This window comes from Prinia subflava, chromosome 4 (assembly GCF_021018805.1).
Source record: "Prinia subflava isolate CZ2003 ecotype Zambia chromosome 4, Cam_Psub_1.2, whole genome shotgun sequence".
Lineage (NCBI taxonomy): Eukaryota > Metazoa > Chordata > Aves > Passeriformes > Cisticolidae > Prinia > Prinia subflava.
This window is the reverse complement of record NC_086250.1, coordinates 37,558,118-37,846,475: the sequence shown is the minus strand read 5'-3', so window position 1 is coordinate 37,846,475 and position 288,358 is coordinate 37,558,118. Positions and strand designations below refer to the sequence as shown.

The window sequence follows — 288,358 nt, the reverse complement described above, 5'->3', positions numbered from 1 at the left end:
GGTGTTCTAAGGATGATTTTAAATGAGACATTCATAAACTAACAAACTTTATCATGTATGTGCACAAAAATGTACTGAGTATGTAGTGTATTTCTCACTAATTTGCAGAGGCTGCTCTATGTCTTCAGGAAACACAGAGGTTTGAACTTTGCTGTTTGTTAACATTTTAGTGCAAAATTTAGAACTGACCTATTCTGATGTCTACTAAATTCTGTACTGTTTATTATTTTGTCTAAATAATTACTGACCTGATAGTACTCCTGGTCCATTTTAATGGTGAGGTAAATATGCCACAGGCTGTATCAAAAGATCATATACTTTTCATTTAATTAGAAACTTCAATAGTAACCCTCCCTGGGTTTTTACAGGATTGATCATTATGTTGCAGAAATAAAAAAGTATCTTTTTCTTGCATGCTATTCAGTTTTAGGAGATAATAACACACAAGGATTTTTTTTTTTCTTGCACAGAAGTAAATAGCAACCATTTGATGAATCATTGCCGCAAGTGTAGCAATTAAATTTCACTCCTCAGGCAGTTTGTTTTGAATAAAAATGTTGCAGAGTTCTGTACCAGTGTTTCCTATATAGCTTTGGCTTTTGTAGGGAATACTGGAGAGCTGGAAATGCAGTCCTGTTTGTTCTCCAGATTTGTAAAAGAGGAATTGTCCTATGAGGCAATTTGGAAAAGAATGGTGTCTTTGCAAGAAAGCCAAATTTGAATCCATGCCTGACTTTATAAATGTCACCTTTATTCTTCATTATCCACCACAGAAAGTGAAGTGTTTTTGTGTTTTTTAAATCATTGGTCTTGGTCTTACTGTTGCCATTCAGGGTCTGCAGCCATGACATTGCATCTGTGTGTGAAGCTGAATTCAAAACACCCTCACTCTGGCTTCAAAAGCAAATGAAAGGTTTGGGTCAACTGATGACAACGTTTAGAAAAAGAATGTAACTGGTTGCTTGAGGGTAAAGTGGTTTGCATTTGCTTATTGATCCCCTGATCCCCTCAGGCTGGGACACATCTCATTGTGACTAGTAGACTTTGCTGTGGATCTGAATTGATGTAGCTAATGGAGCTGGACCTCATGCCTCTGACCTTTCCTGGTCCTCCCTGTCACACTGGACTGGCTGTTCTCCAAACTGCACCTGGAGCTGCCTTTTCTGAAACCCATTAGCCAGTGCTTGCTGCACAGATCCTTTTTAGGTGTCTCTGCTTTAGATCCCGCTGTTTACATTTACATCCATGATGTTACAGCTATGAATTCTCAAATAATAAACTGTTTTACCTGTAGATAGATACTAACAACCTTAGTGTGCTGTTGCATCTATAAACATCTGCTCTCCCCTGGTAGTCCAGAATAACACTGTAAAGGTCAGGTCAGGGCAGGAATCACCAGAATTCCCTATGAGATTTCTCCAGGTTTTGTTGTTTTAGTGCAACCTGTAGTTTCTTCTAAAGGAATGCCTGCTCCTCACAACTCCTCTAAAAATCTCCCTGAGGTTTTCTATGTGATAAATTGCCTATAAAATAATTTCATGAGTAGAGCTGGTACAGTATTTCTGATATGTTCCTGCAGAGAGGGTAGGACTATTGCAGGAAGGGGGTTGCTTGGATCTGCTGTCTAATAACTCTTCATCTATGATAGAACTTAGCATAGCTGCAACAGGATGAATAAATTGTTCTCAGTCACCTACCAGTGGAAATTTCTCTTCACAGCATCACTTTTAAAAGGAAGCAGTTCTCCTAAAATTTTAAATTGATGTTCCAGCTGAGAAAAATAACAGTAACTTTTGAAAGAGGATTTGATTTTTATACTTTTCTGGTTCAATACCTGGTAGCCTTCAGTATCTGCAAATATATCCTGAATACATAATCAGCCTGTGCCGAAACCAGCACAGGTTTCATATCTCTCTTGTAAATACAATTCCTACAAAGGCTGGTTGCCCTACCGCAACACACTGAATCACTGCACAAACTTACAAAAGTGCTCTGAAACCCTTTAAAGAGTAAACGACATTCTCCAGTTTTGTAATGTCATGTGGATAAATGCCTCTTTCACTAACTCTGAGGGGACTACAACACTCTGTTTGTAAAAGTTTGATTTTCCATTTCTTGGAATTGGAAAATAGAATAGAGACTTGTCCTAGCCTTCTGGCAGAATGGATAAATCATTAATTCCATTGATTTCCACAGGAGTGAAATTTATCAAACAGAAGTCCATTTGTATTAGCAGAAAAGGTTACATGCCATGGCATTGAAAGGTCTTTTCTCATACTCTTGCTTTTATACTTTCACCTTTATTTACTTGCTTTTTTTAAAAGCACTGTTACATACTGTCATGTGCATAGAAGCTTCAAAGATTATCAGTGAGAATCTGCTGTTGACTCATGAGGTGTAGAAAAGACCCCCTGGCTTTCTTAACTCCTTCTCAGACAGGAGTCTAGGTGTGGCTGAATCCTAGTCCCTGACTTGGTCAATGGTTTATGTCTAAAGGATTATATAGGTGTAATTGAGCATTTATACGACTTCATCCTGCAGTATTAAGGATGGCAAACCAATGAATTATTTATTTAAATTGATGACAATAATGATTTGACTAAAAGACTCTAGTCTGAATAAATTATTACACAGTATAATAGTAAAAGCTACAAGTATAGTAGACTATTTATTAAATAAATAATTTTAAAGCTAGAAAAATAATTATTAAGAGAGATTGATATAACCACTACCAATAATTGTGGCCAAATGTCTTTCATTCAGCCCCAAGCAGCAACCTTGAGGGGCATCTCCACTCAAGGGAGCGATCTCCACACGCAGTCCTGGCAGGAGTATGCTAGAAGTCCCTGCTGTTAAAAAGTGAGATTTTGCCTTTATAATATGAAGTGATTGACTGTCAGTCATGTTTCTGGGCCAGCTGTATCAGCTCAGCAGCCTTTAGCTCAGCAGCTTTAGATAAGTTATCAGTACTATCACTTGTTGGTTCCTTTATCTGGAGCTTTTTCTGCCACATCCTCACCAGTGAAAGTTCCTGTCAGGATACATTGTTTTTCACTTTCTCAAAGGGTTTAACTTTGGGATTGTTATCAGTCTGGTCTCAGCATTCTTCAACAGCAAAAGCAGCATGACCCTCCTTCTATGTCCCCTGATGCAAGTAGGGTAAAGTTTGAGCTCTTTTACCCCCCCTTAGGCAGAGGAGCCTGCTTTCTGTATTTTATAAAGAACCCAGAGCGGTTTGCTGTGAAGCCTTCTGCTTGTTCTTGTCCACTGCAATCAAAGCACTTTATGTCAAAATTGCAAATACATCTGTTACAGTGTGCTAAGATGGTAGAAATGCTGCAACCTTCTTCAAAGCATCTCCTTCAGAAGATGCTCAGAGTAAGGCCATGGGAACAGCCATTTCAAATCCATGCCCACACACACCCCACAGACAGCTCAGCGAAGGAGGGACAGGAAAGGCCTTTTGTATGATGTATTCCAGCAAGGGTTTACTACACTCAGCATGCCAAAGAGAGTCGGGGGCCAAAGACCCACCATGTGGTGTGCACAGGGTTTAAAGAATGGGGTCAGTGACCAATGATATGAGGGCACCGGGGGGTGGAGCAAGGCAAAGGACAGCAAACCTATTGGGGGGTGAGGGATGAACAATTGGGGTGGGCAGGGTTAAGTGGCCAATGGGAGAAGTAATCCAAGGTAGATTTGCAGAAGTTCTGCAGGGCATTATGGGGGAAGTCTTTCTTTCAGTCTAGGCAGGGAAACTCTATGGTAAATCTTTCCAGAGCAAAGCCTGGAAGTTTCCCTGAGGGGTTTTTAGGGTTCCCACAACTCCCCTGTTTTTTCTTACTATGAAGGCTTCCCTAATGGATTTTTGCAGACACTTAACTAAACAGGGAAACATAAGTAAAATGATAACAACGATTACAACTCACAAAATCCCTTTAACAAATTATCAAACCCATTGTTAATCCCCCTTGTCTGAAAAGAGGGGCTGTTAAAGTTATATAAATCTAAAAATTCATTTTCTCAAAATCACAGATCGACTCATCATCCCCACATATCCTGCCATGTTTCCAGCAGCAGGAAATCCCCAGCTGCTCCAGGCAGGATTTTGGATGTTCCTCACCTTTCCGTCAGCTGGTGCTGTGGATTGTCCCTCAGCGCAATCAGAACATCTGGGTCACGCTAGCCAAGACTTTACAAGACAATCTATGCCTTTCCATGGGCAGCATGGACAGCCCGCTGTCAATGTGCCTGGTAGGGCTTCCTTTAGCAGCAAATGAATACTCATACACACATAAGAAACCCAGTCCACTAGATGCTTGGGACCAGTGGGCCAAGACTTTACAGCAAGCACCAGAGGAACCCCAAGAATTAGAGCTGTTAGGGTCCTCCAAAGCTCATTCTTGCATTCAACTTCAATATCAACCCCCCAACCAACTCTTGACCCTCCTTGAACTTATGAGGTCTACCCATAGGAAAGATATGACCCTATTTAACAGAAATTATACCCCTCTAATTGGTGCAATTACACCAGCCCAACAGTTTCTTTGTCCCCCTCCTGGTCCCCCTGGGCAATAAATGGATTCTTGAGCTTAACAAAAAGGAGACCTGTCTCGTTTGTTCCCATGCTGTCACTGTCAGCTGCACCCTCCCTGGACATGATGAACTCTGTTGCTATGAGACGCAAAAAATGGTGGAGAATGCGGGCAACCAGTGAGGGCAGCACGACCGGCACCCCGTAAGTCACCCACTGACAGCTACACCTTGTGGGATTTCCATCTGAAAAAGGGCAAGAGGCCAGGTTGAGAGTGACTTTAAAAACATGGGGGTAAAAGGCTTATGGGGAGGGGATCTCCCCGTAAGGAGACTGGCTTACTGGGACCGTGCAATGGGACTAACATCTACCATCACTCAGTGAGATGATTATGAACAGTTTAAGTTTTTTTTGTTTTTCACAGGAGAGGGTTTTTAAGAACTACAAGCAGCTAGTCTGCCTGCAAAAAGGACCATTCAGTGGGCTATTATCAACCCTCCCAACACCTCTACTGCAGCTTATGGATGGAAAAGCCCTGGGAGCTACCTATGGATGACTATGTATGATTGCATGCAAAGTGTTGATGCCCTAGATCAGTGGTCTAGGTCAGTGGCCCCATTCCAGCAGGTGTTGGTGTTGGCTGGTGCATGTGAACAAAGCTGCAGCTGCAGCACTGGTGGTTCACAGCACTGGTGATGATTTGCAAGGAGTGCTCTCCTGATGGGGCTGTGCTGTGCTTCCACTGGAGATCAGCCTCTGGATGCCACAGAGGTGCTCAAGAAGAGGAGGGTTAAGGGTGATCTCTGATTAAAGTTCCATTTGTTGATGCTCTTCACTGATTTATATCCAAGTGCTACTTTCCTAATTAATGACTGCTCATGAAATGCCATGTGTCAGCAATGAATCACTTATTTTTGTTGCACTTCAGTAGTATATGGCTAATGAGCAAGGACAACTCATATAATTAAAGCCTAAAATAGCCCTGTCAGTAGGACACAATCAAGTGTTTATATCTTGCTTCAGTGTGTGGACCAGAGTATATCACTTTCCTGTCTTTGCCTTTGGTAGATGTACAAGAAAAAAAAGGAAAGTTGAAAAACTTTGGAATAGCAAATGTTTTTTCAATGGTAGTAGTATGAAGAATTGAATTTCATTTTAAAAGAACTAAAATCCTGCCAGTTACCTGTATCTGGCATAATCTTAAAATAAGACTGTCTTAATTATTGCCTCTAATGGGCCTCACCAACTCAAAACTAATTAAAAAAATAAATAAAAGGGAGAAACTGCCTGGATGAAATAGGGAAAGTTAGTACAAAGTTACAGAAAAATCTGTATTTTGTGTCTCCACAGCTGCATGCAGGAAGGAAAAGTGAGAAACAGGGACAAGCCTGCTGTGAATGTGTGTAGACAGCTGTTCATACTTTAAGCAGTACCTTGAAAAATCTGCCACTGAACCAGTAAACCAGCAAATAGCATTTCCCCTGTTTGACCTGGTCAGTGCTAGCACAGCTGGGATCTTGTATTTTCATTCATGAGAGGTAAGATCAAGCCTCTGGAGAACATTTGGTCCATCCATGCACACTGCATCCCTTTCCCCACAGTGTTATGCACATCGTGCTCTGAACCACAGATGTAGTCCACTAGTTCTCCTGACAGATAGAGAAAAAAAGTCATATTCCTGAGAGACCAAGTAGAATCTACCAGCCAAAGAACCCCATGTTAATAGTGACATACATAAAAGATATGACAAATGGTTTCTTAGGTGCAGCAGTGGGAAAACTGCATCACATCTCCTCTATCAAGGAATAAATCAGTTTCTTGTGAATCCACTTATTCTGATGAGCATATAAGGGAAGGGGACGAACATACATAGTCTACATTGAAAAGATCAGGCAAAAAAGGGACATTATGAAAGGCATGAGAACAGACCACCTATTTCTTAGTTCTTGGATACAAAATATTTCAATGTTTAGGATTTTAACTTTGAAATAAAAACCAGTTTTATAACACGTTTCTTCCCATAGGATCCCCTAACATTTCCCTCCCACTCCTTTTTGCACACACCTATGTGGGAATTCAAGTTTCTGTAAAGGAACAAAAACCTCAGCTGTCAGCTGTGACCACTACTATGTAAAAGAGCAGTAAAAGTGAACATCTGTTTTTCTCAGAATAGGTTCTGGGTAGTTTCTCAGTGTGACCAGGTCTAATACTGGTGCTCAGCAGTAAGAATAGCTACAGCTCTCCCATTAAAGCACTGGGCTGAGTCTTTGTATCGGCCTCATACAACAGTTCAAAAAAATTCTGTGAAATGAGGATCTTTTCTGAAATGACTTCTACAAATTCTCAGAAAGCTTTGTGAGTGCTTGAGAAAAACTCTCACTCCGGGGTATAAAGCCCAGTGTGATTTTAATCTCTTTGTTTTCACAGGCTTGTTTAGGGAAAATACTCAACTCATGTTGAGTGGTGAAGACTTTAATCTCCTTATTGAAAACATTATAGTCCTTCCCACCTGGGCTTGCTTGAGTGTTAAGCTACGAAGATAGATGTTCTGCCTGCATCTTATTCCCTTCATGGCTCTGCTGTGATCTCCAGTGACATCGACACTGGAGAGTTCCTCAGCGATAAACTGGGAGACAATTCCTCCTTTGACATCTGCTCTTCAACGTTTGTTTAGCTCTTTGAATGCTGTTTGTTTGCACCAATGAGGCTGCGGATAAGCACCCTCCATCTGAGCAATGAGATTGTGAGAGATCTTGGATGGAATTAATTTAGATATTTCTGATCTTTTGACATCCCCACTGGTTAAGTCAAAGTTCTTTATAACTGCAGAGTGGAGGCAGGGATAAAAGTATGAAACTGTCAACATCTGCAAAGTGGGCACTTCATGTCTTTAAAGACATGCACTGCTATGGAACAGAAGTGTAATATATTCCATTAATATTATTGTCATTGAACACCCTCTAAATTGCAGAATGGTGAGAAAAAATTGATATGAAAACAAGAGAAAATAAAAACTGTAATAAGCTCTCTGCATGAGAAGGGTAATCCACAGTTAAATATAAAGGCTAAACTGAAACAATGTGAAAAATGCAATATATTTCCTATTTTAGAGCTAAGACTGAATCTCTGTCTCTAACCCCCAAATCTGTGGCGAAAACTTAATGATGTGAAGCAGAGACACCATGTCAGACTTCACTCTGCATCCCTGGGTCTGGATGATTTATCACTTGCAGCCATTCTCTTTGCAATTAATTAAGTGCAATAATTATTTTAGTAAGTTAGCTTGACTGTGCTCTGTCCCCTTTTGAGCTTAGTTGGAAGTGAAAACAAAAGGTCTTTTTTGCAGCTCCTGTAAGTTTGGGTCTCAGATGTGTTTCTTTGTATTTTCACACTCATAAAATGAAAACGAGCAGCCTCAGTTCTCTGCTGTAGGTGCTCCAACACTTGGGTATAGACTTGGTTATAAAGACTGATTACTTCTTAACAAATAAGCTGCATGTATTGTAACACAGCCATGAGGACGAGTGTGATCTGGGTGGTATTATGTGAGAATTCTGTCATTTTTCCCCCCTGAGAGCAGACATATGGGCTTCTCTTTATGCTTTGGAGAACAATGAACTATTGACTACCAAATGATGGGAGAGTGACGTTCGATGTTGTGAAGGCCCTGCTGGAAGTGCCCTCTGGGAGACTGTGCTCAGCACAAAGATGTTTCTTGGAACTGGATCTGACTGCCAGCCAGCCTGTATCTGTAGTTCTGACTGCTTTGGAAATGTCAGTAATGTCAGCCAAAATGGGAGGTTTGTGAGCGAGGAAGACAGAGCATCTTGCTGAGCTGTGGCAATAACAAACCTTAGGCTGAATGTGAGCTACTACTACCTACATGGACAGGTGTCAGAGAATGCACCCCTTGACACAAGTTTCCTGGTAACATGTCCCTGCTCTGGTGGGAATTCAGATAGACACATACCTGTGGCACGGAGCTTTTTTCTTCTTCAGCTCTGTTGAGCTGTATTTCCTGTTCCTCCTGTTGTGTCAGAAGAGTCTTGGTCACCTTCTGGTTTATTCCTTTTTTCCTTCTACACACAGAATATAAGAATATTGTCCCATTTTCTTTTTCTTAATGGCAGGTAGAAAGAATGAAAGCTAAACCCCACTGAATGGTTTCTGGGCAACTGGCTGTCTTACCATTTGAAATATGCTGAAATACAAGATATAAAACTGATGACTGATGTGGCTTTTATTCTACAGTCAGCTGATTTAAGGTAAATACTTCCTTCTTTCTTGTACAGTGATGATAAATTGAAGACAAGTTGTGTTTGGGTGATGCAGGGGACCAGACACTATTCAAACACAGGATGCAAAGGATTTTGTCCATTCAGATGTCTGAAAGTCCCACCAAGCCCTTCTGTTAGAAAGCCCCTCCATGAATGGAAATGTGCAGTGTGGGTGAGCTGAGAAGGGATGCCAGGGGCCTAAGAGATGGTGAGAGTTAGAAATTACAAGTGGTTTCCAGTCCTTTTGTCCGGGCTACAATTACACATCTTGTGTCTGTTCCGTTCTATGAGGTTCTCAAGGGTTCTGCTGCAACCCTGCTCCAGTGCAGTGATGCTACATAAAGGAGACATCTCATTTATATTCAGGATAATAATGAACATAATTCCATGCTGAATGGCTGGATGGCAGATTCTTGTGCTGAAGTTCTGAGAAGTCAGTCCATACAAGGTTCTTTGACTAACCACTGTGCTCCTCAAGTCATGCCTAAAATTTAAATTACCCAGGCAATCCTTCAACTCCCAGTTCAGCTTATTGGGGAGTGTGAGTCCCTGGGAGCAGCAAACACAGCACAGGATATCTTGCATGCAGTGCTATCTTTTGTATGCTGATTTTAACTGTTTTCTGAAAAAGAGGTTCAATTACAGTTTGCCTTGGAAGAGGCTTTTTTCTGAGCTGCTGAACCTGTCAAGCACTGTTTACAGGCCAGTGCCTGCCAGGTTTTGATGTTTGCTGGAGGAGGTCCAGCCCATGGGCAAGGCACCAGCTCCAGCTCCTGCTGGAGGGGCCAAGCAGCAGACGTGCCATGAGTGTGAAGGAGCACCTGGGGGCTTCAGAAAGACTGCACCCCACCTAGAGATATAATCTTAATGTCTAAGAGTGTTTCCCAGGGCCAGGATTTCTTGCTTTAATGAAAGTAAGAATTTTAGCTGGTTGAAATGAGGATACATGATGGGAAAAATTTAGTCTTGATGGAATATTGTTATAAATATTTTATTACCACTTTTTGCACTGAAGTGGCTCATCGTGTCTCAAGAGAATCATCGTTAGACATTTTGACGTGCTTTTTATTAAATTCAGAAATTAACAGTGTGGTTTTAATGGAGTTCAAATAAACCCAGTACAAATACTGGGATACAAAATAATTATTTTGTTAAAAAATCAGGAAGAAAATCAAGCAAAAGTATATCTGAAGATTACAAAAATAATTTCAAAGACAATAAAAAGGTAAATGAATGAGCACAGCTATCATTCCCCTGAATATAATGAAATGTGTTTTATGACTTTTGGCTGTAATCACAATTAGCAATACTCAGGGCTATTTGCTTGGCTATGTGTGCAAATCAGAATTTGTGTGTATGAGAGAGTAATAGCGGCTGTACAAATTAATTTCTTGTGAAGAGCTGATTGCTCCACCTGTTATAGTCTGTCTACATCCTATATTCCCATCAACTGCTGCCGATTAGTTCACAGAACGTAACTGAAGAATGAAAATAGAGAGCAAAATGTCTGATTTATAGTCTGAATTGGTTATGCCCAGTGATTTTTTTTAATGGTGGTTCACATATTCTGTTATTAAATTGATTAAATAATTAAATGCTGCTATAAACATGTCAGATGGTATTGCACATCAATTTTCTACTGCTGAGTGGGACTCTCATTTACTTCTCAGTATAGTGAGTATTACTAAAGTTGCTGCTAGTCTTGGACAAGACTAAAAGAACACTAGCTAAAAGAACCTGGACTAGCTAAAGAACACTAAGGAAAGACGGGAGGGATGAAAATACCCTCTGTAAACACTTGTCAGTGAAAAACAGCATGGGCAGATCATGCTGTTTGCATGTGATTTATTTGTCTTAAATAAAAGGGCTTTCTTTGCTGGGATGAGCAGAGCTGAAAGAATAACTGGTTCTAAAGGGAAAAGATGATTTTCAATGATTCCTTGTTTTCTTTAAAAATAGTTTTGTGACAACACAATCACCAGACCACAAGATGCACTATTTATATGTTTATTCAGTTGGAGAACTGAATCTTTATTTGAGGAAGCATGAAAAGTTAAGACTTAAGAAATCCCTAGACTGAAACAAAGCCACTTGCTGTAAATCACAATGTTAGGAAAGCAGATAAAGTAAAAATTGTTTTTCGGCAGAATATATAAGCTGATAAAGTCCAGGTGGACCTGCGGGAAATTAGCATAGCAAACTGTAATAAATATTGTCAGAGAGAATGAGATCCAGCTGCTGTGTCTCACTCCCCACTCAGAGCTGAGTCACTGCAGGAGCTGTGCTCCCTTTGGAGCATTGTAGCTATCTCCCTTTCTTCATATCTGATGGCAGCTGAATTCCTGTGTTTGTATTCAACCCTTTAATCTTTGTTTACACTGAACTTGCTTGGAGTCCATTTAAGCTGTGCTAATGGCTGTAGTTTGATTTAATGAATAATCTCCTGGAGATTCACTGTCATTGTCTGGGTTTACAAATTTCTGAAGGAAGAGAAAAATCTGTACCTGCCTTTTTGTTGATTTTCTGACATGTTATTTGGTCCCCTTGCTATTCTCCACCCATGTGCAGAGAAGAGGGGGTAGCAGTTTGTATATCATGCTGTGCTGGTTTTGGCTGGGGTAGCATTAATTTTCTTCACAGTGAATAGTGTGGGGCTGTGTTTTGGATTTATGCTGAACACAATGATCATAATACAGAAAAGCTTTTACAGAGCCAAGGCCTTTCCAGCTTTTCATACTGCCACACTGATGAGGAGACTGAGGGCATGTGGGAGGCTGGGAGGAGACACAGCCAGGACAGGTGACCCCAACTCACCAAAGGGAGACTCCAGACCATCTGACATCATACTCAGTGTGTGAAGTAGGGAGAAGAAGGAGAAGGGGGACAACATTTGGAGTGGTGGCTTTTGTGTTCCCACATAACTGTCTCAGGTGATGGAGCCCTACTCTCCTGGAGACGGCCGAACACCTGCCTGTCCATGGGAAGTGATGAATGAATTCCTTGTTGTGCTTTGCTTGCATGTGTGGCTTTTGCTTTCCCAGACACTAAATATTAATCTGTGTATAAAAATGTTTAAAGGAAGCTGAGAAAGTTAAATTCTTTGATACACTGTTATCAAGAATATAGCTGTCTGGTCAAAGGAAGACAGTTCCTTTGCTGACACGGATTCCCTCTCAAGAGGGTGCATTTCTTGGAAAGATATACTGTGGCCAACAAGGTTTTCGAAATGAGTTGAGAGTTTTTGTTGCTGTCCTTTGCTGTTGTCATCATGAGATTTTCCTAGTTTGCTGATTGTTCTTATTAAAGTAGAAGGTTTGCACCTTCTCACGCACTTTCATGTAAACAGCAATTATGTTTTATAAATATTATCATTGTTTTCACATTCTTCTCCAAAAGGAAGAATGATTGTGTGACAGTCCCTTTGACCAATGTGGCTGAGAGGTGGGAATAAAACTCTCCAATCCATGGTCACCTTGCTAAAAGTATATAATAGGAAGTAATAAACAAAGCAGGAGATTGTCCTCTGCTGCTTTCTGCTCTCCCAAAAATTCCTGACTCTGTGTGTTATTTGAGCGAGGCTAACAGTGACATGCTGTGATTTTGGATTTTGTATATCTCAGTTTTTAAGGGCATCCTGAATGCAGTGTATATATTCTGCCCCATAGACTTTACTTATTTTTCTCTTAATACATTTCATTAATTTAAAAGAAAACCAAGGCAGAGCTGAAGAGCTGTTTTTTGTATTTGGCGAATAGCAATTTCCATAGACAGGTTTGCCTTACAGCAAATGTAAGCCTCTCATTTTTAAACATTTATATGGACCCCAAGTGTCAGGGCCGCAGTGACTGCTTCCATTTTCTCATCCTTTTTCTTGTTCACTGAGTATTTTGAGGATTTCATTGCTCAGTGATTTATAACTTGCTTGTAAAGGCAGGTATTCCTGATGCTGCAATGATGGCCAGATGCCTGGACACCTCCCTACTTGCTGTCATTTTGCAGATGCAAAGCAGAGGCCTTTTTGTGACTTATCATTAATCATGAACTGTCAGACTCAGGTATAAAGATTGGAAACTGCTTAAAGTGCTTCAGTTTCCCTTTTCAGACCAGTTCTGATCTGAGTGCACACTATTCTCTGAGTATGTGTCAGAGTGGATTGCATTAAAGCTCTTTTTTCACTTGCTGTTGAAGAGATTAATTAAGAACTTACGGTTCAATGTGCTATGAAAACTTGGGAATTTGACTCAGTCTGAAAGCATGTATCCCAGCTGAAAGGATGCTGAAGGAGATAAAATTCACATTGTGATTTTGAGGGAAAGGTTCCTCCAGATTTATTTAGGAGAACAAGTTAAATAATATTGTGAACAAAAGCGGAAAGCTTATAAAAGAAACAGCTTAAATACTGAAAAATAAAATTATTTTTCAGCAGTAAAGAAACTGGAGAAGGCCATTAGAATTTGATGACAAGTCAGCAATGATCACTACAGAAAATATACCTGGAATGGACATCTCCACAATTCAAGTGACTGGCTTTACTCCAAGTCTTAAAAATGATAAGAGTCTATATCGCTGCAGTGGTTTGTGGGCTTTTTTCTTTGGTGGAAATTGCTGTAGCTAACAACAGATATGATTGGTATGTGGAAGGCAACATTTGTCATTACTAAACATGTTTGTTTATATTCCAGTTCTAGAAGAAGTAGCCAGCAAGGAAGATTTCAACTTGAAACAAATCTGCAGTGTTGTTAGAAGGCATGAGAGTAGCTCCTCTGAGATGCTCTCTTTCTGTCTTGTAAACACACTTTGGCAATTTTATGTAGTGCACAGAGAGGCAGACATAAGTGTCTGTACATCTCAGTTCACTCAGCACTATTCAGTCTGAGAACTGGACTTTGATGTACATTCACTAAATGCAAAACTGGGGAACAGCGAAAGTTTCTAAGCCCTGCGTTAGTGAACCAGGCAGTAAAAGCGCAATTATAAAACTATAATAAATATTTATGTGCTTAGTACATATGAGATATTCTATGATTTTATATTGCAAAATGCGCATGCATTGAATTACAAAAGACTTAATACCGAGGCATTTTCTGCTTTGTAGATTACTTTAGGCTACCACAGCCTACCTGCTTTGGAAGCAAGATTATTTTCTTCCACTAAAAGTTAATGTTTTAAGAATTTCATGTGCATGAAGAAGTAAGCACATACTTGTATCTGACAAGGAGACGTATATGACATGATGTATCCAGAGTCAATTTATTCATGTGGCGTATAATTGTCACTTTTTAGCAAGCGGAACCTCCCCTCCTTCCATGAACAAAAACCAAGGCTCTTTTGTACTATTTACTAGGTTCACCCTGATTCTTATTCTGTCAAAACAAACTCCGAGATGTAAACTCTACTCCTCTGCAGAAAATAAAACCCCTACAACCTTTAAAATTTATTTTTGTTGTGAATGGAAATAAAGAAGGTTCAGAGATAAGTCTGGGAGCTATAATCATAGAAATGTATTAATGAAACTGTCAAGTAATTCCTTTGAAGACACTTTTTAGTGTGTATTTCATACAAAGGTGATGCCAACCATAATTAATTGAAATTTCTGTTCCTCTGCTTTAATAAATTTGCTTCAGTTACTTGATCCTTTAAACTCTCCGATTAAGTGGCTGCACTTGTTAGGTGTGGAGCTTGTGGTCTGTGCTGAATTCTGCCTAAAAGCTGGGTCCATTGATGAGAAGAGGTGCCCACTGACTTGTACTGCAAATATGCATCCTCCTTGCTGTGGAGAAGGGGTGGAGAAAGAAGGCTGGAAAGGATGGCTTGGGTGTATATTTGTGTAGGACTTGGTCATTCTGCTCTCTTACCAACCTGATCTTACTCACACAATGTGAATCTGAGCATGTGCTTGATTCTCATGTGACTAAACAAGTATTTTAGCATAAAAATGGGCTTTTGAGCACAGGATCAAGTCCCCAAAGACACACTAAGTATGCAATAAGCAGTGGCTTGCAAGGACCTGAGGAAAGAATAAAAAAGGCATCAGGATGTGCAACACTGGCAGGAATCTTTCAACTGGAGCAGGTTGGATAAGGTTTCCTAGGGGAGTAGTCCAGCCCCTTGTCATCACAGGCCAGGATATGTTTCCATCATGTGGATAGATTGGTCATCATTCCCCAGGTGACAGGGAGGGCCCCAAACCTCAGCCCTGTACTCTCATTACATAAGTGTTGTGTTTCCAGCCAGAGGAGAGGACACCACCACCACCACTCAGTACTGGCCACAGAGAGCAGCACAGAGCTGGCACCTGCCAGCCAGTCCAGGTGTTTTGGTTACGTGGTGATGGTGCTTCCCTTTTGCCTTGTGAGACATGGCATGAGGCCGTGGGGAAAGAGGGCAGCAGGGCTGGCAAAGCAATTCAATATCCCAAGAGAAGGGATGGGATCAGGTCCTAGGTCAGGCTCAGTTTTTGTGGTAAAACAGATCATTCATAGGGACTGGACTATCTCCAGCGTGCAGTGAGACGTACCTGTGAGGGGCAGTTTGTCTTTTCCTGTGATAAACATAATAGAAAAACTTTACACATGGAGAATCTTAGTTGGCATGTCCCAGATTTCTAACAACATGGTAGTGCACGGGACAAGCAAATGTAATCATTAATGACATCAAAAACTTCCTGCAAATCACCTTCAGGTAGGCACAGGCTACAGCCAAAACCCATTTTGTGTAGAAATGGGTGTCTAAATATGGGGATAAGAGAGGACCACCCCCTGCACAAAACTTCTCCCTGCTTAACCTTTGCCTACCTGGCTTGTCCCAGCCTGAGCACCCAGAAGAGCCTGTCTGACCTCAAGGCCAGGACGGGAACCAGCAGTCTCCCAGGTGGCAACTCCATTCATTTTTTAGCTGCCCAGCTCCCCAGGCATGCTGTGCCTGAAGAAACACAGGCTGTGTCCATTGTGTCCATCATCACAGCTTCTTTCTGTAGGTATCAGTGCAGTATTATGTCTTGGGACATCATTGCAACAAAAACCCAAACAAACATAAAACTAACCAACCCCTTCGTCCCCCCAAAAAATCCCAACAAACCCAAAACACCCCCTCTGCAAAAAAAAACCCAATAAAAACCCCAAACTCCTAACAAACAAACAGATAAAACTCACAGAAAAACAAACAAACCAACCCAACAAACCCCTCCCAAAACGCCCAAAGCAAAATGGTAGTTGGGCTGTAATCTAAGGGATCTGTCAAAATAGTGGGGTCTTAGGAGTAATTTCAGCCATAAACTGAAGCTCTCTCATTGGAAAACTTGAGGGAGACAGTTCACACTGGGCAGCAGGACTTTTGATGTGAATCATTGCTGAATATCCAGAAAGTATGATCTCTTCTGCAAACATATAATGCATGTACGATGTTACACTAGGTTTAAATCCTATAATTGTATGTCATCTTCTAAAGTGCAATAACAGGTAAAACTGTTCCTGGGCATAATTTTAATGCTTTTTCACTGAAAAATGTAACTACTGTTGAAATTCTGTACCCAGTAATGAAACTGGAGTATCTGCCATCCACAGTAATAGATGTCAAAGGAAGGCAAGAGAAGAATTAGTGTTTCATGCCAACCTGGTTCAGTAAATGAACTCAAGTTATCTAAATCACATGAAATCCTAGGGTAGCTCATATGCTTTAAGCCAAGATGTCCAAATACCTTGCTGGCCCGATAGACTTAGGCTTAGAGAATTGCTAAAAGAATCTGAAATAATTTCTGTTTCATGTAGTGACTGCTGACATGAATATCTTTACCTTACACTGAGAAACAGAAGAGCTTCACATTCAGATTTGTCATCTGCGTGTTATACAAGAAGATGAGTTAAACTGCAACAGGGGTTATCCCTGAGATAGTGAAATATCTCAAGAACACCAGTGGTTCATAGAGACTTCTGGTGTGCAGAAGAAATGGCAAATGGGCTCTCTGAAGACTAAAAAACTGCTTTAAAACCTACCCTGTCAAAATTAGGTACATTAAGAATTTATTTATTTCAGCTGGATTTTTACATTCAAACCCATTCTGTTTCATTATCTATTTATTCATAAGCAAATAATTTTCTCCCATACTTTTCCTTTCCACAGTAAGTTTTTTGACCTCTCAGAAAAAAAAAAAATCACAGCATTTGAACTCCCCAGTGCCAAATTAAGATCCTGTCTTGGTTTGAAAGACAGATATCTGCTAGGAAGGGGCAGGACCTCCCTAGAGATGGAGAATTCAAATCCCCTCCCTCCAAATTATTCCAATTAAAAGGAAAATTAAAGGAGCTTTCAGGCAGAGGTATGGGGGTAGGAATAACAGTTCTTTACTAGTATATAGGACAAAACGACAAACAAACAACAACTACAGCATCAATAATAAACAGAATCAAGAACCTTGAGGGCTTTCTTTTACAAAAGCCCAGAGCAGTTTGATCTCGGCGCCCCTGCAGGACTCCGAGAGGCCGAACTGGAAGGAAGGAAAAGTCCCGGGCTGGTGGATGAGATGAGGAGCTCTGCGCTGGCAGCTGGAACAGCAGGGGTGTCCTGGCAGGGCTGGGCAGTGCAGGGCTACAGAGTAGCAGGAGAGCCTCAAAGCTCCGAAGAAGCAGCGGCGGTGGGGGGAGAGGCTGGAGAAAACGAGTTCAGGATTCCCGGGTACACAGCAGATGACGATAGATTTCCCAGGACGAGGCAGAGGCAGAGGGCAGCCTGACCGTCCTCCTCGGCGCTGAGAGCAAGAGTGCCTCCCCCTTCCCCAGATCTGTCTTTTTGCCTTTCCCAAAGCTCATCCTCTCTCCCCTCTGAGGGACACTCCCAGGGACTCAGAAACAATAGGTGTAGCCTCGTGCTGCCATATCCCTCAAGTACCCCTTTTTGTTCTGACTAAGTAGTCATTAAGGCTTCTTGGAAACTTATGGGAAGAAATTCTGTGAGAAGAAAAAAAAACCAAATCTAACCCCCAACAGATCCTTATGTTTTAGGGACAGAATTAACTGTGAGGATATAAATTTCTTGCCAGCAGTGGACGTTACTGGTAAAGAGTCACTTGCCAAGATGCAGCTTTTTGGATATCTGATTACCAGCTCCTGAAGTGAAGTCCTTAACTCTCCTATGCACTGCGCTGCATAGTGGTAAATGAAGATCCCTCCACTGAAATGGAAGACCAAGCAGAGTTTGTCACAGGAACCAATGCAGATTTACTTGAGAGGAACCCATCCAAAATTGCTTTTTCAACACCAGTCTGTAACTCCAGTGCCGAACTCAAGGTGATAGAAAGGCATCGCCCTTCTCATCCTAAATTTGTCTCTCTGACACCCATTTCATCAAAGAATGGGACTAACAACTCTCTCTTTCCTTGAAATTTGGAATTAACAAGAGACATTTGTGTAAAAGAGGAAGTCCCAGGATCAGGAGTCCAGCTAATGGCATCTCCATACTGAAGGTCTCAAGCACAGAGCTACGGGCTGGACAGAGCTGCACCACCATAAAGATCCCTGTGACAGCCATGCCCTGCTGTTCCTCCTTGACACACCTGCATGAGAAGAGCAGCAGAACATCCACTGATAGCAACACTTATTTTCCTCCTTTTTAAGGGAAAATGTCCCAGTTTCACTACATTTTGTCAACCTCCTTGAAAAGGAGGTTGGTTTGGACACTTGCAGCAGATGCGGACACAAGTCACTTCTGGGTGAGGAGGTCCTAAGTTGATAAGGATTTTGAAGAAGAGGATAACAAGTATCTCTTTATCTTTTTGTTAGAAGTGAACAGGAGGAAAAGCCTCATTTGACATTTTATTAAGCAGGCACTGGAGGATGCCCTCTCTATTTGCTTCCTTTTCTGTGCAGAATTAACTTCACTGGGAATTTTCAAGTCAGTTTTCAGAGGCAGAGTCTTATTCACCTACTTTTGAACACCTATGTACTTCAACACTTCCTCTTTTCTTCTTCTAGACAAATAGAGAACAGCATTTCAGATGTTTATTTCTGTCCTTTTTTATCTACTGTACCTTTTGCATCATTTGCATTATTTGAGGCTATTCATAGAAAATGTACTTGCATTACTTTTGGGAACTGAAGCATGGAAGGAAAGAAAATTACATGTTTATCTTTATTTGATTTCTTAATTTGAGATGCGGGGATAAGTTAATTAATTGACAAAGGTTTTAGATTTATCCCATTAGAAGTTAGGGCTGGGGCTGCTGAGCAGTTAACTATTTTTGACATGTCAAGAACCTGAGAAGATTGCTTTTTGTTACAGTTGTTTTTTTTTCTCACTTCAGGCCAAGATACTTTTATATTGTTTTAATATTTTTGGTAAGTAGTAAGAATGCTAATGGTACAAACAGGAAAGGATCTCTGCTTCCAATAGCTCACACTGAATGATTACTTTGCTAAGGAAGTGAAGAGATGATTTTATAGCACAATTACATAGCTTTGTTTCCATGCCTTCTCAATGATGTGGAGATTCAGAACTCTTGCTAGATTCTGGTAAAAAACAGCTAAAGTTCAGAAGATATGAATTAATTGTAGCATTGTAGGATGCTAATAATGCAACATAATTATTAATATTTAATAACTAATAAAAATAACTAATAATTAACTTTTTGTCTGGTTTGAAATTTTCAGTCTAAAAATCTAAGTCAGCCAGATAATACTTATAATAATTTATACTTAATTCAATGTCCTCTCTGCTCCTTATGTTTGGGGAAGACATTTAGTCATAGGCAGATGACTAAGTGAAAGCATCTATGAGATGCTCTGAGGTTTCCCTACAGCCAAACTCTTGCTCTGACACAATTCTCCTTGTGTTTTTAAATTTCTAGTCCCTTTTCCAGACCATCAGGGCATTAGCTATGTGAAAAGCTCAAAAGTATTTTCATATTCCATTCAGGTATCAAGTTACTTAATCAAAACCCTAAAGAGTTACATCCAGACTTAGTTTGGCTCTTTATATTTAGCATAACCTAATACCAGAGCTTTATTTCCTCTAAACTATCTGATTGAATGCTGCTGCAAATTATTCTGGTTTTAGCAATGCATTATTTCATCTTGCTCTCATGTTTCATAACTTTCAGAATAAAAAAAAAGGGAAAAAAAAAAGGAAGAATTTTTTCAGCTTATTTCCTAGACTTGCTTAGGTAAGCTTCATGACATGTCTGCAAAATTTGAAACAGTACATGTCTTGAAAGGGAGAAGAACATCAGTGACATTTCATATTGCTTTAATCACAAAGGGAATATAGTGCATAGCTTAATCCCTCTCTGGGCCATGTTGGATTACAGGCTAATTTGGACTGGAAGAGGCCTCAGAAGGCTCCTAGTCCAACCCTATGCTCAAAAGAAGAGATTGCTCTGGTCTGTACCCAGAGTGTGCACTTCAAAACCTCCAGGGAGAGAGACTGTAGAATTCCCTTGGGTAGCCTGGCTCCTCTGCTTGGTTGTCCTCACAGGAAATGTTTCTCCTGTCCCGAGTTTCTGTGGTTTCACTCCATGTCCTTTGCCTCTCATCCTCCAGGCACATGCCGCTGGGAGAAGCCTGGCGCCATGTCCTTGACAAGCTCCTCATTGGTGCTGGGGCCTGTTTTGTGGTGTCCTCAGAGACTTTTCCTCTCTGGGTGAGCAAACCCTGGTCCCTCACAGTTTGTCCTCACAGGGCACATGCTCCCCCCCTGCCCACCACAGCGTCCCTGCCCTGGGCTTGCTCCAGTTCATCGATGCCTTTCCTGCACTGGGGAGCCCCAAACTGGGCACAGGGCTCCAGATGTGGTCTGACAGCTGCCCAGTGCAGGGAAGGATCCCTTTCCTTGCTCTGCAGGCTGTGCCCCTGCCAATGGAGCCCAGGGCACTGCTGGCCTCAGTGCTGCCCAGGCTCGCTGCTGGCCTGGGCTGACCCTCTGGTGTGCCCAGGAGCTCCTGTGCAGAGCTGCTCCCCAGACTACCTTGTTGCAAGGATTTCTTCCTCCCAGGAGAACCACATTGCGACTGTCCTTGTTGAATTTCATAAGGCTTTTGTTGGCCCGTTATTTGAACTTGACCTTAAGCAGGGTTGGAAATACACTGGGACTCAATTGAAAGGATACAATTGAATTCAGAGGTTGCTCTTGAATCATTCAGAACAGAAATTTAAATACATTAAAGGGACAAAGAATGTGCAAAGGTATTCCAGGGTATTTTTGAAATACTTGAAATACAGTGACTGAGTCTTTAATCTAGTTTTGTATGGTTTTAGCATAACTTAGGTTAGCACAAAACCTGCTGCGGGAGAAGACTCCACAATCCTCTGACCAGGAAAAAATTCCTTAGTTGCCACAGCATGATATCCCATATCTAGCAACGGTCAGATACAGAAAATGCACATCAGGCATCTGGGGCAATAGCAGGTGCTGTGTGTGTATTCACACATATATACATAGGCACAGTGTGTTAGGATAGGACTGACACAATGGTGATGGGATGGGTCATGGTTGGGAGCATATGCCTAGAAAATCCCCCAGAAAATTTGTAATAGCATTTCACTAAAATTGACAAAACAAATGGAGGCAATTTAGGTCCTGTGTATAAACCAAGTTACACAGGCATAGGTTCATTGTTCTACTCAATCCCTAAATTAGGGCTTTTGGAGAATTATTTAAGCTTAAGGAAGGACATGAATTTAAAGTGAAATAGCTGTTCTAATTTTTCATGTAAACAAGCTCTTACTTGATTTTTCTCTGTAATTATTCAATAGCATGAAAATTAAAGACTATATTCTCTTTCAAAAAACTTTATTAAATATTTTGCCCAAATGACTTGATTGTATCATTTTAATGAATACAGAAAAAAATTAATCAGCACAAAAAGTCATTAATTATAACATGGCAGAAAACCACTGGAATAGACAACAAAAGCCCTTTAACATGTTAAAGAACTTTTTACTGAGACAGACTATTGTAAAGCCATCTTGCAAACTTATGCATGTGGGGCAACAGATTTACCAGAAATTCATAATGCCCTCTCAGTGCTTTACATTTTCTCCTATGTATTTCAGTAAGAATCAACCCTGCTAAGACTGATTTACTGTAGTCTATGTACATAAAAGACTGAGGAATTTACTTCAAAAAGTGGTTCCTGATTTTAGGAGCCATCTCTCTTTTCATAAACACAGCTTGATCAAAATTGAAGACTTTGTGAAAGGGGATATTGTACATAGAAGGAAGTCAAAGAGATTTTGAAAATGGATAAAGTTTAAAGTGGATCAGTACTGCCAGCTACTGCAATCATTACAACTGAGGATTAAGTTACATGTCTGTGTGGATGATGCATTTGTAGCTCTGCAAAACTCTGGACATGGAGGGTTTTTTGTGAATGCAGTTCCTTTCTTGGTCCATTTTCCCAATAAATGGACTGCAATCAACTTCCAAAAGAGGATCTCAAACGATAGGTAATATCAAATGCCTGAAATCTGAAATGCTCCCAACTGATAGAGAGCAGAAATTGTGAAGAAGAAAATTATGACACTGTCAGGAAAAACATCCTAAAGAATGGAGAGGTTCAATTGCATGTTGGTTTCTTGCAGAAAATGGAAAAGCAGCAATATTTTTTTTCTTACTATCTTAACCAGTCAAAACATAGTAGCAGGACTGTGTCATGTCCAAAAAAAACCAGGAGATGTGTTTTACAAATTAGGAGATAATATCTGTAGCTAAAAATTCCCATTTTATTAATATTTTTCTTTCTGTTCTTTTAAAAAAAAATATATATATTAATTTCTTATACCAAGCTTCTTCAAGCATTTCGCCTATCAACAGCATATTATTTTTTCCACATGGATACTGAGATTACCTATCAATGGTGGCACTGCCTGGGAAGCATCAGATGGAGGGAGATTTAGGCTGAGTCTGAGAGAGGCTGGAATGCTGAGAATGCAGTGGACACTCCTGCACTCATGTATGACTGGAAGACCTAATGGTGAATGCCATGGGCCATGTTTTTGGATGGGCTAAAGTCATTTAATTCTGAAGAATTTTGGAGCTTTGTTGATTCACACCACATGGGTATTTGGCTAAATCATTCCCTGGCAGAGTTACAGAGCTATAAATGTGGCAGTGCTCTTCCACTGTCACTCTTTGTGGGTTGATTCTATATTTGCTGAAGGGAAACAGTAATTGAGGCACAGATATTTGCTTGACAGATAATACTCATGGCAACAATATCTCAGGCATTTATTGTGTACACAGCTGTTGAGAATACTGGCAGTTTTCCTTCCCTTGATGACATAATAAAATACTACAATTAGTGCAAAATGCACTCAACATTCAAAATGTCGTCATCCAGTGATATTCATTGTTCCTGTGATTGATAGATTTTAGTGGAGAAGGATGATTAAGTGAAACATATTTGCACATGTTTTTCAGTCAGTGCTAATAGATTTGAATTAACTAAAGGCAATGTGATTTCCAGATTTTTGTTTTCCTACCAGGACCATTTATTGTTTTGAGGTTTCCATTAATCCCTGCAATTTATTGAGTAAATTGCTATTTATTTCATCATGTATAGGTGCATTTCCTATGACATTTCCTATGACAAACAAATGCTTGGTGTTTTGTTCCAGTGGTATGTCATTGAAAGGAAATAATGACTCATGTCTGCATACTTTGATGGCTTTAGGATCACAAGCATAGGAAGTAAGGTCACCCTGCTTGCAGAAGGAGGTTGTACTAGCACAATGACATTCAGGGGGACAAGGTTGCTTCTCTAATTTTGTTACAGTCAAGTGCTGTGACGGTGCAGTGGCATCTAATGGAGTGAATAGTAGCAAGAGGACAATGTTTTTGCTACGGAGACAGAAATGGTAAAAAGAACTCCCAAAGGATCAGTGAGGGAGATAATGACACACAAGACCCTGGTAACCCTTTCCTGTTACTGCCTAGCAGAATATTTGGTGGGTTTTGATTGCTTCATTTACTATCAGACACTTGCCATAAAGCATTAAATTACCACATAAGTCTTCTGATAGATAGATAGCTATAGATCAAATGTATGCAAACCTTTATCAGCATGAGTTTGGGATGCTTGCTGAGGCACATCCTCATCAGACATAAAACCCAAGTGATAACTCAACTCTGGGGCTTGAAATTTGTATATATCATTAAAGCTGCCCAGCATATGTTGCAGCTCCCCTTCTTTCAGTGCCCTTGGAGATCAGAGTGCAATAGGGTAGTTAGGTTCACCTGTGGTGAATCACTTCTTGCTTATCTGGTGCAAGCCCTGAATTGATGCAGGTCCATTGAAATCACACTGCTCAGGATCTTGTCCAGTCAATTTTTAGGTACCTCTGTTAATAAAGATGTGTTCCTGACCCCTTCTGAGGTCCAGGAAAAAGAGGGGAAGCAGAAGGACTATCTCTTCCCTGCTCTTCTTTCCCTCCTATATTCCTGGGTGCTCAAAGCAGACATTGGTGCTGATGCTGGAGGTCAGAGGGAATCAGGAAAAGAGGGGTTACTCTTTAGAGGTATGATCTAAACAGGCTGCCTGGGACTCATGACTGTAAATGCAAAAAAATGAATTGCAAGCCCAGGCTTTATGGGAAACAACTGGTTACATGTAAGGGTTATCCTGACCTTGTACGGGTCAGTCTCAGCACAGTTTCACAAGCTTTTTCAGAAAAGAGCTGGTTCCTTCAGTGCAAGACTTTTCTGCAGCACAGTGGATACCAATAAAAATTTTGAGCACACAACACATCATATGAACACCCTGTTTATGTTCAGCAAAGATATTTTTATAAGTTAAAGAGAAATTTAAAAGGTGTTATCTTGAAAGAATACAAGCATGTATTCTTCCACCTGAATGTCAATACTGAGAGGTACAAAATATATACACGGACTCATTCAGTGCACCTCTGGCAAGGTTGCGTTCAGTGAAGTTGGCTATCTTCACAGATAAATTAAATGTGCATGCCCATCCAGCACAGAAAACCTTTCTTCCAGTCACTGCATGACTATGTTGCTAAATACAGAATATCTGACTGTGTAAGATGAGTTCAGCTTCAGAAGGGAGGTTTGCTTCTACCAAACTCATTCTGCTCCTTAAACTACCATGAACTTGAATGGGGTGAGGGGGATGAGGAAGAAATGAAACAGTGGCTCTGTTCTTCCCTGTCTCTTCCCCTATCCTGCACATCCAGGTTTATGGGATGGGAACTGCACACTCTGTTCCTTGAGATTTGTTGGAGGAGCTCCATTCTCTTGGAGTTCCTGCTGCTGAGAATATGCAGATTGCTTAGTTAACACATTTCTCTAGTACTCACAGTAACTGCTCCCATACAGCAGTACCCAGCAGGTTTCTGAGAGCTCGTCTTGTAAAAACCCAATGAACATCTGAGAGGACATAGCAATTTTTTGCACCTGTCACAATCTTATTCTGTTGCCAATGCACAGCATGTCACAGACGCATTTTCAACGGTGGGAAATAAAGTCTGGTTAATCTCTGAAAAGCCCCAAAATAGTTCTGCAATCATCCCAATTTAATGGGTGATTCTTATACAAGGATAGCAATGTCTACAAATTTAAGGTAGGTATGGATTCAACAGAGATACAGGGGCTTTGGTGTCACAATCTAGTGAAGCATAAAGATATGCGTATACAGCAGCTTTTAAATTTCAGTTGAAACATCAAATTGCCATGCGACATCCACATAACTTTGTCACAATGTTTAGTGGGAAACACTTAGAGCAAAATATAACCCTCTCAGCTAAATACATGTCAGAGAGAAATATTAGTGTCTTTCAGTATGGCTATAGAGGGAAACTGGAGTTAAGGAAAAACAACATTTTTAATAGAAGTATTATTTTAGGTAGATTTTTTAATGAAATATTTGAAAGCCCTGGAGTAAAACTGTAATTATTTACTGCAGGATTTAATTAAAATATGCTTATTTTTGAAAAAAATAAAAATTACATCTGTCCTGAAATGCCAGTGCTACACTATGCAGGCAAAATAAAAAAGGCAACACAATTTTGAAGTTCACATTTATTGTGTGCATGCTTTGAAGTACTATTTATGGGTCAAATTCAAGAAGCACTAGAGGAGATCCCTGTGGATGAGGCATTTGTGCTGTGGGATGGGAGAAGCAAGTAACAGCCACATGAGACTCCTGTGTCTCTTAATGCCATCTTCTTTTCTCCCATGGGGAATGGCTGGTTGATCCACATAGCCACAGAATTTCATTAAAAAACCTGCAAATTCTTATTTTCCTTCAATATAAAACCAGCAACAAAACCTTTTCTGCCTTACCTGATACACTGCCACCATGTTAGAGTCATGCATATGAGAGATTGGCAGGGTTTGGCCCACAGCCGTTGGTGCAATAACCTGCCTGTGTGCAAGTGGGTGCCCGTAACTTGCACTGGGTAGTGGACAGATGAGTTATTAGGGTTCACAGAGCTTTAGGTCAGGATTGAGGATCATGGATGTTGGAGTATGAAATTCCCTGGGCCAAATCCACACAGGCCCAGGAGTGCCCAGAAAGGTGAGGATTGAATTAGAACCCTTAGAGAAACTAAAATGCATAAATCCATACAGACATAAGGTAGAAATGCAAGTTTAGTTTTAAATAAATGGAGGATTTTAAGTGCCTCTATTAGCTAGTAAGAGAAGCCGTAAGCCTAGTTTAAAGTTCAAGTAGCTTTACCTTTTACAAAGACAGATAAACTCTAAACATAATGAAAATAATGTAACCTTGCTATGCATTCTTAGATAGAAAAGATAGAGCTATATGCATAGAATTTGTGTAAGAATTTGTGTTTGTCTTCACACATCAATCTTACCTTAAAATTAGTCCAGCAAGGATGTAGAAAATTCATGTAAGTACCTAATTAGCTAAAAATAGAATAAAAATGTCCTACTCTGGGAACACACACACACAGAAGACTCACGAAAACACTGATACCGCTGTTGTTGCTACTGCTTCGACTGCTACCGATGAGACACTCACAGGACACAAACTACTGATGCCTTTACTATGGCTGTAGCTACTGCTTCTGCTGAGAACTTAGAGACTTTATGTTAGAAGGCTTCTGTGTACTGCTAACGACTCTAATAACTTTGCCTTCATGGGACTGATTAAACAGTGCAACAAAAGACTTCTTTTACAACTACCCAGCTTCTAGTCTTCAATGAGAACGTGCAAACCTCTCAATACACGGGTCTGCAGAAGATTCTGTTAGTGGGAGATGTCCTCATATGATTGGGGGTGGCTGAAAACAGTGACACAGACTCTCCAAAGACAAAAGAGAGCGATCTTTATTTTACATTGTCCTTTTTATAGACAGTTCTGAGCAAATGAAACATGATTGGACACTCAGAGCAACACCCCTCAAACACTCTTGCGAATAAACAGCAAGTTTGGCAAACAACACCTGCAAGGACCAAAAACAGCACCTGTGGAGACTGTTTTTCACCTTCAAGGACTGTTATGTTTCCTCCTCACAATTTCTCAGGCCAGTGTGAGAAAGTTATGTGACTCAATTTCTCACAGATTCTGCTGTTGCTGCCTGATCTCTCATTTTCAGCATCCACACTGGTGGACTGGTGTTGTAAAGGCAAAGGGAAGGCTGCACACATATCCCTGACACTGAAAGTCCCAAATGATAAAACATGTTATTATTATTAATAAAATAAATATAAGAGTGATTAATATTGATTACATATTATTACTAAAATGCAATATTTCACTGATAAGATGGTGGATTTGGCTGGCATTTTTAAGAGATGTGGCCCTCTCCTGTCACCTAACCTGTTCCAGCAATAATCTGGTGAAGTTCTCCACTGATGTCCTTAAAGTGAATTGCTGGACAGAAATGTTTGTTTTGCAGAAAATCCAGATATGATAGGAAAGTATATCACAACTTCAAATTGATTTAATCTATCATGTGTGATGTATATCTTCCCTAGAAAATAATCACAGTGTCATTTAGTTCGGAAAAGGCCTTTAGGATCCTTGTGTCCAACCATCAATCCAGCACTGCCAAGTCCACCAACAAACCATGTCTTCAAGTGCCACATCTACACGGCTTGTAAATACATCCAGGTTTGGTGATTCAACCATTCCCCTGAGCAGCCTGTTCCAGTTATTGACAATCCTTTATGTTGTTATTTTTTCCCCTAATATCCAATCTAAATCTCTCTAAGTGCAGCTTGAGGCCATTTCCTCACGTCCGGTCATTTGTTGTCTGGGAGAAGGAACCAACCCCCACCTGGCTACAGCCTCCTTTCAGGCAGTTGTACAGAGTGATATGGTCTCTCCTGAGCCTCTTTGCCCCCAGATTAAACAACCCCAGCTCCCTCAGCTGCCGCCCATCAGACTTGTTCTCCAGACCTTCACCAACTTTGTTGCCCTTCTCTGAACTTGCTTCAGTATGTTGATGTCCGTCTTGTGGTGAGGGGTCCAAACCAATATTTGAGGTGTGGCCTCACCAGTGTCAAGTACAGGGACAGTCACTGCCCTGGTCCTGCTGGCCTCACTGTTGCTGATACAGGCCAGGATTGGCCTTCTTGGCCACTCGGGCATACACTGGCTCACGTTAGCTGTTGTGAACCAGAGCCCCAAGGTCCTTTTCTGCCAGGCAGCCCCCCAGCCACTCTGCATCAAGCCTGTAGTACTGCAAATGCCACGCTGCAGGTGTGCAAAAAGCCAGTGTTTTCAAACTTTTCTGATTAAAACACAGAACTGCAAGAGTAGGCTGTATACATGCATGTGAAAAATGTGAAACACTGCCACCAGCTATAGGAGAGCCAGGGCTTCCCAGAACCTTTCTCTAAGTGATCCTATTGACTGAATACCACAGTTTTCATCCTCTGCTTCTTCCAGGTGTTTTTTCAATAATGCTGATGGAGAGAATAGCTTTTCTTCACACAAGTGGCCTCAGTTTCTAGTAAACATTGCCCATGAGGACACCCTGAAGGGGAATCTGAAAGAAGAATCAGTCTCTAGGTGCCCTTGGCTTGCACATGTGTTTCTATCTGCATCAGGTTAAGAGAGTATAAAAATGCTGCTGACAACTCCCCTTAGGGATTCCCTTAGGAATTCTTACCATGTGGAATCAGGGCACTGGGGAAATTGTGGGAGAGCTTCCTTTCCCTTCAGGGACTCTGTTGAATAACTCAGGCTCCCACGGTATTTGCACAGCTCTCTCTGTATGAAGGACCAGGATTTAAAGCAAACAAACAGGTAGCTACAAAGAGAAAAAACAATCTAGCCATGTCTAAACAGGGTCCTGCAGACAGACCTGGACAAGAAAATAAGTGATGTTGTTAAGGGTGCATGTTCCCAGACCAGCTCCTGGCAGGTTCAGTGGGAATCATTACCTCCTTCGTGAGATGAAAATCAGGTCATTCACTGAGTGCCTGAACATAGATTTAATAGCCTCACTGTAGTAGATGTGGTTTTCCTCCAAGGAGCTTTTGGCCTTATGTTACATATTTTGAAAAGGACATGATTCTCCCCACCCCATCACTAAAAAAAATTTTAAAAAGCCCAACTGCTGTAAATCAAGTAAAATTCATAACTTGCTTGAGGTATCACAGCTGTTGATTAAAGACTCAACATCTTTGGGAGCGCATTTCTGCCAGGAAGATAAAAATCTTTTTGACAAAGTTGTGACCATAAAAATTGCAAGGCTTTAGTCAACAGTTAGAGAGGATTTGCATCTCCCTTATAATAAATAACAATAATAATAGCTCACATTTATACAATGCTTCCCAGATTCAACATGTTTTACAAACATCAGCTAATTAATCTTATTGAAATACTTTCTCTTACAATACAGTGATATACAGTCCAAAATGTATCTCATAAAGAGGGCTAATGACTCATAAAATGCAGCATTTTCCTCACTGTGTGACTATCACTGGTTTTTTAAATGGCAAATATAAAAATCACACACCTTTATATTTATGCAGCCTACTCTTCAATTATTACATCTCTGCAGTGGCCACTGTGGTTAATTTGGGTTGGGAACATGACTGGAATTTGGATATCCAGTTGGAATCTCTGGTCTCTTCATTCTCTTCCCAGGGATTTATTCACCTTACAGGAGATTTGTGTCAGTCATCAGCAGCCTGATGAAGCTAATGGTACCCAGCTCCTGCTCAAGGTCAGTGGGCAAAAGGGGCTGCTCAAGGAGCCAGGTCAGAGCAGGCTGTGGGGCAGAAGGGGGGTTGTGCCCCTCTCCAGAAGGTCTGCAGAGACCATGGAGGCAGAACAGCATTGGCAGCTCTTGTAAGTACTCCCTAAAGTCTTTCTTATTGTGTTTGGGAGACCTGAAATGAATACGTATGAATTTTCACTCCTTCTGTATCCCTTTCCTTGTAAACCCCATGTCATACGATGTCTTTGAAGGAATGTGGACAAAACCTGTGGTGGTGCAAAGGTGTTCTTGACAGGACTGTTTTTAGCCCATATTTCCTGATCAACAGCGTATTTTGTTTGCATGGCAATGTTTTGGTAGTGGGTTGACTTTTGTGAGAAGCTGCCGGAAGCTTCTCCTGTCTCCAGCAGAGCCAATGCCAGCCCCAGGATGGACCAAGGCCGAGGACATCAGTGACATGGTTGACAGACTGTCTCACTGTCCCCACTGAAAGTCCATAGAGGAGCAGAGATTCACCCACAGCCCATGGAAAACCCCACAGTGGAGCAGGTGGAGGCCTGGTGGAGGTGACCCCGTGGGAAGCCCATGCTGGAGGAGGGTCCTGGCAGGACCCATGGCCCTGTGGAAAGAGAAACCCACAATGGAGCAGGTTTGCTGGCAGGACTTGTGAAACTGTGAGGGACTTAAGTACTTCAGGAACAGACTGTTCCAGCCTAAGTCTGTGAGAGAGATTCATGCTGGAGCAGTTCTTGAAGAACTGCAGCCTGTGGGGAACACTGATACAGTCTGTGAAAGACTGTCTCCCTTGGGAGGGACCCCATGATAGCATAGGGAAAGAGTGTGAAGGATCCTTCCCCTGGGATTGAAGGAGTAGAGACAATGTGTGATGGACTGACCACAGCTCCAGCTCCCCATTCCTCTGTGCCGCTCGAGGGGAGGAGGTAGAGAAAATTGGAAGTGCAGTCCTGGAAGAAGGAAGTAGTTAGAGGAAGGCATTTTAAGATTTGTTTTTATTTTCTCATTGTCCTACTCTGATTTGATAGTTTATAAATTTAACTCATTTCTCCAAGTTAAGTCTGTTCTGCCCATAACTGGTGAGTGATCTTTCTCTGTCCTCGTCTAGACCCACAAGCCTTTGGTTGTATTTTCTCTCCCCTGCCCAACTGAGGAGGGGCAGGATAGAGTGGCTTCAGTGGGCATCTGACATCCAGCCAGGGTCAGTCCACCACAGACAGTCAATATTTTTGTGAGAATCCTACCAGTTAAACCGTACTGTTGACATATTGACAATAGTGGCAACACAGCTCTTCCTGTGTTTTTCTGGAAAAAAAAAAAAAAGTCTCCGTGTCCCCAGTGCAGAGGACACGGTTTCAAAAGCTGGAAGCATAAAATAGTGTTGTAATGAGGGATTTTCTTCTCCCATCATGTGGAGTACCTTTATTCAAAAAGATTAGGTAACTTTACAGCTTTCACCATTGTTTACTGCTTCTCACTTGAAGAAAAATCTAGGCAAAAATCCACTAATATTTAAACTAAAGATTGAGCCAAACTCAAGCCAACATTTGCACCAGAAAATTATACTGCTCATTTTTCATTCTAATATATTTTACTTTCTCTTTGACTTACTAATTGCTGCCACAGCTGTGGAAGCATTTTTTATAGGAAGAGGTAAAATTGATTGCATGGCTATGGGAGTATCATGTGGGATGAGATAATTTTTCAGTGCTTTTGTTTCCTCTCTCTAGAAATCTTGAAAGACGGCATTTTAGGTCTTTACTCTTATTTATATGAATGCTGCTTTATTCCTTCTATGTAATATCAAAAGCATTACAGGGAGTGCTCAAAGAGTTTACCAAGTCTACAAGGGCCATTTAAGCTGACGGAATGATACAAAGTGTCCTTAAACATTTATGAGAATCATACTGTTGGGGCTTTTGTTTAACTCAGATCCATGCTTCGTTTGAATCAGTTTGTTGAGTGAAAAAATGACAGCAGAGGAAACCAAAACCTATGGCGTTTGCTCTTCTAATTTATTGTTAGGCAGGTCTTTTTGCCTAACAATAAATGAGATGATGGCATCCCAAAATTTTTTCAGCAACTTCCAGTATTGTGCCTTTCAGGGCACTAGCTGTGCCGCTCAGCCCTGCCAGGCCCAGCCCAGCCCAGATCCTCAGTCAGCTCTGAATTCAAAACCTCAGCCTCCCTAAGAGCCTTGCTGTGACTTCAGCAGAGGAGCAATCATCTCCATTATGGAAAGCCTCTGTAAATCGGCACTGGGGAGAAAGGACCTGGCAGCATCCAGCCATGGCTGTCAGCTGCTGGCATGCAGCCATAACCTGCCCCTTTCCTCCACTCCTGTGTTCCACAGGCCTGCCATGGCATAGCTTTAGGTTTTCTAGCAGAAACCCTTACCTGAATAAGCAGGCTCAGAGGACTTTGAACACTCCAACGAATCCTGAAATGCTTTGCCTAAACTGTGAAGGGCCACTTTGAATAAAGGCGATAATTGACCTCCTATTGCATATTTGATGCATAAACGGTGACTCTGATGACAATAGCCGCTTGCTGCTTTTTCTCTGTGTTACCATTGAAGAGCCACCATTATCAGGGAAGCACGAGCCAGGTAATCTCTAGTTTGTGCTTGGTCAGCAGGGAAGCTGCCTGAGCTCAGGGTGCAGCATGCTTGATGATGATGCATGATATCAGATGGATGGAACCAGTTTTCTGCTCCAAGACCAGCTTTGTGGGACTGCCCAATAGCAGAACGTAATTTTTATTTGGAACTTCATCAGATTTAAGCTGACAGTTGTCAACATGTGAGATGTAAATACCGAGCTTTTAAGGTCAAAGTTATAAAAAGTTTGCTTTTAGGGTTGAAACCACACTTTAGGCAGTAACGTGATGCTTCAGTGAAAGGTATGTTTTTCAGATAATTTTCTGTGTGTTATAACATCACATAAACAATATTTATATCACCACTGGAAGAGTATTGTCATACTTACAAGAGTAAACTCTGTGCTTTACTTACTCATCTAAGAATAATTGTGTTTAGCTATAATTTCCAAATAAGCCTGAAAAGAAATGTTTGAGACACCTGAGCATGAGTTTGTTCTTCTGACTATTCTTTACATTCAATATTGAGCATGGAGCTCTTTTCTGATTATTCTTTATATTCAATATTGAGCATGGAGCCCTTTTTACATTTTTAAACTGAACCACATTGTCAGCTGGGTGAGGGGAAGACTAATGAAAACTTCACTTGTAAACAGGGATCAGCACTGTTCCCCAACTTGTAATTCACATAAGCACTAAGGCATTGACAATAATGTATGTGCAAGCACTCAGTGATAAGTAGAGAACAGCTTGGGATAGAAGTGACCCTGAGATTAATTCAGCTGTTTAGAGCATGGTGCTAATAGCACCAAGGTGGTGGGTTTGATCCCTGTACAGGCCATTCACCTAAGGGCTGGGCTTGCTGATCATGGTGGGTCCCTTGCAATTCAGAATATTCTGTGATCTGTGTATCACATCTTCAAATTGTCATGAAACTAATACAGAGAAGTATTCCCTCTTTGCAAATACTTGTTTTCATAAATGCTCTGAATAGGTGCTCAGGCTCATATGAAAAGGATAAACCCTCAGAAAATAGAGAAGACCTCATGAAAAAAGGTCATAATGTGGAGATAGCTAGAGGAATTGGGCAGGAGAGGGTAGTCCACATGGCTCTTTTAATCATTATTCTTCTTAAAACTTAAGAACGAAAAGAAGAACTCCTGCATTTTGAAGTTCAGTGCATAGAGTCTCCAGGCAAGGTGTGTGAAACAGAGGGCCAACATTCCTCCCGTTGAAGGTATTGAAAGTTGCATCTTCATAAGTAAGGAGAGAATATTGTTATGAGTTATTTGGGAGATATGGATCTAAACATTTTTTGGGAAAACACCTGCTTCAGAGCAGCATTTATCATTGAAATTTTGAGTGTTAGCATGTAGGCTGCACTTTAATTACCTTGTGGGTACCCAGGCCAGAGTGTCATGAATGCAGAGATGACAACATTGCTAAGGGGGTGTAGCTGTTCTGCAGCAAATCTATGGTTTTGACTGTAGTATACTTGTCTTATCTCCTCTGACACCTCTTCTGGGAGAGCTGTTGAAGGGAAGGAACTTTTGGTTTATGAGAAGAAAAAGATAACTGTGTGCAGGAAGAGTTTTTGAAGAGAAATTGTAATGTCCCTCCTCAGCCTCCTCACAACCTCTTCTGTCAATCCATAATTATAAATGGAGTTGGTTTAATAGATCTTATACATTTTTCCTTTCAACACTTTTACATCATTTTGATTGACATTAGGACAATTACAGACAAAATTCTAAACCATTTCTTAAACATAAAGAAATAGTTTATCTCCTTTTAATAATGCCTACATGTTTGAAGAAAGATGAGCAACTTCTCTGTAATCTTGGAACTCCTGTAAAACATTCCTTTCACTGAATCCTTACTCTTAGGGAACTGTAAGGAATAATTAGAACAATTCTGTGTAGATTTAAGTCCTTTGCAAGAGTTCATTCTGCCCAGAATTGCCATCATTTATTTATATATTTTTAAATTTCAAAAGCAAAGGACTTGTTATAGTCAAGTATAGTTCATCCAAGATAGACAAGACTAATATTTTACAACAACTGTAGCACAGTGTGGAAAGAAAAGAAATAAATAAATCAGTTGGTGAGCCACTATCATTCACTTTACATAGTAAAAACCAAATACAGCTGTCATTTCCTAACTTTCATTGAAAATAAATTGAAAAAGTATATCATTCTTTAACCTAGCAAGAAAGAGAGAAGGGTCTAATATTCTGCACATTGCTTGTGTAATACATATATTACAAAGGGGGGAGGGGTGGTGACATAAAGTTGTAAAAGTAGATTATCATATCCCAGAATCATAAAAGATTAATTTGAAAGACACAGAGAATAAAGAAGAAAAAAAAAATCAATTAAGAGTAAGCAAAATAAATAGCAATTGTTTCTGTCTTCCTACACTGCTTTGCAGCTCCTCTATCAAGCAGATAACAGGCTAGGTGAGTGTGGGTGTTGGAAAAGTCCAATTGACTCAAACCCTCAGATTTCTGAAATAGTGTGTAACACTGAAGCATTACTTTTCAAGGATACCCACACAATAACACAGACTTTTCATCTGGAAAGCAAAAGAAACCCACTATCACTTTTCTTCCAGCTCGATGGATTGAAGTCACAAAAGTAAAGCAAAGAGTAACCCCCCATGGCTCTTTGTCAATGTGTTCAGGGGCATATGAAGCTTTGGTAGCCCAGATGAATAAGCAGGGCTGCCCTCCATAAGACATCATCCTTTTCCCAAACACCTGACCTGGGAGTCAGTCGTGCTGAGCACAGTTTTGATCTTCACTCCTCATTGAGCAGACTGAGCACTGACCCTGGTAATTTGGTGAGTTCAACCACATGACTCATGTTTGCCCTCCTACGTCTGGCCACGCCAACAAAACTAATTCTCAGAGCAAAGAAACAATGATCAGTATCCAGTAAGTCTCCTCCGACACAAGAACTTTTAGACCAAGCAGCTATGCAGAAAGACTTCTTAATTTTTCTCACTTATCCCTTCTACTGCTCAAAGTTGGTTCATCCCAGATTCTGTCACTTTTGACTCATTAGTATTGAGATCTGTAAGAATTTCATAATCACAAGTTTGGATTTTTAAAACAGCTCTATTGAGGTTTTCTATCTTAAGGGCCTCCTGTGCCAGGGGCTGATTGATGGCGAGCTGATATGTCTGGGGAGCTGAGAGCTAGTGAAACACACACTGATGAGAAACCTGCTCACAAAGATAAAGGGGTTTTTTTTTGCAATTATACAGAAAAAACACTGTCCAGTTTTCCTTGGAGCAGCTGCTGGTCACACATTAATTACCCTTTAGAAAAGACCATTACCAAAGGCTAATAAGGTTTAACCCTGTTGAGGAGAAAATACTTGTCCTATAAAATATTTTTCAATAATCAAGATGTAATGGCTTCCTTCAGAAAAAAAATGGCAGATTCTGTATTTAGGGGAAAGTAAACAATTACATAGTATTCAGCTCCTTCAAAGGACCTCATGAGACATAGGACATGAATTATATTCTAATTGGTTATATCCTAATTGTGTCAGATTACATGGAGAAATAAACAAAGCCTTTTCCATATAATATACCTGACAAGCATCTATTACAGCATTCTCCAGAAGCAATTTCCAGTAAGCTGTATTTTTGTGCACAGCCTTATTAGAAAGTAAAGGAAATTGGAGTGCATATTTGACAGATAAAATTAGAAAATTAATGGACACAGATAATCCACTCAGATATTCAGAGCAGGTGTATGAAGAACCAAATTCAAAGGCACAGGAGAGGAAATACTTCAATACCTGAAGAGAAAAGTGAAGGCACTATAGGTTTGCTTTCTTATTCCTTAACATTATTAACTTACATACATGCATACAGTAGCTCCAATAAGTACTGACCAAAACTAGAAACATTTTTGGTCAAATCCCTTATATAGACTAAATCTGACACAGTCTGATTCTCCCTTCTTCTCCCTTCTTCCCAAAAATATCCATTTATACATTGTACTCAGAGTAGAAAGCACACAAATTTTAACTGAATGCTAAATACAATTATCATCACAATAATATTGCTTTGCCCATAGACATATTCACATATTATGAATAATTTCCTGGTTTGTGAATAAAGTTGTATAATAATTTTGTTTTCTCTTTAAACTGTCCACTATTTCTTGCAGAAGTCTTGGAAAAATGTATGAAATAGTTCAAACTTTCCTTAAGAAAAATAGAAGATTTAAAATGGATGTAAGATGCACGTATCTGTGCACACCTTAAATGCATCTTCTGTGCATCACTGTTCATTTTGGAACCACTGGCAAAGCTCAAATTGATTTTGAACTTTACATCTGCCATAGGAATGCATATTAAGAGAGGATGGACTAATCTGCAATTTCATATAGTGGCTACTGTGTGACAGGTCTCACATCTGCTTGGAATAATGGTGTTCAGGATTATTGTCAACAGATTCTGTTATAAAGGATGCTTTGTTTTCATTGTATTGAGCATATTCTACCCAAGCATACATTTTTAACCGAATTTCATTAATTAATTTTTATTGAACGAAAGCCCTTTGCAAGAAATTATTTTCAAAATTTAGCACTGGATAAAATACTGTTTTGATGATGATGATGACATTTATCTTCAGTTTGGGAAGTAGTACAAGAAGATAGCAATAAAATAAACCACAGTCTGTGGTATGCCTTAGATGTGGCATTGATTATATGGCTGTGACTTTTCCATTGTGCCCCCATTCCTGCCACCCAGTCAAGCTCCTGACAGTAATGATTCAGGTTCTCATTCTTATTGAGCATCCCTTTCTATTTCTGTACAATGCTTTTGGCTTCTAAACAGGTGTAACCCTTTTTTTCTGTACCTCATTAGGCCCTTTGCCAAGGAGAGAAAGGCTGATTCAACTTTCCTGTCAAACCATCTCTTTTAAAGTGGCACCTTTGAAAGTGAGATCTGATATTTTGCTCATGTGTCTGGGCTCAAGTTTGGAAGGCAACAGCATTCCTGGTTGTCCCAAAAATAAAATTCTTAAGCTTTAAGGCTTACATGGGAACTTGTGGTTTTGTTCCTGCATTTCTCACTGAAAAATGTATATTGTGTTTCAAATATGTCTAGTAGATTTGACCACAGATAAATAGACCTGTCATGGTTTTCTTAAACTGTAATTATTCATATGAAAAAAGCTTTTCAGAAGATCAATTCTGATCATTTTTGTTTGGGGAACATTTGTATTTGAGTAAAAGGGCTTCAGCCCATGCAGAAGCTGAAAAAAATAGATTCTTCATGTTAATATGGTTATATCTGGTGTGTTTATCTTCTACATATTTGGGCTCAGCCCTCCTCAAAACCTGTTAGGATGTTCCTTGCTCTGGGGAGCTATCTCAGTGCCAGTGCCTCTCTGTACACCCATAATGACATCCTGCAGCCCCACTGCCCACAACCAACAGAGTTCCTTTTCTTGAGGAACAATGCCTTCTACATTGTTTTGATTCTGTCAAACTGCCTTGCCAAGCCATTTAAGATCCCTTCTGATTCAGTGACTTATTGGTGAACAAAAGGCCACCTCATTCTAATTTCATCCTTTCCAAGATATTTTTGCTAGCAGAAGGCCTAGGCACAAATGTTCTGCTTTGGAAGTCTGGCCTCCAACCTGGTTGCAAGTTGGTATGGGGCAAATTTTACACTTATATAGATCACAGTCAAATGATGAATGTTAAGGCTGAGGTTTATGCAACCAGCCACAACATTTAGCTGGACCATACCATGTGGAATAAATAGTGACTACATGGAACCTTCTCTAACTAGTTTTAATTACAAAATGTGGATGCAATTGTGGATGTGCCGAATGCACAGATAACAATAATCTGAAAGAGAATCACCCTTTTTTTCTTGCTTCTTTTCAGTTTGTTAAATCTCTACTGTAGCTGTCATGTACCAAAGCTGTGTGTTCAACACAGGATTTCAACAATCACTTCCTAAGCTAAAGCGAAGCCTATTTTGCACATTTGATCTCAGTCTATATTTATGCTCTTAGTTGCCTGTTTTTCCACCCAGTCAGTACCTACACTTTGCTCCCCTCACCCTGCACTCAATCCAGCTTAGGAAACGAGACCTCCTGTGCTTTTGCCGTTGGAATTGCACGCCATATGAACAGTGACCAGCTGCCTCCAGCAAAGCACTGAGGGCCTGACCAATGGGTCACAGCTGCTGAGGGGTGCCCTGCTGGGAATCATGCCCTGGGCTGGTGAGGGTCTCAGCTGGGTGGCAGGAGCTGGCAGTGGTCACTGCCTGCTGGTGGGCCAAGGTTGGCTGAGCTCAGCTCTGGGGTTTGCCTGGGTCCAAATCCGAGCTCAGCACCATGAACCAGCTTCCTTGGCTCCCAGCCTCAGCCTGGGCAAAAAGGCTCAGTGGGAACATCTCACTCATCCAAGGGCACGTGCAGTTGTGTCACCATAACACCTGCACCACTATAGCCTCCCTTAGACTGCTACCATACAGGCTTAAAATTAGTAATATAAAATAAACAAAGGAGGAAATTATTTAAAGAGCTCCTGATGATGCCAGCTAATGTGCTCACCTATTCAGAAAAAGATTATATATACAAGTTACAAAGAATGTTTGCAAACATTATCGTTAATGTGCACACCTTATCAACATACATTGATTTTTATACACATCCTTTAATTTAAATAGCTTTGATTTTCTGTCTGGAAGACAAAAGAGAACATTAATAGCCATCGCTTACTGAATTTACAGAGTTGTGCATTAGCTCCTCTAAAATGATCTTGTGTTTGTTATGCTTTAAATATTAATATTTAAAAGAATATTACAAATGCTGGTAACCTGAGTCATGTACACATTATAGAAATAAATTGCATATTTGATATTAATTCATCCTGTTGCTTCCTATCATCCTCCGTAAAATAGTACACTTCCTGCAAAGCTACCAATAGCAATCTCTGTGTGCCAGTTTATTACCTGTATAGATATCATTATTCCCCTGTGACAGCAAAGTCAAATTCAAGGCATTTTTCATAAACTAGGAAAGATTACCTTTCCAGTGACATATGACACAACCTTCAACTACTAAATGAATCCAAGAAAAATTCTCTTTTGGGAAAAGACCTTGCATATGATTTGTCAGCCTTAAAAATATTTCTTGAGAAAGTTAATTTGCAGAGACTTTACAACAGAGCACTGTTTTCTGTTTAAATATAAACTGTACTCTGCTGTAATGTATTTCAGAATCAAAACTACAGAACAAAAATTTGCTTTTCTATATTTCAGTTGAACAAAGACTGTTAGGCCCTCATCGTGAAATCTGAGACCTTATTGGAAATTTCACATAAAAACTGTATTTGTAAATGTCACGTCATGATTTTCAGCACTGAGGTGTTCCAAGAGATTGATGCTGTGATGAGGAGCCTGAGGAATGGAGACTTAAACCGAGATGAGACGTCTGGGGATTGACAGGGTAGTTAAAGTAGAATGAAGTGGTTGAAGCAAAAAGCATCAGCTTTGGGGTGGAGGGGAGCACAGAAGGATATTCATAAGAAGAACACATTCTTTCCAAACTCTCACACAGATTTAACCTTTTTGCTGTTGCTAAATATACGTCTGTAAAGCCAATTGGCACCTGGGCTAATTAGTGCTGGCCCATATGTGGGATGATAACCTAGACATGTTACTGCACCCCACAGTTCCTGAGAGGGAGTAGGTACACCGTGCCTGCCCACAGCCCAAGGAAGGGTTAATGGCTTAATTACCTCCCCTAGCTGAGCTCCTAGCTGAGATCAAGCTGTGGATCTAAACCAGCTGCTGTAAGAGACAGCTGCCTGGGCATTATGGAGCAGCAAATGGCAAGGCTGCAGGCTGCCCTGGAGGCTTCAGAGATGCAGGCTGACAGGAGTGGTAGAAAAAGCAACGTGGAGAGAAAAACTGCCAAGCAGGGAGATAAGAAGTAGCAACAGAAGAGGGAGAGGTAGGAAATGGTGATCTGCTGTTGCTTGCTCTAAAGCTGTCAGGAAAGAACCTCTCTGGACAAACCACCTGAATGGACTAGTGTTCAAAGTCAGAGTAAGGGCTCATAACTGAGTTTGCAAGCCCTTGTACAGGGTGACAGGGTGGTGCCCTTATGATTGGGTAGGGTGGCATGGAATGAGGATGCTTGTCTTCACTGCAAGCTTGTACAGCAGGCTTTTGCTGCCTCGGTGAGATTCAGCTGTACAATACAGCTCAGTGGTGTGCAGAGACCCTGAGGCTACCTCTGATGGCAGCACTGTGTGACAACTTTGTCGTGCTTGCTCTTGCACAGGTGATCTTGCTGAAAAACATGCTGGAGCAGTCTGAACAGCACAGTGTTTAAAGCAGCTAAACCTCTTCACCCCAGCTGGATCACAGCTCTTCCAGGTGATGCTGTGCTATATAGACCTACTAAAAATACTGCAAAAGCAAGGCTCTGGGGTTTGCTGAAATGGGTGACACTACTAGTCTTTACGCTGCAGACTTGCAAAGTTAAGTTTGCCATCTGCATATTCATATAGTCTTTGAACTGGAATTTCCTGGGGTCTGGAGAAATCACATTTCAAATAAAACCGTGGGAAATGACTTAGGTACGTAACTTTTCAAAAGCAAATTGAGCAGTGTTTTTAGGAAGGGAGCCACATGAAAATTATCCCAGGAGTGGGTGAGCAAGAGCACCCCAACCCTGCAAAACTGGTCTGTATTCTGTATTCTGTCTGACTCGAACCTGGCTGTACATGAGCACAGCTGCCAGTGAGAAGGTCAGACTGCACCCAGCTGGGGCTGAAGGGCATCATGCTTGGTGTGTTTGGTAGGAGACTGACCTGGCAGAAGCATAGCTTGTGGTGTATGCCTGTTGTTTCTTATAAAGCAGAAGCTAAAAACTCCTAATAGAAAATGGAACTTAGTTCTAGTAAGTACTTCTCAAAAATAAGACAAGGACCTTCTCTGTGAACGATGGTTGCAGTCCTGGGTATCCCATTACTTTTTTTCTTTAGAGTATTTGTTTTGTGCCATTACACTCACTCTCACCATTTAAATATCGTTCATACTTTTTCAGAATTTTAGAATGTCAGGATTTCAAGGATGTAAAAACCTCTCAAACATATATTCATATCTCATTTTTAAGCACGCAGCCATTTCTCAGTACAGTAAATGCAATGTTCCAACAGGCAGGTTGCCAGTCTGTGTCTTCTGGTGCTGGCAATTATGTGGAAGCACCTGGTAACTGATCATAGGCTGGTGTTTGAGAAGGAAAAGTGGGGTAAGAGTGACAAGAATAACTGATGCATGGTGGAGTCACACAGAGATGGCCATCTCTGTAGCTGTATCCTCTGCAACTGCTGAAATTGAGCACAGGGTGAAAGCTCTCTCTTTTGCTGTGTGTCATTCTTCACTCAACCTTCAACTCAACTCCTTTCCATCCTCCTGTCTTCTCAGCAGAGAAGCATTTGCCCATCAGTGTTTTGCAGAGGGTGGCTGTTCAGCTCAGAGTGAATTCTGGAATATGATCAGCTGTCCCAGACATTGCTCTCTCAGTGTTTCCATGGGGTGGAGCATCTAGATACCATACAGTCATTGACAGCTCTTTTCCTCAAAGGCTTTTCCAGTGTTTGGAGGGGTTAAGATAGCAAAGGGGCTATGAAAGAAGGCTGTTGGACCATCCTTTCTATTTCTTGACCCGAACTTACTGTGTTTGAACATATCTAAGGCTCAGAGAAACTGCTGGACACCTACCTACTTATTGGTAGGGGAGCTTACTGGGCTTTTCATGCTTGGAAAATTTCCTTGAACTTCAATGCCTGCTGTGGTATATGCTTCTGTGAAGCTCCTGAGTCTTGTTCCATCTAAGAAATAGCTATAGCTGATCATGGGAAACGGCATTTTCTTCTGTCTTATATTTTCTGTCACTTGTTCACATGTCTTAAGGTTGATACCAAATTTCAGTAAAACCCAAGGCTACCATTTAAAGTAACCCCTCTCCTTACCAGCAAGATTACCTGATATGTGACTGCTTGATTAAATTTAAGTGATTTTTAGGGATGACTTATTTTGCTTTATAAGCCTGTACTTAGTAAGAGAGAATGCAAAGGAGCTGGCTAGATAAAAAACATGTGTAAACTTAAAGTGCTTTTAATGTGTATGCAGAACAAACTGGGAGCCTATAAGGTACAAAAAATTTATTTTTCTTGTAGCTTCCAAAACTGTCAGCATTAAGACAAGCAACAAAAAGGATTAATGAAAGTAATGAAAAGGGCTCTTTAAAAATTAGAAACATCAGAAACATTCTCTCTGCTCCTTTCAAGAAGACAAACTGACCATAATTCTACTGTCCACAGTCATCCAAGTAATGAATGAGCAGTGTTTGAGCTGTTCTGTAAGGTGAGAGGACAGCTGAGTCATTAGTGTTGAATTAAACAACGCTTATTGTGACCACACTCCAGCCAAGTTTTGATCTGAATGTCCTTTGCAGTACACGTCCCCTGACACTTTTAATTTTTATATACGCTTTTTAATTTCTGTGCTTTATCACCAGAATGAAAAGCTTGCATGTGCAAATCCACCCTGAATTTAAGCAAGTATGCTATGATGCTGTATCTGATCATCCCAAAAGTGGGATTAGTGGGAGTTTACAATTATCTAGTTCTACTTCTCTTGAAAAGTTAATGTCACTAAGATACAAAATTAACGTCACTAAGATACAAACCCATTTTTCTTGTGGCAAAAATCACATAAGTCAGAGCTTGCCACTTACATTTTCAGGGTAAGTTTGATGATTATCCTTTAAATGAAAATTGATTTTTTTTTTCTGTAGATCCCATTATTTTCAATCCAAAGAGATTGTTCTGTCTTGCATACCTATTATAAATGAATAGCAAACATTTTCACCATACATTATTACTTTTTTTCTTAAAAAAAGAGATGGCCTAAACCCTTAAACCAAACCTCCCCCCTTCCCTGTGATGTTCTGAATGCCAGATCCAGACTATTCTCAGTGCAGGAGAGATTTCTGTGCTTTTATAACTGGCTGACCCACAAGGTGGCACTAAAGAGAAAAGTGACAACTTAGCTAATAAAACGTGAATACCAAAGGCAAAATACCATATGCTGAATCAATATTATTTTAATTAGGAGCATAGTTCCTTTATTGTCAGTTAAATTTTATTTTGTGAAAAGCCTTAAAGCTATATAGCAGCAAGGATGGTTCATTGCCCCCATCCCACATCAAAAGTTAAGTTTTTAAAAGAATGAGCAAGACATAGGTTGTCTGCTTATCACAGCTCCAGAATCTTAAGGAAAGTTATTATGATCAAAATGTAGTTTAATTAATTTTCTTCTCTAAGGAATAAGGAATTCAAATGAACTAAAATCTGAAAACTTATTTTCAGTCATTAGTCTTGCTGATAAGAGATACGATACCAGGAATTATTTACTGCCTGCAATGTGAACGTATTTTCTACTGGAGTGTTTTGATTGTTTAATTTTTGTGGCTTTGTTAAGTGCTCTGGTCTTTACTTCATACGCAAGTTATTTGAAACACCGAGTTCTGTGATCATGAATTTTATACCAACAGGGGTTAAATCTTGCCACTTTGATGATGAATATGAATCCTCACCAAAACCATCTTAATAGTGAAACTCTTTCTGAGATCCAAGTTTTACATGAGCAGTTAGATTAACACTTTTCTAACATGAAAGCAGCAGCCATGACTGCTGTAGACAGTTCTGACGTGAGGCTTACTTAATGAAAAAATTATATCTAAGTAATTTTTAGACCTTTAAAACCAGACTAGTTGTAATATTTTTAATTCTTTTGAGATGCATGCCTATGGTATCAGTGCTATTATGGGCGATAGGGGGCAGGAGTTTACTTGCAGAAACAAACTCAAAATACTTCTAATGCATTAAGAAAAAAATCCTTAGAACTATTATGAAATATTTTTCTCTGAATTGAGTGGTGTTACAGAACACCTGGTAGTGGGCTCTGGGGCCCATCAAATGATCACATATTATATTGGTAATGTATTTAGATCCTTAATGAAATGGCAACTTTGCAACCACCCAGGAAATCAAGAGTCACACATGGGTAGCTTAAAAGACTTGGATATGGAATTATTAATAAGTAGGATATTTTAATGTTTTTAAATGTTGGTTAAATTATCAATGCTGCTGCTGCATTTAGAATAGTTTTATCACTACAGATAGTTACTTGTTTTGGTTTCATTTTTTAAAAATCAATAACTGGTATTCTACATTCAAAGACCTTGTTCGATTTGCTCACATTATTCATTTTGTGAGGAAATTGAAGCATCTAATCCTCAGGATCCCAGTAAAATCAAACCCAGACAAATTTTGGCTAAAAAGAGCACTGAGACAAACAATCTTGCCAAGTTAGCTGAACTCCTCTTTCCTTTCATAATTTGTGCCCCCTGTTTATGACTCCCCTTTGGAACTTGCTCAGTTTTAAAGGCCAACCCAAAGAAAGTAATGTTCTGGAGGTACCAGAGTGCTTTCTTGGAATGAATTGTAAAATCACAGCACCCTTAAACACACTGACTTTTTTCCTTGCAGTCCTTATTCAGAGAAAGTTTGGGATCAATCAGCATTTAGACTGAGGAACCTCACAGTGATTCTCTTTGTACATGCTTTTGATTATTTTAACAGATCCTTCTTCTTAAAGGATTGTTGTGGGATGTACTTTCCCCAGCTGTTAAATTTTGGCCACATTTCTGAATAAAATTGCCTATTTTATGCTTATGCTGGACATCTGGCAAAGCAAAGATCTCTAAGGTACTTTGATTGTGAAGATCAGTGGAGGTGATCATTAAAGGCTGAGGTGAGCATCAGTGCACATTTCCTTTCTTAGGGAGTCCACAGTAGGATACAAAAGGTTACAGTGGAGCTGACAAAATACATTCATATTCTTGTATAAAGTCTCTGGACACAAATATGGGCCTGAGGCAGGTGATGGTAAAGCACAAGTATTCTTGCATAAGGTAGGACTCTCGAGATAAGCTGAATCAGGAGACCCACAAGGAAACATCCATATTTTTGCCTTGTAAAATGGAAATGGGATATTGAAAGAAACAAAAGAGCACATTATGTTTATAATGACTATAATGTTACAAAATACGCAAAGCTCTGTATTGAAATCCAGTTCCAGAGGTCTGAATCTTTATTGTAAAGTTTAAAGGATGAAGAGATTATCCACAGATGTTTGTAAAAATGGAGTTTAATCTAAATTTTAATGGAAGTAAACCCTTGCCTTCCCCGCTGCAACATTCCTGGTATTTTTAATGAAAAAGATTCAGTAGATAAGACACAATCTAGACACGTAAATGCTGGTTCTTAATACAATCTGGAGTTTCCACAAATAATTCTTCTTCTCCCCCTGAGACTAACTTCTTACTACTAATTGATTCCAATTAGCCAGTTTTAAGTGTAATTATTCAGTGAAAGAAACAAACACTACTATATCTATGCTCTACATTCCACTACTAAAAACATGGCATTATTGAACTTGTGGAGTTGAAATGGTTCATGCTTAGAAAAAAGATATCTTCAAGAAGTTGTGTTTAAAAACTGAGAAAAAAACTCTTGTAAATAAGATGGAATATACTTTAACTAAAACTTGCTAGTGGAGAATGAGAACACTTGTTTTCCTTCCTAAATTACTGCTGTAATGAAGAAAAAGAAATGTAAGGAAGAAAAAGAAGAAATCAGTTGCTGAGTAGATGTGGATAAATATAAAAACAGAACATCTGGGTAAAAAAATACATCTCAGACACCCAAACTGGAAATTTAAAACATTTAGGTCTCATATGAAAGTAGATACTCTTATCCTAAAACTCGAGAAAAAAAAAATGCTGACTTTTGAAAAATGAAAAAGTGTTATGACTTTGTAGGGTAGTACTGAGTAGTTTAAAAGGACTGGAATATAGAGGAAGTAAATTCCCCAACAAAGGGTGGCAATGGTGTGATTTCAAGGCACAAGGTGACTGGAAAGCAGCAGGTGGTCATGGGGGTCTGGTGGTGCACAGATAGTGCTCTATTGATGCCTCCTCTGATGCAACTGAGAGGTGACAGGAAAGCAAGAGGTGATGATTAGAGAAAAAGGAAGGAGGTGAAGAGAAGGATCAAGGTCACTAGGGAGCCTCTCTGTCCTGTGGCAAACTTATATCTTTTCATTCCATAGGACCTTACCCACAGCACCAAGCCCTTCCTTGTGTATCTGTTCCTTTTTAAAAGGAAGCACAAAACTTGACCAAGATAAAGCCATACCTGGACATCTCTAGTTATAAACTAAAGGTAAATAGTGCTTACTGCAAATGAACTCAAGTAAAAATGGTCATTTACACAGGTGACATGAGGGTGAAAGAGCAGAAAATGGAAGGAATGTTCCTTTTCTTGGGATGTTTAAGCCAGCACAAATCACTGTGTGTCAGCTTGTTTTACAATCCAGTGTTTTCACTTTTAATTAGAAAGTCTTTCCCTTAGCATTTTTCTTAGCAGCAATTTTTAAACTAAACAGAAGGTGTATTCCCCAGTGCCATATGTTAAACCTGACATGTTACTGAAAATGTCTTTTGGAAAAAACAAAACAAAAGAAAACCAACTAAAAACCCACTAAAATAGGACCACTGTCCCATTCCACTCTCTTTGGCCTACTTGTAAGCTTCAAGAGGACACAGCTGTCCCGTTAGGCAGTGTCAGTTCTTTGAGGAATTAGTCATAACTGAAAAGCCAATGGATGATACACTGATAATTTCCTCTTGGCTTCTCTGGCAACCTGCGTGGCTGGAAACAGTTATCCCCCACTTAGTCTCGTAAGTAACAGCTAGATAGAAGCTGTGTCTGTGGGGAGTGAGTAGTTCATAATGCTCTGAGAGGTCACCTTGTTGATGTTTTTTGACCAATATATTAGTTGGCTATGAAGTGTAGAACATTTTAGGACTGAAATAGGAGGGATTAAGACCTGTGGGTATCCTTGACTTTAAAGTACGCAAGGAGAATCCAGCTATGACAAGAGAAATGCCTGACTGCAGCTGAAAGGGTCAGTGGAGCACTGACTGATGTGGGCTGATGCAGTCTTTTTTCCCCTGTAATTTTTCCCAATATAAATTCCAGTTGATTTTGGGCTCTGCATAGAAGGACATTTTCTAAGCCTTTTTTTTTTTTTTTTTGTGAGTAGTGTCAGTATGATAAAGTCTGTCTGTAAACCTCTGTTATATCCAGATGAATGAAGGATGGATCACTTGGATTAAAAAGCAGCAATAGTTAGGCAGACTCAGAAAAATGTAATGTGCCAATCCCTGGGTTGGATGAACTGTACCCAGCTGCATGATATACAGTGAAGCTGGTCATTTATAGTGCTTTTCTTCCAAGACTGTAAAGCACCAGTGTGAATACTGAGAGGTGCTGTGTGCAATCTTAACGTAACATAAACTACAGCTTTATGCAGGTTCCTCATCAGCTCTTTGGGAGCCAGCCTATAAACTGGTATAGAATTGGAAACTGTGCTATCTGAAGTTCATCCATGTTCCTTCTGATATTTGTTTAGGGAGGGTCATCTCCACAGAAATTCATTTAAGGTGAGACACACTTATTTTGTATGAGTACCTGAAACCCTGGGCTATAAGCTCATAAAATAAAATTGCATACAAGATGTTGATGGCCTAGGGGAAGTATTGCACAACAGGGAGTCATTATCATGATTTGGCTGAAAAAATGATCCACGATCTGATGTATTTTGAAACAGTCATTGCAGAAAGACCAAAGGAGTTGCAAGCTTCAGAGGCAACACCCATGAAATTTATGTCTATGTTTACAACTGTGGACAAATGAAAAAACAAGAATTTTCTCCAGATGTACACGCAAGTTTTTTGGGGAGTCCCATGCCTTTGTATTTTCTTCAGCAAAATGGCTATATATAACAGTCTGTATACGAGACTACTTGCAGACAGTAGCATTTGAGAACAAATTACTAAGTTAATACCTTCTTTGACCTGTATCTGGTCAAGCTGTATTTTACAAACCTGTCATTGCTAATATGAAGAAGAGGTTAATCTGGTAATGTGAAGTTTCAGAATGATGCATGAGTCAAGGCACATGAGCTATTTAATACGATACCTAGCTGCACCTTCTTATTCTAAGTCTCCAGACTGACAAGCCCAAAGAGGAGGGGTTGCAAACCTCTCAATACTTTGTTTCAGCAATGATGAAATTTGGAGGTGAATCTAGACAGCCTTAATTCCCATCAGTCATGCCCTGTGCCAGTTTTTGGAGTGCTATTCCCACCTGGCTTAAAAGAAATCAGCCTCATGGCTCCTTACTAGCATGCATGTTAAACCTTTTACATACCCTCTCTCATACGACCCTTCAATTTATAGACTAATATTGTTGAAGCTAAATTGTGTGACTGACTCCCTCGTCAGAGACTGGAAGATCTCAGCCTGGAGAGTTTTTATTTGTTATCTGTACATCAAGAAGGCCAGAATGATGCTCCTGTGCTGTCACACACACAGTTGTACCTCCCTCTTTACAAACGGCAGACCTGGTTAGCCCAACTGCCTGCTATTGACCGCTTTTCTGAGAAGGCTTCACAAAAACCTTAACCTGTGAAACTTGTAACTATCCAACTGTATTTAATTAAGAATTACTAAAAATAATTTAAAAATATAGATGTTTATAAATGGGACATACTGTACCACTATATTCCAGGTTACTTCCACTCTTGAATCACATCTTTGCCTGAATGTCTCCCTGTACTGCTGACAGGAACAAACATAACGGAAAGGGCAGTTCAGAGAACAAGAGAGGGAAACACTGCCTATTTTACTAATGCCTGATACTGACAGCCTGCACACAAAATCTTAAAAGCACTCAGGCACTTTCCTTTTGTGCCCACTTTTAAAGGGTTTAATGAAACATATAGAAACTGACATTTTAAACCTGTAGCTTTGGATGTTATTTTGCCATGTCAGTTTCTTTTTTTTTTTTCCAAATCACATAGCAATAGTTTTCTACCTTTCTGCATCAATCTTCAGACAACAAATAATGAAGGCTGTTTTCAGATAATAAAATGTTTCTGTTCTTTGACCCGTTCTAACAGGTGGGCAGCCAAATATCGCCACAGGAAATATGTCGCAATGCTAGTTATTGAGCAAAATCTTAGTCCTCCTAGGATGTACAAACACAATTAGCAAGTGTATCAACATACTTCTAATTAAAAATTGTTAAGATTAAAAACCTTTTTTAGAGTGTGCTGCAAGATAAAAATAAAGGATCACTTCTTTCTAGAGATAGTAGACCTGAATGCAATCCTTCTATAGGCATATATAAGGAAGCTAGTAAATTCCTTATACTGAAACTGGTAATCCTTAAACTGGTTTGAGTGTCAATAAATGTTCGTTTGTATTCTGCAACAGAGTGCAAAATGATGTAACACTTCTTGAAGATGTCAAAGATTCAGGACAAAGAAAGATTAGGCATTTCCTCTTGAAGTAAGATGGCTAATATATCACATTTCATGAAACTCTTCAGATTTGCTTTGCTTATGAAGGAAGTGTAGGACTTGGTTTTTATTTTTTGTTCTTTTTCGTCACTGTGGAAAGTAAGGCCTTTATCCTGCGAATTGTTATGTATGCATTTAACTTGATGTACAGCATATATTCCCATAGATTTCACAGGACTGAATGCCAAAGATAGACACATCTGTGACTGCTTACAAGATTGGAGCTAAAGAGCTTCAAAAAAGAAAATGAGCAGAGATAGTTTTTGAAGTATGCAAGCAAAATAAGGGGAACAAAGACGCTTTGAGACATTTTTCTAGATCCTTGCTGTATAAATTAATTCTGTGCGTTTGCAGATCCTATGTACAAAAGTTTGGGTGCAGGTAGAAAAAGTAGGCCGATTCGGTTTTCCACACCGGGGTTCACTCCTAGGAGTACTCAAGCCAAATGTTGCTGTATTATCGCAGGCAGCATTTAACACATCTTTAAATCCCTCCAGCAGAGGAGTGGGGATTCAGCACCGGCAGGAAGGAGAGTAAGAGAGTCTTGGGGCCGCGGAGGAACGGCAGGGGGATTTCTGAAAGTACCAGCCAACGCTTACTGCGCGTTTTTTTTCTGGGCATATTAAGCCTATCGATTTAAGTGGGAGTATTTATCCTTTTCTGAGCTCCATCCTCACGTTAGTATGACAGCACTATTGTCGTTCAAGCACGTAGTCGGCGGTTCTTTATTAAGTCTCTATAAATATGACACGGTAAGGGCATTCAGTATTTACGTGGAGCGCACACGCATTCGTGTGTAATCCCGGGCAGTCCTGCGGCTCGGAGGCTTTGCAGCCTCCCCACTCCCGGCGCAGCCCGGCCCTCGCCCTCCGCCCGCCCCGGCCGGGGCTCCCGCCGCCGCCTCAGCGACCTCCCCCGGAGCCGCCGCGTGTGACACACCGGAGAAGAGCCTCCCTCGTCCCCGCGTCGCCCCCGCCCGCTCCCCCGGGGCGCCGCCGTCACCGCCGGCAGCCGGAGCAGCCGCTGAAGCCGAGGGGCGGCGGGGCTTGCCCGCCTCTCCCCCCTTCCCATCCTTTCCCTTCCCTTCCCTCGCCTCTCCCCGGTGCCTATATATAGCCGCCTCTGCTCGAGCCAGCCGGGAGATTGCTGTGTACCTGCAGGAGACAGGAAAGAGAAAATAAGAGGAGCGACTCTCCGAAGCCTGACCCGCTATCAGGAAGAGGAGGACGGGCCGGGCCCGCGCCGCTGTCCGGTGCCACAGCCTCTGGTGCCGGGCGAGCCCCGCGGGGACGGGCCGACCTGCGCGCCGGCGCCCCGGGGGCGCGCATGGCTCAGGCGCTGCCGGGGCCGGGCGAGGAGCCCGACCCCGGCCCCGGCGGCTCGGGACGCGGGGGAAAGAGAGCTCCCTGCGGACGGCGGCGCTAGTGGGGGGGCCGGGGCGGCAGAACCCTCCCCCTTGGCGCCGAGGAGCGCTGGGCGGCATGTGCTGAAGTGCCCCGCAGAAGCCACACAAGTTGCCTGCGCGGCGTGGCCCGGCAGCCGGACGGCGGGGAGCGCCCGCCGCCTCTCGCCTGACCCGACCCGACCTCGTCCCGTTCCCCTCCCCGAGGGCTGCTCCCCCGCGGGGCTCCCGGCGGCCGGGGTGATGCGGCTCGTCGGGAAGTGAGAGACGGCGCGTCCCACGTGGGCCGAGGGCCCCCCTGCCTCGGAGTCTCCCATGCTTTCGGGGCCCCCTCGGGTGGCGGCGGCCCCGCGGGAGGCGGGGGCGGCGCTGCCGTGATGGCCCTGGAGGAGAAGCGGGAGAAGCGCCCGCCCGTCACCCCCATGATGATCGAGGAGGAAGCCGCCTTGCGGAACGGCAGCCGGGGGCTGCCGCCGGGACCCTGGGCCGAGGCGGCGGGGCCAAGACCCCGCACCACGGAGCGGCACATCGCCGTGCACAAGCGCCTGGTGCTGGGCTTCGCCGTCTCCATCCTAGCGCTGCTGGCGGTGACCATGATCGCCGTGCTGCTCAGCGTCCGCTTCGAGGAGTGCGGCGCTGCCGCCGACGGTCCGCCGCGGGCCGGCGGCAACGGGAGCCTCTCGGGGGCAGCCCGGCAGCCGCCCGGTGCGGGGCAGCCCCCCGGCAGGCCGGAGGAGGAGGCGCGGGGCGGGGAAGCGGCGGAGGAAGAGGAGGAGGAGGAGGAGGAGGAGGAGGAGTGGCAGCGGCGGCGGGAGCTGCCGCCCTGGGCCCGACCGCGGCTGCCGCGGCACCTGCGGCCGCTGCATTACAACCTGATGCTGAGCGCCTTCATGGAGAACTTCACCTTCAGCGGCGAGGTGAACGTGCAGCTGGAGGTGCGGAACGCCAGCCGCTACATCGTGCTGCACGCCCACCGCATGCACATCGAGGCGGTCCGCGTGGCCGAGGACAAGCTGGCCGGCGGTGTGCGGGTGGCCCGCACCTTCTTCTATCCACAGACCCAGGTGTTCGTCGTGGTCCTCAACCGCAGCCTGGAGGTGCAGAGAAGTTACAACCTTAAGATCATCTACAACGCCCTCATCGAGAACGAGCTGTTGGGCTTCTTCCGCAGCTCCTACGTCCTTCACGGCGAGCGAAGGTAGCGGGAAGCCGCGTCGCTTCAAACGCAACTCGGTCCGAAGTTGGCGGCCCCCGCGCCGAACTTCGGGTAGGGCGGCGCTAGGACCCGGCGGCCGCGGCGCCGCCAGGCGAGTGATGCCGCGGGCTCCGCGCTGCCCGGCCCCGGCCGTCCCGCCGAAGGGTGCGGGGCTCGGCCGGCTGCCCGGGGACCGGGCTACGGCGGGGGAAGCGGCCGGCCGCCTGGTGAGGGCAGGCCAGGCCTCGCCTCCCCCGCCACCTCTCTCCGGACACCTCTGTAGGGCTCGGCTCTCAGGGCAGAGATGCGGCGGTTCTCGGGGACCGCGAGCCCTTGCCCCGCAAGCCACCGGCCGGTGTCGTGAGACAGCCGTGGAGCGGCTGGAGGGCGGCCGAGGCTGCGGGACTGCGCGGGAGCGAGCGGGGCGGGCGGAGCTACCTCGGGCTGCGGGGCGGCCCGGGCTGGGGCCGTGCCGGAGGCAGGGCCGGGTTGGCCGGGGCCGCGGGCAGGTGAGCGGAGCGCCCCGCCCGGGCGGGCGGCGGCTCAGGGGATGCCCCAGCGCAGCTTGGGGGCGGGCGGGTGCAAGGAGCAAACTTGCAAGGGTGGCACCAGGGAAACAGACGGTCCGCTAGGTTCTTGTCGCAGAAGGCCCGGAGTAGAGACTCCGGGTCTGTTTCACCCAAGACACTGTGTCCGGCTGCCGTGTGCCCTCGTGTGACAGAGCCTTGGCAGCTTACAAATAACAGCGTGTCGGGCAGCGAGACTTCTGTTTTGGTTTTATTCTATTAGGTAAAGCAAAAACCTGGTGGGATGTGTTTTCACACATGGTGAATACGTTTACACTTGCTGCAGCTGAGTCGCTCAGATTTACACCCTGTGACCCCGCAAACCTGATACGTTTGCGGGCAGAGCACGCTTCAGTATTGATCTGTGTTCACTCATGTAGTTAAAGCCGCTTGGGTCCCTGCGAGGCCCTTGTTGCGGTAGGCAGGTTACTGTGGAGGGCCCCGTTTAGCCAGTTACAGAGGCTTTCTTTTTAAAGAAGGGGTTTTCTAACCACATTGAGGCTTTGTAATGCAAAAGAAGGTGAGATGGACTTCTTGATAGTTCTGGCATGGTTTATAATTTTAGAATTGGATTCTTTTTAAGCTGTCCTTTCTTGAAATATCTGTGCAGTGACAGGTTTTCTTTTCCCGAGTCTTACTGTTTTAGTGTGTGAAAACAATCTAAGTGAAACAAAGATTTTGTAGTTGGAAGAACTGGGCAACAATATTAAGACATGAAAAGCATCCTCACCAACTGAATTAAGTCAAAAGCCCTTTTATTAAAACATATTTTCGTTACTATGATTACATAGTAATTTAAATTTTAAAAAGTCTGATATTAGAACCGCAAGCAGGCTGAAAATTAAGTTTTTGCAAATTGTCATCACATTAAAATAAAAAGAAACTTTGAAAAAGCACAGTGGTAAGAAAAGATGCGGATAAAATGCCTTTTATCACGGTTGACTGAATGGTTGGGGTAACTGGGAGTTCTTACAGACCTGTATTGAAATGGGCAAATCAGAAAACAAAATACTGCTAACAGCAGGGGGTATAATTCACTTTACAAATCTGAGAAGTTATTTAAGCAGTTATTATTCTCATGTACTTTGACTTTGTGTAGGAATAATTGAGCTGTCAAATTGGTGTGGTAGTGACATTTCTCCAGAGTTACTGTACTACACTTCAATACTGATCCCCTAGTTAAGATTTAGAGACCATCACCAACAAAAAAAAAGGTCTATTCACTGTTCATTCATCAGGATAGTTTAAGACACAGGGTGGAATGCAATGGTAAAATGTTTTTCACAGTGCTCTGTGTGTAACTTTTCAGATATAAATTACTTAGTTTTTAATACACTTAAGTATAGTCATGGGCAGAATACTTACCTTGCATAAGGTAGCATTGCTGTATTGAAATCAGTGGCATGCTTTTCCTTTACACCAGCTCACTTATATTTCTGTCAGTAAAACGTTTTTAAAACTGTAGTCATTGCATGGTTGTAGTTTCAGGTTAAATAGAAGAAGTGTTTCTCCTTTTCAACTGTCACAGGCTTAATGACTCACTGTAGTATAAAGTTAATAATACTCATTCTAAACCAGGAAACTTTTTTGATCAGAGAGTGCTCTTACAGTAACAATTCGCATTCTCATTAATAACCCATTTCTTAATATGATACATATAACCATTTTTAGTCCTCAAACATGGCCAGATTCTGTTATGATACAGACAGACTTGCATGCTCTGGGAGACCTTGCTGTTCCAGCAGGGCTTTGATTTTTTGACATCTTTATATTCAATTAAAATACAGCAGCCTCATTGGAGTAGTACTTGCTGTAAAAGGGTCCAAACCATCATTTTTCACTTTTGTTGTACATGAGGAGCAAATAACTCTGCTGTGAGGCATCACAAACATACTAATGCCTTCACTTTATGATTTTTCCCCCTAAAGTTAGTTTCTCTGGCTTTCACAGGTGAACATTGTAAATCAGTGTGAAATGTAAAAGCTGCGTAAAAGTATTTATCTTTTGACTTTCTTAGAGTACTTGAAGTGTAAAATGCAAGTGATATGCTACAAATTTACTTGGCATTATGTGCTAGAAATTACTGACAGTAGTCAACAGAAATATAATACAGAGCTACTGTAGAGTACCGTATGAGTATGCTCTTTGGCATAAGTGAAAAGGAAAAAAAAATTCTTCATAAAATTCTTAAAAAAATATCACACAGACAAAACAAAGACATTCTTTAGTCTTTTTACTACTAAGATGTAAAAATGGATAAGGTTGTTTATGAAACAAGGCTTCCTTTAATAGACAAGATGGAATTAAAACACCTGCAAGTTACTGCCATGGGTATTCTGAAAAGACAGACTGTGAGCCTGTCATTCCCTCAAATAGAGCCTTTTATGGTGATATTTTTGGGAACAGGAGATAAAAGTGTTGGTACCCAGAGAGGCGTGTAAAGGGAAGGATGAAAGAGTCAACCTGCCCTTCACTTTGGCATGCTGTAGAAGTCTGCTTGTTTTACTTGAATGCAGAATGAAATAGATATACAAAGTTTTGAGTTTAGCTTGTTTGTTTTCTTTAAAAGTAAATGGTTAGGTTTTTTTAAATCGGTTTTAAGATTTTGTTTGTTTTGCTTCACAGCACAACAAGCAAATTGATGTTTGATAGTAATGCACATGTTATAAATATCACTATTATTGGTAGTTGATGTATTTTTAGTATCAAACATTGACTGCTCTCTGTTTGCCCAGTTATGCCTATGTGGATATATCTGTCTATCTGTGAAAACACAGAAGATGAAGAGTTTACCAGGGTTTATTAGCCCGGTGAAGCGATTGTTTCAGTGGCTTAATATGTATTAAAAGATGACTGATAAGATCTCTGAGAAGTGGGGTGAAGATGTGGAGAGGTGACGAGGAGAAGCTACCTTATTTAGAGAGTATCACAGTATAAACAGTATTTCCTAAGTATGTGTTTACGTGTGTGTTGGAGCTCATTAAAATTGTTAATTGCAGAGGAAAGTTCATCATTCTTGCTTTATTAATAACAGGCCGCTACAGTTTTCCATGCTCACTTGAAGCTTCTGTTGATGGCTGTAGCTGTTTAGAATGTGCCTAGATTGCAGAATCAGGTCCACTTGAAATACTTTGCATATAAATTAAGTTGCTTTGCTTCATTTAATTGGCTGATTTGGCTTTGTTGCCGTAGTGCAAATCCACTGATAATATGGGATTTTTTTGATTAACACTGGGATATCTGGCACCAATTTTTTACCTTAGATTTGATTTAGCAACCTTATCCAAAATGATGGTTATAATAATCTATGTTTTGTAATGAGACAAGAAAAATGTGATGAATTCCTTCAATAATTATTAGCCAAAAAAAGCTTTCTATTTTAGAAAAAACACCAGTGGTAACTGCTCCAGTGGAGGAAATTTTTTTCAGGTTTTTAAAAAGTCATCCTTATTTGCAAGAGGTGATAATTCACTGGAAAATATATATTTAGTTCTATCGTGTGCTATAGCAAGAAAAAGGTGTAGCATTTCAATAAACTTATTTCTTCATTGCCTCCAAGATATGTGTAAAATCCAAGGAGTTTTAGAAAAAATTAATTAGAGACTTTATTTTCCCTATCCGTCAGTGTTAGAGTGTCATATTACAGATTAATGGTTATAGACTGATTAATAATAGGTGCCACTATTTTCATTACATCAAAGCTATCCACCCATCCCTTTCCCTCAGAGGAATAACAGATGATTAGTCAGCCTCTAAAATTTTGATAAATGTTTGCCTGGTATCTAAAACTGCACAGTTATTTCCACAGATGAAACCTTGTAAGGTGAGACATGAATCAGTACCTCTCAAAAAGCCTACATACATGCCATCTTCACGTTTACATAGTTGGCCCATGGTAATTTTCTCATTCTACATACCTCCAGAAAATACTTTTACCAAACTCCGTAATTCAACCTTTTGAGTGTAGCTTCTTGTTTCTGCAAAAAGATCATGGTTTTTCTCCAAATGTGTAAATCTAAGTCTCCATCGAGAAAGCTTCCTATTCTGTATCTGGATTAAAATTTATTTTGTTCCAAAGAAAACAGTTACAGGTTTTATTGTCAAGCTAAAGCCTTCCCATTCTTCCCATATGTGCTTAATAAATACCTTTACCTCCTTCAGAGATCTTTTCATAATTTGACCCATTAGCTGAGAACATGGATTTGCTCTCTATAAAATATACCAGAAAAGAAAAGCATGTGTAGAAGAGTGGTGAAATACCTAGTGCTGGTTTAATAATTTTCTTGCATTTGTGATTCTGCAAAGCTCACAGAATGTTTTTTTTGCATGTGCACAGACACAGCAGTGCTATACAGTACTGTGTCCCAGACCTACATGCAGCTGGTAGAGAGGTAATCAGCAGTGGAAAACAGTGACCCTCCCGAGTGCACTGTGTGACCGTAAGTTCTCATGCCCAGAGAAAGGTAAAGCGCCCTGTCAGTGTTGCAGGGCAGAGTGCAACACTGGAGGCTTAAATCCTGGTTTGAACTGAGTGCGTGTTTTACATTGTATAACCAGCAGTGGCTCACTTTTTTCCCCACGTATTGATGAACAATACTGCTAGAACCTGAAGTTTGATGCAGTGTGAGGGTTGATTTATTTAATGTCAGTGTGGTGTCTACAAATTTGTAGGAAATTTGTGGACCATTAATTTGTATCTATTGCATTGCAGTAGAGGTAGTAAGAAAATGATCAAGTGGTGTTCAAACACTGTGTATTTTGTACAGTTGTAATTTTTTCCTCCTTTAAGCCACAATGGTCAAGCAGTGTCTTATTTGGTATGAATTAAGTCCTAGACACAGTTAGTAAACAGTTTTTGTTTTTGTTTCCTGCTTTTCTAGGTTTCTTGGTGTTACGCAGTTTTCTCCTACTCATGCCAGAAAAGCCTTTCCTTGCTTTGACGAGCCCATCTACAAGGCCACATTCAAAATCAGCATCAGACATCAAGCGACTTACTTATCTTTGTCCAACATGCCAGTTGAGACTTCTGTTTTTGAAGAAGATGGATGGGTTACAGATCACTTTTCACAGACCCCTCTCATGTCCACCTATTACCTGGCTTGGGCAGTGTGCAATTTTACATACCGGGAAACTATCACCAAGAGTGGAGTAGTTGTAAGTATTTCAAATATACCAAATACATTTCATTACCTTGAAAACCCTCACTTTTTGTAAAGGGATTGTACCAGCAAATGTTTAAAATATTTTCTTGATTAGTATTTTTAAAATTTGCTGGTCTATTTAACGATTATGCGTATTGTTTGGGACTTTTCCTAGAGGTTTGTCTAACTTTTGGTTTGTCTTGTGCCTTTTGTAAATGGTTAGCTTAGTAAGTGTGGTTATCTGAGGAAATTTTAAACTTTTAAATATGCTGTTAAACTACACTTTGGTTTTCTTGGGAAGTTTTCTCTTGTTTTCCTGTAGCCTTTTCATTACCAGTGTTCATGAGATTATTAAAGTGGTAATACTGGTAAGGTTTGCAGTCTCCTTCCTTCAGTACTGACATATCCCGTGATGTGCTGTATGCTAGCTCAGGAGGCTGATATAATAATTTCTCTCTTAGATCTTTTGCTCAGAAGCAAGACTTTGCAACCTATTCACTTCTTGAGGTTGATGGAAGCACTACGTTTCCGGAGCTGTTTTTTGCAAGTATGGCATGATCCCAGGAGTAATGCCTTGAAAAAAAAAAGAGAGAAAATCCTTTATTTATGTCAGTTTTGGTTTTGTGTACAAATATCAAGCTCAGAACTGTATAACAAGTCAAAACATACATGAGAAATGCTGTCAACTTAATAGAATATTTCACAGCGCTGTCATCTTGATTTTTCAGGTGAACATACAGAGAAACCCTTCCTACTTAGTTACTGTGAATAACAAAACAGAGCTAGTTCTGGAAGTAGAGGACTAGACAACAGTTTGAGCTGTGAACTGAGCGAAGGTGTGTTTACCTTATACTTTGGCAAATGCCGTATGATTCTGTGCTGTAGCCTGGGGGCATGATGAAGGGCTGCAGGAAAATATCAGGAAATACCTCCTTAAACACTTTGAGCCAGCGTAAGCACTGTGCTGCAGTGGAGAGAGCTGATCCACCTTCTCTGAGCCAAAGGTATTCTTCCTTGTGACAGCCGTCAGCTCTGTACAGCCATATGATCCGGCTGAAAACTGACCTGAAAAATGACTGAAAATGTGGTAAGTTTTCAGCCAAAATAGTTCACTGATCTGACTTTTTGTGCTACTACCAGAGTCCTAGCATGGATTCAAGGCTGTGCCGATGGAAGGTAGACCCAGGACAGTGCTGGCATATGTCATTTAGGCAATCCTGAAGCAATCAACAAATAAGTCTTGTTTTTGTTATTGGAACAGCTGGGTAGTACACTGGGGACCATTCCTCGTCCCTTTTATACCATGACCAGCAGACTGTGATACTATTCTTTGGCACCACACAAGGAGGCAATATGACTAGGAAGTGGTTCTCCTGAGGTGCTTTAACCTGAAGTGATGTGGGAACTGCTGAGACATATGTAATAGTCACAGGATCATAGAATGGTTTGGGTTGAAAGGGACCATAAAGATCGCCTAGTTCTGAACCCCCCTGCCACAGGCAAGCACACCTTCCACTAGACCAGGTTGCTCAAAAACCATGGCCTTGAGCACTTCAGCGATGGGTCATCCACACCTTTTCTGAGCAACCTCTTGCAGTGTATTACCACCCTCACAGTGAAGAATTTCTTCATAACACCTAATCTAAACCTGCCCACTTTTGTTTTGAAACTTGTCCTATCACTGCTATTGACTGTAACAAGTATACTTGTTACTCCTTGTCCTATCACTGCTATTGGAATAACCAAATATTTGAAACATGGGGGTGGACCTCTGGACCATCAATTTGAAACATGCAACCTACTTCCTCCTTAACTCATTTTCTTGCAGTATTGTTTAGAGCTCATATCCTGTAGACTTTTGCTGCTTTAATATATTTGATGCCTTGAAAGCAGAGGCCCACTTATGTCTTGTCTTTCTGCTGTTCTTGTGTTTCCCAAGACTGTTCTCAAGACTTTTGATTTACCTGGATTCTGAAGAAAAAATCCAAGTATTCTTTTGTTAGAGATGTGTGGTTACTAGAGCCTTATAGTTATACTTGAGTCTGTTGGTTCAGCACATGTTGGAGATACATAGGTATATCCCTCCCACCAGCTTGACAGTACCATTGTACAGAAATTTGCCAACTATTATGAAAATTAATAGGTTAATCTTCGTGGAAACTTGAAGACCAAAATCCTACATAGATTGAGATAATCTCTATCCCATTAAATTGTTTGGTTCGTCTAGAATTTTAGTTCTTGTCTTTTTATAAAGCCCTTACCACAGAGGTATAGTAACACCCAGGAATACTAAATAGTTTGCACTGGGTTATGGGTTAAATATATCTTGCTGTTTTTCAGTTCCAGTTGGGATCTGATCATCTTTTATCATGGTCCAGTTTTGTTGAAAGAGTGTGTTTTAGGGTACGAGCTCATGGCAAGTACTTCAGTTCAGAGCTGCATTCTTTCAGATAAATTGCAGAGGTAATTATCTTTTTGAGTCTCTTATGTTTCAATGCCAGGAGTTAATGAATGCTACTGGGTGAATTTGAAATTATCTGAATCCTTGCACATGAAATTTTAAATTTCTTGGTTTCCTTCAAAGCCACTTTTTACTAAAATATAGTTACTCCCATATCCATGACAGTTAACTTAAATGTATAGTAAAAGTAAGTTTGCTTCTAAAAATGAATGGATTTTCATGAAAATTACCAAAAATTCACCTGAAGCATCTTCATAGGCTATTTCTTATATTGGTGAATCTTCATTATAATTAATGTAGTATCTGTTGTATTTGTTAGTAGACACCTAAAAGACTCCAGCTTGCATCTACATTTGCATTTCTTTTGGCACTTCTATGAACTTGGTTTTGGTTCACAAAACATTTTGGGGGGAGTGGGTTGTCCTTTCAAATTTTGACAGCATGCTAATGATTATAATCTCAGTTCTCTTCCAGCTGACCAGTGTTAATGAAGTGCTGTGGTCAAAGGTGGATAAACCCTGAGGAGTAGAAGTAGCTGAGAGTAGTGAGATGAAAAGCAGATTTTTTCCTCAAAATTGCTTGAATGTTAACTGTTCATTTTTTCTCAAAGAATGCCATTGACCTCAAAAATCAGTTTAAACCTAAGCATGACATTCAATACAAGTCAAGTTTTAAATAGAAACTGCCTTCTGGAATGCTTAGGTAGGCAATCAAAATACTTACATGGCTATAACATATATAATCCTTGCATGAAGATGTTTTGTATTTCATACACTAAAATTAATTGGGTAAAGGGAATTAAGAAAAGCAGTTCTTTTTTAGGAGCATCCTATAGTGGATGTGAACCATTATCGCATCCGTAACTCTTTAGTCCATACGAGTCTGATCCAAATCCCTTCCAGATCAGGTAATTTAAAAGCAGAGCTGACTTTTTGTATGTATTACAGGTATATAATATGTTATTCAGGTTCAGCTGGGATTACAGGAAGTTACTGCAACTGCCTTTGTCTTTAGGCAGGCACTTATTGCTGTGGAAGGACAGTGGTGCAGTCATCTATGCTGCTATGGACTAGGGAGCAGCCTAGTTCTACCAGGGCGGTGCCCGAGGTAATGCTGTTTTGAGGGAGGAGGCTGCCCTTGCGAGCTTAGCTGATCAGTGTATGGCTCTAGCAGTTGTACCAGCTGCAGCTGGGGAAAATCATGGGATCTGTATACTGCCATCTTTGCACAGTACAATAATCCAGAAAACTCCACTTACCTCCACATGCTTGCTTGCTTCTAGTCTTATGTTGTGTTTCCTAGTCATGCATCATATGTTCTTTGTCAGTAATTCTTATAAGCAAAATATTGCTGGTTGGATTATGTTGTCTGTCACATCATCTGTGTGTCTCTTTCCTTCATTGTTGCCTTTATTTGTGCTTTCAATCCACTGGGTCTTTTCCTACTACTGCTTTATTTTTTTTCCTGCTTGAATTAGTGCTTCTATTCTCCAAACCCTCTGTTTCTCATTCCTTTGTCAGGTGAACGTGGAAAACTTGCTATTTCCTGCATGGCTTTTCAGTGTCTTGTAAGTTATTTTAATTCATTTTTTCCCCTGTAAATTCTTTCTCTGTTTGAGTTAGTGGAAGGAGGGAGCACAAAGTGTATCAGTGGAGATGCATGTATTGCTGGAAAAGATCTTTCTGGGAGATTCATCTTCTGTTTTTGCTGTGGATGGGATGTGGAGATAGGCATGGAAATAAAATGCCAACTGGCAACACTAGAGCGTTTGTCTTATTAGGGGGAGTATCTACTAAAAACAGAAAAAGAAAGTGTATGGAAAGGAGCAAAGTCAGGAGGGCTTGTGGGTGCAGGGGTTAAAGAGACAAGTGCCAACAGTACCAGAGCAGATGGGAATGAGCAGCTGTGAAAGAAAGTGGCTATCTAGCTGCGTGGTAGTGCGTGGGACGAGAAATGCTGAAAGAAGGCAGCACCCAAAGGGGAATTTGCGTGGTTTCACTGTTCCTGGCCCTGCTTCTCTTTCGAAGGGCTGGCACCTTTTGCAGGACTGGCAGTGTGTGCCTGACCACAGCTGGGTCAGCTGCTCAGGGTAGGGCCTCTGCTGTGTGACTGAACCCATGCACGTTCTCTTTTTGAAGAGACCTTTATGACCGGGTGCATCTTGGTTTCAGCTGTATTAAATGCTATTGTAGTGCCATCAGTACTGAATACTTTGTTGTGATACAAAGGCCTTAAGGCTAAGAAGGATCTTAACAAGTTATATCAGAATTAAGTCAACCATTATTGCACTGCTTTTGTTTTGGTATTTATCTAAGATGTAATTAATGTTCACAAGCTTTACAGTATATTTAAGTCTTACCCCGGCCAATGAGGAGGAGCTCTAATAATCTAGCTAAGGCAAAGTAAGATAATTGCTGTTTCTGTAGTGCTTTCGGGCTTGCAGAGAGCCTCCATTAAGGTCCTGGCATTGAATTCTCTCAGGCATATGCTTGAGGGGCTCACTCAGTTTGGCTTAATATAACTAAAAAAGATACAGTGGTCTCAAAAATGGGATCCATGTAGTTGTAGTTGCTTGATTGTGCACAAGTGAAAAATTATTTTTGTCCAGGAAGAGCTAGTAACAGAGTCACATAAGCAGATTTAGGTCAGAATCAGTACATGTCCAGCAGCTCATGTTGGTTTAGTTCCAGCATGGGACCATGGTTTTATTCATGTCCTTAAGACAAGAGGACTGGATATAGTACAGTGCTTCCAGCTGGACAACTGTGTTGGTCATTCCCTTATCTGAAGTGTGGTGATCAGTCTGAGGAGACTACAGAGCTGACTTTCAGTAATAATCTAAGAAAAAGAAAAAAACTCCATGTTGAACAGCAGAATAACTTTTTTCCCAGTGAGTTTTGTCATTTGTTAGTTGCTAGAAAAAACTGAAAATATCAGTCTTGTTTAAAATAATTATGCACTTACTATGCAGTTCAGCTAGTAACTTGTATAAAATTGTTTTGTATTTGAAAAATGTATTAATATTTTTATCTAATAGCAAGAATGATCTCAAGACCAGGCAATTTCTGTCAGCTAATGACTACCTGGGTTAAGGCCTGAGGCTCTTCATTAGGTCTTTCCTTAGTTATGGTAGTGACTGCCAGCAAAGTCTCTTCATCAGTTATTATTTATTAATCAGTATTGAAGCAATTATACATGAGATAATTCTTTGTGGGTGAGCACATTGGTTACAGCAGAATGGTTTTGCTATCAAAAGTAGAACTGGTCTTCAATTAAAATTTTCTTCCTCTGCAACATGAATTTAAGTCCAGCTCCAGAGTTCTACTCTACTTTTGAAGCCCTGCAAAGTAACTTTTGTTAGCCCATCACTTAACACTGGGAGGCCACAGGTTTATCTGATAAACGGGTAACAGCTAACACAGGAAGCACCAGGTATATTTCTAAAGCCTTGTACAATGCAGACTTGTAATAGTTAATCTTTATATGTCCAGGAATCTTACAATGATGCACATATTTTTGCTTTTTGTTACTAATGTCCCAGACTTGCCTTCTGCAGAACAGCTTTCATGGAACAGTTAAAAATAAAATGCGTGTTAGAAAGAGTGGATTGGGAAGTATGCAGTTTCACTGAGCTAGAAAACCACACATGGATATATAGATAGGTGTGTTGGTGCTTTCTTTAGCGTGTGTGAAATTCTCTGCAGTAACAACAGGCTGGTTCTGCAACTGTCTTTTACTCAGTTCAGTGCTTACTACTGTGAATTATTTTAAGTGGGAAGCTATATTATAATACAATAGGAATCCAAAGAAATCATAGCTTTTTCAGATTCACTGCATCAATATTTCTTTACCCATTCTGTTTCAGGTTTGTATATTGAAAATAACTTCTAGTTTATTAATTTTTAAATACTGTAGCTGCAAAACATGCTACAAACAAACAGAAACCTATGTGATCAGCAACCACGCTAAACTGAATATGCCAGGGAATTTGTTAAAAACATAAATTGCAAACTTGCACTCCATTGTTATTGATTTCTGGTTGAACTTGCAAGTCAAATGCACCAAGAAAACACTGTACATTTATTGTGCCTACTCCTTTAAAAATTGCTCTCCATCAGCACTTGTAGTACATGCTGTATTTAAATGTGATATTTGTTTTACTAATGTCAATGCCCAGGTGCACTCTGCAAATAATGCTATTGAATTGAAAGACTTGAGTTTGGAAGCCTTGTTTTGTTTTGTTTTATGCTAGGAAGATCACCTGTGATTATCTGGGGGCAGTGGTGTACTTCGTATGTAGTAGCAAGAAGACTATCAAAAAGCATAAATCAGTTTCTTAATTTGTGGCTATTTGGTAGGTTTATGACTTGCTGCAATTACAGTGAGGAGAGAGGCAGCACGATTCCTGGCCTGATGGTTGTCAGAACAGCTTCCTAATTGTAATTCTGTACATTCAAGAGCAGTTCAGCCTGTCGCTGCTTCATCTGGGGTCTCTGCTGGCTAATGAAAGAAAAGAAAGGTCTGACAGAATTTCCCACTCTTTCCCTGCCATTTGTCCAGAGGAGAATGAGGTGCCTGCAGTTCTTCCTACTTCCCACATTACGAGCAAGGAAAGGAGGGAGATGTAAGAGAAGAGACTCTGTTTCCCTTTCATGTGCTAATGAGCATATGCTTAGTAGTATGTGCTGTGACAATGCAGCTCATAGTCAAGACTGAACACTTGAGCTGCACTCTGCTTTTTTCACTATGTTGTTTCATGTCTCCTTATGCTTCTTATGTTGTGCTGTCGTATTTGACTTCATTAACTTATTCGTCTCTCCTTGGCATCAACATGAATTCGGCTTTCTGACGTCCAAGGAAGTAGCAGGAATCTATTAGTGTGTTTCTGCAGAGTCATGCTTTTGCTATAAAAGCAAAAATGATGTGCCAAATAATCTGTAGAAGCTATCTCACTCTAGAACAATGTAAAGGTGAACACAATCCTGCAGTAGCCTGAACATCTGTCAGTCAAGCCAGTGCTTTCCTGCGTACCTCCTGTAGTAAATGTGCTCTGTGCAGGGAAAATGGATTACAGACTTAGTTGACATCTAGTTGAGTGACAGGTATAGTATTTGTTGATGGAGGAGAGTGATGTGTGCTTTTATTTATTTATAGACCAGTGTCTCCTCCACGGTTTAGGTAAAATTTAATCGTATTTTTCTTACAGGAACAAGAAACTTAGCCTGTTTGTTCCCAGTTTTTATAGCCAGTGGTGGGAAGGTAACCACTCATTTAATGGAGATTCATGCCTGTTGCCAGTCCAAGCCCTCCTTTTTGGGGACAGTCAGTCAGGTGTCTGTAATGTTCACCTTTTAGGCTTGCCTTGACCTGTTGTTTTCGTGTTGGAAAACCTGCACAAATGCCAGCGTATTTTTGCCTTTGTCCCACTATATTGCTACCAGGAGGTATATGGTATTTACCCCCACTTTTACTAGTAGAATACCTCATCAATTTGATTTTCTTCTAAGGTATTGTAGGGTTGACAGAACTCTTTTGCTCTTCTGGTGGGGTGCTTTCACACTTCAATACCCTTTTTGAAAGTTTTTTTTAATCAGGTGCTGGAATAGAATGAGAAGCTGGAGAGCAGTGCTACAGAAGGACACTTGGGCGTCCTGGTCCGTGGCAAGTTGAACACGAGCCAGCAGTGCCCTGGCAGCCAGGAAGGGCCAAGCCTGGGGGGCATCAGGCACAGCATCACAGCTGGGCAAGGGAGGGGATTGTCCTGCTCTGCTCTGCTCTGCACTGGGGCAGCCTTGCCCCAAGTCCTGCGGGTAGGTTTGAGTGCCACAATATCAAAAAGATATTAAACTTTTAGAGAGTATCCAAAGAAAAGCCATGAGGATGGTAAATGGCCCTGAGGGGAAGCCTTGTGGCGTGTGGTCTGTTTAGCCTGGAGGAGACTGAGGAGAGATGTCATTTTGTCTTCAACATTCTCACGAGGGGAAGCAGAGAGGTAGGTACCAATCTCTTCACTCTCGTGACCAGTGACAGTACTTGAGGAAATGGCATGAAGTGGAGCCAGGGAGGTTTAGTTTGGATATCTGGAAAAGGTTTTTTCCCTGGAGTGTGCTGGAACACTGGAACAGGCTCCCCAGGAAGTGGTCACAGCACCAAACCGACAGAATTCAAGAAGCATTTTTACAATGCTTTCAGGTATATGGAGTGGTTCTTGGGGGTGGTGCTGTACAGGGCCAGGAGCTGGACTTGATGAACCTGATAGATCCCTTCTAACTCAGCATATTCTGTGAATTTGTAAACGTGATTTTCCAGCATCTAGCCTCCATGGCTTCACGTGTCCTTTCCTGCTACTCTCCAGGGGTGTTGTTTGCACAGATCAAACTGCAGCAGTGGAAATAGCGAGGCTGATGGACTGCCTTGCAGGCAATGCTCTCATTCTCAAGTTTATTCCAGCTCATAGTGGTTGCTGTGATTGTCCAACTGCTCGAGCTCGGCTCGTGGCCCCATCCCCTGGCACGCCTCTCATGCACTGGGGTGGGGACAGGTGCCAGAGAACCAGCTCTGTTGGCCTGGTTCCACTGAATAGTACCCCTAGGAGATCCTCTGCTGCTCCTGCCTGGCAGCTTTCTGGCTGCTGCCTGCTGTTGAGACCTAGCAAGAGCAGTTAGAAATGAGAACTGAGCGTGTTATCTTTGTATTTGGAACAGCACAATTTGAAAGCAGATTATGTTTCTCTTTGAAGGGTAAATGACCTAAAGTTTATTAAAAAAAAAGTTATCCCACAGTGGATTATCATGAAAAATGTTTAGCAATGCACTTTGTTTCACAGAGTGCAGTGGTGCTGTGTGGCAATGTGGGACAGAACAAGAAAACTGGTATTTTATGTATTTGAAATGGCTGCAGGAGGGAGAGGATAAGAAGCAAAAGATGGTTATTAGCATTTACCTGTGGGGGTACCCACACTTTTTTCCCTCTCACCTCCCTTTTCCCAAGCGTGGTGATAGTTTGGTAGTCACAGCAGCTTGGAACCTCAATTAAGAGTTCATATCCTCAGGACAGCAAATAGTACCTCAGTTAATAAACGTAAAAAGATAAGGTGAAGGAAATAAAAGCTGGAGGAGGAAGAAGGGAAATGAATTCCTATAGAATAATTTCAAAGAAAGTATACCTGCCGAATCATTTGCATACCACATGCGTTTCTTGTTGCTCTTCAATCCCCTGGCTAAATAAATCACCCACCATTGTTGAACAATAATAACATCATGCGGTGTTCTGTTTTACTGAAAAGTGTTTCTATATGTTTGAAATTTGATAATGTTTTAAGTTCATTCTTGCACTTCAAATATCATGGGAAAAAGGGAAACTGATTTATACCTGATGAGACAGCTTTGTAGTTTTTTGTCTGATAGATGGATGTCCATTTTCTAGATAGAAGCCCAAATCTGTATGTGGGAATGCCAATGAGTGATGAAATGTACTGCTTAATTCAAAGTCATATATATGAATGCATATTAATTTGTAAATACTTAGATTTTTGGCTACTGCTGTATCAGAGATGACATACCTTGGATTTTCTTTTCCTCTCACAAGAGTAAAGGAATAATTCTTCTCTGAATTTCCTACTGAAATTCTACTAACTGGATTTGGGGGATGGAAAGGGTGTGATGCCCAGAGTTGCTTTTCTTCTCATCATTAACCTTTGCTTTTTATTCCTTACCAATTCTGTATGTTTAACATGTTAAATACACAGCTCTAAAGTAAAGCAACAGAGTGATCACCGGGAATATCTGGTTTATTTCAGTCCACAGTATTTTTGCTATACAACCTTTCTGTGATAAGCACCAACAGAGGTAGTAGTAGCATTCTGCCCTTCTTTGAAAGTCTCCTATCGTGCCATGCTTGGTTGTATTCGATCTTCATTGTGATCTCTTGTTGTAACTGTAAAATGTGGAGTGGTGGTTTGTACTTATGTTCTATTTTACTTCCTCTGGGGCTTCTGAATGTTTATGCTTGAGCTGGGACCATTAGGTCTGCAGTGGAAATTTAGACAGTTAAAACGAGCTATTCTAAAATAGCATTGCAGTCACCTGTTGACCCTCCTGATCACTTTAAAAAAAGTTTTAATAGGCAGAGGATTAGGAAATAGACTGTATTAACTTTTGTATTTAAAAATATTACATCTCTTGTGGACAGCAATGAGTATTAACTTTAATAAATTAATAGGTCCCAAGAGAGGAGAAAGATGAATCCCTTGGGAATATGTATCTTGATGTAGAAAAAGGAAGTTTGCAACTTTTCATTTTGTCTCTGTCTTGCTTGGCTTGTGATGATCCACAGAAGACCTGTCATTCACAGTTGCTGAGGCAAGTACTGTACAGTTTGCCAAGTGAGCTTACATTAACTTCTGTCCACAGGAAACATGAGGCACACAGAGGAGATTGGGTGGTAGCTTAAGAGTTAAGAACCTAGTGCAAACCTTTTCAAAACAGTGATGTGCAAAAGCATAAAGAGGCTTGAGAAAGTGAAAGAGGGTGAAGAAGGCCACCTCTTGGAAAACTTGGGTCTCCTTGCTATGAAATAACTTTGAAATGCTGAACTAGCTTGGAACATGAGAGCTGCTTGAGCAGCAGAAAAAGTTCAGTGAAAGCATAATTTAGGTATGGAAATGAAGATAAGTAATTTGCATGGTTACAATAGAGCATATTATAACATTTGTCTTTACTACAAAATACTTTGATGAATCACACATGACTAGGAATGATTATACTACCATGAAGTATTGTGAGGATAAAAAGGATGTGTGAATCATAGTGCAGCTGGTAGTGTAGAGTTGCCTGGCTTCACAGTTCTGTTATTCAGAGTTGATGGCTAAGAAGAAATATCCTGAGTGCTGTTTTGTATGTACATTTGTGCTTTAGTAGCATTTGAAGTATTTGAATACATTTAATTATACATTCTGTTCCGTAACTGATCTCACCAGTACAATGACACCTTGCAGTACCTACATGAGGAAGTCCGGAAAAGAACAAAACTGATTTCCCAGCAGAATCTATCTGCTTCAAAAGATACTTCCTCTCAAATGCAGACATCATTTACTGATAGTGGGATGTTTTCATTAAGCTGAGCTGTTGTTGTAATTACAATTACAAGTTGAGGTGCTTTCCCATATTTTTTGAGTTTTGTCACCTGAACTTGGACAAGCTCTGCTCTATCTAATATCCTCTAACCACAGATTTTAATGTCCTTTTCCACTGCTTGATGGCTTCTAGTCACTTCAACTCACTGTCTTTCAGGTCCAAGGAATTATGTGTTTTCCATTCAGCTGACTAAGTTCAAATAGTGCTGCTGAACCATAGATTGCATTTTACCATTGTGAATAAAGCAGTGTAGCTGAAAGCTGCTACTGAACAGACCTGTGTTGTTCCTCCCGCTCCCTTGCCTGCACACTTTGCTGTATCATTTCTGTCAAATCTAGTGATTTGTGGTTGGACAGTGAGCCTGTAATTATCCAATGGGTGAGTAAAAAAAATTTAATGGCCTTTTGACTGAACCATCTTGTCCAATATGTGGACAGTCTCTGGATCTAATTTGAGAGAAGAAGGAAATGCACTACTGTCCTTTTTAGTGATATGCCATCATAAATGTGGAGAAAGAACAATATAAAAATCTATGAAGATATTTTGCCACTCTTGATGACTCGTGGAGGTGTCATTGAGAAATATGACTAACCATAACTCTCTAACTTTGTGAAGCATCCCTCTAACTGTGAGTCTTTCACATCCAAGCTGCTGTCATTATTGCCCAGGTGGAGAAGTTAATGCCAGTGCTTGGTATGTGTGAATTACAAGCAAGATCCTTCAGAAGAGTGAGCTGTTACTGTTTCTCTATCTGTATCTCACCTTCCTGATTATTAAGAACCTGTTATCGTTTATTTTCTCGAGTCTAGCTGTGTTGGTCACTATAGTTGAAGGAAAAGGTCCTGTTATCCACAAGGAAGAGGCACTGTTTAAGGGACCCACAGCCAGAGCTGGTCTTTGAGTCATGTTAGTTTACACTGAGATTTTTTTTCCCAGTATTTATTAAAAAACACAACACACCTAAGGTAAGAACAGACATAGAGGAAAATATTTTCCTATGTCCTAAATGGAGACTAGTTTAGAGGAGACAATCAGTGGAGTATTACTCCTAAACTCTAGTTTGTCAGTGACCCTGCCCTTGAGTTGTACATGAGCCATTGGCTTAATAGCTGCCAAAGGACCACCTCTCTGTGAATCTACATTACCTGGATTGGAGGCTGTTGCACTTCACACTCTGACAACCGGTGGCAACAAGATCTGTATTTTAATTACGTTTCATTTACTTAAATGAATTTATTCCACATTTTCATTGTCTTCTCTCTCTTTTTCTGTGATCAGTGACTGACTGATTGTTCTCCATTTGCTGTGTACCAGTCCTGAGTCTATACATAGTTTAGCTGTCCTTTTTCAGAATTCAAAAGTACTTAATCTCTCTTTGCATGGGATTCACTTCCCATCTCTTCTTCTTCTTATCACCTTTCTCTGTGCATTTTAAGTTCTACAGTGCCTGTTTGAAACACTGAATAAGAGAGAGGGGTATTGCCACAATGCTTGAAGTTTATATGCTTGAGTTTGTTCTGTGGCATAATTTTTTTTCTTTTTTTTTTTTTTTTTTCTTTTTTCTTTTTTTTTTCTTTCCTTAATCTGTTGTAGCTTTTTGTTTGCCTGTTGAATATTTGTTGAGCACTGAGCTGACATTTTCAGAGAGCTGGCCACAGTGATTCCCAAGAACTCTTCTCTGAGTTATAGCTAATGTAGATTACTAATGTGTATGCATAGTTAGGGTTATGTTTTTCTGTTTACATTTCTTCGCACTTACTGATGTTAGTACATATGTCTGTTCTGAATAATTCTGTATAGGCTGGACACTTTTCTGCTTATTTGTTCACACTGGTTCTAGACACATTCCTTATTCCTTATCTCAGCTGGTGTGGCAGGGTTCATGACACTCAGAAGAGTTCATGACTGACAAGAAGAGGGCAGTTGCATCTTGTGTTTTGTGGCAGGGAACTTTTACGGAAGGTGACTAAAATGTCCTGCTGAAAAAGATGCTGATAGTGTGATAATATATACACCTAATCAGGTGAATAGGGAATATAAAGGTTGTTGTTACAAGTCATGGGTAGTTATAGTTCAGGTCACTGTTATGTGAGAAGTCTGATAACATTCACAGTTGCAGTTGTGCTGAGATTGACCAACATCTTCAGCTCTTCTGAGTGCAATTCATCCAGTGTATCTGTTGAGGAGTATTCTGAATCCTTCTTTAGGTTCTGTTAACTCTGTTGAACAGACTGCCATTGCCTGACAGCAGAGGTACAGATACCATCTTGTGTACAGGCATGCTGTCATGGGTTAACACAGTTTGGTTTTTATTTAAAGTAGAAACAGTGTCCTGTCAGGACTTTGCAATTGTTTTGGAAAGGACAGGGACCTATCAGAAGCTAATTCTTAGATACTGACATATTGTTTGACCACTGAGGACACTGAATGCGAATTTGAGAATGCCCATATAAATCCTGATTGTGTGCAGGCTGGCCCTTTTCCCTTCTAGCTTCCCAGAAGTACCATCTTGCTCTCAGGGGCTGCTCTGAGGAGTGGTGTGATAATATATACGCCTAATCAGGTGCACAAGGAATATAAAGGTTGTTGTTAGCAGCCATGGCAATTGTCACTGAAGAGTCATGGGGAGGTGTCCTTCAGCCGGGCTGCTCCGAGATCCCTCAGCTTGGGTGCTCTTCCCCCGTCAGCATGGCTTGACATCCTAGTGCCCCGGCAGAGATCGCGTGACCACAGCAAGCCTGGGCAAAAGAAATCAACTCTTTCTTAGCACAAGATGAAACTTCCGGAGCTCTAACCCTTCCCTGAGACAGAGGAAAAGGACAAAGAGATCGAACTGTAAGGAAATACTGCATGGACAGTCAGTGAAAAGAGAGTGAAAACACTATTTGAAGGAGGGATTGAGGAGTTTGCCATTTTTGTCTAGACTTCTCTAGTAAACCATGGAGAATGAACTATTTCCTGTAACATATGAATGCTTTTTGGGGGGATGCATGTCTCTAGTTAAAGTTGTGGATTGATATAATTGAGATTTAATAGAGAATTTTGAATAGAGGAAGAAAAGTGATATGAAACCCTTTGCTCCTAGGGAAAAAGGAGATCTCTAGTTTTAGAGATAAAGATGATTTTAGAGATAGAAGAAGAGAATCTTTGTTTTATACCAGAAGAGGCATCCTTGAGCAGTACCCCTAATAAGCTGATAAGCCCATATGAAGCCATGGGGAAAGCTTAATAATGGGTGAGATTTCACAGTTTACAGAGGTTTCTTTCGGGCAGCTGCAGATTTGTGACATAGAAGCCACCAGAGGACTCTTTTTCTTGTGGTGATGTCTCTACGGGACTCTAGGAGAGACGCCTCTCCCAAAAAAATGATGAAAGGTTATTTTTTAAATGGTGAAACTGACTAAAAATCACAGGTTTTGTCTCTTTATGTTAGTAGAAAAGTGAACAGTTTGTGGGCAGGGGAGAGTGTTTTGAAAGTTTCATTCTGATTTTTTATTTTCTTTGTAGTGTGTATTAATAAATCTCTCTGTTTACCTTTTAAGTTAGGCCTACTTTGCCTTTTTCTCCTAATCCTATCTCACAGCAGAAACTAAATCTGGCACACAGAATTCAGTCAAACATAAAACCACTACACATGCATAGCATAGAGACCTTTGGGGTCTGAAATGCATCTGAAGTGTCTGCTTTGTGAAGCATCAGCTATAGTGTTTTGACTGTAATTCTGTTATATTTGTTTTTTGAACAAATTTTCATTCCACTTTATTTTGAGAGGGATGTATTGTCTCTCATGACATTAAATACTTAGGTTTTGTTTTGGTGAGAAATGGGGTTAAGACAATCCTGATTCAATACTAACAAACCAATAATGGCAAGTTCAGCTGGTGAGTTGATAGTTGTCAGTAGGATGCACATCGCTGGTTAGATGCTAACACTTAGAGGATAAGTACCATCATGTTAGGAAGATTTTTTTCTTTATATTGCCATTTTACTGATTTTTATGGAATGCTAGTAAAAAAACTTTGTTGAATGCAAAAAAAAAAAAAAGTTAAAAAATCATGGCTATGACATGTTGAAAACCCCTTTTCATCTTTTTTCTTTTTGATTTATTTAACTATCCAATGCTACAGTGACAGGGGTATAATTTCTGTTTTTAATGGGAAAGATATTAGAACTATGAGTGAAACATCAGTAATTGTTTGGAAGTGTGTCTATTCTAGAGAAGGACCGCCAGTGAAGTATTTAAGTGATCTTTATATACCCAGACAATGCCAAACACACAGCTGCTTTGGAAACCCCAAAATGGAAAAAGTTAGACCTTCCGTACCTGAACTTTAATCTCAAAGAGGTAGTCTCTGGTTTTGTACCATTTTCTGCTCATCAGCATTCAGCAACACTGCAGGATAGAGGAAAAGTACAGAAGCGTATGGAAAAGATAAAATGAGACTGAGAGCAGAAAAGATAAATGACTTTGCTGTCAGTGCGGTATAATGAAAATCAAATCACTGCTTGGCAATGCACAATTGCCCAGTATGGCTAACCCCAGACAGTGGTTTAAATAAGTACATGCCTTTTGTATTTTATTCTTGTATTTATTTAAAGAAAAATTACTTCGTTATTAGATGATTGCAGGAGAAATAGATGTCCTGATTCTGTAAAATCCTGAGAATGAGTGTGACTTAGATGTTTAGTGCCTCTTTAATTACTGGCTTTGCCAATAATGGAATTTTGTTGTTGCCAAGGTAAAGCCTGTTTCTGCCACTCTTACAGTGTTTGGGCTGGGTATAAAAAGGATTCTGCATATAGGATTCACTCATCTTAAAAGGGTAAAGGAATAATTTGTTTGATAATGCATGCAAAAGATATCTAGGAGTTAATGAGCTGCCAGATTCTGTTTTAGTGTGCTCACCGCTGCTCACAATCCTTGCTGGCTTGGCAGGCATTGGCTGGATAAGACTGTCCCGTGTGGCTGCATTCCATAGACTGTGTGTTGCTGAGCTGCCACCTTCCACCAGCTCTGCCAACACTGTTGATGGTGATTATTGGAGGTGATGATTCCCAATGGGGCCAGCTAACCACGCTTTGTGATTTCATACCTTTGTGTTGGTACTTCCTTCTTGAATCCTTGACCTAATGATGATGTCTCAATAATCTTAAAGTCTGTAACTTTCTGTACAGACAACAGTGTGTAGCTGTTATCTCCGTCCAGACTTCCTTTAAACTCTCTTTCAGTCTTATACAGCTAGGCAATACCAGAGATGGACCTGGACATGCAGGCAGCTGAACCTCTGGGTGATGAAAGCAGAGCTACCACTGAGGGTTATAGACTGTAGTGGTGATATCTACATGCCCAGTTTACACTGTAATTGAAAGTAATGGTAGTAAAAAAAAAAAAAAAAAAAAAAAAAAAAAAAAAAAAAAAAAAAATCCAAACTTACCAATTTCATTTTATCAAAATAAATAATAAAAGTACATCTTGTTTTATTTCCAAATAAAATTTTCCAAGTTATTATGCATTAGCACAGTGCTGTACTGTTTGGGTAAAGTCACAATGGAAACAATTCATTTTAGGACATGCCTACACTGGAATCAAAACACAAAATCCACAACAACTCTGAAAGACTTCTGCAGACTTGCATTTTGTTCCCGATTGGGTCTGACAATGTATTTTTAATGAAGTCTTGAACATCTGCAAACTGTTTGCAAGCTGGAATTTTCTTCTTGAATTCCACAGCTGACTGTGGAATCACAGATTCTGTAATTATGAATGCTGTGTCTCCACAGTACCTATAGCACTGTGTATACAGTATAATACTGTTTGCAGTATAGTAATATAATAATCATAATAATAGCAATAATGAAATCCCTTCCCTCCTAGTTAAAATTCAACATTCTGGATAGCATTTCATACTAGTATAATGTGCTACTGGCTGTTTATGATGACTCAAAATTACTACAAATGGCCTCTAAACACCTTGTACAGCTGAAAATACATTTGTTTTCTGCGTTGTTCTTCTCCAGCTTCTTCATTTCAGTAACTGCATTTTAGAATCCACAAGCGTACAGGAAACTTCTGAACCAGAGCTCATTTTCAGATTAGATTACAATATACAAACCTATTGGGAACTCTAGTTTTGTGTCCATAGAATGATCTTAATTGTTGCTAACTCTTATCACAGGAGTTAAATGAGTCAGAAATTTTCAAAGGGTGTTATTGTTTCATCCATTCCTTTACTTTCTAAATATTTGTGTTGGTATTGATTGTTGTAAGTTTTAAGTCCTTGAATATGTTCATATGAATGCAGTGCAATGTACAGCTAGGAAAGCTGCTGTTATTTAAACTAGCAGGGCTAGGTGATGTATCCACTAAGGTCAAGTATAGAAATACCACTAATTTAATTGGAAAAACTGTCTAATTGTGATGATGCTGTGTAAAGTGGGACTAAATGCACTGCATTTCAACTCTTAAAACATTACAGCATTCAATGCAGACAAACCCTTAAATTTGTATTTGCTTTCTTATCTCAGTTTTCTTCTGAAGCTGCAGTACCAAAATGGCAGGAAGTGCTGTCACATTTTTTCTTTACTGTGCTTACTGGCTTTCTGATGTGAGCAACCTTGTAAATTGATCTATTTCCATAATTCCCAGACCTTCAGACCTAGGATTTGGAGTTTGTTCCAAAATATCTGCACTTTCCTGAGTGTGATGAAGATGCTTTGGTTTTTATGAGCTCAGAGGCCACTACCTATTAAACTGTTTTTTTTTTTTTAGCATTCATAGCGCTTTCAGGATGCCTATTGCTCAAGAGTGTGAAAAGCCCTAAGCCCTTAGCCCTTAGCCCCATCTCTGCAAATGACAGTAAAAATCACCATTCAAACTAGAGTCATTTTGCAGAGTCAAGTGTGCTTTGCAGGATGTGAAGCTTGGGTTAGAGAAGATCGCTGGAGTGGCCTTGGCTGCTGCTCAGGGGTCTGTTACAGTGTCCAGATACAGAAAATAATGGAGAAGAATATGGTGGAGAACAATGGCTGTTCAGCTGACTTACAGCTATTGCACAGCTCATACTTAACCTGATTCCTGCGTTGGCATAAAATGAATGAAGCTCATCTGCTCCTTTTAGGGAGAGGTGAATAATTCTCAGTGGAGTACAGTGCAAGTACAAGCATGAAGATCCCTTAATGGGATCTAGAATGGAAAATGGGATAACACTGTCAGCAGAGCATTGTGCCCCAGGTCATTTGCTGTGTCAAAGTCAGGATTTATTAGCTCAGACACGGCTCTGCCTCTGCCATACACGTGTCTTTGAGTGGTGCTGGGTTGTAACGCACAGCGATGCTGGTGTGCCCACCAGCTCCTCTGTGCCATGCTCTGCTGTTCAGAGGAGCTCTCCTCACAAGCCAGGTCAGTTGAAGTTGCTGACGTTGCTCTCATCTCTGTATGTCTTCTCCTCCAAAAGCTTACCATTTTATGAGCTCTCCACCTACAGGCCTGTAGTGATCTTGTGGTTAGTTTGGGTCTGGTTTTTTTTTTTTTTTGTGAATGAATGAGACACTCATTTTGTTAAGGGAAAAAAACAGGTGAAGTTTTCTGATAATGGTTTAACATAATTTGTGACTACTAACCTTTCTTATTTTTTTTTCATGAGCAAGCTGGGCAATGGTAAAATGCAGTAAAAAGTCAGGAGACCTGTTTGGATTTGTAGCTGTAATGCGTAGAGCTGCATGGACTGAGTTGCATTGGGGAGGCCCTGAAGTACAGCAGCTGAAGTTGGCTGTCTCATAACCTTAATCCCTTGGGTTGGGTTAATGAGATTGACTGGGTCTTGAACCAGGGAACATCTTAAGCTTTGGCCTTCCATTTAAGAATGAGTCAGTCAGCACTGTGAGCATGCAATCCAGATGCAATACTTCTCCCTGGTATTGAGAGCTTTAGGAAAAACTGGCAGCAGAATTTTAGTCAATGATAGTTATACAAATGTTTTTCATAGAAGCTTCTGGTAGCAGTTTCCTTCACTTTGTAGACTGATCTGAAGACTCTCAGATTTTTATTAGTTTAATTTTCTCAGCCTAGCTCCTTTAGTCTGCTTTTGTTCTTACTAGTCTTTTCACATCTGCATGGTGTGGCAATTGGTTTCTTATGGAAATCAAATTTTCAAGCTCAGGGTTTCCAGTCTTCACTGATATTTTGTTGCATATATTAAGAGTATCGGAACTGTGGGACAGATCTTGTGTTTCATTGTCCTAGCAACAACACTCCAATACCAGAAACTTTGGGGAAAAGGGCTGTTTGACATACTGTTCTGATATGTTAAACTTAGAGGAACCTTCCTTGCCAAGGTCCTGTTTTATCCTTTCCAGTGCTTTTATCCTATGGAAGCTTCCAAAAAATTTTGCATTTTTTGGTGTCTATTTGCTAAAGTGCACAAATGCTGTTGCTGCCCATGCACTGTTGATATTGCTGCAGTAATTGTGCTTAATGATCGTTAATCCCCAGATCCTCCAATTGTAGACACAGTTTATGCTGTGGGTAGAGATACAACGAGAGCAAATAAAGGCTGCAATTTGAAAGGTTTGCCTTGCACTGTGCAGTCAGGGTGTGTCTCATGAGAGAGAATGCTATCTTAGACTCTAAGACAGTGTTAAAAAGAGAGAGACTAATGAAGCTGTTGTATTGATGTGAATGTCAGCTGGAAGCTAAGCAAGGGAATAACTTTCTTCATCAGCTAGAAAAAAGAGAAGGAAGGACTCTTCAAACAACAGTGATCTGCTCCACTGTCAGCAAGGAAACATATTTGTGCAGCCCATTTTATTATGCTAGGAACTGAAGTAATGATGGTGGTAAAAGTGTTTTGTATTGCTATTTCCCTAACTGACATGCCACTTAAGACTTAAACCTTTAGTGCAAGTTCAGTTTTGCTGGTGATACGATGATCACTGTGGATACCAGGTGTCAGAAAATTTTCTCTTCTTTCCATCTTTCCATAATCCATTGGACCATGTTGTTGCTTTGTGCTGGTTAGCTTCCTGGGGAAGGAATTGCCTTGACTTTTTTATTTCCTTTTATAATTGATCCTTTCTTAACACCCTATTTTAATCTGATGCTAACCAGCACAATGATATGAATGAAGAGGTCAGCTCTCAGCAAATTGTTTTAGGAAACTTGTGTGATAGTCATCCATACCTAGTTTAACCTCAGCTGCTTAGCTGACTGGCTGGCTGTTTGGATGTAAACCAGATACCATGTTTGAGCTGTGACTGATGAGAAAGTGTTAGCAAATTGACCTTTTCCATAAGCATGCAGAGGACATTGCTGATAAACTCATATCCTCCTGACAGGAAGTGTGTCTTGAGTACTGCAAGTTTTAAGGTGAGGAATGTAATTTGAATGATAAAATGGTATTTTTCATAATCATCTGAGCATTTCATATATTGGAAGGGATTTGATTAATAAACCTGCAGTTAAACATTTTATAGTATTTTAATTTAAACAATTCACATGTTACCTTAATGTGTATTTTGTAGACTAAAACCAGCATACTTCAGATTCATCACCTTTACTTGCTTAAGTTTGTAAGTGTCAGAGTACTTAAAATTTTCAGCTTCTTCTGTCTTAAAGGTGCAGAAACTTCAGTCTGGTACTTATCTCTATCTCCTGGCTAGTGGTCAGGTGGTGAATCACTTTGTTTCCTGTTTGTGGCCTTGATCTTTCTCAGATGGGAGTCCTGACACAGGAATAATGTTCTAATTGATTCAGCCCTCTATTTTGTTTTCTTTATTTATAATTGAAATTTGCCTTTGAACTTTTTTCCTCTGTTGGTTTTCATGTTTTACACTGAGATTGGTGTTCTCAGAAGGGGACTTAAATCCTTCTGATTGGAGATCTTAATGATAGATAACTACCTCTTTCTTAATTTGCCCATGGTTTTATCAGAGGCTAGTTGAGTAAGAGTGTTTGAATATTATCAGTGCATTTAGGGTTTTTTTTGTTTTATTTTTATATTGTTCCGTCAATTTGGAGATTAAAAAAAAAGGTTTGAAACATTAGTTGAGAGTGAGAAGCAGAGCTCTTAATGAAGCTTTCTAGTGGATTTTAGTGTGTGTTCATACAAAAAAATTGATTTCTTTATTTCCTATTTCATGGTTTATGGTTTTTGTTTTCACTGGCTGAATTGCTTGTCTCTTTGTTCCTTTTAGCCTGAAGGAGCTCTCACTGTTAATATGGTTGTTGCTCTTACTGGTATAACCTGTATTTGGTTGTGTTACGGCTTTTGTACCAGTCAGAGCACAAAATTTCCCATGTGTGTATTTTTCTCCCTCCTAAGGGCTAGGTGCAATTTTTCACAAAATCTCCATCTCGATCTAGCACAGTGCAGACTTGTCTACAAAGTGCTGTGTTTCCTTAATGCCAACAAGTTCTAAATGATACTTTAAAGTTTAGCACCTTATAGCTCTAATCTGTTTACCTTGCAAACAGTTTTTCTATTAAGTTTACACGTAGCTCACAAGATACTTTGCTGTTGCTCTTGCTTATTGCTGCTGTTACAAAGCGATGCATTGCGTAAATGCTCTTGAGTTCACAGGTGAGCTGTGCTTCTGCTTTGCTTTTCTTGCGATCGCATTTTGTCAGTGGTATCTTTATTTACCACAGCTTATTTTTTTTCCCTAATACTGATCAAGATTACTGCAAAGATATGATTAGGGTGAAATGTATATCTACCAGACTTAAGTTTCCACTATGGTTGTGCAGAATTTATGTGGAACAGAAGAGTACTGACATGCCCTTCATTCATCTTTGGTTTGCCGTGTACAGTCTGTCTCTATCTCCTCCCAGCTTTTTTTTTTGTTGTGCTCTGGACAAGTACATTACTTTACTCAGTAGCTGTTTTGTAGGGGGCCACTACCTTGATAGCTCTTAAAATAATTACTTTTAAGTAAATAATAAAATAATCTTTACCTTTAAACAAACCTAAGTAAGTCTCAGCATGGTAGCCACTTGACAGAAGTTGTTATGGGAGTGGGATGGTTCATCTTAGACGTGAGTTAATGTGGGGGACGTCAATGTTCAGAATGCTGATAAGTTAAGCAATTTCAGGGATTTTTTTCAGGTTTATTAACTACATTATATTATACTATATATAATATATAGTATAATACTATATATAATATATAGTATTATATGTATTATAATATTGATTTATTCATTAAATATTTATTTCAGGTCTACAGTTTGGAATGAAGTTCAGGTTTGGTTTTTGATAAACACATTGTGACACATTGTGAACCTAAAAACAGGATTTAAATTTTTTTAATTTGTAATGGAAAAGGTGGTGTTTTTCAGAAAATGTTTTTGAGGAATAGTAATTTGTTGATTTTTGACAAAAAGATGATTCATCAGTTTGGGGAAGTGATATTCAAGTTATTTTCTGGCTCTTTTTTAGACTTTCTTCCTGATATTAAGCTCATCTTTCTGTAACTTCCATTTATAAAATAAAGATGATAACAGTTCATTTTCCCCATGTTTTGCCTGTTACTCTTTAGGCAGAAATACTGACAATAACAAACATCTCTTACTTCTATTTATGTAGTTGACTAAGCTCAGGGGGATTGTGCTGTCACATTGACAGTCTCTAGGCAATGCCAAAATATAAGCAGTTACGGTGTTTTCACATTATTGTTTCAAATGGAATTACTCTATGGTAACATCTATATGCTTGTGCCAAAGCAGTCTCTAGCAAGGTGAAACTGGGCATTCTGTAGGGCTGCTGAACATTGTAGGCCACTTCTTTAAACTTGTATACTTCTTTAACTCTTCTTTTTTTAACCAAGTATAGGTGAAATATTGTTTATGAATGATGTGTGATATGAATGCTTTGACTATAAAATAGGCAATATATAATACAAGAGAACTCAATCCAGTCCCAGGCCAACCAAAGGAAATCCAAACCGTTGGGATACATCTACTGCAGATACTTTTTTCAGAGGAAAAAGCCATGCTCACATCATCTTACCACTGGGGTTGTGATACAGGACTTTTATGTGTAATAGATAAATGTAAATCTTTGTACTTTGTTACTTGAAGCTATGTTGGTTTTTCACCACCTACAAAGGATTGGAAGGAGCTTTAAGCACTATGAATATCAACAGTTTGGACACTGAATTCCCTACAACAGCACTTCGGAAGAACTTGAACCTTGCTTCTAGGTTAAAGTTCTATAATAACTCAAATTTATCTGTAACCAGTCTGTCATGGTCCTCTCTTCTCTACACAAATGTTTTCTCCTGCTGTTTCTAGCACTGAACTCCTGGTGGGCAGGTGAGGAAGCTGGGCTACCTGGCCACTACCCACCTGGCATAGCTGACTCATCTGGCTGGTGGGTTGCTGTGAGAGGAGGTGAACCCCTGTGCTGATGTAATAGAAGAGTTGAGCCCAGATAACTGTGTGGTGGTGAGATTGTGGCAGTCTTAGTTGGCTGAAATGGCTACGAAATGGTGTCTGTAATTACGTTTGTTCTACATTAGTTGTTAACATGTTCACTTTCTGTCCCTGAGCCATTTCAACGAGATGATGGAGATTCTAAGTGCTCTAAATTAATCTTAATGGCACTGTGGTCAGTGACATAGCCAGTATTTTTTTGTATGCCAGCTGAGCACTGGTTGGATTTATATGTGAGTGCAGCTCATTAACTTTCCAAAGTATTTTATGATCTCAAGTTAGAAATTGCAGCATGTCTTTATGACAGTTTTGCCTCCCGTTAGAATATATTGTTGCACCTTTGGCTGGAGCAGTTGCATTTGTTTTGGTTCAGATGAGGAATTGATGAGGCAACTTGATGCTTGTCCCATGCGGTCATGCTTATTTTGAAAGGGGCTGCACAAAACTATTCCCCCTCTTTCACAACTCTGGAAATAGCTAGCAATCTTTTTGCTTAATATTCCTCATTTGCCTACTGTCACCTGGAACTCCAGAAGTTTCTCTCACTGTTTTCTCCTTCAGGGTCATGCTACAAGTTTTTGTCCAGGAATATTAATTATTTCTGTTCAAAGCCTCTTTCCCTTGCTCTGCAACAATGTTCAGGCCCTCCAATGCTTGCATTTAGTCTCCTGAGACTTCTCTCTACCACTGTTGTTCCCTCAGTGACCATTTCTTTCATATACACTTTATTTTTAGTGATGGCTTCTCTTATTTTAACTGGTTTGTTAAACGAGTCTCAATGAGGATTCCAAGGCAATGTTTGCTTACTCCAAAGAGTTCCATCCAGTCTCTAGCAGAGGTGGTTCTTAAGAAAGTATCAGGTCATTGAATGCTCATTGCGTTCAGCTAACTCTAAGAAAATTCTTCAAATTCTTAAACCTGTTTTGTTTTATTTGTATTCAAGAATGCTCAGTGCAGTGCTGTGTGTGACTGCTTAGTTTGGACTAAAATGATCTTTTAAAGGTGAGCTGTTTCTTCAGTATTCAGTAAGCACATTTCATTATTATGCAGTCTTTTTTGAGTATTGCCCATGATGAGTAATGAATAGGAGATTGAAACAAGGCATTCGTCTGTAATTTCTTCCCATTATCACATCTAACTATGTTCACTACAGCAGAATTGATATTTCAATACAGCTACATCTCTCTCCTTTACTTATCAGTGTTGTAAAATTTATTGCATTTGCACCACGCAGAACTTGAGGAGGTATGTGCACATGTGAAACAATTTATACACATTCTTAGTGGAACCTGTCCTGTAGCTTGTTTGTGTGTGTAGTGAGCTGTTACTTATTTTGAATCTTATCACGCTTAAAAACCCATTTGAGATGCAATGCCTTGGCTGTAGAAGTGATCCAGGGAGTTTACAGCCGAGGCTGGTGGATCTAAATGTATGTCTGCTATGTTAAATGTGTGATGTGACCATATCTTTATCTCTGTAACAATAGTAAAAGCAACTCCTGTGCCTCAAATAGTCAGTGAGCAAAATAATGCTAAAAGATTTCCGATTATCAAGTAAATTGAAGCATTTAAATATAGAGGTAATGCATGCGTTTTTCAGCTGAGCGTGTCACTGCTGAAGTCACTGCAGATGAAATAAAGAGCAAAACACTGCTTAGTCCCCTTTTATAAAATTAGTAAGTGCTGCTCTGTTGAAATGTTAGGGCCTTCTGTAACTGTAATGTGTAAAGCTGTGTTTGAGGTTAAACACTTATTTAAAATTAAACTAATGCACCAGTCCTTTCTGAACTGAGATTTTGAAATTATTTTAAGATCCCAGATGTACTGGTGCTGGTCCAAGCCTGTGGGTATAGTCACACAGAGGACTGGAGCTTGCCTCCCAAGACCAGTGCTTTATGTGGAGTCTGCTGGCTTTGAGGAAGGGATTAAAGAACAGACATTATTCCCAGGATGGCTTTGCTGACACCAGTTGATGAGCAGAAACATCTGTTTCATAATGGGAAAGCACTCCAAGCTGCTTTAAAGCACCTGACAAAGTTACTTTTAATTCTGTGTGAAGTAGGTGGGAGGGATAACTATCCTTAATTGTGAAGTGGATTCCTGTGTTGATACAAGGTTACCTAATCCATGCTTGCCTGAGAGAACAAGATTTACGGTTGTCACCAGACATGCTCAATTTCTATACCCTATGTCTGTTCAGACTTAAGTAAATGTGGCGAAATGTAACCAAGACCGGTGAAAGGAGAAGGGGACATCTAGACATTAGCAAAACAGGTATATGCCAGCCTTGGAACGTTAGCCATGTTTGCTTGGAGAGATGCTTTAATAGCAGGAGGTTAAATGAGATCAGGGCTCAAATCTCTTATGATTCCACACACCTATGTGATGTGACAGCATTCAAGGATGGGAAGAGGCTCTCCATGCATGTGGGTGCCTTTGGGAGTGGTTTTGTGTGGTGAGATGGCAGTATCTGTGGTATCAGATGGTGTCAGCCAAGGGTTAGGATTATATATGCCTCTTCTCCCTTTGTCAGCTGCAAAGCTGACCTTGTGTACCTGATTCTGTGACAGAGATACAGCAATGGTTACCACTGTGCAAATCCTGCATCAGGCTGTTTCCAAGATTCAGAGAATCATTTTCTTTACAGCACATGAGATAGAAACATGAGATCCAGACCTGCTTCTCATAATCTGAACTATCAGTGGCCATGACCAAAGCACAGCCCTTTATTTAGAGAACTATTTTCTTTTTTTCTTGCTGTGCAACTGGCTAACAAGGACTGCACGAGTAGTGATCTGAAAACATGGGCTGTACACACGGCAGATGCTGTTGGTGAAGATTGCCTTGGTAGAAGTGTCCCTAGCCCAGCGGCTGGACCAGCAGTGATCTTCTACAATCACTGTAACAATCCAAGTGATAGATTTAGACTAACATTTACAATGTCTCCAGAATGTCTGAAGGCCACCCTGGTTAACAGGAGTCATTCTGCTGAAGTCAGAGGATGTTGTTTTAGGCCTTTAGAGCCCGATGATCCATCTGCTTTCACAAGCCTTTCCTTGCTAAAAAAAAGGTCCAGTTTATTTCCTTGGAGCAGGATTTTTCCTCCAGTGAGCTGTGATTTCCCCCAGGGCATAGGGGAAGACAGTGATGGCAATTGCAGTGGTCTTAAGACATGGAAAAGATGGCTAAACATTTAAAGAAAAGATGCCTTGCAGAGTGAATGCAGATTATTATAGAGGATTATTGTGATCAGTAAACTTTGTTATAACAATAAATAAAAGAATACAAATGTCTTGATATGAAGCTAGCTGATGCTCCCCTAAAAACATAACATCCCTGCAAGAACAAAGGTTTCAAAGGGGCTAAATACATGACATAGGTGACATTGAGAATAATGTCTTCAAAAGCAGGCTTCAAATGTAGAAATGCATATTTAATTCTAAAATAAGAGGTGTACTCTGGTGTATGGCATGCTTCAGGCATGCAAACTTCTTACTGTAGTGTCCTGATTTCTGCCTGGTTGTCAAGTTCCTTAATTCCCTGGGAAAGCACGTTGGCAGGCTTGTGGCAAAGGTTTTTAGTATCTTCTAGTTCCAGCGGAAGAACGTTGTGCAGTTTTCTCTGGTCTTCCCTTTATCTTTAGTCAGTTTCTGTAGGGGAGAGGGTTGGACCACAGTCTTCGTGCAATTAGACACATGTAAATAAGGGATTTTCCCTTTTTATTGCCATGATCAAAATGCTGAATGTATTCCGTATTCTTCCTACCTACAGAACTGTACAAACCCTTTGGTTTGACCCAAAGTATTTCCCATAATGTGAAAAAATTACTTACCAGGTTTTTCCTTACAATTCTTCATCTGTTTAATCCTCCTCTCCTTTTCGCTTTCATTTTAATGAAAAAAAAAAAAAAAGAGAGAGAGAGAAAAGTAGTGATTTTGAAATTTCAAATAGAACAGTTCTACTTCTTTTGAATCTGTTCCTCTGTTTTTTATGTGGTGAAATTATCACTAGTCTTTGGTACAATGGAAACAATTTTGGTGAACATACTATTCTCTAGAAATTAGGGTGTCTGTTGCTGTCTAGAGATATACTTGTCAGAATTTTACCCATTGTACCTTGTACATAGTTATTAATTCACATTTTTTAAGCGCTCTGAAAGTAACAGGACTAGAAAAGCTCTCTTTTCTTTTCAAGTGCTAGCTTTCTTTTTGATGGATAATCTTTACCTGCTGTACATAGGAATATTTTCTCATGCTCTGTAGTTAATAACCTGACTTTAGTTAGATGAGATTTAAGTATGTTGCACATTTCTTTAGCATATATTATGACTCTCTGTGGGAAACAGTTCTTATTTTACAACCACATTTATCTGTTCTGGCAACCTGGTATTACAAATATTTTAAAAATTTCTTTGACTTATTTTATGTAGCAAATATTGAAATGCTGAAAGGCTAGAGAAAATGTTGCAATATTTACAAATTGTTTGTAAAAGTACGCTGTTTTACACAGCAAATACTTTTAACTAACTATAGAGGAGTAGGCTGTTGATCACTTACAACAAATACACAGAACTTGCCATACATGTTCCAGGAATGTTTTAGTATTTTTTCTGATAATGCTGCCAAAATAATTCTAAGAACTTGAGTAAGGTTACTGGTATTTTAAAAATAATCCTTCACAATGATTTTTTTGGAAATATTATCTGAGTGTGGCTGAGTATTTAAAGTTTATTTAAAACTTTAAATAAAGTTAAAGTTTATTTAAAGTTCTTATGAAACTACTCAGGGCCTCTGGAAGGCAAACAAGGGGCAACAACTTGCATTTTTGCCCACTTTAGAAAAGAATGGGAAAATATATGTTGCAGAGATTTCATTTAGAATGTCTAATAACTTTCAGATTTATTAACAAGTATCTTATAAAGAGAAGGTCTGGGTTGTAGGGCTGCAGGTACAATCCTAGTTGCTCAAACTTGTGATAGGAAGGAGAAAGTCAGTTTGGTTCCATTTGAGGGAGAAATGGAAGAGCTGGATTTTTCTTCTTCGTAGTAAGAACTCCTGATGAAAAATTGGTAGTGGTTGCAAACGTAGATGTAAAGGAGCTAAGAAACACCCCCCCCAAAATTTAGGTTAACTGTGTGAACCTTGTTATATTCATAGGTATTATTAAGTGTCATTACAAGTATGATTCCTCATAACATTTTTATGATACTTTTCACTGAGGTACACAGGGAACTATACTGCATCAGAACACCAGCAGTGTACTGTTAACATACCTGTTGTCCAAACAGAACCTGCCTTATTACTTCCAAGATGTGGAAGGTGCTTGGTGCAGGTTGTTAAGTGGTCACAACTCTGCCACCAGAGTTGCTGTGGGATGCCAAATAAGTCCCATAAACTGACAGAGTCTCATTTAGTCATTAATCATGTATTACTGATTTCGTGAATGATCAAACTAAGGCACCTGTGACCAAAACTTCTATAAAGCGTTCACCACTGCAGCAAGATGTAATGGGAACAGCGTTGTAAGTATTGGCAATAAAACTGTTAAATAGACTTGGCATTGAGAGGTATCAAGATAGGCACCCAGAATTACTCTTAGTCTCCCTTTGGTATCCACTTTTGTACATGAACATAATAGTCTAACCTAATCTTGCAAAGATTATGAAGAAGAGCATTAATAGTATTTGCAGGGCAGTGGGTGCCATTGTGGTGAGTGATGAATTATGCACTTACACTAGAAACCTGTTTGTCTTTTGTAGGAGAACATGTAGTGCTTTGAGTTAGATATTTAGGCCTGACTCTGCAGAAAATTTTGTTTTTTCTCTTACTTAAATTACTGTAAAATCAAATTCTTAGTACAGTGGTCAAATAGCCTGTGGAAAAGTATATAATGATTGGGCATTATTGTTCAGTCCAAAGCAGTTTTAGAGTAACACTACCACTTGCCTTTTGAAATGAAAGTAGTAAACAAGCGAATTATTCTGAACAAATCTCATGTCTTAATTGTCATTCTGTTTTATTTATTTAAGTTTCTCTTTGGAGCAGAATATTAAAACTTTATTACTTTTAACTGAGAATCTTCTTATAAACTAAGGAAATTGTATAGTCTCCAACTGATGGATTTGGAAGTAAGATATGGTGAAAATAAGCCCATACACGTTAAAAAATATCAGTGTGTGAAAGTTAGGGGCTTCAGTTTTAAACGTAGAGGTGTCAGCCAGAGCTCTAGACCAAGCTCCTCATGTTGTGAATGGCACCTCAGAATATGTAATTCAAAGCAGCTATCCAGGTCGCAGAATGTTACAGACTGTCCCCTGCAGTGGCCCTCTGCTAACCAGGAGGGAATTTCTGAGGCTGGGGTAGGTCTGTAATGATGTGTCTTAAGATTCTCCATACATTTTATGCTCAGTGGTTGCTGGGGGAAGGGCAGAAGCAAGACCCAGTGTTTGAAGATGGTTGACTGCTTTTGCAGTATCTGTTGCCTCAAAGCCCCTGAGATGCCTGGGCAGAGGCACGGGTAGTTTCTGCAGCATGTTCCAGCTTAGGGGTGACCTTGGTGTGAGCCATGGAGGCTTGGCAGTCTGGTTCTGAGCAGGCAAGAGAGGCACAGGGGGAAACTTTACAGGCAAAATAGAACTACATTCCGCGTTAGGCAGGAGACAAATGAGAGTTTGCAGCATTGCAGCTTTCGTACCTTGGCTCCATCTCAGATACCGTTAAATGCCTTTTCTATATTTGCCAGGAGACATTCATTGTAATGCAATAAGTTGAACCCTGATTTTTCTTCTATCTGCCTATTATTTTCTTCCCTTCCATTGTCTTTTTTCTTATTATGGACAGATTTGGCCACTGTCAAATTGGATGATTTTTTGCATACTTGGTTGACTGACTCTTTTTTTTTTCCCCAATTTGTTGATACAGTCAACTGTGCCAGTAAGGCAATTACGCAAAATTGTGTATGAAGGTTTAATGATACAAAACAGTGTTCATCACAAATCTAATTGTGATTCTTAGCATCCTTCCATAAACTCTGTGGCTAATATCTATTTTGTTAAAATTTGTATTCAGTTTAGTAGATAAAGGAACATTTAATGTACCTGTCACTGTTAACTTTGAAAGGAAGCAATAAATAAAAATAGTGATTTGGAGGAGTTCAGATAATGATCTGTGTGCTTTCAGGTAGTGATTATAAGAAGTCTGCTTTATTACATATCTCGTCAGGTTACCTGTTTTACATTATCAATGATAACTATGTATGGTTGTGCCTCAAGTCTAATACAACACAAAGATTAAATACAAAGATGGACATTGTAGTGAAGCAAAAAATGTGTCTCCGTACTGAAACCCAAGAGACAGTGTGCTAAAAGAGAATTGACAGGTACACCGTTCTTAGGCTTGACATCTGGTTTCCGCTTGGATAACAGAACTGGTTCAGGAAAAGAGCAGGAAAGCAATACTTGGTAATACTTCCACTGAAGCCAAAAATCACATTGCCTTTTCTTAATCCAGAATAGAGCAGTTAGAAACATTCCAAAGCTGATATTTCTCCATCATATTTGCACCAGTATTTTCTGATTTCTGTGCTACTGCTTTCCTCGGAGCCCTGGCTGGGATTTAATCCTACCAGAGATTGTACTGGCAAGTCAGATATTATTATTAGGATTGACATTTAGTAGAGTCTCATTTACGTCAGGTCATTATGTACTGCAGGGAGAGACCTTCTGCCACAGTCACTAGAGACAAAGCACATGCTACTTCCATCAGGCAGGGTATGCGGAGGGAGAACGTAAAGTGGTTCTCCTTTCTATCCTCTTCTTGGTTAGCAATTTTAGGCTCTATGTCATCTTTGCATGAAGGAAGCACTACAGACTGTAAGGACAAGGAAGACGTAATAACCCAGCAGTGCTTTTTGCTACCTCCCTAATGAGGGTCACACTTGGATGCTGAATTACGAAGGTGAGTTCTGTTCACTTGGTTCACTCCAGATATTGAAATGTGTGAGCTGTGTTATACTGAACAGAGCAGTCTGTGGCTTATATAAACAGCTTTAATTTACTGCTTTCTGAAAACAGAGGCCTGAAGCAATCATGGAGGTTTCAGGAATGTTAATTGTTTGTGTACATGAATGAGCTTAGAAATGGTGGTTTCTGCAGTCTTCCCATAGCTCATCGAGGGTAACGGTGTCACTGCCGGAGAAAAGAAAAGGCAACGATTATTTTTTTTCTTCACATGCTACTAATATTTTCAGGGCTTGATATAATGTGCCTTTAACAAACCATGAACTCTCCTACTGAGTCACTGCATCCTGCCTACATTCAGTGTAGGCAGAGAACCATTATACTAATCCACTCTTCCGTCATATCTCTAGCAAACACATGTATTTTCTTCGAATATTTATTTTGATACAAGGACTGCAAATTTTTTTTTTGGCAATACAAATAAGTAGGCGATTGTGACTTCTGAACTTTGTAACTTTAATTGTGGTAGTTCTGGTTTTCAGCTATGATATGATTTGACAAATGTATGATAATTTTATTTGGCATTAAGGGAATAATCTTGCTACCTCACAGCAACCTTAGAGTAATTCTTTCACCTCTGCAGGTAGGATAGGTTTAAAAGGCAGATGCTGAAATTGGACTTCTGCTTTGTTTTTTAACAGGTACGGTTATATGCAAGGCCTGATGCAATCCGAAGAGGATCAGGGGACTATGCTCTAAATATTACAAGGAGACTCATTGAGTTTTATGAAGATTATTTTAAAGTGCCCTATTCCCTGCCAAAATTAGGTAAGATTTCCCAAAGAATGTGAAGTTAACCCAAAAATGAGAGATTAAGCCAGCTATTTTAAAGGATTGTAATGTAGTGGATTTCAAGTTTAATGTTTAGGTTAATTTGGGAGGATCAGTAAGTAAGAAATTTTTCCTTGTGGAGGAAGGGAAGCCAAGCTATACTTTCTCCAACCTGGAACTGAAAGGAGCAGGACGCAGTCAGTATTTACAGTTGTTAGACAATGGGTAGAGAACCTGAGACCTTTCACTGATAAGTGGGCTGGGGTTTCTTTGTTTTTCCTGTTTTTTTTGTTGTCTGTTTTAGTCCTTACTCCTATGAGATAGCCACTGGAAGATGTTTGTTCTGTAATACTTGTACCTTGGTGTCTAACAGAAGTGAAAAATTTGTGGAAATTGGCAACCTGTAGCAGTACAAGACTGTGGGCTTGTTTTTCCTTTTTTGGTTTTATGGCTCATATGGCTTATTAATAATGATTAATAGACAACCTTATTGTCTTGTTGTTTATTGAAAAAAATGCTGTGAACTTGTTTTACTGTGACCTAAATGTAAACCCCATAAATTTCTATTATTTTTTAAAAACAGTTTCTTCTCATCCTCCCTTTCACCACAATCAGTTGGTCTCCTGCTCATTTCAATACTTCCCACAGAATTATTATGCCCTCCCTCCTTTGGAGCATGTTTGATAAAGATTCTGAAAAGCCTATTGCTCAGCAGCAGGAAGAGAGCATGTATTTGATCAGAAATACAGAGTTGCAACCACAGATCCTTCTAGGAAGTCAGGGTTTATTTCATTAAATCCCTTGCCTGCTGAGTAGGTTTATTGGATTTACAGCTAATGATGTAGGACATTGTAATTGATGTTTCTAGATGAGTGTATTGCATGAATATTTTTCTAAGTATATTTTGGCATTTATTTCTTGGTGTCTTTTAATAACAGGTGTTATTAAAAGTGTTCTCCTAGAGAAATATGCAGATAGGTTAAACAAGCATATGGCATATTCAAGTATACACAAACTTTCTGTGTATACTTTCATGTATGTTTTCAAGCGTGTTAATGTTTTGTAAAGGAAGTTCTAGACTTACAGGGACCAAAAATTTAGAGGGGAAAAAAAATCAAGAACTTGTTGAATAGAAAAGATGAGAATAGAATGGTTTTGGTTGAAAGGGATCTTAAAGAACATCTAAACATCCAGACATCATTACTTCAGGTTGTTTATTGAGAATGCCAGCTGGCAGCAGTGGTAGTAACTGTATCTGCTTCAGAGTATCATTCAAAGTTGTAACATATGGTTTTTAAACTCAACATGCTATATCCATTGTCATTGTGCAGTAGCATATCTTTTAGAAAAATCTCATTGTAAGTGAATATATTCCAGTTTGCATTTTTTTGGAACAGAATGAGAGGAATAATCACAAGAAAAACTGTATTTTTTCATCAAATATTTCCAGTAAAATTGGTATTAGGAAATACTGCATGAAAATTTTGGCCATTCAGTAGTGATGCTATGCAACTAATTACTATAGACAATTTTTTATAATATAGTAAGGTTGAATTTATTACCATAAATATAGGAAGAAAAATTTCTAAACTTAGTGATGTAAATATTAAAAAAAAAAAATCTACGTATTAATACAGGTATATTTGATCCAGTTCATCCAAATGCTGCTGTGTTTAAGCATGTGCTGGTCTTTAACCTGAAAGAGCACTGAATTTTTATTTTTGTTTTAAACTTGAAGAAAAATTCAAAGGTTAGAAGGTTAGGGACAGTAGTCTGATGGGTGAATAGAAGGACTAAAAATGGTAATACTGTAATCTGTCTATGATAGGGATTTTGCAGTAGTATTGAAGAATTTGCCAAATGAAAAGACAAAACAGCATTAGCAGTTGAAAAAGCGTGTATCAGGTAGATGTGTTGATATTGAAAATGCACCTGGGCTCTCCAAAAGCTTAGGACTCACCTAATTTACTGCTGTCAGCACTGAGAAGGATTGAGTACTTTATTAAGGTTTGAAGAAAAATGAGCATGTTTTCTTCGGTGGGGCATTTCAGAAGTTTTTGATTTCACTTCTAAATGTGAAAGTGGGAGTGAAAAATGAAGAATGTACTTTGGAAAGCTTTTTAATGCCAACAGTTTTATAAAAAGTGTTCTGTTTCAAACTTTGATGTGTTTTAAAAAAAATTGTTTCATGTGCTTTGTACTTTTAACAAGAAGTAACTTAACCGTACATAATTAATGTAATTATTCTGGTTGAAAGCACAATTTATGTTTACAAAATAATTTTGTTGAAGTACTGACCAGTTGACTGTGTAGATGCTGTACTGGCTATTGAGTGAGACATTTTTGATGTCCATGGTGTTAGTGGGGCTGTGTGTGTTGGAGTTGGAACTACAGGTGTCCAGGTCTCCCTGGACAAGGGACCTGCCACCCTTGGCAAAGCACTTTGTCATCTATGTGGTCATCCATTTGAACTCTCTGTATGGAAGCAGTATCTGAGGACATTTAGGCTCTTTAGATGTGTTGCTATATCAGAAGGATCTGTGTTCATTTGTTCACTTCTGAGTCCTTGAGGTCCACGTCCAAGGCATTTGAAACTAGTGCTCCTTACTTGAGTTTATAATACACCCGCCAGTGTTCTCTACAGGAGCCAGTTCCTCCTGTTGCTCTTCACTGCCTGGCTGGTGGTGACCAGGCTTTCTTGCTGTGCTTACAAGCAATCAGACGGCTAAGATTTTTTTTGCATCTTATATGTTACTGCCTTCTGAATGCACTGGAGAAGTAGATTTTTTGTTTTCCAGTTGATGTGGATTCTGATAATGAATGTGAAATGGGAATTTCTCTAATTGGAATAAACAATTTCCACAGTTAAAAGTTCTCCTTAGCATGTAGGTCCCTGCTTTGTTTTTTTTTTTTCCAGTTCATACTCTGAACTGGAAGGTGCTTGTGTAAGGTTTCAAACCAATAATTTTTATATGAATTTCATTTATGAAAAATAGATTATGTCTTTTAAAAAAACCCTAGATTTTTCCAAGACTATATTATCATTGTAAATATTACTTAAAGTGATGGGTAGATACATTACTGAATTTTATTTAATCTAAAAAGATATGCAGAGGAGTTTTTGATTATATTAAATACTTATATTCATTTAATAATATTATTATTTAATTATAGTAATTATAACTATACTATATATACTATATTATATAACAATATTATATTTAATATTATAATTAATCTAATTACATTAATTATAATTAATTATATTTAATATTTCATATTATATATATAGAATACATCATGTTACATCATATTACATCAATCTCCTATTCTATTTGATATATTTAATTATATTTTAATTATATTCCTATGGCTAGTGAATACAGATATTTCTGTATTTATATCACATAGTTATTTTTAATCCTGTCTGCACTACACAAAAAACTGCTTTGTATGCATAGAGCTTTTTCTTATGAGGGTCTTTGAGACTGGAAAGATCTTGAATTTTTCCCCCTGAAGTGCTGACCAGTTGCTGTTTTGTAATGCACAGAGCATAGAAACTTAAAAAAAAACCAAACAGAAAAACCACCTTAAAAGAAAGGCTTCAAAAATCAAAGTAAAAGTCATGCTATGGGCAATGAAAAGGTGATCAAGCCCTCTTGCCATGTGGACAGCTGTGATTCTTTAGCTGTAAATGGTTTGAGGTAGGATGGGTTGACTGGCTTTTCCCACCAAGACTCCACAGCATGTGGGGTCACATGAGAGTGGAGTGACAGAATCCTCTCCCTCACCCTGCTGGTCACACTGCTTGATACAGCCCAGATTGGCTCATGTCCAGCCTCTCCTCCACCAACACCCCTAAGTGAAATGTATTTTAAGGCTTCTTAAAGTCTTTTTTTGTAGATTTTCTGTATAGTAAACTTTGAAGTTTCATCTGATAATATTTTATGTGGTTTTTATTTGGTGTTTTTTTTGTTTCCTCTACAGATATGGTTGGGGTACTAATTACCTGCCTCCTGCAAAAATTTTATGGTTTTGTTTTCATTATGCTGCATAAAACAATTTGAAGTTGTGAAAGCAAAGTCTCAGAAAATGATTTTCCAAGGGATTTAATGAACATGGTGCAGTAGAAGACAAGATTAGACCATTAACGTTTGCTCATAGAGTATTTTTGGAGGATTCTGTTTTTAAAGTATGTCACTGAAGAATTTAAACTCTTTCCTATGATGTAAAAAATAGCTCAGCCATTAGAATGAAGAAGTCTAGTAAGGGAGTGTTCCCATACTGATTTTTAAAAGAAATGCACGTACCTCTGTTCCATTCCCTAATGCTGACAGTGAATATTTTGGTGAGAGAGAACTGCTGCTCCTGGTGCCAATGTGAGTCATTGCAGGCCCAGAGAAAAAAAGGCTTGTTCTGTTAGCCAGGTGACTTGCTGTGAGCACTGGAGATTAACTGCTCATTTTGATTGAAGTGCTTTACTGTTAGCTTGACTCTTGGACATGCTCCTAACCTATTCACTGCAATGTTACCTTCTGCCCTGCTTGACCTTCCATCATCTCCATCAGCAGTTCTTGTGCTACTGCTTTCTTCCCCCTCCGTTGTCCTTCCTTCTGTCTCTGCTGCTCCTTGTAGGGTGAGTCTCCACGTTGTTGCCTGCATTGTCTGCTTAAGTTACACGAAAAGTTTCACAGTTCTACCCTCGTGCTTTCTCTCCAGCAAGGGAAGGCTTCCTGCCACCTGTCCTTCTCTGAACTGAAATTACTGTACAACACCAAGCAAGATGGCATGTTTTTTCATCTCTATCTATAAAATTAGAGCATTAATTAGTACTTCTGGAATGGGGAAGGTGGGAGAGCAGTCACTAAAGAACTTGATTTATGTGCCTAAACATAATTAACTAGTACTATTAAATGCCAGGGGATATCATGGCAACTTTTAACTATTGTCCTGCTGGCTTTCAGATGAGATTCTGTTGGGCCATGGCTTGCCCATACCTGACAGTTTCACATGGATTATTGTTTTTTAATAGCTTTTAACATCTCAGTTGGGGCTATCACCCGTGTTTAGGCAGAAGAGTTGAAGCCTGCTATTTTCTTTGACCAACTAATTGAAGCAAGCATAATGCTTCTGCACACAGAGGACTGTTTGTTGATATGGTCATTCCTAGAAACTGTATCACTTCTTCTGTTTCTGGTTTTAGCATGCAAGGGAACTTTTTTTTTTTCCTTATTTTTTCTTTTTTTTTCTTTTTTTTCTTTTTTTTCTTTTTTTTCTTTTTTTCTCTAAGCTGTGAGCACCTCAAAACAGAAACTGGTCAGGACACTGGGGGAAAAATTCCAGCGCCAGCCATAGGGAAATGCAATGTATTTTCACAGAACAATGCTTTGACATAGAAAAGGAACTGTGAATTACTAAATTGAAACAAACCACATAGGAAATCAATCCATAGTATGATATTAACAAAGAAGGGAAAAATAGTCATAACTTAGGACTTACTCTTACTGTATTGCTCTAAACTATTTCATGTGTTAAAGCAATTATTTCCATTAGTGAGTTTAGTACAGCTCACAGTAGACGTTCTAACAGATTTTGGAAATTTTTTAAGGGGTACCTGATCTCTCTGTTGCATTAGCATGGTAAGGCTGATATTGTTTGCCGGAGATGGCAAAAGCTATGTATAGGAATAAAGTAGCCTTATACAGAATAAAGATGAATGGGCCCTGGTGGAAATAATCCCCTTCTGAATGGAATGCTTTCATTACGTTGTGATTTCCCTTTCCTCTTAACTGTGACATGAATAGAATCCATAGCTCTCAGATAAGGAGGGTGTTCAGACAGGAGTATTACCGAATTGCCAGTAGCAATTCAGTCAGCCCATAGTAAAAAGAAGGTGACCGAGTCTGATAGTGTCCCCACCGGCTACTTGGCTAAATCAGCTTAGTTTTTAAATGAGTAATTAAAAAAAAAAAAAAAAAACAAAAGAAAAACAAACAAACAAACACCTGCGAGTGATGCTGTTATGAGAGGGTAATAGGAAATGGGATTGTGGGAGATTCCCTGGAAATGTCAGGGCTGTTTTTGAGCCAGGAGGATCCTTCATCTGAATGCAAATAGATTTTTCCAAGCTGCTCTTCAGTATGTCATTTGAGCAGTTAGTATCAGTATAGAAGTGGGTGCACTGAATTTCAGCAGTGTCTATTCTTAGTTCTCTACCTTGTGAGAAACACAGATGCCTTCAGAAAATGATGCATTTCATCATGAGTTAAGAGAAATAAATCTTGGCTAAGAAGGTACCAGTAAAGGTATCTTTTTTGACCACACAGAGAGGAAATGAATAGGGATAGTTTAAAATTGATCTCTGGTTTTTAGATGGATAAAAGATGAGGTGAATGCTTCTGTAGGATTTACAAAATGGGGTAAGATCTTTGACAGACACAGAAACCCCATAGAAATTATGGGAATCACCAGAAAACTGTGTGACTTCTGCCTGGTATGAGATAGTTAAATGCCTAAAAGCACATGAATTCAAAATACCTTTTACATAGCTGTGACTGAAGTAGTTTTCATTATAGTTCCTTTCACTTGCCTGAGCAGAGCTTTCATACCTGATTGACCATGTCCAGCTTTTGAACCAATTTTATTTTTAAGAGAGGCTACAGAATTTTAATAACCTTAGATTAGAGTCAAGAGGGTTGATCAGAGACTCACCAGTAGCTGAGACCTTTCATACCAGCAGTTGTAGCTTTATTTTAAAGGAACGTGTGTAGGAAAAGCTTAGGCCTTTGGTCCACAGTGAACTTCATGTTTGTATAGACATTATGAAAAGTAGGTTTTTTTATTGGATAGGGTCTATATGTCATTAGGATACTGTGAGAGTTACTTTCTGTGCATGGTGTGACACTATGAAAGTTACCAAGCAAAGCTCAGAGCTACATAGCAGAAAAACAAATACAAAAGGGTTTGGGAAAAAGATTAATGATATCACTGAGGATACTGTGCTAGATTTAGATGGTGCTCAAGAAAAGGGGTGTGTGAATCCTTGGGCAATGTATAGGAAGATTGAATTGCAGTAGAATGTGCTAGACCATGAATCTTTTTCTTTTGAAAATTGTACCTATAGCATTTAGTATGAATGAAGTAGGTAATGCAGTTGATCTATATCAATTAGAGTACCGAGGAGAAAGTTACGGCCTTTTCTCTCAGAATTGAGGTAGACACCTGATACCATCTATGTTTAAAATACAACAGAAGTATTACACAATCTGCTCAAGTATGTTGGCCTATGGTAGAAGAGGAAATGGCTGTTGTTGACCTAAAGAAACGTACAGTCTCCTTATGCAGTCTTATACACTGGGCATTATTTAAACAGCACCTTCAAGTGAACTGTATATTTACAAACAAAGCTAATGGAGTAATGCAATGGAGTAATGTGTTCATAATGACAATATTTGAGTAAATATGAAAGTTGATTCCTGACTTGCTTGATTATCTGTAATTTTGGTTGTATGACAAACTTTAAATAATTTCAAGTTCAATTCATGAAGGTTCCAGTTTTCATTTAACCTTACAGCTTCAAATGGAAGGAGGGTAAACAAGGATGCTATGGTGACTCCTATTTTTTCTATCTTAACATGTGAAGTGGAGGATGTCCTGAAGAGTGAAACTTGGCAAAATCAAAGTGTTGTACTGGTGAGAAAAAAAAAAAGGCAGCTTATAGGACTGTACACATCAAACACTGACACAGTTCACTCAGACTTTTTCTTTAACATGTGCAGTTTGAGTACAGGTCAATTCTATTTTTTTTTTTTTTTAATAGAATTTTGTTTTGGTGTGAATTGATTGAGACAGGTAGTTTCACGTACTTTAGTAGCAGCAATGGCAGCATTATCTTCTGCTAGTATTTTCTTCTCATTCAGCATTGTGATTTTTGACCTCCCACATTTGATTTGAAAAGTGAAGACAACTCAGTTGCAAGCCGGACTGAGAAACAAGTTCAGATGAGTCTAAGAGGAACTATAAATCAATGCAATGGAATCTTTTTTCCATTCCTGTCTAAAAACGTGTTCTGTACCAGTTTTAGCCCTGCCTAGTGTTGTGCCTGCTGAACCCTATAGTTCCTGTGTTGGTTCTCCAGCCCTGGAAAAGTTAATGTCATGACAGTGTTCAGAGTCATATTTCAGAAGCACAATTTTATTTATCCAGAAAGTCGTACTATAGCCTATTTTATTGGTCAAAACAGCAAGAAGGCCTTAAAAGACATTTTTCCTGCATCTCTCCCTCAGTGGAGTCATTTAGAGCTGTTAGGGTTTGTGTAACTCCTTGTCTTCCTTCTCTTAGGGTAAGCCTGCTGTTTGAAGAGTTAGCAAACTGATTTAGGAAGCTTAACTGTAGTTTCAGAGCTAGTCTGTACCTTCTGCTAGTTATTCAAAGTCTCTGAATGGCTGGGGTGACAACTTCCTGAAGAAAGACTAAAAGGGGATTTTAACAATACTTGCATTGTGTTGTTCCTTTTGCATAGGTAGCAATTGTTTTCACAACAATTTCAAAAATCCTGCTGTCAGTTTCATGCTGATTATTAGGACCTTTAGAAGTATGTCAGTTTATTCATTTTTTGTAACAGTATCATTGCTAAAAGTAAGGGAGAAGAAGAATTGGGTTTTGGTTTTTTGTTTTCTTTTTTCCTCCCCCTGCAGCACTGAAGAAGTGTTCCTGTTAACTCTCCATGTTTTCAGTTTTAAAGGATTGTGCTCCTTTGGGGTAGTTTATTACGCCTTCCAGATGGTGTTGTGACAAAGTTTGTTTTCCATTAGATGCTGATTTGAGGGCAGCAAATGTATTACATTGAGAAACAGAAGTTTCGCTAGGCAAAACTGATGATAAAGTGCTTTGCCCACTGCCTCATTTAAGCTGCTTTGTATTTGGCTTTGCTTATTTTCTTATGGTTGTTTTGAAATATGCATGTATGTATTTTAAAATGTTACCTATTCACACATAATGTAATGTCAAGATCATGACAACTCCATAATTGTCCCTACTAAGGACATTCTTCTTTACTATGAACCTTGTGCCATAAAGAAAATAGATGAGGGAAGTACACATGCACACACACACACAAAATAATCTAAGTAATATTCTTCCTAGTAAATTTAAAAGGTATGCATTGCCGGTGTAGTGAGAGTTCGAAAAAAGTTACCACTTACTGAAAATATCCTGAGTATTAGAAACAGTTAAAAATCTTTATGTAGATGTATAAAAATGAGCATTCACATTTTCTGAACTGTAAAAAAACCCCTACAGATACAGATGTAAAGAAGATACATTTTCATATATCAGCACAGAGCATGCAAAGTTTCTTTCAAGGGATTATGATAGTGTCTTGAAAAGATCATAACACATTAAAGTGGGACTTAAGTAGGCCAGAGATTTCTGTTCATACAAAAGGTATGAGAAAGTGTAAAGCTACTGAGCTGAATAAACCTATTGCTGCTGGCTAGATTCTGCTGGCTTAGTTATAAACCTTCCACCTGTACTAGCTAGTTTCTGTAAGCTACTGAAATTCAAAGGGATGTGTGCTCACCTTCTATTGCTTTTGCTAAGGATATTGTAACTGAAAAATATCCTAACACAATGAATTGTGCTACGTTTGCAGTTCCATGCCTGAAGCAACTTCATTTTTACATTATGGAAACCAATGATTTTCAGTGTAACAATGAAAATATTAAGATGGCTGAACAACTTTAATTTAAACAAGTGAATTACCATTGTGCATTCCCCCTTGCCCCACCTTGCTTCCTGTGTGCTGGCAAGCTTCTTAAAATGGTATATGTACATTGACAGAATTAATTAAGATTCTGTGGAGATCTCTGGTAGGTACTGCTGAAGTTGCTTTCCGTCTTGTGGTATATGAATTCTCCTTTTATTTTCTTCTAATTTATTTAAATGCCATCTGCTTGTGTATTTAAACCATAACATTTCCAGATTCAGGATCAGTACTGTGACTGTGATTTCTGTCGCTCTCTCTGATTCTTATCACTAACACTTCTAACAAAGCTGTCCTCATGAAGATGTGTATTTGTCATAGTGATAGCACACTTCAGGAAGAGTATTAAGCCAAAACAACTCCCACTGTTCAACTAAAAAATATGCTCCTTGTCATATGCTACTGAAATTAAATTTAGGCAACATTTTAATCTAGAAAAATCCAGTTGCTTTTTCTTCTTGGAGTGTTCGGCACTGCTGCACATTGTTCTGCTTTTGTAACTTACTGGGCAGTCGAATCCTGAGTGGGTCAGAGCAGCAGGGAAGGGGAGAGGTACACAAAAGAACTTAGAAATGTATTCTGGAGTCCCTTGTCATAAGTTTCTGCAGCTATTGCTGTCACTCTGGAGGGCTTAGATAAATCTTTAGAACCTGCTTCCAAAATAGTCCCCGAGTTTGTGGCTTTGTAATTGATCCTGAGCTGGGCAAGCATAGGGAACTTATCAGTGGAACGGATCATGCCAGAAGAGCTCTTGATAGGTATTTTATTCAGCAGGGGCTTTGATCTATCACCACCACTATGACACTAGGTTTCCTTTTGAAGTCATGTTGTAAAAGCACAGGTAATTTGACAGAACTTTAATTACATGTGGCTCTTAATGATGTGACTCCCAAACAGTAACAGAGGTTAGTGGTTGAATTCCTCATAGGAAATTATGTGAAAGGTTTCCATGGTTGTTATAGTACGTAAGCACATTGTAATCTTTGCTTACATGTAATGCATTTGCGCATGGACAAACACCACAGTTCTGTTGTCCTACTTAGATACTCAGTTGAAAGCCAAAGAGTGCTAAGAGGTGAGGGCAGGCAGATGTTTTGCTGGTCAAATGTGTATAAAATGTTCAGTTGTCAGATAGAATCTGCATAAGCATTGAGTCAGTAGGCAGCTGGAACTTGCATCCTTTCATGGTTAAGTACTGATGATTCCTGTGAGGGACATACAAGTGACTGCAATATTTCCCACTTTAAAGTTGGGCTGAGAAGTGTTCTTCCTAGGGTGCTTGTTCTCAGGTGTGGAAATACATAAATCTTCACAAAACTGTCAGCCATAACTTAGATACATAGAAAAATGCATTATATGTCTTTTCACTGGTAATGTGAAAATCAATTCCTAGGCATCTTTTCTCCGTATTTTTGAAATGTTTTAAGCTTTGCTTCTCTCTTAAGGTAATCACAGACAATTGAATTTTAAGAAGAAGCAGGCTGTTACTCAGTAACAAACAGATGCATTAGAAATGCAGTTTTATGCTTCATGCCATATCTCCGGGATTTCTGTAGAAAACGTATAACAGTTTCCAAGTGATTAAAAGGGTCTGAATTGTACAAGTTACGATTGATAACACAATGATCTTACGCAGCTCTTAATAAAACCTTCCAAAGACAAGAATGTTGCCAAGTGATACTGAAGGATATTTGACTCTAAGTCTTTCAGAGTAATAGTGACCAGACAGCTGTCTGTAATGCTTATTTTGTGTTTGAGGACAGCTGGATGGAAGTCCAACCCAGAAAAATTCACCACTTTATCTTTGTCAGTCTATTTCTTGAAAAAAACTCAAAAGCTTGCTCTTTGTAATCAAAATACAATTGCTGTGTGACAGCTTTGATGTGGAGTATAAAATGGTCAAATCTTAGTACACAGCTGAAGGATAATTTAATGTTTCAATAATGAAGTGCAGAAAAATAACAAGTGAGTAAAATGTAATTTTTAAACATTAAAAGCAAATCTTCCTACAAGTAGTTCTAATCTTTGAAATTTTACATATACTTGTCTGTGAATGTTCCTTTAACATTATTCTCTCTATTCAACCATATAACCTGCCTGTACTTTATGATGGTAAGCCTGTAAAGACTAGGAACACAGATCTATAGATAAATTCCAGTCAGCAGATGCCAGATTTTTATGGAGGCTCTCCCAAACTGTAGTTCCCTCCTTTTTGCTGTCATATATAACAAGTGTAAGTCTGATCATGGAACCAAGAAGTGTGCGCCATGGGATAAGGAATCTGGGAACAGAGAGTCTTACAAGCATGAGATGACTTTGGAAATGTGGTTAATGACAAGATTGGGTGTGCTGGTTTTTGCTGGTGTAGAATTAATTTTCTTTCAGTGGCTGGTGTGGGGCTGTGTTTTGTGTTTGTGCTGAACACTGTGTTCAGAACACAGGGATGTTTCTGTTACTGCTGGGCAGGGCTTACTCAGAGCCAAGGCCTTTTCTGCTTTTCATGCTGCCACGCTGGTGAGGGGGCTGGGGGTGCCTGGAAGCTGGGAGGGGACACAGCCAGGACATGTCACCCAAACTGACCAAAGGGCTATTCCAGACCACCTGACACCATGCTCAGTGTATAAAGTGGGGGGAAGAAGGAGGAGGGGGGTGAAGTTTGGAGTGCTGGTGTTTGTCACCCCAGGTCACTGTTACACCTGATGGGGCTCTCCTGGAGATGGCTGAGCACCTGCCTGCCCATAGGAAGTGATGAGTGCACTCCTTGTTGTGCTTTGCTTTTGTACACAGCTTCTGCTTTCCCTAATAAACTCTCTGTACCACAACCCATGGGTTTTCTGGCTTTTACCCTTCCAGTTCTCTCCCTGATTCTGCTGGTGGGGGAGTAAGCTACTCCGTGGTGCTTGGCTGCTGCTTGGGATTAAACCATGACATTGTGGCAGTTTTCAGGCTCTTACCTGTGGGTCCCATGGAGAAGATGGGTCCTGTTCACTGGTTATGAACTAGCTGTCCCTCATTTCAGAAGTCTCCTGATGTTTTTCTAGTTGCCTTCTCCACTTACAAATCATCACTGGAGTTCTTTTTCATCAGACCCCAGAAAGATTGGGCAAGCAGACTGTCCTACATGCAGTTCTATAAGACATTAACTTCATTGATGTAACAGACTTTTCTTCCCTTTGATTTTTCGGAGGTTATTTTCAGCTGTCTTTTTCCAGGGAACTGTTTTTCAGGCTGGTCCCACAGTTCAGCTGCACTGCTGAGAAGCTGCTGCTGGCTGGGCTTTCCAGAACTTAAGTCAGGTCTGCTGCCAGTATGCATGCAACTATAACCCTGGAAGATGATAGTCACAGATGGCACAGCAGTGTAAAGCTAAGTGTAATTCCAAAGTAACTTGTAACATTCCAGTGTATGTTGTGTGTTTTATCAAAATCAGGGACCTCAGCATCAGAAAGCCCCTGGTTGTTGTCAGCAAAATAAAAGTGGCAGATTCAACTCACCTAGAGAGAAAGAACTGTCCTTATACTCTACCACTAGCAGCTCATTTCTATTATTTTAGTAGTCTATAAGTAAAAGTTGACAGACACAGAAGCTGTAAAATTGTTTCCCTTCAATATTCATATTGAGGAGGAGGGCTCCTATAGAGAGGTAATAGAACTAGAGATAATATAAATGTCTCTCTTCGTATCAAAACTTTTGACTTGACAGGCAAGCTGTTTTATATTTTGGAAGGTAATTCCATGCAGAACCAGTCTTTTGACAGCATATTCTTTGATCTGTTAGACTGGTGAGCTTCACTGAAACTCATTTTAACACTCCCAGCTGGGATTTTGCCTTCACTGCACATGCAGGATCAAGGCATTTTGACCTAGGGATTATGAACAAGTCCAGGTGATGCAATGTTATTCCATCTTTGTGTGAAGATGGAAAATTCCTATGTTACTATTGGTTCATGGTATTAAAATGAAGAAATACTCAGGTATATTTAAAAGCTTTTTTGAATGTCTTTATCCATATATCATCACCTACAAGGGACAATGCCTTTCTTCAAGTTGCTAAAACCTCACTTGTGATGCAGATCTATATAGAACTGGATTTAGATAAACACCCACATGTGTGTGGGGTCTCTTCAGTAGGATATAATTCCTTTATCCTAATACTCTAGCACCTTGTTCTTCCTTAAACTGAGCATGCTAGCAAAAAATGTGTGGAAAGGTAGTAAATTTTCATTTGTTGATGTTCTTCCCTCAATACATGTTTATAATTTTTTTTGTCAGTAGTTCTGTGTCTCATGCTTTGATGCAGAAATTGCATGAGTGCATTCATCTCATATACAGTTCTTTCTTTTCCAGTGACTGGCTTTTCTAGAGGTGTGTGTGGAGTACCCCAATAAAGGCATCTTCTTCATCCTCTCACAAATCTGTTATAGGGGCACATTCTCAAAAGCATAGACTATGCTGCATTTCTTTCAGCATGAATAGGTTGCATTTTTGGTATAATCTATACTACAAAGTTGCATCTGTAAAGATTCTTTCTTTCTTGTCTCAGCAGATTTAGTGAAAAGTAAAACAGCAGATGCTGTTGGATAAAAACATTGGATTTTATAATACATATTATAAATATTAGAACCTTGGCTTACACTTTTTTATGCTGATCACTGAGTTTTACTTCAAAACCTAATCATAATATTTTCTCATTTTTGCTGTCTTGGAGAGGATTGACTGTATAGACTGAGTACTGAGTATCATTATTATAGTGCTAATTGCCTTTGTTATCCTTTTCTGGTCTTTCTGTGTGTGCCATTTTAGCATGGCAGTGCCATTGAGTCAAACTGTTTTCTCATTTGTACATTGCACTTCTCTGTGGTGTACTGTGTTTTCCAGACTCAGGTAGCAGGAAGCTGAAGCTGAATCCTGTACCAGGTTTAAAAATTATGTGTGCATTAAAATTTATAGTGAAATTTTAATGGGTTTTAGCAGCATACTAAGATCTGTATTGTTTAAAAAGAATTTTTTCAGTAGCAGTTAAAATAGGGAAAAAGTTCTTTTTCATATCTTCCTTTTTCATCTCACCTGAAGTTGCACTTTATGACATTTGGTTTATGGATTTACTTGGACTTTATCTTGAAAGTTTGGTTTGCAAGGTGGACTGAACAGATGAATCTGTGTTAACTTCTTGATTGCTGCCAACGTGATTGTGAGGGCAGTATGGTTGTAGTACTTAACCGCACAGAAATAACTTTTTGTTTACGTTCTCTGCTTTTAACTTACTTTTATGTCCACTGGAGCTGTTCTAACATTGAACCCATCTTTGCATCTTTAAACTCTATTACAGCAGTCTTTGCTTGACATCTTTCTTTCATGTCTTTATACATTGTGATGAGCATTGGAGATGGGGAATCCCAGGTGCTGTTAGACTAGAAATTCAGTATGTGGTTGGAGAGCTGCCAGGAGCTGGGATGAGTTGCAGATTTGAGAATCAATATGAACTGCCTGACTTTACATGTGGGCTGCCAACTGGTTGTCCTTGGTACTCAGTATGCATACTTAATTTATATTTTAAACGGGATGGCACCAAAATATACACTTAAGGAAGATGATTTCAGACATACAGATAAGGTTCTGTCTGCTTGCTCTTAAAAGGTGATGCCTCATTTAGGCCTTGAGTTTATCATGAATCTGATTTAGAATGTTTTTAGTCAAGACATTTTATTCAATTGGATCAGACTTTATTGTCTTCCTTTATGTTTCTTTTAGATGGTGATGTAATTAACAAAAGTTAATTTATTTTCCTTTCTTGTTTACTGTCCAAAGCAAAAATATGGTACAATTTTAGAAGATGAGATTGGGGAGCTTTTGTATTTGTATTTATGTAGACAAAAAAACCTTTAAAACAGGAGTTTTGAAAATACAATAAAGCTATAGTGCGTGATCAGTGCACATGGGTTTGTGCTTAAATTTCCCATTACTGCATACAAAAACTAAGTAAAACATATTGAGATCAGTGTATTTCAAATTTTTTTGTACTCATCACTATTGAATAATGGACTGTGCTGCTAATAGTACATTTGTGTTTTGTGGGCTGCCTCAACTAGGCTGAAATCCCATCAGCTATCATTAATCAAACATGGCTAGGCACGACCAGAGTTTGTATGGAGTCTGTCTTGTTGGGCAGTCTTCTAATTCGGTTGATATTCTGCTTCTGACCGACTCAATTCTTCTTTTGCAATAGGATGAAATAAACCTAAAGAAATCCTTCACCATGCAAATGCCTTAAAATAGCTGCCCATTTGGTGAGGTATAAATATGGATAGTTATATTTGGTGAAATTTCCCCATAGTGTAAATTGTGTTTGTGTGTCAATGATTCTCCCACAACAAAAACCCCATTAAGCCCAAACCACTTCAGAATAATAAGTGAAGTGATTAAGTCAATACTGAAGTGCTATAAAATCTGTCATCACTCATTATCCAAATGAAATTCTGTAGTTCAGATAAAATATAATTAGCAGTTTTACTTTTTCTTCAATGAAGTATTATTGTCAGATGCCCAGAATTTCTGTGTTGTCTCTTGAATATATATAGCATAGAATATGAAATGAAAGTCTTGTGTTGTACTGTAAATGTCAGAATAAATTAGATGCTAGATTTATATTTTCATATGGTGTTGAGAAAGGCTGGAAGAATATCTTTGTGACCAGAAATATTTGACATGAAGTACAATGGCTATGAGGTTGCAGGTTTTATAAGGGCTTGAAAATTAGATTTACAAAAAGATTAACAGTGTCGCTAAAGGGATTTTCTGGAATAGGCAACATGAGAGTGCAGAGTGATATCCAAACATGTAAAAAACATTTCCATCGAATAATAATTGGAAAAAAAGTCTTGTATTTTGTGGTTAAAAATAATGGTAATTTTATTTTTTCAAATAGCAGTAGACATTTTTGGAGGAAAGGTGGTTTTAAAATTTATCTATCCAGTGGGGTTTTTTTAGGCCTGTTACTGGCTTGCCCTCAATGGACATAGAAAATAGCTGGTTTTTTTTCAGTCAGAACATAAGAGGAAGAGTTGTGCAGCCCTATGGATTCAAATAAATAATTTGTCAATGGAGATTTCAATCCAGGAGCTATTCCAACAAGTTGTTTTTGAATTTAAGTACAAGATTATTTTTTGCTGACTCAACCTAACATATTTAAGTACCTCATTGCCCTGAACTTTTAAATACATAACTGGGAGATGCTAACAGGTGATTTTTATCTGTGGTGGTATTAAATGTACAGAATGTTTGGTAGCTAACAGATGTCAATACTGATGTGCTTACATAAGAAATGTTTAAAATTCATATAATAAAATATAAATGAAGAAAACGTTGAACTAGATACAATACATATTTTCACTTGCAAGAGACTTTACTTTTGAACAAACATATAGACTGACCTTTTCAGAATTGCCTGTGCTGAGGTTTATAATTCATAAGAGTGGAAAAAACCTCAGGTGCTAAGTAATAGTTTGCAATTGGCTACAGTAAGCTTTCATGGCAAAAATATGACCAGGACTTAGAACAAATTTTAAAACACCTTTTTCTTGATACCTGGTTGCAGAATAAACTATTTTTCAATTTTCCTTCAATAGGAAAGAAGAATTTTGTAGAATATTTCACTATGGAAGGTGCTTCAGACAAAGTTTACTTTCATTTGTGTTTGATGGAATTTTTGATATGGATTTTCAGTCCTAGATTTCCAGTTGTGAGTAATCCTTCCCTCTCAAATTTGTAGCTGATTTCCTGCATTGCCTGCATGATAAGTAAACTTCAAATTATATTAAAGTGCATGTACAGTTCATAAAAAGGTGTTCTTCTGATTGATACATCATACTGTTAGATTTCCAGGAGTACTAAGGTTTGTACTGATTGCACATGGTACAACTGGTTGGGGTCACCTTCTCACCTGTCATCTGCCTGAGGAAACTCTGGCTCGTTTGGGCAGCACTTCAGTGTAGTATGGCTGTGTACAACACTCTGCATCAGGATTTTCCCATCCTGGAAATACAAATATCAGAGCTGTAAGCCTTTTCATTGTCATGTGGGTTTCCTAGAAATTATGGCCTTAAGGACCAAATCTTGGGTTACTGAAATGTAAATTCAAATTAAGGAAAAAATCTGTGTGCTTTCCAGAAGAACTCTTCACTTATGCTTTTGAATCCATGATCTCTTTTTGAGTCCACAAAACTGGGAAGTCTTTCTTGTTGGGTCCTCTCAGACTTTCTTTTGGGGTATAATTATACGATACATTGACAGCTGCCAGAAAAGTCTGCATTATGAAGGAGCTCTGCCTGTTACTTCTTGTTCCTACTTTCCCCCCACATGGGCCATTAACATGGTTATTAAATATTGCTGTTAATCAGCTTGCTGAAATGAGTCAGGTAAAAATATGCTGCTATGAAAGATTTTCCTGGACTCTGGGATCTTTTAAAAAGATAAACATTTGGTTTTTAAAAGATACATGAAAGGGGAAGACACTTCACATCAAATAATTAATATCCTCGCTCCCCAGTATCTTGTATATTAATACGAGGGAATATCTCATGAAAGAGTGCCCAGAATCACTTATTCAAAATGTAAAAGCAATGGACAGAAGTCAGCATTTCCCTAAACCAGATTTATAATCATGTGGTTCTTTTTCAGACCCTTTTCTAAGAGTCAGATTTTTCCTGTGATTAGTTTGTTTTCTTCTGCTTTCTGCCAACTAGCTGATATTTTATTAGCTTTCAAATGTTTTTCTGTGCATTCTTGCCATTTGTGTACAAATGCATAAGTACTTTGACTAGCTAAAAATTTCTGTTTGCCTTTGCAAATGAGGCTGAATAGAGTCACTGGTTTTAAGTGTCTCTGGGATAGTATTAAAGTAGCTGGCGAGGTAAAGGGGCAGATTGCTATTTTTGCTAAATAGTTGTTAATTGGGTAAGAATTGCTCTACCTCTCTCTTCCCCTGAGATCTTTTGTCAAGCTCATATTCACAAGACAGCAGTGAAAAAGGTTGTTGAGAAGAACAGGACTGTAGTCCCTTGAAGAACAGTATAGGGGGCCCTGGACAGTGATATCTAAAGATGTTATAAGCCAATTAAATTATGTAAAAAGAGACAGAATAATTTGCACTGGCTTTTTACTGGTTGACAAAGCAAATTGTCTTTTCTATCATGTTGTGGAGAATTTACATTATTTGTTAAATGATTTCTAGAGTAGAGTAAAAGCATCTGGAGGAAGTAATCACAGAGAAAAGCCCAAGGGGTAGTCTTCAGATACAGCAAAATAGTTGGAGCTTTAGCTATACAGGTTGTTTGAAGCATAATTCCATGCCCAGAGGAGCCAATGGGAGAAACCTGAAATGGTTTCCACAGTTATCGATTCAAAACTTTGAGCTGGCAGAAACAGCAAACCAATTTTTTGCAGCTCTTCTCTATGTAAAGAGCTATATTGTGCTTTTATCAAGCAATTTTATAAACTCAGAATTTCTTCACAAGCTCTAATCCCTCTCTTAATTCTAGGCTTTGGACCAAAGAATGTTCTCTGACCTTTGTTGCTTTCTTTTATGGCTAGAAACAATCTTTATTGCAAGGAAATGCTACATAAATGCCTAGAAAGAAGCTGTCTCTTTATATAAATTGTTTCCTCCTGTGTCAAAACCATGGGGCAAGATTCTCAAGACAGCAGTCTTTGTGCAATAGCAGAATGAATATATGTCTTTTTCTGAAAGTAGATCCACACTCTGATGGGAGGCTCTGGTCGATGGGGTTCCTAAACCAGTCACGTTGTTCTTGTGAGGAGGTTTATTACACCTTTGTGTTTTAGACAGGCTTGCAGCATTGCAAAAATGAGGTGCCTGGTGGGCTGCTGAGAGAGGGACTAGTATTTTGCTTTAAATATTGTTAAAGACAGAATTTTGAAATATGGGGAGACCAAATGGCACATGGCAGAAAGCTTCTTCAAATATCACTGAATCCCTGTTCACTAAAAATCTGACTCCAGATTTAAATTTGTAGATTGGTAGCTATGAGTTTGTATTCCCTTATGGACTGGAGAAGCTTCTGGATTTCTGCATGGCCTATAAGTAAATACATAAAAACCTGTCTGCAGCATAGATCTTTTTCTGATCATGTGTCCCTATCCAGTTCTTCTGTTGCAAACAGGCAAGACTCTCCTCACTGCCTCAAGGCAAGGGGGCTGAACTTTCCACTGGGTTTCTGTAGGAGACTGCCAGCAAGGCTTCCCTTGGTTTCAGACAGCTAAACATCACTACCTTTTCTATCATGGCATCACCCACATGTTCTGACTACAGGCTGATCTGAGGAAATGAGGACTAGAATGACATTACAGCAGCATGATTATTTGGTAGCCTTTTGTGTTTCTTGAACTGTGGGAGACAAAGCCAACGATACGTGTACATCACTGCTGTTGTTGTTCAGTTATCCCACTCACTAGTGAATCAATATTTCTAGAAGGAGATTCTTTGGTCAAATGTGTTATCTGGGGAAGTGCTGAGTGAGTAAGTTCTTCCTCCTAGCTGGCATTTCACTCTGCACTCCAAGGAGTATGTTTCCTTCAGTGTGGTGTCCTTTCAAAGGACAGCAAAAAAAGGAAATGAAAAAGACAGAAGTAGACTTCACTTTGGCTATTGATATTTCACTTCTGTGGTGCTTGCATAAGCATCCCAAGCTCTCTCTCAGGGATGAGGGGAACTTACTTTTTCTCCATCTTCATAGTAGGAAATGTCAAGTGATAGAAACATGTTTTAATCATATTTCTGTCTGTTCATGTGTTCTTCCATAGCATACATATGGTATATGTATGCTGGTTGCTTTGTGGATCAGACTCTTGAGCATCAAAGCTGTTACTTTTGTACTGTACCTTAAAAGAAACATACAGAACTGTTCTTTTGGTGTCAGGTTTCTGAAAGGGCTAAAAATGTTAGTTAACTCTTGCTTGGCACACAAGTGATATTGGCATCCTTCAAGTAAGTGACCAAGAAACAAGCACAGGCAAAGAGAAATAGTATATCTCTGTGTGCCACTAGTTGCTTTTTTCTTTCTCCAGTCTGAGATTTCTTCTAAAATGCTGTTGGACAACAGCCCCAGAAAGATAACTTGTACACCTACTATAAATATTTTCACAGTAGTAAAAATGTCTAGCGGTGGGAGTACTCTGAACAGGAGAAAATGCAGGATTTGTTAGAGCCAAGTTAAGAAAATGCATCATGTAGTTAGGACACAGCTTGGAAAGGGACCTCCTGAGTTGTTGCACCCAGTCCTACTTCTGTGTTTGACAACCAGCTATATCAGCAACTCATCAGACTCCAGTTTAAATATGTCTAGAGTCTTCTCATTCCAATATTCCTATCAGAAAATGTTCTGAATTCAGAATTTCTTGACAGAATTGCATATCATGAAGTCTGAATTCTGGTTGTGGTGGCCAAATACTTCATTTTACACTACTTTTTTGGAAGAAAATGAAAACGTTAATTTTAAAGCCTGCCAAGTAGAACATTAAATATATAATTTTTTGTTTTTTCTACAGTAAATTGTTTCTGATTTGGTAAAGGAAGGAATGAGCTGTCTTTTAACAAGTAACTGTGCCCTTCTTGGACTTGGTAGATTTCATTGGTCTATAAGGAGTAGGCAGTAAGGAAAACGTGCAAGTAGGAAAGAATGAACCTAGCCCTTATGTGTATAGGGGCCATGTCTAGCTTTACTACAGACAGTTCTTTCCCAGAGTCTTAGATAATCCACACTGTTTCTAGGGAGGCAGATTAATTTATAAAACCTGGTGTTTCCAGTTCTCATCAAGGCCAGAACCTTGCAGGTCTTGTGAAAAGGAAGAGTCAGATGAGTAAAAGCATTCATTTACAGATTATCTGAGACTTTTTGAGATATGTAAACCCTCTTGCTCTAGCACATAATACACCTGCTGATTGACAGGGATGGAAGGGCAGAAGGGAGAGAGAGGTTAACAAATGAAAAAAAGGACCAGGTTGTGCTGCAGGCGTTTTACAGCTGTTCATTCTCAGTGGTGCTACTTACTGAAGCATTTGGGTAAAGTAAGATGCAAGAGTTACAAGGTTACCGGAGGGGATGAGAGCTTGTATTTTCTAATTCTGGGTGCAAAGTCAGCTTAAGATATTTTTTAGGATATCAATGTACCCTTCCAGACAGGATTAAGATCAGTTCATCTCAAAATTATTATCATCCCAAAGAGACTTGTTGCCACCACCGTTGCTCTCAGTAAAAAGATCATGTTGCCTTTTGTGTGAGTCACACATGTCCTCTGTGTATCTCTCTATAAAAATAAAGAGACTAATGAGTTTCAGTCAGTGTCAGCTGTGAATATGGAATACTTTAGTCTTCGGTGAAATGAGTCTCATGCCATGTAGAAAATAACTTGTTGCCAGTTCACTTGTTGTCAGTCCAGGCACTGTTTGGGTGTCACCTCTCAAATTAGCACTTCCAATGCAGGATATGCCAAGAAGATAGGTGAAGATACTAGATTCCTTCCTGCCTGGATTCATGCATACAAATAAGAGTTTTTTCTGGCAGAAGATGTGGAAGGGAAAAGTGAAGAATTACGATTACAGATCTGGGTCGTAGGAGAAGAAATGTGTCTTGTTATTTGGACTCGTTTCTGGTCAGGGGTGGGTGAAGGAGATAGGGTGAAAATAACAGTTCTTAGTTGGAAAAGCTACTGGCTTACTAATAAAATAATACAGTGTGGTAGAAACTTTTAAAACGGGTTGAGGTTCAAAGTTCTTCCTTCTCTTCAAATTATCATGCATTTTTTTTAAACTGCAAGCTGCTGTTTGTATTTAGGACATGAGTATGTTTGCTTCATTTTAACTCAATTTAGGGCTGATTTAAAAATAACAAGTTCACTTCAATATGCTTTCTGTTGCTTGTAATGCTCCTTAAAAACTGAGTGTTGGAGTACTGTATTAACTAAATGTCCTGCTTCCAAATTCAAGGGCATTAAAAAAAGCTACTTCTCCCCTTAAATTTAATTGATTTGGAGAATTGTCCTCCAGTGATAACGAGGGATCCCGTGTGGTTGGTAATGTGTGTTAAGTGAATGTCTGCACATCAGAGCATACAGAGTAATTCTCTGAGATTTCTGTGAGATACATACAAGAATAAGTGTAATATAATAGAAATGTGGATGTATAGGAGAGTGAGACAGAGAAAGATCTGCAGTGCTGGAACAGAAGCGGAACTCATATTGCGGAATGCCCTAGAGACCTGTATCAGTTTACATTTCCTGTTTTGCAGAGAAAACAACTATTTTCTATTTTTTAACTGTAAATGGAAGTCTTTTTTCTTTGGCTTATGGATTAGCATTGTTGACAAAGTACTCATGAGTTGCCTCCAGGTTGTTGCTGTAAGTTGAAAGCCACTGGCAATTTTTGTTTATTAGAGGATGAAACTGTTTAAGAGAAAAGAAAGAAGAAAAGGAAGGGAGAGGGGAAAAAATACAGGGTTTCCTAGGGGGTTGTTTTAAAATGCTATCTCCTTGCTTTGCACCTGCTGAGAAATTAGAATTTAAGCTTGCCTGAGTTCCCTATGGCTACTTGCTGTCAGTGCCTGTTTTGGCAACCTCTGAGCAAAAAGCATGAAACAGCTTTGATTCTCTTCCTTCTCCCCTCCTTCCCATCTGTTGCTTCACTCTGGATCATGAGGTGTGCCAGTCTCCTTGTCCTGGGAGTGAGATCAAGCAGAGGCTGTTCTGTAAATGCTGACAATGTTTGAGACCCCTATAATTGGCATTATCTACAATGTCCCAGATATCAGCTGAGGATCAATGCAAACAGAGCATGGAGCCTTTGCACTGGTATGAGTGAGTTTCTGAGAAAAGAAGCCTGGTCTTGCAAGCAAGGCAGTAAGAGGGTTAGTGTTCTTTGAGGCTGGTACCTCTCTGGAATCAGTTTTAGGGTTAAAGTTATGTAACCAGTGCTATGTAGTATTTTCCAGCATATGCCACTGTAGGACTAATGTCAGCTAAAGGCAAAAATGTATAGAAAAGGCTGGTACATGTACACTTGAGACTGATGGCAGAGAAAGTATTTGATCTTTCATTTTTTATTAACTAATCCATTTTCCACAAAAGCTGAGACAGAACAGGTGTGGCCAATTCAAGGATTCTGCCTTTCCTGGGAACAGTGCCAGGTATGAGTGACTTGAGAGTATGGGAGATATGCCACTTCCTTCATTTGCTGTGTACTCATAACTTTGAAGTGTGATTATGAAATTCTTCCTATAACACATGAATGTAAAGGTTTTACTTCATTCTAACTGCCATTGTTGCAGAAGTGAAGGCTTCTGTCCTGGTTATAGGAGTATAGAAAGCTAGGTGATATGCTACCTATTAAAAGTTTATAAAGCTATGTTACATAAACCCAGCTCTCCAAATTTGGCTGTATGTTTCAGTAGTGAAGGCTGACTTTTTCCCCCTGTTGTAACATTTCATCCTGAATTTTCTTTGTAAAGTGGGCAAAACCAGTAACATGCTTTTTTATTTCTTTGTTTTCAGAAGAAAAGGAGGTTAACAACAAAGAAAAGTGTATTTCATAATGCTGAAATTATTTAGATGAGAATTATTCTGAGAGGTGGAATTTAAAATTAAACATTTCTCTCTTTCTTCCTTCTTTCTAGTCCTCCCTATTTTTATCCAAAACAGTTTGACTTTGAGAGTACAAAATACATTATTAAGGGTTTTTTTTCACAGAGAGTTTATTATACAGAAGGATAAAATGTAAATAAATTAATGCAGAACTAGAGTTCATCAAGTCCTGAAGGGGACACTACTACCTATGATGTTTATCGAAACATCAGGAGATTGGTTTGAAATCGATAGAAGAAAATACTTTTTAAGAATCTTTAGTGAAGTGCAGGAGAGAATTTTTGATTGATTTACTCCAATAAGGGATTAGATGGAAGTTGCCACTATTTCATCAGTTTCTGAAGCTGATACTATGGTATCAGCTTCAGAAAAGTTCAATTTTTATTATTTTCAGGGTACACTAGCATCTTCTGTCACTGACTTTGCTGCTTCCTGGATGTTGAAATGTCACTTTTTACATATTTGTTTATCTCTGAACATAACTGCTGGATATACTTGTGAAATAAAAAGGAAATGAACAGCTCTTGCAGTTTCCAAAACTGTCATGCTAAAATAAATCATAAGCATAATTTGGGAAACTTGTCAGACTGTAATTAGGATTAGTTTTATTGAAGACTGTGTTGTGGTGGTTACTAAGCAAAAGATAGAACATAATGACAGCCACTTCAAGTCACCTTGTATTATATGCCTTTTAACTGTTGATTTATTGGTGCAAAATTACAATGAGGTGGCAGTGTGTGCCAGTTCAGCGTATTTGGGTGAGCCATTCAATCATCTCCAACATATATTTGGGCTGGCAGACACAGCTTTGCATCAAGTGGCAAGGGAAGATAGATGCAGTCTGGAACTGTACAGAGGAATGCTGCTTCAGGTATGTTCTAAGTTGGTGTTTTTCCTGAGCATTTTACTGCTTTACCAGCACTATCTTTGTTCATATACCTATACAGAACCTTGACGTAGTTAAGAAAAAACACAGCAGATCTGCTCTTCTAGACACATTCTGTTGCAAGTAAGACGATCAGTGGTCTTGCTTCATCAAAAGTAACAGTCAGACCCTGCAAATTCAGTCAGTAGCGTGCTGAAAACAATGTGGTCCCGAACAGAGTAGGAAGTCTAGGAAGCAGCAGGTTATTACAATTTTACGTCAGCGTCAGTGTGTTAACTTTAACCTCAGATCTGATCACAGAGGTAGATGAATAGGTATGGTTTTCTGATAGACTGCTGGTGGGAGAGGGAGAGATAGAAAATTACCAGATCTGCAAGAAAACAATTGAAAAAAAAATCTGGTCACTTTCAATTGCAGATGCCTACTTAATAGTCATTTAATTCAGAAGAAGACACAAAATACTTCCTAACTGCTTGCAGCATCCTTAAAACCTTTAGTACAAAAGATAAAAGCCTCAAAATTTGTGAAGAAAACGGGAGGCCAAGAGGTCTAAATTTTCATTGTACTTGGAAATATGCTAGAGTAGAATTTCCTATATGAGCCTGGTAAGCTGATCATGTATCGCTGCATAGACTAGAGCAATGTAAGTATGTACCTATACCACTGTGACCTAGGGGAAAGTTTCTGGCATGCCAGTGTGACACTAACGGGGTGTCAAAAAGGTAGAATTGCTGATTCTGCATAAGAAAGGCTAGAAAGAGATTTTTTCTGGTCTTTGATTACATGCACCCAAAGGAATTTCAAGAATTGAAAATTGAATTGAAAGAATTGATGACACAACTACTTTTCTTTCTTGGGGGTCACAGGAGATTCAGTTCTCTCTTCTCATTTTTTCTTTATTCCCTTCCAGCATCCAAACACAGAAAACTGCAAAATGTGCCTAAGGATGTGAAAGGCAGTAATCTAATATAGTTAGAAAGAAGATAAAGAGTTTTGATCAAGAGTGAGGGAAACATCATTACAGTACTAGGAGATGAGACAAGTTAACAAATATAATGAAGCAGAAGAGCTATGCTGAATTGACAGTGAGAGTTATGTGAAGGCCAGAATGTCTGGATTTTCACTAGGCCAAGTCATTACAGGGATTCATGTGCCTTGGAGATGTGCTCTCTTAACTGTGATTTCAACAGTACTTTTGTGAATCAGATTGCATGTTGATGCAAGTCAATTGTCTGACTATGGAAAAACACTTCAAGAGCTGAAACCTCTGGGAATGACACCTTGCTAATGCCAGAAGGACTGATACCCTATAGACTAAATAGCAGAATTCTGTGATAACATTTGTTGTAAGAGTTCCTTGTCTTTCTTCATTAGTTGCTAGAATATATTTCTATAATTATGCATTTCTCAGTATTGCATACAATTGCATACAATTAGTTCATTGTGTTTGGACATTTGTTTTCAATTGAAGCTGTTTTATTAAAAAAAAATATTTTTTATTACAAAATTAAACTAAAAAAATTATTATTTTATTACAAAAAATAGTTAATATAGAAATTATGAGAGAATGTCGGTGGAAAAAGCTGAGTATCTAGAATGTTAAATACCAAATTGAAGGATGTGCCCTTCTAGATCCTAAAGTGGTGGATGCGATTTTTCATCTTTTGTCTGATGCTTCTAAAATTTTCTAGTGGTTACTTCAAGTACTGAAATTTGAAAGGACAGGTAATAATCTTGTACCTCATCACTTTGTCAAGCATAGTACTCCATTCACTGAAATTAGTATTGTCACTGCAACACTGAATCTTTACTTGTAAACGAAATAGCAGTTCTTTGTGCAACATATAGCTGTAGCAAGAGACAAAAGTGTCTTTTATTAAGTATGTATTTCATATTTTCTCGCTGGCAGGATAGTTGGTATTCTTGAAGCCCCTAGAAATGTGTCTCTGTAGATGACTGTGTTTGGTCATCACTGCCATACCTTCAAGCTGACATGAAGCTGAACTCCCAGTCATCACAGCCAGCAAGGAATGTACTGAGATTATGTACGATAATGCAAAGTACACTACCATTCCTGTTGTCTTTGAAGAAGAATGCACTGTACATATTTTAAACAGTTTTTAAAGTGTTAAAGAAGAAGAAATTGGGATTGGAATATCCCTAAAGAACTAGTTAGAGCTGTGGATCTTTATTTCAGCTAGCTGGAGGAGGTTCAGCACCTTTGAAGGTGTTAAACAAAACCACTCTTGCTTGTTTTAGCTCTATTTGAAATGCAGACAGGGGGAAAAAAATCAATGTTTACTAAAAAAGGGAGAACAAAACTGGCTTAAGGAGCAAAGGATCTTGAGAAGTATCAAAATATTAGCATAAAAAAGCAAAGCACATTGGCTTCTTATAGAAATACCTGTCATGTGTGTTCCATCAAGTAAAGTCATGAGATAAGGAGAGGATTCCTCCACTGATATAATTGTTACTGTTTAATTTAAACTGATAGATTTTTAACGCTTGCACCAAGAAAGAATCTCTCAGCTCTCCTTTGTTTTTCTTCAGTATCATCTACATCTCTCATTTGCATTCTCAGATGCCAATAGAGCGCTAGTCTTTGATCTTTCACACACTTAATAATTTGCTTTATGCAAGTCCTTAGTCTTTTTGAATCTGATTTACATTTGAACCAGCATCTGATTTATATTGTTCCAGGAGTGAAAAGGGACCTGGAGCCACGTGTAAACACTGTTTCATTCAGGCTGTTTTATAGCCTGTCTTTTAGGAGGAAAAGATCATGTCTTCAGTGTGAAGGAGAACTTGGTTCAAAGACTTTAGTGTGAATTTTGCATACTTCCGGTGCAGATGATTTGATGACTTGGTGTCCTGGCTTACTAGGTTCACTAAAAAATTGCAATGCTCCTCTGCATAATATTATTAAGATTTTTAAGAATGCTTCTATGGTGCACATTGAATTAGCTGGGTACTCTTTGTTGATAGGAGTCAGAACAAAAAGACTTCCTAAATTCAGGGACTATTAGATTTTGATTCCATACTAGGCATTCTTTTGTGCCCTTCATTATACTGAAGATCTAGCAATTTATTCTCTTTCTTCTAGTAGACATTAAAATACTTGTTTTGTGCAAGTTATTCTTACATTTTCTGAAAAGAAAATGCTCAGTCATGGTCTACATCAAACATTACCGATGCAGCAAAATCTTTATTTTTAAGAGGAATCTTTACTTTTAAGAGGAATGATCAGAAATTGTTTTTTCTGTAAATAATAATGAAGCAAGATGGTATGGGAAAATTATGATTCTAACAGTGAAAAGTCATCATAATAGAAACATTTTAAAATGAGACCTGTATTATCTTAATGTAAATTATTCATTGGTTATCAAGTTTCAATGAGGTTTGTGAACCTATCTTTATGGTTCTTTAATATAACTTTAATGTTTAAATCTGTGATGCAGAGAATGGAACTTTTCTCAGGGAAACCATTCTGATTTCTGTATAATTGGAAAAGTTTATATATTCAGTGGGCTAGTGGTACTGAGAGCAGACATCTATCTCCATGACTTTGTAATGTCATGGTATAATGGGGCATAAACAAGATTGTACTTGGACAAATAGTGCTATTTCAGGAGGAGAACATGCTACATCTGTTTTGGTACCTTTCTTGTTGCCAGGGGCTGATCAGGAAGGTTCTTGGCTTCTCTACTTGACAGATACAACTGATTGTACTGAATTTCAGTCTGTTTTATGTTCACATTATTCAAACTTCTTTTTATGGCTTATTTTGCTTGTTTAATTTAACTGCTGTTTTTCCTTCAACATCTTTGATACTCACGTGGTCATTCAATTCTCTGTGTCACTGCATTTTGTGTACATAGTTTGCTCTCAGATACAATTGCACCATGTAAAGCTTAGAATCATAGAATCATAGAATTGTTAAGGTTGGAAAAGACCTTTAAGATCATCAAATCCAACTGTTAAACCAGCACTTCTATGTTTACCACTAAACTGTGTCCCCAGGTATCACATCCACATATTCTTTGAACACTTCTATGGTTGATAATGCCCATCATTTCCCTGGGCAGCCTGTGGCAATGCCTGATTGCACTTTCAGAGAAGAATTTTTTCCTAATACCTAATCTAAACTTCCCCTGTTGCAATTTAAGACCATTTCCTCTTGTCCTGGTGCATGCTACTTTGGAGAAGAGACCAGTCCCCATCTGGCTACAGGTAGTTGTAGAGAGGAGTGAGGTTTTTCCTGAGCCTCCTTTTATTCAGAGTAAAAAATCCCAGCTCCTTCAGCCGCCTCTCATCAGACACGTGCTCCAGACCCTTCCCCAGCTCCGTTGCCCTTCTCTAGACACACTCCAGCATCTTAATGTCCTTTTTGTAGTGAGGAGCCCAAAACTGGAACACAGGACTTGAGGTGCAGCCCCACCAGTGCCAACAACAGGGGACAAGCCCTGCCCTGGTCCTGCTGGCCTTGGTATTGCTGATCCAGGCCAGGATGCCATTGGCCTTCTTGGACAGCCGGGCATACACTGGCTCACGTTCTGCTGTCAACCAGCACCCTCAGATCTTTTCTATCCAGTTTCCAGCACCTCCACCCCCAGCCTGTAGCATTCCAAGGTTCCCAGCATGGCACTTGGCCTTGTTGAATCTCATACAGTTTTCTGTGGCGCATCGATCCAGCCTGTCCAGATCCCTCTGCAGAGCCTTCCTACCCTCCTGCAGATCAACACTCCCACACAATTTGGTGTTGTCTGCAAACTTACTGAGGGTGCACTTGATCCTCTTATCTAAGTTGTCAATGAGGACATTAAACAGAACTGGCCCAAATACTGAGTGTTGTCAAACACCACTGGTGACTGGCCATTGGCTGAGTATATCTCCATTCACCACCACTCCCTGAGCTTGGCCATCCAGCCGTTTTTTTACCCAGTGAACAGTGCATCCATCCAAGCCATGAGCGGTCAGCTGGTCCAACTGAATGCGGTGGGGAACACAGTCAAGGCTTTATTGGTGTCCATGTAGAAAATATCCGCAGCCTTTTGCTCATCCACTATGTAGGTCACCTTGTCAAAGGAGATGAGGTTAGTCCTGCCCTTCAATGATTTTCAAGCTATAGTTTTCCCAAGGTGTTATTAATTTCCAGAGTTCTTGAGAACTTCTCTGCAGCCATTCTGGCTACTTAAATTTCTAAAAGGCAGAGTACATGAATATCTAGGGTTAACATCTCTAATAACTGAATAATTGCTGAAGTGATTTATTTTAATACCTCTGAGCCTTCAGCTCATTCAGTTTTTTATTACCTAAGCAGTGGATGGGCTTTTCAACAGTTTTTATATTTCTTCTAGTTCTGTGCATTGAAGATACACAAAACCTTACTGGAATACGCCTGAGGAATTGCAGATGGGTCCTAGCAAGGTTCACTTGCTCTCTCTTTATCCTCTCAAAATGCTTCTCCTATTTTTACTCATAGTCCCTGTGACAACATTTCCTCAGCTTCTCAGCCCTTACTTACTATCTGTCTCAGGCAAACTTCGCATTTCTTTGTCTTGTTTCTCAGTTTGTGTTTCTCATCTGTTTCAACTTTATCTCTCAAACTTTCTGGTGATATTTTTCAGCTTTTCCCACTGTATTTCTTGGTACTCTGAGACAGGATCTTCCAGTTCCTTCAGCATCATATCTTCATTTTTTTCAGAAATAATCATATCTTTCATTAGCTTAAGATAGTGTTCTTCTGGTTTTCCATGCTACTTTCTTAGCTTTGGTCATCACCCTGCAATTTGTGAAATGCAAAATATGTGGAGAAAAAGTACATACACTTCTTTGTCTGCAATGCTTCTGGCTGTTGAGTACCAAAACCAGTTATTTCATTTGGTCACGACAAGAGTTCTCTGTTTACTCCAGAGTAGAATTCTAAATAAAATGTGGACACTAACAGAAAAATATTTTACAGGAAATATATTAGTAAAAGTGTACAAAATGCTGTTATTTAAAACATATTTTTAATCAGACTTTGGCATAAAATACTGTCTTTTGAACTAAGATTGTAAGTTGTAGTGAATTTGTGGAGGCCTGATTGATCTTTGTACTATTTTGCTAATTTAAATTTGAGGTGATATTCAAACTGTTCGATAAGTCTTAAAGAATGATGAACTACTAAACTTGGAAAGATAATCTGCTGAACCCCAGGGAGCTCAGAGATTGTGGTGTCTCAGTCCTTAGAGACATTCAAAAGCCATCTGGACGTAGTCTTAGGCAACTGGCTCTTGATGGCCCTTCTTGAGAAGGGGAGTTGGACAGGATAGCCTCTGGAGGTCCCTTCCAGTCCTAACCATTGTGTGAGTCTGTTAGAGGACTGCTCTGATGCTCTGTTAAAGGTACTTCAAGAATTTAGCTTTATGTTTTTTGTCATGCTGTTTCTGAATTGGCTGTGGGGTTACAGGGATATCTCTTTATCTCAGTCCTTGTTGCCTTTTCAGATTTTTATGATGTCTGTAAACTGAATTTCTCAGCAGTGGTCACAGAAGTTGCTGATTAAAACCCCCCTACATTTCACACAAATTTGGTCACATAATCCATTATTCCAAGGAATCTCAGTATCTCTTCTATTGACTAGACACGATGATAATGCTGTTCTTGTACTCTGCCTGCACATCTCAATGCACTAACAGCTTCTTTTGTACTTCCACTACAATACTTCCAAGTATGTCCTTTATGCTTTTCCTTTTAATTTTTTGTGTGTGTTTGGTTTTAGCTTGGCCTTTTCATAATCTTTCCAAAGTTGTTGAATGCTTCTTGCTCCTCTCTCTTGCTGTTTTTTCCTACTGGAAGTGTTACTCTGTAAAACTTGATACCCTGTCTATGCCATTATAAGATGACCTTTTCAAATGACATCTGCCTGAATTATGCATATTCATCTAACACAGGAATACTTGATATCAATGGCCTCTCAAAATACTTCCTTTTGTAGGCAGTAAAAAATGTTCCAATTTCCACAGATTGTTCCTTGTGCAAAAGCAAGGGAAGACGTAGCTACTTTATGTTTTCTTATTTGTTATATCCTGCAGTTGTCTTACTCTGCTCTGACTTTGAGAACACTGAGGCTGCAGTGGGGTTTAGTTGCTGCAAGCCCATTGTTATCCCATAGTGGTTTGTTACTGGTGTGTTGGGATTATTGGTCTCAGCAGTCAGCAATGAGCTGTGTGCAGCATTATTTATTTAGATCTTTGGATAATGCAGCTAAAGATTGATACAGAATGTAAGCTCTGGTGGAGGTCACATTAGACACTGAAAAAATGCAAATGAATTACTAAAGTGAGAGGAAAATGTTGTTATCCCCCACTGAAGTAAGAAGCTGCTTACCAGCCAGTTAAACAGGGAAGATGTTTTTTAGTCTAATAAACAGATATTTGCATATCTAAGGAAGTGAACAAGCACTGTTAAGAAAAATGGACAGACTGTGTCTCAAAAATGGAGGGAACAGAAGGAGTCAGGATGAAAGACGTAAGTCTGTTTAGATCCCAGGAACATTTCAAAGCCTGTTGTGATTTAACTGATGAAGGAATATGAAGATCTCAGGGGGAATGGAGGAGTGCACCTGAAAGTACTAAGTGAGTTCATATCTTGCAGATGAATTCTCAGACCAGAACTTGTGAATAATTTTTTAGTGATTGGGAAAATGTGAAACATAAGGTGTGCAAAAGGACCTGAGCTGTGATTACCTCCTTGTCAGTGCCAGCTCAATATGGATGTGGGTATGGATCAGTGTAACTACATTAAACATAGATTTTTTTCTGTTTGGTGGTAACTTTAGTAAGCATTCAGCAGTGTTGTCAGTTTTGAAAGTTATTGATAAAATGTATCACTGTTTTTTTTACCTGAATTTGGCTTAAATGTGATGTAAGGGAACTAAAAAGGCATACTTAATACGAAAGTATAGCAATACCATCCCTAGGGCATTTGTGTATCATAAAAGTACAATGGAAATACTAATAGGAGTAAGTGTTGCTGTCATCATCCCCCTTGTCAGTACAGTCACTCCGTTGGCATAATGGAGAGCTGTAATCCATCAGCCTTTCAGAATTTCTTCGCCCACTCTGACGAGAACTATTGCTTGTCCAGACTGTCACTGTGTGTGCAGCTCCACATGTTCTCTGAGCTCTGGATGATTTTCTATCTTGCGTTTATTTTCTGGTGGGATATTGGATTATCAATCTTACTCCCTGTGTCAGAGATCTGACTGATCTCTGTAAACTTTGTTCTGGACAAAATGGCTCCTGTTGTTTGCCAGGCTCTGCTTTTCCTTTTTTTCTGAGGAAGTCAGGAGTCTGTTCCTGAAATACTTGGCCCAGGTCCATCCCAATCTCTTCTGTTGTCAGCTCTGGTTAGCTCCTTGCCAAATTTAAGTAGTACAGTTTATTTGGTGTCAGTCACCAGCCTCTCTTTAGTATGTTGCTTTTCTTTTGTAACTTCAGATAACAAATATTTCTTTCTAGGGTATTTTATTTTTACAGTTTGCAGTATTCCATTTTTGTGACAGATTTTTCATGTTTGGGTTCTACTCTCTGAGTTAATTGAAACTATTAAACACTTGCAGCATGTCTGGAACTACAACTGTCAGAAATAAGGCTCCTTTCTAATTACTGTCTTTCTTGACAGTAGTATCATTTGCTTCCAGGTGCAGAACAAAGCACCATTTTCATCTCTTCCCATTGTTTTTCGTGCTCAGAGGGATTTTCAGCTCTGGTGAAGGTTCCAGCTATTCTGCTTTTCCATCTTGCTAATTTCTTTGATTTCTTCTAATTACTTCCCCCCTCCCCCTCAGATAGCTATGTGGGGTTATGTCTGGCCCAGATGCTTAAAAAAAGATCCTCTTTATATGGAGATATGTTACTGCCTGCCTCTGCATAACAGGACATGTACAGGATGTGTGGAGCCCACCACTCAGCCCTCCTGCAGCAGGAAAGTGAAGTTTCTTGGTGTTTCAGATCTTGGTGCTTCATTTTACTGTGGGAAATACAGGGTAACTGTGCAGAGGCATGATTTTTTTCTGTCACAGTCTTGCATACCTGCTTTTTAATTGTGATTTTTTTCACCTATCATGAGTTGCTGCACAGCACATGGTTGGCAGGCTGTGCCCATCTGTCATAGGTTAGCACTAGCCAGATGCTGGTGCACCCATGAGTGTATGTTTTTCCTAACAACTACTGTGGGATGTGATCGAGAACAGAGAAGAGCAGGCCCAAAACTTGAAACTAGAAAGAAAACTTTATTAAACTACATAAGAACAGAAAACAGAAAAGAAAAAAAACCTTAAACACGCAAAAAACCAGAAATGAAAACCTTCCAGAACATTTCTTCTTCTCCCCCAATTTCCACCCATTCCACACTCTAACTTTTAGCACTTACACGTTACCCTCCATCTTACTTGCTTAAACCAAAATGCTGGGTTCCCAATCAAAGTCATCATCACTCAAAAAACCCAATCTTCAATTCATCCAGGGAGAGAGGAGTCTCTCTCACACCACAGACCCCCCCCACAGGAAACACAGGTTCACCCTCCTGTGTTCCCATGTCACCCATGGCACCACCCGGAGAAGTCTGCCAGGGTGACACTCTCCTTTCCATGTCCAGTGCTCTCACCACTGTCCATGGGCCAAAGCTGCATACAGGGCTCTTTTAAGAATGCTTGGCTAAGTCTCATTTCGGGACAGCAGTCCCCCCCATCTTTCCCCTGGGGCTGCGGGTTCCAGGAGCAGGTCTCCCCTGAGGGCAGAGGGTTCCACCTCACCCTCCCCCTCTCTTCTCTGCTCGCTCCACTCCTACAGTGCCAGTCACTGCAACAAAGTCAAGCTGACTGCATCCACCCAAATGCAGTCTGTGTTCAAGAGGACTCAGGTTCAGTCTATGGCTAACATTATGCAAGAAAAGTCCAGCCCAAAAGCCACTCCTCTTAATCTCTGCTCATCTGGGATTCTTTTCATCTTCCTTTGTCATCTCAGTCCCAGGCTGTCTCTTTCTCTTCTCTCAAACCACCAGCCATAAGAATTCTCCACCCACCCTTCATCCTGGATGGGGCTGGCTCAGCTCCAGTCCCTTTCACTCTCTACCCCCCACCCTGGGGCACCAGCCTACCTCAACCTGGCCGCATGGTTTCCCTCCCCCACCCAGCCTGGTCAGCTGGGCAGGGGAGGAGGAGAAGATGCTTCTCTCCTGAAACTGGAACCAGAAAAAGGAAATCCCTCTGGAAGTCCTTGCTTTTAACCCCTTGTGTTCTCAGAGGCGTGTCCAACCTCTCAGTGGCTACTCCAGGTGCCAGCATAAAACCTGACTGATTGGTTTGCCCACAACTTCCTGGAAAACTCACTTCCCCCTCAAACCAGGACACAATGCTGATAAGCAACAGAGTGAAGTGGTAAATTCACTTAGTTAAATTTCTCTTGGAAATATAAATGCATCAAGAAGTTCACCTTGGACTTCTGTATTCTGATGCATCAGGATGTAATTTGAGCCTCTTGCAAATGTGGATTCTGTGACAAGACTTAGTTTACATGGTTGCATCCTTAGATATGAATGGGAAGAAGAGAGTTTGAACTTGCATGAGGACAAAGTGAGTCCTCTGTTATTTGTGTTTCTTTAGAATTCAAGATGATGGGGTTTTATTGTGATCGGTCATAGAAAGATACTAATTGTTTTAATAAAATAATTGAATAAACAAAGTGATGAACAGATTAGTATTTTTAGTGTTAAGATAGTAAAGTTCTATCCTGATCTACTATATCAAAAGGATTTGCATGAGAATGTAAGATAAACTCCATTCTAGAACTTAGGATACACAGCAAGATCTAAATACAGTATCTCAGGAGCTATCCAGTAGAGTCCATTTGCATTTCTTCATCTTACTCTAGAACAGAAGATAAATAGATACAGTCCCCACAGAAGCATTGCCGTCAGATGTAGTGAATTCGGTACATTGCAATTTTATCTCCAGGTGAAACATAAGATACTGCTAATGCTAAATAACTGCCTGTCTTTCCAAAATTCCTGTTTCTGCTTTGCTTGTTAAACTGTGCCCATCACCTGTGAATGTGATCTCACTTTAAAGCAGACATAAAAGAGGTAGGTTTTGGTATATAGAGTGTTTGTATTTATGCAGACTTCATGTCTTCATTACTGTGATGCAAATCAGTTTAATGTGTGCCAGATGAAAAAATATTTCATCTCATTTCTACTCTTAAGTAGAATGGAATTCTGGAGTTTTCTGTGTATCTGCACTGTAGAGACTGGTTTCCCCAGGGAAGAAGAAAACCCCTCCTTGATGCCCTGGTAGACCCCTTTCTAAGTACAGTAAGCAAGAAGCTTACTCACATGTTCCCTGAGTTCAAGCATGCAAATCATTACTAGAAGGTTCCTCCTTCTTTGTATTACCGTAAGTTGATTTTTGGTGCAGGAATTTTAATATTCCTACTCATTCTCCCCTGTTGGACCCTTCCCTCAGACCCCACTTTAACTCCTCCCCACACTTGGGGTGTATAAATACCCCTGTCTGATCCTGGACCCTGCTTTTTGCCCCTTGTTACTGCCTTGTTCCAGGTTGCTGTTACACGGTGGACGCGTTATTGTTTGTTGTTTTCATATTATTAAAATTCCTTTTTGGACAACTGGGTCAAGGCTGCCTCTCTGCACCAAGTTGTCATTGGGACAGAGTCCCAAGGAAATTCAAAGGGCTCTGATTGTTCAGGCTCAGACCCCCGGGAGTTTCCCTGCACCTTGATTTTGCAGCAAAGAGAAGGAATATGGCAGTGGCACTTTTTCATTCTCTTTGCAGCAGCATTCATACTGATAGTGCTCAGTAATCAGTGTCATGTTGTTTTCAACCATAGAATCCTCATGCTCTATTAACTCTGGTGGTAGGAAAATGGCTCTTGGCAATTTTCCATCATGTCAATGCTTTTAGTATTTATGTTAGAAATAGTATATATGAAGGCAATGAAAGTATTTCTTGTTTTTTCCTCTCTCCAGAGATTTCAGTGTTGAGAGTTGGAATGTATTTTCTCTGTTTGCTTATTGTTTATATGCTGTAGAGGATGGATATACAGTACTACCCCTGTTACGTGGAGTAACAGAAACCTGAGCTCTTTTCAATCTGTGTCCTGGTTTGAGCCATACAGATCCTTGTTTGAATTCCCACATAAGGCTGAAACTGAGGAAAAAAGTTTATATTTATCAAGAAACTTTGTGAAAGATTTTTTTTCCTTGTTTAATACTGTGCAGCAATTCTTAATGATCTGTCCAGGTATTATTTTTAAAGAAAGGCATTGTTCCTGTGCAGATCAATACAACTTCGATGATGCACAATTCATCCTCAATGGGCGATTGCATTCATTTTTCATTTTAACATTGAATCATTTGATATACTTTGAAATAACAAAGCAATGATCTATGGACTGGGGGTATCAAAATTGAAAGAAATTTAATAATATGCATGTCATATAAAATCAACAGATTTCTATGTTATTTTCTTAAACTATAAACTAGCTATCACCCAGTGTTAAAGCTCAGTTGCTTGAAAACATACCAAAGTTTTTCTTTCTGTGTTTCTGCATAATCTCTCTCCTTACTGTCCCCAGTTTTCTCTCCCACATTTTTTTTCCAGCTTGTATCCTTCAATTTTCATGTTGCATGAAACATCTGCTATATGTATCAAACACTCTGAGGATCCATCCATTGTTTATGTCAGTTAATGTTAAGTAATACTTTGTACAGCAACAAGAAGCAATAAAAGACTCAGCAATAAACTGCTGTGTGGTAGTGATTTCTCCTCGGGGTGTGCCACAAGCCATTGGATTTGACCGGAATAACGGCAGACAATTTGAGACCTTTGCATTAACTCTGCAGTCCAGCGTCCTTCTGGGTTGTTACGTGTCGAGCTTACAGAAGGGTAGTGGTGGTATAGTCCTGCAGATAAAAACTGATGGGCACAAGAGCAAGCATTTGGCTGAACAGGAATGTTAATTGAAGATTTCCTGTGGGGGTGTCACCCAGGTTATTTGTGGCTTCTGTGTGTTTGAATACTTTACATGTACTGAGATAAGACAGAAGAATACTATTACATTTAAAGACAGCTGATTTAGGGTATTCAGCTCCTAACTGCCAAAGGGAAATACTGAATTGATTTAGGAAACATGATATACTGATGAAATACTGATTGATTTTCAGGAAACATGCTCTTAGTATCTGAAAATAGGGTGTTTCAAAGTGTCTCAAGGCAAATATTGGCTTGAGAGAGCTTTTACCAACCCTGGGATGTTTGGGTTTTTTGGTGTGTCATCCCATTGTGTCATTCCCCTGTCTACCTCCTCCCTAGCCCCTGTAAAATTTTAGGGGATGAAAGTATATAAAGAAGTCACTTGATTTTCCAGAATAAACTTCTCTGACATACACTAATCAAACAGTGCAGAAAAAAAAATCAGTTTATTTAGATATTTCGTATAAGTACCATTATCAGTAGTTCTTTATCGGTGTGAAATTTGGATATTTCTTACAATAACTACTATTTGACTTCATGTTTTTTAATGAGATCTGTCACTTTTTGTGTTTGGCTTGTTCCTTAAAATCTGCATAAATCAAGAAATGGTATTGTGCTACAGAAAAGCATCTTCTACTTAGTAAAACAAATTGCTTTGATTAAGGAATCTGAGTGGCAGAAATATACACCCTTTATAAATGGTAAACAGTTCTTTTTTTCTATTGGTACAGTAGCATTCATTTAGGAAATTGCACAAGGCATTTAGAGAGATTTAATAAAGCTATTGATTGCATTATGCAGTACTAGGAAAGGGCAAAAAAGATACTTATGGCGTGACTTAAATAAACTGATACTAGTCCGTGCTTCCTCTTAATTTATTGAATTTGTTGTCAGAAAAGTGGAAATCCTGGGACGTTGTGAGAGGCACATAGATAAAATTATTTTTGTAGCATCATTTTTGTAATAAAAGTAGGGATTATAAGGTAAAAACATGGAGTTCGTGGAGTGAACAGTTTATCCCCGCATGCCTCCTGGGTTTATTAAGGAAAACGTGTAAAGATGCTTGACAGAAAATTCTTGTCTCTCACTCTGTGTTCTCATTTACAACTTGCAGTGTTTCAGAGGTCTCAGATATTTATTTGGGAGACTTCTCATGTATGCTAACAGAAGATTTGCAGAATTGATTCGTATGTCTAGGTTTTTTTTCCCCTTAGAGCTTTTTCACTTCCACCATGAGTATTAGAAATTTAATACTGTCATATGTTCTGGAGTATCTAGCCCTTGGTTACATTACAACCAGCAGCTAAAACAAATAAGATTGCAGTACATAATGTTAATAAATGTGGATGTGGTTGCCTATTGGTGTTTATTCACGCACTCATATTTATATTTATAGTGAGGATGTGTGCATGTTACACCAATATCACTATCCAACTTCAAATGGGGGTGGTTAAATATAGTGGAATCACAATGATGAAGAAGATGCTTTGATGTTTGCAAAGGAGTAGGATGGTAAAGGGGGGCAAAATGCCCCACAGATTCATAGTACACTGCTTGAGAGAGCTGGATCATTTCGCATTTAATCCTTCTCTGTTCTAACCTCGCTCTTATTTAAAGTAAGAGTGATGTTCCCAGTTTGTGCTTTGGGGAATATAATGGTTTTTAACAGGACCTAGAAGACACCATGACTAAGTGGCAAAGATTGAAAAACAGTATCATTTGTGCTAATTGCACAGATACTAAGTTCACAGATAAAAAACCTCCATCAAATGTGTATTTGCTTTGTGGCCAACTTAGGTGTGAAATTGCTGATTTCTATTTTGCACTAGGATGATAACTTGCTGATAGTGTCAGAAGATTATATTTTGATGTAAGCTCACATAATTATGATCCCTTAATTAGATGTTTGGAAAAATAAAACAAGCTGTTGAGCTATGTACAATTTTTGTAACTTTGTAACGAAAGTCACACAGAAATAGATTTTTTAAAAACCCAAATGCTGTCCTTGTATTCAAATAATCGTACCAGTATAGCATGTTAGTGTGAAGCTCCAACACATTTTTGTCTTGTGATTTTATTTTAGCTATATAATTTTTACTTGTTGGTCATGAATTTAGTCTCTGTGAAGGCCAGGAGGTGGAAACCCTTTATTATTCCAGCACTACATGGGACTCTGCACTGCTGTATCAGGAAATCTCAAGTAACAGTTTTATGACGCATGAGGATATTATTCTCTGCAAGCAATAACACACATTTCTATTTCCCCAGCAATATCCACATAATCAAACATTCACAAGTGCTTTACAAAGAATTTAATTAAATAGTGTACAGAGTGACTGGATGCAGCAAGTACACAAGCTGTTATATATTCAGTAGTTCCCATTTTGCAGTTAGTGCAGAACACTTTCATGCAGTAATATATGTGAATGATATTTCCATCAAAATGTGCATTCTCACTCCTCCTTTTGTACCTTAAAAATGACACTAAAACCTTATCAGATGTCACCTCCAGGATCACAGGATACCTTGCTCAGGGCTCTAATGGTGTGATAAACAGGGAAATACAGATCCTCGTGTTGAGACTTGAACATCACACATTGTTCTTCTGAAATCAAATGTTTATTACTCCCCAGAGAAAGATATAGATTATTGTGTCTTTTACCACAAAACTAGACGTGTTTGGCATTTAAAGGTAGTAGAAATTTTTGAAGCCATCAAAGACCAACCACTGAAAAAATCACACTGAGAGTTGGATATTCAGAATTTAAATGTGAACAATAAATAGCAAAAAATTCTTGTGATTTTCACAGACAATTCTGTCAGTCAGTGGAGATAAAGAAAGTGTCTTTGGCATTAAAGTGTAGTGTGTCAGACCCTGTACTAGAAAATGGTAGTGTGCTCATATTCACTCAACATTATTGGTATGCTCATGTCACCTGAAGGGATTAGCATTCTGGAAACTGACAGGGTTATCTAATATGTTTTGTTTTTTCTCTTCAGAAAAGCCCTTTCAGCAGTAGCCAGTGCGTGAAAGGACTTTTCAGGCTTGCAGAGAAATGAGACTATGTTGGATGAAAGTGATTTAAAACATCCCTCTGTGGTTGCCTATCTGCAAGGCAGTTATCTGTCCATCAGATTGGAAGGTTTTATTGGTGTGTCAGTGCTGTAAAGTATCAGTCCAAACCAGCAAAGCAATACCAATGACACAAATAGTGAAAGACAGTCTATAATTAGCCTGTAAGTATATTTAGTGTGAGACCTCACCCTTGTTTTCTAGTTCCACAAGAGTTATTCCAGTTTATTACTGGATGACACTGACAAAATCTATCCATTTTGACTGGAAAGAAAGACCAAAAACTACAAATGAACCTGAAGGAGACTAAAGAGATGAAAAGATCAGTGAAAAATAGGGACCTGGTCTTATTTTCGTGCTAGTTCTGTGTTTGAAGGGAAATGCTGAAAACTTAATTGGGGTAGATAAGAACAGTATTCATCTTCTGAAGACACCTGTTGGTGGAAAGTTTAATTGGTGTAGAAGTTATGGCTTTCTTTACGGAATTGAGAATGGTGGAGATCCCTTTTTACTGTTAATGAAAATTTGCCATTAACGTCAGTGATTCCACCTGGTAATGTTTGTCTTTTTTTTTTTTTTTCCCTCCATCCCTATTCCTTCTTTGTATAGCAGACAGGAGCTTTTCATTTTCCATGTCATTTATAACAAATTGCAGTTATTCTAAAAAAATCATGCAGTTCAAGCTTCAACTGAAGAAGAAAAGGAAAGCGTGTAGTTTTGAATTTACTCACATGCCTAATCTTGAACACCTTGTTTTGGATTTTTACTTTATTTTCTTTAATTAGGCTCATGTTCCAGTGTTTGCTTTTCTGTAAAATATTTATTCTTTAGCATTAGAAATGTGTCTCTGTGATTTGGATATCTTCTATAGGTATTTGGAAGTAGCTGCTACACTTGCCTTGAATTCACTAGGAGGCTGGTATTTTTATGCTTCTTGAAGCAGGCCCTTTTTAGGAATGCCAGAATATACCCAAATTCTCATTTCCCAGTATTTCAGTGGCAACTTCTTATGAATCTTGGAGTAGAGCTCCTGCAGGTCTGTTTGTTCTCCAAGCCAATTCCATCACACGCATCGACAAGCCAGAACAGACAAACCTAGAAGAGGTGTCAGTGCTGAAATACAATTCGGAGTATTATTTAGAATAATTAGGTCGGAATTTCTCTAGATCATGCTGGGAAGTCACCCAGTAAAGGACCACATAGACAGACTTGTGATAACTGCCAATGAAATAGTTTTGGAAGCAGAAGTAGTAGAGGAAAATGAGAGAGGAGTACAGCAGCCAGGCTAATTAATTGAGAAGTCAGGCTAATTAGTTTGACTGGAGGGAGCACCATGCTGATGTCACATTGTAGCTTCCAAAATTCTGTCTGATTTGTGTATAGGTTGTACTGGGCTTCTAATAGACAAACAGGTTTTTTCTGGGCTCTTTCAGATGTTTTTTGCCATGAAGCAGAATTGTGTATTGGTTCATTCCCTATGGAAATTTAGATTTCTTTCAAGACTGGTAGTCAGTTTAGTTCCTTTTCAGTCTTCTGCAGTAATATTTTTCTAAGACATTTATTGTAGTATTGAGTTGTTCAACCTCATGCCACTGGGAGAGATTCCTTTGGTGTCTTTTTTTACTTGATGAAGGACCGTCCTATCTTGTTCCTAATATTTTCTTGCTAACTGAATACAAAACTGAAGTAAAGCCCCTTAAGTTGCATAGGGTTCCATTGTTCCAGCTGGCAGGGCTGAGAGGTGACTGTCAGTAGTCTTGCTCCCAGAGGATGTGTGCTAGCAACAGTGCACGCTGGAAGATGCCTTGTTTAGTAAGAACTGGGGATTCTGAACAGTTTGCCATTTTCCTTGATGTTATGAAACAATATTTCTTCAGTGCACCCCTAAACATCAGTCATTACATACAGTTTGGTGTGTAAGATGTTCGTAAAGGAGTTGCTTTAATGAAAAGATAAAAAATACTTCTAGTAACAGTCTGTGTTACTGTGCTGATGCGGTATAGTGAACATGAGAAGCAGTATCAAACCCAGAAGCAGATCAACAAGGTGGTGTAAACCAGCTGGATTCTGTATAGAAAGCTTCATTAGAAATACTATGTACTATATTACATCAATAACATGGTAATCATTTGTGAGCAGATAATGGCATAAGATAAAAATGAATATTTTATTCATGTTTCCTAAGAAATATTACTAGAGAGCTTTTTTGGGTTTTTTTATTAATATATGTTATTTCAAATGCTTTTAGTAATGATTTATGGTCCTTCTTACTATAGATCTTCAGCATGTTAGCTCCCACAAGGAGTTAACATATATTTTTTTCTATTTCTAGATCTGTTGGCTGTGCCTAAGCATCCATATGCTGCTATGGAAAACTGGGGACTGAGTGTTTTCGTGGAGCAAAGGATACTGCTAGATCCAAGCATTTCTTCTATTTTATACCTACTGGATGTCACCATGGTCATTGTACATGAGCTATGTCATCAGGTATTAAAGGTGTTTACATATTTGATCTTAATGTCAGAAACCATGTGCTCCTTTCGAGAACAGAAAATGAATTTGTACTGCACACATGGATGGTTGTGATTTCTATTGCAAGGAGAATCCATATAACATGGAGGTCTGTAAGACACATCCCTACAATAGAGAAACTGTGAAGACTCAAAATGGGGATACAAGAGAAAATTGGTAGCAATGAGCAGCTTCCCTGTCTTATGTAGCAGTATATTCTGTGTATTTGTTATGGGTTTATAGAATAAACATGTTGATAGCAGATTCATGCTATCATGAAGTTTCACATTCATGTCAAAAAATGTTTTGGCTAAAGTCAATTTAGTAGTAGTCTTTGTCTTCTGTCATATATATACATATCCATTTTCTTTTTCTTCTCAGTTTTTTTCCCAGTTTGGTATTGACCCTCTCTGTTCACTAATGGTGGATAAGTGAATCTTTATCTGTACTATTGTGTCAATAAGAAAAATAATAAACCCATATTACAATTTATTTTACATTTTTCCCATCTTCTTATCTCAAACTAAACATGTTAAAACTGTTACTAATATTGAATTGAATGCAAATGTTATTGAAGAAATCTGCTACAGGGCCAGGAAGCGCTTTCTTACACTCATAAGAGGCATAATCATAGCCTTCAGGTTAAAATGAATGAAATCCTACTGTGTAATCACCATGGCTTACATCTGTGACTTTACACAGTATTCTGTAAAGGCAATGCAAATTCTTAACACTTTCTGCAAATAAAAAGTACCATGTAAAAGTACCAATAAAAAGGGAGCCATTGTAATGGCATTCTGGCAGATGAACCTGAAAATAACATTTTGTTCATGTTTCTATTTCACATTAAATTGGTTCAGGAATTCGAAGTCCTCAACTAAAACGTGAAATTTTTATTAAAAGTTACTGCTGCTTTGATCTTGATACTATCATCTGATTTTTCTATAAGCTCTTCACTTGCAGTACAATAGAGTAGTACACAGTTCAGTTAGAAAAATTACAGTGCCTTAGGAATCATGTGTGGAAAACATACATTAGGTCATCAAGTCCCAGCTCCTGTGAGTATCAGATTTTTCCATGTGGTGTGTTTGTAGTGCTGGGTTCAGTGCTCCTGATTACAGGGTTATATGGCTTCCCTTAAAACCTTTTGATTAAATCTGATAGTAACTTTCTCCAAGTGTTCAGCTTAAGTGTTGGTTTTTCTGAAGTCGTTTCATTACTTCCAGTTACTCTTTGCACTGCTTTGATAATTTCCTCTGCTTGCAAAGCAATTTGTACTTCAGATGTGGGCAATTATCACATCATTAACTCTACAAGTTTGATTATTTGATTCTTACAGACACTGACGCCTTTTTACATCATTCTGGGAATTTTACCAGATCATGAAGTGGGCAAAAACTATAGCTGAATTTATTTTAGAGTAGAAATATGATTATAAAGTGCATTTAAGTGACCTTAAAATTGCAGATGAGGAGGTTTACTTGATGTCCATGTTGATATCACTTCCAGTGCTGTTTGCTTAATTAAAAGTAACTTACTCTATTCCTGCTGCTGCTGTTTCTGTTGCGGTGCCATGCAGATTAGGTCTTTGCTCATCTACTTCACTGGACAGCTAGAAAAGATAGGAAAAATTCAAGTTAAAGAAACATTATTTCTACTTTTTGGATGCAGAATTGAGTCACACAGAATATGGATTATTCATCCGCAAGTAAAGTTTAAAGGGAGAAACACTCAAAAAATATAACCTAAAAACACTGTCTAGCAACTCCATCACATTGTCTTTATTTAGCCCTTTTTTCTACCTTTATCTTACCATACTCAGAAACCTGTCAAGGAACTCTAAACAATACTATTTTAGCTGAAAATATACTGAACTGAGACCAAGCTGGGTCCAGGATCTCTTGCCTCTGCTGCTTAATTGTTATTTATTCACTGCATTTCTCATCGTTTTTTGCTGTGCATCATATCACCTGTTAGCCTGTGGTGACAGATGAATATTTTTCCCCTTCATTCATTTTTACACATAGAATAACAAAAATTAACAAAAATCTCTTAGGTGTAAGCAAAACTAGAATCCAGATCTCTGCATCTCCAGTTTTACTTTTTATTTATTGATTTTTTTTAGATTTTAGGGATGAGGAAATGGAACTCTTCAAAAATATATTTTAAAGAATTGTGTCATTGTCCAATTTCCCTGACTTTAAACCCATGACTTCAAGATTTATGGAACATGAGCATGTAGTAAACTGATCTGTATGGGAGCCCTGTTACTTAGAGTAACACAGCAATTGCTTTGGTAATGTTTCCAAGATTAGAGAAATGAGATATTAAAAATCCAGATTGTTGCCTTTTAATTTGACTGTTTAAAAAGTGTAATTACCAAACCTGCTCTGTACTAATACTTGAGCACAGTGTTCAGGACAGATAGAGAATGAGAGACAGCACTACAAAAGGACAAATTTAGTGGTTGCTAAAATACAAGTAAAAAGCATATAAGAAAGGATTTCATGTCCAGTTTCTTCATAGTTGACTTTTCATATTTGACCAGGTATTTTAGGTACCTGTTTTAGGAGAGATGCATAAAAGTTACTTTGGTAGTTTTGCTTCAGTAATTTTGTAGGGAGCTCTTTTTTTGATATTCAGCCTGTGTGTTCTTTCAGAATATTTTTTCAATTAATTAAAAAAATGATCATATGAATGTTTTGGCATAAAAACTTGTCCTCTGAGCTCCAAACCATGAGTTGGTCAAAACACATGTATTTCTACCAGCTTAATTGGATAGCTAGAAATAATTACCATAATTTATTAAAATAATTCTGTTAAGGTAGTAATAGGTTTTATTTGCATATCATAGATCAGTTCCACCTATAGCTTTTGAAGACTCATTTGAATTTATGTGTCATGATTTTTTGTGATAGTTTTCCCACCTGAGCACAAAACTTGGTGTGACAGATTGAGTTACAGAGGCATGAAAGCAGCAAGGAAATTAAGAACTTCTAATTCAACATATTTTAAAATAATCTGTAAAAAAAAAAAAAAAAAAAAAAAAAAAGAAAGAGTGTCCTTTCTGTGTATCTGTAAATTAAGTACTTTCTGCATATCAGGCTGAACATAATACCTGAGGGCGATGAGAAATTTGTGATCAATACATTTCAAAGTGAAGTGATGGTCTTCACTCCAGGCAGATAGAGCCTATAGTCAAACACACAAATAAATAAATAATTACTTACGGAAATTAAATGCTTTACTTACACTTTTCCTTTGAGACATGTAACTCCTAGGAAGATAATAGCACCTTTCTGTTGGAAAATTTGGCTTTCTTGCTTACAGCCTCTGGGTGCTGCTCTGTCTCTGATACCCATAACTCTCCCTGATATTGTTCAAAAGTAGTTAAGAAAATTCCCTACATTTTCATATTGATATCACATCCTGGTTTAGTGACTTTAAAACATTTCTTCTTTTAGGTGGATAATTAAAAAATAATTTTAATTGTATCATTAATAAATGAACCCAGAAAACTTCCAAAGGAGTAGAAGAAATTCTCTTTTGTGGCACCATAAATCAATGTTATTAATTCAAAAGTCAGGATGGGGTATTATGAATGTTACAGCCTTTATTTTTTTTAAAATCTCTCTGGCTAGTCATAGTTCAAAACGACAATTTTACCACTGGTTTCATATTTGTTCAATAGTACTCCTGTAATTCAGGAAATAAACTATGCTGTTATGTCATTAGAAAACATTTAAGCAACCTACTCTAGTATGAATTTAACTTCCATACTTCTTGGTGTATGAAAGCTGTATTCATTTTATTGTTTCAAATTCTGAAAATGCATAAGCTGTATGAATATATTTCCATCATTTCTTTGTCTTTTCAGTTAAATGTTCTTAAGATCAGGATCTATGTTAAGTGGCCCTGTAGAGAGTTAATTTATTGATAGCCTTCAACTATATTATGCATACTCAGAGTGCAGTAATGAGTTTAGCTTCACATAGTGTATAAATATGATTTCTGTCAACCTCATCTTTTCTCTCTAAAGTCTTAAGCTGATTGTCAGTGACATTCATTGCCATGTTTTTCATTTTTTCATTTGAATTCTGTTTTCTGAACCTTATGTGGCTGTCTGGTAATCTTCCAGCTAGTCTGGTCTTTGCTTGCTAGTCTGTTCTTTGAAGCTGTAGTGTTCACGTCACTACTGATCCTCACCACAGCAGTGATCCTTCTGTGGTGTCATTCTCACTCCACAAAGACATGTACAGAAGTGACATCTTTCATTCAGGTCCCAGACAAAGCCTTCAAGCAAACCAGCTGTCGTGAGATCAAACTGCTTATGGGCCAACTCTGCTTTCATTCATTTCTGACGCTCATTACAGTTCAGTATCAGTTCCTCTGCTCTGACCTGAGTCTTTCCCTCTAAAGTACGTAATTGCTGCTCTGTATTTTTAGAGCTTGCTTACATGTGAAAGCTCAAAATTATCTCTGTTGATTGTAACTCATTCTTATAAATATTAAGAGAAAATTGGAAGATAATGTTACTTAAACAAAGTTTTGGTATTTATTTGGTAGAAGAGAGGCTACATAGAGGATGAAATAGGTTTTCATAATACTGTTGATGTTTCTGTTCTTACTGCTGGTGTAACATTATTCAGGTTACACATTACAATAATTTAAATAATCTTTTAAAGAGGATCATACATCAGCAAATGAATATATGATGTCTGATTTCCTATGAATTCTTGTTCTCATCTTCCAGTGATCATCCCAGCTCAGTGTAAAATTCCTCTGACACCTACATGTGAGATTTGTGTCTGTTGAGGTCTTAGTGAGCAGAGTATGTGATGGTTGTGTTCTTGCCTTGCCCTCACTTAAGACCCTTCTCCTCTTTTCAGTTGATGATCTTTTTATACTTGTGGAGTTTATGGAGTTTAGTTGTCCTTGAGATTTCTATCCTTGCTAAATTAGATTGAAGTCAGTGGGGATGTTGAAAAATCATCTGGAGGAAATGGGAAAGGCAGGCAGCTCAAGTAGAGTGCCTTTGCATATACACAGGTGGGCTGTGCCATTTCAGATATCTCTGCTTCTGTTTGTGAAGGCTGCAGATGTCCTATAAGTCATGTATGAAATTTCCTAGGTCTTCGTGGCTATCTCACATGCTTTTAGGCATCTGAATCCTACCCAGAGGGCTGGCATTATTGTGTAAAGCTGCTTTCTTTAGGAAACCTGCCATGGAGAGTAGCATCAGTAGTGCTGTAAATCTTGGTGGGCAGAGAGGGAAGAGAAAGAAATGCTAAAATTTAGGTCTAGGATAGAGAATGTGTCCCCATTCTCACATATATGTTTTTCAATATTCACACATCATGAAGTTTCCATGTAGCGGATCCGATTACTTGAGTTAGAAGCCTTTTTTCTGTCCAGTGTGTCTGTTATTCTGTTAAACCTAGGTGAGCATCTACTTCAGAGAACTAAAGTTGACACTGTGAACACTGTCCTCAATGCTTCTTTTGCTCCTCTTGCTCTTTTCTAATCTTTCACTTCATTAACTTGTGCATCCTGTAATGCTGAATTAATTAGCACAGGAAAAATACAGTTAGTGAGTTTCAGTGTGTGCTAAATGCTACTGTTTTATTAATACATGTGGAGAATGTGTTTGTGTGAAATATATGCAAACATGGTTTCCTGAAAATGGTTAAAGTTGTTCATTTGAACTTGTTTTTCCAGTGGTTTGGTGACCTTGTGACTCCAGTTTGGTGGGAGGATGTGTGGTTGAAAGAAGGTTTTGCTCACTATTTTGAATTTGTTGGGACAGACTACCTCTACCCAGGGTGGAACATGGTAAGTCAGTTCTATTTTGTTATTGTGGAGACTCCACCAAAAAGTTGCTTTGCTGTTAGACTCCTGCTTCTGTTATGGACAGAGACTGCTGAAAAATACCAAATGATGCATGCAAGTATCAGATGGTGAATGAAGCAAAATCACTTGGTATAAAGTAATCTGACAGCATTCCAAAAGTATAATCTGCAATTTATTGCAAAAAAAATAATGTCATGTCTATTACAACCCAGTATTAAAATAGCTACTGTCTCTCTGCTTAGAAATATTTTGGATTAAAGCAATTATGATTTAACCTGGACTATTTTTAAAAACATTGAGAATGTTGAATTTTATCAACAAAATAAATTGGAAAGAAATGTTTGACTAAAATATTCTATAAAACTGAGCATATTTTTTCTTACAGTATTCTGTTCTCCTCTCCCTAAATATACTCTTTTTATCTTCCTGATATTGTTTGGATATCTAGAGTAAATGCTAAATTAACATGGTTTACATAAATTAAGAATTTATAATTTGGTTTCATTTCTAGCTATATACAGTTGGACATGCTTTTTCAACCAGTGTGCAAATATTGGAGCTCTCTGAGGGAGCTGAGAATTCCATGCTGGGACATTATTTTGAAGTCCTTTTCTTATATCATATTGTACCTAGACGGGTCCCAATTTATATGAATTGCTGTAGTCTAGCTATATTATAAGAAAAACAAGAGAGACCTCAGTACAAGGAAGTCATATATGAGAACAGGTTGAAGTTTCCTATAGAGATTTTATTCTCCATTGGAAGCATGTCTATGTTTGCTAACCTTTTGTGCTTATATATGTTTAATTATGTGGCAAAATATTTACTATATATCATGATTGTCTGACAGAGATTTGTTGGGGCTTGAATGTTTTGCTTAAACTCTTAAAAACTAACGTCTGACTTTTTTTTGCATCTCTGTGTGCTTTCTTGAGTATACTTATTCCATTAACTTCTGTGTGCCATAAAATGAAGATGCTATAATTATGAGTTAAAGCTAATTTTTAAAAATAGTTGCATACAGATTACTCTTGAGTTAGTTATGCTTCTTGTGAAATCTAAATTCTTTGTAGTATTTTAGCTTTTTCTTTCAGGTGTCAATTTTGGTTTATAATTGCATTATGAAAAGGAAAACAAATCTTTATTTGAACTGACAACTGTCTTGCATAGGTAGGCTTGTTGGGTTTGCCTGGCTTTGACTTTATTAAAACTCATTCTATTAATCTTTATAAAGAACACAACCTGAATTACAATGTAAAGATTCTAATTATGAATGCAATGAAATCTGGCAGGCCTTTGTGATTTTAGCATAGTGAAGTGTCATAGATGACAACATTTATACACTGAATTTTATCTTCAAATCATCAGTCATTTGTTCTTCACATAATCAGTCTAACAAATTCAGAATAACTTTGCTTTAGAAGTCATTTGGAATATAGTATATTTGCTTGAAATTTCTGTGGAATGAATATAATGTTCACTGTTATGCAAATAACATGCCCATCATCTGAAATCTTGGCATCTTAGCAGAATGCAAGCAAGAAGAGTGGATTGAACAAGGGATGGCAGTTAAACTGGGAAATCAGGAATGTGCTGCATAAATTAGAATTAACTGTAGTAATATTGCTGTGCCCGAAAGACGATTAATCTGTCAAGTTTTTCCTTAAATTAAAAAGAAGAGAGACATAAACTGCTCATAAGGTTTTGGATATCTTTGGCCTTTGATATAAAAATGGCCATATTTACATATTTAAATGATGAGAAAATGAGATGAAACTCATAATGGGTTAAACATGCTTAATTCTTTTGCACACTAGAGTAGCAATCAATACTGTCATGTTTCAGCATGTTTATTACATAGATTTTGGGAAAAGGAAGCAAAAGTTACAGTTACTGAAATCTGGCTTGCTGGAAATTTTGTTATTGTTATAAAGTGCATTTGCTGTTTGAACATATTGGCTGACATTTGTAAACTTTAAAAAATTAAAGTGATCATGTAGAAAAAGAGAAACTGTTCCAAGCAACTTACTGTTTTTCAGAAGAGAAAGATGAAGTACAAGTTACGAAAACAAGAACTACAAACTTATTTTCTGTTATGGTGCAATAACAGTGCAATATTCCAGCATTCTGGTTGGTGTTTTGTCAGTAGTAATTCATACCTGTTAATTTTAAATAAAACAAAATGTATGGTGTATGTTACTACAGCTCTTTGTGTCAGGAAAATAGTGATAAACCAAAATACTCTTTATTTCTAAAGAATTGGGAAAGTTACATAGCTAACTTCTTTTCCTTGTAGTTCTGCAATATTAACCTTGAAGGTTTGCTGAAGAAGCCCATGCTTTTAAATGTCAAAATCAGCTTATTTTTAGCTTACTAAAGACTTTTTGTCACATTCTTTTTTGGAGAAATCAAACAGAAGACTGGTAGTCTATTCCAGAAAAAAGACTTTTGTTTGAAAATGCAATTTGGGCAATATGTATACATCTGAAAAAACGAGATCTATCCACAGCTTCCTCTCTAAGTTGTTGGATATTTATAGGCTACAGGCACATAAGTGTTCACCATTGAGGCTTATAAACCCCTGAAGTTTTAATATGATTTATCTGAAGGTACTTCTCTTTTAGCAGAGCTGAGCACTTTTCAGTGTCCATCTTATCTGGCATTCACAGCCTTGATATGGCTGAACCTGAGACTCTTGAGAAGAGCTGTCTGTTAGGGATGTTCACACCATTATTACTTAAACCAACAACACCAAGGTCTGCACAAAACAGGGTTTTGAAATCCATTTATTGGCTTTTCCTTCTTTTCTAGGTTCTTTAGCTTTCTTAAATATTTCTTCCCCCTGCCATTTTTGACTTCTATCAGTTTTTCTTAAATTGTCTCATAGACTCTTTTACAGCAGGAAAGATGAATGCCAACTGCCATGGAGCTGCAACACTTCATTGAGCATTCCAACATGTCTGGAATTTCTTGTGTTGTCTAGTAGGCATTTACTGCCATACTTCATCATGCTTGCATAATCTTAATGAGAAAGGAGATCCAGTGTGTATTAAGCCCTTGCTATCCTGTCTCCTGGAGGAGAGCAGACTGAAGGGGGACCTCATGGCAGTCTACAAGTTCCTTGTGAGAGGAAGAGGAGGGGCAGGCACGGATCTCTTCTCTGTGATGGCAAATGACCCGAGGGAATGGCCTGAAGTTGTGTCAGGGGAGGTTTAGGTTGGTTCTTAGGAAAAGGTTCCAGAGTGTGGTTGGGCACTGGAACAGGCTCCCCAGGGAGGTGATCACAGCACCAAGCCTGTCTGAGTTGAAGAAGTGTTTGGACAATGATCTTGGGCACATGGTGTGACTCTTAATGATGGTCCTGTCCAGGGTCAGGAGCTGGACTCAATGATCCTTGTGAGTCCCTTCCAGCTCAACTTATTCTGCGATTAAAATTTTGGGTGAAGAGCAGAATGAAGAGGCATTCTGATGGAGGTGTCTGTTATCCATTGCAGTTAATATAAAATACATCAGAACTTTTCCAAGGAAGGGAATGAAATTTTGCTGGTTTTAAAACAGGAAGATGAGTGTTCTGGGCTGAGATCCTTAATAGTTATCTCACTCTCTTAATATTCTTTTTCAAAGCTAAGTTGCTTCAGATTAAAGCTAGAAATTCTCATTTCCTTCCTTTAGCTAAAAAAAATAAGGCCCTGCATGTTACTTTTTACTTTGTGAAGGCAAAGCTATGTTTAATTTTGCAGGAAAGCTCTCTCTGCTATACAGTGATTAGACATTTACCATGGGAAGGAATTCACCATTCTTCCCATTCCAGCCTCTTGCCTTGCCTGCCCCCCAAATTAAGAGTTTTTGGAAATTCTTACTCTGAAATGCCTCACATTCTTAGTGCTAGATCTCATTCTTAAAGGTCTGGGAATTTTAAACAGTTGTTTCTGAGTTGTCAGGATGATTTTAAAAAGAAAGCTGTTTTTGCAAAGTGTTCCTCTGAGATCAGAGAATTTTGCTTGATCATATGTGCTCAGAATAGTCATCTGCATGTGAATTCCCAGGCTGTTGCTATTTCATGACTTAGAAAAAGATGAGATTTCTGTATTAGAGGCTTACCATATGGTTGTCTCTCCATGTCATCAAAAAGCAACTGCAGCTGGATGTGAGTTCTTGAGCTGTAAGATCTTATGACCCATACAAGGTAATCTCACCTCTGTGGACGGGGCCTTTGCTGGTTTTAGGATGGGAAAAAAGAGAAAATTACAGCAGAAAACTACGTGCTGGTAATTTCCACTTCAGAGCTCTGTCTTTTCTCATCTACCGGGCTCCCCTTCCTCCTTTCAGAGGCCTGTTTGTAGCTGTATATTCCATCTTTCTCATGGCTTGTTTCTCTCATATCTTCTCTCATATCCTGAAGTCCTTTGCATGTGGCTTTTTAAAGGAAGGAATTCAGCTGAGGCTTGCAGATCCAGGAATTTATTGGCTGATCTTTTCCCTCCTTATTTTCTGGTAGAAGGAACCATCATATTTGTCCTTGAACGTCTCTGGTATTGGGGTAGATTTTGAGGACTATGACAGCAGGAATTACTGGCATGTAATTTGCCCTTACATCCATCAGATAAGCATCAAATACTTTAGCAGTCAGTACATGGCTTGGTGCTGAGAAAGCATTTCACAGAGCCCAGCTGCCTTCTCCCTTTTCTTTATTATATAAAAGTTAGCTTTGCTGACAACTCTACTAGCTGAGTCAAGGTGTAGCACATCAGCAATAGCTTTGAATCCTATATCTTCTTGATACAGTAATACCTTGGGATAGGATTTCCTTCTTTCTTATTTGCTTTTATAATTAAGGATGGTAAATTCTGCCATAATTTTTCTTAGTATTAAATGAAAAACTTTGTACCTGTGTAGAAGGGTATCTTTCCTCCTTCCTTAAGTGAGCTGTGCTTCCTTTACATGATTAGGTTCCGCAGTCTGGACAATCTTGCCACTACCACAGACAGCTGAAAATAATAATGCATATCAACCTGTCTGTGTTATAGTAAGTGAGAAATAGATAATTGATCTTAGCTGCTCATCTTTCTCATTGACTTGGTTGGAATAATGAGTGAATTCAGCCACTAGACGCACGCATATCTTTAGTGTGCTTTGCCTCACATGCTTCCTAATGCATTTGCCTCCATCAGTAAAGATTTCTAAGGCATTGTTTGACTCATAGAAAACCCAGAAAGTCATTATAAGTTTTGAAGTAGACTTAAGATATGGACCTTTTTGATTTATTTCATTATTATTTTGGCATTTCAGACCTGAGCTATAGCCTGCTTGATCCTTCTAACCCAACATAAATATTATGCTGGCTCAGCATTGAGGGAGATTCAGCCTCTCGTTTTTTAAAACTACTTTCATCTTTTCTTTTTTGGTTAAAGGCTCCCCATGCTGGTGTAAAGTAAGCCTTTAATTAATACCACATGGAGTGTTTTTCCTCCAGTAACTGCTCAGTGAAGTCAATCCTTGTAGGATTTTTTGTTTTAACTCGACTATGGGGGAAGCTTTCAGTGTAAAATTAACTAGAATCTCATATATAATTGACTTTGGCAGGAAAAAAAGATTATAAAGGTAAGGTGCAAGATCTTCTGATTCCTAATTACTAGCCCTTTTTAAGTATGCCAGGTAAGAAATCCTTATACTAAATTTTGCTTATAAGTAAGAAAAAACTCCCATTTCCACAATTTTTTCCTAAATACAGGTTTGCATTTCTTTAATGCTCTGGCAAAGTAGATTAATATAGGGAATTCTTTAAGTAGTTAACTCTTAACAGTTAGAGATCAGACATAAGTGAATATCAACATTCAGATGAAGCATTTACCCAAGAGATTAAGTACGGGTTTGGAGAATGTCAGTGTCTCTTCTAGCTTCATGTCATTTTTCTGCTCATCTTGAGACAGCAGTTTAAATGACATTACAATGAGAGCTTTGGAGTCATGTGAGTTCAAACTTTCTGAGTTCAGGGTTTAGATGAAGCTTTAGTTTCAGAAAAAAACTTGACTTAGCTGGCTCAATTTCACACAATTTTGAATCAGTAGACGCCTTATCTTCAGTAAAGATGAGATAGAAACTTTGCAGCAACTTTTGCCTCAAAGTAAGGACTCATTACAGGGTTGCCCTGCTGAAACAAAAATATGCATTTCATCAGGAAGTATGGTTGCTATGGGAAATTTACTAGAAAAGTTTAGTTGTCTTTTTGAGGGCATTTTTAACTGAAAGATCACTTCTCAAATTTTCAGCAGTCCTGAATGTGCTACCACTTTAAAATAAAGTTGTGGCAGTGTGCAGTTACTTGGAGCACAAACTGGTAAGTAATTTTTGGTGTGTCTGTAAAACATCCTTGGTTCCTTCAGGACTTAACTTGCTGAATCTTATCACTTTCAGGTTGAAGCACAGTCTAGGTGTGCAATACCTGAAGTATTTTCATGGATGGTAACCTCTGACAGTTGTTGCTAGAAGTTGACTTAGTATACCAACCACATCATAAAGCCACTTTCCGTTTAAGTATTATTTTCTGTTTCTTGAATTGAGGTGATTTTCCTTCACGGTTTTCCTCTGTGATGTTTGAATTAGAGGATAAACTTCATATTTTGTTGCCTAATATTTTAAAATGCTCTGAAGACAAATGCATGAGGAAACCGCTCTGTTCATCTGTTTGCTTAATGACTCTATTTCATAGAAGGCAACTACATACATGATCTTGAAAAGTGAAATTGGCCTTTCTTTATGAAGTGCTAGTGGTCAGTATGTGTTGTTTTCTTCATTAATGCTCCCTTTTTTGCACTGCATCCTCTCATTCTGTAGGCATGCATTTGGCATAAAGCCTCTGGTGTACAACCAAATCACTGCTATTTCTGATAAACAGAGTGGAGAAAGGAAACAGAAGTTGAAGTAGCTGGTGGGATTGCTTAAGAACTCCAAATCAGGTATCCATCTGCTTGGCAATGTAAGCAGGTGGTCATGATTGAAGAGAAAAATACATATCCAGTTCTCCTTCCCAATACTTAAACCTGCTGGCCTTCCTTAACTATAAACTCCTAGGACATCTACCTTGTTTTGTCACAATAAAAGTTGTCAGTCAGTGTGAAAATTACTCAATAAATTTTGCAAGATCTTTGATAGAAAATGCAGAAAAGAGGGTTATGAAGGTAGATACGGAACTGTGACACAGTTCCACGGCTGATCAGTGTAAAATGTGTTGTGGGCCTCCTTCAGCAAATTATACACATAACTGAAGCACTAATCAGAGATGTAAATTTAAAAAAGTTTCTAAATTGATCAATGTATTTACAAAAGATTACTATTGGAAATGAAGAAAGAAACACTGCTTTCATTTGCAAGTACTCAGGAGACTTCCTGTGCTATGACAACTTAGGATTTGTAAGCATGTAGACAGAAAGAACTTGATTTTGGCTCTCAGTGGATCTTATCTGGCCTTAAAGTATTTTACCAAACCTTAGACTTCCTCATAAATTACATTCCTCTGGTTTGTTAAGCTTCATCCTGGAACATATTTTGTTAGAACTTGACTGCTGGTAGTGTATATGCTGGTGTTCTTTGATTGCTTTCAAAATTTGCCCCTATTTCTTTATCTCTAGGGTGCACTTTCCCTGTAAACCCCAATATTGTGTCTTGCAAATGCTTGTTCTCTCAGGGATGAAAGATCACTTATCTTCTTTGTATTCTTGATGGCTAGCGGCTATTGTCTCTTGTGGAGACAATATTTTCAGAAAATTTGTCAGGAAAGTCATTTGCAGATTTCCACACCAGTGTTAAGCTTTATTCATGTAGATTTCGCAGTCCATAAAGTGTTCAAATGACTGTCCCAGAACAAAGGCAGTGCCTTTAATATTGAGGCCTTTGATCTCTTTGCCGTACTAATTATCAGTTTGAGCTTTCATTATGCTGCTTCTTTAATTCCTTTTTTTAAATTTTATTTTAGTTCTTTTCTCTGGTATTTCAAATTAATTTTTAGAAATTATTTTTATGTGACTGTCTTTAAGTATTACTTTATTGTCATACTAACTTACATTATACCTCAGTATGACCAGCAACAACCCCTCTCCATTACATCATTTATATTACATATCCTATTATAGACAATAAGTTTTTCTTGAAGGTTAATGCTTCTTGAAGGTACAGTCGTTTTTGCCAAAAATGTTATTTCACAGTTGCTTTCTTTCCACTTAGAGGTAGACTAGTTAAATGTTGGGCACACTGGTGGAAATTTATACATAAAGACTGACCACTGTCTCTCTTTTTCCCAAGAACAAGGTGAATTTGAGTGTTTGCTAAGGAGGAGACAGCACAGAAAAAGGACAAGTCTTTCAGGAAAATCTTGTGCAAAGCAGAGGTCTTTCTGGTGAAGACTGAAAGAAATCATTCCTAGGAAGAGATAAATACTTGAATCTAGTGACCACAGATGTTTGGGAATAATCAGAAAATGTAGATATTTTAAAGACATGTTCATCTGATAACAGCATTTCAGTCTCTGCACCTGGAAGCATTCTAAAGAATAAGAAAGAGAGCAGAAATAATTTTCATGTGTTTTATTTTCAACACAGATCTGGTATCTTAGACTTTGACTATACACAGTTCAAGGAAAGCTATGAGGAGAAGAGATGAAGAGGTGGGATTCCAAGTGCACATTGGGAAGCTAGGGAGTAGAAGAGATTCCTTCCTCTTCGTCTTTAAAGTAAGGCACATATTTGTATGGAAGCAGCTCTGTCCTTACTTCAGACTCACCTTGTGCTGCTGTGATCCCTTCCTGCTCAGAGCCCTGGCCCTGTATTTGCATTGCACTTGCATGTGTCAGTGGCTACTGACACTTTCCAAGCAAGGCTACAAGACTCACCTTTTCCTCACAGTCTTGGATCACAGTCTTCAGCTTTTTTCTTGCAGTTGAACTCCCTCAGGAAAGGGTAATCTTGAACAGCATTTTGTCCTCATTTCAATGTATAGCTGCAAATGTGACACCTATCATGTTGCCAGCTTGCTGGTCTCATTAAACACATTCCAAGATTGATTTCCTTTACAGTTTCTGTCCTGGGTGTTTCTTTACTCATGTAGGTGTCAGTTAAAAAAGATCAATTCCACTGTATGCATAGGGTAAAATAGGGAATAGAAAGCCTTTCTTCCATCAATATAAGCAGTTTGGTCGCACATATTGGCCTTTTCCCCTTGATGTGATATTAGGACTTCAAGAGCTAGTGAAATACTGTTTTGTCAACATAATTAAAGCAGTTTTAGTTTCTTTCTGCACTTCTACTTCGTGTTGCCTCTTCAAGCTGCAGGCCCCTTTTCAACCAGCAGTCTATCTATGCCTCCCTCGAGTTGTATTTGAGTCTCCTCCAATCTGTTCTCAGAGGCTTTATACTTAAGGGGAAGGCTGGGAATGTTATGGAAACCCGTTCAGTTCAATAATTTAGCTTTTTAGGTCAAAAGCCTTCTTAATTCTCACTAAACTGTAGGTTTGCATTTTTGGAGGCATACTAACTATTCCATTTGTATCCCAGTGTGACAGTCTGGTGTAAATTTCAAGGAGGAATTTTCAGCTATGGTAACTTGAATGAACAATCATGAATTTGAAGTTCTACTTCTCAGTCCTTCAGGACATGACCAAGGAAACAAACAGAAAACCAAAATGTAGCCTGCTCTTTTTATATGTTCTGTAGTTTTCTTCCTGCAGCTTCACTTTATTTTTGCCATGTGCTTATTTTCTTGATTCTGGTTCTGTATTTAAGGTATTAATTTGATATTGTCCAAGGTTCTTTTAATGAGTTAATTCCAAGCAGTAGCAATCCACTCACACAACTGTTTGTCTTATGGAATCCAAACCTGAATTTGGAGACAGTCTGTGTGTTCACACTTGTATGTGTTACATATCATACATTTGATGAAACTGGGGCTTTATTACTGACTGATAGAGAGTGTGAGTGAAGTGTAACCAAAATATCTATAATTTTTACACCTCAGCAATTTCCCCTTGAGTAGGACTGTCATTATAATTGTTTCTCTACACATTTTTCCCATTAAAAAAGGACAGTTACTAACTGCTTATGCCTGAGAAAATTTGGAAATTAACAGTGATATGAAAAAGACATTACTTTTTGTTTTACAAACCTTACCTCATGCAGCCAGATGAGAACACTAAGAGTGTGTAGGTAATTGGCTTTCCTGCACCCTGTGTTTTAATTGCCTGGATATGCAGTCAGCTCAAGGTACATTTCTTGTGTTCTAATGAATTTTAACATAAAGGTTTATTTCTAGGTAGATCAGCATTGGAAGAGCTTTTCAGATGTCTTTATAAAAATAATTTAAAGTAACACATTGATAGCAAAACCTTGCCACCCAAGAAATTAAACATAGAATTTATTATGTAATTGTGTGCATATTTTACCTGAGGACATCAAGGTGGCTTTTGAAAAAACATGCAGCATTCCCTAGAGTTTCTTTATATCATGGCAACAGGTTGACGTTGATTCAGGAATTGTTATAATTTAGTGAAAGTTTGAGATATGTCATTTCAGGTGAAAAAGTGTATTTAAACCTTATGTAATTTTTAATTCACTCTTTGCATTTATTTGTGACTTGAAAAAGTGAGTAAACAAAGCTTTTCTTTCCTGACACAATGTTTTGGATAAAATACATCTAAATGAACGCAATATGAGGAGTTTTAAGGGCATGTCGTTTCTCAGCTGAAAAAGCCCCACCTGGTTGTACTGTACAAGTGAGTGCAGCACAATGCACGAAGTATACATGAGCATTTCATTAGTGTTGCTCTCAGAATAAATAGGCAGCAGTTTTGAAATACCTCTGCTATCCATATTTATAGAAGGTATTGAGACAAATGCATGTTTGATGGATGTTGTTTGGGTTTGTACCTGCCTCTGATGTAGCTGTGACTTTGACTATGTCATTTAACTGCATGCAGCTCTTTTCCCTCTTGTGAAGAGAGATGATAATGGTTTCCTTCAGATGGAAATTACAAAGTTTGTAGATGGCTCAAGCTCTTGAGGAGGAAGGATTTCATACTAGAGTTATGAAAGACATTGCAAGCATCTGCTGTGACACTGCTATGAGCTCTCTTCATTGTCCTGTCCCACACTGATCTGCCATGTGAATCTGTCACTAAGAGCCAAGTAACTCAAACTTCACTTAATTTGAAAGTAGTAATTGTATTTACCCATCTTTGTAAAAAAATTTTGTATCTGCACATGTAATGAGCTCGAGGACCTGTAGCATCTATATTTGTGATTCAAGATTTTACCAGTTTGCCTCTCTCCCCACCCCTTGTGTGTATGAGTAGTCATAATCAGAATTCCAGTCTGCACATATGGATGCATTTTGATTGATTTAATGCTCTTTCATTTCAGTCAAGTTTCATTGCAGCAAAGGATCTCAGGTCTGTCTATTCCAAATACCTGTTCAAGATTGTAGAAGGTCATGGTGGTGTACATTCAAAGTAGAAGGCCTGATTTTAGTCAACTGTAATTGTAGTTAACTGCCTCTGGTAACCGTGCATCATTTCTGTATTTCTGTAAATATGTATTTGTGTGTGATACTACTGCATATGCTGTATTTCAGGAAAAGCAGAGATTTCTGACAGATGTCCTACATGAAGTGATGTTGCTGGATGGATTGGCCAGTTCACATCCAGTATCCCAGGAAGTGCAGCAAGCCTCAGACATCGACAGGGTGTTTGACTGGATTGCCTATAAAAAGGTGAGATTAACCAAGCTTATCTATATGATATAGATATGTCAGTAGCTACAAGAAGATCATCTTCCATCTGTAAAAGAAATCCCATTGTAAAACTGTGTATGGGAAACTAATCTGTGGAATGCATTTGGAATATTCTACAGTGATTACAGCCAATTACATTCAACATATCAAATGTTAGTAAATGTTATTTATAAACTTGGGAAGCTGTCAGAATTCAGTAAGAAGGTTTAGGGCTTTTTATTACTATTTATTTTGTGAAAGGGTCTGAATTGTGTTAAATACTTAAAAAAGCAGAAGAATATGTAGGTTTTGTCCTATTGAAACTCTCTAGAAAACTGACCAAGGGCTAAATTTAAATGTGAAGTTTTTTCTATGCATGAGAGTTTTTCTGTCAGCTAGTGAAAACTCTGAAGTCACTGCTACTACTGCTACTGAACAGTGAGAGCAGAGAAACTGCCTTTTGGTGTGGTGAAGGAATATGTATTAAATTCAAGCAATTTTAAGTTGCATTTCAGTGATTTAAAAGTCTTTGGCCAGTTTCTGGATTCAACACTTCTGCAGAGGAGTGAGAGGGTTTCCCCTGCTCCATAACATGACAGGCTTGCTGTTAGCCCATGGACTAAAAGCTGGTGTTTCCCATCATACCACATTTATTCTCTGCCACAGGCTATGACATACTGAACTGTGCCTGAGTATCATGGCCAAATGTGTTTGCTGTGTGACACAGTGGCTTCTGCCTGCAGCCTTCCTGTACAGGAGCTCTCTGATCATGATTCAGTTGCAAGAGTCTTTTGACTATGGCCTTTGTGTCAAATAATCTCTTTTCTTTGGCATCATTTTCTGCCTTATGTCAGACTGCAGCAAGGCAGCATAGAACTGACTTGGTGACTGAACCTCCAGTTCAGCCAGTGCTCATTCTGGCCTGAAAAAGAGGTGTTAGCCTCTCTTGTAGTCATAAGTTATTCCTAGACCACATAACTTCACCTTGGTCCTCCTCCATGGAAGAATCATATGCCTTTAAGGATGGGCAAATGAGAATGTGTGTTTGGGGGGGTATATGTGACTGTGTAATAGGTACCTATGATGTACTATAAAACCACAAAATTCTAAAATGCTGCAGTTGCTCAAGAACCTAAGTAACATTTTCAAAAATCCCTTACTATATTGGAAAATATTGCTCTAGGTCAATTAAGCGATAAGAGCCAACAGCTTTTAGCATATTGAATATTCTCATTGTTTAAATCTTTCAGTCATATGCTTTCTGGTGATAGCTAGAGCTTGGTAAGTTCAGAGGCTTATCTCACATGAGTATCTTCATATTTCCATCTAATTATTTTTTCTAATTTATACAGTAATAGTACTATCTTATAGTTAACTGTAGTACATGACAATTTTATGAACACTCTGCAACCATCAAGTAATTTTCATTTACATTGAAATGACAAATAGGACAATAGGACACATCTGTGTACTGATAGCTATTTTATGCAGGCTAGTAGGATCAGTCTGTTTTTTGTGGAGATTACAGTACAATCTTTGTCTTGTATCTATCTATGTAAATGTTCCCTTTTTCAGTGTAATAGTGGCCATGCCCAGTGGATACAGCAGCGTCTCTCCACTTAGCAGCTCTGGTGGCCAATTCACCCGAGTCTTAGGGGACACTGGATGAGTTCATATCAGGGCACGATCCTGTAAATTTTGAGCCCAGTTACCAGATCTAGCAAACATTAGGGAATGGAATGGAAGAATTTACTGACACACCTTCATAGGTGAGGCGATTAAAATAATTCAAATAATAATTAAAATAAAAAAAATGGTCTTTCACCTATTAAGTCCTGTCTGGTAACTGTCTGTCTGCTATTCTCTGTAGCTATTCATCCTTTTGGTTTAAGATACAAGTTTAATTGTTTAGTAGGAAGCATACAAGTTTAATTAACAGCATACAAGCCTGTTGTTTAACAGGAAGAAACTTTCCTGACTTACTTTGTAGCTGTTCTTTTCAGTGTTTCTGTACCTTCCTTGAAACACCTGACACTATTCCTTTTGAGGATTAAACTAGAGCAAATTCAACATATCTGACATCTTACATTGTTTCTTTGCTACAAAATCTTGTATGCATGCATGCATCGCTTACACTGAAAATCAGCTATGGAAATAAACTCATTTATTAGATATTCAGAATAGAGCCTATTCCTCTAGCTCTCTAGTGTCTGCCAGTATAAAAACTGTGGTGAATAGTAATGTCAATAAAATCCAAACTGTAAGATTGCACTGAAGGCTTTCACCTGTTCAGGTGTGTGCTCAAATATTTTCAGGTGCCACAAAGCCCTTGACACAAAATGAGCCCTGCTGGAGGGAAATTATTACTGGTGTTTCTAGGATGACTTTTGGTTGTCTTTAGTTGTCTGACTTTTTAAATTCCTGTAAAATATTAAGCTTTCAGGATTTTTTTTTCTTTTGACTCCACTAAACTTTGGGTCAGGACCATCAGCGAAGACTTTTCTACTGTCCTAAATAAAATATTTTTAAACAGTTTCCCATGATGTGCAGTATGTGTTTCCTATGTTTTGGATTTTTTTTCATTGTCTTTTAACTTTTTTTTTAAACATCCATCTTGTGCTCCCTGAGCCCTTGGATTGCCCATGTGATCTCTATTCTCTCTTCACAATTTTCTCCATGATATTGAAATGATGAAACTTTCTCCCATATAACTTTTGTTCAGTGAAATGACAGTCACAGAATCTCATTGTTACTTCATTGTCTTTACTGCCATCAATTTGGCATAAATCAGACACCGTGAAAGTACCCATCTCCTCTAGACACTCAGCTGTCATTCTAAAGATGTGCCTTTTTCTACACACTTCAGAAATGACCACTGAAAATGTGCTATTTAATTGCCTCAGAGTTGAATATATTTTTTGTTTCCACTTTCTCATCCTTGGTGATTGCATGTGTGAAGAAATGCATGACATAAACCTCTGAAGAGTGGCATTCAGGTAATCCCACAAGCAAAGTGAAACAGACTCTACAGCCTGGCTGCACACAATGTTTTTCCACTTAAACGGTTGAGGGTAAAGTTTGCCTCTTTGAAAAGCGTCATACTAGTCATTCTTCAGGATAGAAGCATGCCACCCTCCACTAGGGCCACAAATAAGTAGAGAAAAATGCGAAGTCGTGATAGTTCATTAATAAACAGTACTGGTAGATGATTCAAGGCTCTCAAGTTGCATCAGAGAGTGCATATGTCTTCCCAGTGCAGCTGGAAGTGAGATAGTGTCCTCCCACGATGACGGGAAAAGTAGTTATATCCCAAGTGCCGTAGAAAATATAGCCTGTTGAACACAAGAGTAGAACTGAGAATTGTTAAATCAAAGCAAAAAGCGTGACAGCCTTTCCACACCAGAAATAACTGACAGCAGGAATCGTAGCCCTGGAGAGCTGCAGCATCAGAGGAGGAGAGAGTGCAGCAAGAATAACATGAGGAGCAACAATGAGCATGGAACAACCAGCTCTAATAAAATGGAGAAACAAGGCAGCTGCATCTCAAAGGGAGCAGCCAGACCCAGAGCAATCTGAGGGAGAGCTATCTCAGACAGAACTAAAGGAGTCATAGCCCTAGATGAGCAGCCACAGCCAGATAAGAAAAGGGATGAAAGGACATGCAGAGAGCCAGATATCTGAAGTCATTTCTGTCAGCCTGCTGCGTGCTTTGAAGTGTGCTGGTTGAAGATTCTGGCAGCAATCAGTGCAGGCAAGACCATTATGATGGAGTGTAGCAATAAAAGTATCCTCAAAAGAATATGCCTTGGCAAGTGACAAAAACTAATCGAAACAAGAAGAGGATGACTGGAATAGGGAAGAATATTCATTTTTTCCCTCCCTGTAAGCTACATTAACCTCAGCAGTGAGATCACTTACTGGCCCTGACTTTGTAATGCAAACAATTTGTTTCCTAAACCCTTGTATGTATAACTTCCTTTTCTTTTTTAACTCTATGCCACATCTTTAAAATTTCCTTTTTCTGCTTTCTGTGTCAAGTGATGGAAGGAAGATTTATTTCTGGTAATAATAAAGGGAAACCATGCTTCCTGCTTCCCCTCAAAATCAACATTCTGCATTAGGAGATCTGTTCAACTAAAACTTTACGCAAAGAAAAATGCACTGCTTCCTTGCATTCTGGCAAAGGAGAATTTAGGAAATTGAAAGCAGTGGCTTGCTCACCCTTTTGAGTGTAATTCTCTTTGAAAATTTTCAGTGTAGCATGTTCTTCAAGGATGTGGAAGAACAGGAGGGCTAATGCAGTCACTGGAAAGGCTCTCTAAAAGTTTCATTCTTTTCACTTCTGTTCCTCAGGCACTGAGAAGCACATTCACACTGAAATAACAAAATAAAACCAGTCCAAGACAAAAAGCCCAAACTATCACCCCATATTCTGTTCAGGAGTAGTTCATAAGAAAACTTCATAAGTAGTTCATAAGAAAACTAATTCCTGAGTGCAATGAAATTGTGATGATGTGCATCTATGAAGTGACAGAAGAGTGAGAGTAGCTCATTAACAGTGGAAGCACTACTAGATAAATGCTTATAAATTGTAAAATCGATTTTATTTTTAATTTTTCTTTTATATGAATTGATAACATAAGGTGGTATCAGGCTAGTTGAAAGTCTTACAATACCCACTCGATTGCCACAGTATAAAGGGAGAGCTTTTTGTTCTCTCTAATTTAGTTGTACTGTTGTCTGTGAATGCCATTAAGTCATAACAGTGCACATTGCAGGATTATGATTTTTCTTCCATGACTTGTGAGTGCAACAGGTCAGTGCCCAGGCTGCAGAGGGTGCTTTCAGGAGCCATTTGTTCCTAATGTGATGTAACAGAGGAAGTATGAAAATAATGGCTTTCTGTTTTGATAAAAAGGGTATGAGTTGTCACTGCTCCCAGTATGAAAGGCATTGCAATGCAGTCAGTGATACTGATAGATTCAAGTTCAGAGCAGCCCCTGAGTGCCTGTCCTGAACTATGGAGGCTGTCCCCATTCAGCCGATGGGTGCCAGTGCCTACAGCTAGACAGGTGCTTCAAGATACTTAAAATACTTCTCTTAACTCCTCTTTGTACCATTCTGACTCAAGCAGGAGCAGACAGTCTTTAACCCTTTACACTGGTTAGTGTATGCTAGGTGTTATTTTCTGAAGAAGAGACATGGAAACTACAGTGTGTGGTATTTAAGCTGCTACACATGGACAGTGCTTCAGGAGTGTTATGTTCCACATACCAGGGACATTGCATATGGGTTTGACTGGAAATAATAAAGATGAAGCACAAATGTTAACAAAAGCATTTTATTTTAAAGAAGAGCTCATTAGACTAGACTGCTCCATCAAGGTAGAGTTATCAGGAAGACAAGACCTGTTGTGGTACAAGCCTCCTGCCTATTTCCCATGGAAAGGCAGTGGCAAATGGCAGCTCCCAAGGGCTAGAGGAGGTGATCGAAGCAGAAATGGCAGCAGTGGGTCTAGACACTGTGTCCTACCATCCTTCCTGCCCCAACAGGAAGCCATTAGAAGGAACAAAATAGTGCATGTGTCTCAGATGTTCTCATGGCTTAAAATGGAGCATTCATAATGACATGGAGGTACTTGCACTTGTACTTGCACTTGACATGTACTTGTCTTTTCTGCCTCTCTGTTTCTGTTTTGTAATGATAATTTTCAGCAAAGGGCAAAGCAGAAAGTTACAGGTATTTTTTTCCCCTGAAGGAGTCCAAAAAACAATGTACAGGCAAGGGCTGATTTTGCTGATACACATCCTGGTTTAGATCAATAACAGAGGAGCAACAGTTACAAGTGTTAAAGTAACTAGGAAGAAATTGTAAGAATTAGAAGTAAAAAATAAATTTCAGTTAATGAAAGAGAGTAAAAGGAACAAAAAACTTGACATAAGAATATGGTCAATATTTTGATCAAAATATGATCCTGTAAGATTTCTACTCAAATGGAACTCTCCAAAAACACCTCTGGCACACTGTTTTGTTGTTGTTGCTGTTCTTTTTAAAGGTATATTTAAGTACCGAATAACTTATAAAGCTTGAAGGAGATATTTAAAAAGAGAAATTAGAATGACAGGTTTAGTTATAGATAGTTGCAAATCAGTCTTAGGCAAATGGATTGAGATTCTTATGTGGTATTTAGTGAACTAAAAAAGAATATTATTTTTTCTTGAAGATTTTCATATAAAGGCATATACTTTAATAAATATACTTTATTAAAACTTTAATAAAAAAGTATATTGTTCCTTTGTCCTTGTCACTAGTGTCAGAACATGTAAGAGGGATTTTGGTGGTGAGGTCAAGTAAAACTCGTGTTGTAAGTTGAGTCACGATAGCATTTTATCTGGGCAATGGATAACATTTTATTATTCAAGAAAAATGATGTGACAATATCCAGCTGAAGAATATGATTATTTATGGTTATATAGCCCTGAATTTTCTTCTATGTGTCATGTTCCTAAAATTTGCAATGGAATTTATGACTAAGACAAGCATTTCACCAAAGCCATCTTACTATCTGACCATTTTGGTATTATCTAGCCCTAGAACAGCTGTGTTTGTCAAAACAGAAATTGATTATGATTTCCAAGTGAAAAGCTCTCCTTGAATATAATGTTGTTTTTTCAGTGATGTTTTGGCATCAGATAAATGGCCTTTCATTTTGTAAAAACAACATAAGGTGCCTTTATGCATCTTTGAGGATTTAATAAATACATAACAAGTTTGTAGCTATATTTGCTGATGTGAAAGATACTGGTTTACCCATGCTGTAAATAAAGTTTTAAAAAACATGTAAGTTTATTTTCTTTATTAAAATATATCCTGGTTTTATTGCTAAATGTTAACAGCATGTTAATTTGTGAGTGTGCACTGCTTGATAAGCAAATAGCAATTGGAAATTCTGTTGCTTTAAAAAGTAAAGAAGATTAATTAAATGACTGATTTTTTTTTCTAGTCTGTATCATTAAAATCAAGTAAGGATGGTTTTGGGCTCCTTTTAATGAATAGTCCCTTAATTTTTAAAAATTAATGCCAATTGCAGGGAAACCAGTCAGCCACAATTAGCCAAGTACATTGAAGTTCAACTTTAAGTATGTAGGCTGCAGAATTTATTTGGGTTGCTTGTGTGCTTAAGGTACTTCAGTGCATCACTGAATGATTGCGTGGGCAAAAACCCTCAGGATTGTCTCATATTGTGACATTTGTTACCAGTATGCTGCATGATCTGCATGTACCTATCTCCTTCCATGCTTCTTCCCATGGCTTTTATGTGAGTTATCCAAAGACAAAGCCTCTAGGAATTAATTTAAGCATTTTACATTTCTGTCACGGGGAGGAAATCATAGGCACATGTTTACTCATTTAAACAAGTATGTTCTGTTACCCTAATCAAATAAGGAAGCATTTGCACTTATCAAATTCACTTGATTTAGGCTTCTTTTTTTTTCTTGTAATATTTGGAGGCGCCATTGGAGAATACAGAAAATAGCTACGCTGTTGTATTACAGTGCTCATTTTCTGAAAATGAAAGAGAAATTTAGTGCTGGTGACTCATGATACAATCTAATTAATTCTCTGAAAAGAATTTCTCAGTGGGTACTTATGCAGTTCTCAGAGATGAGATAGTTTTGATAGAGACAGCTGAAGAATACCAGAGAAGCCTTTGCAATTATCTCTGCTCTTACAACTTGATAGAAGTACTTTAGCAAAGGTCTCTCTGGAGCCTGCAACAGGATCATGTTGTAACTGATGTCATGAATAGGACACTCTTGTTCCATAGTTGTCAGAGTAAGGCCACATAAGATAAAAGACTGTTCAGATGATAAAGGTAGCAAAGTAAAATACACTTTGGTATACCCTCCTGTCTGGAAGCTGAGGAATGACTGGATTCTCCCTTTGTGGGAAAATGAAAAAAAGGAGTATACAGTGAATATGTTTGCTTAAGGAAATGCAGCTGAAGTGCAATACCTGTGTTTGAATGTGGTTACCCAGTGTTCAGTTGCTCATATGGGAGAATTCAGTAAATTCAGTGCACTGCATGTAGTGTAACGCAGCAGATCAGTAAACCAAGTTTTTAAATAATTCATTTACATACATGTGCCTCTGTCTAGGTTTGAGCAAATTCTGCAGATGTGGCTTAGTCAAAACGTACTTCTTTTGTGTTAAATATCTCCAAGATTCAACATAATTCTATTTCTTTAAAATTATGTAATTATTTTCCAAATGTCACATTTTTGTTATGTGTTTGGTGTACATTATTCTTTTGCTTTAATTCATGCTGTGTTTTCCCCAATAAGCTAAATTTCATGAAGTATCCAGCTGTGGTTGCTTAGTACCAACAAAGAATGATTGTTTTGAAAAACGTGACTTGGATATTACTTGTTAGGGTTCATATTACAAAATTAAAGTGCAAATGTGCATTCTTTGTATAAGTGCTTTGTAATGTGCTCTTTTAATGTTTGAAATGAACTTAGACTCACAGAATTATCCAGGATTTTGAGAAATAAAGAATAATGTATGAATTCAATAAATTTAAGAGGAAATGATACTCACTTACTTAAAAGCCCATTTAATTGTGGATATCCTTAGGTTTCCATTTGACAAAGAACTCTAAAAATATGTTCAACGTATAAAAGAAAAAAATTACAACCTTTATGCCTCTTTTTATTACATTTGCAGTTCTAAAAGAAAGTCCTTCTTTGTGTGTTTCGTGAAGAAAAGATAAATTTCAACCAGTACTTAAAACACATTAGCCAAAAATTGCCATTTCCTCTGTGTTCTTAGGTGATTCTGGTGCGGTAGTGTATGCCTGACTTGTCTGCGTGTAACAGATATCGCTTTGGCTTATTTAGGGATGGCATACCATGGGCAAAGTGTGAAAGAGGGACTGAGATTTTTAAGGATCTGCCAGGGGAGTAGAGATTTGTGTTGGACTTTTCTTGCAGAAGAATGGGTCAATTCCCATGCTCAGTTTATCCTTTGTGACAGGTTGCAGAAACTGTCAGTTGAGGTAGGTGTATGGGAAACAGGAGCTGAGAGAACTGTTGTTAGGAAGTCTGCAGATCTGAGTGGCATCCACCTGCACCTTCTGAGGTTAACCAGATGTGGAGCTGCAGATCTTCAGGCAATGGGGTGTAGACCATCCTGGGAAATAGTTGCTATGCCAGAGAATTGCTTGGGCTAGTGAGTTTGTCGTTCCTCTCCAGTGAGATGGGGACTCTGTAGGGTATAAAGGGTAAGATAACTGAGCACATGGATTAGTATGTTTATCTTCATGGTCATCACTGCTGCAAAGGGGAATTTGTTCTTGCTGTCCAGCTGGAGTTCTTGAGGGGAGAGTGAGTAGACCATGGATTTCAAAAAAGTTTTTGACAAGGTACATCACCAATAGCTCAGGGGAAATAATTTTAAGAAAGAACTATTTAATGTGAATGTACTGTGACTGATGAATTAAAACCCACCAATACTAGTATACATCAGGTATATACCGGTATACTGATTCTCATCTTAAGTTAGGAGGTCTTTATGAAAGAATGATGCCTTTGTGTGTGCCTATATGTGGTTTGAGTCTTGTTCTAATCAGTGAAAAGGAAGCTGATTTTAAGAACTTACTATTGATAACAATAGCTCTAAGAGTATGAATAAAATTTATTGTAATTGAGGCAGAGATTAGAGTAATTCACATTTCTCTTAGCTAGAGAAAAGGTAACCTTAATCTTGAATTGCAGGTTTATCAGCACACAGAAGCATAACTGTAGGTCTTCTGTTTGTGTCCCATTGTATTTGAAAACTAAGTGGTGTTATTACATATTAATCAAGACTGACTTTGAACTGACTACTGCACAATAGAAGAAAGTTAATAAATCACCTGCATTTAGTGTTGGTTTTGGTTTTGTTTATTTAATGAGAAGAAGAAACAGAATGGGTCAGGGGAGGTTTTTTGGAAATTGATGTATTAAATTTCTGTTTTAGAACCTCAGTTAATGTATTTTTTTCTGGTAGTCCAGTGTTCTCCTCCTCAGCATCTCACTCCCTGCTTACACCTTGGATACCATGGGGTGTTTTTCTCACCAGAATCCTTCCTGATTTTAGTTTTTGTGTCACAAGAGTATTTTTCTGAACGAAATCAAACAGCTTTAATTCCTAAAGAGGGGTGGCAAGGTGGATATTCAGTGGAGATAAATTGAGGTCTGTGTAATTACTATGATTGATACTTGGTGTTACATGACATAAATTGATAGGTAAGCCTGCAAAATGTTGTAACGGCCTTTGCAAACTCAAGGAGGTGTTTTTCCACTGTTTTCATATTTTTTTAATGTTATTTTGTAATTTACAGGGTAAAATATCTTCAGAGAGATTGGTGTCATCTCACTTGAGATGTTTGCCGTGTCGACACCTGCAACTGAGTAGCCCCCATCTCCCTGTATCGTCAGTGAAGATAAACAGGCAGTTTTAGAGTGAAATTCATCTGTCCTATTTTAGATGCATGTCTTTGGATGAACCAGGATGAACTGAAGTGCTTGCTTCTCTCTCCTTTGCCTTTAAAGGAGGTCTAGGCAGCTGCATCAGCTGTGTACAACTGAGTAAGCATCACTTAGCTGCAATGTAGGCATTTGCACTCAGTCAGATGAATCTCAGTCCTGTGGTTAAAACAAAAACAGCAAAGCATGCAAAAGCGCAACTAAAAAGAAGAAGAAAAAATTGATGTTGCAGGAAGAAATGAAAAATTTTGTGGGAAGGAGGATGGAAGAGCTATGTGTTTTCCAGGTCAGCCTGTTACAATCTCTTTTGCTTCCCCCAGTCTAATGCATTTACAGAACAATCGATTATTTTGCCCTTACAAAAAGTCAGCTGTAGTTCATGATTTCTGTATTGTGTTACTGACATTTTTCTCTCATGAGAACATTTTAGAATAATGACATCATTTTTGGTTTTTCAAAGAATAATGCTGAAGGAGTTCCTAGCTTATTTGTATCTCTTCACATATGGCCTCTTGTCCCTGCCTCTTGGCTTCTGCAAAACCCTATGGCAGGTTTGCTGACTTTTATATTGTTCCCTTCCCTGCAACTGCTTCACCAGTTCTTTATTTCAAGTGCTCTTCTTTGCTGTCCAGTATAGAGCATCTACCTTCAGCCAGCAAGCACTCTGCCCTCTCTCCAGGGCCTTCTGTTGAGTCTCTTCTGACTACCCTTGCTAGTCTTCTTATGTAAAAGTATGGTGTGTAGAATAAAGCAAGATACAATTTTTGTTATTTGACTATATATACAAAAGGATCACCCCAGTTTTGCACTTCCACAATTCAGGAGTTCTGCTAGAATGGGGGATCAATATCTGTAAGGCCTTTTTGGACACTGCAGTTGAATTCATCTCACTGCACTTTAGATGTTTGTGGCACGGATGTGTACATATGAGCTAGTCACTCAAGCCTGCTTTTGGAGTGAATTACAAGAGATGGGTGCTTTTAGAGTACAATTCCCAATCTGAGATTTGCTTAAAAGACTAGATAAAGTGCATCCAGAGGTGACTCATAAAGCCCATTGACTATAAGGGAAGTCTAAACTACTGAAGTGATTATAATCAGAGGTGCTACAGATACCTGCACTGAATTAAGTGTATCACTTCCTGTGTGGCCCTGTAGCAGTAATGTGTTGTAGCAGTAGTAGTCATGTTTTTGTGGGTTCATACATAAGATTTAATTTGTTTCCTGTTAGACAAAATTCCATTTGGTACTATCTTTTGTATTAAAAAAAGTTATAAGATGCAAGTTGCAAGTGAAACTATTAAGGAATTCAAGTATAATAAAACTGAGGCATTCAGTAAGTCATAGAATTAAATTAACTTACAGTAATTGTGATCTGTAGATGTAAGATGTAGGAGTGGGTATTCAAAAATTAGTTAAAACTAATCTGGGATCAAGGATGCAATCACATTATTTTATGTTGGCACGGAGAGAATTAGGCTGCAAGGAGAGAATTAGACTGAATTCCTTAGCTCGGCTGTGCATTTTGTAGATTTTGAAGACATGTTCAGTTTGCATATAAAGGAATTATACTCCTAATTTTGGTTATGGAGTGTCTTTACCATGTTGTGAGTGTACAAGTTTCTTCAGGCGAAGAAAGCACATAAACTTCCATCCCTTCAGGCAGTGTTGGCTCACAGAGTCCACGAGCGGGCATTTTCCCAAGAGCACTTTGCAAAAAAGACCTGTATGCACCTAATTTCCATTAAGTAGCCAACATATTCTACTTTCCTTTCTTATAGCAGTGGAGTCACAATGCTGAGGCTGAGAGAGCTTCGACTGTATCATAGGTTATATGGGGAGCGAGTGATCTTTGGCAAGTGATTTCACTAGGGTGTGCCACAGTTTCCTTTTAGTTAGCAGAATATTGGCATTAATCTTAGAGAGCACTTGTGAAATCTGCTAATAAGCAGTTTCTTCACTAGACCCAGGTAGTGCCATTAATCATTGGATGAATAACTAGTGTATTTGTCTGGGTAGACATATTAAGATAGGGTACAATGGCTTAAGGTGAGTCAGATTTTACACTGACAGGAACTCGGTATGTTTTTTGAATAGGAAAGAATTGCTTTCCACTAGACCTCTTAAACCAATGTACTTTACCTCTTGACAGGGTACTGAGTCATCCACTGCTTGGAGGAAAGCACTTAAATCATCAATAAACAGTCATTCTGCCCAGTAAGAGAGGCAGGTTCACTTCTCTAGACAGCCTGTGTTGTTCCTCTGTTGGACAAAGGTTGGCAGAGCAGAAGTGGCTCTCAGATTGAAGTGGGGAGCAGGCTCCTTGCATGTCAGGGTATTTGGAGAGTGATGCTGATAGCTTCCAGAGGGCATCTCCTGCAGCAGGACAGATTTGTTGGGATTTTTCTGTAGGTTTAGGTCTAGAAGAGAAGCTTTCACAAGGTATGGCAGCATAAGTCCTCTGGACTCTACCTAGTTTTCTGCTTGCTGGGTTGATAGGCAGTGGGAATGTCAGCATACTGGGCCATTCAGATGACCCCAAAGCTATGTGTTCTGTTTTTCCTATAACTGAATTTATTGCACATACCTTCTTCACCTCCCTCGACCCTCTGTTTAGGGTCATCTTCCAAGCTCCTCCTTTCAGTAAGCCACTCTTCTTTATGCCAGTTATTCTCTGTACCTCTTGCTTTTTATCCTCCTGCCCGCAAACCTGTTTTGCCTCCTCCCTAGTCAGAGTGCCAGTGTTTGCTGCCTTAGCCTGCTGTGCTTCCCAGAGCTGTGAACATACTGAGAGCTTCTTCTTTACTTATGAATGTGTCATTGTTCTCTATTCTGCTGACTCTCAAAAGTTCAGGAAAAGTGAAATGAATGGTTTCCTCCCATTTCTTTTTCCTCCACACCAAGGGCCTCATTTGCTCCTGTTTCTTCTCCCATCTCTCCCAAGACACTTTTTCCCCTCTTAAGGTTCTCTTGCTCTTTGAATACATTCCCCTCCAGAAACAATTCAAGAAAGCATTTGCTGTTCCTGACTGGGGAAGATGGCAGAACTGTGACAAGCCTATTGTTCTGCAAGCTGTAAGTAGTGTTTCTGGGTTTCCTGAAGGTAATCAATTGGTAGAAAGTACTTCTAAAGTAGCTGTGAAAAGAGATCTGTCTTGAGAGAATGGTCCTGCCTTGTGTCTTGACTCTCCATTCAGTCTTTGCTTGCCATTTTATTTTGTTTGCTGTATAATGGCCAGCCATAGTCCATCCAACATATGTCTAAATGTTACCTGTGAGGGAAATTCCCATAATTTCTTTACATATATATGGTAGTTCTTGGTCTATGGATAGAAGACAAGACTCTATGGGCAAGATTATATGGAACTATTTGCTTGCCTACTTTTTACAGAAATGAGTAGAGTCAAGGTGCTTATATAAATATATGTCTTTTGTTACTATGTGAAATTTAAACTGCAAGAAAGAAATCAGGGCATCCTGGAATACTAAATAGTGAGTAAGAAAAGGGATGTGTGATGAATAGAAAAATGTCTTCTTGTTGAGGATTGTGTCTGATATGTTTTATGGGTTTTTTGTTTCTGCTAGAGATGTTTTAGATTGCCCTGCCCAAGTTACTTACAGAATAAACAGGATTTATCTATTTATGAGATTTTTTAAAATCATCTGTTTATCTGCTTAAATAGATTTCTCTGCTGTTTATCTGCTTAAATGTCTCTGAGAACTTTACTCATTCTGTTTCTCTAGTAATATAAGGGCAATAATATTTCCTGACCTACAGTCTTGTCTGCTCAGGTAATAATCTGTTTTGAAAGGCATTATTTCCTGTTCTGCTGTGTGTTCCAGACATGTTTGTCTTCCAGTAAGATTATATACCACCACAACAACATATCCTAGTGTTAATAATGCAAACACCATGTTTTGGTTTATTCACTGTTCAATTCCTAAAAGCAGCTCAGTTGCTCTGAAAACTGTATAATATTTGTTGCTGCTGCCTAAATGAAGGACTTGTGTTTTCTTAAAACTTACTAATAATTTACAAATATTTTTGATTTATGCTATTATTTCAAGCATTGTTTATTACAGATAATCCATTCAGTAATTTAAAACAGTCACTGTATAAAAAATCAGTGGAACATGTGTAAAATTATCTAAAAATTGGACAACAGTTCAATTTCCAAACTACCCTGAACATTATTTAGCAGGTAAAGACATAAAGCCTTGTTTTGAAAGCTGAAGCTAGATAAATTCAAGTAAGTGAAACTAGATACCTTCCAGTTAGTAAAACGGTATGTAGTTTTGTTGTGAGAGTAAATATTAGTTGAGACACATTATATAGTACTCTGAAACATTATTCTGATCTTGAATTGTCTAAAACAGAAAGAGAAACCATAGGGGTTTTTGCCTAAATTGCTGTTTGATCTCTATTAATGCAGAATAAGTATTGTAATAGTCCTTTTGGCTTTAGAATCTGTAAATTTTTGAACCTATGTAATGTTGCTCTTTTTTTTATTATTGTCTAATTGAGTGTTAACTTAATTCCTGGACCTTCATTTCTAGATGAGGTGGTTGAGTTCTACCATCATATTTTCTTAAAGCCTTTACAATCACAAGTGTCCTCCCTCTTTTATGGTGATCCAGTACTAAGTATAACATCTAAATACTGGGATTGGAAGACTGGTTGTCTCAAAATTATATTGCAAAGTGGATCTTATAGCTAAATGGTCACATCAGATCTGCAAAGTTATTTCTGCTTGAAATAGAGCGCTTGTGCAAAGGGAAAATACACAGCAATTGTGTTTCTGAGAGTGAGTGAGAAAACACAAACAAGATACTTTAAAAAAGCTACCCTTGCAAGTATCTGTCTTTCTTGCAGTAAGCACTGAGAATTAGAATTACCTGTCTTTTAGAGCTCTAGGCTTTGCCTGAAGGGCAAGAGGGTAAGAACTGCTATAAGCAGAGAAAGGGTGCTATACAAGTATTTACCTCTTTGCAAGACAGTCTGGAAAACAACCTGAGTATTAATAAGTCAAATATATTTATCCACATCTTATAGAATTCTTATGGAAATTACTCACTTTTAGTCACCAGATCTTGAAGGCTTTTACAGAGGGAAGTAGTATCACTGAATCCTGATGTACAATAGTGTAATGGAGATAAAAAGTATAATGAATAATCACTGAGGTAGAATTTGCAATTGACACTATTTCTTTGCTCTCATTTAAAACTGGGCATTTCTGTTGAGTGCATAGAAGGGTTGGGGTCAGTCACTTGTGGAACTGACACATGCATACTGCAGCAGTGGGGAGAGTGTGTTTTTTGACCTGTGTCTTATTCAATATATGGGGCATCATATTAATATCACTTTGCCTCCTCACTTTTCCTAGCAAGCCATTTATTTGCATGATCTCCTTATTCTCTTTTTCATTCTACCACAAATAAAGATTGTATTAGCTACAGGTTTCAAGGATATTAATGTTGGGTGGAAATGCCGGCTTCTGACTGCTTTTATTGAGTTATATTGGCATTCAAGACCGGTAACGTTGTTTTTCTATTATTTCCCATAGGGTGCAGCTCTGATTCGAATGTTGGCTAACTTTATGGGTCACTCTGTGTTTCAAATGGGCTTACAAGTAAGTAAAGGCATTTCCATCTTTGTGTAGATGGGTATTTCTAGCAGTTTCTCTTGCTCTCCCTTTTTTTTTTGAAGCTATATTTGCAACAATTTGTGAAATCTTTCATTACTTTTCTGGATGTAAAATGACCATCTGAGGTACCACCATATCCCTGAAGCAGAATTGGATTGAAGATGCAGTTTCACTTATATTTCTTGGTGTATGAAGTGATTGCACTTTAACTGGCGTACATTTTTCTGTAGAGTGGCACATGAAAGCCACTTTATCCATGTGATAACTATGTGAAGGACTAGCTGAGGAAGTAGCTACTTCTCTTCACCTGTATTTGACTGCTAGTCTAACAAATAATAACAATATAAGCCAGCTGGAAAATAAACAGCCCTAAAATGAATAACCCCTTTCAGATAAATATTTTTGCCATCCCTTTCTCCACAGCAAAATCCATGAGCTTTATTTTTACCTTTAATAAGCATGGAGTGCTCTCTGCCTTAATGTTGTTTTGAAAACTCACTCTGTCTTTTAAAAGAAATTTAAAGTGGTAACATTTCTATACAAAGAAAAAGAAATTCAACATGCTGATTACCAAGGATGAACTCCTTTCACCAATAATTCATTACAAATGAGTGTTTCGTAACTATTTAAAAGCAAACAAGCCAAAGCATAAAAAACAATGCAATTCCCTCTATTCCATTGAAATCTGCTTGAGTAAATCATGTTGCAGGCAGCTGTGATTGATGAATTATGTATGATGCAGCCTGCTACTTAGAAGTGTCCTTTAAAGTAAATTGATGTTCACCTGAAATACAATTATGCTAAGTTGGAAGGAGCAATCAATCTTATCTGTTCTTAGTAAGCTTTTCATTTTGAAATTTAAATAAACTACGTCTAGGATCAGGTCATTTTTTAACAGAATAATTCTACCTGTAACCAAAATAAATTGGAAGATAAAATATAAAACAAAAATTAAATGAATGCATTGGTCATGTCAGAGAGGTGTTTTCTGTGCAAAGGCAATGAAAGGAAACTTGCTGAGGAAATGCAGCTTTTTGGAGAGTTTACAGTATATTCGGGGTTTGTAGCATAACTTGCTCATGGGACCCAGCTTGATCATTTGTTTAGTTGTAACACCAGGTCAGATCAATTAGATAAATTTCTCATCCAGATGAGAACTCCTTAAATCAGAAGTTTCCTTCATAAAATCTTGTGTATGCCAAGTGTAAAACTATCATGTCATTTTAGACAGTAAAGCTTCTGTCCTTAGTCCAACAAACTCCATATTCCAGCCAGAAACTTTTGTCTGGACAGATCTATTCACAGAGGAATTCAGTAGCACTTTTTCCCAGTGGAGTGTGTCACTCGGGGTTTTAGAAAGGAAAAGTTTTAGTGTGCACATCTGAAACCCTGTTTTTCTGTTTTCTTTGTTTGCCTGAGAAATGACAGCATGCAAGTTCTCCTGAAATAGACTGAGGAAAAAGTTTAGATCAAATAATAGCTATGAAGGGATTAATCATAATTACCATAAAGTTTTAATGGAGCTTTGATTTTTGATTTGAATGGTTTCCTATTATTTCTGCTTTGCAGTATTTTGGCTCTAAATAGAAACCATTCTGTTTGCTAATGAAAGTCTATGAAAAATCTAACTGAAAGTCTGACTAGTGCAAGTCTTGGCATCAGTTCAGTAGGAAGATGATGATTTTAACTAAAACCAGTTTGAAATCCAGATAGAGATTTTCCATGTGTATGTCTTCAAGCTGAACAAAATAAAACATTAAGTTCATAAGTTTTTCATAAGCTACAAATCATGCAGTTGGAAATATCTGTCAGTCATTTAATTCTTTGTATTTTGCAAATCTAACAATACTGTTCCTGCACTGTATATTTAGGAGGCTATAGCTTTGCTAATGATAAGGGAAACTGGAGGACTCATTTACTCTTTCTGTCATGCACTGGTTTAGGCATTTTAGCTCTTTAGTTTGGTATCATCGCTTGGGTTTTTGAATTATGTTACCTTGAATCCTGTTTTAACATGGAATTCTAATATTCAACTAAATGTCCTTTCTGCAGCCCAGCAAAATTGAATATTACTACTATTTATAAATCTGTTCAAATAACAGATATTTTGAAAATGCACTTGGTGGTTCATTCCTCCTGTGTTATTCTAATGGTTTGCTGAGTAACTGTTATAAAAGACCTCCACAGCCAGTTTTTCCAGGAGAATGCTGTGGGAAACGGTGGCAAAGGCTATATAAAGTCTAGGTAGACAAAATCCACCGCCTTTCCCTCATGCACAAAGTAGGTCATAGGAGGGGGTCAGGTTCGTCAGACAGGACCTTTCTTACAGCATGCTGGCTGGGCCTGGTGCCCTGGTTGTCTTGCATTTGCCGTGTGATGGCATTCAAGACAATCTGCTCCATGACCTTCCCTGGCACTGAGGTCAGGCTGACACGCCTGCCATTCCAGGGATCATCCTTCCAGCCCTTCTTGTAAATGGGTGTCATGTTGCTAACCTCTGGTTGTTGGCACTTATCCAGTTAACCAGAACTATGGTAGATGATGGAAAGTGCCTCAGTGAGCACTGCCACCAGCTCCCTCAGTAACCTTGGATGAATCCTGTCCCTTCCAATAGACTTTAGTGTAATTAAGTGGTGTAGGAGACTGCTGACCACTTCCCTTCAGATGTTTGGTGCTTCAGTTCTGCTCTCAGTCTCTGTCATCCAGCTCAGGGGGCTGGGAAGCCAAAGAACAGTTGGTCTTACTGGAGTCTGAGACTAAGAAGGCATTAAGTACCTCAGCCTTTTTCTCATTTTTTGTCACCATGTTATTCCCCATATTCAGCAAAGGATGGTGATTCTCAGTCCTCCTTCTGTTGTTGATACATTTATAGAAATATTTTTTATTGTATTTTACAGCAGTGTCTAGATAAAGTTCTACTTTGGCTTTGGCTCTTCAACTTTTTTGCCTGCATAACCTTGCAATGCCCTTGTAGCCCTCCTGCGTTGCTTGCCCCTTCTTCCAGAGGTCATAAACTTGTTTGAGTTATCTGAGCTCCAGACAAAGCTCTCTGTGCAGCCAGGCTGCTGGTCTTCCCCACTGGCTTGTCTTTTAGCACATGGGGATGGCCCAGCTCCTTTAAGAGTTCTTAAATGTGTTCAGCCTTCTTGGAGTCCTTTGCTCTTCAGGCAAAAGCCCAAGCTGACTCTCTCAGCAAGTGTCATAAACAGGCCAAGGTGGCAGAGTGCTGACCCCTCTCCTTACTTCTCAAAGAATTGAAAACTCTATCACTTCATAATTGCTGAGCCCAAGACGCCCTCCAATGATCACATCACCCACCAATCTTTGTTCACAAACAAGAGGTCCAGCAGGGCAGGTTTTCTAGTTGTCTTGCTCACCAGCTGTGTCTAGAAGTTAACTTCCACACACTCCAGGAACCTTCTGTACTGTTACCTCTCCACTCTGTTATATTTCCAGTATTATTTCAGTTCTTTTTAGTGTATTAGCTATGTCCTAAAATGTTTAACAGATGATAAAAAGGAGTAATTCTGACATCTTATTAAAGTAGCATAAACCAAAATGAGTAGTTCTTTATTTGTATTTGAATTGTTTGTGGTTTCATCAAAATCAAAGCATGATTCATCATCTTATTAAGAGCTAAAGAATTAGAGCTTTTATATAGGAGACACTACAGCAGATAAGGTAACCTTTGGGTTAGGGAAAGGAAGAGCAAGGTTTAGAGCAAGAAGCAAATAGGATTGCTACCTTTTTTGTTAATTGCCTGTTTTTTCTTACTCATCTGGCATGTGGACTTCTTGAAAAGCAGGTTGAGACAGCTTGGGGGTGAAAATTCCCTTATTTGTCAAAGAAAACAATCAATTGTATTAAAAAGAAAAGTTGATGGAGAAGAATGAGGCTCTTTGGTGGATACACTTTACCAATAAATATGATCTGAAGGAAATGTACAAATGTGCATATGATCTGTAACAGTTCAGGAGACTGTTCTCTTAAGGAGTCTTCAAGGAAGTAAAATTCTAGTAGAAATGCTAATTTTTAGAGTGTAGATGTCCTGGTAGAGATTCATATCTGTCAAAAATAACTGGCCTGTTCCTATGATGGTAAATATACTTGAAAGGCCGTTTGATTATAGTGTGGCAGTTCCACAAGAAAGCTGCGTCCAAGAGACTAGTGAAGGTATGATTTTTGAAAAGCCCGTCAATGATAAGATGTCTTGAATCATATGACATTTCTAACAGGAGATTTAGTTACAGACAGAACATTCTCACTGTAGCATTCCATAGACAAAAGCAAAGAGAATGTATTTCTATTGGCTGTAATGAATAATTGAATAATGACAGTAGTAGCCACAGCTGGTAACACTTGCATATGAGAAAGTTACAGCTATTATTTTTGTAGAAAATGTCTAATAAATCCTTCCTTCTCACAGTAGGTGATTTCTATCTTTTAAAAAGTTCTGGCATCTTTCATGATGTGCAATTTCTTATGCTCTAGGAAAATTCAAGAAGTGCACATCACTGAATGCCAGTAGTCTTCTTAAAAAATGGTGTTGCTCTTCACTCAAAAAGCTAATAATTAGGTAAGAAGGTGGTTAGAGCATGAAGAGGTTTGGTCAGCACCACTTGCTCTGATTATGTTTCTGAACTGCACAGATTGATAGAGGTAGAAGGAATAAGTTTGCCTTATCATTCAGTCATCACTCAGGGTGGTAATGTGCAGTACAATACTAGATTTGTGTGATATTTTCTTCTGTAGGCTGTTGTTCCAACTCTGTGCTTGAAATGGTTTCTTACATGTCTGGTGTCACTGGATTGAATTTTTGGGAAGATTTTACTGCTTTATGACAATGCATCAAGTAATCAGTGCTTGGTTTTTATTTTTTTCAAATTAAATAGAGAAAGAAATATCTGTGATTTGAATGTCTGGTAGATGTGTTTAAAAAGGCTCCTCTAATGCTGTAATGAGATATTTCTGCACTGGTTTATTTAAGTTTTCTTATATTTGGGTTGATTATTTTGGAGCCTCATCTCTATTACTGTACGTTTGTCAACACTGCATTTCATTTGCTGTGTGACAGCTCATTGATCACATAGATCTGTATCCTTTTGAACTTCACTTGCTGCTATGTATGTGTTCATCACTCACTCTGATTTAGTGCATCATCAGCAGTTTGAATTAGTTACTGTAGGAATCTCTGCTGCTGTGATAAATTAACTACTTTCTAGGCTTCACATTGTACATTTGGAAGAATTTTCATACAGTGCTCTGGATATATACTGTCTCTTTTGGTGCTATGGAGTGGCCACTGTGTTGAAACAAATTAGTCAGCCTTTCACAGGAGCTGTCAGGGGAAGTGTGGTGTTCAGGGTATTTACTAAATACAGCAAGGTTCTAATTTCAGTCACTTCCTAGTATCATACCGCTGGCTATTTAAACTTCCTTTCCTCCGCACTGCTTTTTCCTGCTTTTTAGACACCTTCAATGTGCATGAAATATTAATGAAATATTTTCATCTTTTTCCATGGTATTATATGATAATCTGTTTTTCCATAGTGTATTAAACTGTGTATCCATTTAATACCTATTTATTGTATCTTTATTACAAATTCATAACAGTTGTTTGCGATCTTTGATGAGACATCATTAGAGACTTCTTTCCAAGAGTTTTCTGTAAAGAGCATAAAAAATCTGCAAAGACAAACAAAAAAAATCAGGCATCTCAGGATCGAGGTCAGTGAAGCAGGAACTGTGATGTTTCCTTCAGATCAACAATGCTCATGGAACTACCAGTAGTCTTCCTTTGCTTAGTCAAAGGATATAATTTTTGCCACCCAGGAGGAGCATCTTTACAGCTAGACTACCTCTGGTGGTGCAGCTTGTGTATTTTCTAGATGTTGCATAAAGTACTTTTCAGCTGAATCTGCACCCACCTCCTCTGGTTTAGAAAAGCAGAGTGTATGACCTTGATGAACATCAAAGTATCATCATGATGTTCTGGCAATTAACTGTCTCAGTTGATACCAATCCCTTTATCTGAGAATTGTCAGCTGGACAACTCAAGCATGTTAAAGGGAGGACTTCAGAAATCATAGGAAATCTCATAGGAGCTGACCTCACTGTGTTCTACACTGCATATCGTACGAGATTGTTAGAATCTTTCACGTTTTTTGCCCCTCAGCATTTCTTTTGCTTCTAATTTACATCACTCTGGATTTTAGTTTACGTTTGTTAAGGGAATTCAGTGTTATGGACTGAATTCCTGTAGCTTTTTCCACCTTAACTTACACAGGTCAGCAAAAGACAGTAGGTCAGTTTCTTGCATAAGAAACTTCTGTAAGTTGTCATGTCAGAATATTTTTGTCTTTTGAAAATGTTAAAGATGTATAGCATAGTAAGGGCCAGACTTGGGTATCCCTCTAAAAATAAAAACTCTTCCTCTAACTCTGAGATTATTTAAGTATACTGTGTGTAGCAAAATGCTAATGCTTAAAGGAAAATTGTGTTTGAAGTTGCATAATTTAAATGTAAAGTTTTTGTAAAATGCTCAAGTTAATTTTATTTTTGCTTTTTTTTCCCCCTCTTTTTTTTTTTTCTTATCCTGTGTGTGCACCTTTACCAGTTTTTTCAATTAGGCAAGTACCCAGTATTTTCTGCGTAGGACACTGTCTCGTTCAGTTTACAAGATGAACCATGCTAACTGAATTGTTCTTCTGTTCAATAGTTTTATATATTTTTCATTTGCTTTGTAGCCCAGTTCCTAACTGCTACATTCAATTTTCTTAAATGTCATCCAGTGTGTATGAGAGTGCATCACCAACAGTTAATGCAGAGGACATAAACCTCATAGGGAAGAAAGGCATGGTTCTAGGGTGGAGATCTAGGCACAGAGAGAGTGAAGTTAAAATTTACATAGGTGTGAAGTATGCAAAACTCCTATGTGTCTTAGCACTGAGGGATCAGAAGAGTTTATGTATGCAAAGCACAACTTCCACTGGCATCATTGTCAACTGTGTGGCTGCAGGTTAGCCTGTGAAGACACCAAGATGGGCCTCCAGAAGATGTTGATCATTCAGCTAATATTTCTTTAAAGAAATTAATGTGAATGGAGTGCCTGTGCATCTGAGGGCCAATTGGACCAATGTGAGTAAAAGGAAAAAGAGCCATGAAATTTGGATATCTATTTTGAAAGCCAAGAAAATATTCTGTTAAAATATTTAGCATTATAAACCACTTCAGATATTCAGAACAGACATCACTTCAGGTTTAGTCACAGAGTCCAGCTCTGCTAACAAATGAGACCATAGTGCTGTCCTGTTGTGCAAGAAGCCGATCCATAGACAGAGTGAGGGTATTTGGTTTATCTACAGTTCTACAGTTTAACTGTTATCTTTTTGAAAGCAGAACATTGGCAGGACTGAACATAATGCTCTCACAGTTTTATCAGCCACACATCATGTGTGCTGGTGGGTTTTGCCCCATGTACCATTTGTGCTGTGCAAAGGGAGCTTCTTCTAATGGTGCATTAGCAGAATATTCCTGTTTGGTGATATTAACTCTTTTCCATTCCTTCTGCTCTGCTTTGTGTTCCTGGAGGATTTCGATCAGACAGTTTTCTTCCCCAAATGTTGGAGGTTGCCTGGAGAAGGGAGGCATGAGCTCTTTGGTTCCTGCTTCAGGGCCTGAGTCTCCCTCTGAGCTTAAGCAGCTGTGACCTGCAGGGAGAGAGGGTCTCTAGAGCTGCTGGGTTATCTGAAAGTGATCAGTGCTAGGAAAAAAGCATTTTCCTGAAACAAGATCACTTTCCTTCTGACCTTTAGAGCTGTGCTGCAGTGCATGGGGACAGCAGAGGAAAGAACGCACTGATTAAAAAAAAAAAAAAAAAAAAAAGGTAAAGTGTGATATTTTTCAGTGCTTTTTGGTGTTGACTGAAATTTTGGAGAAGAATTCAATCTAAGATGGACTCTTTGAAGATAGGATTTCAGTTGAAATAGTTACACTTTGCCCGCTTTGGAGGTTGCAGCAAGGAAACAAAATGTGGTGAGGGTAGGTGCTGCTGAACCTCAATAGCCAGCACTGTGTCCCCAGTGCTTGGGTTCACAGCAAGGGTATGGATGGTATTGCCTTCATTAGGAGGAAATTGTGTTCTTCAGCTAGGATAAAATGTTACTTTGCTCTACTGCTAAAGCTTTGTACAGAAAGTAAAGCAATTAGTATACACACTTTGTATAAACACAGTTTGTTTTCCTGGAACAGCATTGCCCTTTATGGCAATGTTAGAGTCAGTCATTTAGAGATACTGCATAGCTATTCACTTGGTGTGCCTTCAGTGAGCTTCTTTTTGTTGCATATGAAATTCAGTTATGACTGTTTTCTCCTTCATTTTCATTACAGGACTTATTAAGAGGAAGAGTGATAGGTATGAATTCCCAGATAATGTCAGCGGGCTCAGCAGCTATTTACGAAAATGTTTTCTTTTGGAATAGAATTACAGTTTTCCTGATAGCACCTCAGTGCCAACCTTACCTCTGTTGCTGTTTTGTGTGTGATTTTGCTGCTCTTATGCAATCAGAATTTCCATTAGCTCTTTAGAAGTCAGTTGCGATATTTTCAGAACAAATACTGCAGGATTGAACTCCTAGTTAACACATTATATATATTGGAAATAAATAAATATATCAATCTACTCCAGTCTAGTGGAGGACATTCAGAAAAAAATATCCTGAATCCATGCTGGACAAAACACACTTTTGTGAAAACTTTCTCCTTTTACATCTCTTTCTTCTCTTCCTCCTCCCTTTTTCTCTTCTCCTTCCTCTTACTTTTCCTTTCCCTACATGTATTTAAAGCTGAGTTACTGTAGCTAGGTTGACACACACATCACCAGATGTAAGGGCTAATGATTTTTAAGGTGCCTTCATTTCTCAAAATGAAAAGAAAAAAGTTGCAGCTCTAGGGACTGAATTGTATGAAGGTCTTTTGCACAATGAGAAACATTTGCTCATTGATCCAACCAACAGCTTACAAGTCAGAGTTTCACTGTTTGTGGGAAATAGAAAAAGCAGAAAGCTTGCAGAGCAGTGGATGTAAGGTCCAGAGTCAAACAGATACCAGAGTGAGGACATGGACAATGAGACTGTGTTTTTGTGCTGTTATGTTGTGTGCTGTTAAGGCTAGAGTTATGCCTTAGCAAGTAGAGAAATTAGTTAAGCAAGATAATAGAAAAGTTTAATACTGAGGCTCTGTGCTTTGTTTATAGAAGAGTATAAGAAGTTCCTGAATAGCAAAAAATATGAAACAAGCACCTCTTGTTAGAAATAAGGTATATGTGTAGTTTTAATGATTGTTTTATGCAGATGCCTGTAGGCTTTTAACAATTTGCTGTTGGTTAGAAAACTTTTAAAAGGCCTTGTAACACAGAGAATTTTGGCTGCTGTTGGCAAGACGTGAGCTGTTGCCCACTTTCAATTGTCTCACCCTGTACTGAGGCTGATGTTGCAATAAAAGCTCGAGGAACGTCTCCTGACAGTCCCATGCCGTTATTTAGAAATGTTAACATCCAACAACTGTTGCTGCTTCTCTATCTGTAGTTCACTGTTACTGTACAAGTGTTGCAGGTACTTACGATCTAGACACAGTGACATGCTTGCAGTAAGTTTTCTTGATTTGTTTATGGACACCTTTTCATAATAAGTAGCAAAAGTTTCTTTCCAAGTCTGGTGTTTATTTAGAGAAAATTGTTACAGAAAAATACAGCAGGGATTTTTTTGCCTGGTTAGCAGTTCTTGGACATAGTTCAATTTAATGCAGAGGAATGAGCAGCTAACTTGTCACAATTAGCAGATGACATCTAAGTATCTCTGGAAAACCTTCCACCTTTTTTTTTTTTGTGTGCACTAAGAATATATTTATTGAGCAATGTGTGGTTTTAGGTTAAAGTGTATTATACAACCAGATAAGACAGAATTAAATGAATATACAAATTGAGTCAAATATATGCAGTTCACTTTCAGAGAGTGCTTTATTTCTGTAGGATTTGTCGTTAGCTCAGTAGTTTAGTACCAGTACCAAATAATACATCAAATACATTTTTCTTTAAAGCCAAGCTTTACATACTAGCAGGTTTCTCACTGCACAGCAGATATCATCAGACTCTGCCATGCACTATGCAATCCTTCTAAATGTTCTCTTTAGACTTTGCTTCAAACTACTTTGCCACCACACTGCAACTGCTGCTGCTGTGTTTCAAAATGGAACCTCCCTGCTCTTCATATTAATAGCTAAAAGGTGAAGTTGAATTTACAAGGGAAATAAACCTCTCCATTTAATATTTCTGATATTTTAACAAGGATTCGCAGCAAAGCAAGATATATTTTAAAGTAACTGGAAATATGCCCGAATACAGATTTTTATTTGGTTTTAGGTGCCCCATTTATATTGGGTTCACAGAGTTGCACTACAGAAGATTATTAATTGAAAAATTGAGTTCCTTGCAGTCATTTGAAGTTTTTCTTCTTTTCTTGTGTTGGAATGAAAACAAAGGCCCTTGTTGATTCTAGTTGGTCTATTTCTAATGTACAGTACTGGTTTCTTACCAACAAGCAGCAGGTAGAGTGAAGAATGCAATCCCGTTGACATATTAATGGCTCTTGCCTGCTTTCTTTTACTGGTTTCTCCTGTATCTCAGCCTGCATATAACAGGGCACAGGTCTGGATCATCTAAATGAATGTTATACTTCTAATACCGTGGATGAAATACTCTCAACATTGCCCTAATTTTTCTCCTGCAAAATCAAGCCTGGAACTCCCATTGGCCCAGATAATGCCAGAAGTGTCAGTTCTGCTGATCTGATTATTGTTAGCATCAATGAGAGTATAATGAATTACAAAGGAAAAAGGACAAAGTAAAATGCTATAATTATGTGGCCCATTCAGCATCATTGGCTCCAGAGAAAATTAAGATTTATTTCCATGTGTGGTTCCAGTTTCACTCTTTCTGATTAGTAGTTATAGCTTGCTGTTTAGACATTATGATTTAATTGCCAATATGACATGTTGACTGGATATTTTCCAGTTGCTGCTGGTTTGTCAGCATTATATCACTGTTGTACATGAAAAAAAGTCTAAATGTACCTTTTGGAAATTAAGGGGTAGAATTTCAGCTGGTGTACAGTGATAAGATCCCACGGAGTTCCTTCCCTAGGATTTTATGTGTTGATTGAGATAGTAACCCCAAGAGAAGGCAAAACACAGCTGAAGTGAATTTTTGTATGATGGCTTTGAAGTATGTTGCACACCTTTCAGGCTTTTTTTAACTTCTTTTACTATTTGTGAGTTTGAACTAGAAGCTAGCTAAGAAGCTCCTGGTAGTAGACATTTTAAACACGGTTATACAGAAGTTCATTCAAAGCAGCAGAAGGTGGGAATTATAATTGGATTAGTTAAACCTCATGGTAGCCCTACATGGACTCTTTAAAAACTGGAGGTAAATGTTATTTCTCTTTCTTTGATTTATGATAGTGTTTTTATTATTATTTGAAGTTTCTGAGTTTAGTCTACTTCAGTTCTGAATGCAGTGTCCACACATAATTTCTAATAAAGGTTAACTAATTCACTGTAAAATTTAGCTTATTGATGACAAGTGACACTATCAAATGTTACTTAAGCATTTGGAAAGAACATTTGAACATCGCTTTTAGAGAAATACACTTCAAAATAAAATTTTGTTCTACTTAAATGTGATTATCTGATTATCTTTCTCTTAGCTATAGTCTGAAATCACCACTATCTATCTTTCTGTCCAGTCTCTTTCATAACACTTGGCACGTGCTTGGACAGGACACTGGCTTGGGAAACCACTGTTCTGTTTTCCTCAATGCTGCCTCCAGCTGCTTATTCCCCTCCATTCATGGCCACTCAACACCACTTAGTTTATACCAGTGGAAGAGTTTGGAGTCCTCCTTTGTAAACTTGATGAAGGAAAGAAGGGTGTCCTCAGTGGGGAATGTTAGATTCAGTCCTGTACAGGCCATTTCAGAGGTCTAGCTGCAAAGTAGCATCACAAACAGGGGGATGGGTCCAAGGAACAGCAAAGATTGCGGGACGTGCTTAGTCTGGCTGTACCACTGAAGGATCATCAAACTGTAGCTCAAGGCAGACACAGTGCATCACAGGTGTGATCATTTTAATTTTAATGATAGATAAGGACTATCTACATAGTCAGGCCTGCTATCTGCAGGCATTTATGCACTCCTTATGTGCTTGCTATTTCAATATAATTTTGATGCTGACTTTTTGTTATTGTAAGTTGAAATGCTTTTTTAGTTTGTTAAATTCTTGACTTTGGAGTAACTTCATTTTTAGTAGGAAGAACACATTTTAATGCACTAATAGATTAAAGTATAGGAAGAAAATCAACATTTTTGATCCTCTGTTAGAAGCTGTGATGAAAAGATATTCTATGACTCTAGTGTATTCTGTATGTTGGCAATTTCTTTCTAGACTGCCTGAAAGCAGTTTTGGGCACTTCTAATAAAACAATGTAGAAAGTGAAGCATTTACTTGTCCAGGAAAAACTGTTTCAAATTTTTTTCTTAGACGGCATTGCAGTACTGATGACAACTGGTCTGATAACAGCTGTTCTTTCAGGTTTTAGATAGCTCTGCAGCCTGACTCACTAGTACAAATTAATTCTTGACACAAGTAGAGTTAACCCCCAACTAATTTGCCTTACACAGTGTTGACCATGAAAACCAGAAAGGTCAATTTACCTACTCCTTATTTTGTTGCTTGTCTGACTGCCCAGACAGGAAGGTGGTCACTTCTCTTCCTTACAGCTGTTTCTTCAGGATGAATCTGTTGTACAGCTGATAAATACTGCAAATCTAGTTAGCTATTTTGGCTTTTCTGTTCAGTAGTCTTCCTCTCTTATGGGAATCTTCACAGTTTTATAGCTTGATGGTGGTAGTCCTTTACCATCGATGCTCAGTCCCTTTTGTTTGTCACTCACCTTTGCAAACATATGCACTACCCTCTGACCCTTGCCCAAGCTTTATTATTTGAATGTTAGACAATGTTTAGATAATATGTGATAGCAGATTTGATGTCAGCAGTGTGAAGGAAAGGAGGAAAAAGGGGCATGTTACAGTCAGAGAGTCAGCATCTGTCAGATGGTGTCTGGTGGCTTAAGATTAAGTATATAGATTTCTAGGAAAACAAACACACTGGATTTGATACCTGGAGCCTTAGAGCATGATTTCTACCTGAGCTAAATGTTTTTATTTGTAGCGTTAAATCTCCAGTGATATACAGCAGTCATGTATAAAACCATTGAACAAGAACATATTGTGGGCCAAAGGGAGGAGGATGTGCACTGAGGAGTAGGAATGAAATACAAAAAAGGGAGGTAGAGGCAAGTCTGCTTTTCCTAAGCCTTGAGAAAGGAGAAACATAGCCACAAGAATTGGAGACGAAAATAGTTAGCTACATTTTCCTCCCTCATATAGTGGAATTTTCCAGTTATCTTTTGGAGAAAAACGAAGTTATTCAATCTGTTTCAGATCTCAGCACCATCCATGTAAGTCTGGAGGTGTTCCTTCAGCTGAGCAATCAGCTTCATACATATTAACTGAGAAATGAGTTTAGTCCTAGATTTGATGTTTCGGGTTTCTGTTTATAGATGTAAAATCTCCCCTGAAATTAAGACACATGTTTGGAGACTTATTCTTCCTTTACATTTGCTTAACCTTTTGGTATTTATCAGTCACTACTTTTTTTAGTTGTGAGCATTATCATGTTTGGACAGTGGGGTAGTTAATTTATTTTGAAACCATGAGGCTTAGTTACTAGGTAATATTGCAAGGAAATGAAAGACTTTTCCCTTTTAAATAATCTCCTTTCCTTAAAAAAATCCAATGCAATAAAAGGTCTGAAAGCTTAATCAATATGGCATTACTGAAACCATCTTTCAAAATCTTTTAGCATTTTTCACTGTTCCTACTGCTGTTCAAGCTGTCTGCTCCAGTTTTCAAGAAATAATTTCAAAAACATTGAGCCTTTTAATTCTTTTTTGGGGGGGGATTAAGATTACTGTTTGATATATTATACTGTATTATTATTACACATTATACTGTAGTCTAAATCTGTTGGGATTTTTGGAAGGATCTTATGTTTTGGTTATGCAGTAAATGGGCTTTGTTTTCATAGTATCATAGAGCCAGGATATTTATTTGTTTATTTATTTATTTAATGTTAAGACTTGCTAATGCATGTTTGAAAACTGCATTGTCTGATTAATTTTTTATTGACAGAGATGAATGGATCACATTCCACAATTCTTTTTGGCAAAGAGTGGCTTCATGTTTTAATGTGAAAATATTAGGAACAATATTACAAGGGGATGCATGCTGAAAATGTAAACCCAAATGATTACTTTGGGGTGTGTGTTTTTGATTAACTTCCATGTTGAGTGACAGTCCCCTAGGGTCTGCAAGCTCTTCCTGCTTTCTCTATGACAGTCAAAAACTTTAGAGGCAGCATTACAGTGAGAGAGATTGGAAGAGTTGTAGAAGAGCACTCTTGAGTCTTGAGTTGTTAAAGAGATTTGCATGCCATCTTTTATGCTCACATACACTCACATACAGTTATAGCTGACAGGAAGGTGGCTAATGCATATCTTCATGCTCCAGCATACTCCAGTCAATGGAACAGCTTTTGTCTGTGATAGACTTGCAAGTTTATGATGGGAAGCAGCCTTGCAGCCAGATGGTTTTGGGCATATGTGTTTATGAATAAGTGGCTTTAAGTCACTTTGCCTCCTTTGGAGCTGTGCTGAGCACAGCTTAGATTCAGACAGCTGTGTTTTCAGTGTCCTCCTCCTTTTCTGTTTTGTGGCTTGCATCTCTGTTCTGTTTTCTTTGGTTTTTCTACTGAATGTACAGGCAAAGGGTGGCTAATAATCCTGCCCTGGAGAATTTCAGTGAGTGAGAGCATGTATTTTGCCCCTCTGCAAGCTGCTTAAGACTTATATAGAGTCCCCAGGAGGAAAAATGGATTATATTCCTGCTTGTTCCATCCTTAGAACAGATAAGCAGGGTATGTATAGATCTTTGGCTCCTATTTTACTACTTCGTGATAGGTATTTGATGCTGATATGTCTTATCCTTTTAAAGCTGAATGCCTGTCAGTGGAAGAGGAAGTGAGGCTCATTGTCTGGTCATGAAAGTTCAGGCAGGGTCAGAAACTATCCAGACTGCCTTTGGAGTCAGCAGCTGGCAGGGCAGTATCGCTTTGCAGCGGAGCTGGGAGTGCTTGGGTCTGGCAGAGTTCTCAGTATAAGACCTGTGTAAGCCCTGGGGCAGATACACATTCCATAAAGACCTGTGTAAACATGAGTGACTTGGGGAGAGTGAAGTGGGGAACAGTAATGCACTGTCTTCCAGTGCCAGAAGTTGGAAGCAGCGGATGAAACCAGTGGACAGGCAGGCATTTGGAACAGGTATCACACAACAGATCACTGAAGTGGGAAATGCTTTTTCATAAGTTATTGCAAATGCTGATTTGTATAGGTTCAGAAAGCAACCAGCCAAATTCACAGAAGATAACTTTTAAATGCAAGGATACTAATCTGCTTACAATTTCTTGTGCCGTGAAGTGCTGGATGATGGAAGAGCAGTTGTGGGAGGTACCACTGAATACTTTTATACTGTTTCTGTTACTGGTTATTGCTGAAAACAATATATGAGGCTAGGAATAAGGTTTTTTGATGGGACCTGGTTCAGAAGCCTTTTGCACTTGTGCCTCTGGAAAGCGCACTCAGATTTGAGATTGCAACTACTGCAAGCCTATGTTGATACATGCTGTCATTTAGGACTGCTTTTGGGACATGTGTTTGATAGCACTCCTAGTTTTATGCTGTGTTTATGCTTTTGATGCACCTTTCATGAAATAATGACAAAATTGATGATTAGGTTGGTATGGTACAAGGATCATACCAAGACGTTGTGTATCCTATTGTATATTCTTATTTCATGGTAAAGGTTAGGATTCCTGTTGTTTTTCTTTGTGAGGTAAACTTGTTAGATTGGAGGATAATAAATTTTTAACTGAGTGACAAACCACATTTAAACCTCCCAATCTATGTATTGGGAGGGAAAAAAAAACCAAACAGGGTTTGCCTGGGTAAAGTCCTCAAGTGTTCCACCCATTTTATTTTGCTCTGTAATGATTCTAAAAGCATCTCTCAGAAGGACCAATATATGCAGCATTTTCTAATACTGCTTAAAATGTGGATTGTATATCTGTTGTTATTTATTTACCTTGTCCCACTTTTGTTTATTCCTATTTTAGCTTTCTAATTTGCAATTCAGCATCTTTAGCTTTGGAAGCTATTAAATGTTTCACTGTGCCTTAAATGATTCTGTATTTTTAGACAAAATAGAAGCACAATGTGCTATAGGGGCAGCATGTATAATGTCTTTTTTCTGAGTTAGTTTCATGACATTGTTAAGACTCAGCACTGCATTTACAGAGTCAGTGTTCTCATTTAGCCTTCCTAGTCTGTGATTAAATGGGAGTTGTTGTTTGTTTTACAATAAGTTGGCTGACAAAAGCTAAATTTGTCACAGGTGCTACAATTTGTGTATCGAAAAATTTGCTTTCCAAATACTAATTATTCCCAAAGTATCTTACTTCACACAAAGCACAGATAACACAGTCAGCAAATTTGTCCCAGTTTTATCATTGTGCAGTAAATTAGGGTTTGTCTTCTACCATTGTGTAAAATGAAGATGGTAGAAATTCAATTGTAGGAGAACCAGTTTATGTACAGCCTCTGATCTGGTTTTTTCACTTAATTCTCCCAATAAAATGCTTGAAATGTATGTTATTCAAATAATCACTGCTGAATTTCACTTTTGTAACTGAATGAGCTGTTGTCAAGGGACATAGGATGGTGCGAAACAACAGTGTTCTCTTCAGAAGTCATTTTAAAAAGGAAGTGTTTTGTGCTTGAAAGACCTAGACCCAAGCTGGTAATATGCTTAAACTATTAATTTGGGAAGTTATTTTAGTATGATAGAAGCTTATTGGGAATTATCTTCCTGGTTATTATGGGAGAAGAATGGACCTTCAGTTATTGAAATTGTGGCAGAATAAGTGAAAGCATTCAGTATATAACTTCTTCAGACTCTGAGTCACATGAAGACACACAGGTAGGTCCCTGTGCAGAGGCACAGAGCTGGATTCCTGTCACACTGCTCCCTGTTGTGGAGAGCCTTTGTGATAACCTGCTACAACCCTAGTTGCCAGGATGATGTATTTTGACACTGAAGGGCCAGGATCTCCCTAGATAAGAGTTTGGCGTTCAGATGGACTATTGCTCAGTTAAATCTTCTGTAATGAATCCAACTGTCATCCAAGTGAACAAATTTTTGATACTTGACAAAGCAGAACGACTGGCTAAAATAGCAACTGAAACTCTGTTTCAGCAGCTTCTCCTTTCATTGCCAAGAATTACCTAGGAACCTTATCCAAGATTAGACATGTATTCTAAATATATATATGTATTAACGATACTAAGCCCATATAATGACTTTCACATAAAAGGAAGAGCATTGAATGTTGTGAATGAAATTTTAGCAACATTTTTTTCATTGCAGAGTAGCTTAAGAAACTGTTTATTTATTCCCTTAGGATGAACATATTGTATATTTCCAGATTTCTAACAAATGCAAACATTGATGTGACTTAACTCCTAATAGCAGTGATGCACAGCTCTAGTAGTTTGGCTTGTGTATTGTAATACTGATTTATATTTTTATTTTATTTCTGTAGGACTACTTAACCATTCACAAGTATGGCAATGCAGCCAGAAATGATCTCTGGAACACACTGTCTAAGGTAAAATGCTTTAATCTACTGCACTGAGGAAGAAACAGGAATTTGCCATGGTGTTTTTCCTGGTGAGATCAGGAGTGAATAGTGTCTATTGAGATCTTCAAACCACAAAGCAAATATGAAACCTGATGCAACGAAATTCCATTTGAGTTAATCTAGTGGCAACATTAAAAATATGAGTTCTGCAGCATTTCTGTTCTTTGTTATGTTAGAATATATTTCCCTGCATGTGCTATGTCACTGATGTGCAGTGAAGGACTTCATGGAATCTGTCACAGGCTTCCGTGGCAGCACACTGAGACCCGTAAGCTGGAAAACACATGGAAGAGCCAAGCTTTGGCATTTCCATCACGTGTGTTTGTGATTTTCTATAAAGAGTTTTGTGAAGAAGAAAACTATTGAAGCTTCAAAGTATGGTGTAAACAGAGAACTATTTACTGTAACATTTGGCATGCTGTAGAGACCTATATTACAATATCCAGGCTCGGCTTGAGTTCTAGAGCCTGGTCTAGGGCTCCAAAATGGCTATAACTTTTATAAGTTGCCTGAATTTCTCCCCTGTGGGACTAGTCTGAGCTAGTCTGAGTCCTCCCCAGAAATAAAGACTGAGTGGAAGGCAATGTGGAGTATAGTCAGGGAATTTTGGCACGAGTACCTGTTCAAGCCATACAAAACATGACAATTTAGTTGTAAGTACTGACACCAAAGCTAGGATTCAGCTGGAGGTTAAGACATTTAGACAAGTAGCTACATACATGTAAACTGGGTGTCCAAGATCCTGTTGTTCTTCCTGAGTCTTCAGCTGTCGATTCACAGAGTTCCAACAGTTTTACTTTAATTTATCTTACCTGGCTTCCAGCTGCCACATGAGAAGCACATCTGTTGTAGGTACACTGCTTCTGAAAGAATGTGTTGAATATTTTAGGACATATCATTTGACACTAGTGAATGGGAATGACTGGAGTCCCAGAAATCTAGTCAGTATAGTCAGGAGAGTATAGAGAGTACTTCAGTTGGCTAGCCACTACACGATTATTTTAATATAAGCCCAAACCACTGACTATTGGCTAGAGACTTGAGATAGTTGTTCAAATGTAGGCAACTAGTGTCAGATTAGGTGCAGTAGGATGTTTAAGGCATTCAGGTGTGTCTAACCAATTTAGCATAAGATATATGAGGAAATCTGTGCTCTTCTGGACTGGTAGGTAAAGGTCAAATGACATTAGTCACCTACATGTGGGCAACTGAACCAAGTCCTATGAGTGTACTGAATGCTAATGAGAGTTGGACAAGTAACATACACTCAGGCTTTTAAATCCATGCCTTAATCTGTAGCTGAATGTCCCTGCAAAAATCTTCCTTGCCTTCCTCTGTTAAAGCCTCTGGGACAGTTCTGGGCAATGGGAGGTCGGAGGAATGAATGTTGTCTTGAAAGAACAGCAGAATCCACAGCTTCAGTAGAAAAAAAATGAGACTGTATTCTGGTCCATAACAACTATAGCTATACCGTATGGTCATATCTACTGTTGCAGCTAATAATTCTGTTTGCATCAGTTGTAAATGCATTTGCTGCCAGCCCCTTTGTTCCTAATGCAGTGCAACTGCAGCATCAGTTCTGAAGACATCTTCTGCTTGTATTCACCAGAGGTTGCTCAGTCTGTGATCTTGGACTGTTTGACAGCTAGGAGCATGTCCATCATTGAAGAACAAATGATGTCTCCTTCTCCTCGTATACACTCTCATCTCCCACGATGCTGTAGTACTTCTTTGTGTTTCAGATGAAAATCCACTTGTAAACCAGCACTTTTATTGACATATGGAATCAAATATGAACACATTAATCCTCCATGTGTTGTGACAGGTGCAGTTTATGAAGCAGCAGGGGATATCTTGGTATACATAGCCTCACTGTGGACATAAGGGACAGTATTTTCAAATAAATAGTCATTTTGATTTTCAGAACAGAGAAGCTCTGTATTTTTAGAAATTAAGGCCCTTCAAGTATGCTTTATTGTAGGTGTCTAGATCAACTAACACTGTGTCTTTTTTAGCCTTTGCTGGTTAAGAATAGCTACCCAGTATTTCTGTGGCTTGTTAAAAATCCTGTAAAGCAGGTTATTTCTTCTCTTACGGCAGAAGTATTTGAATGATATGGAGTTCATGACTTTCTGACTGTCACGCTCCTCTCTGTTAATATTACTCAACATTTATTTTTAACATACACAGAGCCTTAAGTTCAGTTATGTATTGTGTGTGTATTGGGGGGGTGTGTGTGTCTGCATACACGTGTGATGGTTATTTTACCCTCCAAAACCATGATCCCTGGGACAAAAAAAAAAAGACAGTTTTATGTGTTGATACTGCTTTAGTGTACTGGAACTTCTCTTTTTTTTTTTAAGGCTTTAAAAAGGGTTGGAAAATCTGTAAATATCCAAGAGGTAATGGATCAGTGGACACTACAGATGGGTTATCCTGTTATCACTATCTTGGGAAATGAAAGTACAGAAGACGTCATAGTCATCTCCCAAGAGCGTTTTGTTTATGATAGTGATACTAAACCCAAGGATCCTGCCCGTGGGGACAACAGGTACTTTTATTTCTCAATTACTATCTTTCAAGATGCTGTAGTTGTTTAAGTAAATGCTTTCTGTGTGTTTTTTTATGAAAATGGCTTTTTTAGAAATCTGAGCTTTGCTTGGGATCAGTAGCATGTGGTGATGTTTTAATTTGAACTGTAGTAAAGTAAATTAAAAGAATTGGAAAAAATTGGAAAAAAAATCCCATTTGCATCCTGGCAGTTCTCTGTGGCAGTGTCTTGCATCACTCATCTGTTTCCTCCCCTTTTCTTTTGATTTAGTCGCACTCCATGAAGTAATTTGGAATGTGAATGGTAGGTCTGATTGTTCTTAAGAAATTCTTTGGAGTGGACCTCTCAATGCTGATACATTGAGTAGGCAGATGTAAATATATATATCAGCTGCAGACCTCGCTTGACTTGGGAAGCAGTCAGGAGCTGGACTGGACCTCTGTACAAGGCAGGGGGTTCCAGCTCTTTCATTTTTGGAGCTGAACTGGTCCTATGGAAACTGTTACACTGGCTGCAATCAGTATCTGTGTCTCTACCCCTTTTCCATTTATTAGATTGTTTTGTTCCTGCTCCAAGCTGGTTCTATACACTTCCATCATCCCAGAGACAAGCTGACATTCCTGGCTGATCCTGGGGAATCCTCATTGTTTTAAGCAGTTTTGGCATCGTATTTTAAGGCCAAGAATAGCTGTTGCTAGCTGATGCTAGAGAATTTCAAGATGGCCTTTGAAGTTGCTGTGTTGACCTGTTCATGCTCGGTGTGAAAAAGGGCACACTATTAACCTGGAATATTCTGTGTTTGTCCACAGAATATTGTTAAATTGTTAAAAAGTAAAATCTAATACAAAATTTTGATTTACCTGTCTGGAGCTTGTAGAATATTCCTGTTGAGGAAGGCCTAAAATTATAGTGACATTTGCTGGAAAGTGTTTCGACGTTCATTATCTTTTTTTAGAACATGAATACTATGGAACTCAAACATGACACAGAGTAAATAGTTGTTTTTCTGGCTGTATTGGAACAACCTAACAGGGTATTAAGCATTTGTCTAAATTCTGGGCTTAAATTAGTTCCTTTGTGAAAAAGAGATTAAACAACTGAATGTGGACTGTTGGAAGTGTTCATGACTCACAGCTCCCTGCAGCAGGAGAGAGAGTCTCCCTTCCTATCTTGAAAATTTCTTTTGTGCAAGTATATATATGTGTAATGTAATGTGAGTGGATTTTACTACTCCGAAGAACAGCAATTACTAGTTTTTTGATGGACTAAAACAGGTATGTTAAGCCTTCTAAAAAAACCTTTAAAAATAGATTTTCTAAGAAGTCAGTAGTGATTGAAGTAATTGCTGCTGTAATTTGAGTAAAGACTACTGGGTGTGTAAATGGTAGCAGGGTGATATGTTGGGTAGACCCTGGCTGGATGCCAGGTGCCACCAAAGCTGCTCTATCACCACCCACCTTAGCCAAGCTGGGGAGAGAAATTATAAAGAAAGAGTCATGAGTTGAGATAAGGACAGGCAGAGATGACTCACCAGGTTCCATCATGGGAAAAACAGACTCAACTTGGAGGGGGTGAGGGGGAAAGTTATTACTAATCAAATCAGAGAAAGGTACTGCATAAGTAAATGAAAATCTTAAAACACTTTCCCTGAACCTCTCCCTCTTTCCAGGCTTAACTTCACTCCTGATTTTCTCTATCTTGTTCTCCCCAGCAGTGCATGGGGACAAAAATAGAGCCAGTGGTCAGTTCATCACACGTCTCTGCAGCTCCTTCCTCCCCAGGTGGAGGGCTCTTGCTGCAGCATGGGGTCCCTCCCACAGAAGGCAGTCCTCCACAAACTGCTCTATCATGAGTCTTTCCTACTGGCTGCAGTTCTTCACAGCCTGCTCCAGCATGGTCCCCCCTCAGGGTGCAGTCCTTCAGGAACACACTGCTCCACAGTGGGTGCTCCACGGGTCACCTGTTCTGTCACCAAACCTGCTCCCTGCGGGCTCCTCTCTCCGTGGGGCCACAGCTCCTGCCAGGGCCCTGCTCCAGCACAGGTTTCCCACAGGTCCCACCCCCCTTCAGGCCTCCACTGCTGCAGTGTGGGGCCCTCCAGAGGCTGCAGTTGGATCTCTGCTCCTCCATGGACCTCCAGGGCTGGAGGGTCACATCCTGCCTCACGCTGGGCTGCACCCCGGGCTGCAGGGGAATCTCTGCTCCAGTGCCTGGAACACCTCCTGCCCCTCCCTCTGCACTGCCCTTGCTGCCTGCAGGGCTGTTTCTCTTGCATATTCTCCTTTCTCCAGCTGCTCTTTCCCAGCAGATTTTTCCCCGTGTTACCTCAGAAGTGCTACCACAGTGACTGATGGGGCTTGGCCTTGGCCAGCAGTGGGTCTCTCCTGGGGCTGGCATTGGCTTTGCTGAACATGGGGGAAGCTTCTGTCAGCTTCTCACAGAAGCCACCCGTGGAACACACCAAAACCTTGTCATGCAAACCCAATACATGTGAAAATTAGACTTAGTGTTATTTCATACGTAACATTAATTTGTAATTCAAACTGTATATTATCATATGTGGAATGGCCAGAGCAACACCACTATGGCAAATTCTCAAATTCTTAGGAGATTTTGTCCACAGATTTTATTAGAATTCTTGTTTCTAAACATTGAAAGTAAGATGTAGTGCTAGAGAGAGCACAGTGAAAGATATTCATGTGAGCCCTGTCACAAATTTAGTATCCCAACAGCCAGTACAATACATGCATCTCCTTTGGCAGGTCCATTCCCTCTTTGGATTGTTTTATTTTCTATGCTTCCATTTCCTTTTAAGCACAATAAGGAAAGAAACCTCTTGCTCAAGGAAAGCTTTACAGATGAGTTGTTTACTCCAGCCAGTTAGCAGATGGAACTAATTTGCTGCTTCCCAGTTGAAGTTATTTGAAAGGTATCTTACATAAGTATAAATATCAAAGAACAAGAACCATATACATTTAGCAAAAGGTGAAACTTAACTATGCCATTCACCTTTCAAAAATCGTCCATCAACTTACATTAAAGTCCTATGGCTTAGTTATAAATTGGTGTCTGTGTGTTATAACACTGACCATGCACTTCATTTGTGCACTGCCCACAGGCATATGTGGCTGGGTATGCACAATGGCCATGTGTCAGTAATGTCCTTTCATACCATCAAATTAAGTAAAGAACAAGGTTGGCATACTGAAAATAAATTTAATCTTTTAGTCAGTAGTGACCTAGATATTTTTCACTTGTTTAGCTTTTTGATTTATTTTTTTCCCACTGCTGAAGTGACTGTTGCTTCAGTTATTGTGATAGCAGTAGACAGGGAAAATCACATTAGTATGTGGTCATTTGATAATTTGAGATGCATTACTCTGCCTTGGTTTTTAATATTGAAAGAGCTGAACTTTGTATGACATGACACAATTTTTCTACAGGTTCACCACGGGGGGTGGTAGCAGTGTTGTGCAGTGTAGTGTTCTGGCTTGTTCTGTGGGTGGCTTTGGTCAGAAGTTGGCAAGGCTTTGCTGATGTCTGCTGATGTGATATATATATATATATATATATATCTCATCAGTATGCAGGCTTTGGGGGTGTTACAGATCAGTGGCCTAATTCTCAGTCTAATAAAGTTGGTGCTTACCTCCCCTGCATGACCCATGAATTTAGGCATTGGGCTCATGTCTCCCTGGGGAGCCATAAGAGGCACTGTAAATAATGGAGAGCAAATGGTATTTATGCCACATCTGAGGCCATGCTCTTGCAGGGCAGGCAACTTTGGCTTCCTTAGGGTAGTTTATCTGTGGATTAATCGTGATGATCATTCTAAACACCATAAGAAGTAGATCTGTACAAAACACAGAAAAATGTTCAGGCCCAGGCATTTCCAGGAGTTTATCATCTAAACAGACAACACAGCACACACTGGAGGGCTCCAGGGAAGGCTCTAAAAGCATCCATCTACCCTATAGTCTTTTGTTATCCAGAGGTGGGGCTGTAGGTTGGTATGGCACAGCAGTAAATGTCAATTCTATCACCTTCAAAATGATGAGGAGTTTAAATTTTTGGTTCAGATGCTGTCTAGGCAAATTTAACTTTGCCTTACTGTAGAAAGAGTCCCTTCAGAGTAGGTCTTTCAAATGTATCTACAGCATAAGAAAGTTAAATAAGGAGGCAACTGAATATTTCAGAACCATTCTGGTTTTATAAAATGTCTGTGCTTTGCTTTATGCTGTGTATTTATGCAGCAATTAACTGTTAAAAATGAAATGTGAAGCTGCATATTTAATTTTTAACTCTGAAACCATGTAGAGGAAGATAGAAGCAGCAAGCAGATTTTTCTAAGTGATAAACGATAAAAGTGAAAATTGTTGATACCTTTGGCAGTGGTTGATGCCTAGTCCATTACTGTAAGTGTCTTTAATTCTTCTACAGAAGAGAACGATTACACATTTTCCAATCTCCTGCATATTTGTGCTCCTTATCATTATACCTGTGGAAAAATGTGTTTCAAGAGACATACATATACAAACTGTGATTTATTTTTGTGCCTACAATCGACTGTATGGTTTGCTCAGCTCTAATGTTTGGACTGAAATTATAGAAGGTATACAGTTTCACTTCTTTGTAAACTAAACATAGATTTTGCTTGACACTTATGCATTCACATGATCCATAGTTCTTATTTTATGAGAAAATAAAACTAACAGTGACAGACACTGTTTCTAGAAACGTCATTCCTTAGAAGGGCCAAAGTCACCAGCTTTGATTTTGTGGTTTGTATAATGTTTCAGTAGCAATTTCAGCTTATACACGCAAAACTTTAAACTCCTCTTATAACTGTATAGTTCTTATTCTATCCCCGTATGACAACCCTTTAGTTAAGTGTAGGTTTGGTCTTGGACCCTGTGAGAATAGATTATGCCCTTACTTTATAAGGCTCCAGGAGAGAAGGTGATATTCCATCTGACAGGATTCAGTGGGCTTTTCTACTTACAGAAAATGATGATTTTAAGGCACTAGTCTCATCCATCATTACAAAATGGCTCACAGATATGACAAAAAATCTTATGAAAAATAATCTGTGGTCTAGAAAGTAAACTAACCAGTTTTGATGAAATCCATAAACCTTTTATGTACTATATTGAAGAGCATACCAAAGCTTTCTGGTTGTGGGTGTGTTTTGCCATCTAAAAAGATACAGAGCTTGTCTCTGTAAAACAGGAGAAATAACCTTTCCAATGTTATCAAAATAATTAGGTTAATGTTGCTGGGATAATATTCATTTATACAGTGTTCTTATCATGCATGCAGTTTCCATAGCTAATCTTTGCTTGTTCATGATAATATCCTAAAGGGGAATGTCTTGCTAGGCACTGAACACAGCTAGCTGTGAAGAAAGAGAAAAACAGGAAGATGAACGGGTTGGGATATGGACAGGATATGCATGCTGCATTGTATTACATGCTGTAGTGTGCTAATCCCTGGTTCCTTTCTCTGTGTACCTGAACTGGCGAAAATTCAGTTGAACAATGCAAGCCATGGACATGACCAGTAAAACCAGAGCTGTACAGACCCATGGGTGTAACACCCTGTAGTAATTGAGACAGCTGAAAGGCTTTACAGTGGGCTGCAGAGCTGCTCAGCAGTCACTCCAAGATGAATGATTAACTGCAGAATTTATTTCCCTTCAAGTCTCTTCTGAATTTCCTAGACAAAGCTCCTTTATTTATTCAGGCTTTGCAGAAAAAGGGCTGTGCTTGTCCCTTTACTGATAATGATTTGCATGGTAAAAGCATTGCTCTGTTTGGATATTGCTGTGTGTATTCTTACATAGTTGTATAGCATTATTACTTGAGCAGTGAGGGGGAACTTACTCTGTCCACTTACCAGCTAAGGAGGTGGTTAAACACAAACCAAAATGTTAGGATCACAAGGGGAATGCTGATTAGTATCTTTGCTATGTTCTTAGAGCAATTACGGATTAATGTAGCATATGTAGTATTAATAATGTAATAAAAAAGACCATAATATGGACAAATATTGTTCCATAAACTGAGGAAAGAGGGCTAACAAAATAGAAATAGAAAAAAAAGTGCTCATTTACCTCCCTGTCTCTGAGAAATAATCCTCTCATCTTCCATTTTCTCAGGTCCTTTGAGTGTTTTCTTGTTATGCCTTTCATCTTTACTATACCTGAAACATTGCGCCTGTATCAGTGTTTCTACCAGAAACAGCTATTGTGTTGTTACCTGGGGAGTAGATGTGGTACCCTTAGTTCATCTGAAGTGACCTAAATGTCTCTGTATCAGCTGTAATAATGATGAAGGGAACAGGCTCCAGGAAAGGAAGGTACCAGTGTATTAGGCACAGAGGAAATGGAATTAACAGGAATGAGATGAAAATATCAAGAGCCCTTAATGGATCACAGAACTGTGTGTGAACACTGCCAGGTATTGATTTAACCATTTTCTTAAGCTGGTCAAGCAGGGACTTGAAAATACTTGTTCTTGCAGAGGAGTGGGAAAGCATGGGGTACTCCTTCTCTTGAAATGCACACTGGAGTAGAGGCCAGCTCTATGACACCAATAGATCTTGTCCTTTGATGTGCATGAGGACAGTCCTTAACCCCAGCAGCCTGAGAGAGGACAGTGCTGTGCTGAGTGCTGCTTCTCCATAGGGACAGGCATAGGAGCTGCCCCTGTCCGTGACCTGGAGCAAGCCTGCCTGCTTTGGGCACGTGATGGAACAGTGCCTGTGCTGTGTTCACTAGCCCAGCCCTTGTGCTGTGCACTCCGTGTTGCAATAGGGTTTTTTCTTTACTGTAAAAGCCACTAGAACATTCTTGTTTCTTGTCTTGCTTTTTCATTTTTAGAGGTTTTTCTGATTGTTGAATTTGTAAAAAAAAAAACTGAATAGGAAATACTCTTAAAATCTCTTCCACAACATATCTGTGCTAGTGTCTTCAGCAAGATTTTGCTGCTAGCAAAGACGACAGTAATGCCAATTATAATGTAACACTTAATTTCCAAAACCATTTCACAGCTTCTATTTGCAAGAAGCTCTTCTCACTGGGAAACTTCCAGGGTGCTCTGTTGTGCAGTATGTACTTTCAGTGTTAGAATTTGCAGAAAGCTATAGAAGACAAAATTAGTGTATTGTGTCATTGCTTCCTGTGTGGTGGCAGCACTTGTATCCTGATAGAAGTTAGGCTGACAGGGAAAAGCTGCTGTTGTATTTTATTGTCACTGCAGAATGTTCCACTTTCCTCATTATATTTGCTAACATCAACTCTCAGGAATTGCTAGATACCCAGTCTAGTTAATTGACTCACATTAATTAAATCAATTTCATGCTGAGGAAAGGAGCATGTACTTGAGGGCAGTGCTGTGTTTTAATATAGAGTGAAGTCTTCAGGAGGTGAAGAGGAGAATAAGGACAGCAGTGCTCGTGGGGAGCTGCTTAACATGCAGGGGGTAGGAGAGGCATCGTGGCATGGCAGAGTGCAGGCGTGAGCCGGAGCTGGAGCATTGGAGTTGTGTAGCTGGAATAAGGAAAAATGGACTACCAGGGAAATGGAAAAGGGGTTTAAAGCGAGGGCTTTAGTGAGGGAGAGAACAGATTGGGGAAGGCCCAGATAGCATTTGCCAGAGACAAGTTTTATAGGAGGGATGAGGGTGAATAAATGGCATATTTTGTTGCCTTTGGAAAAATCAGAGATGTGAGTTCCCCATTGTAGATCAGAGGATAAAACTTCTAACATGCTCCATTTTTTATGTCTTCTTCCTCCTGTTGCTGATAAAGTTGCTGATAATGGCTTTCTTTTCTTATCCCTTTGCATGAACCTTTACACTCAGTAGTTGAATCCTGGGTTTTATGGAGGAGATATTTTGATGGGGGACTCATAGAAAGTTTACTGAGGAAAGAGATACCATAATAGGAATTCTATTTTAATCTTGCTTAAATTCACAGTATTCAAAGGAAAAATCAGAACTGGAATATGCTGAAAAATATTTGGTACTACGTCTCTGAAAACATATGGGAGGATTGTAAACATAGCTAAAGTGCTGCTCTCTTATTTCTGTGGATCCTTCTCAGTCTATAACGCATCCTTGTGCTCCGCTCAGAGAAATCTCAGATCTGTGTTCGAGTGAAGGGGTTATGTTTATGGCTTAAGGATGCCACAGACATGGGTTTTAGATGATCAGCACCTTGGGTGCAATTCTGCAAGGATGTTTTGCACTGTTGCAAGGCAGAACAGAGGATATTGGAGAGATTAAGAGCCTTTATTGCAGGGTAGAGACAGCTGTTAGGACAGACACTTCACACTGCTAAAGCTTCTTTGTATCCATCTTTGATTCAGCACCCAAAGTTGCTTGTCACTTTTGAAAATGAAGCCTTTGTGTTTTAGTGTAAAAGGTGCTGTTAGGCAAGGGGGAGACAGCATGTGCTGACAAAGAATTTGTAGTATTTTTTCTTTGCCCACATCATTTTTCTAAATTCGGTAAGGTACACTCCTAGCACTAGCATTTATATGAGTGAGTTTTAGGTAGCTTCATAATATTCATAACCACCTCATTTATAATCTATTTTTGGATGAAATATTTAGCTAATATTACACAGAATTTTATAGAAGGTTTAGTAATCAGATAATTATATTAGTTATGCTATATTATATTATTACTAGGCAATGTGGGTTTTTTCCCCTCAAATTTGGTAATTTAATTCAAATTTACTTGTTTAAATTATCTTGTGTCTACTCTTAAAAAACAAGAGGATAATAAAGTTTAGACAGGATGGCCGAAGATGTACACCTGTTTTCCAACAGAATATGCAGGCTGTCATCTTAAAGGCAGACCCATAGTGCAGAGTCACACATGAGCTCTTTCATGCTAGGGCTTTGTGACAGCAATGAATCTTTTTTTTATGTCTGCAATTTGTGTTATTGTTACATTGGTAAGGGCATTGTATTTTGCATAAGACTCCTGGAAAATGTAAATTTTTTCTCTGCTCTAGGATTAATTTATTGCTAGAAATTATTCCAAAGATTCTTGAGAAATCCGGAAGGAATTAGGACTATGGCAGAGTACAGGAAAACCACAAAATCTGCATCTCTAATACATTGCTGCTAAACATGTTAATCACTGTTATGACTACAGATGAATTATAGTGTCAATTATTGTTTTAAAATACATGCCTCTAAAATTAATTCCCCTAAAATACATTCCAGCAATCCTGCACTGACATTGAAGATATTTTCTCTATATATCTTTATGTTTAGGTCCTTAAACAGAAAAAAACCTAAACAATCCATGATCCGTCCTATAAATAGTTGCTCTTAGAAGCAATTCTCAACCTTTCATCAAGAGTATACCAATATGATTGCCTTTTTAAATATGTTTCTAAATGAAAGCATATATAATAGACAAATATATAAAATTAGCAGCTGTATTGAGGCAGACTTACAAATAAAGAAACTTAAAATCAGAAGCAAGTCATACTAGATGTGCTAGCCTCTTTCAAGACTAGAATATCATCTTCCTAGTCACTCTCATGCAATTTTAAACATTTCTCCAAACTATAAAGATTATTTATGGTTTCCTTCATGTGTGGAACTAAGTATAATTTGTGTTCAAAGTTATAGTAGGTTCACAATTCCAAATACCTTTCAAATCCCTGAGTTTTCCCTCTGAAATACATGTTACCTGTATTCAAATGCCCATCTCATCAAAGCCTTAGAGGAAGTAGATAAATCTTAGTAGTTAAGAGGCAAGAATGCTCTACAAATTGATTTCTGTTCATCCATGAGACATCTTCTAAGTTGGCTTCTTTTAAAAACTTGAAATACTCTTCAAAATCTGACACCTCGGGTGTGAAGCCCATTCAGAGCCACCAGAAGCCATTATCTGCCTGGCAGCATCTATCATGACCTGACCCTGTTGGGTTGTTCTGGATGGTAGGTTGGTTTGACTGAAAAATTTAATTACCTCCATAATTGGGGCATTAGGGAGAAAGAAGAACTGATAGAAAAAGCTCAGGTAGGTTTTGATGGTGTTTGGCTTAAATGGTAACAAGAAGACCAATAATTTCTGAGTAGTAATGTGTGCCTCACTTGGAATTTTGTTACCTGCTTACACAATACTGTGTGCATATTATATTGCACCCTACCTTCACTATATTTGGACTTCTGACTGAAACAATTACTGTCTGTATTACAGCCAGATAGAGCTCCCTAAAGACTGCTGGAACACTGTCGTTAATTCACAGAGTCCATCGAAGTTCACCAAAGTTTTGTAAAGGAGCATGAAACTCCTCTGCCCAGTATAACGTAGAATAATCTTAGAATAAGCATTTCCACAACCTTTTACTTCCAGTCTGTTTTGGTTGCTCATGTAGTCAGTATTATTAATTTCTTTTTTTTTTCTTTGCCTTAGCTTATGATTGACCAGTCTGTTAGTCTTGGGTGAGGGCAGAACCCCTGTAACCCCAGAATCCCAATGTCAGCACCATTTCCTTTCCTTATTTTGCTTAAACCCAGCAAACTGTGGATCCTACAATTAATGTGGGGTATGTCACACTTACTGTGCCCTGCTGTCTCATTTCTGCTCTGCAATACAGTGTTGCAGTCTGAAATTCTTTATCTGTGGATTTTTGTCCGATTCAGACATCAGGAGGCCTTCTCCTATTTATACAAGTAAAGTACTGACCTTTCTGGTTTCAAGTTAGCTGACTGCAACTTGTTCCTTGATGAAAAAGTCTGATGTTGTCTGCTTTTTCATCCCCCTTGTAGGGAAATTCAGCTTAATCAGTTTCCTTTATCAGTGTTTCTCACATGTTTTCCACTGTTTGTATTAAACTCCTTGTTCTCACTTTGAACTCAGGAATTAAGGTCACACTGGGCATATCCAGGTAATCAGTGAATACCTCAAGCTGTGTTCAGGAGATCTCAGTTATTTCGAATTGTTCTTTTTTATCCATTTTTCATTTCTATTTGTCTTTGCTACAGAGTTGGTGAAATCTTCCCTTCCTATCTGCCATCTCCCATGCTCACAGGGTACAAGGAATCCCTTGACACCCTGTGTCAGTGTAGGAGGTGTAATAATTGAGAAAGAGGGAATAATATCTTCTTCTGTTGTGTTATGCCTCTGGGCACAGCCTACAATCACTTTACTGGCATGTATTAAATCTAATGAAATCTCTGTGTTCTTCAGTCTTGTGAGAATGATATTCACAACATGAATATATTGCCAGCTCCTTATCCATTAAACAGAACTAACACTCTTGTAGAATTGCACTTAATAAAAATGTGTGATTTCCTGTGATACTCATATGAGCTTCCCCTGGAACCTGAATTACTCCTTCCTGAATGAGATACTATACTATATAATAACCTGGGAAAATCTCTACCATGCTTTTAAATTACCTTTCCCAACACAATCTTTCTAGGAAGCGTGGCTTACAAAACTGTATCCTGCTGAGTTCTGCTTCTTGTATAATCTTTTTCTGTAGTAGAAAGCTCTGAAGCTGTTCTGCTGTTAAACAGCTTTCACTCATTTTGCACTGACCACCTTAAAGGTACTTGTGCTCTCAGCCTAGGGTTAAATGCTTCCAGGTATCACTGCAAGAAGGCTCATGATTTTATAGATTAGTTGAATACACTTTCAGGTTTTCTGTTAAGAAGGAGGCTTCCCAAAGCCTCCTTGCTTGTAGGGTGGGGTGAGAGGCGGGAAAGGCCTTGGTGCTGTGTAAGTACTGCTCAGCTATAATAGCTAAACCATCCCTTTGTTATCAAAACTGTTTTCAGCAACAGTAAAAAAAATAGCCCCAAACCAGCTACTGTGAAATAGTAGCCCAAACCTTGCTAATCTTGCTAACAGGAGCTGTACTTGTCTTGGCAAGAAAAGTGAGAGATCTCTACCGTCTGCCTTCTATACTGATTTAATATCCAAATATACTATCCTTTGCTTAGTTCATTATCGACTTTCCATGCCTTTTAATTTATAATAAGTATTAAGGTCATTAGCCAGAATCATCTGCAGCCATCCATCTAAATGCTTCTTTTACTCACCACTGTTTGGGTATGTCTCTGGAGATCAGTCAGGTATTCAACGGAAGTAAAAATACAAATCTTTAAATCTTAGTTTTTGTTCTGTAAGATTTACTTGCTTTCAAAAGGTCAGGTTTTCTCATTACTTTGCTTTTGTGGGTTTTTTTGTGTCTGAAATCCAAGCACATGAGTTCATGCAGATGGCTCATAGCAATATATTCCCTTGATAAGAAATGCTAATGTGAGCACCCTAACCTGTTCAGGGAATCACCAGTGTTTGCAAGGGCCACACTGGGAAAGTGTTCCCTTCTCAGACTCAGTGCTCAGCTGAGCATATGTGTTAATGTACGAGACTTCAGCATTTCCATCTGGAGAGAGCTGAGAATGGGAAACTAATGCCAAGGTGTCCTTGCTCCCTGTACTCTGGATGTACCAGGTTGTTATCTTTAACTGAAGAGACAGAGTTGGCATTTTGGGTATTAAGCTCTGGTGGTTAAAATAAAGAGATAGATGTCTTAAGCAGTGGGTTTTATTCTTGAATTTTCTTTTTTATGCTCTTTACTCTTAAACTATTTTTATGCCTCACTTTATCTCAGTGTTAAATAACTTTAATCATATCCCTCATTGATATGAGGTCTTAAATTGTTATGTTCTCAAAATACTTCACAAAGATTAATAAGTGTTACCAATGAACAAGAAATGGATTCCCATCCCACTGAAATTTTCCACATATCAAAACATTTCCCTGCACTGAATCAAGATGAAAAATCAAAGCAAAAATTGAGGAAAAATTGGTTTAGAACATTCATTTCAATTCTCTAATTTAACTACCTTACATTTCAGTTTCAGTCATTTTAACTCTTCCCTGCAATTTTTTGAAGCAGCAAACTGAAAGTTCTTATTTAAAACAGTAGTTGTAGAATTTTGCAGCCATGCCTTTTTAAAATACTGTATTTGAAAATCTGTATTTGACAATCTGTATTTGAAAATCTGAAGTGCTGAAGCCTTCTTAATAGCACCTTGGTATTGCCTTGTGCTGCCACTACACAGGCCAGACAATCCTTCTGGTCTTACAAATCATAGCAGATGTCTCAAATACCCTACAACAGCTCATTTGCCATCACCTTGAACAACTGAATTTATGCCAGAGAAACTGAGTCATGGAAGGGTGATGGTTGGGACTTCACCAGTGCCAGTTGGTGGGTACATGATTTCTGTTCTTCCAGCCCGAAATATCTCCCAATTCCATTTCTCAGCCTACTTAGATATTTGAAAGTATATACAGCTTTTGGTGTTAAGCTTTCCTGAAAATAATTCTGTAAAGCTTTGCAGTGGGAGAAATTAGGAAAAAAAGCAGATGGCAAATCATTTGCCTCAATTGACTTGATTGATTTTGTGTGATGCCACTGAATATAGAGCCTGTATATCCTCCTTTTGATATCATGTCTCACCTACAGTGAGACTTGTTTTCAATGTGAGCTCTGATCACATTAGAGCAGAAGGCTTTATCTCCTGAAGTCTCTTCCCACCTAAATAATTCTATGATTCAAGTTTATGATTGCCACTACACTTTAAATTAATTATCCTTATTATAGTCTGCTGAGAGGCAAATCACTTAATTTGCTTTTGTGCAAAACCTTTTAATTTTGTCCCTCATTCTTCTGTTATTAGATGTACTAAAAAAAAGTAATTTTTTCCCTTATATCTGTACATTGTTCTATTCTTCTGCTTTGCCATAGTTGTCCTCCTTTGATTTCCTGGCTAAGTATATAATCAAAGACTATTAATAGATGTCTTCTAAATCCAGATGTATGTAGCTTCTTTTAATTTACTGGGGTTTTATGTGGTTTTTGAGGTCCAGCTTTCTCCTTAAATATTCCTAAAGAAATTAATCTGTATCAGGAAAAGAGAGAAGAACTGTTTAGAAATATAAACAAAAAGTGAAAATTTAGATGGTTGAATTTCTTAGTGGAAGGTCATAGCCCATGAGATTCTTGAGAAACCTGCACTGACTTTTTTTTCCTATTCAGCCATGAGATAAAGGGTGTGGAAGAGTTAGGTGTTAAGAGTTTTGTGGCAATAGGAGTTTGTCAGTGTAAAAAAAAAAGCATTACTTACCAAGGTGACAGAAGTATTCCTTAGTGCTAGTTGACATGGTAATAAAAAGACGGATGGAACTTAATGTTGATAATGAGGTGATGCATGTGGGGAAAGCAGTTCTAACTCAGTTCCTACTCAGTGGTGTGTTCTGAAGAAACTATTTTCTCTCAGGAAGGAGATCTTGGACCTGTGGTGGGTAATGTTCTGTAAACATCAGCTCACTGTCCAGACGTGGTCAAGCAAGTAAATATAACAGTAGGGATTAGTAGAAAAGGAGCATTTAAAAAAGTCTAAAGAGTGTAGAAGAGAAAAGAATGATGCCACTTTTAATCCCTGGTAGATATCCCTTCAAAGCACTGAAGCAAGGCTCGGTGTTCTAACCTGAAATAGTAGGTAGAAAAAATACAGAGGTGGACAATAAGAAGGATTAAGCACAGTTTCTGTGTAAAGAACAGCAGGATAGATAGAAATCCTTAACCCGGAGGTCTATAAAAACAGGATAAAAGAGGAGTGTGGTTATTCACTTTCTCTGCCATTCAAATGTAGGTAAGCTGAATTCTACAGTGGTACTTTAGTTACAGGTACTCTGTCACTTTATGTGAAGCAGTCACATTGCTTGTATACTCATACTACAGGATAATAAGCCTCTGAATATTGAGCAGATACCTTCATTGTTCTGTGAGTAATGACTAGGAATAGCTCAACTTCTTTGTTTAGTTTTGAATCCAGGGGAGAAGGAAGAAGTGCCAGTGGAAGAATGTGGTATTCACTGCCAGGAGTGTCTGGAAGCTTGGTACATTATGGTTACTGGGAAGATGAATCTTGAAAATGTATGGATTTATATGCCACCAAAGACATTTCACATTCATTAATGTGAAAAACTAGTTAAAAAGGTGTGCAAAATCTGAAATGCCAAGAACATTACCTTTTTGTTTTTAATTACCTGAGATCTTTATTTTGTAAGCAGAGGAAATAAACTACTTCCCTTTTTCTGGCTTTGCATAGCTCTTTGCAAAGAAGCCACTGAAAACCAATGTTACTACAATATTACTATTTATCAGAGGGAAAAGTGTGAGGTATCATGTTTATTTAATGTTTTATGGTCTCAGGATTTTCCCACAAAGGGATCTCAGTTCTTTTTTTGCTGAAAATCAAGTTGTAACCAAGTAATCATCATAAATATGATAATTTTCCAAGTGAGATAAAGTATACTAATACTGCCTACCTAGTCATTATGTAATGCTCAAGGCAAAAAAAAAAAAATCTATATAATCCACAGAGAGCATAATTAGTTTGCTTCTAGTATTGCATTAGCTAGTTTCTAGTATGGCATGTACCTTGGCTGATGCAAGATTCTGATACTTTGTGAAACAAGTCCTTCTGATTAATCTTTAAGCTGAATGAACACGCTTCAGTATTATGCATTGATATGGTGCTACAAAAAAAATCCACCAATGCACATTCCTTTTAATTGTGCATTAGCCTGTCAACCTGAGTTTAACTATTTCACATGAGCAGTTTCTCACTTGTAAACCAGCAATAAAAGGTTTATTTGTACTACCTTTCAACAAGATTCCCCTTTCCTTACATTTCTTGAAGACTGAATGATGTTGTGTTCAGCATAGTTCATGTTAACATGTCTGTTCTAGTTTTAGGTGTCTCTCCTTCTCAGCTTCAGAGATTTTTTTTTTTAAATTCCTGAAATAGCCCTTAGTTTTTCCATAATAAGAGGTTTGCCTTTAGCTCCCTGTCAAAGTGATCAGGTTTGATTGTGGAGGGACAGTATGTAGGATACCTCTGCAGCTGAACAGCATCTCAGGCAGACTGAACACACAGTTCATTAGCACCATTTCACCCAGGGGCTGAGTGTGCTATCTGTACAGGCATCTGAGTCCTGCAGACATAATCTTGACAGTAAGAGCACTAAGTGGGTTGTTTCAAGTCTTGCTGCCCTGGTCACTGGGCCCTCAAGGCTAGATTCTTATTGTCCCTGGGACTGGTTTGTCACAGCAAGCAGCAGATGGCCAGGTGGAATGGGATGCTTTTTTCCCCAGTTAGATACATACTGAGAGCCTGCTGGTAGTGCTCTCAACATATAAAGAATAAATAAAAGGTCTGCACTACTCTCAGACAAAGCAGGAAGAAAGCAGAACAGTGGGCCCCCTTTTCCCTCCTTGCTCTGTGAAGTAGAAAACTTCTAATAGAAAAGTGCAGGAGAAGTTTTCTTCTTTCTAGTCACATCTGGAGACCACAGTCCCTACAGATTATTCAGAGACAATGAATGGAAGATGCCTTTTTGGAAGGTGGCAGATGTATCTCCCTCACACACACAGAAGTTAGCTACAGCTTCTTCTGCAACAGCAGCAGAAGTTTCCCTAAGAATGAAGAGAGAATGGAAGGAGAAAACAGAGAAACAGAGAAAACAGCAGCAGTAAAGTAGGAAACGTGGGTTTTTCTAGATGTCTACTAAAAGGACACCTGTGGTTCTTCTGGGAAAACACTAACCAAGAGGGTGGGATTTGGAGGTTCTGGAAAGCACCAAGAATGTCAAGAGGTCTCTTATATTGGGGAGATAAAAGTTAAATTTTCCAGTACAATATTCCCAACTAAATCCCACATGTTTTCTGGTGGGTAGATTTTGTGACACTTGTTCTACAACTAGATCACCTTTCAGAGAAGGATCTGTCTTTACTTCAATAGGATTTGCCGTTATTGCAGGCAATATAAAATATTATAAAGTAGAATACTTCTCTGTATAGATGTTACAATGTACAGAATACCTTTCTGTGAAGTTCCTTCTCAAAATAACAGGTGTTCATGTATATGTTCATACATGAATATTTGTGGGTGTGTATAATATGTGCTTAAATCTTCTACACAGGCAGCTCACAGTATCTTTTATTTTGCAGTTTAGCTTTTTCAGTAAGAGTTGAAGTATCATAAAAATACCACACAAATGCAGTTTTAATTGTTTTTTTCAGATACCAGTGTTCCTGCTCTTTCAAATAACGTAGAAACTCTATGCTAAATTTTGCCTTATTTTTCTCAATCATAGTTTGCTAAGATCTTTGTCATTCCAGAGAGCCAAGTATTTAGAACTGGGTATGTTTCTAAAGATTATGTATTTCCTAGGAGGTTTTTATAGCCAGACCCTAAAACACTGGTGTGTGTCTAGTAAGGTAAAAGGTATTTAGGGGAATAGTGAATATAGTTTGGTGCATCACTTCACAGCATCTCCTGGCTGCCCTCACCTGTTGAACGCAGGAGTTACTGCTGCTGTAGCTAAAGCAGCAGGACACAGTACACACTTTCATCTCATTACTCCAGTTCACAGTCCAGAATATTAGTTACGCCAAAAATGAATGTAACTTTGTGTGAAGACCCCAGTTTGGGAACTGGAGAAGCTAATGCACCAGTGGACATCCTTTTCTGCTGGCTGTGCTGTGGATTGGGGTAACATCCAGCACAAGGAGTGGACAGAGTGATAAAGCCATTAGAATCTTCAAATGACACAGCTTAATTATCCAAAAAGTGTCTGCCAGGGCATGTGCTTATGTGGAGCTTATCTTCAGTAGAGGAGTAGAGCTAATTATTTTCCCAGTGTGTCATGGTACCAGCATTCAGAGAACCTAAAATCACATGGAAACTTCTTTCTTGTTTCATATGGCAGTAAATGCCATGTTTTATTTCTAGTGTCACTCACAGTTCTTTCAGTTGTGTGGTTGTCCAAGTACCTCCCCATCTTTGCTGAATCACTGCTGTATGGACCAAGTGTTTCCCTGCACACCATTCTGTTCTAAGCAGTGGATATTCCTGTGTGTGGGGGCTCTTTGCAAATGGGTGGAGAGCTGTGAGCCAAGTGTGGTGGCAGGGCAGGGCTCTGTCCCTCCCCCAGCCTCCAAGGCATGCCAGCACTGCAGCCCTTGGAAGCCAGCCCATTTTGACTGTGGCTGTGGAACATTTGGGTGGTGTTTGTAATTCAGTGGAGCAGGCTTCTGCATAAGTGGAAAGGAGCAAACCTAATTTTTTCTTCAATTCCATGGGCTGGTTTTGCAATGCTGTGTACTAGCAGGAGAGAGCTAGCCCACACTCATCTTTGCACCATTTTAATGCAATCAGTCTAAAATTATATTCTTACTTGGTGTGAAAGTGGTATTATATGGTAATATCTGGGTTGGGGCCAGTCTCTTGCTGTGCTGCCTTACTTAACCGCACACATATTCCCATTGACCACCTACCTAAGGACCACCTGTAAGGCACCTAAGGCAGTGGGACCACCTGTATCATTACTGAGTGCTTTCCCTTTACTGATTTACAAAATGACATGGCAGACATGTGAGACAAATGCCTACTTTTTCATTGACTGGTGAAATGCTACTTTTGAGAATGAAGAAGTAGAGTTGATGACGAAGACCATGACATCTGTCCGTAAAAATACTCATTTCATACAGTCAATTTCTGTTTATTGAGATGAAGATGTTATTTATAACATTTACTTCAAATGAGAAACGATTTGTAATACCCTGTAGAGAAGATGGAGTCTGATTATACCAGTGTATCACTGAACCCACATGTAGTGTGTTTTGTCCAGTTTGCATATGCACAGGTGGTCATAAGTGGTGCCAAGAAGTGGAGATCTGTCCCATTCATTTTGTTTTTATAAACCAGCAGCAGTGAAAGCCCATTGTAACTTTTTAAGAAATTGGTAGAATAGTATGGTATTTTTAAACTTTGAAGTCTCTATAAATCAAAGCATGTCTTATGTGGAGGTTTTTTCTAAATAAATGTAAAGTATTCTTCTTTTTATGAGAAATCATTATTCCCTCTTTTGTGAAGCATTTTCTTAAACTAGGAAAAGCTTTGTTAAGAAGTCCTCATATGGTGATAATGTGTGAAAAAATGTAAAATATAATTTAGGGTTTTTTTTTTAAAATTTATTTTTCTTTGTTTTATTGCTAATGCAAATGCATTTCAAAATCAAAGTAACTTGTTAGAATCCACAGATCTTTATACTGCTACTGAGATGTGTTTTCGTTTCTTTGACATGATCCCTGATTGCTGTGAGAAGAATCAGTTCAGTACTTTTGTTCTTAGATTCCCCCTCCTTTGTCTTGCAGCTACTTGTGGCAGATTCCATTAACAATTGCAGTAGGAAATACGAGCCACATCTCATCAGAGGCAATTATATGGGTGTCTAACAAATCAGGTAAAAATAAACTTTCCTCCCAGTGGAATCTCATAAAGCATACTTGTGTTTTCCTCAAATGTATCTTTGGAATTGATCCTAGATAATTGTTTAGTTGCTCTGCACCCAGTTTTAACTGCTTAAAATGAATTGCAAAAAAACAGAGCTGGGAAGGGAGGGAGGAGGAATGAAGGATGAGCAACAATGTAGATTTATAATATTGCAGAATTTAAACAGTACAATATAAAGCTTTTACAAAGAAATGTAAAGTGCTAAGTATTTTATATTTGGCAACACATATCAAATCATTGATGAATGCAATTCACTTTATTGATTGGTGAAAGTTAAATGTAATATTGTATAACAAAGCAGATATGATGAGTATGATTTAGTACATTTAGAATTCTAGCATTTTTAACTCAGTCTGAAGTCTGAATCAGGTCTAAGAAATGGTTGCTGTCATTAAAATTGTCCTTTTCAATCTGTCAAAAGTATTTGTTCTCTCTATTAGATAACCATATGCTGGACCTCAAAAGTGTATTGTTCTGCTTACTACTTATTTTCTTCCTCCTCAGTTCCTGCATGATCATAACAGTAATAGTTATTGTTTGGAGGAGAGTGAGTGCTATATACCAGTGGCTTTTTATCATCTAAGAAAGGAAGCCCACCACAGAAATTTCATGAAATAATTATCTATTTCCTTAGCACTTCATGCTACATTGTCTGACAGTTTTGGACTAGAATTGAAGAGAATGAGGGAAGACACATGGAGACTTGACTAGAATTATTATATAGAAGGGAAAAGAAGGTTGCATGCATCCACTTGACATGTGGGCTGTAGAGGGAGACCTGACCCTTTCTTGTATAATTAGAAAGGTACAGAGATTTCCCTCTAATAGAAAATCAGTGGGAGAGAGTCAAACCTGCGTGAGATGTTTTTTTCTCTTTTTACTAAAAGTTGCTAAAGTTACTAAAATATATTAGTCACATAGAGCTTAGCAGCCGGAAGGACTAGAAATTAGTGGTGTTTGTTCAATAGAAATCTGAGTAGTCCAGCTTCCTAGCAGTACAAAGTATGTGTTTCTTTACCTGGATGGTTTGCAGCTTATGAGAAAGTAACATGTTTTATGCTTCTCCCATGATAGAATGATCTAGGGATGTGCCTGCAACCAGAGTAATTTTCATACCTGGGAAACATACTCTTATCAAAGCATACAGGTTCTGCCTCACTTCAGAAACTTACTGCTTTGGCCATACTTTTTAACATTAACACTTCCAAAATTCTTCAAGACCTGTTTGCACTTTCAGAGTCTGCCTTAATGACCTGCTCTACTTTTGTCCTTTAGGGCTTGATTGAACTCTCACTGAAGTTATTAGAAAGGTTCCCAGTGACTTCAGAGTGAGTTGATCATCCCATCTCATTAGGTTGCACATGCATGACTCCTCCCTTCACTCCCACTTTCAAAGTTCAGTATATTACTGTTACCTACATAGATGCTTCCTCATTGCCTTTTACTTGCAGAGTCCTGTGGAGGAACAAGTCCATAAAACTGCTACCCACTCTTTTAAGATCTACTGCTTCTATTGGAATGCCTTCAAGAAATCAACAAATTAATGATGGCCAGTGAGAGCAATTATTTTGGGCTGCCTACTATATAGAAATTAAAGAGGAACCTTTCCGAGTCATCAGTCTCATGTGTAGCAAATCAATGACACTGTTAACTATTGTCATTATCCTTGTTCTTCCTCATTACTTTCACTCACTCATTCACTTGCTGTGCCTCATTGAAAATGAGACTGTAAACTTATGACTACAGCAAGAATGTCCTCTTGTTTCTACTTGCTGTGTTCTAGCTCAGGTGAAGAATTTCTCAACATTTAAATGTCAGTAAGAACATGCCTGAATGTATACTCCATGTCTGATTGATTGTACATGCTGCTATGTATTGAGGCTGGTATACATGATTTTGTATGATATTCCTGAGAGTTTTTCTGCAGGCAGTTGATGTGTTTCTTTCATGGGGATAAGGGAGGAATTCTGAGACTCCAAAGGACAGTTTCCAGATTTGATTTTTATGGACTGGAAGAACCCTAAAGACTTTTCTGTTGTATAGAGGACTGTATCAGTATTGCTCCGGTGAGTAGTCTTGGAAAAACTCTTCAAGCTGGAGGTGAAACAAACTTCTCCAGAGGATATTTGGAAGATTGGAAGTTCTCACATTGTTCTTAGAGTGTAATCAAATGAAGATCCTCAAATCAACTTTTGAGTAAATGCTTTTCATGAGGATGGTTTTCATGTGCTTTTTAGGAAAGAGTAGGCAATTCTTTCTTGTTGACTAAACTGTTGTGCTGAAGGAGCTTGCAGTGCGACTGGAAGAGTGGATAGGAGCTAGTGTACAGCTCTCTGTTGCTTGTTATTGTGGTGTGTTGACCCTGGCTGGACACCAGGCACCCACAAAAGTCACTCTATCACTCCCCTCTGGAGTGATATCACTTTCCCTCTGAGAAACTGGACGGGGGAGAAAGAATATAACAGGTGTTCATGGGTCTCGCATAAGGTCTGAGTTAGAGACCCCTCACAAAGAACTGTCTCAGCAAAACAGACTCAAAATGGGAGCAGGATAATGAGAAGTAAAAACAGATCCTAAAATGTCTTCCCCACTCCTCACCTCTTCCTGTTTCCCAGCTCTGCCTCCTCTTCCCCCAGCGGCACAGGGAAAAAGGAATGGGGGTTATGGTCAGTTCATCACAGGTTGTTTCTCCCTCTGCTCTGGTAGAGGAGTCTTTCCCCAGCTCCAACGTGGGTCCCTCCCTCAAAGTCACAGCCTTCTCTTAGGTATCCACCTGCTCTGGTGTGGGTCTCCTCCATGGGCTGCAGGTGGATCTCTGCATCCCTGTGGATGTCCAGGGGCTGCAGGGGCACAGCTGCCTCACCATGGTCTGCACCAGGGGCTGCACAGGAGTCTCAGCTCCTGCCTGGAGCACCTCCTGCCCTTCCTTCTGCACGGACCTTGGTGTCTGCAGTGTTGTTCCTCTCACGTGTTCTTACTCCACTCTTCTCTGGCCACAATCACATCTGAGCAATAAGTTTTTTCCTTCTTCTTGAATATGTTATCACAGAGGCATTACTGCCAATTCCAGTTGGACCAGCCTTGGCCAGCGGCATGTCCATCTTGGACCCAGCTGGTGTTGGCTCTCCTGGACATGGGAAAAGCTTCTGGCAGCTTCTCACAAGAGCCGTTTCTCTAGCCTCCCCTCTGCTACCAAACCTGGCCATGCAAACCCAACAGAGTCATCATTACTGATCACACACCTAATTTCAGCTGCCAGTAGGGAAAAGGGTTCAAGCTGGTGACTACCACTGTGATATCTTGGCATATCACTTAAATCTTCCAATAAAATTAACCGTGTCGGTGGGTTATCTAAGGGAAATGAAGCCACAGCAGTTTTGAAATAGCTACATGCAGAAATACATCAAAAAATGTTCAATTTTGGTGGTATTTCAGATAACAATATCCAGGAGAAAACCCAGCTCACCAAGAATGGTTTATTTGCTGATATAAGAGTCTTTTCCTTCATGTAAATCTAGAAAGACAAAAGAGAGAATTGTTGATTTTTGCATCCTCTCTGCTACTGTCTTTGACCTCATCAAGGTGTTGTAGGATACCAGTTGGTATTCTCATGAACAAGGGATATGAGGCTGCTCTCCAGCTTTGTGAGAGCAGCATGAATTTGGGATGATTGAGTTGCTGCTGTGTCCTCATCTTGTCTGTCCCTGGCAACATGCCAGAGATAGCGAGCATGCAGATCACTGATTGTTCAATATGCTGAGGAGGATCAGTTCAGATAACTGCATGTCACCACACTTGCTGGCAACAGTGCTAGATGCATTCTTCACAGCACTGAAGTGAAGGAACACACTGGAACTTACAGCTACAAAGTGTCTTTTTGAATTATAATTCATCGTCCTTTGCAGGAAATCGTGCAGGGAGGAGTGCCAGGCCTTGGCAACTTGTTTGACAAAGTGCATAATATCCAAGATGTTTTAAATCTAATATAGCTTTTCCCACCTATTTGCTGAAGGTATGCAAGCATGGTTTTGAAAGCTTTTAATTTTGCAAATGCATCTGCCAGTCTCTCTTCTCCTTGCCCAGTGAACCACAGCATTTATGTAACCATATTTCTACTCATCAGTTCATATACCAGCCATCAGTTGATGGTGCTTTTACTGGGTTCAGTTTGTCTGGTGTGTGAAATGGAGCTGTCTCATTTGCTCTCAGAGTGCTGCACGAATGGGTCATCACCACCTTTTCTCTGATCACTCCCCATGGCCATGGATGAGACTGTTCTGCTTCAAGTGACTCTAAACCAGTCACAAAGGAAACCTCTTGTGCCAAACCTTCCTATCCATGCCGAGGTCAGAAACACCATGCTAAAATAGCTGCAAGTGCTCTTTGTGCCTCTTTGTGCCTCTTTGTGCCTCTTTGTGCCAGTCTTGCAGGTGTGCTGAATGATAAATTTTGCTGGCACTGTTGAAATCGTTGGTGTTACAAACTTCTGCTCTGTCATATTCCAAGGCTTGTTTCTGTTTCTCTTAGATAAGTTGCCACTTTTGTAGTTGCTGTAATGATCTGTGAACATGTATCCACAGCGTTTTGGGATCAGCCCAAAATCAGTAGTGGGTAGAAAGCCAAGAACTAGCTTTGAACCCATTCCATCCCTATGACTGCTGAGCAGGGCTTGTGGGAATGTGTTGGTGATTGCTAATGAAGGTGTACTAGGTGTGAGAGCACAGGCTTACCTGTGCATGTTTCTGCAAATCCAGAACTGACCTTAACCTCAAGTGAGGAGGTTTAGCTAGCATCAATTTCCAATAGGTGAGCAGGGCTTTGGATAAAGGCATACTTGCTGTTCCCTGGGAATCACTGCTCAGTCTTTAAGTAGGAAACATCTCCATGCAACTCAGCAAGTGCTGCTGAACTGGCTGACACAGCTTTAGTCTGCTTCCCTGCCCTTTCCATCCCCGCCTCCTGTTCGTTAGCTGAGCTGTTGTGTTCCAGGGAAATACTCCTTTGATAACCTCCCTATCTCAGCTGAAGTGACTGCTGTTCAGATGGCTCCTAATATCTCCTCAGGATTGCCATGAGATGGGGGAAAGAAAGTTCAACAAAAAGCGCAATCCCCTTCCAACAGCAAGTCCCAATTTGCTTTGCCACCTCCTACTAGATAATCTCTACTTTAAGCCACTCAACAGTCAGATTCTTCTCCAGGAAGTGTTTTGTAGAAGACAGATGCTTCTGAGCTGGGGTTTGCTGGCTGCCTGCTGGGGAGCACAGCATTAGTTGCAGCTTTAGAAAAATACCATTTCATTTCTTTTCTGAAGCTCAGCTGCTGAGCTTTACCTGTGTTGCTTCCAGAGTCCCCTCTTTTATCTTTCAAAAGTAGGAGGAGGGGAAGAACTGTGAAGAAAGATCAACGTACAGGTCCTGCTTTGAGCCTCAGCCAGCTGTAGTGAGGACCAGGGATAAAGGATTTGGAATACTGTGTAATTTTGACAGAATGAGTCAGAATCATTCCCCTTATTCTAACAGCTGAGTGAAGATCTAGCAAAAGACTCCTGCTTACATTGTGTTGTATCACTTTAGACATTTGCAGTTCCATCATATAGGAATATTAATGGATGGAAGGGTAATATGAAGAAAGAATTATGTGAGATGGAACATGATCATAATTCCTGATGTGTTCCATTTATTGTGCTAGTCTCTGTACCAAAATATTTTCTTTCAGCGTGGAGCTATGGCAACATGGCAAATAAGATAGAGCTTTTTCTTCTGGTTTGCCGTCTCCCTGTATGAAAAGTTCTTGCAAGAACATTTGCAGAATTTAGTTAAAACTAGTATAAATTATTGTGAAATTCCTCATGGGACACTTTTTTGTCAGAAAAATTTTGCTTGCTGTTGTTGTTAAGAAATTCTGCTATCCTTGTGCAGTTATTTTTGCAGCAAAATGGAGTCAATTCCCCCAGTAAGGATTCTACTAGCATAAGCCAATTTCTAGTATGCTAGGGGTTGTATAAAGTGAAGAGTTAAAATAATAGCTGTGAGTCTGAAGACTTGAAATGGTACTGAAACTGTGTTTGGTCCATGCTTTTGGCAGTACCATCTAGCGGAAGGGTGCCCTTTTCCCAGACTTACCTCCTGTGCTGGTTTTGATGGAATTGAAGTTGCTGGGAGAGCTCAGAACTTCAAGCCACATGCACCAGCTGGAGGGACTATCTCACACTTTGAGAGCAGACAGGCTGGGAATGGGACCCTAACTGATGTTTTTACTTCATAACAAATGTCATAAAGTTTAACCATTTCCTCCTAAGTGTTTCCGATACATATGTGGCAAAGCTAGAGGTTTTAGAGCAGTGTTATTTTCTGAGGCATGTAAAACATGACCATGGAAAAGCACTGTCTGATGGAAGGAGATGGAAAAAATTTCCCTTTGATCTCAAATACAATGGGATATATACTTTAGATTTACTTTTGAGATGTGAACTGAAACCTTCAGAGATGGGTTTCATTCCAAATGAAATCTTTCTTATTTAGAGAGTCACACATGGTTTAATGTACGGTTCAATGCTGAGTTGCTACCTTTTCTCCAACTATAATACTTTTAATAGGAAACTAATAAATGTGTTTGTGGCAAGTGGAAACATTATCCAGGTATATAGAAATGTTTAGTGCCTGTAATTACCAAAAGAAAGAATTTCTTTTATAGGAAAGGATGAGAACTGACAGACACAAATATCAAATTCTACTAAATTATATAGAACTAAATGAAGCACATGTATCAGGCAGTCCCTTAAAATAGCTACCTCTTTATGTGTGTTGAGGAGGTGTGAAAGATCTGTCCTTTATTTCAAGAGAAGGTCCATCCATCAGTGATCTTATTGAAAAATAATAGCAAGAGGTTATGGTTGTATTTAAACTGACTGAAACAGCAATAATAAATACCATCGTGCTTTGAAAAGATACTCTCCTCCTTCATAGCGATATGTGTTGGGGGTGTTGCACAGCTGTTACATGTGAAATAGCTTATTCTGAACTTGTCATGTTTGACTGGCAAATATCATTCAATACTCTGTTGAAGCATAAGCAATTTCCTCACTTTGGAGGTGAAAATGTAATACAAATGCTCGAAGAAGAAAAGGTGTATGTATTTTTTTGATTACTCATGATTTTTGAAAATTTCCATTTAATGTATGTATTTACCCAGATATTGTTTAATGTGTGCTGATAGCCTATTTGGTATGCTTTTAGGTAGCACTGTAGAGGTGCAAAGATTAACCAGTTACACGTAGCTGCTTTCTGAACTGGTGGCATTTAAAGGTTAGTTTGCAACCAAAGAGCATGGGCAGAAAGCTGTACTGTGTTAAGGTGGTATAAGGTTACAAAGGAACAGGATTCAGGTCTTCTCTAAACAGGATGGAGCAATGGGCTGGTTCTGACTTGGACCTCATGAAAAAAAGGATTTAAACAGAGGAGCAAGTCTAAGAGAGTTTGCTTAGGACTGATCTGTACAGCCCCTTGTGGACGAAAGGACACCCGAGTGCTACAGCCTTGCCCCAAATCAGGTTGTGTGGCAAAAGCAGCTTAGGTGCTTTGACAGTATGAGCACCCATGGGACTCAATTCAGATTTTCTCAGTCCTATTTCTGCAGGATATGTTGGATCTGCTTGGTGCTTTACCATAGATAAGAGCAATAACAATTGAATTGAACAGGCATCAACTGAATATTCTGGGCTTAGTATTTTTAATAAGTGTATTTTTCAGACATTTTAATGGTTTCAGAACTACCTAGGAGAAAAGAGGACTTTCTATGTAATCTCACAGGTTTTTATCAGAATCCACTTGCACAATGAAGGCCCACGAATTTAAACATAGAATTATGTGGTTTTAAGATTCGGGTCTTACTGATCTTTGTACTTATTGCACCTTAAAGTAGTAGTTATTTGTGTTTGCTGTTAGTCAAGGGAGAAGCACAACTTTATCTGTAGCCCTAGTTAAGTATTATTTCCTCAGAAATTACTTTTTTCATAAGAAAGACTGAAACAAATCAATTTCTTTATTCACACATACTATCTATGTCCTAGATAGTATGTGTGAATTGTAAAGACCATAATGCTAACTTTTTTCTCATTTTCTCATGCAGGGAATTCAAGCACACTGAACAACTCCCTAATGGAAATATATTTATAGCAAATTTTATGTATTTCTTTTTTATTTTTAAAAATTAATGAGAAGATTATTCCTTCAACAGTGTACAAACTAATTTTATTGGTTGAAGAAAGTGTTTCTGAATTTTTAATGAGTTCTCATTCATGGTTAGTTTTGTTAAAATAATTTATTAAATTGAAGACTTCTTCCAGAGGTGTTGAAGCCTGATGCTTTGTGTCATAATAAAAAAGTGCATGTTGTGAGTTCAGGGCATTTCTGTTGTTGAAATTTTGAAATCCCAATTCCTGCAAATAGCTGTGGAGTGCCTGACTGCACAAAAACGATAATAAATTTAGACTTTCAGCCCTGAAGTGATTACTTAAAACAAGGGGAAAGATGAAGAACAGGTTAGGTGATATAAGGTTAATTGGTCTACCTCTAAAGTGGAGGCTCTCAGTGCTTAGCAGCTAGAAGCTGTACAACTGGAAGTACTTTAATTTAAAATCCAGTGTAAAACTTAATCAAATACATGCAGAAACACTTAAGAATCAATTTTTTTAATCACAGGTTTACTCTTCTCTCTATAGCACATCCATTGAATTTTTTGAGTTACAATTGTAGAAAACTATTTAAGCATGACCAGAATAAGGGTACCAGACTTAAAGTGGGTACCTTTCATGAAAATAATATTTGCCAGGAAAGAAAAAGCGCACTTGAAGTTCTGTGTCTGTAAAAGGTCCCCACGGGAGTGTCAGCTGACATCTCTCTACATCAGAACAGATAAAGGAAATTATTAATCAAACACAGTGTTTATGTTAGTATTTGAATTAATTTTACTGCCTTCATGTATATTTAAAGAAGGAGAAAATGTAACAGATGCATCTTTAGAATGTTTAAGTTTAAAACCAAGACCCTTTCCCTTCTTCTTCTTTGTTTCCAGAACACCACAGAATTCCTGCTTTGGAAGAGGCAAGTTGGTTGCTGGGGAACATCAACCAGACTGGCTACTTTAGAGTTAATTATGATATTAGGAATTGGAGGCAGCTAATTAGTCAACTAACAAGGAACCATGAGGTAAGCTCCTCACCTAAAATCTGCTTTCATAGATGAACTTCGCTGTTTCATGACCCTAAATGGTTCAATTTTTGTGCTTGCCCCTTGCAGGTTATCTCCGTCAGTAATCGAGCAGGCCTGATTGATGATGCATTCAATCTAGCCAGGTATGTTTTCCTGAAGATCATCTATCCTCATACACATCGCTGCAATAACTCATGCAATCATTAACTCAGCAGTTGAGTGTGTTTCAAAGTTGTGTGTTTTAAACACAACAGTTCTCCTCCCCTGCTTTTTTTTTTGTATGGCACATAAACATGGTCTGTAGCACATTCACTATTCTTGATCAATAATTGCCGGTGGGTATTTCCGAGTCTGAAGAGATTTGATCAATTTTGCAGCAAGTTCAATTTAACACTTTGCAGATAAATAATCTCTTTCCTCTTTCTCTAATGAATGAGAATTTTTTCTTCTGTTTCTCCCAGCTGTCCCACCTCTTCTTTCTTTTACCACTGATCCTTGTGCTGTATTTAATTTGAGATGAAAGGCACCTTCAGGCTTCAGTAATTTTTTTGCCCTAACATGTACTGTTACATAATTTTTCCAGTATCTTTCTTTTCTTATAAGCTGCTAGAACAGACCTTTTTCCCTCTGTAGTGCTTTTCAAACATAATGGAAAATCAGTTCCATTGAGCATTTCTGGAATTTATGCAACACTTTGCATTTTATTATGATGAGAGTTAATAATTAGCACATACAGTGCTGGTTAGGTAGTGCCTTCTTTACAAATGGAGTCAATGAATTAGTCCCCATTTTGAAATCCAATCTGTTGATAGTGAAAGTGTAAAATGAGAGGAAAATAGTGGAACATCTGTAACTTTCTGATTTTGGAGTACATGAGAACATAGCATTAATATAGGGTTTTAATTGCATAATTACAGATTTAATTGCAAAATTGCAAATAATGTGATTTTACTTGCACCGTCATGTCAAAGGTAGCATGAAAAGAATTGCTGATACTACTGTCTTTACATTTAACTGCAAAGGGTCACTGGAGGTGTTTGGGCTTCAGTCACAGTGTCACAGTTCAGTGATGTTCTAGCATCACTGCAGTAAAACAGTTGTGTGCCCTACCACTTTGTTCCTGCAGCTGACATAAAGTAGTGATTAGCCCTTATTTAACAGTCCAGAGATGTTGTAGGGAAGGAGGTATCGTGGGGAGACGTGTATCCATTTGCTTTTGGCACTGCCCTCAATTCTTGCTTTGTGATATCTTCCCTTTGGTAACAGTAAAGAACTAGAAATAGGTCATTACAACAGACTTCAGAAGATTGTGATTTGTCTACTCTCTGACTAGAAGAATATTGCAGGTTACTCAGAAATATCTAGACTATTAGAACTACCAAATGTTTAGTAAAGTCATAGTCTGCTCCAATTTTATTTGATTTTGACACCTCAGAGAAGTAGTGTGAAGTTACACAGAGCCAGTATGTCACCTTCTTTTTTCATGCACTGAATGCGGTCAGATGTGGCTAGACTTCCCCGAAAGTCTAGATCCTGAAAAAAGCTGTTTCTTAAGCCAGTTTCTGTAGGTGAGTGGTTTTCTTGAGTCAGTATTGAGCCAGTGCTCTAGGATGTCTTGTTTGTAGAGTATTAAGGTGAGGTCTTGATTAAAGACTCAACCTGCATTGTCTGGCCAAGTTTTGTCTACCTAAAAACTACTCAAAAGATCAGATGAGTAATGCATTCACCACTAATTTTCTGAAGTACTTTTATGGGGATACTTGGGGATACTAGATCTGGTACTTTTTTCAGAGGTAGTTATACTAGAGTCTTGTGAAGTCTTTCACAACATTTCACATTGTGAAAACTTGACTTTGTTTTGGTAATGATGGTCTGCAGCAGACTGCTGCTGCATTTGATCTTCATGCACTATGGAAAAAAGTAGTGGAGCTTTAAAAGTATGTGCATACATGGATATCACATAAGAGGAAATATTCTTCCAATAGGGATATGTAGCTAGGCTCCTGTTTCCAGAGTCCTGTCAGTAGTGTTCCTTGAGTGTGTGCCTCATAAGCCAGTCTGATTGGAGGAAGGATCTGTTTGCAAACAGTAGATTTATGGTCTGTAGTTCGAGAGTAGGAATAAGATGTGTGGACCTGGCTAGACTTGCCATGTAGGGTATACTTCTTGTGGATCTTTGTTACATTATTAATCTATCATCTTCCTACTAAAACCAAACAAACAAACAGTTATAGTGATGCTGAAGTTATTCTGATTGGCTGGCTAACAATATGGTAACTTTTTAGGAAAAGCTTGGTATTTTTTATTTTCATTCCCCTTACCCCAGACAAAATAAAGAGACCAGGAATAGGCCTAATACTTGCTATGTTCCTTTATGATGAATAGGACTAGGAAGGTGTTAAGAGACTTCTAGCAGTGTGTTGAGGGCTGTTGAGGGCTGGCCTTGATGTCAAAGCACTAGAACTTCTTGGAATAAGAAAGCAGTTGGAAAAGCTCTTGTCAGGACAGGCAATGGGAATTGAACCCTGATGCTGCAGTGTGGTGCAGCTTATCCTGTCATGTCATATGCTTTGATGTGACACAGAAGTGTTCCTGTAACAAATTCTGAGGGCTATCAGAATAACACAGACACTTTCAATTTTCTGAAGTCACTGTTCAAAAGGCCACCATCAGTCTAAAAGCATCTTAGCTTTCCCTTCCTTGGCTGCAAGGCACAGTGCAGAAAGTTGCCCCACTTTATTTTGGAGCAGCACCATGGTTGGATGTTACCTGCCTCCTGGGTGCTGTGCTGGTTCAGCCTTGTGTTGGATGCACAGGGAGCATTTCTCCCTGCCCGTAGGACATTACGTGATGGGGAGGTTAAACGCATACACTTGTCTCTGACTGTGACATGAGAGAAGGTGAGTAACCTTATTGACCAGATATAGAAGTAGTAATTGGTAGTTCAGAACTGATTTCTGAGAAGACTGACTGTTTTTAACAGTAATCCAGTGCTCAGTTTTGATCCCTAATTGAAATGATGTGTTTTCTTCTTGTCTACAACTATAAACATGCATGTTTTGAGAGAGGGAAGAGAACTGTAGAATACACACTTTAATTCTGATCCCTAGCTATTATTTGTAGTGCTAAAATAATGCAAAAATTAAAACATAATTTCTTAAATTCATACTGGTCCTTTCAAAAATTACTTCTAATGTAAACAGTTCTTTTTACTGTATTGTGGAGACTGTATTTCTTCAAAATACCCTGTCCTTAGAAACTTCCTAGTGTGCTCTTGAACTTGATACAGATAATACCAAGAGGTTTTGACTCAATTTTTCCCCTATTATAATATTATCTGTCCTAATGTGATTATTTCTATGTTGTTATATATGTTATATGTTGCTAATTCATTTTGTTTTTAGAATGAGTGCAGCTCTTCTCTTTAGTAAAATTTAATAATATTTAGATCTAGAGAGAAATGGAAGAAAGTGCTCATATAAATTATTTCAGAATGGCACATTTTATTTTTTTAAAGGTATGTTTGATTTGATTCCTCTGAAATGTTTTATTTTCTGTCCAGCATAGTGATTTCTTGAAAATAAACAACATAAATGAATTGATATTACCAAGCAATATTTTAGGCTCTATAGCTTTTAATTTCTTTTTTTTTCCATCCATTTTTATATGGAAATACATTCCTTTATCTTCCTTTTTTCTGTATTTTGGGTAATATAACATCAAGGAGAGTTGAATAATAACAACAGAGAGTGTGATAATAACAAGAAAAGAAAGTTAAAACTTGTTGTTTTTCAGATTTTTAAGCCAAATTCTTGGCTGTAGTGCATGCACATACCTTCTGAAAAGCCTTGGCAGAACATAGCTTATGGCAATTCATGTCCCATGCATCTTGACACTCCCTCTTCTCTTCTTCTTGAAGTTTCTTTATATTTTTGTGTGTATGAAGTTTCAGTAGAATTTAAAAATAAAAGAATTTAAAATGCTAGTTCTAGTAAATGATACTAGTAAACATTGACTGAGTAAGGCCAGAAGCCAAGAGAAGACAGACAGAACTGTAGTTCTCTTCTAAGCTTGAACAAAGCATGGGGCAGATCAGGTAGCTCCAATTAGCAGTGTTGCAATAAATAACAAAGGTCGCACTGTTTCATAAGAGTGTGAGTAATGATGTCAACTTCTCAGATTAGGATAAGGGGTCAGTTAGTGACTATGTGTGGTGGGATGCCTCCCAATTTACTTTAGGTATCCCAAAGGTAGACCTGTAAATCTGACATTTTCACCTTGTACTGCACTGACAGTTAATGGAGAGAACCATGCACCTGACCTCTCCAAACCACTTAACCACATAAGATAAATGACTCACTTAATGTTAGGAGTGTTGTGTCACCCCTGGTTCTTCCTCGATGGGCTCTAAATCTTCATAAAAGATTTCCCTCATTAAACTGGTTGACTTAATCAAGTATTATGTGAAAGAAATAGGTCTGGTTTATGTTTAATGTTACTCCGTGTTGAATCATATGTGACTGTGAATATCTCTTTTTCTGTCATCTAAAACAGCTATTGTTGTTTCCAGTTCTGTAAGTGCTAAATGGGAAAGCATGAAGTGCTGCCATTGATAATTGTTCTTAGGCTCCAAGGATGGATGACTGTGTTGGAGTGCTGTCCATTTCCAAGCACAGATTAGGGGCAGATTGAGCTATAATCTCTTCAGATGAAGCTTGCCTCTTCTTGTGGGCTTCACAAGTCTGGAGAGCTGTATCAGAAATGAGCAACAAGAAAAAGTTGTACCTTCAAAGTTTTCTGTGAACTAAGTGACTTCCACACTGTAGATGGCCTTCATAAGTGTTCCTTTCTATGAGAATTTCCTCCATCATACCAAAACCAGGATTCTGGTGCAAATAGATATATGATGAGTTATGATCATTGTTTTCCTACTGTTGAACAATTGTTTGTGGCTTGTTTCTTTTCAAGCTGTGAGATCTGCTGACTCTATAAAACCCAAGTCTGGGGGCAAGGGAAAAGGCAGTACTAACCTACTTTTCAATATATAAATCCAAATTATCTCCCTTGACACAAATTTATCTTTAACAGCTGGTGCATTTGTCTCCAAGATTGATTCCAGAAGTAAAATACTGAAGTAAGCTAATGCTGACTCCAGATCACTTCCTCACCAACTTGTAGGGAGGAATTAATTTTAAAAGTAAGTCTTGCTTAATCAAGTGAGCCTTTTGGATCTGGAAAATCATGTATTTAGAATCTCCTATTTTATTATTTCTTAAAGAAATAATTCCTGGCTGTGGACTCTTCACACTGAGGCAAAAAACATTTTATCCCTTCAGCTACCTGAGGCAGCACCACTCTTCATAATGATTAGCTGTTCTTATTTCTGGAAACTAAGAGTTATCTTATAACTAAGTCTATAGTTCATATACTTCCATATAAAATCCAGAATTATTGCTGCTAAATTGGAAAAATGTTTTCTTGAAATAGCTGGTGGAAATACATGCATAGCAAAACTAAACTATGGAGTTGAAATGATCTTCATTGCTGTTTTCCTTCACAGAGATTAAGATTTCCTTTCTTGTAGCATATGAAGTCTTCCAACATATGTGGACTGTTTGGTTCCATGTTACACTTGTTTGTGTTACTTCAAGTCCTGTTCAGAGCAATGTTGGGAGAAGTCAAGGGATTTGAGGGCCCATATGGACTGCTGGGTCTGGATAATAAGTAGGTGACAGATATAGAAATTCTCATCACAATTAATATACTTCAAAATGCTTCAAAATTTCAACAGCCACATTCAGAGTTGTTGACTTTGTTTTGTTGGGCTATTCAGAAACAGCCATATAGGATCCATAAAACTGCAGTTTAGCCTTCGTCTTTACTCCTGATTGCATTTCCTAATAGTTCAACTCAGAAGAAAACGAGATGTGTTATGCAGCTCCCTTAATTAGTGCCTCTGAGTACCAGCTAAGGGAGTGAGAATTAGATCAATACTTTGTATCATGCTTGATTAATAGTGGTATAGATTTACTGTTTTAATAAATGAGGCCTCATCTGAATTATTTCAGCAGATGCCATAGTAACTCCCATTCACTGTCAGGCAAATTTTGGTGATGGTTCACTAGCAATTGATTTAGATACGGTTTCCTACAGAAGTTGTTTGGTGTTTGGTTTCTTTTGACATAAATACTCTCAATGGGCCAAAGTAGCTGTACTTTTTTTTAGAGAAAATAGAAAGTTGCAATTATTTTAAGGTAGCCATCATTCATTCCATATGCTGCACGTCAGTCCCTATGTTCTGTGACATATGACTGCGTTGGTATCTGCTTTATGTGGAGATAGGTATTTCAGCTAACATTTGCATGTGTTCGTAACAAGAGGAATCAAAGCAATTCTGCAACTAAGCACACTAAAAGTCAATTCTGCTTTTGTAGTATGTATCACTTGTGCATCTGATCCTGTTACATAGTTGAAGGCAGTAAAGCAAATTGTACAGCACATTCCAGGGAAGTGTTGGTACTGTGAGAGCATCTTGAAAGATAGAAATACCTGCTGAGAGTCAGGGAAGAAGCTGAAGACTCTTCAGCATGTACTAAAAACCAACCCTGTAGATCCAACTGCAAAGTGTTTTAGTGCAGAGGGAAGATCTTGGTCTAGTCATATCTGAGCAAAATTTGCCTCAATTATTTCTGCTACTTCTGACTAGTTATAGCAGTAATTGTTTTATCCTGTAAATTACAGTAACTCTATTCTTAGCCAAACCCAGAATAAACTGCCAGGAAGACTTGACTCTGTTTTCAAGGGAGTGGCAGGGTTATTTTTAGCTAATGGTTGTTAATTTATTGTCTTTTTACCACATAGTCTTAGTCTCAGAGTTCAAGTTGGTCTCTGAAGTCAGCTGGGTATGGATGTGTCCTTGTTGCAGTGCAGCTGCCAGGGGATGCTGTGTAATGAGAGGAGAAGGGAACAGTCTCTGAAATTTGTTTTGGGAGCATTAATTGAACCAGGTCTGAATTATGCTTCAAAAAGTAACTTTGAGGTTAAACAAGAAGAGCAGTTCATGAGTGGAGCTTGCTGAAGGCATGTTTGCAACTTCAAGTACTGGAAACAGAGCTAGGAACTGCAAATGTGGCTTGAGGACTGTGTTGGTGGGACAAGGGGAAATCTTTGTACAGCCTCAAAACCTGTGGCATTCTTTGGGGGCCCTATCCTCTCATAGCAAGCATACATCCATTCCCTGGGACTTCATCTCAAATACATAGTCCTGTTTCTTCCCCACAGCTGCCTGATCAGCCCTAGTCTCTACCTTCCTCAACTGTCCTCTCAAAACAAGCAGCTTTTTTGACCCCTTACCCCAGATTACTTTCGTTTCTATGTGTCTGACAGGACTAATATGGAGAGCAAAAGATCCTTCTGCTACATTGGTTAAAGTAGCAAAAAAAAAATCCTCTGAGAAGTTGGAGATGCTGATCTAAACACTTTGACTTTCCTAGCATCAGCAAAGGGTATACGAATGAAGGTGTAAACCAACTTTTCTAGTTATAAAAGACAATACTGATGCCTTACTAACACAAAAAAGGAAGTCTGCTATCACAGGCTACCCACTGCTTTGCCTGCTGTTTTGACCTGACTGCACCATTCCTTCTCAGAAATGATCCTACTTTTTGAGCTTATCTGATTCCTGTTGACCAGGGTTGTTGTCTAGAGGAGGTCTGGTCTTCATCCATGTATGCTTTGTCTGCTGGAATGTTGTAATAGATTAGCTTCTTCCTATCTGGTTAGAAGTGTGTTTTCCTCTACCCAGAAATCGAGCATAAAATGACAGGAAGGACTGTGTTTACTAAGGCACAGGGACTGAAGAAACCTGGCATGCTGTATCTGCTGAATCCTTTCTAGGTGATCTTAATAAAATCACTTAAATTGTTTGTGTCTTCTTCCTCTCTGCAAAATGGAGATAAGAGAATAGGTGAGGGTTTAAGAGAATTTCAGAGAATCTTTTTATTATAAATATGTTTATTGGGAATTGCCTTTAGAAAAGGAATATCCAATTCTGTAGATATCCTGGCAAACAAAATTTGGATTGTGTGTGTGTGTTCTTCAGACTGGAATTCTGTGCTATCCATATGAAGTGTCTTGCTTTTAAACACATATTTCACTTGGCTGACTGCTATGCAAATTATAAACATTAAACCAGGCAAACAGAGAGTGATGAAAAACTATTGTGCATAATAATAAACTAACTCAATTTTGATTCTGCTCAAACATGCTCTCGTAGATACCATCAACTGTTGACAATTTAATGAATAGAAGAGCTGTTTCATTCTACCCTTCCCAACAAAAATCACCAAGAAAGAAAATAAATAACACTTATAATAATTGAGTCATCTGAAATGGATGTCTATTAGCCCCTGGAATACATTTGAAATTCTTTACTTAATTTAACTCTGTGAATTACATACTTCTCAAAAATCATGGTTTCATGATGATGAAAAGCATGACATACCTTACTGCATAGTCCTTATTTTTAGCAGTAAGATTATTCCTTTTCTTCTTATATTACTCCTTTTAAATTCATTTTTCTTTCATATGGGGAAGAAGAGGAAAGGAAAGAATATGAGCTATAATTTGAAGGAGTTCTTTTACAAGCATGGAGGGGTTTAGATTTGCAGTTTTCTTCTGTTTTCAACAGAGGTAATTCAAATTAATATTAGTCTTTGCTTATGTGGCAACTCTAAAATGTGCAGGATAATTTAAGCCACATAATACTCTGATAATTACATTGAATTTGAACTATTCTTTGTAGGATGCTTCAAATGCTCTTGTGTGGAGTTGAATGTCACTTGAAGAGTTCTTAAATATTTTTGCATGTGAGAAAACATAGTAAGAGGCAGGCTTCACTTAAAACTGTCTTGCTCTCTGAATCTTTTAATGCTGGAGAGATTGAATGCAAATTACATGTGGTTCTTAAAATATCTTGTAAGCCAAAAATAGTTGTATTCATCAAAGAATACGTATGCATTCCTCTCCTGTTTGCATGGAAGTCCATAGCTAGTACAGATTGTAATGCCTCCATCAAGTCACTTAGGCATCTTAGAAAAAAAAAAGTCCTTACATGGTCCTTATATAAAGTCAGTCCAATCCTGGGAGGGAATGATAAGGTAGATAATTCTTTGATACTGGAGATCAAAAGGAGATCAATTTTTACAGATTGTCCATTAGTTTTCTATAATAAAACATTCTGTCTGCAACTTCTGTTGTTGAAAAGGGATGCCAGTCATCCTAAGTTTTTAATCGTTGACTTCTAGCCTTGCAGGAGTTGAAGGGGAAATCTGTGACTACAAGAGTTAATTTCCCAGTTGTATGGGTCACTTTGCCCAAAGCTTTTTTTGACATGTCAGGCTTCAACATTTATATTTTGCTCAGCTATCAAGGAATTGCTCTTAAAGGACTGTGGGAAAAAATATCCTGACTACATTGGTACAGACACCAGTCCTTGATAGGTCCTGAAAAAATGAAAAAGGCAGATACAGGTATATGTGGATGTTCATTGGTGCCAGGTTTCTCTGTGAGTTATTCTAATCCACACACTTGACTGTTAAGGTAAAAGTATGAATCAATTGTTAAGAATCCTAACCTACTTTAAATTGTCTCTAGGATTTAATGAGTATAGTCTAATTATTCATATATTGCACGCGCACAGAAACAGAACTGATGTTAATCTGAGTTGCACATCTGCGTTCTGAAGAGCTGCGTTTTACCCCTTCAAAATTACCCAGACAAAAAAGCTAGTTGTGTTTTACACATTCTAAGAAACAGACGAAACAGGGTGGGGTTTAAACCAGCAGCAAGTAAATCACCTCATTTCCATTGTTTCTGTAATGCAGACCAGTTTGCTGCCAGCTTGGATTATCTAATTTTGATTTAAACACATGACTTATAATGCCTTTGTTAGCTGGTGGGACTAAAGGATTTATGGTGCCCTTGTATGTGGGACTCTCATCACTGTACGGCAACCCTGTCGTTTTTGTGACAGAATCTGTTTGACTGGTGCTGGATTTATGGTAGAGATAATTCAGAACAGAGTAATAATTTTCCCTTGGCAATTACACTACCATTTGGTACTTTGTCCCTAAGGGGAAAATGAATGTGCTGGGATCTGTCCATAAGTTCAGCGGCTCAGTGTAAAGAACAAATCAAGGTCAAAATGCAGTTGAATACACACAGATGTTTCATAATATAATCTAGACCTTCTGCTTTTATCTGACTCATTAAAAGCTCATGTAATTTAAAGATTATTTTTGATTGCCGTGAGATTTTTATTGGGAATTCTCTGTGAGGGATATCTTGTTACCATGTTCAATGCTTTCTTTTTCTGTTTATTGCCTCTTTTCTTTGTAGCAATGGCCACTGTAGCAACTTCTTCAGTGTAAGCAGGATAGTACCTTGCTAAGCATTGGTGCATATGATATGATATGATATGATTGATATGATATGATATGATATGATATGATATGATATGATATGATATGATATGATATGATATACCACATAATACTTATCTGTAACTTCTGGAAAATCTTTTTTCACCTCTGTCCTGTCATAAAAATGATAGATCACGTTTCCAATACAGTTCATCAGTAGTCTCCTTCAGCATGAAAAACCTGCTGAACCAGGATGTTTGTCTAGAGGTAATTTGTCTCATAACTAAACTAGATCTTTTTGCCACTCCACGTTCCTGTTCTCCTGCTCTCCTCTTCAGTTTGGCAGGCTATGGTGAAATCAGGAACACAGATAATAAGACAAAATTCATGTGGTGCTGTGTTTCTAACACAAGCTTTTGTATGTAGTGGTGGCTGCAGAATGATTGACATGGTGGTAAACTGAGGGGTTCGGACAGTTACGTAAAAATTGACAAAGCAATGAAGCATCTCAAATGTGATCTTTTTGGTTAAATTTCGTTAAATTTTGCTTTTGTAGTCATGTTTCAAATGCTCAATGTGGCATAGAGAGGGCTTGTAGAGGCTGTTTTAAGTCTAGGCTGCTTTCTGTATGACTCGTGACGTCAAATGAAAACTCGCTAATCTGAAACACTATGAAGAGGGATGTCTGCTTTTTGTAGTTTATACTGAATATATGTAAACAAGAGATCACTTTATATATAACATGAAATGGATCTGTTGGTACTCTTCTGTGAATATTTACAGGGCAAAAGATCAGAACTATGATATTCTTATCTCCTCTTGGCAGAGCAGTACTGAAATAGTAATGTTCCTAGGATATCCATTGGTAGAGGCCTATATAAACAAAACAAATTTCTTTCAGGAACAGCACTGGTATGAATCTGCTTTGGATAGGGAGACACTAGATGAAGTTTTGTAAACTTTTTAACCTTGCCCTTGAGAAATGTTTTACCTGAACATCAGTATGCTTTCAGCCACTGCTTATGTATCAACAGTTTGGTTTAACTATTTTATCTGCTATGATACTTGCCAAAACTATCCCAGGTTCCTCTGCAGAATTTTTTAAGGAAGAGATATATGCTTGCTAAGATTCTCAGGTGGCTACTGTAGACATACCTAGAGAAAACTGTGCCTGTTTCAGACTAGACATAAGGTTGGACATCACAGCATTTCTGTGGTGTTTATGCTTGTTACCTGGTTTCAGTATCGCTCATAATCAGTTCTTCCCTTAGTGACAGACAATATTTCAATTTTCCTTCAAGATAGCTAGGCTAGAAAAGAACCTTGTCTCTTAGCCCTGACTCTCATGCATTTGAACTTTGACAGGCAATATCTGATAGTAATTTTGCTGGACTTAAAGATAGCAATATGATTGATGGCTAAAAAGACACAAGAAAAATAAGGATTTCTGTCACTGACCTTGAAAGAGAGAGTAATAAATCAAGCTGCACGTGTAGAGTATATACTAAAAATACTCTCTGTAGTACCTTTGAGTGAACATTTCTAGGCAATTATATGACAGGGAAGTTATTTTACAGTTTTGCTTTTGATGGGAAGGTTGCTAGTTTTAGTTTTCTTATTATTGTTACAATAATTGTGAAACATTTCTGTTCAACATTTTCACAGATCTGCATTTTTCAATAGAGTTCACAGAGATACTCAGACTCATTTTCTGTTCTGCCTTCTTTCCTCAGTTTGGTTACTGTCCTACTCCATAAACGCTTTTGCTGACCAAATCCTATCTAACCATCTGTGAACTTAGTTCTTCCAGGCTAGTGAAGGAGAATCCTAGAATCATGCCAGCTCCCTTTGTCTGGTTTGACACTGTTCAAGGAAGCCCAGTGCATCTTGCTGAATGCAGTATTCCCTGGGAAAGAGGAGTCTTGAAGTCACTCTTAGCACTGGACAAGTTTTTAGTGTAAACTAAAAGAGTGTGATTGTACTGAAATACAAAAGTTAAGAAACCAACTGGGCTTCGTGAAGATGCAGAATATTAGAGCATAGCTCACCAGACAGTCACACTGCTTTATCAAGGTTCTGTCTTCTGTTGACCTGGTTGTCATGGTGGTCATGCTGCCTCCCAGAACACTTCACACAAGTCACAGATCTGTGATCTGGATTTTAGGACTTCTTATGCATTTTGTTCATGATTTGTGTCTTTTATGGTTTAGGGTGAGAGTTTCTCCTTATATCCTATTTTCTCAACTATGAATGTAAAAAATTAGCAGCCTTAGTGTTTGGCCTTACCCTTGCTAAATATATATATATATATTTTTTTTTTTTTGGGGGGTGGTTAAAACTGTAGCATAAAGTTAATATTTTATAATGTACACATTTTATGCCATATTTAATGCAAAAAGGTGAAACAATAAATGTACTTACTATCTCTTGACAGAAACGATTTAATGCCAAATAGTCTAGGAGTGCAGTGTATTTGGAGTAAAAAGTTTATAAACATGGTTTGGCAACTAGGATAAAAGAACAGGGCTATCATGATTTTCTGTGGGCCTCCATGAATTAAAATAATGTATAATATAAAGAACATTCTGCCAAGGTAATGTTCCTGAAGCACTTATGTTTTCTTCAGGAAAGTTGCTGTCCTAACTGCCACTGTAAGAGGATTTGTGATATGTCTCTGCTGAAGTTCTCACAGAGATCCATCTTAGCATCTGTACTGCCCAGCATGGGCTGACAGAAGAGTTTAATATTAATTGTAGCAACCATTTCCACTTTTCCTCTAAACAATGATCTGAAGTGACAAATTTGTTGTCATTTATATAATAATGACAGGCATCTCCCTTCATCCCCAAGAATCTCCCGTCATCCCCATCCCTTCTCTTGGGATGGATTGGTTGATGTGTGGTTGAGGGGACGATTCTGATGATACTGAGCATAAGCTCTTTCTAGATTCATGCCAGAAAGAGAAGGAGGGTCAGGAGTAAATGGGAAAAAATCTAACTTTGCCACAACCTGTTTGTGTAAGTTGCACAATACTCTTAGGGAAACAATAGGAAAAATGAGAGTAAGGGAGTGAGACAGGCATAATTGAATAGTATGATGAATTTGGAAGTTAGAAGCAGTGAGTGATGAGAGTAACAGCTGTTGTGAACAGGGTGAGTATCATCATCCAAGAATCATGATTTTGAAACTCATCAGGAAGCTCTGAGTTCAGGAATAAGAGCTCAATCTCTGAGTTCACTTCTTGTGTGTCTTTATGGAGGAGTTAAACTTAAAAATAAATACTCTGTTTGTTTTGCAGTGTTAATTTCCTTTTTGCATTTAGTATTGGTAGATTTAATTTCAAAACATGAACTTAAATGTCCATTAGTGCATCTATAATAAATATTAATCTGTTTATTCCTTAAGCAACATGTTTCCTAGAGCTATTCTTCTTGTTCCTTACTCCACACTTTTTCATGTCAATCAAATTATCAGTAACAATAATCACAAATTCTATTAAAACCTTATTATATATATTCAACTTTAAGCTAGTTTACCTCTTCGCTAACATCATCTCCAAGATTTTTAACTGCAGGCAGTCCAGCATGCTTCTGGCTCCATTAATTACGTTTAGAAATCTTTACAGAGTATTAAGACACACAACTCAGACTATTGATAGTCTGTTGCTTCAGAAGACCTATTAAATGGAGTAACCTTCTGTCTTCAGATGCATCGGATTTTGTCCACTGCCTACTCTAAAATCTTTACCACTTTCATTTCATATCTGCTCAGTTCCTCAGCTGGCACAGTGAACTCCCTAAGTGATCTTGTTTTTCTTGCTTGAGTATGTGCTGGAACCAGAGCTGAAAACAGAGCTAATAAAATGTGAACAAAAATTACATGAAGCAGACTGGAGGGTGGGATAGATACTTTTGAAATCTATTACTTGAACTCACTTCTTTCCAGAGAACATGAAGGGAACAGAGTGTAATTCTTCCAATAGAGAGTGTAAAAGATGAAGGCCTGCATGATGTGGTGCACATTGCAAGGAAACAAACTATTTCAAGTGGCGAGGCAGTTTTTACATGTTATTACAGCAGAGATAAAATTTTATATTAACAGGTATGCAATGGTTAATTTCTTTACTAATGTGGGTAATTTTGTTTGCTATATGTTTGCATTTCTTCCACATTGATGGACATTAAAGGAAAATTTACAATGAAGGAGAAAAACTAGTCTGTGAAGCCATATAATACTGCAGCCTATTAAATTGAACTTTGTGGAATCTATCTTGCTGATTTTAACTGTTTAATGAAAAGAGAATTATCTCCTCTCTAGGCAGATAGGTAACTCCTTTTGGATTTAAACACCTGCATCAGGAGAAAAGTAGACAATGTGTTTCTAGAAAGTTCACACCCAGAGGTTGCACTTCGTTCCTGAAATCTGGATAGTTAAGAAAAAGTGCTATTCTGGAAAAGAAAGTGAGAGCCAAAGCTAAAGCTTGGGATTTTCTTTATTTGGTTTTTAAAGTAACTTTCAAATGCTTGTGTCTGTATTGCATTTTACATGTAATTTCAGAACCCTTCCTGTACACCCTCTACACTCTTTCCCATGCAGGGATAGGTCTTTTATGATTGCAAAAAATGGAACAAAATTTTATCTGGTTGATTTATAAACACCTGAAAAAATCCATAATTTATGTGCAAAATGCTAGAACATCCAGAACCAAAGTGATGTTACTGGATAAGTTCTTCCAAAGTGGCTTAAGGTGGATAGAAGACAAAGCAATTCTGAAGGAGAGAGAAAAGAGTGAAGAGAATAACTGTAAAACTAAATCTTCTTTTTCAGCACTAGTTTTTTCAATTTCTGATGGTCAGTAGAAACGTTTTCTGAAGCAAAAGCCTTGGGTTGTTGATTTTATGCAGACAGCTTTCTATCTTAAAAATCAACAAAGCAACATCTTCCTTTTGTTTTGGATATTTTTTTGTTTTTTTACTTGAAGGCAATTACTTCTTCATTTGCGTTTTTCATAGCCATAGGAATCCATTCAAAGTAGGGATAGCTTGTCTGGTTTTCTTTCATATGTGTTCATGCCTTACTTCATCAAATCAGTATTCTTCCATGTGTTGAGAGAGACTGCACGTTTCTGGTTTTTTAAAAGGTTGATTTTTATGTCATTTAAGTGTGATGAGTTGATCATGTTTTTCTGCATTTTAATTTCATTTGCGAAAAAAAAGTTGTTGTTTATGCCCCATTGTGAATATCTTGAAAAACAATCTAATACTAACTTCTTTTATTGTGCAGAGCTGGTTATTTGCCTCAGAATATTCCTTTGGAGATTATGAGGTACCTTTCAGAGGAAAAAGATTTCCTGCCTTGGCATGCTGCCAGCCGAGCTCTTTATCCTCTGGATAAATTGCTGGACCGTACAGAAAACTACAATATCTTCAATGTAAGAGATAGTCTTCCTCTCTTTCTTCCTCTAGTTCTTCCTTTCTTCCCTCCCCTCACTCTTTCCATCTGTCTGTCCTTCCTGCCTTTCTTCCTTTCACCGCCTACTCTCTCATATTATTGCCAAGATTTGAACTGTTCCCTAGTCACATACTGTAAATGACCTAGGGATATTTTAACTTTCTTCCTAATTACTCTTTATTTAAACATAGCAATTATCAAGCTTTCGTTCATTTGCATTTGAACAGTGATAACTGTTGTTTGAGGCATATATGACTAGAAGAAGAAAAGGTAATTATCCCTCATGTAAAATGTTATGACAAATAAAGTGTTTCACTTAAAAGAGTCAAAGTATTCTATTGCCAGATTTTCTCTTTTGAGGAGCCCCATAGTGATTTTTAGGTGGGTGCCCAAGATAAGCAAAAATAGCAAATACAGGCACAACGGAACAAAATACATGCTACTGAAGCAAAGATTTGTAGCTGTTATTTCATCCCAAAATCTGTGGTGAATTCAGTGCAGTTACCTTAATTAACAAGAATTAGATCACCGCTGAGTCAAAAGCCCGTTCATAATTGTGTCCAAAGGGACAGCAGTAATAGCTCGCAGTAGATAATTAAGATAGACATGGCAAATATTTTAACACGTACCTATAGCTACACTGAAGCATGGTTTATGAAGTACACAGGATTTGACTGCAGCCAGTGACAATTACAAACTCTTGGGGTTTTTATTCACTATGAATTTTATGTAGTCTACATATTTCCAACAGCCAGCATACGGTAACTTTATGTAATGTTGTAAAGCCTTCAAATGAAGGAACTTTTTAAAGCCTGAAATGCCTAAGGATGCTTTTTTCTTCTTAAATGTATGAATATTTGTTTGTGTGTATGTAACTATAGACACCATGCTCAGAGTGGAGAAAATTAGAAGTGACTGTGTGTATATATGTAGAAGTTAATGCATATATATTATATATGTATTAATATTATATATTTATAGATACACACACATACATATATACACAGTTACCTGATGACATGGAAAATTATTTTTGGAGAACATATACTAAGGCCTACGTAGACCAAACCAGAGCCATAATGTAAAATGTAGTTGAAATAATTTGCATATTTAGTCTGTTGTTAACTGCAAAGAAAAATTCTTATGAGTCTACCATTGCTATTTCACTTTTAAACATGGTTGTGTAAAGAAAGCACTATCTTAATAAACCAGTAAAATTCACAACTGGGTTATGTTTTATCACTACTGATGGGAGTTTGGAAAACCGAGGTGATAGCAGAGGGAATAAAAAGTCTTTAGTCACAAAATAACGGATCTCCTAGAGAAAGCTGCAGTATGAATCTTCTTTTGTGTTGACATATATATATGCCTATGCATCTGTAATAATAAAATAGATGCTCTCCTATGCAGTTCTATATATCTCAGTTCTCTTTTTCAAATTGGTGAATTCCTCTGGAAAAAGATTACTCTGAGTACAATGACAGTGGTTTTCTTCAAAACTGGTCAGAATATGTAAATATGTCCTCTGTGTAAAAAGTAGAAGTCACTAAAGTATATCTTGTGCTTGTTTTGTTCCTTAAGCATACCAGGAGCCTAAACTTAAAGCATAGTGTCATTAAGTGTACAAAGCTTATTTGCAGCCACATTGTTATGTGTTCTGAAGTCAATTGACTGTACCCACATAATGGTTTTGCCATGGCTATAGATGTTAAAACAGTGTTCTTTTAAAAGTGAACATGCACAGTGTAGTCAAGATTGGCCACAAATAGAAATTAAGCTATTGGCACACTTGTAATTTTTCAGCTGTGCATTTTGAGTTCAAAGTAGCATGTAATAAACTTCTGAAATTCGTGGATTTTATAACAATACGTTGTCTTCTACTAGGAATGTAATCAAGTAGCTTATCTAGAGATTGCTTCTTACTATAGCAGTGAAGGAAGTTTATAAGTGGACAAATAGCTTTGCTAAATCTTTGGAATTGGACATTATTTGAGGGTACAAAGAGAGACCAAACCTCACTAGTCATCAGTATTTAAATTTCAAGTAAAAGAAATTATTTTTAACATTAAATATACTTTCCTTTTTCTCTTCAGGAGTATATTTTAAGACAAGTGGCATCAATGTATCTGAAGCTTGGATGGCCAACAAACAATTTAAACAAATCACTTGTTCAAGCATCATACCAACATGAGTACTGTTATATTTATTTTTCTTATTGTTTACTTGTGAAATATAATTATTTAAAGGTACCCTCCTAAAATTTAGTCATGTTTAGCATAAATCAGTCATAATTTCTTAGCTCTGTCACCCTTCAGTTTTTTCCTTTCTGGGTTGCAGGGAAAGCAGAAAAATGCTGTGAGATGAATTCTTCTTTCTTCATTTGGGAGAATATGATTTCTAAGCCCTAACTTAGTATCTTACACAGGATTTCTAAGAACTTGTGCTCATGTGACCACAGAGGTCGGGAAGAGTGCCTGAGTGTAAATGGGGGCTGGTTTTGATCCATGACCTTTCTATAGTTGTTGCAGGCATTAAACTGACACTGAGATTTATAAAGCCAGATTGTCTTTGATATGTTGCCCAACTAGTGGTTGCTGTCACTATTCTAAGAAGTAGTTTTTGTAAACATTCAAACACATTTGTTAATGCAGCCCTATTGCTTTCTTGAATTTGGACAGAGAGTTGCGTCGGGAGGTTATCATGTTGGCCTGCAGCTTCGGGAACAAGCACTGTCACCAGCAGGCTGCAACGTTAATCTCTGACTGGATTTCCAGCAATAGGAACAGGTAAGTGGAGCCGAAATGTGTATCTCACATTTCTCCTATTGAGAGGCAGTGCAGCTCTTCTTTGCCTGCCTGCCTTGTCTGCTGTGCCCTCTTTTGCAAAGGTTTCTTTTTACAGGAGGAAGCAGAGGTTGCTGGCTGTCATTTAAAAACGTCTGTAGGATTTCAGAATGAATTATTTGACTTTGCATATATGAGTGGGTGGAGGGCATCCTGCCCACTCCTGATAAATTACTGTTGATAATTCTGTGTGAGGAGATGAGAAGATGGGTTTTAAGGATGGACTTAAAGAAAGAAAGATGAGTGAGCACCATGTTGTCAGGCAAACATGACACCTGTTTTGGGGTAAGAGAGCAGAAAGTGCTAAACATTTAAAGTGAGAAAGGTCAGAGACTGAAAGACTGAGAAGTAAGGAAGGATATGTGTTGGAGGGAAATGTTACAAGGTATTTAAGGGTGAAGAATTGAATATTAATGTGAGTCAGGAATACATGGAAAAGCTCATGTAAGGTTTCAGAGAGCAGGTAATATTAGAGCTGATGCCTTGAGCATTAGCAGCACTGTAGTGGTTTGACAGCAAGTATGTAAGTTAGGCTGTAAAGACACAGGTTTATTCAGCTGAGGCAAAGGAACATGGGCCATAGATAGTGTATGAAGTTTATCTTTTAAAGGCAAGCATCTAAGAAATACGAAATAACTGAAAATTCAAATATTTAAGTATGTAGGGATCTATGGACAATGAGATGAGTGCAGAGTATAGGTTAAGACCACAACTTCTTTAGAAAAAATAGCAGATTTTCTGATTATCTGAAATATTTGCACTGTACGCATTTGTAGATGGTATGATATTTTGGTTTAAAAGAGAATATTTTACTTTTAAATACAAAAGAAGAAGGTAAGAGAAAAAGTATCTCAATTTTAGTCACAGTCTTGTGTTAGCTCAGCAAAAGGATCAGATCTCTATAGCCATACAAGCAAGCAGGAATTTTCAGAGGTTTCTTGGACTTATCCATGTTTGTTTGCAATTAATTTATCTCTGTCTTTGTAATCTTTGAAAAAACTTTACAGGCATACCCAGTTACATAGGTATCCAAGTGTCTTTTAAAACCAGCCATGAAGGGAAATTGCTTTCACAAATGACTTTGAAACTTCTGGAAAAAAATAGCTTGAAACTATGACTGTACCTTTAAGTAAGTGTGTGTGAGCTGGAGGGTTTTCTTGTGTAAGGTGATACCAGATATATTTACTATGAAATATATACCCCAGGGTTTTATGTTAATTGTTATCATAAGCAGCAACAATCAGTATGAAGCTATTCAAAGAGGCAATTAAAGAGAAAGAATCATTGGAAACAGTCTGCAAAAGTAATTTATTTAGATATTCATTTGCAAAATTAGTTAATCAAACCTAGCATTACCTATTAGCATGCACAGCAGTAGATTATTCAGTGTTAAAAAAGCTGTCACCCTGCAAAGCTACCTTCCTGTGTCTTTCCAATAGTATTATGAAAGGAGGCATCAGAAAAGAAAAACATAACAAAAACAAGCTTATTGCTTTACTAACAGTAGCAGGAGAGAAAAGAAATAAATTTAAGGAGCTGTCTGAAGATTCATCTTAGCCTTTCAATGGGGCCATTTTTGGTAGCAGAAGATTGTGGTTGCCAGCATATGATGAGTATTATGATAAAAGCACCACAGCAGGGCAGAGGAGAATAGCTACTAAGTTAAAGCAATGTGTTTCTCAAAGGAGCTGCACAGTTTTGAAAAATGGCTGCAGCAAATAATGTAATTACAGAATAGAGATTGACAGCTGATAAATAGGTGTACAACTGGCAAAGAAGATAGAGACACACTTTTATATATTTTTTAAGATTGGAGGATTTGTTCAGTCCCCCGCTCCAGAATTTCCCAGTTTTCTCAGGGCAGTCTCACATCCTGAATGTAACTAATATATGAGCAAAACTAATTTCCTATCTATTTACATTGAAACAATATTACAAAGACTACTAGTAATAGCATCTCAGTAAACATAAAATCAGCTTGTGTTTCGTAATAACAGCATTTGTAGGGTATGTCAGTGTTCTCTCAGGAATGTTCAGATCCTGTTGAGTCAGAGCTACCCCATGGCATCTTTACTCAGTGTAAGCTAACTCAGACTGAAACCTGAAAGTAAAGCAAGGGCTTTTTTTCCTGCTTTTTTACCAAGAAACCAATGATTCCACAATCAGAATTTAATTAGCATGGTGTTTGAGTCCTGCTTCTGCCTCTTTTAGCACTTCAGAGACAACAACTTGCTCAAGTGCAAAGGGCAAGCAGATAAGTACAAGATAGATGCAGAGAGCACGTCTAAGAGATGCCATTTTGTATTCTTTCTCATCAATCAAGTGTTTTTGCTCAGTTTGATCACTTAACAGCTGTTTGTGAATTTGCTGTAAACAACATCCTCAGAACCTGTACAATTCCCTCAGAGCTTGTTTCCTCACAAAGAAGGGGAAACTCATGCTGCTCCTCTTTCTCCAGACTTCTCTGACAACTGGTGAGAAAAGTTGGTGACAGATAGAGAAACCCTATGTACAGACACCCTTGCCTATTCCATTCCTTATCAGCAATTACTGTATATGTTCTTGGGTTTGCCATTCCATCTTCTGAAACAGAACCATGTAATTGACTGATCATTGCAGAAAGCCTGGTTTTGGTGGGTTTGCATAGCCAGAGCACAAAAACAGAGTCCCAGAGAGCTCAGAGATATGTTATAGATAGATATAATTTAAGTGTCACTGTGACAGTAAAAATAAACGCTAATTTGCCACATCTCTACCCATCCCCTCCCAGAAACTTTATTCTGGAAGATGACACAAGCTTTTCAAAGCAGTAGAGACAATGGAATAAGGTTTGTGTCTCAAGATTTTAATCAACTGAAAATTAAGTCGGTATTAAATTAAAGTGTGATGTGAAATACCACATAAATGCACAGTCAGTGAATTATATAAGGGAGGTTTTCGATTCCCCAGCAGTTACTGCAGTTAAAGTTGAAATAACTATAACAGAGAGTGTGCTATTAGTAATACTGAAGAAATGCTAACATTCATAACTTTCTTAGCCACATTTTTAATCTATGACTTTTTAGATGTTCTTTTGAAATGTTTTTTCTGTTTTATTTGTAATATTTAATTTTGGATAAAGTGCTGGGTAATACAATAACATCTAACTCTGTTTTACTGGCATATGCTTACAATTGCTGTGTTTTTTAGTAATTACATTTAATCTGGTAGAAATGAATTACCATCTACTCTTCACAATAAGAAAGTGAAGTAATGGTGATATCAGATACTGTTTGTATTTTGTAATTATATACTCTTTACTGTGCAAATGATTTGCCACTGTTCACCAAGTAAAATAATGGTCATTCTTAGCACAAAGACAGAGGTTCTTTTGGTATTTCCAGTACTGTTTTGAAAAAGCTATTAGATTTCCAGCTATAGTGCTGCAGATTTTCTTCTGGAATTAGTGAAAAACCCCAACTTATATGTGATCTTCAACACTAGCCTCTATGCATGAAAGTGGAAGTCAGCTGAGGCTGTGAAGACTCGAATTTATAAAGTGACTTAGGTTTGGCTGCATTTTTGGATGTCTGGCTCATAGGGCAGAATCAGACACTCAGAGTTACGCTTCCTACAGGGGGATTTGAGGGCCTCTAAAAATGCAGCTAGCAGCAGCCACTGTGCTGTGCAGAGCCTCTTAACATGGATTCTGAAGTGTGTGGGAGGCCTCTTAGGGTCCAGCACTACAGGTAGTAGGAAATACATCTCTATCAAATGATATATACATAAATGGCAATCGTAGAGTATGGGGTCCTTGCAAAAGGTGCCTTTCAATACTGTCACTAAAGCGGGAAAAGGACTGCTGCTTTTCTTTTCCAAAACTGCTGGCAGAGAAGATACTCTTCACACCATTTCAAACAGTAGTGCTGGGATCCCAGCAGTTTGCTATGCTTAGTTTGGTACCTCGGCCCTGTACCTGCCACTGCAGAAAGCAAGCCCGATGACCTGTCTGTGAGGTGTTTGGGACAGTGTTAAGGTGGTGCAAGACACTTTCCTTCTCTAGCTTCAGCTCAGCCCCTGGAATTTATTTCATTAGCAAGAGAAATGATACAGCTGTCCAGTCATCTGAGGGAAAAGGTGTTCCAGTACCTGAAATACCAGAAATACTTAGTGTGCAAGGGGCTTTAGGTGGTATTGCTCATGACCACTTTTTCAGGGCAAAACACAATGGAAAAAAAAAAGAAGCATAACTGAGAAAGAAATTTGTTTGTACAAGGAGCAAAGCAAACACATAGCATCAGAAGCAGAAAAGACTGTAAGGAGACATCTTGTTTTACTGGTTTAGGAATTGATATATTTTAATCCTTGCAGTTGTTAGAAAGGTTGTGATTTCTTTCTACTGAAGATCTGAGGTTAGACCTCAAAGTAGGTCTTGCAGTGTTGTAATCAATGAATTTAAATAATTTTACTCTTTTTTAATGGCTGATTGCTTGAAGGGCTGTGTTTGCTTCTGATTTGGTGGTGGGTAATACTGAAACAATCATTTTCACTCTCTTAAATTGGGATATATGTTGCTCCTGTGCTGGAACAATGGAAACCCTTGAAACTTTCATGTTGGTATTCAGAGGAATACAAATAGATTAGAAAGCATATAACCATGTTGAAATTTCCCTTGTAGTTTGAGAATGTAAAGTTACTGGGAATCAGTCAACAGCAGAATGTTGTACAAGAGAAGCTACTGTTGGCTGAAAATAAAGATGTTTGCTTCTACTTTCATTTAGCTGAGCTCATTCCTGTGAAGCTTTCATGTATGAAGAAATACATTATTCACACTCTTTAGATATAACAGCATTGTGGTTCAGCCTAAGAAATTAACGAAATTACCATTCAATGCCTGCCTGAGCTTAATAATCAGACTTGTTAACCCCTTTAACCTTCACTGCATCTATTCTGAAAGAAAAACATGTTTCTAAGAGGATTAGCATTTTCAGATTTCTTGTGTTGGATAGGTTGAGTAAACATGTATTTCTGAAGTTCAGGGAAGAATGCATGGAGAGCTGCAATCTGTAAACTCCTGACAGGTGATAACAGGGGGTAATATGCAAATACACACCATGATGACTCGAAGCATAACTTATCCATAGACATGAGTATGTTTTTGCAGACATCTCTGTGGCACAGTTATCTTCACCTACTCTTACCGTACATTAGCTACAAGTTGCCATGTATACATTTCTGCTGGCAAAGTTGACTGTGGATATACGCTTGCTTGGGGCAAAGTTAAACAGGATGATGTAAATGTGAGAGAGCTGCTTTGATTTGAGACAGCTGATTTTGCCTTCAGCAGAAAAAGGAGTACTTGTACTCTGATTCTGTTGGTAGAACTGTGGTGATGCTGTTCTGCTGACATGCAGCACTAACAGTGGGAGATGATAGTATTGCATCAGACACAGTTCTGTGCAGATGTTCTGTGAGATGTTACTGGACCTGTTGGAAGGTCCTAGCTAGTGATAGCCACTCTCCTTTGCTCTGATTTTTAACTCCTTTAGAATATGTAACCATTGCTATTTATTGCTGTTGTTAACGTGGAAACAAAGTACCTTAATTAATTGCCTTAATACCCCTAGAAAACTTAGAGTAAATGTGTTTCACTGATGCTGACGTCATATCACTTTGGGGTGATTTTAGCTTTAATACAATTTTTACTATTTCTACTAATAATTTCCTGTCACAAGCACTCTGATCTGTTTTGATGATGTTTGCAGTGGGGAGTACAGGCTGCTGCACTGAATTAGTCTAAGCCAGCATCCATTCTGTAACCCATGGGTTAATGAACTTTGCATTTGCATTCACTTTGTGAATGAGGAGTAGACACTGATGGGCAATTCTGAATGCAAATACAGATATTTTAAAACTGTTCTGGTCTAATCATCGAGACTGGAGAAATCTTGGAGTGCTGAGGTGGGGCCATGTCACAGGACCAGTGGGAGCTTCAGAAAAGTTCTTCCTTAGCCTCAGATTTTGGCGACCATTTCAGTTTAAGGAATCATTCTGGCCTGCAAGTACTAAGGATGGCAAATCAGGTCTATTTTAATAAAATGAATTATTTATTAAACAGAAAGGAGATAACAGACAAAATATCTTAATGAGAGTTACTTACTACACAGTATAAAATGAAAAGGAGCTACTAGTAGATTACAGCATATCATATGCCAGTGCACAACATCAAGGTACCTATATTAAAGCTAGCAGAAGAAATAGTATTGATTAGGAGTCAGATGTGACTTACCACCGAAATGATGACCACATACACAGTTTCCTTCACTCAATCTCCGTGGGAATAACTGGGAAGCAAGCATCCCTACTCATGGGAAAAACTCCACACATTTCCATGGAACATGTAGAGGATTTCTGCTTTGTGAGTTTGGTGTAGTTTTTACAGTTTGTAAAGTGAGGTGTCTGTCAGTGACAAGTCCAGCTTATCTTCCAGATCTCATATCAACATTAAGATGCTTATTGGAAGTTGGGAGATGCAAGACCAGTGTTAACCCTATGGTGCCAAAAGAACTCACTACAAGACATGCAGATTTTGTGTTTCCTCTGCAAAGGAATGATGGACGCATGTCCATCCACCTGCCTGAGTTGGCAGTGTGCTTACTTGGCTGCATCTTTAACAACTCAGTGGAAATGCATGAGATGGAAATGCCACCAGAAGAACGATTGCAGGCATGTATAGGAGTGTGTCGCTTGGCTGTAAACAAAACTCCCCATAGATCTGAGGGAGTAGTAAGTAACAAATTACTATTCATTAATTGAAGTAATTTTAATGAAGTCTGGATTAGGTGATAGAAAATCAAAAGTTTTTCCAAACAAGCATTTTTTTCTTTCCTTTTCTTCCTCCTTTATTTCTGTGTCTAATTACTTGTGGTAGATAATTTTATTTCTGTGTTTTACATGAACACAGTAGTGCTACTGTCTTGCAACAACTTAGAAATGTACTTAAGTTTAACTGCCTACATAAGTATTTGTGAGAATATGGCCAACAGGTTAATTACTTTTGTTAGTTTCTTGGAAGAGGCACTGGGTTCTTTCAAGGGATTGATGCCTAGCAGCTATTTTTGGAAATTATTAGCAGCAAACATGAAAAAATGAGAGTTATTTTAATTTTTTTCACACATGAGTGTCTGATAATGTAAAAAAATAAAGTGAATCCCTTCTTCTGTGTTCACAACCCCTAGAAGCTTTAATTACTGAAAAAAATCAAGCATAGCTATTCATGCATTTTGAAATGTTTCTGGAGCTTTGCCAGCTAATGTGAGCCAATGTTGCTGAAGTGATTTACTAATTAATAGGTTGTTACAACATTTGAGTAGAATCTTGCACTCAAGTCAATAAAACTTAAGGAGGAAGAAAACACTGTTGAGTGCATGAGTTAATCAAGGAGTTAGCACTCTGAAAGACCATTTGGGTCTAAACAGAGAGAGGACTTCATCATGTAAAAGATAAAACTGGACATTATGGGGCAGCTGGTTCAGGCAGTGTTTTTACCTTCTGACTTCTTTGTGTCACTGCACAAAATGACCTGTAGTCACTGCAGTAAAATGACCCTATATGCAGTGATTATGGATTAGCAGTAATTAATTTGAAATCCTTAGAATTTAGATAGATTAGTCTCCAATTTTCTCATTCAAGGACAATCTCTCCAGAACTTTGCAAAACAATTGATCAGAAATGACCATGTTTTTTTTGAAAAAACTGTCCAGAATGGACAAAGGCATATCTACTCAGGGATCAGTGCCACAAAGAAGTGCTAACTCATCACTCAGTCATTAAAATCAGTGTTGAAGAGCTGGACTATTCTGGCTGCATATTCACTTGTGGAGGATCTGCAGTAGGAATGGGAAGGAGCACTAGCAGTAACCATCACTCAAGGGATGGTGTATCCTCTGCCAGCCCCTGTCAGACCATGTGATACCTGAAACCTGGGAGCACAGGACAGGGACTGTGCATTGCTTTGCCCCAGACACCTTGAGTAGCCACAGCCTCAGCTGATGTCCCCTGAATCCCAGGTGGGACAGCTGCTGGAATGTTGAGCCTATCACAGCTCTGTGCCTCAGTTTTCAAGGGGAAGTTCTGCCCTCTCTCTTTAGACACTGGGGATGAGCTGTGGCAGAGGATCATCCCTCCTCTTTCTGCACAAAAACCAGCATGACTCCTGGAGTTTGTAATAGATAATGGGAGTATAAAATTTGAGATTGAAGTTTTAAAAATAAGCTGTATGGCTCTTCTTTATCATGGAATCTGTATTACAGATCTGCCAACAAAGTACAAATACATCATTCTTGTTTCTTATCTGAGCCTTGTAACCTGTCAAATAAGATTATAAATATAGTTGTCAGGAAAAATAGGCTTAAATTGTCGCAAAAATAAGAATAATATCCCTGATTAATTTTCTTTGTCAAATAGTACCCTAAATGGTATTGAAACTTTTTACTTAATCAAGGAACTGTCTAAACTGTGTGCATTTACATTTAAAAAAATTAGAACACAGTTTCCCCAGAAGATAAATAATTATGGTCCAATTTTATAAGTGTATCTTCAATTGTTAGAACATACTTTAAATAGGAGCAAATATGTACCAATTAATTATGACTTAGAACATTATTCTTAGCTCTTTGTAGGGCTTTATAGTTGACTCTTGAAAAAAAGAAATCCCTGTAAAAGCACAGCACGATTTTAATTAATTTTTTCTAACTGTTTAATTTTTAACTTTTTCTCCCAAAGTGTTTAATATTTAAACGAGCTCAGCTAGCTACATATTTCATTCTCACCATCATATCTCTAATGCAAGAAAAATAAATAAATTGGATCAGTATTCAAATTAAAGTCATTTAAAGTGATGGTCTTAAACGTTTATTTTTATTCTTCTGAAGTATCCATCAATCATATTAGCTCTTTAAAAATGAGAGCAGCCTTGAAGGCACAGATTAGGTTTCACTAACAACAGGATGTGTTCTGCAGTGTTACAACCCAAGCAGTACCAAAATAACAGTAATTTTATCCACTTGATTGGGTTAATACAAGGGGCAAACATCGACATGCTGATCTAGTGCCTTGGAACTGCAATTTTCCAGGAACCTATAATACTAAAAACCCTATAGACTGGAGAGATTTCAGGTATTTAGATAATGATGGAATATGCACCCAAAATGAGGATGAGTGAGAAAGCAAAAATCCCCACAAATGGACAAAATTCAATTAGAGGACTCTCTGTGTGGGCAATAGTTGAAGAAAAATTATTTTGGGGATATTCACATTGTCATAAGCAATTTTCATTTCCACAAGAGGAACCCCTCCTTTCTGCAGTGCTGATTACAAGCCTCTCACAGGAGTAGTTTGTGGTGTTTCATAGCTGTACGTTTTGTAGTTTCTAAAGGTAAACCTTTTAAAAGCAGCATTTATGTTCGATGTCTTGGTTTGTAGGGGCTGATTTTTTCACATTGTTCTAGTTACTTAGCGTATCGGTACAGACCTAAAACCTTCTCTGAAGCAGTTGATTAGATGATACTGAGTAGATCTGCTGCACCACTGCCAGTATACTACTCGTGATTTGGTGGCAGTAGAGTTTTCTTTGCAAGGAAGATGGTGACATCTAGGCTATGGTCATGGGATCAGCTCCATCACTTGTCTTAAGGTCTCCTTCCTTCCCAGAGTTGCAAAAGATCCTGTGCTTACTGACTACATTGCTGCTAAAATTGCTGCTGTAGGCCCTTAGGATGTAAAAAATGGACTAGCTGGAAAAGCCCTTTGAATTGATATGTTTTACCGTAAATTTTTAAAAATGCAAACATCGTAAATGAGAAGTGTCCATTTGGGGGTTAGACAGCCACTTCTAGTACATCTGCTGCTGTGTCTGTACTAGCCAAATGCAGAGTGACAGTCCTTCCAGCCCACACATCCTACCTGAATTAATGGGACAATGGTACAAATGTTTCAGCTTCTGTGCTTGTACAGGAAACATAAGCAAGGTAGGAAATTGAAAGCCCAGCTGAGACCTTTTTAGAAGAAAACTGTATATATGCATATACTATACTAGGGTTGAATTTCGCCATTTAACTGTAGTTTGAGTTGATACTAATAAACAGTAATCACAGTTCTCAACCATCCTATGGCACAGCTGGTTTTCTATTAGTATTATATGCTGAAAAAAAAGAACAGATCTTTCTGTTTTCTTCACTCCTGACAATATCACATTTAAGTATCATTGTTACGGCACGTCCTTTCTTACTTGTATGTTACTATATGAAGATGAAGCACTTTCCAGCACAAGCAAGGGAGAGTTTCTGGCTGCTCAGGTCCTGTTGTAAAACAGTGCAAAGGACAGGAAGACCAGATTTGGCACAGAGCCCAGCAACAGAGTGATAAGATCCCATACTAATTTGGAGAGCTTATGTTACCTGTAAGGTTATGTGGCACATTATGAGTTGATGAACTACATGACTATATTTTATAATCTCCTGACAATGTGACAGAGTTATGAAGAGAATGGCAAGCATGTGTTACCCTTTAGAAAGCCCATTAGGATGGCCTGGAAGATACTGGTGGCAGTAAAGAGATAAATGTTATTAAAAAAAGCCAACATATTACTGTTGGACAATAATTTTGAAGTCTCAGAAATGGTCCTTCTTTCTGTCTTGTATCAGGAGGTTGCTTATTTACCACAATGCTATTACTGATTTCTTTTGTAGAATCCCTCTCAATGTGAGAGATATTGTCTACTGTACAGGAGTTTCACTGATGGATGAAGATGTGTGGGAGTTCATTTGGATGAAATTTCATTCCACCACAGCAGTATCTGAGAAGAAAATACTATTAGAAGCCTTAACTTGCAGTGATGACAGAAACTTGCTCAATAGGTAAAAAACATTCTATATTTGAATCTGTTACTAATAATCACTTTAACAGTTATGGATCATCACTTCAGCTTTCATCTAAAGGAAAGAAATTTGCTTTTCAAGTACAGGCTTACTGTCTGTTTAAACCGTCTTACACTTTTGTTTCAATGCATATGAAAATTGACATGTGCTATCTTCTCAATTCCAGATTTTCCTTTGTTCATTGGAAATGTCTAAAATCCTGTAATAATTATTATGGGTTTTTTTGTTACCATGTCTTGTATTTACCATGTCTCAACCAATCTGATCTTAAAGATTTTATAAAAGTGCACATGTAAAGTTGCAATCAGCTTTTATTGACATCTTTTTACATTGAGATTTTTCTGATTCATAAAGGTGTCCAGTCTTTAGAATCATAGAAATAAACCATGGAACTCCCTTGGAGACTTAAACAATTCAGCAATGATTTTTTTTCCCCCGGAGTTTTCTGATGGACTGGTGTTAGACACTGTGTTTGTGAAACTAAATGTTCTTGTTTCTCCCACTAGACTTTTGAATTTGTCTCTCAACTCAGAAGTTGTTCTGGATCAGGATGCAATTGATGTGATAATCCACGTAGCTCGAAATCCACATGGACGGGATCTTGCTTGGAAGTTTTTCAGAGAAAAATGGAAAATACTAAATGCTAGGTAAAGATAAAAATTCTTAATTATTCTCATTTTCTTATCTTGATATAATTGGTGTAAGTATTGAATAGGTGTGTATTTATGTAAGTTCCTGAATCTAATCCATTCTCTTTTAATCCATAAATGGAGATGTCTCTAAGGAATTCCTACATATGAGTCAAAAATGCATTTATTCGTGGATTATCACACTCATGCATAGAGACATTTGTCTCTTAGCAATCATCTGTATATATATTAGTGTATTGTGTCTGTGCGTACAATAATGAATTCTATCTATATGTCAAGTGCTGCAGTTCTATTTTTACATAGACAAAAAATGGCAGTTCCCAAAGGATTTTTTCTGATTTAAAGTCTGATGGAAAAAAATGATCTTTTCAAAAATATTATTTCAGCTGTGGAAAAAATGCATGTTTTGAAACATTTCCATTTTCAAAAGGATGTTAATATAGTGTGTCATCCCCTTTATTTCCACTCTGTGTTTCAGGTGAGTTTCAAGTAATAGAGGAGAATCATTTTGAATAAAAAATAGATTAACAGAAAGGAGTCAAGGTTGCTCCTTACACCTGCTTCTCTTTCTCTTTGAACAAGTGCTAAATGCTCCCATTCTGAAGTCCTGTCAACATTTTAAAACCTTTTTTGATTAATATTTTGATATTAATTCAATGAATGAAAAATTTCTGTAGTTCTTTAGGGACAGCCTGAGGACCTGAAAGATTGCACAGCAGCCATCTGATACTGACAGATTAAAAAGGACTACAACTTGGATGAGGTTCAGATTCTCAAAGGCAGGTGTCCAAGATTTCAGGGCATTCCATGCCAGGTCACACTTTTGGTGTTGGCAGAAAAGGCATTGCAGATCTGTTCCATTCTGGACTTGTGAGGAGCCAACTATGGTACTACTGAATATTTGAAATGGTATATTTAAGATGCAGTATTTAAGCAACTAAATTCCAGTGGCCAATGAATACAGGTACAAACCTCCTATAGATTTCACAGCATCAAAATAAGAGTCAAAGAAACTTAGTCACTGAGTGTTAGTTTCCCTACAAATTCACAAAGTTATTCATGTTGTTTTAGATAGTACTTTATAGTATAGTGGGATTTTAGAAGAAGTTCATCTGGGAAAATAGGTTTGAGCTGGAATTGGTTTTGGAAATTTATATTGCAGGAGCATACTTTTTGAAAGCCATTTCCAATAAAACTACAAGACTGCTGAAGAGTTTAAAAATTAAGAATTATCTTCTTTTGGTGTGATTATTCAAGGTACTGGAATTTTGCACAGAAAGTGGATGGCAGATGTATTACTGTTATGCAACCCAGTGCAGATAGCAAATAAATTTTCAGGTTCCACCAGGGATTTATCCAGAATTTAGGCATAAAGCCATCACAATCTGTATTGCTACAAACAAATATGCTGTAGTTATGTCCTGCTTTAGTAAGTATGTTTATCTGACAACCTGGCTAACACCTGTGATTTTGGATGTGGTCAGCATTTAGCAGTGTAGACAAATAGAAGATATTTAACAAACTATGCCACCTGCCAAATCTTTTGGGTATTACAATTTTAAATAGAATTTGGATTGTATTTATTTCACTTGCTTGGAATGCATCACTGTGCAATCTAAATTCATAACAATCAGTAAGGCCTCATGAAAGACCTGTTATTGTCCTTTTTTTAAATGAGAGAATAACAGAGAGTTTGTCTTTTTGCTCAACACTGTCTTTGTGTTACCTTCATTCAGTTTGATCTCCAAACATGAGTCAGAGCCACCAAAAAGATTGTAGCAGTTGATTTTTCTGAAAGTGACATCCAGTTGAGTTTCCGTTGATCACCCAAAGATTCAGCGCAGTGAAATGAAATAGTTAATGCAAGCTGTACATACGTGTTATATATTGAAAATAACATTGTTTTATAATCATAGATTAGAACCTTTTAGATGAGACGTCGAGAGGGTAGAATCAGTCTAATGAATACCTTGCCCCTCAACTATTCAGTAAAACAGTGACACGAGAGTATGCAAGGTCCTACACCTGGGTCTTGATAATCCCAGGCACAACCACAGGTTGGGCAGAGAAATGATTTGAGAGCAGCCCTGCGGAGAAGGATCTGGAGGTGGCGGTTGATGAAAAACTGAAGACGATCTGGCGGTGTGCACTCAGCCCAGAAGGCTAAGCCTGGGCTGCATCCAAAGCAGCAGGTCAGCAGGTCAAGGGAGGGGAGTCTCCTCTCTACTCTGCTCTTGTGAGACCCCACCTGGAGAGCCGCGTACAGTTCAAGTGTCCCCAGAGTGTGAAGGACTGTTGCAGTAAATCCAGAGGAAGACCATAAAGTTAAAGGAAGACCATAAAGTCCAGGAAGAGGACTGGTGCACCTCCCATACAAAGACAGGCTGAGGAGCCTGGGGCTGTTCAGTCCCAAGAAAAGGTTGCATGGAGACCTAATAGCAACATTGATAGGACAAGGAGGAATGGGTACAAATAGAAGAAAGAAGTTACATATTAGGAACAAATTTTTTACTGTGAGGGTGGTGAGACACTAGAACTGGTTGTCCAGGGAGGTTGTGAATACCCCATCCCTTGGCAGGGTTCAAAGGCAGTTGGGTAAGGCCTTGAGCAACCTGGTCACCTGGACATCTGGAGGCGTTCCTGCACATGGAAGGGTGGGGGTTGGGACTGGATGATCTATAAGGTTCATTCTAATGCCTAATGTTCTGTGATTCTATGATTAGGCTTCTGATTCGAGCTCACCACTCTACTGCATTTTTAAATATAAGCTTTATTGTGGAATTATGGTTCCAGAAGAACATGCGAGAACTTCCTTCTTGGAGCAAGTGCCAAGGACAGTCACAGAGATGATATGATGGCTGGAGTATTTGACCCATGAAGACAGGCTGAGAGACTTGGGAATGTACAGCCTGGGGAAGAGAAGACTCTGGGGAGAGGACTCTGGGGAAACCTTATAGCACTTTTCAGTACCTAAAGGGTCTTTATAGGAAAGCTGAAGAGGGACTCTTTACAAGGTGTTATGGGTTGGCACTGGCTAGATGTTAATGCACTCATGAATATATGTTTTTTCTTTAACAACTACTGTGGGATGTGATCAGGAACAGTGCAGAGCAGGCTTAAATCTTGAAAACAAAAAAACCCACCAAAACTTTATTACATTACATAAGAACAGAGACAGAAAAACTCTTAAACACACACAGAGACAGAAATAAAAACTTCTCAGAACATCTCTTCTCCCAGTTTCTACTCCCTACACATTACTCTTCACAGACCAAACCTTTTGGGTTTTAGATCAAACAATCACCACTCAAAAACAAACTAATCTTCAATTCAGCAAGGGAGAGAGGAGTCTCTCTCGCACCACAGACTGTTCCTCAGAAAACACAGGCCCACCCCTTATGAGTTTCCATGTCACCCCTGGCACCGCCTGGAGAAGTCTGCCAGGGTGACACTCTTTTTTTTCCTATGTCCAGCGCTCTCACCGCTGTCCATAGTCTGAAAGCTGCATACAGGGCTCTTTTAAGGATACTTGCATGCCGAGTTCTCTCTTTTTTTCTCTCCAGGGGCCGGGGTTCTGAGAGCAGGTCTCTCCTGAGGGCAGAGGGCTCCACCACACCCTCCCCCTCTCTTCTCTGCTTGCTCTACTCTTCACGTGCCAGTCACTGTAGCAAAAGCAAAGGCAGCTGCATCTACTCAAAATGCAGTTTATGTTCAAAAGAGACTTAAGTTCAGTCTATGGCTGACATTATGCAAGAAAAGTTTAGCTCAGAAAGCTACTCCTCTCATTCTTTGCCCATCAGGTTCTTTCTAATCGTGCTTTATCATCTCAGTCTCAGGCGGCTTCCCTCTCTTTTCTGAAACTACTAGTCATGAGAATCAATGTCTAAGAAAAGTTTCTTTCTGCTAAGCAAGGGTTAACAGTTTCTAGCTCTCAGCAGGGCTGCAGGCTCAAGCACTTTCAGGCTCAGCAACTCTTACGTGGCTGGGCACCTTCTCCCGGAGTTTGAGGGGGAAGGGGAGTGAGCACACACAGAAGGTACTTCTACAGTTTTCCATCTTTCTATTGGATGGGGCAGCTCAGTTCTAGAGTCTTGTCCATTCTCTTCTCCCCTCCCCGGGGCCCAGCTTACTTTAGTTCCACCGCGTAGTTGTCTTCAGCCCGGCCACGTGGCTTCCCTCTCCCCCGCTCAGCCCAGAGCTGAGCAGGGGAGAGGAGATGTTTTCACTGCTGAAACTAGAACCTAAAAGAGGCCAAACTCCCCTGGAGCCCTGCTTTTAACTCTTTGTGTCCTCAGAGGCGTGTCCAAACCTCTGAGTGACCAATCCAGGTGCCAGCAGAAAAGCTGATCACTGATTGGCCTGCCCACATCTCTCTGGAAAAATTGACCTCCCCCCGCAACCATGACACAAGGGTATGTAGTGATAAGACATGGGGAGAAGGCTACAGACTGAAGAAGGACAGGTTTAGATTACATAATAGGAAGAATTCCTTTACTATGAGGGTGTCATGGGGTTGTTGGATAGGACTTTGGGCTACCTTGTCTAGTGAAAGATGTCCCTGCCCATAGAGGGGGGATTGGAACTGTATGATATTTCCAATGCCAACCATTCTAGGATTCTATGATGCAAGTTGACTTTGTCCAACGGGATCATTTTCCTACAATTATAATTTATTATTTAATTTGATTCAAAATTAAAATACTTTGTATGAAACATTAATTTAGTAAGGTGATATCTCAGTGGTATTTTCCATTTAATTTAACATAAAAAGTGTTGATATTTCAGATAGTAAAGTGAAATAGCTGAGGGGGATTAATTTATAACACTATTTCTTCTTACTTTTAAACATAGCAAGTCAAAGAGTTAGAATTGCCACAAAATGTTGTTAATCCTTTATATTATTACAGTATGCTTGTATTCACATTGTCGAGAACATATAGATGATGTATAAAGTTGTTGAAGTCATTCATGTAATTTACACAGGTGACCTAAAAATTAAGGTGCCTAACAAGTCTTTAGTAAGAAATCTATGGGACTAAGACTGCTACAACTCTGAAAAAAAGAATTGAAAAGACTGTGCTTGACTTCATGCTACCTGAGCATGCACTACTTTGTCTCCTAAAGCATTTTCATCCTGTGAGCACGTGTCTGTGTGTGAAAATTTAATCCATCAGCTGCCTATAAGAATTCCTTCATTCTCAAGTGCTGAATCATTTGTCAGCATTTGGGAACTTGACAGTATTTGGGAAGGCATTTATATCTGTCCAAAGTAAATGGACTATGCTGCCTCTAGAGATTGCACAAGTGCAAAGCCTGTACAAATGGGCACTGGAGGGTTTACATCCTCAGAAGGAAAGGTGTGCATTGGAGAGTCTGTGTCTCCAGGATGTTTCCAGGAAGTTCAGGCTTGTAAGGTCCTGGTTCTGGTGTGCCGTTGTCTTCCTGTGAAGGATGAGAAGACTGACACTTGTAAGACCAAACACTTTTCCTATTTATTCTTATGTTTCACACCTGCATAATATTGTTTTGGAAGGGGACTCTTCTAGCTTTTTTGCCAGCAGAGCTTCTATAGAAATTCCTATAAATGGCTGACTTTTTACCAAGTGTACAGAATGGGCTGTAAGCAGCACAGGTGTGCATGAAGCTATCATTTTCAGTGGAAGGAATTCTGTTATTTGTTGTTTGCACTGTGGTGGCTATAGTGGACTGTAAGAAAAATAAAATCCCTGCAGAGGTTTTTATGAGGTTGCTTGTTTAAAGCGGATTGGTAACCTTGTCAAAATACCCCATCAAGAGGAGCTTCCAGTCTTCCAAACAGTCAATTATGTCTGAGACTGTAATAATAAAGGGCTTTGTTAGAAAGCTGAAACGTGCTTAAAGTACCATGAAATCCCTACTTCCCATAGTTTGCCTCTGGATGTCTGTGTATTCCAGTGTGACTGAAATTTTGGGAAAAGATATGTACTTGCTGAAATATCCATGGATAATTCATTTATTAGTGGTCAGGGAGTAGGATTTTTGGTACCTCTAACAGTATTTCTCCTTATAAGAGCTCAAGATAGCAAACAATATAGCATAAACCTTCCCAAAAACATGATCTTCTCAAAGATATCCTAATTCTCTTCCCATCTTTCTATACCTATTGCTTTGGCTGTCCCTCTTCTCTTTCTTTCTCCCCTTTGAAAGAACTGCGTCTTAGAGTATCTAAGCATTTAAGGGTAATCAATTTGGGATTAACAGAACAGAAAGTTGTGACTGTGCCAGTTTGTTTCACTTTGACTTTTGAACTCTTTCTATAAATCAGTCTGTAAAAGTGGATGATGAATTGAATTGTTGCCCCAGATGAACATAATTTCAGTAAAGTCTATTGGTAGTACTTACACATGTCTGACAGGAGATCTGGATTCCCTATCTTACAGCCAGCTGTGTTCAGATTAGCTAGATACTGCTTTGGACACACTGCAGATACAGATAAGGATAATGACCTGTCAAGTGCCTTTTACTATGCTGAATGACATCTAACTTGACTTCTGGTTTCCAATGGAATTATACTCTTCATGCTGGAGACTGAAAAAAACCCAAGGCCCAGAACAACAAACCCCACAACCTATTCCAACATGAAATGTAAAATGTAAGGAGTGATCTGGTCAGTACTGATGTACTGCCTTATTTGGGGGATTGAAAAAAACTTGTAGAAAAACAAGTGAGCAGGAGGATTTGAATGTTTCAAAGCAACTGCCTGTCAAAGGTCATTGCTGATTGCTTCTGCATATCCTTTAGATATTTCTTGCCCAAGCTTTCAAATTTTCATTCCAGGTTGGTTCTTTGAAATGCTACTGTGGCCCGGGAGATTATTTTAGTAGTATTATTCCTATCAGCATTATTTATTTTAATTATCAGGTACTGGAACAAGAAAGTTTGATTCAGTTCAGTTTTTGAGTGGCCATTTGTAATGTAGGTGAGGTGGATGAATACAAAATGCAAAGAAGGCTGCAGCACATCAAAAAGTCTGATTTAATGGTACAGCTTGAAGGGTTCCTCAGAATAATTCTCCATAGCTGCTGCTCTGCTCCTTCATTTGCACCTGTATTTTGAGCTGTATATTACAGAATAAGCTGAGTTGGAAGGGATCCATAAGGATCATTGAGTCAAACTCCTGGCCCTGCACAGGTTCATCCCCAAGAGTCACACCATGTGCCCAAGATCATTGTCCAAACACTTCTGGAACTCAGACAGGCTTGGCACTGTGACCACTTTCCTGGGGAGCCTGTTCCAGTGCCCAGCCACCTGGGTGAAGAACCTTTTCCTGATATCCAACCTAAACCTCCCCTGACACAACTGCAGGCCATTCCCTTGGGTCCTGTCACTGTGACCACAGAGCAGAGATCAGTGCCTGCTCCTCTCTCCCCTCATGAGGAAGTTGTAGACTGCCATGAGGTCCTTCCTCAGTCTCCCCTGTTCCCTTAAGTGGGAGGTGGTTTGGTCCTCTGGAGCACTCATCTGTGCCTGTAGTTAAGCCCATTCTGCTTAACAGCATCTGACTTAATAATTACAAACATTTCAGCCTAGAAGAAGGTCTCAGTCTAGGTTTTTATTTTGAAATATCAGTACCCAGTTCCAGTGCTATTCCCTTGATCCCCCAAAATCAATCCTGTGCCTTCTCCCTTGCTTACAGAACATTACTTTATAATTTTCAGTTGACCTGGCTCTCACAGTAACTCTTTCTGCATCTTCTTTTTGCCCATGCAGGTACGGAGAAGCATTATTTATGAATTCAAAGCTTGTCAGTGGGGTCACGGAATTCCTCAATACTGAAGGAGAACTGAGAGAGGTAATTTTTAAATTACTTTTGTTAGGTGAGGCTGTATTCACTGCAAGCAGGGAGGAGGGCAGGAACAATAATAAGCGTGTCTGAAAGCTCTCTTCTCTCTGCAGCAGTCAAAAGGCCCAACTGCCTGTGCAGCACCAACCTGTTGGGCAGCACAAGGATGAGGAGCAGATTGCAAAAGCACACAAGTGTGTAGAGGTGGTGTCAGGAGTGGGATTGTGCAGGCAGTTGTTTGTGCTTGTTTGGATATAAAGGTTTGTCTTTTTCTCTTGACTATTGGTTGAGAAACCAAAGACGAGATGTTGCTATCTTCATTAGCTTATGCTGCAGAGGACAGTCCTTTAAAATGTCAGTGTTGAAAGTGGAAGCTGCCAATGTGTTCTCTGTTCTTCTCTTTCTCACTGTATTTTCCATGCAAGAAAATCTGCTTACCAAATATGCTGGCCAAATGGCTCCACGATAATTTGTTTTTCTATTTAGACTGGAAAGATTTCTCATTTTAGCTTAACATCTGTCCGGACTGAGGTAGTTGTGCAGTTGTGCTATATCCTGTTTAGCACCCACTCAGTGCTGCTCCCAATGGATACAGTGATTCTTATGCAGCACAACCATCATTACTTGAACTCTGATTGAGCTCTGATTTGCATCCAGCCATTTGTCTGCACTCAAGTCTAGTGGCCTCAGTAACTAAAGGAGGAGCCACAGGTGGTTTCCTCTCCCCAGGTGGGAATGACACTGTTGGTCAGATTTGAGTATCTGCCCTGCACAAGGAAGCCTTCTGTAGTCGTAGTTTCCACCTTCATGATAGGATTGCTAAGCTGCCTGGTTATATTTCCATGAAAGAAACTGGTATTGTAAACATTTTGATCAGGTAAAGTCTGATTTTGATAGTTTCCAGCTCTCTTCCATGCTTTTAGCTGTGATGAGAATGAGATAGTTGCAGAATCAACCTTTTCAGTTTTGAGCCCAGGCACAGAGATGTTGCAGGAAGTCTGAATTTAGAAACTGAGGTGAATTTGGTGTCACTAGGGAAAAAAGTAGCTAGTTATTCATTAAGTGTTGCTAAAACCATCTTGTTTTGTACAAGTCAACATAACCTGCAATCTGTTGTGCAGATCAACCTTGCAATTCTCATTTGAACAACAATAACTGAAAACCCACCAGCACCATTGGTTATAATAATCCAGGTGCTGGTGCTATACTTTGAGTATACACAAGAACAGAGCAAGAGCCTTTTCAGTCTGCAGAAAAAAAGATCAAAGTTTTCTCATAAGGGAAAGAGTATGTTTCAGACATTCAAAGACTGTCAAATGCATGCTCACTTGCTATTTTGCCACTCTCTTGTCACTGTAATCATCCCTTTTTTTTCAGCAACTGACCTGTGTTATATAACCAAAAGGGATCTGCACATCAAAATAAAATTAATGGTTTTTGAAGCTTGATAAAACCAAAGGGCATCAGGGCTGCTTTCCACTGATATTTGCATATAAATCTTAATTAGAAGCAATTCCAGTGCTCCCAGTTTGGTTTCTTAGGTACAAATAAAAGTTTAGAGCAGCCATCTACGCAGTGCAGCAGTTGAGCTGCAGGAGGGAAGGAGGTAATTATATTAATGTGATCCAGCACTGACATATCAATATCTTCCAGTGCAATGTGAAGCAATTGCATCACATCTAATTGACAGTTTGCTGTCTTAATACATTTCCTATTAAATCTTTCTACCTGATATTGCATTTACTTCTGAATTGATTGTGGAAGTTTGCTCACTTATTTGTGTGCACTGGAAGTATTTGCTTTCTCTAGTTGCTGCAAATTTAACCTGTTAACTTGTATTTTCAGCTAAAGAACTTTATAAAGAGTTACGAAGGGGGAGCTGCTGTCTCTTTCTCTCGCGCTGTGGAAACAGTGGAAGCCAATGTGCGGTGGCAAAGGCTTTATAAGGAAGAACTGTTCCAGTGGCTAAGAAAATCCTTGACACAGTAATCTGTCTTTTTAGCCAATCATTTAACATGACTCTTTGCAAGAGGAAGAAGAGACATTTTAAAAGTGTTCAACATGAAAAATCATGAAGACAAGATCAGATTGCAGGGATAAGGATTTTTGTTTTATCATTTTTTTCATTGTGGATTTTTCTTTTTACACTGAACTCTTGTGCAATTGTCAAGAAGATGTTCAGAAGAGAAGATCATGAATGCTTGTGAAATCCAGCCCTCAATGTACACAACCAAACATGATATTAAGTGATGCATGTAAATGTCAGAAAAAAAAAAACAAACAAAAACTCCTTCAAAGACTATTTTGTGCATGCTTGTACTGTCCCTGCCTGTATTTTAGCATGCTTATGTATAACAGCCACATTTTGTATGTGAGTTCCGGTTACATCAAAGTTGGGCATTATACAAAGCACAAAGACTCTACGACAATCACTCTTTCAATGAACAAAAGGAAAGCAAGGGAAAGGAAACGCAGAAGACTTCCAGCTTGGGGTGGTATGAGATGTAAAATCAACTTTCCCATTTGCTGCCAGTTTGTCTGCCACTCAGATTGTCTCTTAATGATTACAAAGATGCCAGCTCATTTTTTGAGTTACCAGTTGTATCTGCAGTCTCCATATTCCTATATTTGAATAAGCAGATTAGTGAGAGAGGAGAAAGAGAAAAGGGCCAGGAGCAGGGTTAGAGAGAGAAAATGAGAAGGACATCATCAATGCATTATAATCATATACATTTGTTCCCTGCTGATCAGTGAAACAGTGTAGTTTCAACTGTGAACGTGTGCTGGGGTAGGAGCTTTGCACTGATATCACAGAATCCATGAACCACCTCTTCTCAGCTGCTTTACAAGGCACTGGTACTCACAATGGATCACCCAGGCTACCCAGACTGTGCAGTAGTAAGTTTTGTAGCTCATAGTGCACAAGTATGATAAGATTCAAATGGAAATTAGGAAAAAGGGAGAATATCTTGCATGCGAAGACTTAAAATTACCCAAGAGGGCTGTCTTGCATGTGGTACACCAGTCTCTGTAGTGATTTATTATAATAGACAGGTCAGATTCTCCATATGAGCAATACTTTTGCAAATATGGAATGTACTATTTATGCCATCACTGAAAAGTGAAATATGGAGAAAGTGAGGGGCGTGTACGTGTGCTTATTTGTACTGACTAGTACTGAGAACGTGGTTTTCTTTCCGTTCCTTGTACTTCACATAGACTATTGTTCACGAATGACACTTTTTTTAATCATGTTTGTTTCTTCTCAATCCTTAATCTGAAAGATCAGTGACACAGTGGAATTTTACAATGAATATTTACACTCTGGAGCTAAATGCTGAGGATAAAACTGGTGGGGGCCAAGTGCTCTCTAATGTCTGCACTGTGGAGGAAAAAGCCACAAGAATACAGTTTTCAGGAGTCAGATTGCAGCGGCTTCGGGAGCAGAATGTAGATGTGGGGCAGTGTTTCTTTATCCCTTCCCAACCTATCCCAGCCATCTGACCACATCATGGCTGTGCAGACTGGGAACACATGGCCCACCAAAGTAGAGAGCAGCCGTTCTGTCTGGTTGTTGCCCTCACAAGCAAGGCATGGGAGTTACCAGCACGCTTTACACTTGCAGTTGCTTATCCCCAGTAAGTGGTGAATTGAAACATGAGTGTGAAAAGAACCAAACCCAAGCATCTTTCAGGTTGTGAAACCCAGCATCTTTTCAGAGTTGTGTGGAGATGGTATTGTTTTCTGGGCTCTCATTCCCAAGGTATTCTGCTCCTCAAAAACTACCATACCCATAACTAAGCTGTTGTACCAATCTTGCACCTGTCATTGTGTGCCCTTTACTTTCAGAGGGTGTTGTTTGTGAGTTGGGTGCATGAAATCCTTGTGTGGGCAGTTTTTGAGCTGTTTGGTGCTGTGTAGCACATCAGCTTGACTCATGTATAACCAAAAGAAGAGGGAATCCTGTGCTCTGGTACTGTTGACTCTTTGCCTTATAGTAAGCCCTAAACCTTTGTGCTGTGTTGCAGTGCTAGTGAACCTGCTGCCCAGAGACATTATCATGTCGAAGCTGAGTGAAATCCTCCTCCTCCTTTGTATTTTACCTACCTCACAGGGGTGTTGTGAGGCTTGACTAATGTTAGCAAAGCACTTGAATATCTTCTTATGAAAGGCATTTAAAAGTGAAAAGTATTATTTTATGCGGTTGACCAAACTCAACCTCAATGCCAGTATGTAGCGTCACATTTTTAATTTCTACTGAGAAGAATCACATGCAGACTTTTTTTTAATAATAAAAAAGCAAGCCAAATACTATTTAATATAACCTCTACCCTATAATGAAGGCCAAAATTGTGATATCCAAAGAGTGTGCAGAAAGCCAAGCCCTCAAATATGAATTGCTTGGAGGACTTAGAGGACAGAAGAGTGTGAAATGGTCTGTCCCTTTACAATTTTATTCAGTATTGTCTTTGATGACTTTTCCAGAACCAGAGATTAAACCACATACCTTGCAAGATGCACATAAAAGTTTCTGGTCTTCCCACTAATAACAGGATATTCTGAAGTCAAAAGTTCATTACAGCCTGTGTATTCTGCACAGTGCACAAAAATTTCCACTCTTGCTCATCTGGATTGAAGTTCTTGCACATTTAGCTGGTGTTGGATGTAAATTGATATTTTAGTGGCCTTGAGCAACTGGTCTACCACAGATATCAAGTCCCAAATGTGTATATTATATGTACCCATTGATATGTTGCTTATAATTGTTGTATTCTAATAATGTTAGTATTATTGCTCTGAGGTTGAACTGGCCTTTCCATTACAATTCTCTATTGTTTTATTTTTTTATGTTTTGTATTTTGCTGTTTCCCACTGAATCAGGATTAAATTTAATGGATTAAATCTAAAAAAAAAAAACAACTGTTTTCTGCAATATTTAAACACCCTTCATTTTATTATATGTCTTCCAAAATCCTTTTTTAAGAAGTTTCATACAGCTGTGTGTTACAGTATAGTTGATTCCTGATGGAAAGTTCTAATATAATCTGCTTAGAAAAATCTGTTTATCATATTGATTTTCTTTCTCTTTTACCAATCCTTTTCTTCCCTTGTCCATATCTAAAAATGGTCCTCATTTTTATGATTTGGATTGTGATTAGGAAGCCAAATAATCCATACTTTTCAAGCATTTTCTAATCCACTGTTTGACTTTGTCCTTTATAGTGAGAGGAGATCATGCAAAGTGTGAATGCAGTTGGACATGGACATGGGTGTCATTTTACAGACATTGATGGTAGAAACTTTAATCAGCCTTTGTATGACTCAGGATCCTTTGCAGTCATTAACTGATATGGCTTCCTAAATCATATAGGAAGACATATGAATAGACATGATTCTATGCCAGCATAAGCAAACAGCTATTTTAATTTTTATAAAATTGTTCACTACAAGGATCTGGCCAATTACTTTGTAGCTGGTAGAATTATTCATGTATCCACTGCTAATAGCTGTTAAAATGGTAGTAGCTGCTAATTGTGATGAGGGCAGAACACTGTGAAAACATTCTTCTGAAATGACATGTCATTTCTGCTATTACTGGGAGTACTTGGACATCTATTATGATAAAAAAACCCTTCATATGTTCTCAAGTGCATCTAAATTTGTGACCTTTGATTATCTTTTCAGTGAATTATAGCAAGAATTCTGATACTACATTGGAAACTGAAGGTGAATTTTGTGTAGTTTTTGGGCTGTCGTAGATATTTCACTGATATTTAGAGTGCCAAAGCAAATATGCGCTGATGCAGAAGGATGCTTTCACAGCAAAGATCCTGAACCATACAATTAATTCTTTAGTTGTAAGTAATAAAAAATGAAAAGTGTGTGTGAGTGTGTGTGTGAGTGTGTGTAAAATCCTCCATAGAGATACTTTTCTGACAAAAATCTAATTATTTGGATAGAATAAAACAAAGCTAGTATTTGCAGGGGAGGGTGCCTTTATTTAGATACCTGCATAATAAGGTTTTGGTTTTCCACATGATCATAAATGATACTGAAAATAGACCTTGAGTCAAATGTACAATTTTCTCTTAGAGGAAAATGGATGTGGTTTTGAAAACTGCTAATGTATATAATCAGCTTAGCACCACTGTTGCTATGAGTACTCACTCTATCAGGCTGCCTGCCCTAAGCAGGATATACAGCCACAGTGTCAGTATGGGCATGAAGGAGCAAAAGGACCATCCAGCTGTGGAGCAGCCTGAAGAGGGTCTGTGTGCCCAGCTACGGATGGAGCAGTCAGAAAATTGCTGGCTGTATCACCTGCCACTGCTGCCAGACCACCTGGGTTAGGAAAGCAGCTGGGAGCCACTGAAATGCAGAAAGGCTGAACTTTTTTTCAGCTGTATGGAAGAGACAGAAGGTCCCTTGGCTGAGTGTGGGTTGTTGGTGATCTTCAGAGATGAATGTCATTGCCTTGTGCTAGCAGAAAGAAAAGGTCCAGCTAATGAACCTGCACTGCTCAGAAAAAACATAAACCCTGAGCCCTGGCCACCCCAGCTGAAAAGCACTGACCAGAATGTTTGTAAAGGTCTGCAATATTATAGCGTCCCTTCTTCAGAAGTGTTTAGGAACAGACACTCCTTTTCTTTATGATGTTTTTTTGTTAATATTTGAAAGTGTATCAGGAATTTCTTGGGCCTTTTTCTAGCAACTGGGTTGTAGGGATGTACTACAAATTATTTGTGGTAATAATTCTAGTAATAGTGGTAACTATATTCATACCATAAAAACAAGCAAAACCAACCAACCAACCAAACCAAAAATCAGATGCCTGCATAAACCTCTATGGTATCAGTGACTGTGCAGCACTCTTTTTGCATGCAAAACCGTAAAAAATTGGCCACTTTTTTTCTCATATGACTGTGGTCATATGTTCTGAGGGTCCTGATACCAGTTCTGAAACCCAGTAAAACCACTGCAACTTAAGTAGTCCGTGCTGACGAGTAATTTTGTTCTCAGTGGGAAGGAAGGGGAGAAAGGATTTTTCACCAAGGTAAGGCCACATGCCTTCACTGGGCAGAGTTCTAAGATCAAGTGTATTTTGAAGAATCTAGATAAACTTAGCTCTGTCTTGTGTCCATGCTGGCAGTGGAAGGGCATTCTGAGCTTGACCTCAGAATATAGTAACACTGTTGAGGCTGAGATTCAGAAGACATAATGGAGCCAGTTTCATTGAGATGTCTTTAAGGAGAATCACCCACATGAGAAGTGCTGTGAGTCAGGCCAAATGTAATTTCTCGGAAGAAAAGGCATTTATATTTGACTGATTTGTAACTAATGAAGTAAATGTGACCTTGCCAAACGGTATTGGAGAATGCTTTGCTTATTTAATGTGTACCATTTCCTAAGAATATCAAAGCAGTGTTGGTAGAGAGCACAGGTGAACAGCTTTGTGAGAGCAGAGGGGCTGTGCTGCTGCAGGCAGTCATGAGCCAGAGGCTTTTGCCAGCATGCCCCAGTGTTTTCTGGACAGTGCCACTTGGATTTGCTTGGTCAGGATAGCCGTGCTACAAAGGACTAGGCCAGCAGCCAAGATGCAGTCTCAGTTCTCTGTGATACGTTGCACTCCACTTAATACGTTGGTTTCTGTAATTTCAAAATAATCTGCAGCCAAACTGGTGGAGCTTGTGTGGCCTCTGTTGGTGCCCAGTGAGGTAGATCTGTTGAAGTGACTGACCTGAATTCCAACTGAGGATCTACCCCATTGCTCCCAAAACAGCCCTGGAGATGGCAGCTTGGCTGCTGTACAGGATGTTTTGTGTATTTGTATCTAGGTTTCAGTAGCACATACTGGATGATAAATGTTTTTTGTTTTCCTTTGGCTTTTCATTAGAATAATACTTTGTGATTGGTTCTAATGTGATAAAGCTTTATCATTTTTTTTTGAGAACTGTAGAATACTGTGCTGTGAAGAGTGTGGCCACTACCCTCTCTTTTTCCTGCAAACAATAGATATCAGCAGAGATGGACTTTCCTGGACTTAGAGACTCTGTGAAGAAGAAACAAACTCTGACAGTTTTTAATGGAAAAATCATTGTAATTACTGTATAACTACCCTGTATAAAGACAGCTTTATTATATGTGTAAATGTAATTTTGCTATGTTGTTGTTATGTTTGAGAGACAATAGGCTTTGGTGTGGGTGAAACATACAGCCTTATAAAAACAGAGATTGTATCTCCCTGTCTGATGTTTTACTGAAAGGTGTTCAATTGCTGTATTTTTGCAGAAGCTAAATATAAACTGGTTCTCTGAAAGCTAACTACACACACTTCAATGATATAAATGGATTATATTGTTGAAAATAAAGGATTGATGATAAATTTCATTATTTTTCCAAAAGACTCCACATGTAATATCGTTTGACACCTCAAGTAGAAAGAAGTCATCCTGCAGCTGTTAGTGCTGGTTATAATGGATGAGTCCCTCTGTTAATTCTTTCTCAACCTTAGATTAATTCTGAATACTGTAATTAGAAGAACATATTTTTCCATCACTTCTTAAATCTGTACTCTTTGGAATTCAGGTTTTTGTCATGCAAGAGGTGCCATGCAAACTGACTGTTTAGATACAGTTCACCAATGTTTTCACACAAATGTCTTTCCCAGATCAGAATGCCATTTTCATGTAGAGAAAATACAGATGATAGCATAATACCACATTTCTCTTTCTATGTACCATGTGTCCATGCATGTATAGCTTCTAATTCTGGACATTTTGCTTTGAAAAATTATTCATTGGTTATTTGTTTTTATAGATCTTACTCAAACAGTTTGAAATCAGCAAAACAGTTGGATGTAAGGCAGGATGTGAGGCTGTGTTGACCAAGACACAACCATATATATAAATCTGTAGGCAGTCCCACTGATGTCTGTGGGATTAATCACATGCTTCAAACTAATGTATGTTCACTGTAAACTCCTGCATATGACTGAACTAGTATTTCTGGAAAGTGATTTAGGTTGAAACCTGTTTCTGCACAAGTTTCAGGTGCGGTGTATGGTGACATGTTTTTGCTGAATTTAAAATCACAGCTTTATATAGAGCCTACTACTCTCTCTGCTCTTTTTTTTTTTTCCCCACAGAAAAGGATATATTTTGCATATAGAAGGGAGATGTTTACTGATTCTCAGTATACCTAAAATGCCACACTGAACCAAGTTTTTCATTTATTGTTTGGAGCATTCTAGGCTCTTTGAATAAAAGCAGAATTATTCTTACAATGCTATATAATGAATATAGAACTAATCAGAAATTGAAACCATTAGCCAAATAAAATATATGAATTTCTGAGAACATTGTTTTCTGTTATATGCCTTTAAAAATGATTACATAAATATGGGACCGCTGTGTGTTCAACTTAAAATTTTTATTCCACTCTAGGGACTGAGTCAATGGAATTTTTTTTAAGAGAAACTTGATCTTCTGTATTTTAAGCAAAACAGATTTGAATTTTGTCTCTGATAATAAAATTTTGTATAGTAATGCATAATTCATCATTGTCTTAATTTTCTGACGTGGAGACGTAGCTAAGATAAATAATGCCCAACTTTTTGATTGTGTTCCCATTTCACTGAGATAACAGTTAAGAACTGAGCAGATATGCTGACATTTTACAATGAAAACCATGCAAGAGAAGGTATTTTTTGACATGGGGAATTTTTCAAAACATATTACAGTGCTGGGACTAGCAGAAAGCAGAGAACCAAAGAAAATTACAAAATCTGGGCTTCAAGATACTCTTAAACACTTCAAGACTAACAGGACTAGGACTGTAGAAAAGAGCAAAGTCTCTTGTGCTTTTCTAATTATGTAAATTCTGAATAAACAAAAAAGTCTTTTCATTGGTAGAAGTGATTTCAACTAGAATGCAGTTCAAATGACTTTTTAATAGAGTCCTTGAATCCAGGCTATTATTTTCCTTTTTTGAAGAACAGTTTTCAGTAACAATGAGATGTGAAATATGTGCAATTATTTACCCATTGGATACAATCATGTTCCCACTGAAGTCAATTGGAGCTTTGACACTGACATCACTGGGAGTAAAAGCCAGCCCTGTATTTTTCAAAATACAGCTTTCAATGCCAGAATGCCTTTTTTCTTTAGCAATAAAGATGTTTTCTTTTGTATTGCACATCTTAGTCTGCTGAAAAGCTGAAGGGAATTTTTAAGGTTTTGATTTTGCAAAGCACAACAGGCAGCTTTGATGCTTGGAACCAAAGTAAGCAAAGCTGAGACCTAAATTAGTATGTTTATAGTATCCTACCTTTAAACACTTCACTGTGGCTGGAATTTTGACCATCCAATATGCATATGTCAGCAGAGTATGTAAAGGTACCTTTCACACCCCTTTTTTTCCCTGTGTTTAGGTCTAGATCAGGAGCTCAGCAGGCCTAAGGAGTTGGCTTGGGGACCAACAGAGAGCTTTCACATTGAGATAATGGAACGTAAGATGAAATATGAGAGGGTAGGTTGTACTGCCCTCAGAAGGGTCCTTGCCCCTCCCTTTTCTGCTACATGTCTGTCTCCATGAGTGTTGAATAAGCTGAGACAAATGGGCATGACCAACTTGGAAGCATACCTGGAAGGATGTGAGGAAAGAGAAATGGTACTTCCCTCTGAAATCCCACTAGCAGCACATCTAATCACGCAGAAACCATGCTTGTTTCTTCCCCAGTGTGGCCACTGCAATCAGCAGCACTTCAGTCTTGGCTGAGCTGCTTTCAAGTTGAACATTTTCATACAAGACCAAATTAGGAGCTGTTTATTTGCTCTCAGGTCAGTGTCTTCAGTAAAAGCAGAACTTTAAAGGGACCCATTTTCTTTGAAAGCTCCTCAGCTGAGCTGCAGGGTGTAGGAGGAAAGGAAGCTAGAGCCTTTGGCTTGTAAATTAGTAAACTTAATCACAGAAAATCAACTTTTCTGACTGATTTTCTGCTTCCTCCTAAGTGCAGCAAAACCACATCTAGTTCCTTTAAGCAGCACCTGCAGTATGGAAGCCACCACTCAGAGTTGCACTGCTGTCAGAGGCACTCTGCTGCATATTGCAAAGAAACAATTGAGTGAGCTGATGACAGTCCCTGCTTTTCTGAGAACTGAGCACATAAACCCCATGTTAGGGAAACAGTATTGAGAATGACATGACTGAGGCTGTCTTACAGATAGGATGGGAAACTGAGCACTAAGATATTTGTGAGGAAAGTGTAATGAAGGTAAGGCTGAAATTATGTGAAGTAATGAGGGTGCTTGGGAAATTAAAGCTTCATTATGCTGAAACTTATTCTTTGAGTTAGCAGCCACATTTACTGTGGCCAAAATCTAATTAAAGTAAAAAAAGTTCCTGAATGGTTAAAAGGAGTCATGCTGCACCCTACCAGTGGTTGTTGTTTGCTTCATGGGGCTGATGCCAAACTACAGAAACTTCTCTCTACTGTTTGAATTAGCCCATACTCTCCTCTCTCTCTGTGTCAATTTGTCCAAAGCTAACTTGTTAGAATAATGGTGCAAGGCTCAGTGAGAGGTGCATCAGCAGGGTCATGGTGAGATTGGATCCTCATGGCACACATTCCATGTGTCACCTCCTGCCCTGTCTGACATGGTCCTGTTGCTCTGCTTCTCAGGCCACAGCAACTGTAGGAGCAGCAGGGAGAGCCCAGGTGTGTTTAGTAAGGTTTTGCCTTGTATCACCTTACCTTTTAGCAGTAAGAAGAGGGCTGCAGTGAAGAAACCAGGGCAGAAGGATCTAAGGGGCCTTGGTCTTCCATGGTGCTAACCTTTATGCCCCGATCCACCAGAGTGCCTCCCTCCACGCTGAACTGCTAGGGCCGAGCAGCAGCATTAGGGCTCAAGCCCTAGCATAGCATTTTCATTATGCAGTATACTGAATCTGGAGTTAATTACTCATTGTACTGCTAGAGCATTATTTTAGCCAGCATAATTTTGCTTACTGAACTTTTCCAGGAGTCATTTTGTCTGTTCTACTTACAATCATATTTGACCTGCTCATTGCAGAAGGTGAGGAGAAAGAGGGAGAGGATAATAAGATGCTATTACATGACATGTCTATTACAGTAATTCATTTCATGTGGCATAGAGCTGTTGCCAGTGATAAATGCATGTTCCTGGTACAATTATGAGATGTACCTTGAATTTTTCAGCAATGAAACTGTCAAAAGGTTGCAATAGGCACAAGCACGAATGTGAATCTGGCCCTTAAAAAGATGAAACAGCTCACAAATGATTTTAAGAAATTTTATCATTTTTAGAGATGCACTTTTAGATCCATTAACTCTTTACAGTTAATACCAAAAGTGTAGATTGTTACAGTTATACAGCCATGGATGTAAGACATCTTTTTCTCATCCCACTCATCTGCTTGGCTAATTGATGTTTCAAATACATTTCTATGGTGGTTACAATAATGATATCATAATAGAAGTCTTAGCAAAAGATCAGCATCTATTTCCATATATGTATATAAGTGGAAATCAGAGCAGTTCTGTCCATTTAAAATGCCTGTAAGGTTTATGTGTTTGATATCAAAAGTAGATTAACCCTAGCAGGTAAGTAACCCCAGAGACAGATGTGTTGCTCCAAAGGAGAACACATTGGCATGGAGAGCAGAGGCACTTTGAGGAGGGGTTCTTTCTTGATTCTTTTCGGAAGATCTGTGCAGCTATAAAGGATAAGCAGAAGAAGATACCAACCAAAAATGCAGACAGAAAAAAAAAAAAAAAAAAAAGAAAAAAAAAGGAAAAAAAAAAGAAAAAAAAAGCTAAGAAAAAAAAGCAAGAACTCGGTCTGTAACTCTGGGAAAAATTTACAGAGAAGGCACTTAGGACTAAATTCTGAATAAAAAGACTAAAATTTATCTACAGAGGGTTATTTCCTGTTAATGATAATCTCCAGTAGAACCACCATGATAGTAGAGCTGAATATTTTCACTGGACAAGAGTAATGAAACATGCACTTTAAAATATTCTTCCTGCAGTTACCATCAACTGTAAGATGTTATTTCTGCTTAAGAGAAGTGATGGTTGACAGTCACAGCTAAATGTGAAGGGTTTGAGAAGCAGTAAAAGATCCAGACTTCCATAGTGCCTTATTGTGCCTGGTTTAGTCTGGTGAGCCAGAAGCTTTGATTAGGATTTCATCCAGTGTACTCTGCAGCTGCAGATTTTTCCCTTTAGTTTTAAACCAAATTAAGCCATAAACTGTACCATGTATCCAGAGCGCTTGTACCATATTAAAATATATGAACTGCTTGGGGGGAGCTCTTGCTTGAGCTAAGATTAGTTCACACAATTCAATAGGAGATAAATGGGTGACTCAGGAATTTTTTTGTTCTTTTCAATCTCCTTATTGTAGAACATATTTTTCAGTAACTCCTAGTTCAACCTGGGAAAAATGGTCAGAGGAATAAAAAACTAAGGACAAAATATCAGAATCATGGTTCATAAAAGCTCTCTCTGCATCTGTCTGTACATAATTCACTCCTCTGTGACCTTGCCTAATATAAAAACTTCAAAGGCATGGATGGGGTTTGCGTTTTCCTGTTTTTGTGTGCACAATAAATTAACACGGGTAAATATTTAGTTGATATGGCTGCATGGAATTTCTATGGAGGCTATGTCATCAAAATTGCACACATAGTAAATGGGAAAATGAAAATCATATTTTTAAAATTACGTGTGCAAATGCAATAGCAACTTTAAAAGCATTTCACTTACATTCAGCAATTGTACTTTGTAATTTCGTATAAAATGGTGCTAAATATTTTAAGTGTCTGAATAATTTGTATAGGATTATAAAAGGACAGAACTACTACTTCCTCCTTACATATATTGTACATACACTTGCAGCTTCTGATACAGAACCTACATTGAGAAATTGGTGTAAACAATGAGATTTGCTAAAATGAAGAGATTAAAGGAAATGCATCATGTTAATTTGCACTATGAACTTGAACAAACTAAGTGCACTTATGTACAGACAAGGGGATAAACTCAAATACACAGAGCTGACTCACTTTCAGCTGGTCAAGATTGAGTTTGTCTTCCTAGTAAGTCAGTATATTCACTTTGCATCATGCTAGCAACTTCTAATTTGTATCAGAGTAGGTGGCAGAAGACTTTTATCCAGTGGTCTGAAAGCACAGCACAGCTGGGACTTCCATGTGTCCTCGGAGTAATGATTCAATTAATGTGCTATCCAGTCCTATTGTGGCAGAGTAGAGAGATCTGAACGGTTGAGACAGTGCAGTGCAATGTGCTACTTCCAAAGAGCCTGGTTCCTGCAGCGTGTGTCAGACTTGCTAAGCTGAGTTGTCTACTAGATAGATCAGCCTGCATCTGAGCTGGTCGTTGAGGATCCCTTAGTCAACGTGGTGAAAAAAACAACCAACCAATCTCATCATAAAATAAGCAACTAATGCAGTAAGGTGGATAGAAATGATGAATATAATAGATTTTGGTAGTAGAATAATGTACATAGGAAATGTTAAGGCATAACCTGAAGTGAAAGATGAGCTTGTGGGAAAAACTAACGCCATTTACTGCAAATTAAATTAATAATTGAAGCCCAAGTCAGGGGGTTGTGACAGAAGCCAGTGGAACCCCAGCTAGCTCTGATTCCCAGCCGTGCCAGGGGCCGTTCCCAAATCTGCTGGCAGGTTCAGGTAAGGGTGCAGAACAAGGCTGTTCTTCTACAGCAACAGGTGTTGCAGTGCCCAGGCTTCGGAGCAAGGATCAGAGAAGGCTCTTTTTAGTAGGATTTCTCAGAGACCTTTATTCCCCAAGACGGGGGGATGAAAAAGAGGGCAAGACAAAGCCCATGCCTGCTTTTAAACCGGGGAGTGAGGGGTGTGAAACAACCGATGATTGGCCCCAGGGCAGACTGACAAGTGTCAGTACATAGGGCAGGGTCAGGGGAAAGATGGACAGCTGACCAAGCTTCCAGAGACAGGGCAGGGCCAGGAGAGGTGGACAGAGAGACAGGGAGGAGATACCTTTGGGATACCTCACTTGGGGCAGGAAAGAGGGAGGGACTATTGGGAGACATAACTCCAAAACAGCTTAACCAAAACCCACCATCACAGGGCTGGACAGAACCTGAGTGCAAAAAAGCAACCATCAAGCTAAGGGAGCCTCAGCAGGATTTTTTTTCATAGATCTCTGTCACTTGGGTTAGATAGGAAGCAATATATCCCAGTCAAAATATGTTTGAAGACAGACACTTTCTGTTCTGACAGATGACAAACATCTGGAGTGGATAATTGCTGCAGAGTTGAAAAATTGATTCTTTGTTTTAATCTGATTTAAACCCAGATTCTTTTTTCCACACCATTATGTGAGATACTCCCTGTTGTTCACTTAATAGTATGTATTTAGGATTTGATTATTTACTGATGATATTACTCAAGAACAGACACGGAGTAAACTTGTGTAACTCCAGGAGTGCTCCAAGGGCAGAGAGCAGATGCAGTCACTGAGCAAGGCTCTGGTTTGCTTAATTCGTGAATAATATAATTTTTTCATCTGTCTTTGATGCCATGGTTGGGAAGATGTTGTCTGATATGGAAAACCCTTTATATTGTACAGGTCTTTTCAGTTTTTAATGTCTTGTATCATAGAAACAGAAGTAAGTAGTATTTAAGAACTTCGTAGTGGCAAACATAATGATTTATTTACATTGCAGCCAAGTGGCAGTAAGTTATAAACAAAGAAAGAAGGAAAGAAATGAAAGAAGGAAAGCAGGACAGAAGGAAAGAAGGAAAGAAAGAAGGAAAGAAGGAAGGAAAGAAGGAAAGAAGGAAAGAAGGAAAGATTGTAGAAATATAAAACAAATAAAAGAAATACTCATGATTGTGAGTCAAGGTATTGGACTTAACATGCAGCTTTAATCTGGTACAGAAAAAGGGCACCAGACAGCTGAATATTTAGTGAAGAAAGATACTGAGAGATAAGTATGGAAGTGGAACAGTGTAGCGCCAGTAATCTGGAAATTACGTATAAATTATTGTCTTTGACCAAGCAAAAAGCAGATTTAGGCTGCACAGCCTCTACACATATTTCAAACCATTGAAACGTGTTAGACAAGTGAAAGAGTAGAAACAGAACAATTATTACTTACTACTGGGCTTCAGAAAATTGAGGGTGACAATAGACAACAATTATGTATACTTAATAGTAGGCAATCAGAGTGTTCCCCTTTAATAAATCCAATACTGATCATTAGCTTGTTAAATTTAAAAGTGCTGGGGAAAAGGCATTTCTGGAGTTGGGGAGGATAATGAAAGCAAGAGCATTAAGTAGTGCGAACTTACCAGGTGCAGATCTTGCATGATAAACTGAAGGATTGCGCTTTTTTGATAAAATTGCAAGATTATTGGATGAACTCATACAAGTAGTTATCAGTTATTTAGATTTTCACAAAGCATTTGACAGCAGCTTTCCAAATTAATTCAAATTGACCAGGAAACAAACTTGTTCACACAGAGTGAAGTTGTCTGAAAAACAGTTAACAAAAGATAATGACGTGTGGCAATCTCTAAGTCTTGGGTGAGATATCTAGAGGATGTCTGGCTTTGCTCAAGTTTTAGTATCTTCATTAATGATTTCTCAGAAAGGAAGGAAAAAGCAGCCTCTTAACGACAAGTACAGTGTGAGGGACTTGTTATCAACTGTGAGAATGAGGAAAATTTATGATACCCTAAGTAAAGAGATTTATAATGGACAGAAAAATAGATTCACCTCTCATTTCAGGCTAATCCTTCTGGGAAAAATCATTCACAAGCTCAGTTACTTAGTTATTCAGTAGAATGGAGAAACCTAAATAGTATCAGAGCAACATAGTCTAGAGGAATTGTCAGAGCAAACCAAGTGCAAGTTTGCAATGAGTTGTAGTAGCAAAATGAGCAAGTACCATTATGGGATCACACTGTAAAACATAATTTCACTGAGCAGGGAATCTTTGTCAACCAATTTTAGTTTGACTACAATTAGATACAGTTTTTCATTTTCAGAAGAAATTTAAGAAATAGTAATGTCCTGGGTTGAAAAATGTAACCAAAAGTGTGTATTCTATTTTCATCTGTTGAAGTCGGTTGGGAGATATTGTTCCTTATCTCTTGTAACTCTAGGGGGGGAAGAGGGCAGATGCCTTCTGTTAATGGGACACCTGATAACACCAGATAAGGCAGTGTCTTATCTCTTCCTCCACCCATCCTCCTCTGAGGGACATCACCTGTGAATGGGCCATTTAAGGCTTCTCACATGACTGATAACATCACCTCATCCCATTGTGAGATGCTCCACCCAGTGGGAGGAGACAAAGCCTTTCCACTGGGATAAAACCGGCAATCCCAAACACCAAGGGAGCCTGTTTCCACTGAATTCCCAGAGGAAGACTGGACCCTTTCTTGAGAATTATTTCTTCAATGGAGCCACAACTGTCACTCCAGGAGGACTTCTCTCGGACTGCTTCCAACACCCTGATCAACAGGGTGTCATGTTTGCATTCTGACTCTGTCAGTGATCCTTTGTACTATTGTATTATCTTTATTTTACCCTTTTTTGTTGTTGTCGTTTGTTTCTTCTCACTCTATTAAACTGTATTTCTGACTTGGAGTCTCACTGGTTTTGCTTTCAAACCAGTACAGAATGAATTCAGGATGAGAAATAAAACAAGATTTAAAGAGATGGTAATTGGATTCCTCCAACTAGATATCTCAGCTTGTTAGTGAAATTCAGTCCTTGGCAAGAGATTATGAAAATAAAATGTGTCTGTATATTTATCAGTAGATATAAGAAAACTTAGAAAATTTTACATGAAAGACCAATGACTAAAACAGCCTATGAGTAACCTAAATGCAATAAAGAAGAGGAAATTTCTATGATTACATCTGAACACAAGAAGAATCTTAATATCTATAGGAAGAGTATTTGCAGTGTTATCTTGAAGTACTTTGATCATTTATGTGTTTAATATTTGGATCCTTACATCAGCTATGACAACATGGGCCTCAAGAGGCAATTAGAAGGGCAAGGGAGAAGTGTCCACAGCTTAGCTGTCACATTTCATAGAATGGATGGGGTGAATCTTCCAGGAGGAATAATGGGATGAATGTGAAAAAAGGAATGCCAGACCCAGGTGAGCGATCTCCCTGCTATTGCCTCGCCAGTCTAAAAAACATTACAAAATGTGAATCAAAATCAATAGAGGGTCAGATTTACTGCCAAATCACATCTTTAAATTTCCCCATCTGCTGCCAGTTTGTGTCTTTAAAAGATGTTTGAAGATCATCAACCACCTTCACTTGCTATCTAAAAGGTGTGTAGATTGACACCTGCCACTGGAAATGGATTGTACCTACTTGCAAATGGCAGAGTTGCAAAGACCGTGCTGTCCTTACTGGGAGCTGCAAGAAGCAGGGGGAACAGAAGGATCTGGGATTACTGTCCCTGCTATCAGAGCCTGAGATTAGCCCATGATCAATCTTAGCATAGTGATTGCCAGAAGGGATAACTTTGGGATGAGTAAGTATTGATAAGAAAACATAAAGGTTATAATTTAATTTTAATTTATTCTCATCTTTACCTTTTTGTGTGTGTGTGATTGTGGCTATACCCTGAAACACTCCTACATGACTGATTTCTAAACCTCAGAGTCTCCCAGGAACAAATTACAACAGTGCTCAGAACCTCACCCCATTGGTAATTGAAAGCACTTTGAGCATCTTAAAAATGAGATCTTGATGCATAGATAAATCTGGTGACACATTACAATATTGCCCTCTGAAACTGTGCAAGATATTCCTGGCTTGCTGCATATTACATAACATAGCCATTAAATGCAGATTATCTTTCAAAGGAGAGGCAGAGATTAATGAGTCAAACAAAAATGATGAATTAAATGAGCCTGATCAGACACACTTGCAAAATTAGCTAGCAAAGAGTTCTATAGAAACAAGAAATATTAGAGCTAGATTGCTCAAACACAGTTTTAAGAAGAGTGGCAATGCATATAAACATACATTATCACATTTTAGTATTCTTATTATATTCTTTTAATTTTCCTGTCAAATGCATAATGCAAGGACATTGGGGGTGTTACTCTGCAAACAGAACTTTGGGCAAGAAAATAGGTGACTATTTGCTCCTAAATTGAGTACTGAGACTCTGCTGGATCCTGATCCTGTGCTGGTTCTTTCTCCAGTGAGGCTGGAGTATTCAGTGGGGCTCTGCAAATCCAGAAAAGTCTTCACTTGCAGTCAGGCCAGAGCAGAGCTATAAATCAAAGCCACTGATTTGCTCTTTGTCTTTAGGCAAATCATTTATCCCTAGCAGAATGCAAGTCATTTAGCCTTTGCATAATAATACTTTACCCCCAAGGGATATTGGGAGATCTGAGTGTTGAAAGGTGGGGAGAAGTTCAGAGTCTTTGGTAGAAGTTGGGTTGGGAATTCAAATTTTTCTTGTTTTGACATGCTGTGATGGGCAGGATGATTTGCTGTGTACCACTCTTAAGGGCCATTTCCCGGTCATATCTGCTAAGATTTCCTTACGTCTTGGCACAGCTGTCACTGATGTGGTTATTATCCAGCTGTCACTCATACTGACCTTGAAACAGAGGTTAACACCTCCCCAGCCTCTTTAAGTCCATGCAAAGTGCTCTCCAACAGGACACAGTGCAACAGGGACACAGCTGGTCCTTGAAGGATTTCATGGCATCCCCAGATTTCTGAGGCACATTTGCTGACAAGGTGCAGTACTGTGGTCCTTCCAGCCCAGCTCACAGCCTGACTCTGCCTGTTTTGTTTTTTACCACTCCTCTGCAATAGGTTTGTCAGCTTAAGGACTGCACTGTCCAAATGGACTGAGTGGCTGCTACTTCTTTCCCTCCCACTAGTACAAACTGCTCTACTGTCCCTGTCTCACCGACACAGTTAAGCAGCAATTTAAACTTACGTGTAATTGTTCTGTTTCAAACCTAAAGAAAGGATTTTGTGCCAGAAAACTTAGGTATTTCCTCCAAATCCATCAGTAGGTTGAATAAAAACTATATTGCTGCCTACCAGCTTTGTACAGCCTTCTTGTGGACATTCCTAGCTGCAGTAACAATACCTCTGCAAAAATTTACAAACTCTGCTCAGTGGAGGCTGCCAAGATGCCTTGCTGACTACTTCAATTACCATATCATCTGATAAAAGGCTGCATAGTTCAGTGAAACTCCTTTGGTTGGGGAAATCAAGCCATTGGCTCCACCAGGCTGAAGACAACCTCTTTATTTAATTTATGTTGATCTCTGAAATCAGTCAAATTCCCAGTGTAAGTTTCTGGAACTCCATCCATCACCATCATGATGTCTTTATCAGTTGATGCTAATGCTGCTGTTTCTAACTTGAAAGCTCTGTGTGAAAAGGTGTGAAGATGTGAAAATTGATGGATAGATGAATAGCTGCTACCCTGGAAATTTCTTATTCTTAAAGCTGGGGCTGACAAGTGTGTGGTGAGTGAATTCAATACCATCTTGACTGTGTTTGTAATTATATTTTTGTAATAATTCAGTATTCAGCATTAATGTTTCAAAATATTGTTGTAAAAGATCTGTGATCTGAAACACTCTATTCAGAGCTTGAACCAAAAGTAATATATTTTCTGAGAATGGACAACAGAAATCACTGCAAAAAGAAGATAATTCACATGCTTGATCACTAGCAGAGGCATTAGCCTTGGAGAATGTAACTCTAGCAAGAAGAGGAACATACAAGATCTACGTGTGGCTGTGCTGACTGCTGCACAGTTTAATTGACTCTGATGGTTGACCTTCACAGATACCTTCTAATGTGAGGGATTTTCATTGTGCCTTACAAGGAGGATGAAGAGGACACTGAGCAATTTCTCTGGAAGAGTCAAAGCAGGGAAAAAGTGCTGCCCCTGCAGTTTCCATCTGCTGGCAGAGGACTGGAAAAAGAAATTTAGCTGCAGGTGGGCAGTGATGGGGGGAGCTCATGTCTGGTATCCTCAGAGAGGCACAGGGCACCAACCAGGCTGGGAGAGGAGATGGAATTTAAAAGCAGCTGCTTGGTACCTCAAGGTTCTTGTTCCTCTCTCCTGCCAGCAGTACCTGCCATCAGTCCCTGCTGCTGGCTGGTGAGCCTTTGGCTGTGTGTGCAGAGAAGCTGATGCCTTTCACTGACGCAGGGTGCTGGGAGGAGCTGGGCTTGCTACTGGCTCTGTCTGCACACTGCCTGCCCAGCCTTAGGGCTGGACACCCCTAGGATTTGCCAAATAACTCAATGAAAAAGGTGGCAGAGGTATGTTACTGCTGTGGAAATAGCAGTTAACCTTTTTTTCTGGTTCACCTTAGCTAATAGTAATTTTTTGATACTTTCATCTGTTACAAAATTTTTGGCACTGGTGATTTCCAGGAGTTAATTGGTCCCTACAGCAACCTGAGAGAAAAACCAGTATAATTTTGGGAGATACCTAAAAATCTGTGTACGTTTTCCTTTGGGAAAGGTGGAGAGAAAGAAATGCAATGGCAGAGCACCTCTTCCAGGATTGTGGTGCTCTTTTTCAAGCGAGAGTGTCTTGACAAAGCAGCAGTAATTTCTGTGGTTAGTGATCGCATGGGAAGAGCAGTGCCACCTGATCAGAGAAACACTTCAAAGCACTATCAAAATTATGATAATTCCCTCATTTAGGAACTCTTTCTGGCTTCCTATCAAAGTGTATGCTTACACTGTAGCTACATAAGTGTTATTATAGATAGCTTTAAGCTAACTATGGCACTTTCATAACAGAGCAAATAAGCAGATCCTTTTCTGCATGCTGCCTTGGAACTGAGGATCTTCAGACTGCTCACAGGCAGTTTTCATGTGATGCTTGCAATCTTTAGCTCATATTTCTAGTATAATCTAGTATAGCATCATACTATGGTCATTTTTAAGTTCTTAATTGAATCCTTCTTGTTTCAGAGCCTCCAGGGAAGACTCATGGCTAGAAATTACTCTCCTTGAGGACTCACATGCAAATATTATCATTTCAATTAATGCCGCTTCTGCTTCAGGGTAAATTCAAAGATATGTTCTTGGGGCTAATCTTCAAGTATGTTCATTCACCTTTTGTGAAGTGTAGAAAAGCCCTAGGCCTTTTGAATTACCAAATGAGCCCATCGGATGCTTACAGCCTACATCAACAAACACCTGGTGAAGGCCATGTGTCACAGCTAAACTTCCCAAAGGATGGTAGATGTCATCGCAGCAGATGACTTATTGCCTCTTCAAGTAAGGATGATATTATGACTGCAGTCATTAAAATGTTCCCAGTGGTTGGCATTACCAAACAGAACCAATTCACCAAAAGAATATTATCTGCCTTCAAGAGTAATATTTTGTCGCGGTGCCCACTAGAGCCGACCGACTCTGTCCCCGGCAAGCCCAGGCACGGTGACAGGCGTTCATGGGGTCAGCCTGCAAGCAGCGCAGGCAGGGCTGACTCCCTTGGGTTCTTTCCCTGAGGGACTCTTGTGAGCAATGTTGAAGCGGCAGGCAGTGGAAGAAAGGAGGAGACAGTTCTGAGTGCACAGAGGGTTTATTGCAAACACCTCCTCAGCCCAGAACTGGCCAGGAAGGGAGGGTGCAGTGGGGTTTTGTCAAGGGCTAGCTGGGAGGAGCAAGGGGAGTGGCTGGCTACCACTAGCCAACCAGGGCCAGTTGCTGAGGGACCCAGGGGTGGGGAAACACAACGTGGACTAATCAGGAGAGGGTAGGAGGGGAGTTACAAAGGCGGGAAGGGTGACAGACACATAACTGAAAGTTACATAACTGGTGCAGGTGCAGGCTACAAATAACTCATGTGAGGGAGACAAAGGAATATTAATTAGGGGGGTAGGGTAAATGGAACTGAATCAGTACAGAGAACATATGCAATATAACTAATTAAATTAAAGCACTGCCACAATATTTTAGAGTATTTAGTCACAAGCAACACAGACGGCAATTGTCTTTTAAGCCAAGATGGCATAGTAAAAGTTAATAGTCATTTTTCTTACATTGTAAGCAGGCACATTTAGCAAAGGAAGACTGTCATTTTCTATCAAATAAATTTGATCAAGAATAATGACTTCCCTTCAAACTCCCATGTTTCTTAGGATCTCCATACTTTCTGTAAAAACTAAGGTTTTAATTATACTCTTCTTCCCTAGAGAAGGACTTGTATGAAAAGAAATCTTGAGCTTTGCAGCACTTCAGCATTATACCCTTGCTTCCTGTTATTAGTGTAATTAAACAAGTTGATTTCACAGAGCCTGTGGATGCATTTTTTATTATACATTACAGGGACTCCAGGACTAGATCCTGCAGAGTTCTTTCCACAGGATTCTCAGTGTATTCTCTCTTCTTTCTTTGTCCACATAATGGGACTCTAAGGTAACAGTTTTCCAAGGGAGTGCTCTACTTTCATTTTGTTGGGCAAAACCATCATGATATTCAAAAACCTTGTTTGGCTTGTTCTACTTCTTTTCTGACAAAATTAATTGTAAAATTTCCTTTATTGTCTGGAGGCAGAGTTATTTAAAACTGCTGCCATCTAACCTGTGAATTCTGAGCAGCTTGCTCAATCAATATTTATGAAATGATCAGTCCTAATAATGAATTGTAGTCAAAATAAGTGGTAGGCCTAAAATGTAATGTTTTTGATTACTAGACATTTAATCAATCAAAGAAAAGAGGCAAAATAACGAGTGATTGAAGTACTGTACATGAATCATTTTAATAATCTAATTAAGCTAAAAGTAATAATGCAGTCTTTGTCAAGCTTGTCTGGAACAAAATGCTACCATGCTGAACCTCAAGAACAAATTTCATGTTCTCCATCACATGGTGCAGAAGAAATCAAATGAGATAAATTACAACCTGAAGTGCCAAAGGAAGACACTTGTGGGATAAACATACCTCCATATTGTCAAAATACAGAACTGCACATCGCATTAAAAATGCATACCATAGGAAAAAAGGGTGTCAGCTGGCAGAATTAGATTTCAGGGATCAACTGCTTTAAAGAGAGACATAATTTGTGCCACAGTGTGCCACATTTTGAGTGATCTGACAGGAGAGAATACAAACACAGTCAGCTGCAGTGGCAATATATTCCACTTCTGGTAGTATAACAGAGTGAGAGGAAGCAAAGTGTTTCAGAAGTTCAGGTAGAAGTGTGAATGCATTGCAAATATTTATCATCATGTTATAAAAAAGTTATTTTGGCATACAAGTGGGAAAAAATAGTTGAATTGAACCAATGAAGGTTGAATTCTGGCATCTTGGCTCATAAAAGGATTGCTGTCCTTATATTTTGTCCATTCTAAGTTGTAGAAAATTACTTATGGTGAAGCAAAACTGAAGTATGTCTCTTGAGGCTGAAGTGCCAAATAGTTGTTCATCATGGGGATATACACAAGGGAGAACAATGATTTGGTTCAGAACTACATCACACAAAGTACAGAGTGTTAAAATGTGACACACTGAGTCCCTGGCTAAGGCTGATGAGCTGTGTGGGTGTGGGTGTGTGTGTGTGGGGACGTGTTAGGAGCAGCAGCAGGAGAGACTGGACCTACACAGCAGGAAATTAATTTCTGAGTTGCTCGGGTCTGCTTCCATGGACCAAATGCCTGTCAGCTGCTGAAGTGCATCTTCTGGCTCAGTTTGCTCCAGAAGGAGTCCAGTGAAAGCTTTCCCATATGAATCCCTCATATGAATCAAAGAAGAATAAAGTTTAGGCAAATTATGGGAAATTCTCTTGAAAGGGCTCTCATCATAGGCTGCTTGGAAATACATCAGCTTTGAAAAATTAAAGCCATAAAAGACATAACATACTAGCTATGATATTAGAGCACAAAACCATTCTGTCACTGATAGTGTGACACTCATTTTTACCAAAACAAGAATAACACAAATTAAAAGTAATTTTAAAATTTAAGGATCTAAATCTATATAAGATAAGTAATCTCATAAACTCCCCCTAAAACTGATAATGAAAAAAACTTCCTAAATTTATTTTGATTTTATATAGAGAAGAAGTTTAGTATCAAACTTTGATTTTTTATTATGACTGTGCATTGTGAAGTTGCTTACCACACTTGAAGTTTAATACTATGCAAACAGAGACAATTAAAAAAAAGTTTATTTGAATTAGTCATCCAGCCTTTTCATAGTTAAAGGAGAAAAATACAGTTTTGTTCATCTGATTTTAATGTGGATATATTCATTAGGTCAGGTGATCATATATGTTTATATCTTTCACCTGTGTGAAAAGACTGGATAATCAGGAAGGCACAGAACAGATGAATACAGGTATATGAGGGGAGATGAATATCAATTACAATATCCTAAGTGTTCAGAATATTATTGAATCTTACCTTGATGAATCATAAATATGTTTTACATAGGCATTACTTGGTGTAAACATAATGACTTTCATGATTTTTATGTCTATGTCACCATTTATTTATACATCTTTTGACATTGGGTGGTATTAAACAGCATGGAAACATTATAGAGGGCAGAAAAATTGCATTTATGTTCAAACTACTGCAGTATTATTTTATTATTCACAGTTTTCAAATTAAACCCCAAGATCCATTTTCCCTCAGTTAAGCACTTGAAATGAGACATGAAAAATGTCAATGACTACTTTTTTAGCTGGTAGTCCTCTCAAGCAGTAACAAAGGTAGTGTTTGTCTTTATTTTATATGATTAGGAATGAGATTGTTCTGAATCTTCAAGGAACAGTAATATACACACTCAAGAATTATCTCCACAATTCACTCTGGATTTGCTCCTTCGCTCTCTCTGGGTCTGAAGGTGCTCTCATTCACCACCAGGAGCAATCTCCATGACTGATACTTCCTTGGATGAGGGCTTAGAGCAGATGAGGTCCTAAGCCCCTTTGGAACATTCTCATAGAGGATTCAGGAGAAAATAAATGATGTCAAGGTCAAAGGTGACTTTTTCATGACTGCTATTAATTTTTCCAAAGGTCTTACCTCAGAGGGTGACGACTCAGTTTCTGAAGCTGCTGGTGTTAGAACGCCTTGCAGAAAATCCGCACAGCTCTTCACATCTGCCATCTTCTATGGCTGTTTTAAAATGCCTGTGTGGGAGATAACTCAGTCAACAGTTCAACCTAGTTTCCAAGAAACCTTCATATCTTGGATGATGGAGTATAGCCACCTTCTACCTCTAGGCTGTGTCCACACTGCTAAAAGCATTTGCAGCAGGGAACAGTGCCTAGCTCCCAGGCCAAATCACACCTATTTTTATATTAATTCTCATTGTTCTCTAGACTGGGTTCATGTCTCTGGGTAGCATGCTTATGGCTCCAGGAAATAACTGCTTGCTTACTTCGTTCATTTTGTTCTGTTCAGGGAAAATATCTGGAATAAGGTAAGGATTTTGTTCCAGCCTGCCAGGCTGCTTTCATTTTTGTTTCTGTCAGGTTTGCATTAGTGTATTACGGATCCTAGGGCATGGCAGGAAGATGCAAGACAAGTTTGAGGGGCGCAAGGCCTTTTGAGCTGGTTTTTGAGGGCTGAGATAGCCAAAGCTGGCTGATCATGCTTATGAACTGCAGGCTGTATCCCAGCCTGGCTCCTGTTCCTGAGTCACTTCACTTCAAAAAAAGAGTGACCTAAGGCACAGAGATACAATTTGTGTGAGATCAGGGGGCCTGGGAAGGAGCTGGGAGGTAAATTATCTGACATCTGTAAACTATCTGAGGTCTGTAACTTTGGGCAAGGAGAAAAGCGCACAAAAAGGCTGATAATTATGATAACAATTGAAGTGTATGCTTCAGATGGACAACAGAGTTACAGCTGTAATGACAAATTATATCATCAAAGTAAGATACATGGGGTGAATTTTAGCTTTGATTTTGAGCAGGAGGGTATGGTCTTTTATACAGCATAGCAGTTATGAAGGTATGGTCTTTTATACAGCATAGCAGTTATGAAAAATTTTGTTATAAAGGCTCCATGCATTTACATTGGAAAAGACTGATATAATATAGAAAAAAAATTCTGCAGGTTTAGGAAAGAGGTTATTTCTAGTTTTGGGGTGGTTTTGGAGTTTTGTTTGTTTGTTAGGTTTTTATTTGGATTTTTGGGTTTTTTTGTGGGGGTTGGGTTTGTTTGTTCATTTGTTTATGTTTTGTTTCATTTCTCCTTTAATACAATATAATAAATGTATGCAAACTAGGAGTATGGGATGCAATTGCACCATTAAACATGAGAAGCCCACTGATGTATTTACTCAGTTATAGCACACATATTGCCAAGGGATGGAGGATAACTCTATTGTTTCTCTTCTGTATGATAAAATGGAATTTTCTTTTCTGTACAGTGCAAGCCACAACAGTTTGCCAGTCCTCACTGGAGACCTTGGGAAATTACTAGAATGTCAATATTTACTTATTTTCTACCAATATGTAGCAAAGCCAAGATCTCCTTGTGTATAAGTGTGTGCATGTGTGTACATCAAGCAATACTCTACAGAGTACAAGGGCTTATCAGCTATAGAGTTTAATATAATTTCCTAAGAGAGCAAACACTGTAAATAAAGTGTTTGTGCAGAGGATGAACTCAATATAATTTTAAATAGGAAAAAAATCCAGGATATAAAAATATATAGAATAAGACAGTGACTTACCCCAAGGATATGTGAAAGGGAAAAACTGCAATACAGATTAGCCAGTGTTTATAATTGTATTAGTGTGAGTAAGTATTCCTTTGCGTGTTAATGAGAGGCTAAGAAGGATGCCCTCAGAGACCTGATCCTGTTTCCCCTGTAGAATGAGAAATTACGACTGCAGCTCTTTAATTTGATACCCTAAGGAGGTTTGAATTTGAGTCCTCTTAGATCAGAAAATCTTAGCATGAGTGGTACTAGGAGCAAAGAGGAGGAGATAAAGCAGGGAGAGGTGGGCTATGTGCGTAATTTTAATGAAATTGTACATGTTGCATTAGACAAGGTAGACATGACAGGAAAGTGCAATGTAATTTTTAAAAGCTTTCCAAATGTATTTGACACAGACTTTAATTTTTAATGAAAATATGAGGTATACTAAAGTTTTCTATTTTATGGATTCAGTGTACCTTTAGATAGAGTAGCACTCGATTAAAAGTTTTCATGTTAAAAGAAATCTAGATACCCTGTTTCTTTTTATTAGTTGGTCTTTTTTCTTAATTGTGTCATCAAACATAGAGATTTTGCATCTTTTCACTGTCTAGTCTTGAAACAGTATCATGGATGTCTTCAGCAGTTTCTTTGCAAATATATCTTTTAAAGAGTGTTTGTATTTATTGCCTGTTCCAGACCTCACTGAAGTTATTGCCAAAAGTCCCACTGATTGTGCTGGACTTTAGATTCCATCCTGTATGATCTTGGAAGAGTGCTGTAATATGAATGCCTTAAGACATATACTGTACCACTTATCTGCAGATATCAACCTGCAGATATACAGCAGCATCACACAGACATACCATGGCAATTGAGGAGCAGTAGATTGGAGAAGACTAACAAGTAAATCAAAGTGAAATTATCAGCTGAATGGTACATGTTGTCCTGAGTGAGCAGAAACTTTAAAAGGACATGTTTAAAAACTGACTTTTTAAAAATACTATGGACTGTGTGTATAGTATGACTTTTATGCTATGTGATTTGTACTTACATAACTCCCATGTCTGCACAAATCTTCTGGATATCAGGCTGAAAGGTCCCTGTAATTTTAGACAATTTTTTTTTCTGATAAAAGTATATTTTATTAAAACAATGTATTTTGAAATAGTGTCTGACTGCTTTGATGTGAAAGCTATGAAGCACAGATTAGTGACCTGAGTAGGGGGAGAGTAAAATTTCATAGTCATGTCTCTTAAAATTATGACAGGCTTCTAAAAAAAGAAGTTTGGGCCCTAAAATGGTAATGGATCTGATAATCCCCTTGGTTTTGGGCACAGAAGTACACGGCTACTCCACAGCTGCGCCTTCAGTAGGTGCTCAGAAGCTCCTGTGAACCTGTGATGATGTTGGCCCCCTTCTGTGTTCCCCTTTGGCTAACAACATCCATGTGGGTAATTTTCACCAACAACCAGTGTGTTCTGAGTTAACACCTTTCCTCTCCCCAGTTCTTCACAGCCTTTTTGGCCTGCAGTGTATCTGCAAGGATGAGAGCTGTCTGAAGGGGTTTGGGAAGCTGGGGCTGTCCCTGCCCTCGCCATTCCAGCTCTTGTTCTTCCAACCATGGTAGCCTGCAACTTTGTTAGGCATGCTGGCACCCTCCTCCCCCTGGGCTGGCTCAATTGCCCTACTCTTTAAACCATGTAAGTGCCAGCACAGGCTCTGGTGGGCAGAAGCCAAGGAGCCAGACAACCATGGGTGCTGTTTTGCCCTTCCTTAGCCCAGTGGAAAGCCAGGAGTCCTGAACAGCTCTGTGTTTGATGAGAGCACAGCTGACAGTGGTGCAGTCCCTTTGCCAAGCTGCTCTTGTCTGAAGCACCAGCTGATTTGCCAAACCTCATCTGGATTTTTTCTGCGTCTTACGTTTTCCTCTGCAGTAAGCTTTTTGATAGGGGTGGCAACAAATTCCAGAAATTTTAGTCCCCAGGGACAAGTAATGATACAGAGGGGAGAGAAGGGGAGACAGAGAATATGTCTGTAGATGACAGACAGCTCAGCTATTCTCATCTTCAGATTGGATGTCACTTATGTCTCATACCTGAACATTTTTCCAGACTCATCGGACCTGGGAACGAGGTCTGAAGAATAAGGATGGGGCCAGGCAGCACAAGCAAGATGTGTCCAGGATTTGGGTCTGGCAACACTTTGGCAAAATGACTGCGAATGCAGCTCTTCAGTGGTCACTGCGATATATAAATTGAGAAAAAGTAGAAAAGAGAGAGAATTAATTCATCGTACAGTGGAGCAGAAAACTCACATCTGTCCTTTATACAAGCCAGTACACCCCATTTATTAATGCTGTTCTCCGCACTGACGGGTCTAGGCAATTAACTTCCCTTGACTGGCTTCCCTAGTGTGAGGAAGGAGACAGTGTGTTTATCTTGGGAACATATTGATTTCTTTTTTAAAATTCTCAAGTAAATTGCGTAATTCTCAATATGTTAGAGACTGGAAGATAAATGCCTGGTCACTTGCAATAATTAAAGGATGAACTCAATCCTCTAAATTCTGGGCAGAAATACCCCTTAAAATGGAAGCAAGTGAAAGGCAATTCCGGGTAAATCAAGATTTGGTTTTTAGTCTGAAAATTAAGGTCTGCTTTCAAAACTCCAGGCAGTTCTGTACCCCAGAAAAATGTATAAAAATTAGCCCTTCACATGTGTAAGCATTAAGAGCATCAGATTTTCTGAGATAAGGCAACCCATATGCAGCACTCATCCAAGATTAAATCCACTAGCCCTAAGGCACATATTTGTAAAAAAACTTAGGTTATTTCAGTGCCCATTCTTTGTGTTTTGATGTGGAAAAATATATAACATTAGCTTTTCTGTAAAGCTCATGCCTTCAGTGTGTTAACTCTCCTTCCTCCCTCCTCAAGTCTCTCAGTCTAACTCATGTCTGCTGTCGTTTAAGCTGAAAGGGAAGAAAGGGTTCAAAATTTAAGGACTGTCTAAAACTTCAAAGGAAATGGCTGTGCTCTATACAAGAAAACTGGATGACTAAGATGTGCTGTTACCTCTAACATTTTAGAAAGATTTGCCCTGTTTGCTGTAAGCCTCCTTATCCAAATTTTATTTACCCTGATATTTTCCACTTTGAACAGATGGTGAATCAACCTTCCGGGTCTAAGGCTGGCTGGGCTTTTTGAAAAATATTTAAAATAATAAATAGAAAGGATGAATAGAGAGGCTGTATGAGCAAATACAGAACACAGAGCATAGCTAAGATTAAATGTGGAGAAGTGCAAGCTGCATCTGTCTGGAGCAAGGAGACAGCCAAGGTGAAAGATGGCATGTTCTGGAGTACAGCACGCCCAGCTCTGCCAACCATCCTGACACTGGTGCTGCCTTGCCCTGTGGTTTGCCACTGGAGGTGGGAGTCAGAGTCCTGCCAGCAGCACTAAAATGGCATGGCACTTCTGCCTACCCGGGGGAGCCAGGCTGATCCATGCAGGAACTTGCAGCATGCTTGTCCAAACCCTTTGGCTTCAATCAAATTTGGGTGGCCTTTCTTTTCTCAAGAACTACTCTGGGGCTTGCAATATAAAACTCAGGAAATCTGAATTCCAAATGGCATTTGAATGAGCCTCACATGAAAGAGGTGATTGAGGATGAAAGTCAAGAGGAAGTGTTGTTCTAGAGGCTGAGATGACCAGCACAAAGAGTAAGGTCAGTCTGATGAAAAAGGCAATAACAGTAAAACAATAGAGGCAATAGCAAAGAAATAGTAAATCAAGTGGAGATTCATAAAACAAGTATTAGGCCTACAAATGAGAATGCCTGAATATAAAACATCAGGAAGAAATGGCCTCTGAATAAAATGTCCTGAAGATTTGAAATAAGACATAGCAAAATTAGCAGGAGGCAAGGATTGGCTAAACCAAAGGCAGAAGAGAAGCAGAAAACTCAGGCATGGCCATGTCTCGAAAAAGAGAAAAGTGCAATTAGTGGGTGAGAGCTAAAACTAGGTGAAAATTTAAAAAGCTCATAATTGATAAGGGGATGCCCTGGCAGCTCCTGGGAACAGAGAGCCCCTGCATGGTCCTGCTCTATGGTGCTCGCAGCCATGGCCCTTGCTGAACCCAGGGGATGTGCTGGCCCCAGACCCTGTGCATTTTCCAGGAAGCTCCTGCCAGCTAAGCTCTGTGGAATCTGGCTGGAGTTTAAAGCCAAAATGCTGTTAGCAATCCACTGGAATGGATGTTTCCACTGGCAGAAAACCACTGGCAATGAGTCAAGCAGTCAGTGAATGAAAAATAAGTACAGCCAGACATTTGATAACAAAAGTATTGTCAGAGAGAATCTCCAGCTAATTTAGAGCTGTCTGTTGTTGTGCTCGAGGTGTCTCTCTTTCAGGAGCTGGGCAGAAAGCAGAAAACACTTCACCAAAGTGTAAATACACCATGGATTTTGATGTGTTTCAACAAACGGTTGTTTTTGGGAAAATTTTCAA

The 288,358-nt window shown here is 38.8% G+C and overlaps 1 protein-coding gene across 1 annotated transcript; it reads left to right on the top strand.

Moving 5' to 3' along the window:
- Nucleotides 1-51,745: 51,745 nt before the first annotated feature.
- TRHDE (thyrotropin releasing hormone degrading enzyme) lies at nt 51,746-265,651 on the top strand. Its single transcript, XM_063396448.1, has 19 exons — nt 51,746-52,710; nt 58,154-58,427; nt 91,097-91,223; nt 134,965-135,119; nt 140,862-140,975; nt 152,610-152,747; nt 168,840-168,905; nt 186,747-186,812; nt 189,209-189,396; nt 208,666-208,754; nt 217,878-218,011; nt 218,102-218,157; nt 233,719-233,866; nt 235,980-236,077; nt 236,565-236,672; nt 247,457-247,624; nt 248,152-248,292; nt 256,045-256,126; nt 257,963-265,651. The coding sequence occupies exons 1-19, from the start codon at nt 51,890-51,892 to the stop codon at nt 258,104-258,106; spliced, it is 3,117 nt and encodes a 1,038-aa protein (XP_063252518.1). The 5' UTR covers nt 51,746-51,889; the 3' UTR covers nt 258,107-265,651.
- The last annotated feature ends 22,707 nt before the right edge of the window (nt 265,652-288,358 follow it).

Excerpts from the sequence above, each read along its gene's own strand:
- TRHDE (XM_063396448.1), top strand. The coding sequence starts at position 51,890 with ATGGCCCTGGAGGAGAAGCGGGAGAAGCGCCCGCCCGTCACCCCCATG. Across the intron at positions 186,813-189,208 it reads TCTGGAACACACTGTCTAAG|GCTTTAAAAAGGGTTGGAAA; the intron begins GTAAAATGCTTT and ends TTTTTTTTTAAG. Across the intron at positions 256,127-257,962 it reads CTGAAGGAGAACTGAGAGAG|CTAAAGAACTTTATAAAGAG; the intron begins GTAATTTTTAAA and ends TTGTATTTTCAG.